This window comes from Heteronotia binoei, chromosome 13 (genome assembly GCF_032191835.1).
Source record: "Heteronotia binoei isolate CCM8104 ecotype False Entrance Well chromosome 13, APGP_CSIRO_Hbin_v1, whole genome shotgun sequence".
Classification (NCBI taxonomy): domain Eukaryota; kingdom Metazoa; phylum Chordata; class Lepidosauria; order Squamata; family Gekkonidae; genus Heteronotia; species Heteronotia binoei.
Window position 1 is genome coordinate 37,120,627 of NC_083235.1, and position 239,145 is coordinate 37,359,771.

At 44.5% G+C, this 239,145-nt stretch overlaps 4 protein-coding genes across 9 annotated transcripts; 3 read left to right on the forward strand and 1 right to left on the reverse strand.

Moving 5' to 3' along the window:
• The first annotated feature begins 26,871 nt into the window (after positions 1–26,871).
• Positions 26,872–171,510, forward strand: DNAJC22 (DnaJ heat shock protein family (Hsp40) member C22). Of its 2 annotated transcripts, XM_060252824.1 has the most exons (4): positions 26,872–26,886; positions 27,279–28,172; positions 32,146–32,333; positions 171,500–171,510. In XM_060252824.1, the coding sequence occupies exons 2-3, from the start codon at positions 27,351–27,353 to the stop codon at positions 32,323–32,325; spliced, it is 1,002 nt and encodes a 333-aa protein (XP_060108807.1). In that variant the 5' UTR covers positions 26,872–26,886; positions 27,279–27,350; the 3' UTR covers positions 32,326–32,333; positions 171,500–171,510. The 2 variants fall into 2 exon arrangements, with proteins under 2 accessions (XP_060108807.1, XP_060108806.1); XM_060252823.1 differs by lacking the exon at positions 171,500–171,510 and having other exon boundaries at positions 32,146–32,420.
• SPATS2 (spermatogenesis associated serine rich 2) lies at positions 36,521–94,069 on the forward strand. Of its 2 annotated transcripts, none has more exons than XM_060253458.1 (13): positions 36,521–36,804; positions 46,940–47,244; positions 73,406–73,485; positions 74,052–74,160; positions 75,724–75,773; positions 76,703–76,964; positions 77,469–77,666; positions 79,554–79,689; positions 83,271–83,329; positions 87,669–87,778; positions 89,585–89,687; positions 90,656–90,858; positions 92,865–94,069. In XM_060253458.1, the coding sequence occupies exons 2-13, from the start codon at positions 47,220–47,222 to the stop codon at positions 93,186–93,188; spliced, it is 1,659 nt and encodes a 552-aa protein (XP_060109441.1). In that variant the 5' UTR covers positions 36,521–36,804; positions 46,940–47,219; the 3' UTR covers positions 93,189–94,069. The 2 variants fall into 2 exon arrangements, with proteins under 2 accessions (XP_060109441.1, XP_060109443.1); XM_060253460.1 differs by having other exon boundaries at positions 36,790–36,862.
• Positions 127,605–216,240, forward strand: KCNH3 (potassium voltage-gated channel subfamily H member 3). Of its 3 annotated transcripts, none has more exons than XM_060252812.1 (15): positions 127,605–127,720; positions 182,590–182,823; positions 185,893–186,036; positions 193,907–194,037; positions 196,351–196,603; positions 197,894–198,051; positions 201,945–202,152; positions 204,281–204,547; positions 207,572–207,771; positions 208,840–209,089; positions 211,038–211,252; positions 212,937–213,223; positions 213,666–213,769; positions 213,881–213,948; positions 215,053–216,240. In XM_060252812.1, exons 1-15 carry the CDS (start codon positions 127,645–127,647, stop codon positions 215,659–215,661), a joined length of 3,204 nt encoding a protein of 1,067 aa, XP_060108795.1. In that variant the 5' UTR covers positions 127,605–127,644; the 3' UTR covers positions 215,662–216,240. The 3 variants fall into 3 exon arrangements, with proteins under 3 accessions (XP_060108795.1, XP_060108796.1, XP_060108797.1); XM_060252813.1 differs by having other exon boundaries at positions 185,893–186,027; XM_060252814.1 differs by lacking the exon at positions 127,605–127,720 and adding an exon at positions 180,023–180,051.
• A 1,049-nt stretch (positions 216,241–217,289) lies between these two features.
• MCRS1 (microspherule protein 1) lies at positions 217,290–230,860 on the reverse strand. Of its 2 annotated transcripts, none has more exons than XM_060253448.1 (14): positions 230,691–230,860; positions 228,807–228,936; positions 227,813–227,951; positions 224,867–225,025; positions 224,347–224,456; positions 223,337–223,445; positions 222,870–223,008; positions 222,702–222,777; positions 221,820–221,848; positions 220,591–220,683; positions 220,272–220,354; positions 219,254–219,341; positions 218,109–218,236; positions 217,290–217,724 (listed from the first exon to the last, which is right to left on the reverse strand). In XM_060253448.1, the coding sequence occupies exons 2-14, from the start codon at positions 228,914–228,916 to the stop codon at positions 217,638–217,640; spliced, it is 1,350 nt and encodes a 449-aa protein (XP_060109431.1). In that variant the 5' UTR covers positions 228,917–228,936; positions 230,691–230,860; the 3' UTR covers positions 217,290–217,637. The 2 variants fall into 2 exon arrangements, with proteins under 2 accessions (XP_060109431.1, XP_060109430.1); XM_060253447.1 differs by having other exon boundaries at positions 228,807–229,005; positions 230,691–230,791.
• Between the last annotated feature and the right edge of the window lie 8,285 nt (positions 230,861–239,145).

Below are 239,145 nucleotides of genomic sequence, written 5' to 3' on the forward strand. Positions count from 1 at the left end.
TTATCAGTGGGCCCTTTAAACTATACAGGAAGGGCAGTGGCTACTCCTAGGTGCCCCTCCCATGTGATTGAAATCATGCAGAAGGAGGGGGAGGGGCAGTCCTTGGATTGGGGGTGAGGTTTACCCCCCCCCCAAAAAAAAACAACAACAACCCTGCCATGAGCCAGGCCCGATCAGCCCCTTTTTAGCTATGGGCCTGACATGTGCACACCAGTTTGTAAGAAAGAACCAATATGCTTTCACTTTAGAAATGCAACTAGGGACCAGTACTTGAGAGCTAGTTTGGTGTAGTGGTTAAGTAGGTACATGGACTTTTATGTGGGAGAACCAAGTTTGATTCCCCACTCCTCCACAAGCAACTGCTGGAGTGACCTCTTGGGTCAGTCATAACTATGTCAGAAGCTGTTCTGGAAAGAGCAGTTTCTATCAGAACTCTCACCCTTACCTACCTCACAGGGTGTCTGTTGTGGGAAGGAGAAGGGAGAGGAGATTGTAAGCCACTTCTTTGGGGTATTGAAGGGCAGGTATAAATCCAATCTCTTTTTCTTCTAAATGTGAAGTTCCAGGTGTACATGCACTGAATGTATAGTGAGAGTCACACATTGGAGTTCTACTACCCACCCCCATCCTTGTTGTGTAACTGCTCTGCTCAGGAGGCAATTAACATTGTAAACAATTAGATCACTTATAAATCAGAAGAACATAAGAGAAGCCATGTTGGATCAGGCCAATGGCCCATCTAGTCCAAAACTCTGTGCCACACAGTGGCAAAAAAAAAAAAAAAAGTACCATCCGGAGGTCCATCAGTGGAGCCAGGACACTAGAAGCCCTCCCACTGTGCCTCCCCCAAGCACCAAGAATACAGAGCATCACTGCCCCAGAAAGAGAGTTCCAACAATACGCTGTGGCTAATAGCCACTGATGGACCTCTGCTCTATATGTTTATCTCATTCCCTCCTGAAGCTGTCTACACTTTCAGCAGCTGCCACCTCTTGTGACAGTTAATGTAAATTGGTGATAAATAAAGGCTGTGTCTCAATAAAATCCTACCTTTGGTACTGATACTGAAACCTTTCTTAGGCATTTGTTTATAAGAATGCAGATATTAGGAAGTAAGAAGCAATACAATTATATTATAAAAGAAAATGCCATTTAAAACACCTACCTTTTGGTATTCATTTAAGCAGTTTTTAATTCTGAGTACTCCTTAGCAATGCTCAATCAGTTTGAATAATCAGTGTCTTTGCGCATGCACAGTACTGCAAAAACCTAATGCAAACCCATTTGGCAGATGTTCACAGCGGTTCAGCAAGAACCAAACAGATCAAATGATTGACACTCATCTGATCAACACCTTTGAACACAGTAAGTTCAACTGCCAAACATCTCTATCTTTTGGAGCCTGAGGGTGCCACTGGAATACAAGGGAAACAAGTGGAGGGAGATGCCACAAGGAAGGCAAGATCCTAAAATGTCATCCTGAATCCCATATTTTTTTGTTAATTTTTTTTGTTAATTTCATAGCTGATTATCTTATTTTACAATGCCATTTTAACTTCTTTCTACCAGAAAGTACAAACTATAATTTTTTAAATCCCTAATACTTTACTCAAAGCTTTGTACTTTAACAATATGAATCATCTTTCTCTGGTTCCCTTGTTCAATACTCTCTCTAGTTTGAAATATAAGATTTGTGCCTCCCGTCTGTCTGCCTGCTAGTCTACCACATTTTTATCTCACCCTTTCTACAAAGAGATTAAGGCAGCCTACATATTTTTTTCATTTTAAAAAGTCAGCAGAGGAGGAGAGAATTTGGATCAGGGCCACAGTGTGTGTTTATGGGTGATAGTCATTTCTCACTGTGCTATTTCCTGATAGAAAACTTTAAAAACTACTATTTAGGGTTTAGTAAAAATAAAAAGGCAGAGGTAATGTACCTCTGTTTCCTCCTACCAAATAAGGTCCATCAGTTGTTGCTTTTAATGTTAAAAATAGTCAGGAAATCCAGTCCTAGATCTCTGACATAATATGTAGTTCAGTGACTCTTCTTGGTGAGAATGTTGTTATTCTACACATTTCCCTGTTGGGAGGTAGTGTGCAAGTAGGGCTGCCAAGTTCCCATGCCAGCTGGGGGTTCTCCTGCTTGGGAGGTCCCCAATCCACTGGCCCACAGTGGGTCGGCAAATCGCACGCCGGCTGCTCTAGGAGCTTCTGGGGAAACTCTATGGTTTTCCCAAACACTCTAGCAATGTGGGAGGGAAACTCGATGGTACCATAGAGCCGGCCGCTCTAGCAACCACAGAGTTTCTCTCCCAAATTGTGGGCTCGTGAGTTGGGGACCTCCAGGGTGGGAGAACCTCCAGGGCAGGAGAACCCCCGCCCCACCTGGGGGCTTGGTAGTCCTTGTGCCCATGGGCACCAACTTGGGAACTCTGCCTACGCAAATGCAGATACTGACACTAGACCACAGAAAGTGCAGTTGTAGGCATGCTGACTGGAAGTAACTCCTATTTTATTCAACTGCATTTAGTCCCATATAAAGAGTTCTTAGGATAACCTCCAAAGACTCCTCTCTTCCCCATCCTGTTCTGCAAGTGAATTCTTTTGCATTCTTCTGCTGTGCAGATATGTCTGCATGGGGTCCAGGTAATTTACTGCTTGTGCTAGGTTTTCAGTCTCTATTCTGAAGTATCCCACCCTTGGAGAACGTGGATGCTGTTCCCAAATACTGTAGCCATCCATCCCCTCCCCCATGGCCTGGAAGAAATAGGGTTGCCAACCTCCAGGTGAGACCTGAATATCTCCTGGTTTTACAACTGATCTCCAGCTGTCAGAGATAAGCTCCCCTGGAGAAAATGGCCGATTTGAAGGGTGGGTTCTATGACATTGCACCATGCTGAGGCCCTCCCCCTCCCCAAATCTTGCCCTCTCCCACATCTACCCCCAAAATCTCCAGGTATTTTCCACACAGACCTGGCAACCCTAGATAGCACTCACTCTACAGTGAGAAACACCCAGGTAATTATGTTGCTGCAGAGCAAAGTTCCATTTGGCTGGAAGCTCTGCTCTGTGGAGTAGTTAGCATAATGATTAACCCAGTCCAAGCTTCGTGGCTTAAGTACTCTTTTGCTATGCTGTGCCATTACTGGAGGGTTTAAGTCATATCTCTTTTTCTTTTCTTTAAAAAACAAGCCTTTAAAAATTCCAAACCCATCTGAGGCAGTGGCTACTGACCATTCACTGCTATGCTACTGGTGTAGAAACACATGAATGGCCACATTCAAAAAGACGTCTTCAGTGTAGTCTGGGGTATAAATCCAATCTCTTTCTTCTAAAATACTTGCAGCAAAAAAAAAAAAAAGTCTAGCCAGTCCCTTCACAAGCTCTGCTAGTTTTTCACTTGCAAAATTATTACTTTGCAAAATATAGTTCCCTCCCCTACAGCCTAGAGTGTGCCATCCACTCTACTGCCATGTGACTCTTCCTCATTTTTGATTTAATTTATTTTTTGTTATTTAAAGTCCACCTTTTTTACATGGACTCAAGGCGGATTATCCAAAGTGAGTCTGTACTAAATGCTATATTCAGTTACTAGGATATTAGAAAACTGGAAACCAACAGAAAGAACAGGAGTATAATGACATATTAAGCAGTTCAGCATATACATAATAGGATCCTGTTTACAGAATGCTATATACAGCAGAAGGAACTGTTAAATCCCAATCGTTTATCCAAGTAGGTTTGCAAAACCTCATTCTGCTGCATGTCTAGGCTGGGCCATGGCTAGTGCCATTTCTGGGCTTTAGTCTATGTGAAGGAGTAGCCATGCCCTCAGACTGCCCTTTTCCTAGGTTAAGTGAACCACTGCAGAAACTTTGGCCAAAGCAGTATCCAATCAGGTTGGTTGGCTCTCCCTTCTCTTTGAAGTTCTGATCAGACCTTGAGAGAAACCAGGGTAATGAATATTCCTGGGTTGATCAGGGCCAGACACGTGTCTTACAAGTGCACATTATATGCCTGTTATAATGCATAATTGGGGGCATTGATCAGACCCGGTTACCAGCGCTTAAGAAAATCGATCAGTAAAATCTGCCTACTAATTGAGGCATTTGTCATCTTGTCCAGTACAGGGGGAAGGGGATGTGCAGAGTATGGGATATAAAGGTGAGCATTATGAGCAAATCGCACAGTGCCAATCTTTGCCTTTGGGGGAGACTTTGGAGCAGAAAAGCGGCCCCGTGACGCAGAGTGGTAAAGCAGCAGTACTGCAGCACTGTGGTCTGAACTCTCTGCTCATGACCTGAGTTCGATTCTGGCGGAATCTGGATTCAGGTAGCCAGCCCAAGGTTGACTCAGCCTTCCATCCTTCCAAGGTCGGTAAAATGAGTACCCAGCTTGCTGGCGGGGAAGTGTAAAAGACTGGGGAACCTTCCTGTAAAAATTCTGCCGTGAAAACATTGTGAAAGCAATGTCACCCCAGAGTCGGAAACAACCGGTGCTTGCACAGGGGACCTTTCCTTTCCTTTCCTTGGAGCAGAAACCTGAGGCCTCAGCAGGGGGGAACCCAAATGCAGGCTGAAGCTTTGTATTTGATGTGTAAATTCCCATCAAAAGTGGGTGCCCTTAAGAAAATTAATCCCAAAACCTTTAAATTAGCTAACTGCATCCCACAACTGGACCATTATTTCCCTTTGCAGTGCTAGACAAGTCTCTACCATTCACCCTATTCTATAGTGAGCTCAGAGTCTCTTGTGGCTCAGCGAGAACGACTCCTTCCCACCATCTGTTTCTGAATTCAGCAACATTCTGCTTCGCGTGTGTGTGAGAGAGTGGGGGGCAGTCAGTAAGTAGTTGGTCTAGCTGCAGTTTTTAACTGAAGGGGTATGTATGTGTGTGTGTGAAGGGCTGGCATCAGGGGAATGCTGCGAGTTGTAGTGCTCTTCCCTCCCTGCCCTGTTAGCCTTTCTTTGATGAGAGTGTTGACAGGCCTCTGAAGATCGATACTGCTGACCTTTCATAAAGCCGAAGATCTGAGGCATGATGACAACTCAGGTGTGGCAGAATACTGGTGGGGCACAGTGGTCTGATCTGGGGAAGAGGGCGAGGGGAACTGGGGCTTACTGGCCTGGCTGAGGGTAGTGAGTGTGGCAGACCACAATGGCTGAGTCCATTGGTTTGTCTTGTGGAGTGTGTGGTGGAGGGGTGTGTGGAGAGCCTGTTAGACCGCACTCTGGGAAATTACAGGTCACAACTGAGGCCAGGCAGATGCAGAGTCAATAAGCCAGGTAGACAGAGGGTTTTGCTAATTTTTTGGGTATTTTTTTGGTATTTGTGTTGTGCAGCACCTGTAATCATATCGACCTCTGGTGACTAACCCCCACTAGGGGTCTCCTGGAGAATATTCAGTGAGGTGGCTGAATAGAACCTGCCCCTGTCCTCCTGACTGGATATTTCAAGGAGGTCTCCCATCCAAGTATGTGCCAGAGTCGACCCTGCTTAGCTTCTGAGATCTGACGAGATCAGGCCTGGTCTATCCAAGTTAGGGCAGGTTTTGCTAATTTTGATTTTGAACTGGCACCTCAAACCAGTATTAAGCTGCCCTGTACCCTCTTCCTGTAATCTCCTTTCCCCCAGCAGTGTACAGGATGGGGTACAGAGGAAATCCAAATTTGTAACATGGCGTGGGGTGTCTTTGGATTTAGGGTTGCTTCTGGATGTTCAGGCAGTGCTGTGGCAACTGTGGCCAAGCTCATCTTTTACTAATTAGAATTGGCTCACCTGCTGAGACCTGTTTAGAGGGAAAGGAGCTATCCACAGTAGCTTGTACATCAGAGACATCTAAATTAGATGCCTGTAGCATGCAGTTACATGGGCACATCAAAGCACAGTTCATAATGCAGTCATTAGATATTTGACTGGAATGGGCTGCACTATATATTGCCAGTGTTGCAAGAATGTCATTGGTTTTTATGTCCTTTCAAGTCCAGTTCATCCTTTAAAGCCATAAATGGTTTGGGTTCAGAATTCACCAATTGCCAGCTTCTCCTGCCCAAATTTAAGATCTTTCTTAGAGGCTCTGTTGCATGTATTCCTAGAGTATGAAGTTTCGTAGTGCAAATATAAGTAATGTGGACCCCCCCACACACACAAAGCGGTGGCACTAAAATTGTGCCTCTTTCCTCTCGCCCCTTCAGGTGACCTCTGGCCTTGAGGCAAAGAATTGTTCTAAAGAACATTTTCTCTATAATATCTGCCACTATTTGTTTCTGAGGGTTTTTTCCATGCCATTATTTCTGTCTGCTTTAAATTGCTTTTTGTCTTTTGATTGAAAGCTGCTTTGGGGTTTCAGCAAAAGTCAGGGTATAAATATTTTAATGAACAAATACATTGTTTACTTGGCTAACAGCTCTAAGATTAAAAAACAAAAGCTGTGTAATACTTTTTATTAACTCCAACCAAAATGACTCAAAACTATATGTAAGCTTTTGGGTTCTCAAGAACTCTTTGTGAATCTGCATATTAAAATACAAAACAAACAAAAAATAGAGATGCAGACAAGGGACCTTAAAGTCATTACCTGAAATATCTTTTTTTTTTTTTGCTCTTTCCCTTCTTGACATTGCTCTTTTTGTATTATTATTTTCTTACTGTCTACATAAAAATGTCTAGTGAGAAACTATTCATTCTGAAGAAATGGGATGTAGTTAATATAGGAATAAAATTTGATGCCGTAAAATGCCTGTTCATTTTTGCTGCAACATTATTTACATGGTTGAATCTTTGGAATTAGGTGACACACAGATTAGCTTGTACTAGGAAGAGGACTCTCTTGTGTTGTATTGGAAATCTCATTTTATGACACTTCATGCTTGTTGATTTAGTGCTGTCCCTGCTTGACTCCTTCAGATAGCTGTTGTGTGAACTTCAAAGGCCTTCCAAGGAAAGTTTTTCTTGCCTTACAGTTATTCTTCTTGACTTGAAAGACCCTGATTACTTAATGAATGGTTCCCCTCAGAGTTGCCAGGTCCCACTGGTGGGGGATGGAAAGGAAGGGTTGCCTGATCTGGGTTGGGAAACTCCCGGAGATTTGGGGCTGGAGTAGGGTTCCCAGGTCCTACTCTGGCTCCGGGCAGGAGACGATCCTCCATAGAGTTTTTACCAACAGGAACTCATTTGCACACCTCCTGATATCACTATTGTTTGGCACAGGGCTTTTTGTAGAAAAAGCCCAGCAGGGTCTCATTTGCATATTAGGCCACACCCCCTGTCATCAAGCCAGCTGGAACTGTGTTCCTGTGCATTCCTGCTGAAAAAAAAGAGCCCTGGTTTTTACCCAAATTGCTAGAGTGTCCCCGGCAGGACATGTCCAGCACATTGATGTCACTTTTGAGTTGAGGTCATGGAGCTCTTTGAAGGCCAGGATCCCCCCAGGGGCCAGTTACATGCTGGTGGGTTGGAGGGTCCCAAACTAGGGGAAACCCTGCTTCCGTGGGAGGTTAGAAACCATAGCTGTAGGTTTCTACAGTGTAGCTGTAGGACCGCCGTCTGAGTTTAATGTGTATGTATATAACAATTGTTTAGATTTTTAACTGTAAATTATGAAATGTTAATTTTAATGTTTAATTTTAGATTCCATGTTAGTTTTATATGTTGTAAGCCGCCCTGAGCCACCTAGTGGGAAGGGCGGGATATAAATCTTAGATAGATAGATAGATAGATAGATAGATAGATAGATAGATAGATAGATAGATAGATAGATAGATAGATAGGCTGGAGCCTGGAGAGCACTAGGACCTCAATGGGGTATAATGCCATAGAGTCCATCCTTCAGGCAATGTTCCCTCTAAGGTGTGGAGTCTTGTGAGCAAAAATTCTGCTTTGTGAGCTACTGACATTAAAGTTGTGAGCTACTGCATAAATTAGTTTGCTCTAGGGCCATTTTTTCTGAGCTGAACCAAAAATGTGTGAGCTGGAGGCTAAAAAATTGTGAGCTAGTTCACAATAACTCAGCTTAGAGGGAACACTGCCTCCAAGTATCCATTTTCTCCAGGGAAACTGATCTCTGTAGTCTGGAGATAAGCTGTAATTCCAGGGGATCCCCAGGTCCTACCTGGAGGCTGGCATCCCTACCTCCTCTCCATTTATAGCCACTCCTCTGATTTGTGGACTCCACCTACACCTTGCTGGAGAAAATGTTTGTATTCTGATCCTTATTGTTAAAACAGCCTATCTTTCCAGTTCAAGTTTTGCTTCCCTAGGAATTTCAGTCACATTACCTTGAAGTGGGGTAGCCATGTAGCAAAACAAAAGAGAAGTCTAGTGACACTTTAAAAATGAACAACGTTTATTCCAATATGAGCTTTCATTAATCAGAGCTCACTTCCCCAGATGTAGTAGAAAGAAAATCCTATTTCTTCCTGTTGCATCTGAAGAAGGTATGTTTTGGCATTATAAGAAATTATATTTTATCCAGTTTTATCCTTACAACAGCCCTGTGAAGTAGGTTAGTAGATCCAGAGTGAGGCCAAGTGGTGAAAAAGACCCTATGGGCTGGTCCAAGCCTCTGCTTAATGCAGGAAATTAAAAATCAGAACTTTCCTCACAGATAACTAACTGCCCAGTCTTTGCTTCAAAACCTCTAGAAAGCTCCACTAGTTAGCTTCATTATGGCTATGTGGAAATTTGACCAAAAATCTCTCTGTTCCAGGTCCAAACCCCTCTGGACTTCACCATCACTGGCTTTTGCTTTCTTAGCTGAATTGTTGGCATGTTGTTTTGCTTTCTTAATAAATATGATTGATGGTTTAAGAACTTACGATGTTTTGGCTCAGTCATCCCTTGTATCTTCTGAAACTGATATACTGCTGATCTTTATGCCACTAGTCAATGATGTTTCTGGGACAAGGTTGCCAGGTCTGTATTGGAAAACGGCTTGAGACTTTGGGGGTGGATCTGGGATCTGGATCTGAGGAGGGGAGGGACCTCAGCATGGTACAATGCCATAGAGTCCACCCTTCAAAGCAGCCATTTTCTCCAGGGGAGCGGATCTCTGCCAGCTGAAGATCAGTTGTAAAAACAGATCTCCAGGCCTCACCTGGAGGCTGGCAACCCTACTTACACAGCTTGGGGTGGGACTACTTAAAGGGTCACCTCTTCGTGTACTGTCCAGTCTACTTAAGAATCTCTTGCCAAGCCTGCAGAAGTAAGGCAGGTGGCTACCAGAAACATCTTTTCCAGTGATGGCCCCACATCTTGAGGCTCACCTCTGGCACCTTACTTTTGTTTTTGGCACCATGGCAAAACACTTCTCCCCCCCCCCCCCCCCCCCCACAATTTAAACAGAGGGGCTTCAGCTTTTAAAAAAAATGTTTTTATGATCCGCTTTTTACCTGAAGATTGTTTTATGAATATAATTTTTAGGTCTCTTTGATTATGCTACTTTTATGCCCTGGCTTGTTTTTAGTGATTTGTCTTTATGGCTTGTTACTGATCATGTTTATGCTGTTTTATGATTTCATTGTCTTGTTTTACTTTGTGAACTCCCTCAAGTGGGTCTCTGGAGAGGTTGCATATACATTTTCTAAATGAACTACTAACAAACGGTAGGCTGAGAGTACAGCGGCTGCCACCTCTGGGTACCACTCCTTCCTGTTGCTGTACCACATTGCCCAGGAGGTGGAGCATCTAATGCTCCTTCACTCTACATTCCCCCAGGTATCTTTAAACACAGTATGGGGAGGTGCACATGCCCCACCCACAGGGCTGGAGCTTCTCACGTCTCTCATAGCTTGCCATGCTATGTTTAAATAAGGGTTGCCAGGTTAGGCTAAGGAAATATCTGGGGACTTTGGGGGTGGAGCCAGGAGCAAGGTTGTAACAAGCATGACTGAACTCCAAAGGAAGTTCTGGCGATCACATTTAAAGGGACCATACTTCTTTTAAATGCCTTTCCTTCATTGGAAATAATGGACAATGGGGGCATCTTCTTTTGGGGCTCATAGAATTGGACCCTCTGGTCTGATCTTTTTGAAATTTGTGAGGGGGGGGGGGGTTGAGGAGAGGTTTCAGATGCTATGCTGAAAAATTGGTGCATCTAGCTCAAAAACAGGGGCCCCTGAGCCCCAGATAACCACAGATCAATTTTCCATTATATCCTATGTGGGAACTAGTCTCCATAGGGTATAATGGAGAGCTCAGCCGACATTCAAACCCCACCCACACTTTCTGATAACCCTGAAGCAGGGGGAAGACCTCCAAACCAGCAGATCCCCTGCCCCCAACTGGGGATTGGCATATTTAAACTTTAGATATCAGGGTTATCAGAGGGATTGGTTCTCTGGCTCCCTGAAAGGGATCAGAAAGTGGCAAGATGGTGACAGCAGCAGAAGTGGAAGGTGCCACCTTCTCCAAAATCAGCCACTGCCATCCTCACCAACATTGCCCACTATGCAAGAGGGTTTGGAAAGCCTTAAAGCCTAGGGAGGAAGGGAGGAACAGATTTCTCTAACTGGGTTGCTTACCCCATTGTAACCAGATTTTAGCTAATATCTCTGGATATTAACCCACGGGCAGTCTGGCATGCCACAAAATATCCTAGGACTAAACAACAGAAATTTGGTTTGTTTTATTCATACTCCTTGTCAGTAAATAGATGAACCCAGGACCTAAATCTGAGGGACACTGGGTAGGGGTGTTCTGCTATAGTTCCAGTCCAAAGCAGTGTGTTTGTGGGGGGGGGGGGTAGACTGACAGTTTCTTGCTTAATGCAAGTATTGAGGGAGGTGGAAATGAAGAAATACATACCCAGTGAAACAACAAAAACAAAAATCAGATCTGTGCTTTAGTGAATCAAACACAAGAACAGATAATCCTGCCTCAAATGATGGGGGAGTGTATAACATATTTTCAAATCAGAAAAAAACTCAGTTAAGAGGCTATCACACTATGGAACCACCTACTACTGGAACAGAAATGAGAGGCAAGTCTTGTCTGCCTTGGGCAGAGTTTGTTGTTGTGTATGTTCATGTTCTTCTTTTACTTTATTTTTTGCCCCACAATAGTCCAGATCTGTCAACAGCATCATTTTGAGTTGGGTTTCTATATGTACTGGGCTGGATGGGCCCACTTTGACCTCACCGCCATCCCTATATCTGCCTGTCAGACAGCCCCCATCACTGGCCCAATTGCCTGTCAGATACCTGTCTCCTGGCAGCACATAAATGCCAGTGTCTCTGTTTCCGTGACAACTTGCATACAGGGGAAGAGGATGAAGGGTTCAGTCTATCCTACCAAGAGGGGAGGAGGAATTGGGAGGGGTAGTTAACCCCACCTGTGCTGGGCCCCAGAAGACTTTGAGCAGTGCAATATTAATTCAGAACTGAAACTCATAACCTCAAATGGTGAATGTTCATGGTGTGTGTGCGAAGCCAGATCCAGTGACTGTAGGAAGTGTGGAAGTGTTCTGAGTAATTCATTGTGCACCCCTTTCTTATAATATGGTGACATATGTATGTTAGTGCAGGAGCAGAACAATGTATTCTTATGAAAATACAGTTCTGTGCATGCATGTTGCGTTTTTATGAGCAGGTTTGGATGTGAATGCTTCTCTGTTTGCATCCATTCAAGTTTGCTTACTCAGCAAAGCACTGTTCATACATGGACATATGTTTGAAGTATGCATGTTTGCATATGTCTTTGTTAGGGTTGCCAGCTTTGGGTTGGAAATTCCTAGAGATTTTGGGGGCAGAGCCTGAGAAGGGCAGGGTTTGAGGAGGGAAGGGCGTTCAGCAAGGTATAATGCCATAAAGCCTACCTTCCAAAGCAGTCATTTCCTCCAGGGGAACTGATTTCTATAATTCTGGGAGATTTTCCAGGTCTGGAGGTTGGCCACTCAGGTCTTTGGACATGCATGAATTTGGAGGGGCCACATCCATACACAAGTGTTTGTACACATAAATTTGTGGGTATGTTGCATTTGCATTTATATGTAATATTTTTGTATGTATGTTTGTATATATGCATGCATTTTGTGTAGGTATGTTTCTATATATGCATGCATGTTTAAATGGACACATTTTTGAGCTTGAACCATCATATACATGTGTGTGTTGATACTATGCTATGGTTGCTCAGTTATTTGTGCATCTTAATATGTACACGTTTGTGCATACATACCTATGTGTATTGATAGTGCTTTTTAATATGTATGTTTATTTATATTCATAGCCACAGGTAAGTGTATTTGTGTGGTATCCTTTTGCTATGTGCTTCATTAGGGTTGTGTAAACAACCTTTTTAAAAAGCCTAGGGGATACTGAAGTGCTTTGTTCTGTAATGTACTGGAATTAGATGAAAACTTTTAATATTAAAGCCTGTCTCTTTAAATAAAAGGCAGATCAGGGACCCCAAAGCCCGTCAACCCTTCATTCAAACAGTTTCCATCTCCCAAATCCCCAACTTACAGCATTCCTTCTTCCCACCCCAAAGCCCATCTGACAGCCCTCATCACCTTCCTGGTTACCTGTCAGGTATTTATCTCCTGGCAGTGGGGAAATGCCAGCACCGTGTTTGTGTGACAACTCACAAACAGGGAGCTGGAATGAAAGGCTCAGTCTGTTCCAACGTAGTGCATGCATTGAAATGAGGGGTGGAAAGCGGGAGGAGGGCTAAGTCACGCATCCCTAGCTAATTGCTTTCCAAGGGAATGGGCTACATTTGCTATCTGTGGCTTAGAAGACAGGTAGAAGAAGGACATGATGCAGAGGGGGGTGAGGGTGGACTTTGTACCAGGATGCCACAGGGGCTTCAAAGTGTGGGGCTTGTTTTGGGCAAGACATGAAATGACCCCTATGATCCAGCCCAGTGCTTCATGCCCTTCTTGAATGTTGGTACCTCCACCCCTCCCCTCTTCCTGGCCCCTAGTGGATAAAGGCAAATTTGACAGTTTAAAGCCAGATCTTTTTCTGAATCGATCAGAGTTGGGAGACAAATCCCCCTTCACCCCCCCAACAATCGATCTTCTCAAAGGAGTTGAGCAGGAAATCTTTAATGGATGTAACAAACATCGTCTGTGGCATGTGCGTGTGTGTGTGTGAGAGAGAGATCAGCCTGGAGTGCTGAGACGGGACGAAAGTAGGCCCAGAACTGCCCTGTGACCTGGTGTGGCTAATGGGGGGTGGGGGGAGAGGAAGGAAGGTAGAAAATAGCATAACTTGAGGTTTAGCATTATGACACTTCAAGGAAGGTTTATGTGCTGAATTGCAGCTTAGAAGCCATCTCCTGTTTGCAGCCTCCACGCACAGCCTTGCTCCCTCTTCCCTGCCTGGACCCCTCCTCCCTGTTAGCCCAATTCTGGTCGGTGGAGGCTCTCCTGGACTCTCTGCGCTTGGCTGGGCTCCATCCTTGGCTGCATCCTCAGGATTCCCTCTGGGACGGCTCAGCTTGGAGCCAACCAAGCATTTGCGCTTGGCGCTGGAAGATTCTTGCTAGCGTTCCCAGTGGGATCAACTGTCATGGAACAGACAGGCTAGGTTTGGAGTGGGGAGGGCAGAGCCTCTGTCCAGTGTACTAGGTAATATCTGGAAAGATGGGAGAACAAAGTCAGAGGAAATTTCCTCAGGAAAAAAACATGCATTGGCATGAGTGACCAATATGTTGCTATTACTATGGATTACATTGTTGCTTGATTGTGCTCCATGGCTCTTGGTGCCCATATAGAAGACATTTCCAATACTTTCATAAATGTAATTGCAACGGGGGGTGGGGGGAAGAGATGTTCTTGTGCTTTTGCTGAAATGATTCTGTTGTGTATGTGGACTAATGTTAATATTACCCATGTTCCTGCCTGGCTCATTAGAGCCTTTAGCCTGAGCTTGGGATATAGGGAACAGTGGGTCATAGGATCCAAATCCCTACCGCCCTGCTCCAATCACAGGCCCCCCTGCTGCTTTGAATGATCCAATGGTGTTCTAACGCGGGAACCTTGATCTGTATCTAGTTGGCCCCATTGGCCCAGTAAAGCATTACCATTACCATGCTGTAACCAATAAAGAGAGCTATGATCATTGCAACCATGTCTCCTCCTTGCATTGAACTCACTATATTATAAATTCCCTAGGAGGTAATTACATCAGAATTTTCTGGAACTTAAGTAGGGGCAGGCTGCAAGGGTGATGGGGATGGGAGACAGAAGGAGAGAAGTGATTTCCTTAAATGGTGGTGGAAATGGTGGTGGGGAGGCAGTGGCAAAGGATGGGCTAGGATTGCCAGCTGCTCCTTCAATGTTCAAATCCTGTGCTGGGTTGACCACTCCTGACCAGTCCTTGGATTTGAAGGTGGACAAACCATTTGATTGTCTTTCTGGTTTATCGGTAGAAAAGAGTAAGAATCAGCCCTGGTCTGGATAGCCCAGCAAACCAGATCTTGCCAGATCATAGAAGCTAACCCTGGCAAGTACTTGGTGGGAGACCTCCAAGGAATACCAGAGCTGGGATGCAAGGGCAGGCAATAGCAAGCCACCTTTCTGAACATCCCAGTCCCAGCAGGGTCACCAGAAGATAACCATGACTTCCAGGCAGATGTGCATGCACAAAAATACTCACCAAGAAGAGAGAAAAGAGTAAGAATTCAGTTGCACCTTAAAGACTAACAAACTTTAGTCTTAAAGACTAACAAGTCTTAAAGACTAACAAATGTATGAGCTTTCAGGAATCCGTGCTCATATCTGAACAGTGACTCAGGAAAGCTGATATCCTACTACAAATTTTGTTAGTCTTTAAGGAGCTTTTCCATGGGTGGAAGGATGTGCACCTGCTGAGTAAGCTTTCTCACCTCCAGTCCCAAATGCCTGTTTCCAGCTGAGCCAAGCCTTTTACCCACCCTTACCTACTCCTACCATGTCACATATTTATGTATGTATTCAGTAGATTTTTATCCCACCCTTCCTCTAAGCAGGGCCGTAGCCAAGATTTCAAGTTTGGTGGGGCACACTGCAGGATTTTTTTTGGGGGGGGGAGGGCAGAAGATCACCCAGTTTGGTGGCCCTGGCTGGGCTCTCAGCACTATAAGCTGCCTTGAGTTCTGCAAGCTAACCCCCCTTCACCTGGGCAGTCACGGCATCTCCGCACCTGGGAATAGAGGAGGTACCCCCGCTTTCTTCTCTGCCCCTCTCCCACACAAAAGGCGCTGCAGTGTGGTATTTCCTGCTGGCCTGCCAGTGGTCCTGAGCTCTGACTCGCCACCTATGCCCCTGGTCTGATGCCTGCTAGGCCAGGTGAGGTGCCACCTGGCCAGCGTAGTGCTGAGCACTCAGAGAGTGGAGAGTCTCTGGCTGTGGGTCCACCCTCGCCCTTCCCCAGAGTTCCCTCCGGCTCCTCACTAGGTGCTGCGGCCAAGGCTCGAGGAGGGCTTTTGCCAAGCCAGGGGGCAGCTCTGCACTGGTGCACCCTGGTAGCATGCAAAGAAGTGACATCCAGGTTGTTTCTTGTGGATGCACAAGGCCAGAAACCTTCCCAGCAAGGTCAGCCTGGCACCCCTTTGCTGCCCACCCACAGACCTGGCTCCGGTGCCTCGGATCACCCGGGCTGGTTGCCCATCCTCACGGACAGCTGAACTGCAATGGGTGGGCGACCACTTCCCATCCAAGCTCCATGGAGGCCACCTTCTCTCTCTCGCCCCCTCACCCCGCCTTCTCTCCTTCAAGTCCTCTCTCTCAGGCAACCCAAAGGCAGGAGAGGCCTCTCAGCTGCAGCACATTGTGGGTCCCACCATAGTAACAAATTCACAGATGACGTGTCTACCATAGCTTGTTGAGCCATAATATCTGCATTGTGTGGAGTCAGTGTCCTCTGAATACCACATGCAGGGATTGGCTGTTTTCTTCATGCTCTGTGAGTACCCTGGAAACAACTGGCTGACTAGCACTGGATGCTAGATTAGACTGGCAGTCTGATCCAACAGGGCTTCTTTGAATGGAAATTCAGTGACAGATTCTGATCTGGCCCACTGATATATGTCAAAACAATTTTCATATGTACAGTGAAATTTCAGAATCTATTCAACATGAGACTTTGTCTCGTTACTGAAACCTGCAAAGGATTCCTGGTGTTCCTAATTTATATATAGCAGGGATTTTTTTGTAGAAAAAGCTCGGCAGAAACTCATTTGCATATTAGGCCACAACCCCTGACATCATTATTGTTTCACACAGGGCCTTTTTGCAGAAAAAACCCAGCAGGAACTCATTTGCATATTTGGCCACACCCCTTGATGCCAAGCCAGCTGGAACTGCATTCCTGCTATAAAGAAAGGAAGCCTGGTGTAGAGAGTGAAGTGCATTGTACTCCTATGAGTGGAAATTTTCTCTGTGAGAAGATTACCCACTGGGCCAAAGTCAGGCATGGTGCTGATGACTGTGGTGCCCTGGGTCATTTTGACTGCCCTGTTCTTGCCCATTTTCTATTTTGATGCTCACTGTTCATTGCCAGAACCAAGAACAGATTGCCAAACTAGGTATGCCAGCCTCCAGATGGGACCTGGTGATCCTCTTGAATTACAGCTCCTCTCCAGACTACAAATATCAGTTCCCTTGGATAAAATGGATGCTTTGGAGGGTACACTCTATGGTATTGTACCCCACTGAGCTCCCTTTCCTCCCTGGTTACCACCCCGAAATCAACCCTACCCCACAACCCCCACCAGTGGCCCCGGGAACCTGGCAACCCTAGTCCTGACTCATTGCCTGTGCATCAAGAAGACCATATATTTATACCCCACCTTTCTCTCTGAATCAGAGTCTGAGAGTGGCTCACAATCTCCTTTATCTTTTTTCCCCACAACAGACACCCTGTGAGGTGAGTGGAGCTGAGAGAACTCTCACAGCAGCTGCCCTTTCAAGGACAACTCTGTGAGAGCTATGGCTGACCCAAGGCAATTCTAGCAGCTGCAAGTGGAGCAGTGGGGAATCAAACCTGGTTCTCTCAGACAAGAGTCCGCACACTTAACCACTACAACGAACAGGCAGCCTTTTATTTGCATGGAGGCCAGGCCTGCCTTAAATCCAGGTATGCAGTGAATGGTGGCAACAGCTAGCATCTGTGTCAATCACAGAGGAAAGCACCTGCTAATCAGTGTTGGAGATTCAGGGCCATGCTGGACCACTAGTTCCTGAGGGAATTGATAGGCAGCAGGAGGCAACCCTTACTATTAATATTCATTAACTTGTTAAATATTTAACACTCTTCCTCAAGCCAGCCTAGCTCCACCCCTATGAAAGAGGCTTGCCTTCCCTCTTTCTCTACCCTGCCATAACCTGCGGGCCTCTCCTTAGCTTTCATACTTGGAAAAAGGAAGTCTGTAATCCTGTTTCCAAGTCCAGTCGCCTTTGTCCCACTCTCAAGAGAAAGCCCAGAAGTTCTGGCTCCCAGCTGGCTTGTTTTAACAACTTCTCTTTTTCTCTGTGACCTCACTGTCTCTCTGCATTCCCATCACTTCCTTACTGGAGCTGTGATACTGATGATTCCTGCCAGCTAAGCAAGATCAGGACTTCAGACCTAAGCCTACGAGGAGACCTTCTTTGCTTCTTGGGTCTGTAGCTCAAGGCAGAATGTGTGGAGAGGGAAGCTTCCCAGAACAGGGAAGGCAATATTCTCTGACGAATGCCATCTCAGAACACTGAGTGATAAGGTGTGATCAGATGAATGCAAAAGCTGCAGCACTTCCAGTCCTACCCTAACAGGTGCTTTTAGCCTTTTCATTGTCGTTGTCTAGACTGGAGGCAATGGTGAATGGCCCAGTGATGTGAGGATCCCAAGTTAAGATCAGGTTTGTGCACATTCTATACAATAAGTAAGATTCACATGGGAAGCTGTATTGGTCTGAAGCAAGAAGAAGATATTAGATTTATATCCCGCCCTCCACTCTGAATCTCAGAGTCTCAGAGCAGCTCACAGTCTCCTTTATCTTCCTCCCCCACAACAGGCACCCTGTGAGGTGGGTGGGGCTGAGAGGACTCTCACAGCAGCTGCCCTTTCAAGGACAACCTCTACCAGAGCTATGGCTGACCCAAGGCCATTCCAGCAAGTGCAAGTGGAGGAGTGGGGAATCAAACCTGGTTCTCCCAGATAGGAGTCCACGCACTTAACCACAGAACAAAGTTTGAGTGGCACCTTTAAGACCAATTAAATTTAATTATGGCTATAAGCTTTTGTGTGCCTGCACCACAAGACTTTTTTTGTAGAAAAAACCAGCAGGAACTCATTTGCGTATTAGGTCACACCTGACACCAAGCCAGAACTGTGTTCCTATGCGTTCCTGCTTTTAAAAAAAGCCCTGCCTGCATGAAATATATGTATCTGAAGAAGTGTGCACACACACGAAAACTTATACTCTGAATTAAACTTTATTGATCTTAAAGGTGCCACTGGACTCAATCTTTGCTCAGTAAGTAAGCAAATCCATGCAACGGTCACCTCGAGGTTGGACTACTGTAATGCCCTCTACATGGGGCTGCCCCTGTGCTGAACCCGGAAGTTGCAGCTAGTGCAGAATGCCGCCGCTCGGCTGTTAATAGGGCTCCCCATGTGGGAGCACATTCAGCCGGGGCTCCGGGGACTGCACTGGCTGCCAATAACATACGGGGTTCGGTACAAGGTGGTGGTTATCACCTTTAAAGCCCTATATGGCCTAGGACCTGCCTACCTTAGGGACCATCTCTCCCCACATGTTCCCCAGAGAGTGCTTAGATCTGGTTCGCAAAATCTGCTAGTAATCCCCGGGCCAAAGGAGGCCCGTCTGAAGTCAACCAGGGATAGGGCCTTTTCGATTACAGCCCCCTGCTGGTGGAACCAGCTACTGGAAGAGGTGAGGGCCTTGCGGAACCTTGGGCAGTTCCACAAGGCCTGTAAGACAGTCCTCTTCCGGTTGGCACATAACCGACTGGTGTCTAAAAACTACAAAGGAAGGTTGTAGAATAGCACCACATTGTTAGATCATTTTGTTTTATTGTTTTAGCTTTTGTAAATTATTTAATGTATTTTAATATTTATTAATCTTATTGTTAGAATTTCATGTTGTGAGCCGCCCTGAGCCCGCCTCGGTGGGGAGGGCGGGATATAAATTGAATAAATAAAATTAATAAATCCAGTTTCTCCATCGTGGCACTGTGCCATTTGCTCCATTCCCATTTGTAAAGGAAAAAAACCTGGAGGTTCAGCCCATCCAACAATAAGCTCAAAATCATCTGTAGACTGGCCCACCTACTCCCAGTACTGTGTGGAACACAGCCAAAGAAACCCAGCTGATGCCGTGTGAAACCATACCAGTGACAACCTCTATTGTCAAATCAGAGCCTGCCCCTTTGAGATGGAAAAAGGCCAATCCCTGTTCCTAACATCCATTCTCCTTTGACAAACTAAAACACAAGTTAAGCTCTGATGCTTCAAAACACACCACTAATTCCCTTCCAGGGATTGGGAGTAGGGTGGGGACAGCCTTGGGGATCAGTGTGGACTGGGTTTCTTCTGGTGTGTGTGTTTTAAAAATAAAATATTAAAGTCTCCCAATCCACCTTCAGGTTGCTGCAAAATTATCCCAATTTGCATGGGGCTAGGAGGCAGGCAGCTGAGTCAACAGCACCCAAGGAGATTGGGCTGATTAATTATGAATTAGGACAAATTGGTGGCCTGCTACTCACTAATCTATGTAAATAAGGACGATAATACCATGAATGGCTGTGCAAACAAGCACTTGCCAAGGAGAGGCAAAGCAGGCCAGTTCCCTGCAGAAGGGGGGTCAGGGGAGACTGCACGGTGCATGAAATTTACATGGGCAATGAGATACCTGTCAGGTGAGCTGCCCTGACACAACCAATGCTAGATGCATCCATTGGTTAAGTAACAAGATGGGGAAATGAACTGTAGAAAGCAGAGTTTGGGAAACTGAATTTCAGGAAAGATATCCTTAGTATTGGTCAGGGCTTTTTTTGTAGAAAAAGCCCAGCAGGAACTCATTTGCATATTAGGCCACACCCCCTGACACCAAGTCAGCTGAAACAGCATTCCTGTGCATTCCTGCTTAAAAACTCCTGGTATTTGGGCTGGAGACCACCAAGGGGTCGTGACGCTGAGGCAGGAAATGGCAAATCACCTCTGAACATCTCTTCCCTTGAAAAACTTTATGGGGCTGTCATAAGTTGGCTGGGACTTGATGGCACTTTCCATCCCCATCTAACCTGCATTTCTATCTCTTTCAGTATTTGAAGGGCTATCACTTAGGGAGCTGTTCCTGTTGACAGCAGAGGAGAGGGCTCGTAATGATGGGTCTAAATGAAGGGCAGGAAAATACTAGCTGAATATTAAGAAAAACTTTTTTGCAGTAAGAGTTGTTGAACAGTGGAATTAGCTACCAAGGAAGGTTGTGAGCTCCCCCTCACTGACAGTCTTTAAGCAGTAGCTGGACAAGTACTTGTCAGGGATGCTCTAGGCCAGGGGTGGCCAAATGTGCTTAATATAAGAGCCACATAGACTAAATGTCAGATTTTGAGAGCCACAAGACATGAACGTCAGATGTTTGAAAACCGGGAGGGAGGGAGAGGTGGAAAGAAAGCAACTTTAACTCTAAATGCATTCTCCAAGCTGCTGGCTGTCTTGGCTTGGAAAAGTGATTTAAAGAGAGAAATGCCTTCTTCAACCAGCCAATGGGGCAGTGGGGGCTTTGAGAGCCACACAATATGTGTGAAAGAGCCACATGTGGCTCCTGAACCACAGTTTAGCCACCCCTGCTTTAGGCTGATCCTGCACTGAGCAGCACATTGGACTAGATGGCCTGTATGGCCCCTTCCAGCTCTGTGATTCTATGATCTTAAACTAGAAATCAGTGAAGATTAACACAAGATTATTGTGTATGCCAGTGAATTATATACACCCAGTGTTGGTCTAGTAGTTGGAGTGTCAGATTAACATCTGGGAGATCCCGATCTGAATTCCAACTCTGACATGGCAATTTCTTAGGTGACCTCGGACCAGTCACATATTCTCAGCCTAACCTACCTCGCAGGGTTTCTGTCAGGATAAGATGGAGGAGAGGAAAATAATGCAAGCTGCTTTGGGAGCCCACTAAGGAGAAATGGCAGTAAACAAATGAAAATAGGTGTCTCATTCCACTACAGAAGTTCTGTAATTCTCCAGCAAGCACTTCTGAGTGGGACCTGTATCATTACAGCATTTTACTGTATTATTATTGTACCCCACATGCAAAGGGTACTAAAGAAGAAAAGAGGAATAACCAAGTTGCAGGCAATCAAATAATTGTCAGATGTACTGTGTATGTTAAATGTGGTGAAGTGTGCAGGAATATAAGAGAACACCCAGAATTCTGCTGCAAATACTCTACTGCCTTGAATGCTCTATGCTGGGCTAGTTCGTCAATCTACTTCAAAAAGTCCTAATTATGAATAGCCAAAGCAAACTTCAGTACAGAATAGGTTTCTTAAATGCAAAAGTAGCAAGGAGCTGCTGAAGCTTGTTGTACGTGTTGCACTATTAAGCACAGTGAGTTGGGTCCAACTAGCTTTTCTGCTGGGGAAAAAGGGAGAAAGGGGACCCCACTGAGCACCAAAAAGGCAATGCTGGCAACCATGCATGATACCTGGGGATGGATGGGGGATGAAGAGGGGATTTAAGTGAGATTGAAATTGCTAACTGGATAGAACCATTTGTGTTTTGAAGTCTGAAACAGTTGACTGGATAGACCGGACCTGGGTTTCTCAGAATCACTTTAAATGCAACAAAGTTATGCAATGGAAGATATTTCTGTGCAGGACTTGACATGAAATCCATGTGTAGATTATTGCAGTGACACACCAGCACAAACTTTCTTCCCGTTAGCCTGTACTAAAAGGTAGTCCCCTGTGCAAGCACCAGTCGTTTCTAACTCTGGGTTGACATCGCATCACGATGTTTTCACGGCAGACTTTTTACAGGGTGGTTTGCCATTGCCTTCCCCAGTCATCTACAGTTTCCCCCCAGCAAGCTGGGTACTCCTTTTACCAACCTCGGAAGGATGGAAGGCTGAGTCAACCTTGAGCTGGATACCTGAACCCAGCTTCCACTGGGATCAAACTCAGGTTGTGAGCAGAGTTTAGGATTGAGTCACGGGGCCACATTAGCCTGTAGTAATAGAACAGAATTCAAGTTCAGTAGCATCTGAAAGACCAACAAAATTTTCCAGGGCATAAAGCTTTTGTGAATCAAAGCTCACTTCACTGGGTGTTCCATCTGACAAAGAGAGCTTATGACTCAGGAAAGCTTGTACCTTGGAAAACTTTGTTCGTTTTTAAGGTGCTACTGGAATCTGTATTCTGTTCTGCATTTTCCCATGTCTGCGTGCACTGTGAAACTCAAATGGGCTGCAGTTTTCTAGAGCATGTGCACACAATGAAAAACCTGCACATGAGGATCTATGCCAATGCTGCAGGGTGGCCTACATATAAGTGTGACATAGAAGTGCTTTTTTGATAGCAGCTTTATAGTATGTTAAAGAACTTCAATTGTGTCTGACTCCCAGGACGTGCTTCCTTTGTGTGCTGCTTGATGGACAGAAGGATCTTACACAAGGAGTTCAGAAACCTCAGGGAGGTTTTTGTGTTTTGTTCTTTCATTATGATGTCAATACTGCCATCTGGTGTTTTCAAGCTATCTTGAAGGTCAATAATCAGCTCAAGTTTCATTAAAGACATATTCCAGCTTGAGCATTCATGGACTTCACTGCATGCATGGAGTGGGGTATCACTTGGACCAGCATTTATATACAAACTGCTGTTCATGACAATGGTTGAAAGAACAGTAACTGGATTGGATGTGCATTTATATATGATATGAAAAAAGCAAACGATAGACGGTAGGGTCAAGCAACCATGAAATGCCAGAAGTGCTGTTTGGTATGTTACGTTCAGGTATGGTCCCAAGAATAGTGAAGACCATTCACAACTGTAGTGACTGGCAAGTTCCCTAGCAAAGTTCCCTAGCTTTGTTAAGGTTCTAAACGTTTCTAGTAGCTTAGGACTCCCAGGTTTTCTAAGATACTTATAGCTGGGTTCAGGTAGCCGGCTCCAGGTTGACTCAGCCTTCCATCCTTCCGAGGTCAATAAAATGAGTACTCAGCTTGCTGGGGGGAAAGTGTAGATGACTGGGGAAGGCAATGGCAAGCCACCCCGTAAAAAGTCTGTCATGAAAACGTTGTGAAAGCAACGTCACCCCAGAGTTGGAAATGACTGGTGCTTGCACAGGGGACTACCTTTACCTTTTTAAAAAAATGTCACAATGTAGAAATCACATTTTTGAGCACCCCTGAACTCTTCATTGGGCTGGAAAGGCTGGGGTACGGAAAAAGATATTTCAAGACATGATGGGAAAGTAAAAAGAGAAAAGGGGGGGGGGACGATATAAATACCCATGTCAGTCAGGAAAAAAACTACAACTAATGTGCAAACCATGTGCAAATTAATAAATTGTAATCATAATTCATAATACAATACATAGTCTATAAAGTGCAAAATCATATAGTGCTGACTCTTCTTTTCAAAAAGAAGAATCAACACAATGATTTTATTTATTTATTTATTTATTTATTTTATTCCGGGATTTATATCCCGCCCTTCCCACGGGTGGCTCAGGGCGGCTTACAACAAACAATAAAACAGTAAAATCGGAATAAATTAGTTACATTTAAAATCGACATTTAAAAACCTAAAAACCTAAAATTAATATTAACTATACAGTATCACAGATATCTAGAGAGCTACATTTGTCCAGTCAGGCGTAGGCTAACCGGAAGAGGGTCGTCTTACAGGCCCTGCGGAACTGAGTAAGATCCCGCAGGGCCCTCACCTCCTCCGGTAGCTGGTTCCACCACATAGGGGCCATTGTAGAAAAGGCCCTGTCTCGAGTTGTCTTGAGATGCACTTCCTTGGGCCCGGGGATGTTAAGGAGATTTTGGGTCCCAGACCTCAGTACTCTCTGGGGGACATGTGGGGAGAGACGGTCCCTCAGGTAGGCAGGTCCCAGGCCATATAGGGCTTTAAAGGTAATGACCAGCACCTTGTACCGGACCCGGTATGTTATTGGAAGCCAGTGCAGAGCCCGAAGACCCGGCCGAATGTGCCCCCATCTTGGGAGGCCCAATAACAGCCGGGCCGCGGCATTCTGCACCAGCTGCAATTTCCGGGTCCGGCACAGGGGCAGCCCCATGTAGAGGGCATTGCAGTAATCCAACCTCGAGGTGACCGTAGCATGGATCACTGTTGCTAGGTCGTCGGGGTCCAGGAAGGGGGCCAACTGCCTTGCCCGCCTAAGGTGAAAAAACGCGGACTTGGCAGTGGCCGCTATCTGAGCCTCCATCTTTAAGGACGGCTCCAATAGCACCCCCAGACTTTTGACCCTGTCCGCCGGCCTCAGCGGTACACCGCCAAAAGTTGGCAGGGGGATTTCCCCCTCCGGGCCCCGACGGCCCAAACAAAGGACCTCAGTCTTCGCCGGATTCAGTGTCAGTCCACTGCCCTTTATGGACTATGTATTGTATTATGAATTATGGTTACAGTTTATTAATTTGTACATGTTTTGCATGATGGGAAATCTTGGAGAAATCTTAAAATGGAGCTGAGGGGGTGCTGCATATTTAGGATTGGATAAGATTTGCACTTGTGCTGGAACTCTTGCACAAGCAGAAATGCAAGTAAAAGACTGCATTAACTGCTTGCACTAAGTCAGACTCAGTATCTTCAGTTGCATTTCAGGGAGGGAAGACAGCATGGTACAGCTGATCTCATCATATCTTGGAAGCAAAGCAGGGCTGATGTTGGGAAAGGAGTCCACCAAAGAAGACTCTGAGAGGAGGGCAACGGCAAGCCACCTCTGCTTCACACTTGCCTTGAAAGCCACTTGCAGAGGTCAGTTGCAACTTTACAGCACTTTACACACACACACACACACAATTGCTGGGCACTGTAACAAATAGAGAGGGAAGTCCTGGGTACTGGGTACATCTTGCACAAGCAGAACTGTGCTATGTCCATTTATGTTTCTGCTTGTGCATTGCTGGGTTCAGTGCAGTCCTAAGAACTTTCTTGAGAGTAACACCCACTGAATAGAAATGAGTAGAATTCTGAGTAGACCTGCCTAGAATTTCTCTCTAAGAGACAATTCAAAGCACATCTACTCAGAAGTAAGTCCCATTTTATTCAATGGGACTTACTCCTGGGAAAGTATGCTTACATACCCAGGAGGAGTAACTCCCACTGAATACAGTGGGATTTACTTCTGAGTAAACACACATGGGCTCCTGCTGTTAATTAGGTGACTGTGGTGGTGAGCAACTCATGTGTCAGGATCTTCAGGGGCCCCACCAGTCGGATGCAAGCTACTTTACAGCCGCTCACCATTGTTTTGGAAGGACCTGAAGCTTGAGATGATTCCTTCTGTTTTCCGACTAGGGCTGCCAGCTCTGAGTGGGAAAATACTGGGAGATTGTGGGGGTGGAGCCTGGGGAGGATGGATTTTTGCTAGGTCTTCATGAGGTATAGCACCACAGAGTTCGCCTTCCAAAGCAGCCATTTTCTTCAGGGGAAGAACTGATTTCTGTTCTCTAGATATCAGCTGTAATCCTGGGAGATCTCCAATCACCCCCTGGAGGCTGGTACCGTAATTTTGACCCTTAGCTGGTTATAACTTCTGGTGTTTGTTTTGGGTTTCCTGGCCTGTTCTGCTGCCCAGGGTATAGGTGGATTAAAGAACATTGTCTTCAAGCAGGGCTTTTATTGTAGAAAAAGCCCAGCAGGAACTCATTTGCATATTAGGCTACACCCCTGACATCACCAAAGATCCCCGTGGTGCAGAGTGGTAAGGCTGCAGTACTGCAGTCGGAGCCCTCTGCTCACGACCTGAGTTTGATTCCAGCGGAAGCTGGTTCAGGTAGCCAGCTTGAGGTTGACTCAGCCTTCCATCCTTCCGAGGTCAGTAAAATGAGTACCCAGCTTGCTGGGGGGAAAGTGTAACGACCGGGGAAGGCAATGGCAAACCACACCGTAAAAAGGTCTGCCGTGAAAACCTTGTGAAAGCAGCATCATCCCAGAGTTAGAAACGACTGGTGCTTGCACAGGGGACCTTTCCTTTCTTTCCTGACATCACCATTGTTTCACACAGGACTTTTTTGTAGAGAAGCCCAGCAGGAACTCATTTGCATATTAGGCCACACCCTCTGACACCAAGCCAGCTGGAACTGCATTCCTGTGTGTTCCTGCAACCCCCCCCTGTCTTCGAGAGTATTGGGGTGCAAGACAAATGCTGAAGTGCAGTAGAGGCATACATAAGACTTCGGAAACAAAAAATGCCCCCCTTTTTTGAGAAAAAAAAAGAATGTCATTTATTATTCAAGTTCCAGTGCTAATTGGAACAATTCTTGATTCTTTTCCAGGGGAAACAGCTGGAACTTAAAATTTAGTTATCACCAGATGGGTATCAACTATATGCAAGAATACATCTATCACATCAGTTTACAAATCTACTCTGAAACATGTAGATGGATTGGGAGAAGTCTAGATCTGGCATTTGATCCCTCCCTCCCTCTCCAGATCCTGCTTCTGAAGCTTCTGTACAGGCCTGGTAGACCCACAGCTGTCAGTAAGGCAGGGAGTGCCACAGTGCCCTTTGTCCACTCCTCTTCCCTTCCCTTCCCGCCAGACAGCCTGTGCCCAATCCCATCGTTCTCCCCCAGGAGAAAGGCAAAGTCCAACCCAGCCCCGTGAGATCAAAGGTTTTCTGAGTTCACATTGTAGCCCTGAGGAAAGTGGAGAATGAGCTGGAAAATATGAGACCTCAGTTTGGAAAGACTATTCAGGTGACGGTTGGGCTTGCACAAATGGGATATCTGCTGTTGGTCTGTTACAGAAGTGGTGATCTTAGCCTGGCTAGACTCAGCCTATGGGGGTTGTGGGAGGCTCTGAGGATAGAAAGTCTTGCCCCAAGAGATTCCTTCTTCCAGGAGGAATGGGATCAGAGGAGACACAGAAACATCCTCAAGAGACAACTGACACCAGGCTAATCATACAGGCATTTGGGAGCTCCTGCTAGTTATTGTAATACAGATGTCCCAATATTAGAAAATGAAGTAATGACTAGCTGCATAGGTAGATGTGGGCAGGTGGTATGCTGACAGCAAGTATTCTGCATGGATTGGGTGCATGTTGTCTGGGTGGCTGGGACTTACCATTTTCTCTCTCCTTCTTTCAGGACTATTGGCAGCCCACTGAAAAGCACTACAGCAGGATATCCTGTGTACGGTGAAGGAATTTCTGCCCCATTATGGCCAAGCGCCTTTTGGTCACTGTAGTTCTCTGGGCTCTGGGGGGTCCAGTGGGGCTCCACCATCTCTACCTGGGCCGGGATAACCATGCCCTCTTGTGGATGTTGACTTTGGGGGGCTTTGGAGTAGGGTGGCTGTGGGAGCTGTGGCAGCTTCCTGGCTGGGTGGTGCAGGCCAACAGTACCTCAGAAGTGCACAAAGATGGACACCCACCTTTCAGCCCTGTGCGCTTCTTTGGTCAGGCCTTAGTGGGCATCTACTTTGGATTGGTGGCCCTCATTGGTCTCTCAACCCTGCCTGGTTTCTACTTTGTGGCTCTGCCCCTGGCTGTGGGCCTCGGTGTTCATTTGGTGTCTGAAGTGGGTGACCAGTCCTCAGACTTGCAGGGCACTTTGACTGCTGCCTTCATAACTGCACCTATCTTCTATGGTCGTTCTGTGGCCATCTTGCCCATCAGTCTTACAACTAGTGTGGTGGCCCAGCGGCATCGGCATTACAAAGCCAGAAGGAGAACCAGCGAGAAGCTTAGTGCCCGGGTGTATCGGTTAGGTTTGGCCTACTTAGCCTTCTCAGCACCATTGGCCCACTGTGCCTTCTATAACACAGCGGCCACTGCCAACTATGTGGCCGGCACAATTGGAGCTGCTCTGGATTGGGTCAGTGTGTTTCCATCACTGAGTGGCATATTGGAATCAATGCTCCTCCTGCCCTACCATGCCTGGAAGACTCTGGGCTTTGGTGGTAGCTACTTCCAGGAGTGGGAGAAAGTGTTTGAATTTGTACAGTCCTTCCAGAGTGAGAGGCAGCAGATGGCATACAAGGTACATCTTTTACTGATCAGCTCGCTATTCTTTGGGTGAACTGGGCAACAGTGGGTAGAAACCTGTAAAGTTTGGAGTGGGGGAGTGTTAGGAGGTAAAGAGGTTTCCAGAATCATGGGGACTACATTTAACTAACTCAGGGATGGAGATGAAGTTAAGGAGAATTTGGGGAATCTCTACCCTGCGTTTTTTTTTTCCTATGGCAAATTCTGGGGCAGATGGCACATTTGGAAGGAACAAACCTCCCCTGGTCTAGACCTCACAATTTCCCCTGCCATTTTTAGTTTCATTTTTTCCCTAGCCAGCTGTGAAATCAACAGCTCATTTGAGGTAAATTGTAAAGGAGAATTGTTAGGCATAGAATAGACTGGAAATTCTTTTGGCTAATTCTACCTTAGAAATGTCCCTTCCACCTTGTGCTGAGGTACCACACCATTGTGTGCTTTAATTGATTGTATTCCAACTTAACTCTTAGGGCTTTCCTTAAAGAATGCTGAGAATTCTCATTTGAGAAAGATATTGTGAATTCTGATTGGGAACCCTAGCTCTCCCCCTCACATGACTACAGTTCCCAGCATTCACTTTGGAAATGATAGTTTAACCAGTTTGAGGACTTGTGGGCACACACATCCCTTTCCCTGGTATCTCTCTCCCATACTATTTCCTTTTCCCGTCTTCCTGGCAACTCCCATATCCTGCCCCCTATCTTTGTCACATTATCTCCTTCTCAGCCATTCACCAACCTACCTTTTATCTACCTCCCATCTTCAGCTATATTTACTCTTTATTTACTTCAATTATACCCGGCCTTTCTCCACATTGGGGCCAAAGCAGCTTACATTTTTCTCCTATCCTCTTTTTTATCCTCACACCACCCCTGTGAGGTAAGTTAGGCTGAAAGTATTTCTTTTTAAAAAGTAAGTCTCTATCCTCTTTCATAGCAGGGATATAATGGGTGAAGCACATCTCAGCAACAGAAAAAGCTAGAGACTTTTTTTAAAAATCCAAGTTTGGAATTCACAAGCCTGCTACACAGATTGTTATATAGGTATAACAATATAACATTCAATTGCTGTAACACTTTATATCCTTAAGAAGTGGGCTGTAGCTCCCAAAAACATTGTGTTACAATACATTTGTTATTTTTTAAGGTCTGAGATACTTTGTTCATTTGTAGCTCAAACAAAATCATCTTGGAGAATCCAAAATGAAACAAGAAGCACTGGTAATCTTAACACATAAAATCCAATTGCAAAAGAGAGAGAGAGAAAACCAAATATCTTTTAAAATATGGTCTTCAATCTGATTTTAAAAAAAATATTCTTCATGTAGCATTTAAAGCATAGTAGCACTGCGTGAATTGTCATTGTCTGTCATCAAATTAGTCATTTTAAATTTAACAGAGGTAAAAATTATAGAACTCAATAACTGAGCAAACAGTTAAAGGTCCATAGGGCAGAAAAAAGCAAACTATCTGGTAAACTAACGATCATGTGTAACCAAACACAGTTGCCCAAAGTTTTAGGTTTATTTTCTTATGTGTTCCCACTACATTGTCTGAAATTTTAGAAGGGAGAATGCTTGTTAAAGTCTAGTAAGTTAAAGCAGATAAAGCTAAAAATGCTGGGGGAGGAGACGATAGATTAAAAGAATAGAGAGTATTCATGACCAGAAACAACTGATAAGAGAAGAAGCTTCTTCAGTTTTGATAGCTTTGAAGCCAGGAAAAGGAAATGAACTCTTGGGGAATGCTGAACTGCAAGGGAAGGGAATAGAGAAATGGCTGCTTCTCAGAACTCCAGTGAAGCTATTGGTGTTCATTGTGTGCTATATTAGGGTTTCCCAAACTTTTGTTTCCTGTGGCCTGATTATTTTTACACTTCTCCTTTGTGGCCCACTAAAATTTGGGGGTGGAGCCAGACAACTTTGGGGGTGGAGCCGAGAGACAGAAATTATGTCATTTCATGTAGTGTCAAGTACCAAGTGATGTCACTTCCGGGGCACACTGAACCAAAGCTCCACCTTTTCCTGTGATGTCACTTCCAGGGCACTCCCCCAAACTTGTCTCTTCATTGGAAGTAAATTCATTTTCAGAAAAATCTCTCTGAAACTCATGCTGAGCCAAAATGGGGGTGGAAAGTGGGCGGTCCTTTCTTTTCACCCCCACACCTGCATGCACCTATCTGTTTGTGTATTCTTCTCCAGCTTGCAAGCACTCCTAATGTCCATGTTGAATTGCCTGCACCACCTACACATCCCTTCCTCAACAGAACTGGCCAGTGCATGCAGTTGGGAGTGCTGTTGCCATTGCCATCAGGAATGCCAGCACTGTGTACCACCCACACTGGGCCATGGCAGCTGCTCTACCTCAAAATATGCTGACACATTTAGCAGGCCCTTCCTTCAGCTGCTACTGCTGGAACCCTGCCTCAAGCTACAACCAAGCTTGCTGGGTTTCAAGAAAAGCTTTCGACAGCTGTTTTTCATACTTTTGTTTGGTTGAAACACAGGGAAATTGCTGTGAAAGGTAGCAGAGAATTGTATTGCAGTTAATGAATTAATGTCAAGTTATATGAAGTTCATACAAGCTTTTCTGCAGTTATCCCAAAAAGGATATTTATGAGGGACTTGCAGCTTTTTACTGGCTGTGTTTCCCATGCCTTTAAAAGCAACCTGCTGTGCAGATACTTAGCCAGTGAACTACTTTCATCCTTTTTAATATCTACAGGAGGAGTTTAATTTTAGTGTCAGACAGCTGTTAAAACAGGGCCAGTAAAATGGTGCCAAGTTCATAGTACCATCTCTTCCAGTGCTGAGATATACCGCAGTAATCTCCAATAATCTTTCTGCCCCACACCTCTTACTCTCACTCACTCACACAGAAATCTCACAGAAGGCCACCTGGGGGTGCCAAATTTTCATTGGCAGAGCTCCTATGTCTGCAACAACAGTATGATGAACAGAAAAATTTCATCCAGTAAAAATGGAAGGAAAGAAAGAGAAAGGGAAAGAATGAAATGGAAAGAAAGGAAAGGAAAAGAAAGACATGGAAAGAAAGAACATAAACATAAGAGGAGCCATGTTGGATCAGGTCAGTGGTCTATCCAGTCCAAAATTCCCTCATACAATGCCCAAAAAGCACCAGAATGTCCACCAGTGGGGCCAGGGCACTAGAAGCCCTCCCACAGTTGTTTCCCCCCTCCCAGCACCAAGAATACAGACAGAGCATCACTTGCAGGGAAAGAAAGAAAGAAAGAAAGAAAGAAAGAAAGAAAGAAAGAAAGAAAGAAAGAAAGAAAGAAAGAAAGAAAGAAAGAAAGAAAGAAAGAAAGAAAGAAAGAAAGAAAGAAAGAAAGAAAGAAAGAAAGAAAGAAAGAAAGAAGTTTCCTCACCATCAGATTACCCCAGCCAGCAAAAATTCTGCCCAGGAGTCGTTTGGTAAAAAAATTAGCTACTGAAATGCCCACTCCCCGCCCCTCCCAGCAGAAAAAAAACACACACACCTTCCTTGCCACCTAGGCCTCCCAGGGAAATCTCCCCAAAAGTATGTACTGCAAGGCACATGAAAGCTCATACCTTGAAGAACTCTTCATGCTAGCTTTTCTCTCAAACACTGGGAGTGGGGGAGAAGGAAGGAAAGGCAGCGCAGCTCCTCTCTGCACAACACAGAGATGAGGCGAGGCTAGCTTTGCTGGGGCGGGGCTAGCTTTCTCGTGACCCAATAGTGAGGCTTCTGTGGCCCGGTACCGGGTCACGACCCTGCAAATGGGAAACACTGTGCTATATCATTACATAGTTCTGTGCAAGGTTTGTGGCTAACAGGTTTGGCAGCAAATCATCGCAGCAGGTAAATCAGACAGTTGTCCCCAGGGTTTTCTGTTCTCCCTGATAAACCAGCTACAGTTAGGTAAAGGCCTTCCAATTTTTTCACAACATCCTCACTGCCTGTTTTCTTCCCTCTCCCCCTTTAAAGATCTTAGGACTCCACAGTGATGCCACACTTGATGAAATCAATAAAAGCTACCGGGAGCTGGTAAAGCACTGGCATCCAGATCATAATCGGCACCGGGCAGCTGAGGCTGAGAGTCGTTTTATTGAGGTGCAGGCTGCCTATGAACTTCTCACACAGATGAAGAAATCAAAACCTGTATGATGGGATATCTTGACTCACGGACAAACAAAAGACTTATGTGCACCCATGCTGCTTAGCATATAGCTCTTACTATAAGGTGGGCCTCCCTAGGAAGCTGAGGGACTTCCTGAAAAAGTAGTTTTTGTTTGTGTCAAAGTTGTCCAGAAGGTGGTCAAGATAAATAGTCTTCTCCTACACCAGGGGTGGCCAAACTGTGGCTCGGGAGCCGTAGCTCTTTCACACATATTGTGTAGCTCTTGAAGCCCCCACCAGCCAGTTTGGAGAAGGCATTTCTCTGTTTAAATCACTTCTCCAAACCAAGCCAGCTGGTGGCTTGGAGAATGGATTTAAAGTTAAAGTTGTTTTCTTTCCACCTCCTCCCCCATCTTCCTTCCTTCCTTCCTTCCTTCCTTCCTTCCTTCCTTCCTTCCTTCCTTCCTTCCTTCCTTCCTTCCTTCCTTCCTTCCTTCCTTCATTCCTTCCTTCCTTCCTTCCTTCCTTCCTTCCTGCTCTCAAACATCTGACATTCATGTCTTGTGGCTCTCAAACATCTTTTATTCTATATGGCTCTTACGTTAAGGAAGTTTGACCACTCCTGTCCTACACTGATATTGACTGATGATACTGGGACTCATAAGACCTCACCTTGGTTTTTTGGGCCTTCTAATTTTGGGGGGATGTTTCCGCAGATGGACAGACCTTATTCTTGGCTAGGAGAAGTTTATGAAGACAGAACTGGACCTGTCTGAACGATGCCTGAGAAACATGAACTGAATTTGGTTGGATATATTAAATTATCCAAAAATCACAAAAGCTTCCCTATGAATAGATTCAACAAAATGTTATTCCATGTAAACAGGATGGATGATGCATACGATATTTGCATGTTTAGCATGAGATGTCCCTTGATATTTTTCATACCCTAAAAGCCATTAAACAAAATTAATGAATACTTCGTTGCTATTTTGCTCCTTTTTTGCAAGAAGCACTAGTTTAGTTTCCTTGACATATAATAACCACCATCTCCTCTGTCATCATGTCCAGAATTTTGGCACAAGAGAAAATTCTGCTATACTTGAGCTGGCAATGCCTCTCTCTTTACAAATTAAGCACCAACATTTTATTTCTCTGTACTGCTGCCTGTCTTACTAGCCTTTGTTTGGACCTTCCAAATTAATGTCTGTTTCAGATTTTGAACTTTAACCTTCCAAAGCATTCAATGGGTGACCTCAAGGTAGCTGTTTTACTGCAAAGGAACTTCAAGAACAGAATGGAGAGAGAAATTGCTGAATTACAAACTATTATGAAACCTGGTACAAACACCTCCCAGGACTGAACAGAGATATTGGTTTTTTATCTCATTACATATGCTAAACCCACTCTCAGTGAGTATAGCTATACATCCACAGTATTCCAATGTATTTCTCTTTTATAATAGTGTATCAGAATAATGTTTTATATTGACATACTCAAATAAGGGATATTGGCTATTCATCTCATTACATATACCTAACCCATTTTCATTTTATGCATTCTTGTTTTCTGATGGCAGACTAGAATGATGTTTATAATGTACAGCTTGATGCTGATAAGTAAATTAGGTAGCCTACAACTAGGAAATACATGTCCTTCTGTGATTTGCAAAAACCCCAATTGGCAGGGAACTTTATTACCTTTTATGGCTATCCAGACCAAATGGCCAAGCCACACTGTTTTATCATGTGACCACAGCCAGTTTGCACTCTTAAACAACAAACTGCATGTATTTCAGCTCACAATAACTGATCCCCTCATGTGATGAAGTGTGCTTAGAGAGCACATGAAAGCTTACGTTCTCAATAAAACTTGGTTGGTCTTAAAGGTGCAACTCGACTCCTGCTTTGTTCAACTGCTTCGGACCAACACGGCTGCCCTCTTGCATCTGTCTTCATCAGAAAGGGCATTTGATAGTTTGAAATGTCTGCAATCCCACTTAAACCCAGCAGGTGTTGCTGTTGGACTGTGATTGTAAAACAGAGGGAAGCATATGAATGAATGGAAAGTCTGTTTTAATACATATTTTAAAAATGCCCTGGGGATGGCTTTGGATACAGGAAATGGGGGAGGGGGGTAAGAAAAGCAACAGCATATGCTGTGATCACAAATCACAATAGGCCTTGAGCAATGGGATTACAGTCCCACAACAGGTCAGACAGGTTCCTGGAAATTTAGAGGAAGAGATTAGATTGCCTTTAGGGTAAAGATTTAATGGGGATTCAAATCAACTTTGTCCATTTAGATTCTTGATATGAACTGAGATTCACAATGGTTCATACCTAGAACTTCTTTTCAGTATTATGGTTCGGACTTCAAAATATGAAAGAACACAAACTTCCAAATATGTGCAGAATGTCTTTACCAGGATTTTATGGAGCAATTTTTCTGTGCTTGGAACAACCCTAACCCTCGGACTGAGCATGGATACCAGAACGGTATACTTGTCCTCACACTTTGTATGTACTGCTGAAGGCTATTAACTCTCCATGATGTTAATTTGTCCTGCAACAGACTGTCATGAAAAGAAAGGAATTTTTTTGCTTGATAATATGCCACCCCCAAAAGACTTATGACAAAGTAAGAAAGAAAAAAACTGCCTTATGTTGCCAACTATTTATCTGGACCAGCTAAATGGCCCGATTGTGCACTCATATTAATGAGTCTGCAGATACATCTCACTGAGAGATTTAACACCCACAGACAGGGCTGTCAGTGGGAGAGGAAAAATGACCCAAGGCTCAACTCCCCTAGAGCAGGTTGGAGTTAATTAGGTGGCATCATCATCATCATCATCTAGCAGTGTGTAAAGCTTGCTGGGGGGAAAGTGTAGATGACTGGGGAAGGCAATGGCAAACAACCCCATAAAAAGTCTGCCGTGAAAATGTTGTGAAAGCAACGTCACTGGAGTCGAAAATGACTGGTGCTTGCACAGGGGACTACCTTTACCTTTTTAAAGCATAGCCAGGAGATTCTAAGTGTCTGGCAACTTTAAGTTCTAGCTCATTTGCATCACGCACCACTGGGTGGTGAGCAAGATTTATTTGGGGAGGCTGAGAGAGCTCTGAAAGAGCTGTGACTGACGCAAGGTGCAGAATCAAACCCAGTTCTCCAGATTAGATTCTGTCACTTTTAATCACTACACCACACTGGCTCCCAGTTAATTATGTAATTTGGAATGTGGTGTTCTGTATATGGAGGCAGGCTGGGCAATGTCAGGGGGTGGCTCAAAGGCAATCCTTGGCTGCACTTTTGCAGTGGCTCACAACAGCTGAGAGTTTAAACACAAAAAGTGCATATGTTGCAACTCTCACTAAACCATTTCAAAAATACTTCTGTGTAGGCAAAACCAGGAAGAAAATAGTGACAGTGATTTACAGTCCCTGGTAAATAGGGACTTCAGAAGCATATACCTGTACCTCACCAATGAATAAATAGTATACTGAATAGGATTTTTAAATTGTTTGTTGTTTTCTGGCAGGACCCTTGAGCCTCGAACTACAGGACGGGCAATAGAAAAGAGAGTCCAGTAGCACCTTAAAGACGAACACATTTTGCGGTAGGAGGCATTCCTATTTCCCAGATGGAGAACTGAATCCGAGAGCCAAGGACTTCCTGGGAAGGGAGGACCACATAAAGTTTTGTAAAATTTTGCCTCTGTGCTTGTGCCTTTAGTAGCTTTCATGAGTTACTGTTCACTTCTTCAAATATTTGGTATGAGAATATAAGGTACTACTGGACTTTTACTCTTTTGTACTACTACCGACAAAAAGACTACCCATCTTGATCTATCCACAGAACGGGTAGAAATTTAAACTTTTCCCGCCATAGACATGCAATAGCTGGGAAAGTTTCTCCTATCGACTTTCTGCCTATTACAAGAACAGGCACCCCGACAGAAAGATGAGAACCCTAAAGCAATGAAGTACTAACACCTATCCCTACTCTACCCGTACAAACTGAATTATCACCCCCCCCCCCCGGCTTCTTTCGGAAAGAATTCGGCTATTTTCGCTCAGCTTGTTCCTAGGCTCTATTTTATTGGCCGGCCGTAGGCCTTTGCCACGCCCTCCGTGCCCGGATTGGCTCTGGGTCGGAGGTTTTGCCAATGGAGTGTCTACACAGAGCAGACCGAAAGCATTCACTTTCGTTTTATCCTATTGGCCCTTCCTAACGCCGAGACCGATTGGGTAATGGGCGAAGGGGTTTTTTTCAGTGGCTAGAGCGACTCCGTTGTTCTCGAGCCGAACTCGGGCCATCATCACTGGGTGAAAACGGGGTGGTGGGGGGGTTAAAGCTCAGCTTTCCGTTCCTCCTATTGGCTGAAGTGGCTACCCAGCCAGAGGCCTTTCTCATTGGCTGAAGAGCAACAGCTCCCCTTGCCCCATTGGTTCACTCGCTCTTAGTTCTTCGCTCTGGTGGGCGGGGCTTACGTCCTCGGTGCTTTGCGGCGGCTGAGGGCCTGAGGTAAAGGGGGCGGGGGTCGGTTGTGTTGGCAGTGGCGGCTGGGAATCTCCGTCGAGGGGTAGGCAGGAGAGTTGCTTGTGGACGGGGCGGTGGGGAGGGAATATTTGCGGGGAGCCGGGCCCTGTCGGGGAGGGATCGAAGCGATATCCAGGCAAGCGGAGGAAACTGCTTCGGGGGCAGAAGGGGGGAGGGGAGCCGGAGCTGAGGCGAGCGAATGGCCGGTGGGAGACAAGTAGGGGGCGGGGTTAGAGTCGCGCCAAGAGGCGAGGGGGGCCAAGGAGGAGGGTTTGGGGTGAAGGGCTGGGTGGGAATGGGAAGAAAAGGAAGGGAAGGAACGGCAGCGACCCTCGGGGAGGGGGGCTCAGCCCTGACATCTCTTCTCATAGCAGCGCTTAACTCTCTAACTCAGCAGAGTGCATCACCAGAGTCGCCGCGTTACCAGGGGCAAGGCTTCCACAGAACAAACACACGAAACAAAAAAGGAGGGAGTTGGCTATTTCCAGGCGGTCTTGGGCGCCAGCATCCCTTTTCTTAGAACTGCCTCCCAAAGAAAAGTCTGACTGTCCAAGAGGACGGCGGGGTGTAGGTAGTTCGGGAAGGATGCGGCTTGTTTTGCAGCAGTTTTCCTGCTAGAGTTTGCTTCGAGTGTTACTGGTTTTGCAGCTGATTCGGTGTTAAAAACGTTCTCCTGAGATGAACAGTGCCTGAAGTCCTGGAGTGGCCAGGAGAGGGGTTTAAGAAGTGAGAGTTCTCGGTTTTGGAGTTTTGTTTCCTCCCCAAAAAGTAGGAATGTCTCCGTGGAATGAAGTGCTTGAAAGGGGAATGGGAGGAGAGGGAACAAGGAAGGGGGAAAAGTTGAGTGGGGGAATAAGGGCAGTGAAGGCAGAACACAGACCTGTTGTTTGAATAGCCAATTACTGGCTCTCAGCTGCCTTTTCTGTCTGCTATGTACATAACTTGCAGTTATGGTATGATGCATGTGAGTGGCTTGTGTGACACACAAGTTGTGTCAAGACTTCAAATTCAGTTGTCTGTATGGTTGGAAAATGATCTGAAGTTTGAGCATGTGAGCATAATTGATGATCTAAGAGACTTTGTCCATTAATGTAATGTGTTCTATGCTGAACAGCCTGCTGGGAAGCAAGTTCCATAGATTTTAGTGAAGTAAGAGAGTTCAGGATTGAATGATGTAACTACTCTGTAGAGTTAAAGTGCTGCATAAAGGATTATATAGATTTCCAATTGTAGCTTTTAAGTATAGTTGATCAGCTCAGAGTACTACAGGCACTGGAACTTTTAGGCTAATTTGATGAAGTTTTAGTACAAAACCTTGCAGTCTTGTGCTTTGGTTACAAAGGCATAGTTGTATAAGCTGGGGTAGACATTTGCTCTCTGGGATGTTTACAACTTGTAAGGTAAACCTGGTATCTTGCGTGTTTATGAGAATAATTGTAAGTTACAAATTGTGCCCTTTGCAGAGGCTCCCTTGTACTTGATCAACAAGTTTAAAATAGCTTGGTAAGGGACTGTAGTACTCAAAAGCCTATTAGCCAGATGCTGCTGCATAACGTAGATGATGTTGTTATAGTTTGGAGGAGACAAAGTGAGAAAGTAAGTTATCCTTTTAGATAGTACATGGTTACTAAACCGGATTGTGTGTGATGGTAGTCAGAATACACTTCAGCGGAGAATATAGGTGATACTTGTGTGTATTTTAGTAATCAGTGGAAGCACACATTCAGATGTCACTTTCTGACAGGATTCTTTGGAATGATCCTAGACCTACTAGCAAAATTACTATTACTTATAGGCATTTGAATGTATTTTCCTATAAATCTCATTCTGCATCATATTTCTTGCCTTGCTCTCGGTAGAAATGTTTGCAGCTTTCTTTCTAGAAAGATAAGTCTGCAGATGGTTCAAGTAATACTTTCTGTTGAATGGGTATTGTTGGTGAAGTATTGTATAGTCCACCTGTTTTACTTAGAATTGAGAGAGATTATATGCTGTAGAACAATGCAGTCAGGTAGCATGAAACATCCAATAAACAGTGCAATAGAACTAAGATTACAAAAATGACAGTAGCAAACTTTTTAAAGAGAGCAGGATATGTTAAATGTCCCCACAGTTAATTACTGCTTCTTCTTTTTTTTGGTATTTTGTATATTTGTGCGTGCATGTGTGTGTTTGCACTTGGAAATCATATTGACCGCTGGTGACTAACCCTTACTGGGGGCCTGGAGGATATTCAGAGAGGTGGCTGAATAGAGTCTGCCCCCTACCTTCTTGACTGGGTATTATTTTAAGGAAGTCTCCCATCCAAGTACTAACCACAGTTGAACAGGCTTAGCTTCCGAGATTGGACTTGCCTGGGCTATCCAGGTTAGGGCTTAATTGCTGCTGCTTGAAGGTCTTTTGAGGCTGGGAAGAAAAGAAATCTCAGGGCTACCAATAACAGTAACTTATAACAATTGTTTTACTTCTAACTCTGTATTAAATGGGTGGGGGACTTTGCCTTTTAGGGGTATGGGATTCACTTCCCCATGATGTTGCATAGTTTGTCACACTTGTACCCTGTTTTTGTTCCAAAATTTCTCAGGGGCTGCTTGCAGTGTAAGGTAGACATGCATGGTACAAGCTCTTCTTAAAGCAGGATCTCTTTATTTTTGGATTCTAGTTCTTGATACCATATTTTCATTGAACTATTTCATTTGATGAGAAGAAGTTGTTGCTTATGGTTCACTAACTGTGAAAATAATTATTTACCTATGTTGAGAGACTTACTTCTAGGAAACCGGTTTTTGGTTCTTCATCTTTTTTTTTGTATGTCTGTATTTTGTGTATGTGTGTCTGCACCTGGAAGTCATGAAGACTTTTGGTGACTGACCATCCCCCCCCCCCCCCCCCACTGGGGGTCTGGTGGATATTCAAAGAGGTGGCTGAGTAAAACTTGCTCCTGTCCGCTCAGCTCCTTGTACTTCAAGGAGGTCTCCCATCTGAGTACTTGCCAGTTGACCCTGCTTGGTTTCTGAGATCTAATGATATCAGGCTTGCCTGGGCTATCGAGTTCAGGGCAATTGTTGGTTCTTCTTTTAGGCTATATATATTTCAAATACCTGCATACACACAGTAAACATGTTTATGGGCTGCAACTTATGTGGAATCATTGGCAAGAATGTGTGACGCCATAATAAACAGATGTTGATGAAGTTTTTGTTTTTTTCCACAAAAGTACATATCTGTACCAAGTATGCTGAAGGTAGTCTGTCAGTTTGCAGCTCAGAACATGGTACTGTCAATCTTTGGTATCTGACCATGTTCAGAAGTTTAAATATTTTCTCATATGTATTAGTTCTTTATTTGTCATTTCGTGTCCAAGTAAAGGTTATTCCAGTGCAAGTGTGGAATTGCTCAACCCCACACATTTTTTCAGAGTCTATTTTGCTACTCCTGGGTTTCTAGTGCAGAATGTTCTTGAACTGTTGTTTGTTCCGCCATCATCTCGTGCGTTGTGCTTTTAATTGCTTGATCATTTTTCATGTCTTCAGGTTTAGACTAGATGGGGCATCTTATATTCTGTTTGCTTTGATATTAAATGAAGGAGAATGCATAGGGATCATCATATGCTCTCATCAGGATCAATAATAAATTGTCATCAAGTGAGTTAACAATGGGAGAAGAGCTGTGGGCCTCGTGCTCCCGGTTGTAATGACTTGGGATGTTCTTGGAAAGCTGCAAGTGTTTTCTGAGATGATCTAAGCCAGTTAGGGGAGTACAGGATATAAATTTGATAAAATGATAAATAAAATAAAGCTCAACGCAATATCAGAGTCAAGACTTCCTGTCCTGACTTGCAGCGGGTAGCCAAGATATTCTCAGTCATGATATAGTGACAGCAAATTTTGACTGACTACCATGGCCAGTCATTAATATGAGAATCTGTAAAGATAGATAAAGTTGTTCCCTTCAGAAAAACAGATAGTACTAACATTAGTTTCTTCTTCAGTGGAAGAAGTCATCTGAACTGGTTGAGTCATGCCTTCTTTTTCTCCAGGTGGGGCTATTTTTTGTGTGCCTTTCCTGCGGCAGAGCAAAGGTACCCTTCCAGTTTGAATAGCCCTGCCACTCCAGCAGGACATCAGAGCCTTAGCCCCATTTATCTGTGGGAGAAATTTGTTACCTCAGATCAGGGTTAGAATAAAATAATCACCTTGAAGTAGATCTAAGAAGGACATCCCAAAAAAATCTCAGGGAGCCACACTTGCCAAGAAAAAAGAGCACAGTAAGGAGAAGTCTTCCCTGTTTAAGGCTTCATATGCAGGGGAAGGGTGCTCACAGGTGACAGATTGCCATTACAGCTGCTGGGAAGGCAGGATGATCTGAGGCTTCAGGCTCCTCCCTAGACCCACAAAGAAAGCAGCCTCCCCAACAGCCCTGTCAGAAAGCATTGAGGTGGGCTGAGAGTGCCAAGGCAAAGACATGCCATGCAGAAATGGAGACTGCTGGGTCCACCAGGAGATCCTCTGAAGTCAGAGGCACAATTTATGGTAGTGGTGAGGCTACTGTGTTTCTGGAATCCCAGGGAGTCTTTGGTGGCCAATTTCCAGGGCAAGACATGAAATTGGGCAGTTTTCAGGTGGGGGGTTTCCCCCTAACTCAGGTCTCATTGACCTTTTCTGGTTATGTATGGGCATGCAGGCTTCATATGTCCTGTGGGCATGCAGGTTTCACATCTCAGTGGGGCCAGTCAGAAGAAGCAAGGGAAGACAGATACCTCAGCATAGATGGAGCTCCTCCCCTTCTCTGGGATCCTCTTCTTCAGAAAAAGACTTACCATCAAGGCAAAAATGTTTTAAAAAGTCACTGCACCCAAAGCAATCTAAGTGAGGGGCAGAAGGAAGCAAGAAATTGTCATTATTGGCAGCCCCCACCCCAGGGACCTAGGGTAGCTGATAAACAATGCTCAGATCCTGACTGTGACATGGGAGGCATTCATTCTGTCAATACACCTATTGTGGCTGTATCAGACAAAGAAGAAAGGGAATGGTTATGGGAAGAATCTAATACTAAGGATAGCTCTTCTAGACTCCTCAAGAAAGTTATCATTAGCCTACATTACTCAACTGGAATGGCTATAAAACCTGCTTCAGCATCATCCAATGTAAATGTTGGAGGAATAAAACAAAGCATAAAAAAGCCAGACTCCTTTCCTGAGTTTTTGGATGATATGTGGACTAAATGGTCAAACCCTGGCAACGGAACTTCTCTGAATACAATTTCCAAAAAATTCTGTGGTTTGCCAGAGGGAAAAATGGAGGACTTGAAATTGCCTTTAATCAATGCTCCAGTGGCCACCTTATATTCTGGTGCTTGGAATTTCTCTGAAAACGATGACCAAAAATTTCTGTGCCTTGCCAGAGGGAACAATGGAGGATCTGAAATTGCCTTTAGTCAGAACTCCAGTACTCACCTTACATTCTGGTACTGTGTTCTGCAAAGATGGAGACAATGTTTTTAAAGAGCCAGTCGTCAGAAAAAATGAAATAGCATGAAGCTTCTTCGCTAGCAATTAGGGCATCTACAGTTCTTTCGAACTTCACACGTATGTTTGTTGTTTGAGCAGACAATCTTGCAAGATTCGGAATCATTTGGAATATTGGCACCCAAGAGGTCTCTACTGAAGATAAAACAGGTGGCCGAGTTCATGTCTGATGCCTCTCAAGATGCTATGCAATTCTGCACCAGGGCATAGGCAGCTAATGTGGTTGTAAGGAGGAACTTACGGCTAAAGCATTGGAAAGTGAATTCTTTATCCAAGTTGAGCTTATTGGTGGAAAAATTCTTTGGACGATTACTCTTTGGTGATGGATCCTTGGAAAAAATACTAGTGGAAACTGAGGAAAAGAAAAAAAGAACAATGTCTTCCACGACCACAAATAGAGAAAAGGAATACAAATTTTCATTCCTTTAGCTCCTACAGATCATCCATTAGAGGCGGACACACCAGAGAGTTCAGAAGTTGCTTCACCTTCAGTTACCAATTTAGATTTCAACGTACCTTCTGAATCACTGCCTACCAGATAATTTTACTTCACTGTCATTGGTTTTTAAATCTGTACCATTTTGCATTCTGGACCACTGCCTACCAGCTATGTATGGCTCTCCTCACTGTGCCTGATTCCTCGTCTGATGAAGTGTGCTTAGAGAGCACGCGAAAGTTTATGTTCTGAATAAAACTAAGTTGATCTTAAAGGTGCAATCAACTCCTATTTTGTTCTACTTCAGACTAACACAGCTGCCTACTTGGATCTATAAACAGGGGCAAAGTCACCCCAGGAAGGAAACCCTCTACCAGACTGGGGGTGTATGGGAGGAGGCATTTGTGAGTTTCCTGTATTGTGCAGGGTTGGAGTAGATGACCATAGAGGTTTCTTTCAACTGTATGATTCTATGGCTCCAGGATTGGGGGCTGCTGTACAGGAGTTTGCACACATTTGGAAGGAATACGGACTGCTGGGCTATTTTGACTGTGCAATTTGGCTACAAAATAGAATTATCTCCACATTGTTTTATCCCATCTCCTGGGCCAAACTCTACTCAAAAGGAAATTTTACTGCAGAAATGAGTTCATCACGTACATACCATTGGACAATAGAACAAATGCCCCCTCACCAGTGCTTCCAGGGAGTATTTTCTATATTTCCCCCAAGAAATCAGGTAACTGGAGGGCTATTCTAAACCTCCGGGAACTCAGCCTGTGAGTTCTGAAAATGAATTTGCATGGAATTCATCTGAACCAATACTCCAAATTATTCAGCAGGATAACAACCTGATTTCCTTGGACCTCAAGGAGGCCTACCTTCATGTACCTATACATCTTACTTCTAGGCAGTACCTATTTTTCATTCTAAGACAGCCATTACCAGTACAAGGCACTTCCATTCAGCCTGTCTTCATCTCCACTGGTCTTCACAATGATTATAGTGACCTTAATAGCTGCTCTGAGACAAAAAGGGATTAATACATGCCCTTATTTAGATGACAACTTGATTAGGGCATATGTCCAAATATAATACCAGAGCAACCGTACCGTTATTACAGGAATATGGATTCCTGATAAACTGTCAGAAAAGTCATTAATTCCTTCCAAGAACCTCATTCATTTGGGAGCAAGGATAGACACTTGCCAGTCAAAAGTTTTTTCTCCCAACTGAGAAACAATTGAAGATCACAAGGACAATAAACAGTATTTGCAAACAGAAATTTGCAGGCCTCATGATCCCGCCACAGCTTCTGGGACTCCTAATAGAGACCACAGACCTGGTTCCAAGGAGGTCTCCCATCCAAGTACTTGCTGGAGTTGTCCCTGCTTAGCTTCCATGATCTGACAAGATTGGACTTGCTTGATCAATCCAAGTTAGGGCTTCTTTCATTCATACTTGGCCACTTCCTGCTTCTTTCTTGCCTCCCTTTGTATTCTCTGCTGCCAGTGGATTGTAAGCTAGAGGAAGGGACAGGCAGGTAGTTCTTGTTTATGAAACTTGGTAGTGCTATGTACATAGTGTTGTTTAAAAATGCTTTACATGAAGTAAATCAACATGGAGTTGAAGGTTAATTTCATATGACCACTTGTCCCATGGCTGATTAGTTCTTGATCTTTTCAGAATCAATTGTGCATGTAAAAATAGGTAACTGGAATCATTTTCTTTGAGCAGAAACTGCAGTTTCGTACAGTAGTAGCAACACTTGGATAAGTTCATAGTGGTTTATAAAATGGGAGGTGTGATCATAGAAAGTAATTTTTTCAGAATTTCCTGCAAGCATGGCAAGATACAGTTCATGACTCTGAGCATAGTGGTGTTTAAAGCAGCTCTTCCTTCCCCTTAGGGCTTTTCTTCTGGAGAAGGTACCAGTGAACGTATATTGTCACAACAGTTACTTTCCCTAAATGTGCTTTTATGTAAGACAACAGTCCTGCTAGTGGCTGGAATAATTGATCATGGGCAGTTTTCTTTGGAAGCATAGTGTGTTCTGTGCTAAAATTCAGAAAGAATTTTTTGCCTCCTTAGAAGTAAATTAGACAAGGGTTTATTTCCATGTACATGTTGCTCCTGAAGCAGGGCAATTAATATAAAGGCAACACTGAATACTCATATAAGTCTTACTTTTAACTAACTTGCTTGGAGGTGGTCAGTTATGGCAGTTCTTTTTTTTTTTTAGTAGATCTTGTTCTCCTGAAAGCTTCAAAATAATCTGTACATCCTGTACTTGAGCATTTCTGCCCACTAAGTACCTCTTCTGTAGAAGTGTTCTTGCATGCATGAAAGAAAGGTGTAGAAATGAAACTTGTGTTATTACATCATATAGCTGTTAAGTGAAGCACCTGTTCTACTGGCAATGAAAGTATATCCCTGAGGGGTTTTTAAATGTAGTTTTAAGGCTTGTTGCAGACTTTGCGTTTCTCTAAAAGCAACAAAGTAGGAGGATATCTTAAGTCTGGAAACTTAGCTACTAGGCAAAAAGCTGTGGCACTTGTTAGCACTAACTGTGAATGCAATGATGCTGAAATAGAGTAGCCTCCAACTTTGTGAATTGGGTTTAATATCTAGTAGAATAAAACTAAAGAGCTTGTTAGTACTGTCAACATAAATCAGAGAGCGCTTGGATAATACATAATGTGTGCAACTATTAATTTTGTCTTTTATTAGCTTCTATTGCCATTATTATGCAACCCCTGCTGGCTCCCCTAGACTCTGTAAACTATATGGGGATGTCTTTAGAACACTTTGCTGGTATATGCGTATCCTTTAATTATTCCCATGTAAATTGTGTATAGACTTTGTTGAAAGATGGAATTAGAAATGCAAAGACTGTTTAGATAAAAGTTATGTTTAATTGGATGTAAACATTTACTTCTATGTTGCACTGTGGTGTTCTGTTTTAGGACCTCATAAATGCTTCTGTTCCAGAAGAGTATACTTTTCTAATTTTTATTAAAAGGCAAATACATTCTAAATTCACCATGGAAACTCAAATCTATTTTCCTTGGAGTCTTTGAAAATAGGAAGCAAATGTGAATAGTCTTGAATTAAGGGCCCCCCTTAATCAGAAGAGCAGTATATGGCTAGAGAGACCCCTTTGTCTTTGCTCTTCCGGCTTTCTCTTTCAAAGGAATATGATTTGTAACACTTGAGTAGAAATAATTAACAAATTGATGGGAGAGGGAGATCCAGGGTTAATTCTGCTGTACCTGAAGCACTTCAGAAATATAAAAGTGATCTAGTTGATGTGGTAATTTTGCAATTTCTTTACAGAAACATGAAGGTATTTTTTGACCTCTTGTGTGCTTTTGTTTTGATCAAACATGGTTTCATTTGGAAAGGCAGTGGTTCTTCTAGTAGAATTGTGCCAGTTTGCACTCCCAGAGCGAATTCTTTTTTTTTTCTTCTGTTAATATTGCTCCCTTTTGTTTGCCTTTTTACCTGTTGTCTTGCCTGATAGTATTAATTACTGGTTAAAGGAAGCAAAAATAAAAAGTTATTCTAGCAGAACTGCTCAAGGCAACAGAGGAACCATTTTTCAGGATAGTCCCTTTTTATCGCAAGTTTGTTTTTAAACAGTAAAATGAAGAACTTATAACTGGACGGAAAATTCTTCTAAAAAGGAAGGCTTCTGTTATTTTAATACTGTTTATCTTCTTACTATGTATTACCGTGTATTACTGTGTATTCTATTCTATCTTGTGTTACATGCCTCGGGAAGGATGAAATTTCAAGAATGCTATGCCAACAGTTGTCCAATTTTTCATTGCTTTGGGAAACAGGGTTGTGCAACTGTAAACTTTTAGTGTGTCTAATCGTAATTTCTTATTTTTAGTGCCTTTGTGCTGTCAACGTCCTTTTTGTCTGAATGCACCAACTACAACTCTAGAACTATAAGCTGTTTAAAAAGGAAGGCAAAGTCTGCCGGAGTCTTTACTGAATTTCTAGATGACTTTTTGTTGACTTCTGCTTGTGCTGCTCTCTTCAAGCAACATGCATTGGGTTTAGATTTTTTTTAAAGCCCAGAATTTTAAGGGGTGTGGTACGGCAGGCATCTTATAGATTAAATTCTTTCTGTGTGTTTACTTTTCCAGGATCTGAAGGAAAAAAAAAACATGAATTGCTCTGTTTGTGCTTCCTGACAAGATAGGTGCTGAGAAAGAAGGATCTGCGGTGATCTGCGGTCATATTAGCAGGAATTTTAAGAACATCTGTTGCCTTTGGAACTGGAGGTTTGCAGTCTCCAACCAGATACTTTCCATTTCCTTCCTTGATGCAAAGCAGCACTTGAGTTGCTCCTTCCACCCTCACTTGTTTGTGCGACTGTAGTTTCTTTGCTGTGTAACTGCATACTAAGTAAAGGAAAAAACTATTATGTCTAAGAAGCAAAACCAAAAAGGTAAGACTTAACATACATTCCGAGCAAATAGTGTGCTGTGTACAGGTGAACATTAAGTTTGACATTTTGTTTGGTTTTCTTGAGGTTAAAGTAAGCTATTGAAGATAAGTTCTGTAGGCCAGGGATTTTTAAATCATAACATATTATCATCTTAAGAATATGCCCTTAATGGAAGAGGGGTCTAAGTGAACAAATATGCAAAAAGAGTGTTTCTTTTGACTAATAGTTAAGAAGTGATAGTGCCAATGGCCTGTCTTTTAGCTTTGAGTTGGCATTCTGCACATACCAGAGTAGACCGTTATATATAAAAATAACCCAGTGTCACCATTTAGCAGTCATTGCTTAGTAAAAATTGTGCCAGGTGTGTAAGTTTAACTCATGAGCATTTCTCTTGTTCCTTTCAAATAGCATAGCCAGTGCCCAGGTCTTTGAACCCCTACATAAAGTGAATTTGGACTTGCAAGGTTGTTCTTATTAAATGTGCCTTTTAGGGAAGAACTAAGGCATTACATTAGCATGTAATTACTTCTGGGAATGGCAGTTGCAAACTTAATTTCCTCCTTCTGCTCCACAACATCTAGCAAAATTTTCACTGTGGTGACACTGAGATATAGGCAGTTTTCTTACTGGACATTACAAATGAAGAGGTGGAAACTAGAATGTAACTGGTACTTTTATTTTTATAAGATTTATTATGCCACTATTCTGTTAAAGAAAAAAAACCTCAGTGACTTACAAAAAATAAAACACTGAATAAACAATAATTTAACTAAACCTTACAAAAAATGGTTAAACTGCAGCAGTTAAAAAGTCTCCCTTTGAACCATTAAAGTGGCCATAATAAATGATGAAATGGCATCAATTTTTAGTGGTGGTCACGCATTCAGTGTAATATTTATTCATTTCAGCCTTAGTATTTATGGCTGTCCAGTGTCCCTGGACAAATTGATTTCACTCAGTATAAACACAGTAGAAGCCAACTCCTGTTCTTATATCTGCCTCTCTGAGACTTGGAGAGATCCGTAGTGGTGGTTAATAGGATAAAAGAATAGTTGTGCATAAATCATATGCCAAACTGTGCTAGAACAGACTATAAAACTGATTAGATACTCCCTCCCACAGCAAAATTATTTCAATAAGTTCTGTTCATTCTGTGAAAGAAAGACTTATAGAACCACTCTGTCCTAGAGGAGTTATTGGGTTGCTGACTACACTTTTTCCCGTTGAATTTGAATACTTAATTATAGTTGTATTAGTGGGCTGTGCTGTAATGTCTGAAAACAGGAGGCAGATGAAGGCTTATGTTTCAGTATAACAAGTTTACTAGCTAACTGGTAATATTTTATATTCTACAAATTACATCTCTTTATATCTAACTAAAAAATTTGAGGGAGTCAGCCACAATTTGCCAAGCTGTTAAAATCAATCAGTAGTGTTGTATGTCATTAGAAGGGTGGGACAAAATAATGCAGTTAGAAATCCATATTCATGTGCTATATACAAAGGCTTGTGTGCAAAAGTGTGGGCAACCGGATATGTTGAACTTTTCCAGGCCTTTACAGTAGCACTATGAAGACCAGTCCTACCTCAGATCACTAAAGGAGCTGGATTCTTTGCATAGGCTGCCTCTCCCTTTTCTTCAAGCTTTATATGTTTTTGTCTTGCTACTACTTTAACTTCATCAAAATAAAGATAGATGCTCTTTGAAGTGACTATAGTGTTTGTATAGCAAATGAATGCGACACCCCTGTTCTCAAAAATTGGGCTGGATGCAACTTTGCAGACACAATGGTGGCTGTATAGAATTCCTTCTTAACAGACTTTGTTGCCATCTCATGTAGACCTTCATAAACATTCTGTAAGAAGCTCTTGCCTCTCCGTCATGGGTACACCACCACACTCACTCTAGTCATCTCAGTTGCCACTTCATTCTCTGCTGCTCCAAAGTATTCTACAGGGCTGCTTTGGTACAGTAGTGGAGAAGATGCTGGGGGGTGATGTCATTGATGACTACAGAGAGTCACGAATGCCATTCTTTCACCTATGCGTCTGACAACTCACCAGGAGGCATTGGATCCTGCAGTGCTTCCTGAAGCCGCTCAGGGTCCATTTGGCTCCATGGGTGAACTTAAATATGCTTGATGCCTAAACAAGGAGGGTGTTTCATACCCAGCTAGACCTTCAGGGCATGGGGACTGCATTTGCAGCCACCGGATCCACATGTATCACTACACCAAAATTAGATCCAGTGTATGGCTCACCTGATGCGTGGGGGCCGATACAAACTGGGAGAGTCCCAGTGCCTCCATTGACAACACTGGTTCCTGAGCCTGAGAAGACGCTGCATCATCAACTAATAGTCTGGGGTAGTTCAGTGCCTAGGCAGACACAGCATCTACCACAGCAGACAGGGTATCTGGTGGTGTGTTAGGTGGTTGGTACACCACCCAGATAGCCATACTCTCCTTGACCTCCCACATGAAGCCAACATATTCAGTGCCGGGGATCTCTGGGGCAGGGAGTATCGTAAAGGAAAAGGATTCTCAGATGAGCAGTGCAACATGCCCCCACCCCCAAGTTCTTTGAGACTGATGGATGACCAAGAAACCAGGTGGGGTAAGTTGGTTCAGGGTAACAGTTTTGTCCTCCTGCACCTAGATCTGAGTCACATGCCAGGTCTGTCTCCTGTTCCATGAGATATTCTCACAGAACAGAGGTCTTATTGTTGATATACCTGGCATTAAACAATTGCTAGAATGCTGCAAAAATTCCACAGAAATCATTTCTGTGTAAGAACTACTGTTCAGTCTGCATGTAGATGTTTTTGCTGTACATATCTGTGTTGAGAAGCTGTGAGGATTTACGGCTTGGTGAAATACAGGTGTGGGGAACAGTTGTTTATGGTGATCTGTAAAGAAGTTGGGCACTGTAGGCCTATAACAGCTGGGAATGGTGTCTCCTCTTGTATGTAGTTTAAAGAAGCTCAAACATCTGTTTTCATTTGGCTTTCTCACTGCAAAAGAACCATGCTTAAATACTTTTAAATGAAGTCATTTTATCTATGTAAGCACTTAAACCAAATGATTCAAACTCTGAGCCCAGTGGAAAAAGTGTCTTAACCTTGTTCAAAATAATATTTCTGTTTTGATCAGAGGCAAAGGAAATTAAATGGTGACCTTTCTGGATCAGATTTTGATAAACATCTGTCATCTTCAGAGACCCTGCCCTCCTCCAAGACTGGTGCTCAAACTTTAAACCTTTCACATATGTGAGCAGAATGTGATCTGATAGGTATCGCTTCCTCACCTTTGTCTTTTCTAACTTTGTCTTGGCAGACAAGCTTGAAACAGAATGAGTGAGCATGACATCTTTATCCAAATATATTTCTGTTGTGTTAGCATTGCTTTTATGCTCCTGATAATCACAGGTATTTTTCATCCATTCATTCAAGCCATTGTAATTTTGAGTGCAAAACATAAACTGGCTTTGTTTTGGGTGAACTGGGGCCAATTCAGCTATAATGTTATCTGGCAAAGTTTCCAAGCTGAAATAAGAGCTTCAAATGGTTGGATGTTCTACCCAAGAATTTACTAGGTGGATGCAAGTTTACCCCCTCGAAGGTTATTCAGTTTTAATGGGGTTAATCGATGTAATGCTCGTATCTTCACAAGCATCCATTTCTTCAAATGGCCTGTTCTGGTTTGGACTTGAGTCTTCTGTACGTCACAGAACAAAGAGTATCTTCCAGTTTTCATAGCTGAGTAAAACAATTGCAAAACAAGACTTTTCTGTTATATCGGTCAATATCTAACCTAAATTTTCATCTCCTACATGCTCCTCTTTTGTATGATAATCTTTAAGCAGCATACTTTCATTTGCTTTAGTGGGCTGCCCTAGATGTTTCTTTTCCCCTGTGTCTTGTTTTCATTCCATAAGGTGAGGGCCACAACTGAGAAAGTGTATGTATGGGCAGTTATTGATTTTGCCCATTTGTATGTTGGTGTCTGCAGAAGGCACAAACTGACCAATCAAGGTAAGGGACAGTGACCTTTCCTGACTCTGTTAAGTACCCTGGGATCATACCAGCACAACTGGAGAGGCAGTATGATACTGGAGAAACAAGTTTAATGCTGCTGCAAAAAATGCTTTCTTCCAATTCAGTTTAGTCTGGAAGATGACTTGGCTGATCTGGCTGGATCTGGATCGATGCTGTGGTAAAATTGAGCCTAGGCTACTGTAATGCACTTTATATAGGTCCCCCCTTGAAGTCAACTGCAGTTTGTGGAAAGTACTGCACTTTAGTTATTCTACGGACTCATTCTACAGTCACTCTATTGGCTGCCAATCAGTTACTGGCTTCAATTTAAGGTATTGACTGTCATGTACAAAGCCTTTCATAGCCTTGGGCCCTCTGCAGAACTGCCTTTCCCCCTGTGTTCTGCCATCACACCTTCACTCTGAGCATGGCCTTCTGAAAGTGCCATTCTGCAAACAGGCAAAATCCAAAAATGCCCATATGCATGCATTCTCTGTTGTGACCCTTGCCCTATGTAATGGCCTACCTGATAAGGTCAGGAAGGCTCCCACTTTCCTATCCTTCTATAAACTATGCTAAACTGAAATTTGACACCGAGCTTTTTTACAGAGGTGATAAGGTTGGACTTTAACAGAATGCCTGAGAAGAGGAAGGGACTATGTACTACTGTTCAGGCTGTTGCTGTATTTATTGTCTTACTATATAATTTAAGTTTATACTTTGTTTCTGGTTTCTGCAATCCTATTGCATTGCTTATTGAATATCCCTTTCAGTTGATTATATTGCCTTGAACTGTGTAATCTTGCCTTGAATCTCAATGAGAAAGGCAGAGTGTGAATAACAAATAAAACAGTACAGCATTTATTACCTTACAGTTGAGCTATACTAAGTAGAAATCTGTGCAATCCCTTTGGAGTTTTAAATGGTAAGATGTGTATTGGGGAAACATTGACTAACTGGAAGTACATCAGAATTTAATTGTAAACTGTGATTTATTTGAATTAGCCATTATCTAAATCGGGGGTGGGGAACCACTTGGTGTGGCTCTCAGGGATTGCTGAGCTGAACCGAGCCATGGGGCAGCCTCTCTGGGGCCTGGCTGGCCAGTGAGGATCATGGGGTCCAGCCGCACTGTGTGGCAGCCTCCCCAGGGCCAAGCAGGGATCACAGGGTCCAGATGTACTGTGTGGCAGCCTCCCTGGGGCCAGAATTGCTGCAGGGCCTGGAAAAGTTACTGTCAAAGTTCAGTTTGCACTTGATTATCCCAGATGGTGTAGCCTAATATGCTAATGTGTGACCTAATATGCTAATATTAGGGGATGTGGTCTAATATGGTACTGAATTCCTGCTGGGCTTTTTCTACAAAAAAACCCTGGACCTATGCATTTGCCTAGGGCAGTGGGCCGTGTGTGTGTGTGCCAGATTAGGCTCTCCCCACACGACTTCAAATAGAAAAACAATTATTTGCATAAATTTTGCTGGCCTGAATCATTCTCCCTTGGCAGAGCACTGTTTTTTAAGTTGATAATGTTTTATGGCCCAGGAATGATATTATAAAAATCCATATGGCCCTTGGCAGGAAAAAGGTTCCCCACCCCGATCTTAATAGAGGGTCAAAGATTATGGCAAAAGCAGTATCATTGCTCTACATTCAGTGTGGTACATTGCTAGACTTGGACTGAGGTGAGAGTTCATTATTATATGCTTTCCTATATAGCTTGCATCAAAACCATAAACAAATCTAGCCTTACTACCACCAGTGTTCCCTCTATTCCCCCCCCCCCGCCACTGAGTGGAGCAGGTGGTATCCTAGGCAGAATATAACTGCTGTAATCTTAAAATAGGCAGTAGGCAGTGCGAGACCCTGGCACAGCTCTGGATTCTGCTGAATGGGGCTTCCTGTGTTAATGATCGACCGCTCATTCTTACAGCTTAGAAGGAACAGTGACCACCCCCTGTGTAAGTTTTTATCTTTTCAAAATTCTGAGGTTCCTGGAATTCCTTAAAGAAATGCAGGACAGAACATATGAAGCTGCCTTATACTGAATCAGACCCTTGGTCCATCAAAGTCAGTATTGTCTACTCAGACTGGCAGTGGCTCTCCAGGGTCTCAAGTTGAGGTTTTTCACGCCTATTTGCCTGGACCCATTTTAGTTGATGCCATGGATTGAACCTGGGACCTTCTGCTTACCAAGCAGATGCTCTACCACTGAGCCTCCGTCCCTTCCCTAAATATGGTGATAATAAATAATAGAATATGGTGGTAATAAAATCCACAGGACTTTGTCACCAGTAGGGGTCCTTGCAGCTACAAAGTTATTCCACAATATTGTGTATTTGCATCTTGAACAACAGGCTTTCTTTGATAATTGAGATATCAAACAATATGAGCTAGTCTTTTCACCTTCATAGATAATGTTTGCAGTAATTGTAAGACATTCAGTTAAACTGAACAGTTGGGTATGGAAAAGCATCTAAAACTAGTTTGCTTTGTATGCCATCTATATGGATACTCTATAGGAGTGTACAGATAAGCAAGTTGGGTATTGAATGTGCAGATTTCTTTTTCATTTAGGAGCTTAATCTGGAAAATGGTTTGATCAGTTCTCCTATGGACAGTTATGATTACCTCTGTGTAGATTTAGCTAAATGGCCTAGATTTAGTTAGATTTAACTAAAATTGTAGTGATTAGTGAATACTTGAAGATTTAAGATACTGTAAGAGGTCGACAATAAACTGCAATATTGTATTCTGGAGAATGGCTGCTAATGTCTCCAATATATGCAACTCTCTTAAGTAATTATTCTGCTCCTCCACAATTACTAGCTCTTGCCCTAACAATAAGGCCCAACCCACATGTTACATTAGCCTTTTGTACATTACTGGTATAAGAGGGTGCAGATATAATCATGTTTACCTTGATTTCATTAGGATTTGCTTCCAAATATGTATGCTGACATATTCATCTTGGTCTTTATAAATAGACTATAGGATATATTCAAAACTGGTATTCATTTTTAGTTGTCTGCAGTTTATGTCTTGAGACATAGATGTAAACGTGAAAATTTTGAAGTCATGGTTGAAAAACGTTTTCATTTAAAAATTGGTGGGGGGATTGAAATACTTAATTTCTTATTAAACCTCAACATATTTGGCTGCTTTAACAGCATAAAATACGTCATATAACTTAGCATATACAATTATACAAATGGGACATACTTAGATAGGCAGATGACACCACATTGCTGGTAGGAAATAGTGAAGACTTGAAGTGACTACTGATGAAGGTTAACACAGAAAGTGTGTTACCCAGACTGGACCCAAAGAAATAGAAATTAGCTTTAAAAGGGGTTCCAGAAAGGAGAGAGAGGAGCTGGCTAAGCGAGAAGAAAAAGCCCACAAAGTGCCCTAGTGGTTCTCAGTAGAAAAGCAGAGTTCTGATCAGCAGAGATCTGGACCAGGGATTTGAGAAACCATTTGCTATGGCATGAATCCCTCCTTTTATGGACCTGAGATCCCCAGGGTAGGTGGGATTTGGGGCATCCTGATTTTGGATTGGATCAAGATAAAAAGTGTGAATCTTACTGGCTGTTGTAAAGCTAACTGCTGTCAAACTTTGGTGGTGGAAAGTGGGGAAAGCACCTTGATTAGGCTATTGTGAGCCAAATCTACATGGGCACAGAGAACCTGGGTGAGGCAGCATGATTGACATGGTTTAATTAGGTTGAAGTGAGCCAGATCTGCATTGACAGAAAAGTTTGGATAAGTCAAGATAGCTGCTGAAACAGGATGGAGCGTCCAATAATGACAGAGTGATTATAATGTGGAATTTGCTGCCTAAGGATGTAGTGATAGCCAAAAGTATAAACCACGTTAATTTAGATTTATGTAGGAGTGGTCTATCAGTGGCTACTAGCCATGGTGACTGAGGGAAACCTCCAAATTCAGAGGCAGTAATCTTCTTTATGCCAGAGGTAGGAAACAACATCAGGGGAAGGCTTTGGCCTCTACGTCCTGTTGTTGGCCATCCAAAGGAACTGGTTGGCCACTGAGTGAAACAGGATGCTGGACTAGATGGACCATTGCCCTAATCCAGCAGGGCTCTTTTGTTCTTATAACTTTAGTGCCATTCTTGGTTGAATAAAAAAGAAAGAAAAAGAGTAACTGGGCTTTGGTTAATGAAAACGCAACTTCCTTGGGCTGGGCAGACTCATCTGGGATATTGGGTGATGTCTCTAATATTGAAATGGTTTTTGTTATTGAGAACAATATGCTATTGAGCTGGGGGGGGGGGGTTTGCACTTAATCAGTTGCTAATTCAGCACACCCTTCCTCTTCTACCCTGGGATTTTCCAATGCCATGGCTGTACTCAGGTGCCTTTATGAGATTCCCCAAATTTCAGATTCCCTTGGCACTTAGGTTGTAAAAGGGGAAGCCCATTAAAACAGCTAAGTCCAAAATAAGAGGGGGGACCTTGCTAACCAAGAGAGTCTCAGCTGGAGGAGAGGGGCAGAGTCTTCACAAGTGCCAATGCAGGATAGCCTCTGTACATCAAGAAGGCAGATATATTAACTACTGAGGAACTGAGGTTGATAAAGTGTTAATTGTTACAGATTTCCTGATCCTTGTCTTGATTATCAACCAAAAGGGAGGCGGCAACCAAGGAATCAAAAGGAGACTGAGACAGGGAAGGGACTGCCATGAAGAAACTAGAAAAGTGCCTTAATTGTACAGGTGTATCATTGGTGACCATCTGATCAAGATAATTCATGCTATAGTGTTTCCCATTACTATATGTAAGTGTGAAAGTTGGACGACAAAGATAGCTGACAGGAAGAACACTGGTTTATTTGAAACATGGTTTTGGAGGAGAATTTTATGGATACCATGGGCCCACCAAAAGGCAAATAAGTGGGTTCTAGATCAAATTGAGCCTGAACTCTTCCTAGAAGCTCAAATGACTAAATGATAATATCATGCATTGGTCACATTATGAAAAGGGAAGACTCACTGGAAGACAATAAGGCTAGGAAAAGTAGAAGGCATCAAGAAATTAGGAAGACCCAACATGATTTGGATTGTCTCGGTTAAAGAAGCTATGACCAGTTTGCAAGAGCAAAGCCATTAATGACAGGATGTTTTTAATTAATTCATAAGGATACCATAAGTAGGAAGTAATTTGACAGCAAATACACAGTGGGAATGGTTATAGACGTATTAATGCCTTCTTTTGCTCTTAAGAAAAAGATGCAAATACACCTAATACTTGAGAGACAGCTGAGACATCCACAACCATCTGCACTCTGTGCTACCTTAGCACACGTACCTTAATCTTTTCCATCCGAGAAGTAGAGAAGAATAAAAGCTGAAATTAGAAAACAGATGTTGTAGTGAGAAGAGTTTTTACTCAGTGCTCATCAAAACTTTTAGTTTTTTTAACCGGAAAAACCTGTAAAAAGACTTTCAGCTTTTTCATGCTATACCTTTGAAGTGAGTGGAACCTTGTCTTAAAAAAAAACTTAACTGATTCCAGACGACAGACATCAGCAGGAAATCTTTTCATTGCTTCTCCATCCCCCCCCCCCCCCATTTTTGTCAGAATTGTTTTTAAAGTCTGGAAGAATTGGGACAAATTTTTTTTTCAACTTTTTTTTCCTGGACGTTCACATCTCTGTTTAGTCTGGAAACCAGTTTACTTAGAAGATGCCTCCCTGCACGTTCCTCAGTGTGCCCACTGCTGGTGTGGAGGACATTCTGGTGGGACTGCAGAAGGGGCAAGGTTAGAGGCGCATAGAGGACCTGGCCCACAAATGCAAATCCAGTTCTTAGGGTGGGTGGGTCTTATAAGAGGTGGAAAGAAGGAGCATGGGTTTGTACTAGGGAAGAGCTGGAGTCAGGGCCAGCCCTGCTAATAGGCAAACTAGGACGCCGGCCTTCTGGGGGTGCCAAATTGGGTACTCCCCATGTGACTTGGTAATGTTATCAGTGCGAGGAGGGAGCGCCAGAAATTAGACCCTGGCTAGAGTATGAGGAGAGAACTAGTAATGGAGCAACTTCCTAGTTCTCTGGTGGGGATGAAGTAAGTCCCTGGCCTCAAGGGAGGGAGAGAGGCAGTTCTAACTTGTTGCCAGGCCTTGAATTCAGCAGGAGCTCACAGGAGCACAGCTCTTGAACCTTTCTGAGGGTTCCCCATCTTCCTCCCCACCTACCTACCTTGTCCATTGAATAGTAGGTGCAGCTGTATAACAATCCCTGGATTAGTTCCACCATCTATTTTTCTACAAAATGACCCCTGCTTGTTGGAAGCAATAAAGGGTTTTGTGGAGACTTACTAACCTGTTGAATGGTTCCATAATACAATAACCCATAGCTGCAAGAGTGTTGGGATGGACAAATGCCCTACCTCCAGCCTGCTTGTACCTGTTGCCGCTCAGTTTTTTTCTTAGTTCAGTTATGGAATTCTCTTTCTCTAAGAGAAACAGATTAGGCCAGGGGTCCCCAGTGCAGAGTCTGTGGATGCCATGGCACCCACCAGCACCTTCCAGGTGTCTGCCGAGCATCTTTAGAAAACGTGTGGGAGTAGGTGGTGCTTTTGCCTAGCAAGGCTTCTGCCACTAAAAATTCAGTTAGCGATGCAGATCTTCAAATACACTGTTTTGGCAGCAGTTGCCACTACAGCAGAAAGGTGTTCATTGTATGACTGAGGGTAAGCTGCAGAAAGCATTTTGTGGTTGGCTCTGCCTCTTATGGCAGCCATTTTGTTTCTGCACCCACCACATGATGTCAAAATTCCAAAGGTGCCTGCCCGCAGGCTCAAAAAGTTTGGGGACTCCAGGGTTAGACTACGAGAATAGTGAGTAACCCAAGGTCACATAATAAGGTTTGTGGAGATTGGGTCTTTCTGGTTTAAGTCCAGTGCTTTTAACCATTATGCAATCTTGGTTGATACTAAAACATGTCCATCAACTTGAATTTTTTAACATCTTCTGAAGAAGCATTTAAGGCTCCCTTTACTGGTTCTCCATTCCTTTTCCTGTTGTGCCTCTGTTTTGATTAGGAGGACATTTAGTTTATACATTTCCTGGGCTTTGTCCTTAATTTTATGTGTCGCATAGCATTCTGATTTGAAAATGCTTCAGACATAATTATTTAAGAACATGACTTGTCAAAACTGAAAGCTGATACTTCCCTCACAGATCTTTAGAACAGTTAGCATCTTAGAGACTAACAAGAGTTTCAGGGTATAATCTTTCGAGAATTGAAGCTCCCTTTGGAAACACTCATGTTTGTTTTTTTTACATATATTTGCTTTGTTTATACTCCACCATTCTCCGTAATAGAGACCCAAATTAGCCTACATTGTTCTTCTCTCATCCATTTTTTTGTTTGTTTTTTAAATGGTTTGGTAGTTCTGGAGCTACTACAATTCATCATCACCGTTCTGGAGCTACAATTCATCATCACAGCTGAATTTTTCTGAGAATAATTGTGAAAATATCTGAAATGTAGCAGCAGAGTCTTGCCTCAGTTGTTGAATCTCACATGATATATGCTGGCTGTTAAACATTCTGCTAGCAGATATGTTTTTGAGTTGTGATTCCTTTCATCTAAAGCTTCCTGTGCCTTATTACAGAATTATTCCTCTTATTATGACTAACATCTTCCCTTTGGCAATATTTAGAAGTTCAGTGGAAAAGCACTGGTAATAGTAAGCAAAGCAAAGCAAAGCAAAGCAAATTTTATTTTTATATCCCGCCCTCCCCCACCAGAAGGCGGGCTCAGGGCGGCTCACAGACATGACAAGCATGATTCGGTTAAAATAGACAGCAATGGTTTAAATAATACAATTACATGAATTAATAAAGTTTAAAAATATAAAAATAAGAGAATAGGAGATTAAAAGATATAAAAATATAAAGTAGGTAGAAATAGGTGCTATATTTCTGTCGGTCATAGTTTACATATTGTCATACATCAGTTCCAATTTCAACATAAAGTGGCTAAAATTACGATAGTTAGTCAGTTTGGTCAGGTCCTGTTCCAAATGAGAGCTGAAAAAGATGGGTTTTGCAAGCCCTGCGGAACTGATTCAGATCCCGCAGGGCTCGCACCATCTCTGGGAGTTGGTTCCACCAACGAGGGGCCATTAGTGAAAAGGCTTGCTCCCGGGTTATCTTAAGTCTGGCCTCTTTTGGCCCAGGGATTTGTAGAAGGTTTTGGGAGCTGGATCTTAGTGCTCTCTGGGGAATATATGGGGAGAGGCGGTCCCGTAGGTAGGCAGGTCCTCGGCCATATAGGGCTTTAAAGGTGATAACCAGCACCTTATAGCGAACACGGTAGACAACCGGCAGCCAATGCAGATCCCGCAGCACAGGCTGCACGTGTTCCCATCTAGGTAGTCCCGCTAGCAGCCTGGCCGCCGCATTCTGCACTACCTGGAGTCTCCGCGTTCGACACAAGGGCAGCCCCATGTAGAGGGCATTGCAGTAGTCTAATCTTGAGGTGACCGTTGCGTGGATCACAGTTGCTAGGTCGTCGCGTTCCAAGAAGGGAGCCAACTGCCTCGCCCTTTTAAGATGAAAGAAGGCGGATCTTGCGGTGGCGGCTATCTGGGCCTCCATTGATAGCGAGGATTCCAGTAGCACCCCCAAGCTCTTGACCCTGCGCACTGGTATCAGTGGCGCACCGTCAAAAGCCGGCAGAATGATCTCCCCTTCCGGTCCGTCCCGGCCCACGCAAAGGACCTCAGTCTTCGTTGGATTCAGCTTCAGCCCACTCAGCCTGAGCCAGTCAGCCACGGCCTGTAACGCCCGGTCCAAATTTATAGGGACATCGCCAGTCCGGCCTTCCATCAATAGATAGAGCTGGGTGTCATCAGCGTACTGATGACAACCGAGCCCATACCTCCGCGCAATCTGGGCAAGGGGGCGCATAAAGATGTTAAACAATATCGGGGAGAGAACTGCTCCCTGAGGCACCCCACAGTGCAGAGGGTGTCTCTGAGACAGCTTCCCTCCAACTGCCACCCTTTGTCCCCGATTTTCGAGGAAGGAGGAGAGCCACTGTAAGGCTAGCCCCCGAATTCCTGCGTCGGCGAGGCGGCAGGCCAGCAGCCGGTGGTCGACGATGTCGAACGCCGCCGACAGGTCGAGCAGCAGCAATACTGCCGAGCCACCCCGATCCAGTTGCCGCCGGAGGTCATCTATGAGGGCGACCAAGACTGTTTCCGTCCCATGGCCCGGGCGAAAGCCGGACTGGCATGGGTCCAAGGTGGAAGCGTCCTCCAGAAAGCTCTGCAGCTGCAACGCCACAGCCCTCTCAATAATTTTGCCCAGAAAGGGCAAATTTGAGACCGGCCGATAATGTGCCAATACGGACGGGTCTGATGTAACTTTTTTCAAAAGAGGGCGGACCACTGCCTCTTTCAGGGATGTTGGGAAAACACCCTCCGAAAGGGATCGATTTATGATGTCCCGTATAGGACATTTCAATTCCTCCTGGCAGGCCTTAATTAACCAGGAGGGGCAAGGGTCCAGGTCACAAGTTGTGGGTCGTGCAGTGCCAAGAATTCTGTCGACTTCCTCCAAGCTGAGTGGGTCGAAGCAGTCCAAGGTTAAATCTGAAGACACGCATTGGGCCTCAAGTTCACTTACTGCATCTAAGTTGGCGGGGCAGTCGTGGCGGAGCGATTGGACCTTCTCTGCAAAAAATTTCGCAAAAGCCTCACAGCCTATCTCCAATTCCTTAGCTTTTGGATTGCCCTGTGGCAATGAAGTAAGATTCCGAATTATTCTAAATAATTGGGCTGGGCGCGAATTTGCAGATGCAATCTTGGTCGCGAAGTATGTTTTCTTTGCGGCCTTGATTGCCATCTCATAGGATTTCATAAACTTCCTATAAGATGTTCTAGTCGCTTCGTCGCGAGTACGTCGCCATTGCCTCTCTAGCCGTCTAAGGCCTTGTTTCAGCCGGCGCAATTCCGGGGTATACCACGGAGCCGGCCTAATCCGAGGTCGCAGAGGGCGTCGAGGTGCAATCCCCTCGATGGCCCTAGCGAGCCGGTTATTCCAGGACTCAACCAGGTCATCGAGAGGAATGCCAGAGGGCCAGGGATCCCGCAGAGCCATTTGGAACCGTTCCGGGTCCATCTGGCTCCGCGGGCGAGCCATAATAGGCTCCTCGCCTAAACAGGTTTGGGGAGGCATATCTACATGGGCCTTGAGGGCAAAGTGATCCGACCATGGCACCGCCGTGGCGGTTATATCGCTCACTACAACCCCGGCCGCAAAGACCAAGTCCAACATGTGACCAGCCTGGTGAGTGGGGGTCATAACAAGTTGAGAGAGTCCCAGTGTCGCCATGGAGGACACTAGGTCCGTCGCCTGACTGGAGGACGGGTCATCAGCATGGACGTTGAAGTCACCCAGGATTATCAACCTTGGGTGCTCCAGCGCCCAGCCCGTCGCCGCCTCCAGTAGGGACGGTAAGGCGCTGGCCGGTGCGTTAGGCGTACGGTACACCAGCCAGACCGCCAACCCCTCTCCAGCCTCCCACGCCAGGCCGGCACATTCGACCATAGTCTGACCAATGTTCCTTGGTGATAACTATGCAAGTAAATATTTTAGTTTGTTTGGTTCTGCTAATTCACTAATGTCAGAAGTAACAGCAAGACAGATTGTAAATCTTACAAAATGAAATGTTAACGTGTATAATCCAACTGTTCATTTCTATCTGGCAGCAGAAAAGTGGGTGGGAGTATCAACGTTATGATGTCTCAAAGTGAACTTGTCAATGGAAGAGTGCTGCCCACTTTATGAAGTTAACAAATACACCCTGGGTACACAGTGCGGGGGGAAGGATGTCCTCTTAAAACTATATGCAGGGTGCAGTGACTTGATCCCACTCCCCATGGCATCTGTACATAGCAAAAGTGTGTGTTTCCCTGTTCGCACAATAGGAGCATCCTGGTTTCTTAGCTTTTGAAGTGTTCTGAACTGCTGTGCTTGTGACCAAGAGTTGGTTCAGAGATATACCTGTGCTTATATGGACTGTATTGCTGAGGCAGGTTATAGCCAGAGAGATTAGGCTTTGGCAACACTCAGAAGCACTCTTGATTAGGGATGGGCATGAACCAGGAAAATTGAGGTTTGTAGGGGTGTGTGGATCATGACAAACCACAGACCCCCACAAACTGAACTGGTTCATGGTTTGTAAGTTGGGGGGAGCTTCTGGAAGGGGGCAACATTTTTAAATGTCTTTCTTTTACTCACTGAAGTAAGCTGCCATAGTGGCACACCTTAGCGAGTAAACAGAAGGCATGTAGGTCTCTTTAAATGTCTTCCCTTTACTTGCTGAGACAAGGTGAATAAAGGAAAGGCATTTAAAGAGACCTATGAACTGCCATGAAAAACATGGCAGTTAATGGACATTTTGTGAATAGCATGAGTGCCTGAATTCTGGCTCACAAACCTACAAACTTACCCAGTTCACATGAGCTTTGGTTCATGACTTGGTTTGTGCCCATCTCTACTCTTGATACCTCAAGAGTGCTCTCAAAGCCCAGGATGGTATGTGAGATAAGACTCCACTGCAGATACAAGCCAAAAAATGAATTTGTGGACACAGACAATTTATGGAACACTGCTGCAGCAAAATGTTAGCTTTCTGCTTAGATTTTTGACACAGGGCTGCCTGCAAACAATTATTTCTCTCCCCTTTCATGCTGTGCAATCTAAGATTAAATGTATGCATTAGGGAAGACAAGGAATGTGCAGTTTGCCAAGAAAGTGTTTTCAAGAAACTGCTGGACCACTTAGCAAGTACTCATCTTCTAAGCAGATCTGTTCATATTCAGAAGCAACCCTAATTTTAGTGGCAAGGAGACTCCAATCCTGAACACCTCATAATACAATTCAGCACAAAGTATTCTGGCTTGCTACATTTTGTACAGATCTGTTCTGCTTTAATTTTGGCACCTGTCAGCTAGAGGCTTTATAAAGGTTGAGACATGTCTAGCGGGTGGCAGCAGCAAAATGAGCAGGATGAGAAGTACAAGAAAGCGAGAGCCAATGAGGAAGAATAGTGAGGGGAGTGACTGGAAGCAAGGAGGGAATGACATGCAGCCGTACAAAATTGTGCTGGAGGATATTGTCTGCTGGAGGATATTGACACATGTTTGAAGGTTTAGAGAACTTTTAAAAAACAAGGTTCTAGACATGTGCATCCTAATTTGCAAGAAGTCTGTTTGAAATCCTGGAGACTTCCTTGATGAGCAAAGAAGTCTAGGATTAGGATGTGAAACCATACATTCTTCTACATTCTGTGTTCTCTGTCATACCAGAACTTGGATAACACTGAGCATGGGAACTTTTAAGACAACTGGCAACCTGCTTTGGGACTTGCTGTCTGGGCCTGAAACTTCATGCCTGACTTGTATGTAGACAAAAGTATTTTTTTTAACCTTTTGCCAAGGCTCAAAGACTTTCATGAAACACCAAGTAATAAAAGATGGCAGACCTTCTGCAAACTCTTTCACAACTTCTTTGGTACATTGAAGTATATTGTGCCTCCCAAATTAAGTGGTCTATTTTATTGCACTGTAATGTAATAATGAATTCCAATTGTGAGCCCTAGCTGGCTAGCTGTAATTTTACAGGCGCTTGTACTATCCTGTGCAGATTTGTCTATTGTGTCTGTATTTGGTGCTAAGAACTACAAACCTGGAATCTGAGTGTCAGCAGGCAGTTCTGTAAAACTGAATGTTGCTTGTTAAAGATTACTTGCAAATTTGTGGTGGTGGAGGTATTTCCTGAAACAGCCTTTTTTGATAAGCCATGAAGAGTTGCAAGATGCCAGAGGCTGTAGTTAAGATGATGACTAAGAACCACTTGAGAGTTCAGTTTTCTGCTGTGCATTTTCATTAAAAGTATATGTCACAATAGAGTCCTTAGTCTGCACCCAAAAGTCTTTTTGCGTCTTTAAAAAAAAACATCTTATCCTTGGGAATCTTATAATTTAAAATTACCCTGATGGTTTATTTCATAAGTTTTTGCTGCAGCAGAAGCTACAGGGTCTCATCACACTTGAATTAAAATTGCTGGCTGCGACTTGATGTTACCTGTAAATTGTGAGTGAGTGCTAAAGGGAATCAGTAGCCTGCATAATTAGAGCTGCCTTGAAAGTGTTTCTTAAATCTGAAAATACGAAGGGTATTTTCTGTACCTAGTTGGTGTGCTGTGTCTCTTGTTGAAGTATTGCTTTGTAGGCTACTGGTATCTTCATGGTTGACCTGATAGATGGGTTGCTAGCGGTAGAGATGGATACCCTAATGTTAGTAGGTGAAAAAAACATCTGCAGATGTGAAAGTTAGAGCTCTTTCTGTGGCATGCATGCAGATGCAAGGGGCTTCCTCAGATGTTACATTCCCGCAGACCCACAGCACTCATTGTATCTGCCATGCAAATTGTGAAACCCTTCTTGTCAGGTTTGAAGAAGACTCCAACATTGGATTTATATCCCACCCTCCACTCCGAAGAGTCTCAGAGCGGCTCACAATCTCCTTTATCTTCCTCCCCCACAACAGACACCCTGTGAGGTGGATGGGGGCTGAGAGAGCTCTCACAGCAGCTGCCCTTTCAAGGACAACCTCTGCCAGATTTATGGCTGACCCAAGGCCATTCCAGCAGGTGCAAGTGGAGGAGTGGGGAATCAAACCCGGTTCTCCCAGATAAGAGTCCACACACTGAACCACTACACCAAACTGGCTCTCTGAAATGACTAGATGTTTAGAAACACCTCCAGTGTTTGAGCTCTGCTTACAGTATTTGACTACAGAGTGTAAGATTTCTTAGAGTTTCTTATTAGTGGCCTCTCCCATTAAGGAGATCCATGGTGCAGTCCCTAAGCAGAGTTGCCTGCATCTAAGCAGATACAGAATGGTGTAATTCTGTTTAGGACTACACTGTATCTCCAAACTTGGCTTTCCTCCTTACCCACCATAAACTCCCCTGTTCTGTCTTGTTTGGTCAGGACAACACAAATTGTGTTAAAACTTAAACAGATACAGAAGATGGTGGACTCAGTTATGATACTGAGAGAATAAATGGGCAGATGCCCCAATCAGCTGTGCCATTTAAGGCAGCAAGTGGGAGTTTGAATGCTCTTCCACAAAAAACTGAAAACATCCTTGCTTGCAAGTAGAAATCAGCATGCTGGAGGAAGGAAGCGTCCTGACATACTGATCTATGCGCAGTGGATTGTTTTTACCTTCTCTTCTCTGCCCCCACCCCCACTCAAATTGTTCAAGTACAGGAGACCTTCAGCCTGAAATACTACAGTAGGTTTGTTTCTGATTATATAAACTGCCTCTAAACTTTAATAAACAAGAATTCACTTTGAGAACTACTGCAGTGCGGAGTGGATCCAACTATTCTCCAAATAGCCTTCCTCTGACTTAAGGAGCTTTCCTGCAATCGAAGAGCCACAAGTTGGAGGGAAGCTGTTTAGGCTGGAGGAAGCCCTCAAATTCAGTAGAGGGAGTTAGTGGGATGGAATCCACCCAACTGTGAAGAAATTTGGTGCTTTTAAATAGTAAAGCTTCCAGTAGCATCCTTAAGACTAACCAATTTTATTGTAGCATAAGCTTTTGAGAAAAATAGCTCTCTTTGTCACATGCACAAAGGGTATGTAGAAACTGGGTAGAGATATATAGGTGGTAAGGGGAAGGGGAGTGGATGCAGGACTTGAGTGCCGTGTAAATGCAAAGCAGTTGTAAAAGTCGTGGAAAAGGTTGAATGCGGAATCCAGGCTGAGTGTGACCACTCCCTTCTATTGATGAATCAGAATGGAATACCTGAAAGGGAAAGGCAGTTATTTCTGGTAATGAGACAATCATCCAAAATCCCTATTCAATCCAAGTCTGATTGAGTCAAATATACATATAAATTCTAATTTAGCAGCTTCCTGTTGGATTTGTTTTTGAAATGTTTTGTGTGAACTATGGTGACCTTAAAGTCCTTGATTGAATGTCCTGGTGAATTGAAGTGTTATACTGGTTTCTGGATATTGCCATTTGTGATATCAGATTTGTATCCATTTATTCTTTTGTAAAGAGGTTGGCTGGTTTCTCCTATATACAGAGCAGAGGGGCATCCCCTCTGCTCTGGCCACTTTCTACATACCCTCCATGCATCTGATGAAGAGACCTGTGTTTCTCAAAAGCTTATGCTACATAAAATTTGTTGGTCTTAAAGGTGTTGCTGGACACTGTTTTGCAGCAACAGACTAACATGGCTAACTCCTCTGGATCTTTGGTGATTTTGCTACCTACCTGGAGAAATTTGTTGTACACATAACTTCCTACATTACCTGGTTTTTTTCTTAAGAAACTGTAAAGCTTCAGGGATGCTTGACAGTACTATATAATAGTTTTGATTCGTTTGATTAACCTCCTAATAGATACCCATTTATGTTGAAAGTGCAATTCCATTGACAGTTCCAAAACCCAGTGATTTAGTAAAGGGCTCTAGTTTTGTGATTCTGCTAAATGAATATGATTTATGTTGACGCTTTCGGCATCTGTTAAGTTTTATCTCTTTCCAAAAGGGGTAGTATTTTTTATAATGTAGGTAATTTTATTGCACTGTCATATTTGTATTTTCAGTAACAGTGATGGTGTTCAACTGGAGAGCCAGTTTGGTGTAGTGGTTAAGTGTGCGGACTCTTATCTGGGAGAACCGGGTTTGATTCCCCACTCCTCTACTTGCACCTGCTAGCATGACCTTGGGTCAGCCATAGCTCTGGCAGAGGTTGTCCTTGAAAGGGCAGCTGCTGTGAGAGCCCTTTCCAGCCCCACCCACCTCACAGGGTGTCTGTTGTGGGGGAGGAAGGTAAAGGAGATGGTGAGCCGCTCTGAGACTCTTCGGCGTGGAGGGCGGGATATAAATCCAATATTTTCTTCTTCAGTATTGAGGAGAGAATAAGCTAAGATGCAGGTTTCAGAAACATTAAAGAAAACTCTTGGTTAGTACAATGTTACATTCCTCTGCAACTGTGTTTTGAGTTAGTCCTTAGTCTCTTTTCATTACTTTCCATAGTGATGCTGAGAGCTTTGTGTTGCAGTGCTGTAGAGCCTCAGAGCAGAGAAATTAGCAAGTAAGCAATAATCTCATCGCTTCCTCCCTTCACAGTTTCTCATTTGGGTACCAAGAGGCTGAGAGTATTCATCCCTGGTTCAGCAGTTATCTGCCTCTGTCTGTAATGCCTAGTCCTGTGTAATTTGTCTGTATTCTGGGAGACTTCCAGTATGATATCTCACTTGAAGCTCCTGTGAGATCTTCCCAGAATCATGACCTGTTAATAGTAGCAGCCCATCTATGAGGCCCATGGCCTATTGCCACACCAGGTGTATATAGATTGTGCAGATGAAAGTTGGGGAAAATTTGTTTCATAGTAAGTTAGACTACTACTCTTATCAACAGATATTTTTAATGACCAGCGCATTGAGGTATTAGCTGGATGTGCTTGTAATTGGAGCAGGTTTGTGCTTCTTTTTGCCTGTCATAAGTTTCCATTTCTTAAATATATTTTTCCTTATTAACTTAAACCTCCACTCACTGTCCCTGGAAAATCATGAGGAGGTCTTTGATGACCTGGAAAACCAGTGAGCACATGATTGTTTCATATGTAACAGCAACTTCATTGGGTGGAATTTTAAGTAATATTGCTGGAATTGTCTGTAAACTATTTCCATCACTAGTGGTTTGGGGGAAGAATCGGCCATTATTTTAGTCTGTTTCTTTAGCCCAGTTCTGTGAGATGTGTGAATGTATGGCCACATACCCAGTGATTCTATTTGGCTGTGAGAGGCAACTTTTCAGCACAGGTGAATTGGGAACACTTTGTGCCATAACTGCAGCTACTTTGTATCAAGTGAAATAGCATCCATGTCTCCCACACATTTTGTATACTGTTTAAATTTACATCCTGGTTTTGTCCCTGATAGGGGACCCAGAGCAGCTTTTCACATTGTTCCCCCTTCCTCCACTTATTCTTCACAACAGTCTTGTGAGGGTAGGTTAGGCTGAGAGATAGCAGCAGGTCCAGGGTCACCTGGTGGGGTTCCATGGCTGAGTTTGGTATTTGGACCCAGTCATCCAGGTTCTGCTTTTCTCAACACTGCTGTCACCTTTTGATTCACCTTTCCATTCACAGCTGAGCTGGGAGAGGGTCCAACAAGATTCTTGTCACATCAGCACTTTGCATCAATGTGACAAGGGCGAGGGGCAGCAAGTGGCACAGAGACAGGATGTATGTGTGCCATCCCCACATGTGCCCTGATGGCCAGCATCCTCCCATTTCTAGGCATCAGAGTTGGTAAAGCAATTCTAGGGCCAGCTGTCAAAATACAATCCCAAGGTTCAGACACAAGATAGACAACACTCACAGCTACAAATCTGAAGGGCAATCTGAGAACAAGAATATGAAGGTCAGAGGCCAGGGTCAGAGATAAAGAGGGCAATCCAGAGCAGAGGCAGCAAGGTCAGTATCTATCCGAGGAGTTGCTTCCACACAGCCACTCCCTTCTCTATTGCTTTTTAGCACCATGCTGCTCAGCAGCCTATATTGCACCATGCACAAGCTGGCTGCCAGTCCTGCTCCAGCAAGCACTCATTGTCACTTGGTGCTGTGCTTCTAAGCGAGCACTACACCTCCTGTCTTGCAGGTCTCTCCTCACCTTCCTCCCACAATGATCCCAAGGCTCTGGTGATTGGGGGGGGGGGGGGTAGAACTGACTGGTAACTGGCTCTCTGTTTCCAGCCCAGGTTGGGGGGCGGAGTCTGAGGATCTTTGTCTGGCCCCTCAGAAACTGCCTCCTCCTGCAGCACATCTGCTGGCTGTGGGTTGGGGTCAGGTCTGCTGGCTGACTCTTCCTCAGAGGAGTCTTCAGTGTCCCTTTGCTTTGCTGGGCTTGACTGGCTAAGGATAACATGCTTTGATCTTACTTGCTGCTACAGCTTCTGCAGAGAGGAGGTTGTTGCACAGCCCATTGAGAAACAATAATTGAAATAGCTGAGTCAAAAGCTCAAAGGTTATAGGGAGCACTGTAAGTGCTGAGAGCGCATTGGTGAAGGCTGTGGAGAGCTTTAAAAGCATGAAATAAAGAATTTGTTCTGGCTGTGGGTAGAGAAGAGCCATCAGTGTAGCTTTTTTTTGGCATTTGTGTGTGTGTGCCCCCATGCCTGGAAGTCATGGCGACCTCTGGCAACTCCTGCTGGGGCATGGAGAACATTCACAGAAGTGACTTGACAGACTGATTTGGGGAACTAAACTGTGGATAAAAATGAGACAACCAAGGTGGCTGAAGTATGCAAGAAACTGGGCTAGGTGAGCATAGTTATTGACAGTCAAAGAGTGTCCTGAAGAGCAAAGAGTGTCCTTTCTCCTGTGTTTGGTTGCTCAAGTGGTTTCCCCATTTTGTTCTCAAATTCTAGGAATGTGACAGAAATGGAGAACAATGGATGGGAACTAAGGTGTAACATGGGAGGGTGGGAGTTCATGGAACAGAGAAATGTATCTGCCACTTCAACTACATACGTGAACAAAATGCATGTGTCAAATGAAACACTTGCCTTTTACAATGAGGTCTTATTTCAGTCTTGAAATCTGTGCCAAAACATAGCATAGAAAGACAATACTAACTGATAAGGATTGGAGTTTGTTTTCTTATGAATGTTGTGGGATTTACATGAGGGTCAAGCAGGATAGGGATTTTAACCAGCCTCTGTGATGTGCATGATGGCCATGAATTAGAATACGTAGCCCTAAATGGTTTCCACTTTGACCCACTGGGTCTTGCTGACCTTGAAGCAGCCAGTTTGGTATAGTGGTTAAATATGTGGACTCTTATCTGGAAGAAACACGTTTGATTCCCCACTCCTCCACTTGCAGCTGCCTTGGGTCAGCCATAGCTATCACAGAACTGTCCTTGAAAGGGCAGCTTCTGGGTGAGCTCTCTCAGCCCCACCTACCTCACAGGGTGGGGAGGGGTGAAGGTAAAGGAGATTGTAAGCCACTCTGAGACTCTTGATATTCAGGGTGTAGGGTGGGGTATAAATCCAATATCATCATCATCATCATCATCATCTTTTCTCATACTAAACTGAGCTGAATTGCTATAGAACTGAACATCTAGTTTCTGACATTATTATTAAAAGAAAAAACGGGGGGTGGGCTTGAACCTTCACAGGGCACTTGGTAAATCAGATTTAGGAGCTCCTGCATTGTCTGGATTCAGTGGAAACATTTACAGAAGAAGCTGGTGGAGTGGATCTTTCCCCCATTTATTCTTCTCAAGCAGCCTGCTCTGAAACGCCGCTTGGAGTGTCAGCAGAGCCTCGCAGACAAAATGCACTGTAGTATGGAGTGCTACAGCAGTGAGGGGAAATAAGTTCAATTTGCCCCCTTCCGTTAGCAGCTTACATCAGTTTGAAAATAGCAACAGAAGAAAAGGTTAAGGGCTCTTCTCCTGTAGTTAGACTTCTTCCCTCTTTTTCAAAGATAATGTGATCACAGAACTATATGTGATATATAGTTCTGCTCTTTATTTATTTATTGAATTTTTGACAATCCTTCCTGATAGCTGGGCTCAGGGTGGCTCACAACAAGTTATATTTCAAAACAGATAAAATCAAATTAAATAAACAGTAAAAACATTGCAGTTCCCTAAAACAAGATGGCGTCAAGTCCTAATGGTGTTGCTGTCTTGCATGGGGAATGGAAGTGGGAGTGCCAGATGAAAACTGTAGCTATCCTCAGCCAAATACCTGGTGGAACATCTCTGTCTTACAGACCCTGAGGAACAATAGTAATTCCCACACGGTGGTAATACACATAGCGTGGACATGCTTAAGCTGAGAAGGAATGGTGGAGACATGACTAGATTTCTGGCTTTTGCTTACTAGGCCACTGTTCTGATTTTGTACCTCATGAAACTTTTCAGAACACCTTTTGTCAGGAGTGAAAAATACTTTCACAGCAGGAAGACAGGGCAACAAACTTGTATCCAAAAGATTAGAGGGCTTTTTGCATCCGTAATGGAAAATTCTGAGAGCTGTGATGACCAGCTTGTTTCTTCCCTGCCACTTTTGATTAGTGCTAGATAGAAGGGAGAAAACACCTCCAGAGGCTTCATCCTGATACTTTTGACCATGTAGGTCTAATGAATTTCTCAAAACAAGAACCCCAGACCCTTAGATATTCAAGCCACTTCTTTCTTGTTACTTCAGTCCTTTAGGTATAGGAAGAGTAATCACTCATTTGTGGCCACAAGTCCTAAATGTAAAACAAATAAAGGTTTTGTTGGAAGTTAGGCTGGCATTTATCAGAATTATCAGCTGACAGATCTTGATTAATGGGTTCCAGTGCAGTTTGCACATCCAGGAGGGTGAGATGACATTAAATATTGAGTAAAGGTTAGGTGCTGAGATGGATACATAGGTTTGATAACCACATGTTGTTCTTTGATTAGCACAGTAGTACAAAAGCATTAGGACCATTCTACTTAACTCAGTTGGTATTGCATTAGATTAACTTGTGGTTACATTTTCTTGGTATAATTTTTGTGTGTTCTGTTTCTCTCCTCACCACCCAAACTGGCTAATGTGGCAGAATTTTAGCAACTTGACAGCTTTATCAAACAGAGCTGGATCAAAATTTGAACAGGTCTAGGGTATCACTAATAAATGTTATGTTATTCACATGATAATCTCTGGAGCTGCTGTAGTTTTTATTCAGCTGCTTGAAGGGCACTTGGTGTAATTAGTCAACTGATCAAAGCCACCAAGTATTACACTGTCTTTCAGTTTGCAAAAATATATTATAAGCATTGTGTACAACACATAATAGACAATACAATAATGACAGAGGCCAGCGGTGCTAGGAAAGAGCCCGATGTTCACAATGAAATGAGAAGCTAATGCTGTGATTAGAGAATGTAGAACAGGGTTCCTAAATAATTAAGCTGTCAAACTGAAGAAAGAATTGAAACGTCATCGAAATCTAGAGAGACGTCTTTTTAAGAAAGCGGCTGTGTTGAAGCTACACTCCTCAGGAGCACCCACCTTGTGAATTTCAGTTGGACTGTTTCCAAGTTTGGACATATCTTTTCATTTGAAGATAGGGGGGGTTGCCCCTTGGGGTTTTCTGTTGCTTTAAAAGGCCCTAGCACCGCTGACCTCTATCATTATTGTATTGTCTATTATGTGTTGTACACACTCCTTATAATATATTTTTGCAAACTGAAAGACGGTGTAATACTTGGTAGTTTTTATTTAAGCTGGTTTGTATGTGTGCCAGTGCCATGCCTTGAGCTAATGCCCTGATGGATGGCATTATGCTGAAAGCTGACCTGTTTTTAGTACAGTATGTGTAACAGCCTTGCTGAGTGTTAATTCAACTGGAAATGGGCATGTGCTAAGTGAAAGACGCAGCTATCTCATTCCAAGAGAGTGGTTTGAAAAGATGCTGAGTCATTAATGTGATCCTACCCCCCCCCCCCTTTTCTTTTTTCACGGCATCATTCCAGCCTGTGATGTTTGCTCTAGAAATGTAGTTAAGGGTTTCACTTATAGAGTCATCCTAAGCATTGTTAAACTTTTGAAATGAATGGGTGCAGAAGTGTGTAGCTCTACTTATGATGGCCCATTGGGAACAGTGAAAGCACATAGGATCAGATGATGGACATAAGATGTTGAAAATATTTGATATGTCTAGAAATATACCAGGCTGAGCTTTTGACTATCAGAAGTGGTCAATTACAAGCACTCCTGTGGCAGACTTTGAAGACAAACAGCCTTGACAGAAAGGCCCAGATCAAAGTTCTCTATGAAGGCAATGTGTACAATTGCTGCCAGGTTCAATTTCATTGAACTAACGTTCCTTCCCTTCTGAGGCATATCTGCAAGGGTTGCTTTCAGGGATCAGAGAAGTTCTTTTAGCATGATCTTCTACCTTGTTTTTATGATCATTCAGTGCAGTGCAGTGGTTGCCTAGTGTGCCCGTAAACTTTATTTGCATCTTGTTAGTATCTTCCATTCTGAACATTAACTTCTGTTCGTTCCTTCAGATTCATCAGGGTTTATTTTTGATGTGCAGTCCAATACTGTGATGGCCCAAGGAGGTACCTTTGAAAACATGAAAGAAAAGGTGAGCCATTCCTGAGCGGTTCTTTAGCTAAAGTTTGAAACAGCATTTTGGTTTTCAGATGACAGAGAGCTAATGTGTCTGTGAATAGGAATTTAGATTTGTAGAGGCTCTTCTGTCAAGGTTTCTTAGCTGTTCTGCAGTTTCCTTTGATACCTTTGCCTCTGTTGTTGGTGAGTGGTATTCAGCAACATACCATGGCAAGTGGCTTGGATCACTATAGCAATGGGACAAACTTCTGTTTTATCTGTCCAGCTGTTTGAAATCCAGCCTTACTGATTTGTGATAGAATTTTAAAGAGATAACAAACTAATAACTCAGTTGTGACCATTCATATTGATTCCGGCTTCTAGCATCAGTTATAGACTTGTTGCCTGCTCTGGGATTGGCTTCAGAAAAATGTTGCCAAAGAAAACAGTATTAGTGGGCTGTTCCCAGAGCAGAAATGAAACTAACATTGCCTGAGAAAACAGAAACTTAATTATTTTCCTCTGTAAGAAGTGCGGGAGAATATTTGACAATTGGAAGCAACTGGTTAATGTGTGACTTGGGTATCTCGCTTCTTTTAGATCAGTGCCGTGCGAGCGATAGTCCCCAATCGCAGCAACAATGAAATTATCCTAGTGTTGCAGCACTTTGATAACTGTGTAGATCGAACAGTGCAGGCTTTCATGGAAGGTGAGTTTTTCAGTAACACAGTTCTGGTTGGGAGACTGCAAAACCCCAAGTCTGTGACGGGGATAAGTAGCGTGAAGTGGGCAAATTTGCTGGCATCTTACTTAACTTGCCCTCTCTAAATAGCTGTGAAGTTACACAGTGTTATGTTTGCATTTTGTTATGTGCTATGGTGCATATATTTTCTCACAAAAGCTGTACTATGTTTGGTCAAAGGAATAAGAAATAACATTTGAGATGAGAGGGCATGGGGTGATGAGTAGCTTGTGGGCTTCTCAGAAGCATCTGGCTGGCCGCTATGGTAAAAAGAATGTTCTGTCAGTGGACTCTGGGCATTGTCCAGCAGGGCTCTTCTTGCTCTCCAGTCCTTGTTTCTTTTTCTACCTTCAAGAATGTGGCTGCTGAGTATAGAAGTCCACCATGTGACCAGTTTATAACCTTCTCAGAGTTTCTTCACATGGTCATGTGATCAGATCAAGACATATGTTCTTTGGATATCCAAATATGCAGAATTGTAGGAAATAGACATTCCTGCAATTTTCATATGGGATGGTGAGTGTTTCGCACAAAATTTAGGTTTGTGTATGAAAAAACTATAGAGAGAGTGACCCTCAAATGGTCTGTCACTTCTAAATTGTGCATGTGGACTGCCAATACACCTCTGTGAAGGCTAGAAACACTTTTTGGAAGAGTGTGGACAAATTCTTGTTCTGTGATTGTGTTATGCAGCATGATAGGAACAATACAAATTCCGTTTTTCAACATGACTCATTTGTATAAGCTTATGTAGATTTACAAACACTGACATTTTCATTGCATAATGTGAAACTGGGTATGAAACCAGTTTCAGTGGCAACCCCAGGTGCATCTTTCATTGTATGGTATTGATTACATGGAGAGGCTTTTGTCGTAGTTTCCAGTAATAATAAGGCACATACGTTTCAGTCCTCTTTGTAAATATAATTTTCTTTAGCAGTCTCTATTTAGGATTTGTTTTGAAACGACAGTTGTACCCTATATGAGTGAGACTAGAACTGTTGAGCTTAAAAGGCCGCTGCAAAACCTTTAAGCAAAACCTATTACTTCTAAACCAACTGTGCTGTGTCTTATAAATATAGGTTTTAATTGCTCAAAATGTTGTCTCCCCGGTACTGTGAAACACCCTTTTAAAAACGTGTGTTCTTTCTTCTGCCCCAACTCTGAGCTGCAACGGTTTCTGCAAGCCCAGAAACTTCTTTCTTTGCTCTCTTTCAAAAATCCTTGATTTTCTTATCTAAGGTCCTTAAAAGTGCTGTCTGTACCTGAGCAGAGGCAAATTTATTTCTTCTCTTCCCACTCATATGCCATCCTCCCACAGCAGTGTAAAACATTGGTGAAATGCAGTCAATTCTATGCGTAGGATGTTGTCCCCAGAGTGGGAATTAGATGTTGCTGCAGCGAAAGCACTGAATGCAGATTATAGGAGACATTCCAGCTGTTTTATCTGTCAGGCTTCTTTCTCCATTGGGTGGATGAGGAGCACATGAACTATTACTGCTTATGATTTTTAATTATATTAATTTGCAGGCAGTGCCAGTGCAGTACTGAAAGAATGGACAGTTACAGGCAAGAAAAAGGTAAAGTTGGACTTGTACATGAAATCACCGTTTGTAAGATATATATTGTCTTGACTTGCTGTGGTAATTGAAAGATATCCATCCCTGCTAAGCTCATCTCCCTGTGCTGCTCCCACTTAATAGTAGAGATGCAATAAAAGAGCTTAAGAGAGAATGTGTCCGAATTATTACTTTTATATTACCTGTAAGTCATTGATCTGCTGATAGTGGTCTCCTGTGCAGTTTTTGAAATAAAGCTTAAAACCTGTAATTCACTTTACTGTCTTGACTATGCATGATTGTATAGTTAGGAAACGTCAACTGGAATCCATTTAGCACCCCTTTTTCTGCAATTCTTTCTAGTTAGTCCCAGAAACTCCCTCCAAATAGGATTTTAAATTGTTCCTTAACAGGGTTGGGGGAGTCTCCAGTTTCTAAAGCTTCTTTCCGCAGTGGGATGCCAAGCCTCTTAATCCAGCCACTTCTCTTGTACTTCCTGCAGACTTTCTTCATTTCCCCCTTGCCTGTGATGTCTCTTTTTTCTTGTCACTCATACCCTGCCTGGTCTTCAGTGGACTTGTCTAGTCTCTGGCCTTTTATCTCAACTGATCATCTTGGCCAGTTAAGGCATCTGTTTCTTTCCTCAGGTGCAAGATGACTTTTTCTCCAGTTGCCTGTACTCTCTTCTTTAATTGGAGCAGGGCCCTTGAGCCTGACTTTGCTTATCTTGGGACAGTTTGCCAGGCACCTGGTGATAAACAACCTTATTTTAAATTTGATTACCATATAGATAATCTGTCTCAGGCCATATTTCTGTACCATAGCCTCTACCTGTGCATGGTTACCATGTGTCTGATAGCTGAGTCTCATCCATCCTAAGAATGAACTTAGGTTTCACCTCAGGAATTAACTGTCTTTTTCTTTGGTGGGCTGGATCTATGGAATACTAGAACAAAAAGAAGAAAACCAAACCAAAGCCTCCTGCAGAATCAAGTGCCAGCCTTCTGGACCCCAGCAAGCCTGTGTCCACTGAAGAGGAGCAGTCTGCAGCATCATCAGAAAAGGGCGGGATCAATGGTTACCATGTCAATGGCACAACCAATGACACAGAATCCGTGGACTCGCTCAGTGAAGGTTTGGATACTCTTTCCATAGATGCCAGAGAGCTCGAGGAGAGTGAACCTGCCACTCCTGAGGTGCCCGACAGAGCAGGTTAGCTCTACTGCATGGGGAGAGGGCTTGCTTCCCTTTTCCACAATTGTCTTCTCAGCTGCTGTAGTTAAATATCTGTTAGTGAGAGTGTTCTAAATTGTGTTGCATATACCACCTTTCTGTCACTAGGCACAGAGAGAAGGTTAACTGGTCCTTTTGAAATACCTTTGAAACTCTTTTGGGGTTCCAGAGGGTCCTGGGGGATGGGAATGGGAGCAAGTTGAAAGCTGCTTATAAAAGTCTTGTATTGGTTTAGCCTTGTTAAGCCTTCCTTGAAAGGGCTAGGCTGCATGGAGAAGGAAACGTAGCTGGGGGGTGGGTGGGGGAACCAATATTCAGAGCCTCTTTGGAGCCATGCTGTAGATGAGCCAAGCCCCTCAGAATGTGCTTGGGGAAAAAAATTTGAGTAAGTGTGGCCAATGCAGTTTTTTTCATGTGATCTGGTGGGTTGACCCTATGTGTGTTTTGGATGTTTGAACTGGGCCTCTTTTTTTCCCTCCTCAGCAACACTTGAGTTAGAAAGCCGCCTGGCAGACTTCAGTCCAAAGTCTGCCCAGAATGCCCAGTCTTTCAGAGCACACCCTGAACTGAGGAGCCCCAGCAAGCCATTCGCCAGACCTGCACCGAGCACCCAGTCAGCTGTTCCTTCATCTCTAGCAATGCTAGATGAGGTCCCTGTGTCCTCTGGAAACAAAAAGCTAGGTAGGCCTGAGGGCATCTGCGGTTGCTGTGTGGCTCTTTTGCTCATCTGGCTTTGCTGACCAGCTTATGAATGGTGGCCCAAGCCAGAAGTGTCTGGGATTTAAGACTATGATATAAAGTATCTGATGCTTTGATCTGATCTGATCTTTTTAGTGTACTTTATTTCTTGAGCTTGTATTGTGGACAGGGTGTGGGACCAGGGTCACAGATCCCCACTTGCCATAAAGCTTGTAGCAGGTAGGTGAGGATTGGACCAGCTATTCTACAATGTCTTCGAGTTTACTTTAATAAAACGAGAACAGCTGCCTTGTACATTGTCCTGGGCTGCTTAGAATAATGACAAGATAGAAATGGAATAGATAACTGTGTCCATTTTTGTCTGCATTGGAGGAACTTTATCTGTTGATATTCTTACCTTCCTTCTTTGTGAACACTTCAGCCGCATTTCTTAACTCTGGAAAATGTATTCACAACATATTCTAAACAATAAATGATCTGTTATTGGCCTTTTCTGTTCTTCAACTTTGGTATAATGCCAGAAGAATGCTAACTACTACATTAAGTTCTGACATTCCTGGGGTAATGATCTGTTTAGGGAAGGTCACAGATGATTTCCCCCTTTCTGAAAACTCACATGCCTGCTCTGTCTGCTAGCTGCTGGAGCAAGGCAGCTAAAATCTGGAAACCAAGGAAGCAGACAAATAATGTGTTAAGTTGCTGAGCAAATACACACACACATACCCTCCTCAGGATGGGTGTCTTGTTATCTGACTGCTCTGAGAACAAACAAAAGTCACTGGACTGAATATCTCTTTCTAAATTCCATTTGTGTTCCAAGTCTGCTTTCATTTGGGCTGCGCCAAACTCTTGGAAATCACAGAATGCATTGCAGATGTGGGGAATTAATTTGCAGAGCACATTAAGTGAGCAAGAGTTAGTTGAAATTGAATTAGATTGCCTGGTAGTGGGTGGACTATGAACACTGTAATAGGAAATGCTGCAGGAATTGGCACACTGTCTTCTGTTTTTCTCTTCTTCCTATTAAACAAAAAACAGAGAGCTGGATGCCTAAAATCCTTTCATTGGTTGACATCCCAACTGGGTAGTCTTTTGCTCTATTTTATCTCTAACCTTTTACATGGATTTGGAATGCTCCACTTTATTCCCAATCATAAAGCAACAGTTTCTGTACTTTCCCCCCCTTTGATCAGAGTTTGTCCCTGAACCAGAATTTCAAAGAGACCTAGTAGTTAGTGAGAAACAACTGTCCTTTGTGGTTTCTCTTTTTGTGTCTGTTATTCCTTTCTCCACCTGTCAGTAAGAAGGACCTCTAAGACCTCAGTTTTAAGCATGGTCATTATCCTCAGCTTCAGGAAGATGTGAATATCCAGCTCCTGGCAGTGGTGGTTCACCTTCTTGCTATAACAAAGGCTGTAACAAGCAGCTGGTGGTTCAGCTTAGTAGGGGGTGAGTGCTCCAGCAAGCCTTGGTGACAGAAATAAGCATGGAGATGTTTGTGTCAGAGATCTGTGGCAAAGAGTCTAACCTTTGTTACTGGCATCTAAGCCTTCCATCTTCTCCTTTAGAGGAAACAATTCTCTCAAACAGGTTTTAGTTTATTGGAGCAAAACCTTCCCAAACTTAGTCTCATTCATATTTGGATAGTTTTGCTTGTTACTATTCAACATGGCTGTTTTATTTAATTCTGTTGAATATTGGAGCTTCAGGTTGAAATAAATGGCAGTGAAAGCTGCCAATACTTTCCTCAACCCATTGTTTTTGTAAGAATGCTTTGTGCCAAAGAGTGGTTTTCTTCTTAATTTACTGTGGTTTTGAAAACTTGTACAGTCTAATGTTCTTGGGTGTTTGCATGGGTGTTTTGGGCAGGTTCCAATATTGAAAAGTCCGTGAAAGACCTCCAACGATGCACTGTCTCGCTGGCTCGGTATCGAGTTGTAGTTAAAGAAGAAATGGATGCCTCCATCAAGAAGATGAAACAGGCCTTTGCTGAGCTGCAGAGCTGGTATGATAACACATGAAGAGATTGGAATGTTCAGAAAAGACTCAGATTATGGCAAAATTAGTGCATTCTATGGTAAAAGAGGCTTTTTTATTTTCCTGTCCTATTATCTCAGGCACCTGTCTACTATATGGTTGACACCATATGAGCAGTCAGAGGTACTATCTTAGATTAATGTCACCTGGAAATGACGGGAGTTTTAGATGACCATATTTTCACACAATAGCTTTAATAGACGTGTGAAAAACAGAATTTCAAATTCTAGCAGTTGGCATCTGCAGCATTCTTTCTTTCATGCATCCCCTAGAGCCACTAAGCTCTGCATGCTTCAGCTACCAGGGAAGTATTGTCCCTTCTTAATTTGTTGGCATTTGAACCTTGAAACATCATATGCCAGTGGAGCATATCTGGCCCTCTTGAGCAGCAGCCATAACAGGAGTGTGAAATAAAAAAAATCAGAACAAGAAATTCATAAGCAGTCCCAATACCAGATTTGTAATAAAAATAGCATTTTAAATGTGACAAGTATATAACATCGACAATATCTATCTATCTATTGTATATGCGCAAAAGGTTTTCAGGTAAAGACCAGTTTCAAACAATTTGTTCACTGGGTACTGTCAGCTATATAATTACGAAGTGTTCCTGTCTCAGGCTGCCTAAGCTAGAGTGGTGGTGGGGAATTTACTGGCCATCTGTGCTAAAAAGTACTTTTAGATGTTAATAGAACTTCAGTTGCTGATGTGTTTCTGCCAGCCCAATACTTGGCATTCCAAGTCATTGAGTATCAGCTTTTTCTTTCTGCAGAATAGTATGCCATCATCATCATTGCTGGTTGCTCTTTGATTTCTGTATATAATTTCTAAACTTAACATTGTGAGCCTTGGTGTGTGTGCAAAAGGTCTGTCTGATTTTTTCTAAAAGCAGATTGTTTAAAACCAGTGACTCCTCATTACAGTTGAATAACTTGGTGTGCATGTTTTAAATGTGCACATGGATAATGCTACCTAAATCCCTAACCTTCACACAAAAATTAATTGGATTGTGTTGACCTGGGCAGGGGGGATTGATTTTCACCAATTCTCTCCTCCTGCAGCAGACCTCAGGCTCTCTTCCCGTCAGTTCATGGGGGTCCCCTCTCCCCTAAGAGCAGCGTGGGCTGGGGTGTCTGACTCTGCTGGTGCAAATTCTTTTCATCAGCAAAGGTTTTTCACAGATCCAATCTAGTGCATGTTTTCAAAGCTCAACTCAAGCAAATAGGGCAGCTGTAAGCATGACTTTGATATGGCAGTGTAGTTAAAACTAGTGGAACTGGAGTTCTGATCCTGAATGTTGCCTTGAGCAATTTTGTAGCTAACAAAGCTAATGGAAGTATAGTTCTGGTTTAGGGCTACTTGTGAGCAGTTTTGTAGCTAACAAAGCTAATGGAAGTATAGTTCTGGTTTAGGGCTACTTGTGTGTCTGATGCACACACCCCCCCCCGGGCTCCTCAGCCATACATAAGAACAAATGTCTCAAATGTGCAATTATGTGAGAAGAACATAAACAGTTGGGTTTAGTTACTAGAATCTGCTCATAGTTCAGTATTTCATACAGCCACTCTGAGGTTTTAATCTCTGCAAGAAGCAGTGAAACTGCTAGTAGGCTACCTTTAAAATTCCGCCTCTTGTAACAATATAATTGCTTGCTCTTTTGCTCAGATTATTATCCACGACACACTTGCGTCACATTCAGAAAGGTTCAAGACCCACGTTTAGGTCAATAGCTTTGCTCAGGTAAATCTCCCAGTTGCTATGGGAAGGGCGAGAACCAAACCAGCAGAAACCAGGAAGTGCAGTTCCGTGATACAGGGATATGAAGTGCCTGTTTGGAGCAAAGCCAGTGGAACCTCCTTAAATAAATGCCAGGTGAAGAAGGTTCTTGCAGCAAGGCTTTGTACACAGGACTGATAAAGCAGTGAACCTTGTGGGTCAGGTCAGTTTAACTTTATAGCTGAGATGATCTGCCCTTTGCTGCAAGCAGTGCGGCTGCCACTCTGCTGGGAAAAAGTCTTGCACATTCCTGTTTCCAAGAACAGTTGTTGGGTGCTTTCAAGTTGTGTCAAATCCTTTTCTGTTTGCTTTTGGAAAACCAATTCATGGCACCTCTTTAGTGAAAAATCATTTTTTCTCCTAGGACAGATCAGAAGGGATCATGGCAGTATTGAGTTGCAGGCATTGTGGTCTGTAAAAGAGCAAGCTGGTCTTGGTCAGCTGTTTAAAAAGGCATTTGTCAAAAGCTGAATTTTATTACCAAAGAAGTTGGAATTACATTGTGTTTACAAATCAGAATTGGTGACACAAGGAAACTTTTAGAATTAAGAGAATAAACTTTCTAAAATCTTGCATATATGTATATACACTCATCCCCAAATCTGCAACTTCAAAACGTTGATTTTGTGTGGCTTTAAAAATGCTACACTGTATGGTAAATTGGGGAATCTGCCATTCTTCTAAAAAAGATCCTTCACAGTATTCATCACTCTCTGTTTAGCATCCTTAGCATGATGTTCTTCTATCTTTGAACAGTTCCATACAGCAGAAAGTCACAGTTTGAAGTGATGGGTCACTGGAAAAATCAGCCAGTGCTGGTGTGAAGTTTGTGAGTGTGAGAGATGGCAGAGTGGGTGGTCTGACCTCGAGAGGCAAAGCAAGTACTACGGCGAATGCCTATAAATAATAAAATGCTGAAGTACTTTAGTCAAGTCAGTTGGAAGGGACTTTGGAATGGCAGAGAACAGTGTTTTTCAAAGCATAATCTGTCTACCAGGCAGAATGGAGCTTTACAGGGCTGTAAAATATTCCGCAACCACTAAGAATTGCAAAAGCTCCATTTAAACTGCTGTAGTTTTTTGGGGAGTAGATGAAGGTTGCCAGGCTGTTCTACATAATTCCATAGTGCTATAGAAGTCATAACCAGCTCTGTTAAAGAAGATGGTTTATATTTTTGGCTCTGTAAGCAAAGCTGTACCAACCCTCTGAAGAAGTAGGTGAAAAACAGAATGTACCAATAAAAGCCTCCCCAGTGAAGTACCATCTACTAGATAGACATCATTGTCTTAAGCTATGGGAAACTGCTTAGGTATGTGTGACCTGCTGGGTGGAGGGGTTGCCATCTGAGATCTGTGTGAAGTGTTCATTTTCAGTGACTTGAAATAATTTTGAAGATTCGGAGCTTAAAAGACAAGCTTCCAAGGAAAAGAAAAGGCAACGACTGGAAAATGTGTGTTGGATTTGTGTTAGCTCATGACTTGTGGTTTGGGAGCTGATTGAAGAGAGGAGCTGCCCAGCAACTTTGGAAAGGTTTGCAGCTTTCTGCTGCCATCTGTAGGCTTTGCTTCTGCTGGACAGAGCCACTGAAATGTTTGAAAGATCTCTGAGCCAGCACGGAGCTATTCATGTCTGGAAGGCAGTGATTCTTGACTGTATGCCTTTCTCACCATCATGTTATTAGCCAACTTGTTTCCTGTCTCAACTGTGTAGAAGCTTTTTATGGGAAGGGTTTCCTTGTGCCTTATGCCTCTCATGTCTTACCCTTTTCCTTAGCCTCATGGATCGTGAAGTAGCCCTTTTAGGTGAAATGGACAAAGTGAAAGCAGAAGCAAGTAAGACTTTTACCTTATTTCTTGTTTTCAAAAAGGCTGCAATAGAATCTAATCAAGAAGTAGTAGCAGAAATCTAAGCCAAGCCTTCCATTCCTTAGTCTCTGATCCCTTCCAGTTATAAAACCCACACAAATGGATTTTTCCATTTTTGTTTTTTAAAAGTCATGCCCACTTCATAACCACAGAATAAATAGTGTTATTTATCAGTACATACTGCAGAAAGCTTTGCAGTTATAGTTAGATGATATTTTATGTTCTGCTACCCCTAGCTTGCTTATGCCCTGCTATAAGAATTCTGAGCCCCCGTTTCTAGAGCACAGGATGGGAAGGAATAAAAACAGATTTCTGGTATTTTAAAAAAATTATACTGTCTTTCTACAGACGTGCCCAGGGTGGCTAAAGAAGATTGTAAAAAAAAAAAAAATGAAAGCAAAGCATTAAAAGATATTAATTAAAATCCAGCATTAAAAAGCCAGCCCAGAGACCATGACAGCTGACTACTGACAGCTTAAAATAACAACATCCAAACTTAAATAGTGCTAAAAGATTAACCCCTTAAATAAGGCTGTGTGAATAGAATCTAAAAGAAAGCCAAAGCAAACTCGGATACCAGGGGAAAAGTTAAACACTATGGAATGCCTATCTGTTATCACCATGGAGAAATATCACATTACAAATTCATATAATAATTCACATTACATACAACATTTTAGAACACACTATCCTAATTCCAGATGGACATAAAAAGTGGTCTTTCACATTGAGTCCATGGGTGGGCAAAATCCATATCCAGTAGTAACAATATCCAAAAATACCAGACGCAAAAAGACCAGAAATGAATGCAGATAACATCAAAGGGAATGGCCTGTTTGTAGTTAGAATAGTGTGTTCTAAAACGTTGTATGTAATGTGAATTATGATATGAATTTGTAATGTAATATTTCTTCATGGTGATAAACACTATGGAACAAATATGTATTAACATCCCCCCCCCCCCCGATATCTGACTTCGTATTGGATTTTCCATAGATCATGGGAGCCTGTGTTTACTTTTTACCTAAAAGAAAGCAACATAGTTACCAGGTGAACCTCAGTGGGATGGGCATTCTATAAGTGGAGCCACTACTGAAAAAGCCATGTCACTGGTTGACACCCTCCTCACCTCTCAAGGCAAGGGAACTGAGAGCAGGGCTTGTGAGCCAGGTCTTAACTTGTGGCTTGGGCAATATGGGAGAAGGTGGTTCTTCAAATGCTCTGGGCCCAAGCAATTTAGGGCCTTAAAGGTAAGAACCTGCACTTTGAATTTTACACAGAAACCAATTGAAAGCCAGTTTAGCTCTTTCAGCTCTGGGGTAATACAGTCCCTGTATCCCTGGCAACAGTCTGGCTGCTGCATTTTTGGTTGAGCTGAAGTTTTCAGACTGTTTTTAAAGACACCCCATGTAAAGCATACAACAGTATTTTGAAATGCAATCCTCTGGTCTGGCAACAGAGGAGATGACACCAACAACACAGCTGAGAAAAAGATACTATCAGTTACCTCCACAATTGAGAGGAGACGTGACAACAGGGTCATATAATCGCTCTTAACATTTTTAACACTCTGAGACATTTGCCTGTTTTCTCCCATTTTTGAATCTAAACTATAACGACATTATGAACTTAGCTTGTTACTTCTGTTTGCATCTGTTAAAACATTTCATTATATTGTATGCTAATTTGCTGTTCAACCTCTAACATAAATATATAACATACATGCATACACATGGGCAAGCAAGTCTGATTCCATCCTGTTTGACAAAGTGTGCATGCACACAAAAACTCACTACCTGAATAAAACTTTGTTCGTCTTAAAGGTGTTATTGGACTCTAACTTTGTCATAAACTTGGATGTAATTGGAGCATGGATCCCTGCAGCCAGATTGCATCTTTTGAGGAATGACTGTTGCTGGCATATCAGCCAAAGCTGATATGTGAGAGTCCATAATGAAATGAACACGCTTTAAGGCTACCCTGTATGTACCGGGCAGTAGGATATTCTGGTCAGTCTTGCTCTCAGTGGGCCAGCTATGGCAGCAGCATTCCAACTAGCTGTGCAGAAGCAGGAATGAAACTACCTGCTTCGACACTAAAATCACCTAAAAAGACATTGTATGAAATGTTTCTTAAGGGCAAAGCAATCTCTTATCTGCCTGGTATAGTCATCTGACTCCAAGGGCTGTTGGATGCTTGTTTTATGCAATGTGCTAAAGAAAAAAATGTAGACAAATTTGCCACTTGAACAATAAAGTGAGCAGAACTGTGGTCAGGAATGACCAGAGAAGGAAAAGAATTTGCTGTCATTCTCTTTCCCCATTGCTCCACCATATTTTAATCTTCTCTGCTGACCGGGGAAGGGTCCAGCCTACTCTAGGGTGCCGGTGTTATGGAGACTCTTCCAAGCTGACAAAAGAGAAATGCAGCACTAGGAGACTGTGGGGGGAGCAGAACCCCCTTTGCAGTCTTTGGGTAGCTCTGTGGTGTAGCCACAGCTCTCTCAACTGTGGGAGCATATGGAGGGTAAGTTGGTAATGTGCAAGGGCCCATGCAGACTTTGCAAACTGAATTAATATTAACAGGGAAGTGAATACAGGAGGAAAATGACATAATTAATCTTATAACAGTGAAGCCAACAAGGAAGTGCCTTCAGTGCATCTTTAATCCCATTATTCAAGTAGCTCAAGGTGGCATACACAGTGCTTCTCTCCTTTGTTTTACCCTCACAACATCCCTTTTAGATAGGTTGGCATGAGAGGCATGATAGGCCCAGTAAGCTTCATGGCAAGCAGGGATTTGAACCTGAGTCTCCACCACACTTGATTAAAATTCGTCCTTAGAAAATGGAAAACATGAGTGGGAAAGGATTTAGCTCTTCTTACCTAGCCACTTTTCCGGACAATTAGGAGTTGTGGGGAATGACAACAAAACAACCTTAAATGACACCCCCCCCCAAAAAAAAAAAAATCCTGAAGTGATAATTAAATGAAAAATGTTCCCAAGTGCTAGGAAGAGGATAAAAACCAATTTTTACTTTGGCTGTTGTCAGAGTCAGAAATGTCCTAGCCTAAACATAGAGAAGGGAAATGGAAGAGAATAGGGAAAAGGTCACCCAAATGTTTTTTTAAATGTCACACCATATATTAGAATGGTACATTCTACCTGCATCAGCGTTTGTGGCTGCAGAAGCCTCTTCAAATATGAAGGATGGCCTCCACAGAAACAGCAAAGACCTAGAGCTAGAACACAGCATTGGAATTTCACTATTGGTGGAAAACTTGAAGGTAAAAAACACCAAATAAAATGGCGTAGTGAACTCTCCCAGAATACTTATCAGCAGACAAGGTTACAAGCCTTGTAACAGGAAGCATTGATGCCTTGAATATCAAGGAAAGACTGATAATATGCTTTGAGTGGAGCTGACTGTAATAATTGTCCAGAAACTTTATCTGGTGCAAAATGTGGCAAGTTTCCTGCTCTGGGACCCTTATGTCGCATTAGACCAGTCCTACAGTGACTCAGCCTTCTATCCTTCCGAGGTTGGTAAAATGAATACCCAGTTTGCTGGGGGGGGGGGGGGGAGTGTAGATGACTGGGGAAAGGCAATGGCAAACCACCCTTTTTAAAAAAGTCTGCCATGAAAAGGTTGTGAAAGCAACATCACCCCAGAGTCGGAAATGACTGGTGCTTGCACAGGGGACTACCTTTACCTTTTTACAGTACTACATTATACCAGTACTACACTGGCTGCTTATCTTCCAAACAGGTTACTGACTTGAACTGTAAAGGGCTAAATACCAAAGAGACTGTGTCTCCCATATGTGCCATTTTAGAGTCTTGATGTCAACTGAGACCTTAACAAATGCCACCATGCTTATCAAGGCAGAACAGTGAAGTCATGTTAAGAGGCAGCTCTCTCATAGAATCAGAGTTGGAAGGGACCTCCAGGGTCATCTAGTCCAACCCCCTGCGCAATGCAGGAAATTCACAAATACCTCCCCCTAAATTCACAGGATCTGCATTGATGTCAGATGGCCATTTAGCCTCTGTTTCAAAACCACCAAGGAAGGAGAGCCCACCACCTCCCAAGGAAGCCTATTCCACTGAGGAACCGCTCTAACTGTCAGGAGTTTCTTTGTGGATTTGGCAAGATTCAGAACTGCAAGATTTGGATTGGCCTTTAGAGGCTTGCGGTTTTAGCAGTTGCTTTAATGGGGGTTTTAGGTTTGTTTCTTACAGTGAGTTAGAAACACTGCTGTCTCAGGTGTAATAATGTTTTGCACTCCACTTCTTTATTTTTCAGTGGAGATCTTAAGCAGCCGACAAAAGAAGGCAGAGGCGCTGAAGAAGCTGACTGACGTGGCAGTCCGAATGTCAGAGGAGCAGTTGGTAGAGCTTAGAGCTGACATCAAGGTGGGTGGGCTGTGTGAACCTTTATTTGACTGTTAAGCTTATTGTGTAGACTGGACAGCTGAGGCAGCTGTGATGCCCGAAGTGGAAGCTGGGATCCTTAATTTGGAATAAAATCTCTTAGCCCCAAATAAACGTAGTTCAGCCCTTTTGTATTCCTCCCTTACCAAAAACATGTACTTGGTCTGCAGGAGTGTGTGCACTTTTTATTATATGTAGGCCTGAGCTCAGCTCTCTGCATCTTATGTAAAGATGAATTGCGGGCAGCAAAACTGGGAAGAACCTCTGTGCTGGTTTGACACTCCCATCTGGATTGGATGCTAATGGGATTGATGAATCCATCTGTAAAACAGTGTCCTCAGGAATGGCATATATACTGTTTAAGAAACTGGCTACTGCTCTGTTGTGAAAATACTTAACAAGAAAGGGGCAGTTCTGACAAAGGGTTGGATCCAGATTAAATTTTTGCACTGACAGAAGGATAAGGGGCAGTTTCTGCCAGTTTCCCTCTTCTTGCTGCCAACCCCCCCCCCCCCCCCACTTCCCTCCCCATTTTCTTCTTCAGAGTCACCTAATTGCCCAGGAATAGCATTTTGTGGAAATCAGTGGGGGTCACTGAGGTGCAGTTTGGTGGAGGGGGAGTGGCTCAGTGGTAGATCATGTCTTACATACAGAAGGTCCCAGCTTCAGTCCCTGGCATTTCCAGTCAAAAGTTTCAGGTAGTAGATGATGTGAAAGACCTCTGCCTCAGACCCTGGAGAGCCACTGCAGGATGAAGTAAACAAATCTGACATTGATGTACCAAGAGTCTGATTCAGTATAATATTGATTAAAAAAACATTAGTATAGGATCCAGCCCAGAATCTTAAAATTGAAGCTGCCAAAACTTTTGGTTTGACTTTTAAAAGAGGGGAGATTCCTGATGATTTTGGTTACAAAAATAAAGTTGGAAAAATTTGTTTGGTGCTGTTCTGATAGAGCTTTAGAAATCAGGCAGTGTTGTTATCACTGAGCAGACATATTTTTAACTTTATGCCTTTCCTGCATAATTATAACACAAATTCAAAATTTTGAAAAATTGTGCAGCTAAGAATAAAATAGCTTGTTCCATAATGGACATTTTTTTCAAACAAGTTATTTCGGAATTTTGCTTTTTTTTTTTTTTGGTTTAAATATATATGTACCTGCCTTTTCTCTTGCCTCAAGACTGTTGCACTCTGATTCAGAGAGAAATGCCCATAAGAATGTTTTTGGAGGTTCCTTCCTAATCAAGTGACAGTGTGTCTCAGATTCATTTCTTTTATCCTTCTTCCTTCGACCTGTACTCATAGGGAATTATTGACTTTATAGGGTGGTTGTAAGGATTACAAGGTAATATGTGAAACACTAAAATACTTCTAAGGTGCTATATAAATGTTTAATTTTCTAGACACCAGTATGCTTCCTTATTTTGGCCAGCTGTGCAGCTCTTATGCATGCTACCTCTTTCCACCACCAGAGCGCAGAATGAACTTATCTAAGAGTTCTGACAAAATCCCACTGTATTTAGAAATGTAGCCTACTGTAACAGCTATTCCATCATGAATTCTTCGTATAGACTTTGTAATGTTTTTCATACCTTGTGACTTACTGCAGATAGCACTACTGCCCTGATTGGCCTTTTCAGATTTTCCTTGCCCTGCAACTGTATAGGTGGGACAGATAAAGGAGTAGATAGCTGTGTTGCCCTCTGAGCTGTGCTTCTCTTGAAACCATGATTTTGCCTTGCAAGAAACCATGTTAATGTGCCAGCATTTGTCTCCCATTCAGCACTTTGTCAGTGAGCGCAAGTATGATGAAGATCTTGGGAGAGTTGCTCGCTTCACTTGTGACCTAGATGGGCTAAAAAAGACTATTGACACCTTTGGACACGGTGAGTCAACCTATATAATGGACTGAGCATGAAATATACAGAAAAAGTACTGTCTTCTGTCTAACTCACTATCAGAATGCCTTGGGACCAGCTTATGCAGCTCGCTACAGTTGTGAGCCTCTGACAGGTATCACATTCATATGATGATAAGGCTAGGGTAAGTGAAAAAGCTGTTATTGGTAGAGCAGCCATCGCAAGAAATTTTTAGGGGAAAATGTGTTGGATTTTTTTCTGTAAGCCTCAGCTGAAGAGGTCCTGTTGACCATGCTACCTGCCTATGAACTGGAGTTGATGTAGATGTTAAATAAGGGTTTTTGTGTGGTGGCCCCACTGCTTTAGAATACATTTCCCAGTGAAATTGGTGCTGCGAGATTTAACATATGCCATTTGTTTCATGGGCGGTTTTCAAAGTAAGGAATTGTCTGTTCTACCCCTCAGTTTCCGTTATAAAGGGATGCACTGAAGTGAAACAGTTGTCTGTGAAACAATATTTTGCATTGTTTATGTAAAGCCAAAAATTACTAAAGGCAATAACAGATAATTTGAAAGTTGTTCTGCCTTAGGCTTGGCTTTTGACCATGCCCCAGGGCCTCCTGTTACATAACTAATAGTTGGAACTGTAGTAGTACCTCCAAAAGGGCATCAGTTTCAAAAGAGAAATATTCCTTGAGTAACTGCTTTATATAAGAGGTATTGGGTTGTGGAAATGCAAGAAAAAGACTGTGGTGGCCACTTGTGCTGTCAATCTTTTTTGTATATTCACTTGTGTTTCCAATTGTGCAAGATCTTCAGAACTAATTTTTGGGCATATAGGGAGGAAAGCGCTAAGTGTTGCACAAGATCTTGCACAGTCAGAATTGTGCTAAGTCACTCATATTTCTGCTTGCACATCACTGGATTCAAGCCATCAGGTGGCCGTGAGTTACTATAAGCCATTTGAAAAAGCTTACTTTGTGTTCCCATTTCAGTTTCCCATCCAAAAAACAGTTACTCAACCAGGTCGCGGTGCAGCTCTGTCACGTCCGTATCTGTGAGCAGCCCAAATGAATCCACCACCACAGAGAGTGCCTCTGCTTCTGCTTCAAGCCTTACAACAGCCAATAAGAAACAGTCAGCCCCGACAGAAACGCCTGGCAATGTGGCAAACCGCCCATACCAGCCCTACCGTGAGGTAATAATGGCCTTGTTCTGCCTGCTGCTGTTGATGGTGTTGTGGCAATTAGCCTTTGAATTAGCCGCACGTGTGTGCCTCTTCTGCTGCATTTGTGCTACGGATGTATTTATGCTTGCAGATGTAATTTCTGAGGCTATTATTTTTGAGAATTCTTGGAGAACAGGTGAGGTGCTGGAAGATTGGAGGCAGGCAAATGTTGTCCCCATCTTCAAGATCTGGATGACTACTGACCTGTCAGCTTGACATCAATACCTGGAAAAGTTTTATAACAAATCATCAAACAGTCAGTCCTAGAACATTTAGAAAGGATGGCTGTGATTACTAAGAGCCAGCATGGGTTTCTCAAGAACAAGCCATGTCAGACTAACTTGATCTCTTTTTTTGAGAAAATGACTACCTTGCTGGATCAGGGGAATGCTGAAGACATCGTTTATCTTGATTTCAGCAAGGCTTTTGATAAGGTTCTACACACTATCCTTATTGACAAGTTGGTAAAATGTGGTTTGGCTCCTGTTACCATTAGGTGGATCTGTAATTAGTTGACAGATCGCATCCAAAGAGTGCTTGTGAATGGTTCCTCATCCTCTTGGAGAGGAGTGACAAGTGGAATGCCTCAAGGATCTGTCCTGGGACCTGTTTTGTTCAACATCTTTATATATGATTTGGATGAAGAAAACAAGGGAATGCTTATTAAATTTGGAGATGATACTAAATTGGGGTTGTAAATACAGTAGAAGACAGAACCAGGATATAGGATGATCTTGACAGGCTGGAAAACTGGGCTGAAACCAATAAAATTAATTTTAACAGGGATATATGTAAAGTTCTACATTCAGGTAGAAAAAATCCCATGCATGGTTATAGGATAGATTTGTCTGGGCAGTAGTATGTGTGAAAAGGATCTAGGGGTCTTAGTGGACCATATGCTGAACATGAGTAAACAGTGTGATCCGGTGACTAAAAAGGCAAATGCAATATTGGGCCATATTAACAGAAGTATAATGTCCAGGTTATTTGAAGTGATGGGATCGCTTTACTCTGCTCTGGTAAGACCTCACCTGGAGTATTGTGTTCAGTTTGGGGCACCACATTTTAAGAAGGATATAGACAAGCTGGAACGGGTCCAGAGGAGGGCAATGAAGATGGTGAGGGGTCTGGAGACCAAGTCCTATGAAGAAAGATTGAAGGAGCTGGGCATGTTTAGCCTGGAGAGGAGATGGCTGAGAGGTGATACCATCACCATCTTCAAGTACTTGAAGGGCTGTCATATAGAGGATAGTGTGGAATTGTTTTCTGCCACCCCAGAACGTAGGACCAGAACCAGTGGGTTGAAATTAAATCAAAAGAGTTTCCAGCTCAACATTAGGAAGAACTTCCTGACGGTGAGAGTGGTTCCTCAGTGGAACAGGCTTCCTCGGGAGGTGGTGGGCTCTCCTTCTTTGGAGGTTTTTCAACAGAGGCTGAATGGTCATCTGACAGCAATGTGGATTTGTGGGGGGGGGGGGGCAGTATTTGTGAATTTCTTGCATTGTGGAGGAGGTTGGACTAGATGACCTTGGAAGTACCTTCTAACTCTATGATTCTGTGTCCAGCTTATAATAGGAGCACCACAGCAACCGAGAGGCTACCACAAAAACTGAGGCCAACTCATTCTGGGCTCATCCTGGCCAGAGCTATGGCTCTGCATTCCAACCTCCTGCTGTGCTTTCTCCTACATCTGTGCAACTCCAAGAGGCATTTTGCCAGGAGTAGGGAGCGCCATGTTTGTTCATTTTGGAGTGGCAAAACAATTGGGCCAGGGAAACAAGGCATTGTGCGATAGGAATGCCAGGGTGTGCATGACTGCCAAGTTCCTTTTATAGTAAGATCAATTCACGGGTCAAATATCTGTCCATTATTTGGTCAGTATTTAGCTGGTCAGTTGACAAATCTCTCTTACTTGCCAAATGCCATTCCTCTTTCTAAGCTAGCATTCCTCATGTTGATCAATCTTTCCATTTCAGGGGTTCCAGGGTAACAGGAGACCTGGACAAGGCTACAGGCCCCAAGGACAACGGCAAAATGGGGCCCTGCACCCCAATTCAAATCGGTACAGAAATGGGCCTTGGTACCAGTCAGGTTCCAGGTCCAGGCCTCCTCCTGGGAACACGAACAACCTCAGCCAGACTTACCCCATGGGAACCAATGGAACTGGTACTGGTCCTGGCCCTGAGGCAGGTCCGCCAGCCCCAACTGCACAAGCGCATTTGGGCACACTCAACAAAGAAGCCAAGGCTCTCCCACAGCGGAAACCTCGGTCAAGCCAATATGAGGTTCCCAGTTCTTGAGGACCATGAACTCTCTTTTCACCTTCCGAAACTGGATGACAGGATTGTAGGACACCTAGCTAGAGTTATTAACAAAGGAAAGTTTACACTTGCTGTCCCTGTGCCACTTCTTTCCCCTGATCATTCCTTTTTCTGGAGAAAGCAGTTTCCTTTTGCTTCTCCTGTTCCTGCTTCCTGCCATGTGACCTGGGTCAGGCTGTAGTGGAAAAGTGCACACTCATGCTGTCAGGCCTGGCCTGGGCGAACCTCACTGCTGCCACCTCCTCCTTTACGCTCTGTGGCTCCTCTTTATTCTGATGCCGTCCTTAAACATCGGCAGAGTCCCAGCCTAATAGCAAAAGAATGAGAGAGGGATGTCTTCCAAGAGCCCTAGTCTTAAAGCCTCTGGAACATCCCCCCTACACATACACCTCAGTGCTGCTAGCCAGGCCTTACTCCTAACAGCAAAGTTATTCATGCTGGCAATGAAACAAATTGCTGTGAATTGTGAGCCCAGAGTGAGGAATCTAAATGGGAGGAACCATAAGAGAGACTGCTGGGATGGTTTTTCTATCTACATATTACCTAAATACTGCGCTTGGGGAATCTGGGCTTTGTATGCTTCTTCCACAAGAAAACAGGAGAGACTCAATCCTCCAGAGAGAAGCAGCATTCTGTCTGTACGTCATGTATAAATTTAGATGTTCCCTACTTTCAATGTTTGGCGACAGATGGGAAGTTTCGTTCGTTCACCTCCTAGCCACGATCCCAACATCTGATCCTAAACTAAATTTCTAGCGGTTTAATTAGCAGTGCTAATCCTAGGTGATCTCAAGCAAAAACAAATACTGCTGCAGTCTTTCTCTATCCTTGTATAAATAAAAATGACGTACATGTTAAAAGACGGTGACCTCCACCCTACCGTTATTTCTTATTTTAGAGGGCTTGGGGGAAATGGAATCGTGGAGCTGCTGACAGATTGGGTGACTGTTTATGCAAAATTAACCGGACTGACCCGCAATTATACTGCTTCATCCAAATCAAATATCTGGAATGTTTAACTGGTAGGATTGATATAATTCGGTAACCTCAGTTGACTAGGCTTTCAGGCTTGGTGCAATGCAGGTCATGTCAAGAGGGGAAATTTGAGATTCCCCAGTTCAAACAAAGGACTCATGGGGTTGCAGACCAGAGGGGAAAGGATGAAAACGGGGGAAATATTTATAAGAGGTGGCAGACCAAATGATACTTAATGCTGAAAAAGCAAATTACCATTTTGAAAAACCTTCACATAATTAAGTACTACTTATAGCAGATATCTTTAGCCTTGCATTAAAGATAAGTGGTTGAGGCCCATGGCTTGTATTGGGTGGGGAAGGGTTAAACTGAGAGTTCCCTAGTTTCCAGATCTTAGCCATTGCACTACAGTAGTACTCATTGTACAAGTATTTGTAAACTCTGCTGTGTCTCATAGTACCACAGTGTTGTCAGTCATAATATAAGGCAGGATTGGAAACTCTTGGGAGCGCAATGGACAAAGGCTGACACAAGCCTCTCTGTGAACCCTGAAAAGGCAATTCTGGAATGGTATTTTGTCACTGGCTTGCATCCAAGGGAGCACTACTGTAGGTAGAACAGTTTTCTATTTGTAGGGAATGACTTTGGGGAGCAGCATTAAAGTGCATTTGGGGCCGCAGCCGGAAGTAAGAAGATAATACTCCATGGGTTGAAATCATTCAGTCCGCAGAAATGTTCTTTTGGATCTAAGCCAGTGTATACTTATCAACCTTGTGAAGGGTTGGATCCTGTGCAGTAGCAGTGCAAGGTGCTTGTTGAAGTACTTGCCTCCCCTCACCAGTACCCATGAGCATCACAATGATGATATATTAGAGTTTGGGGGATATGCATGGACAAAGCTGCACAATAAAGGCAAAGGAAGGAAACAGGTGAAACTGTCCCTCCTACTACTTGAGCAAGTGTCTGAAAGATGCTTCAGAATGATTTCCCAAGCCTGTCGGTGGACTCTTGGGTGAGGGAAAGCAAGGATGCCATTACCCAGAGTAGTGGTCAGAATTAAGGGTGTTCAACACAACAGAGAAAGCCAATATACACTGCAAACACATAGAAAATAAAGAGGATATTATCTCTCCCATGTTGAATTGATTGGATAGCTATCTGTTTTCAGGCTTATTGTTATTTTTTTGCCTTCAAGTCACATCCAGCCATAGGACTTCCAGGGCAAGAGACATTCAGAGGTGGTTTGCCATTGCCTGCCTCCACATCACAACCCTGGTATTCCTTGGTGGTCTCCCATTCAAATACTTGCCAGAGCTGATCTTGCTTAGCTTCTGAGATTTGATAAGATCAGGCTGGCTTCTGAGATTTGATAAGATCCAAGTTTTAGGCTTAAAAACTCAAAATACTGTGTTAGGTTTCATATGTGGAATGGCATGTGCTCAGGGTCATTCCCCTACAGACTTTTAGAGATCATCAGAAGTTATTTTGTTGGTCCAAGTGCTTTCATGTGCAACATTCTCCTCAGGTTCCATGTTAATGGCATCTGAGTGCATTCTTGTTGGCTTTCACATCAGCAAACTGCAAGGAGTGCTGTCTTGAAACCAAATCCTTCCTGCAATTTCAGCCCATCTCAAAAGTAGGGTTGCCAGTTTTGCAGCTCTCTGGACCCCTTCCTGTTGTTGGGGACAGATCTGACTTTTTAGAAAAAGAACTGAGAGCAGATGATAGTAACATTAAACTGTGAGGAGTTCCTGATAGTGGAGCTATGATAAATCAAGAGAGCTCATACTAGTCTTAACAAAGGTTGTTAGTAACTGTGGGACTTGAGCCACTGCACTGGAAGCAAAAAAACAACCCACAAACCTTTTACTAGGAGGGTGTTGAGGGAGAAGATGAAGTATTTTCCTTAGTGAATATAATCCCCTGAAGTGGCTTGTTTTGGTTTAACTTTGTGTAATTAGGGATATACTTAAGCTGAAATGAAAATGAGGTACTTGGGGAAAGTGTAGCAATAAACAAAGCCAGTAGATTTGTGAAACAAGTTTGGGTACTCCAAAATGCAAAGAGTAATCTGGTTAGAATATGGCAACTATGTATGTCCATCTCAGTGCAGGAGGTATTTCAAAGATGTCCTGCAATATGCATTACGTGTGCACATAGTTTTGATGCATTGTAGCCACAAAGGTCAAGTGGCTACAGTTGGAGGGCAAGGTGATGAGCACCTGCTTCATATGCAGGAGATCCCAGGTTTTGTCCCCAATATCTCCAGATAATGTGATGTGGAAAAGGTCTACCTGAGACCCTGGAGAGCAGCTGCCAGTCAGAGCAGAGTAATCTTTAGAGCATATGAACATATGAAGCTGCCTTATACTGAATCAGACCCTTGGTCCATCAAAGGCAGTATTGTCTTCTCAGCGGCTCTCCAGGGTCTCAAGCTGAGGATTTTCACGCCTACTTGCCTGGACCCTTTTTGGAGATGCCAGGGATTGAACCTGGGACCTTCTGCTTCCCAAGCAGATGCTCTACCACTGAGCCACAGTCCCTCCCAAAATAAAAAGACATGGACAGATAGGCCAATTCTTTTATTACTATAGATCCATATGAACATATGAAGCTGCCTTATACTGAAGCAGACCCTTGGTCCATCAAAGTCAGTATTGTCTGCTCAGACTGGTAGCGGCTCTCCAGGGTCTCAAGCTGAGGTTTTTCACACCTACTTTCCTGGACCCTTTTTAGTTGGAAATGCTAGGGATTGAACCTGGGACCTCCTGCTTACCAAGCAGATGTTCTACCACTGAGCCACCATCCCTCCCCTAATTAGACATAGACCAATTCAGACTCTTTCAAGCTAGCCCTGACTTGTATAGCCAGGTCTGATCAGATCTTGGAAGCTAAGTAGGGGCATCCCTGAATATTTTGATGGGAGACCACTAAGGAATACCAGGATTGCTATGTGGAGGCAGGCAATGACAAACCGCCTCTGCAAATCTCTTGCTTTGACAACTCTATATGAGATCACCATGAGTTCAGTTGTGACTTGACAGCAACAACAATAAAAGCAGCTTTGTGAGTTCAAGTACAATAATAAATGAGGACTTTCAGTCATTCCCTCATGTACTGGCTTATGTCAATGTGATGGTTTGCAAAGGATTGATCCACACAGTGTCAGTGGAAACTTTAAGAACTGCTGCACTCCAGGTATGTGCAATCCTAGCAATACTTTTTACTTTCAAAGGATCACACATGCCAGATGATAAAACTCAACCCCACTCCCAAGCATAATCCAAGGTGCACACACCCACAAATAGAAAATATTTTAAATTGCAGTGTTTGTGCCAGCTCCTATATTAACACATCATGTATTAAGGTCAGATGAGAAAAACTAGGATGTGGCCATTTGGAAAAAGGGAAATGGATATTAACAAGCAGGAGGTATGCAAAGTTTTGGAGGGGATCATTTTCATCTCCCTCCACTATTACTTTTTTCCCTTAAAGTATCCATAGCCTCTCCCCTTTTTTCACTTCCTCCCCACTCTCCAGCCAACCTACCTTTATCTGCCTCTTTGTCTTCAGCTTTTCCTCCTTCCCTGCTCCTGGTGTGTGTCTGCCTGGGAAAACAATGTACTGTCACTCACTGGGGTGGGCTCAGTTGTACAGTTCTGCCTACTGTAGTCAGTTGTATGGTGGGGTACATGGAAATGTAGTCGTGGCCTTGGAGGAAGAAATTAGGTTACTAGGCAGAATGTAAAAGGCCAGGACCTCAAAATAACAGAAGTGCTGCTGATCCCATGTGCAAGGCCAGCTAGACAGGCACAGATCAGGGATCTCAATGTGTGAATGAGAAAGTGGTGCAGGGAAGAAAGGTTTAGATTTTTAGGCACTGGGGAACTTTCTGGGACAAGCTGAACCTGTGCAAAAGAGACAGGCTTCACTTCAGCCAAAAGGGAACCAAGCTGCTGCTGATTGATATACAAAAGGTGGTAGAACAGCTTTTCATCTAATCGGGGGGAAAGGAGCTGGGGACATGCTAGTCCTAAGGGATGTTTGCATAAACACTCAAGGTAATATTGATAGGAGCATAATAGGACTTGGGAGTGATGGTAGAATGGTGAATGAGGGCCAAGTGAGCCAACTAGGGCTGAGGGAGATGGAAACACATTATATAGATGGAAACTCATTATGACAATGGTAGGAGTCTCCAACCCAAGATGGGAGAGTTGAGTGCTTGGTGCTCAATACAAATTTAGATATAGTAGGTATCTTAGAAACATGGTGAAATGGGGAAAATCCATGGGATGCAGTCATTCATGGCTATAAGCTCTATAGGCAGGACAGGTAGGTGGTGTTGCATTGTACATCAAAGAGGGCATAGAATCCAATACATTAGAAAACATCAAGGGAATTAACTCCTCAACAGATGGGTGGAAATACTGGGCCCTAAAGGTTACTTAAAAGTGGGAATGTACTATCACCCATCTGATCAAACCTTTGAGGATGATCTTGAAATGAAGAATTAAATAAGGGAGGTGACTAAAGCAGATGATGTTATACTGGGAGACTTCAACTACGTTCACACTGATTGGGTAAATATGTGCTTGACTCATGCTGTAAAAATGGGATTCCTAGACATCATAAATGACTGTGCACTAGAACAATTGGTCACAGAGGCAACCAGAGGGGTAATGATCTTTGAATTGGTTCTGAATAGGTTTCAAGATCTGGTGAGGCATGCAGAGCTTGTTACACCAATTGGGAACAGCAACCACAATCCTAGTTCAGTATTCAGGTCAATGGAAAGTTACCCCTAAATCTTGTAACAATTTATTTCAGATGAGGCAACTTTACAAAAATGAGCAGAATAGTTAAAAGGAAGCTGAAAAGGAAACAGAGTCAAATCCCTAGACAATGCTTGGAAGATATTTAAAATAACTAGCTGAAGCCCAGATAGAATGCATTCCACAGTTAGGAAAGGAACTGTCAAATCTAAAAATAGACCTGTGTGGTTAACAGTGCAAGTCAAGGAAGCTAGAAAAAACAAAGAGGCTTTTTTAAAAAAGTGGAAAGCCTGCCCCAATGAAGGACAACAGGCTCTGGCAAAAGAAATATAAGTCAATAATTAGGCATGCAAAAAGATTTTCAGGAGCTGGTTGCTAAAAGCTTCAAGACAAAAATACACATTTTAAAAAACTATCCAGAACAGGAATCCAGCCAGAAAAACAGCTGGGCCTTTGGATGAAAAAAAGAATAAAGGGGTTGCTAAAGGAAGATGGGGAGATGGCAATGACTTTTTTGCTTTTTTTTTGTTTTCACTGTGGAAAGTGTGGAGCAAGTACCCATGTCACATCTATTTTAAGGAAGGGAGTCTGAAGAACTCAGCTAAATTTAGGTGACCAGAGGTGAAGTTCTAGAGTGGAGAAATGAAAAACTAATAAGTCTCCAGGTCCTGAAGACATATCCCCAAGAGTTCCTAAGGAACTCAAATGTGAGATAGTTGGATCTATGAACCCATATAGAGTTGAGAAATAAATTTTTCTCCCAAAATACTAGAACTAGGGAGCATCCAATGAAATTGATGGGCAGTAGATTCAGGATGGACTAAAGAAAATACTTCTTTGCACAGGGAGTGATTAAAATGTGGAATTCACTGCCAGAGAAATAAACAGCTTGAAACGGGGATTTGAGGGAGGTACCTTGCAAGGCAAAGTTTGGGGTGGGAAACAGTGGGGTAGAATTCCATAGAGTCCACTTTCTAAAGCAGCCATTTTCATCAGGTGATCTCCAGCCCCCATGATCCGCCCTGAGCTCACTTGTGGGAAGGGTGGAATATAGATTGAAATAAATAAATTGTGAGGTTTAGCCACTCCTCTGAGATAGTGGTGGTTGGCAACCCTAGAAAATGGCTGTTTGGGAGTTTAGGACATGTTTGGGAGTTTGACTTTCAGAAAGGTTATGATCCTTCTGCTGAATTTTGCACCAGCTGCAGTTTCCAGGTCAGGTTCAAGGGCAGACTCATGTAGCGCAAAAATCGCTGCCATTTGTCTAGAATCACATTTAGATTTCTGCTGCAAAACTGTGAGATACCAACTAGTTAGTACGCTGTAAGTTCCAGCTTAGTGGGTTCCTTCTGTAGGTTTGCCATGCTCACCTCCTCTCTTAAGACTTATTTCTCTTACATTCATCATCGTTATACTTTTCCTTCTTGCTACAGGTAAGATATTTTCAGTCCAGAAGGTATATTTAAATAAAATCAAGTCAGACAATTTTTCTTTCCCAAAAGTCTGTTGAGCTTTAAAAGTTCTGACATTTTAATGCTTAAATAACTCTGGGTTTCTAAAACTTCCAACTTACCTCCAGGCTATTCAAGAAACCTTTGCATGGTTTTTAAAATATGTTAGTAAGTAACCTAGTTTGTGTGTGAGTAACCAATCCAATGTAGGTCCCTGCAGTGTTCTACAGCAGTCTTGCCCAAAAGTTCTGCTTCTTTCTCCATAAGCAACGCAAGCCCCTTCTCCCAACTGCAAGATCCTATGAAGGCTTTTTCTGGAATCTTTACAGATCTCACCTCCAAATTGTACTTCTCTGGTGATAATTTGATCATCTGGCAGTAATAAGACACCTGGAAACACAAAGCAAGTTTGTTTAACTGCTCATTGCATTTATTCAAATAGCAGGAGGAGTGGCTTTTCTTTTGTTGGTCACCCAAAACTGGCTGCTTGGATGCTCCATTTGCTTCCACTCTGAATTGAAAGGATTCCCACCTCTTGATCATGTACTCATGCTGTAGAAGTGTGACATCCCTGGGATTCTTTGGAGAGTCCTTATTTTTCTCCTTACTCTGACAATCCAAAGATCACTTGAGGAAAATGATTAGAAACAGTTTTACCACTGAGACTAACACTCGGAAACCCATCTGTAACAAATAGTTGTCATCGCCTAGTGAATTAAAGATCAGCAGAACTTCCCATGAAGACAGAGAGATCTGATTGAAGTCTTGAGTTAAATTCCACATGCTTCTAATATCTAAAATTTCCTGCTTCCCTAAATAGTTAACATATATTTTCTCAGTAACTTGAATGTTACTGGCATTGACTTGACCTGAGGTAAGATTAGGCAGAATTTCCCCAGGTCAGTACATTAAGGTCTACTGTAACAAACAATTTAGGTTTATTAACAAAAACACAAATAGTGGGTTGCAGCCAAGTAAATAAACGAGAACAAAATGTTGATTCTAACCTTGTATACTGGTCTTAATATAGGCAAGTTCCTACAGAAGATCCATGACATGGTCATTGCTTGCCTTCCTGATGGAAGAAGGAGTGCAAAGTCCAGGGAGCACAAGACTCTGGACAGAAGATCCTTAACAGAGGTGTGAGGATGTACATACAAGAAATTGGTTTGTGATGCAGGTGCAAGGATACAGCCTGTGTGGAAAGGTTCCTTCGCTTAGGATAAAGATTAGAGCAAGATGATCCTACTGACTCAGTGTATTTTAACTTTACTCTTCCTCTAAAGAGTTCAGGGCAGCATACAACTATAATGCGAATAAAACATAGACAGTATAAAAAATAATTTCCTCCCCAAAAACACTGATTAAATTCCAGAACCAAGGCGTTCAGTTGGGTATTTCCCTTAGGAATTGCTTCCGGAGATCTATAGCTCGCGAAGCTATAAGATACAGTCAGGCAATACTATAAGGGGAATAAAACATACACAGTATAAAATATAATTAGGCAATACTATAATGAGAATAAAACATAGACAGTATAAAATATAATTTCCTCCCCAAAACACTGACTAAATTCCAGAACCAAGGCATTCAGTTGGGTATTCCCCTTAAGAATTGCTTCCGGAGACTTATAGCTCGCGAAGCAAATTTTGCCACACATAAAGTGGTTCCTTTGTTCCTATCAGCCAATAATTTGTCTAGCTGAAATCTAATATTTCTTCCAGGGACACTGGCACAGATCGGGAGTATAACTATAGACCTATTAGTCTTTTAAGTATCCTAAGCAAATTATATGCCAGCCATCTTAAAGAGAAACTGTGGGAGTGGATCGAGCATAATAACATCTTGAGAGAAGAACAGGCTGGGTTTAGACCGGGATGTTCCACTTTGGACCATTGTGTAGTATTGGACCATCTTATTACCAAATATTCCTCTAACAGCACCGCTGCCCTATACGCTGCCTTTATAGATTTCAAATCTGCCTTTGACATGGTACAGAGGGACATACTGTGGGAAAAATTGAGAGGGATGGGAATCGATCAGAGGCTACTGGCATTGATAAAGGCATTATATAGGGACACCAAGATCAGGATAAGGATAAACCCAAAGGGACATCTCACGAAAGCTATCAAAGTAGGGAAGGGAGTTAAGCAAGGCTGCATCTTGGCCCCACTCTTGTTCAACCTCTTTATAAATGATCTGGGAGAACATCTAAGTGGTCCAGAAGTGCATGCTCCAAAGATTGCAGATAGGCATATCCCGCTTCTGCTATATGCGGATGATGCAGTGCTGATCTCTAGGACCCCAATTGGGCTAAAGAGAGCAATGAAAATTCTAGCGCATTACTGTGGATGCATCCTTTTTGGTGATACCACCCCAGTAGACAAACTCTCTGGTGCATATGCTTGGCCAACACTGAAGTCCTCAAGAGGGCAGAGGTTACAAGCATCGAGGCACTGCTGTTGAAGACGCAGCTTCGCTGGGCAGGGCATATTTCTAGGATGGAAAACCACCGCCTTCCCAAGATTGCTCTGTATGGCGAACTTTCCACCGGCCATCGAAATAGAAATAACTAGGTCCACACCCTAGTTAGGGCAAATGCCTGCAGCAGAACCATGCACCTGGATATGTAAGCCAAAGTCCTACTTTTCTTGAATATATTTACTCAGTTGTTAATATGTTCACTGCCTTCACTTTCTCCTCACTGACATCTTCTATGTGTTGTTGGAGCAAAAAAAAAAAATGTTTAAAAGCAGCCATTGCTGTACATTATTAGAGACTGCTCAAGTCACCGTCTCCTAAATCAAGAAAATGAAGAAAGCCAGTTGCCACTGAGACCAAAGAAAGAAATATTATTGGTAGGGTTGCCACGGGGATGACAGCAGGAAGCTGGAGAGGCCAGGGCCCACCCCTCTTCCTACTGCACATGGGAGGGACTTGCAGGAGCAGCTGTTATGCCTCCTATGTGAGTTAAAGGGTCCACCAATCAGAGGATCAGTGGGCCCTTTAAATCACACAGGAGGCCAGTAGCTGCTCCTGCCACCCCCCCCCCACAGGATTTAAAGAGCCCACTGATCAGCTGATTGGTGGGGCCTTAAAATGGCATGGGAGGGGCAACAGCTGCTCCTAGGTACCCCTCCTGTGTGGTTCAAATCAAATAGGAGGAGGAGTGAGAGGGATGGCCCTGGGATGGGGGTGATGTGATGGGGATGAGGAGCCGCCAAATTATCAGGAGTCTGAGCCCCATGGGCCTCTTCTTAGCTATGGGCCTGAGTTACAACTTACCGGTTAATTGGTGTTCTGTGTAGCAGAACTTCAACCAGTGAAAACAGAGTTGGATGAGATCCCCACCCTAGAAGAGACTGTTAAAGCCATCAAGCAACTGAAAAGTGGCAAGGCAGCGGGAGTTGATGGAATCCCACCAGAGATCTGGAAGCATGGGGGCACAGTACTACATAGCACACTTCACAAAGTACTTGTCACCTGCTGGGAACAAGGCAAACTACCACAGGACTTTCACGATGCAATCATCATCACTCTACACAAGAACAAAGGGGAAAAGTCAGACTGCTCCAACTACCGGGGATAACTCTGCTCTCCATCGCAGGCAAAATCCTTGCCAGAATACTCCTGAACAGACTGGTGTCCACCATTGCAGAAGAACTCCTCCCAGAGAGCCAGTGCGGCTTCAGAGCTAACAGGAGCACCACCGACATGGTATTTGTTCTCAGGCAGCTCCAAGAGAAATGCAGGGAACAGAACAAGGGTCTATATGTGACTTTTGTCGACCTTACCAAAGCTTTCGATACCGTTAGCAGGAAAGGCCTGTGGCAAATCTTGGAACGTTTAGGATGTCCCCCAAGGTTCCTCAGCATGATCATCCAGCTACATGAAGACCAGCGAGGCCAAGTCAGACACTGCAACGACCTCTCGGAGCCCTTCCCAATAGGCACAGGTGTAAAGCAAGGCTGCGTTCTCGCGCCAACTCTCTTTACGATCTTCTTTAGCATGATGCTTCAAAGAGCCGCAGTAGATTTAGATGATGACGATGGTGTCTACATCCGCTATCGCACTGATGGCAGCCTGTTCAACCTGAGGTGACTAAAGGCTCACTCCAAGACAATGGAAAAATTTATCCGAGAGCTACTGTTTGCTGATGATGCTGCACTCGTCTCCCACTCGGTATCAGCTCTGCAGCATATGACGTCCTGCTTTGCAGAGGCTGCCAAGCTATTCGGCCTAGAAGTTAGTCTGAAGAAGACAGAAGTTCTCCACCAGCCTGCACCCCAGGAAGATTATCACCCTCCCTGCATCACTGTGGGTGAATCAGTTCTGAAGACAGTCCAGCAGTTCAGCTACCTGGGGTGCATCATCTCCTCAGATGCCAAGATCGACAAGGAGATCGACAACAGGCTGGCAAAGGCAAACTGTGCATTTGGCCGACTGCACAAAAGAGTGTGGAGCAACAAGCATCTGAAAAAAGGCACAAAGATCAATGTTTACAAAGCGGTTGTGATGACAACCCTCATCTATGGCTCCGAATCGTGGGTTTTATACCGTCATCACCTGCGACTCCTTGAGCGCTTTCATCAGCGTTGCCTTCGCACCATCCTCAACATCCACTGGAGTGACTTTGTGACCAACACTGAAGTCCTCAAGAGGGCGGAGGTTACAAGCATCGAGGCACTGCTGTTGAAGACGCAGCTGCGCTGGGCAGGGCATATTTCTAGGATGGAAAACCACCGCCTTCCCAAGATTGCTCTGTATGGCGTACTTTCCACCGGCCATCGAAATAGAGGGGCACCAAAGAAGAGGTACAAGGACTCCTTGAAGAAATCCTTTGGCACCTGTCGCATCAACCATCACCAGTGGTCTGACCTAGCCTCAGATCGCAAAGCATGGAGGCACACCATCCACCAGGCTGTCTTTTCCTTTGAGAACGCACGCATAGCTGGTCTTGAGGACAAAAGGAGATTGAGGAAGAATCGCACTGCTACAGCACCAACCCTAAATCAGACTTTTCCCTGCAGCCACTGTGGCTGGATCTGCCTGTCCCGCATTGGTCTTGTCAGCCACCAGCGAGCCTGCAGCAGACGTGGACTACTGCACCCTTCTTAAATCTTCGTTCGCGAAGTCAAGCCGAGAGAGAGAGTAGCAGCTGGAAGCTGGCAGAACTAGTTGCCCCTGAGCAAATTCTAGGTAGCAAATTGCCTATTTTCACCCTTAGCTGATCAAATAACCAGTGTCTGCACACATTCTTGTTGGATGGCCTTGAGAATGTCAGTCTTGCTCTTTGCCTCATGTGCTTCAGAGAGCTCTGGTGAGAATAAAACAACACACCTCCAGTATGTTATCCTTAACTTACCCCTAGGGGGACCAGAAGCAAAACACCATGTACTTTGCTCTCACAGTGAGCATGTGGTAGTCCTTTTGGTTTTCATCAACGGGTTTCCCCTGTTACCAGCAGGAAACAGGCTATGCAAAGTGCTGACTGGCAGGCTATTGCGACCATCCTGAAGCCATTTCCCTCCTCCCTGCCCAGAGCAGTGTTTTAAAAAATTTAAAAAACCCTGAGATTGGCTTTTTCTCCTTTTCTTTCTTTTCCTCCTCTTTCCTTCTTTTCTTTTCTCTATCCTCCTTTCGTTTTTTTTAAATCACAATAAATATGTAATGCCCAGGATTGTTTGTTTTGAATGGAAAACCTTCCTGTATCATTGTTGAGTTTGGAAACAGGTACATTTGTCTTATTGGAAGAAAACGCTCATGCCAGCCAGCTTCTGTAAAGGGAACGTCTATAAGCATCTTTTGATTCCTGAACCTTTTAACGATGCCTAGAATCAATGAATGAACAAACATGAAATTAAAATGCTAGTTTTTAAATCATTATCTATGATAACCACAGAATCAAAGTATTGTCATTATCTGGAGAGCATCTAGTTCACTGGTGCACTTAACTAATATTAGAGGTGGGAGGGCAGGCTCCAGAGATCATAATTTGCTTTTTAACAATCCTGCAGCTGCAGCATCTCTTTCCACTTTCCTTGTCAGGTTTTGGTGTTTTTTTGCCCACCTTCTCCTCCCACCAACTGCAACAAACTGTACTTTCTCATTTTACCCCCACAGTGGGTGGGGGGAAGGGTGGGAGAAGGGAGGCCAGTATATTATTACACCTTTTGAATGAGAAACTCTTAGCTTGAATAGGTGTTTTATTTCACCCACAATAATGTCTTCAATAGGTGAAAAGAACACAATCATTCATATGAAAATTAGCCTAAATCCAAATATCTAATCTAATTGAATCACAGAAGCCTGTTGAAAAGATCAAAGTAAAAGAAAACCCACTAAGAACTCATTAATTTGATGCGGATCGAAACTGCTGGAACAGGAAGGAAAGGTGTACTTGGTGGGTTTTTTCCCCTCAGATGATCATACTTAAGTCTACTCTACACTTGGTTTTAAAACGGCAATTGGTAATGGCCCTTTCAATTAATATTTGTTTGGCAATTCTGAAAGCCAGCAGCTTTGCTTACACAGGGAGCTTTGTGTATACTTTCTAAATAAATTTATTTCTACTTGAATCCCTCCCTCACCTGTCTTTCCCACTATCTCAGAGGAGTGGCTAAACCTCACAATTTATTTATTTCAATCTATATTCCACCCTTCCCACAAGTGAGCTCAGGGCGGATCATGGAATAGATTCTTAAAACACATTGGATAAATACATTAATAAAATAAGTGAGTGTAGTTTAAAACACCATGATTTAAAGCAGGATGCACTGATTGTTTATGTGCATGGTTTCCAAAGCTGGTGCCACAGAGTCTTTTAGGTCTTCTTGATCTGGACCACATGGAGGTGGAGAGCTTCAGCAGAGGAGGTCAAGTTTTTTTTATTAGATGTCTGCTGCCCACCACCTCCCAAGAAAGCCTGTTCCACTGAGGAATCGCTCTAACGGTCAGGAAGTTCTTCCTAATGTTGAGCCGGAAAATCTTTTGATTTAATTTCAACACATTGGTTCTGGTCCTACCTTCCAGGGCCACAGAAAACAATTCCACACCATCCTATATATGACAGCCTGGATGGCCATCTGACAGCAATGAAGATCCTGTTAATTTAGGGGGAGGTGTTTGTGAGTTTCCTGCATTGTGCAGGGGGTTGGACTAGATGACCCTAGAGGACCCTTCCAACTCTATGATTCTATGATGTGACCTGCCAAGCCAAATGCAGCCTGCATGGAGATTAAGGGTCCAGGAAGGCATGGGAGTAGAGCCACTTTTAAAACATGACAACATTAAGCCACTCTGAGAAGGAAGGATCGGATTGATCTTTGACAGCAACAGCTGTGGGTGGGTCCAGGAGGTACAACATCATCTTGTTCTGCAGGGTAGGAGGAATACACATAGAAAGCTCCTTGGCTTGTTCCGAAGATCTTTCTTCCAACCTACCTGGTTTGTCTCTTCCCTTTTTGCCTAAACCCCCAAGCCTCAAACTGACCAGTGGCCAGTAGAGTTGGCAGTTATTTGAGCTGCTCACAGTTGCTATGCCTTTAACAGGCAGCTTCCCATACAGAAGTGGTGATGTTCATCATGCTTCAAAAACTTTCACTAGCTGATTGGAGTGAGCACATCAAACTGCTGGCTGGCCTTTTTTCTGGTGAGCCTGCAACTCCTTGCTGCCTTGGTATTGCTGTCCTCCTTGCATCTCTGCGTGACATGAAAGGCCTTCTGGCAAAGCCCCCTCCAGTGCAAATGGCTGGAATAGAAGTTCCTTTTTAAAAAGTTCTCCATAGCACATATTTGGGGACAACATTGAGAGGGCTGGGCATCATTAGAGAAAGGTGAGCATTTGCATCGTATGCATTATTTAATTTAATTTTTAGATTTATATCCTGCCCTTTCCGGCATGTGGGCTCAGGGTGGCTTACAACAGAAGTTTAACATATACAAATTAAAATATAAAACATCATAAAAACATACAGTGTACAGCATAAAATCTGAGGACAGTACAACATCAGCAAAGAGGCCAATGTCTGGCAACATAGCACAGTCACATATAATGGTAAAAAATACTGGGGAGGCCAGGTGGTAACAAGAGGATGCCCACTGGATCAGTTAAAAGCCTGGCAGAAGAGCTCCATCTTACAGACCTTGCAAAACTTTGATAAGTCCTGCAGGGCCCAGATCTCTAGCGGGAGCTTGTTCCTGCAGGTAGGGGCCCAGACTGAGAAGACTCTCTCGAGCCCTTGTTGAAGCCAGCTGGAAGACCTTAGGAACAGAGACCACAAGCAGATGTTGCGTAGCTGATCTCAGAACCTGGGGAGGGGCTCATATGGGGAGAGGTGGTCCCAAAGATATGCTGGCCCCTGGCCATATAGAGCCTTAAAGGTGAGAACCAGCACCTTGAAATGGATCTGGTACTCAAGGGGTAGCCAATGCAGCTCATGCAGCACTGGGTGGATCTGCGCCCATACAGGCGTTAAAGTCAACAGCTGTGCTGCTGCGTTCTGCACTTACTGAAGTTTCTGGAGCAGGATCGACGCACATAGAAAGAGTTACAATAGTCTAATCTGGAAGTGACCGTTGCATTAATCACTGTGGCCAGACCATGGGAGGCAAGATAAGGGACCAGCTTTCGAGCCCTGGGCCTCTGTAGATAGAGAGACAGCCAGGAGTACCCCCAAACTCTTCACCTCTGTCGACGGCACCAGTTGGGTACCATCAAAGGATGGGAGCCTGATCTTGACTTCTGCTTCAAAGCCTAGGATTTCTGTCTTTGGTGGATACAATTTATGTATTATCCTGCTCTGTGTCTTTTCCTTGTGTAATACCATTTTCTGCACTGTTTTACATACCATGTCTAAGACTTTTGGCATTTAAAAAAACCCTTGTCCAATTGCATTGCTTCATAAATTTCACATCCCATTGATTGAGTACTGTGACCTGGCTAGCCTGATCTCATCAGGTCTTGGAAGCTAAAGAGGGCCGACCCTGGCTAGTATTTGGATAGGAGACCACCAGGGAATACCGGGGTTGCAAGGCAGGCAATGGGAAACCACCTCTGAATGTCTCTTGCCTTGAAAACCCTATGGGGTTGCCTTAAGTTGGCTGCAAATCCACCTTGAGTCTCAGTGAGAAGGATGGACTATAATAAATAAATAAAGAGTGAACAAACATGCCCATTTCTCTCTCCCCACCTTAACAGCAAGGCCAGGTGCCTTTGGTCAGCACTGAGTCTGCCTGGTGAGTGGCTGTTCAAGGAGTCTTTGATATCTTTAGGTGTTCCACTGATCAGAATCTTAAAAGGAGAACAGAAGAGGGAATTTCTGCAGCTGCACCTATTCTTTGCCCTGGCTGCCAGAATCTTTCAGCGCAATCTTATTAAGAACTAGTCAGTCAGACAGTGTGCTTTGATTCCTACTATCAAAGGTCACAGTAAAAGAAATTTGAACAGAGAAAAATAAAAGCAGAGAAACCCTCTCCTCTTCTCCATCCACACTGTTTTGTGTCATTGGGTTGGCCCAAATGAAAGGTAGGGCCTGTGTGGTTAAGTGGTTAGAATGCTGGACTGGGATCTGGGGGAGACCCAGGTTCAAATCTTGACTCTGCCATAGAAGCTGGCTAGGTGACCATGGTCCAATCACAGACTCGCTACCTAACCTACAGGGTTGTTGTGAGAATGAACTGGAAGCAAGAATGATAACGCAAAGCTGCTTTAGGTATCCACTGGGGTGGAAGAGGGGGTATATAATACATTAAGTAAATAGAAATATTACGTAGACTGTGTTCTTGGCTTTTTGGACTATATTTTTGGACCAACATAGCTGGAAACTGCTGGTCTCCTTCACATCCTCTCACCGTTCTCAGCAGGATATTTGTGCTGCTTTTATGCTTTTGGGTTTCTAATGCTTGTGAATGTTAATGATATTGTGTTTTGATTATTCGATTTTGTGAGTCACTTTGAGAGGAGCTCTCTATAGAGGCAGGGTATCCGTGTTTTAAATAGGTGGCTGGCAAATCAAAACTGTGCAGGGTTGGAGAGGATCTCTATACACCTCCCTTTCCTCCTTTACCTTTTGAGGCAGAACAAAAATGAAATAAAGAGGGATGGGTGTGAATAAAACATGCTGAGAAAAATTTAAAATGTGGCTACTTCAGCACACAAAGGTTTTGCTGCAGTTTGGGATCTAAACTGGAGCCAGGTAACTGAACTATTCACATGTTCTCCTCTTTATGTCCTGCTTGCCTATCCCAGCTTCTTTATAGTCTTTCCCAAATCTGGTTTGATACAAGGTATTTATTTTTATTCAGGACTTTTTATATAGGAAAAAAAACCAGCAGGAACTTATTTTGCATTTTAGGCCACATCCCCCTGACATCACTATTGTTTCACACAAGACTTTTTTATAGAAAAAGTCCACCAGGAACTCATTTGCATATTAGGCCGCACCCCAACAAAAAGCCAGCTGGAACTGCGTTCTTGTGCGTTCCTGCAAAAGCCATGTTTTTATTTGTTTGTTTATATCAATTTATATTCTGCCATCCAGGCAAGTGGGCTCAGGGCAGATTACGTAAGATAAAATACACAATGAATTTTAAAAACAGTTAAAATAATTAAAACAAACAGTCGTTGGCTAGGAATACATACATGGCTTTTTTTTTTAAAGCAGGAATGCAGTTCCAGCTGACTTGGCATCAGGGGGTGTGGCCTGATATGCAAATGAACTTCTGCTGGACTTTTTCTTCAAAAATGCCCTGTGCTAAGCAATGGTGATGTCAGGGGTTGTGGCCTAATATGAAAATGAGTTCCTGTTGGGCTTTTTCTACAAAAAAGACCCCGAATGCATATATGGAAATATCACAGCCAATATGTATTTGCACACCACATATATACAAAGGACATTTTTGAAGGTCTCACATTAACATCTGTGGCCCCCACTAAACAGCTTTTTCAAGCTCTTAGGGGTGTGAGACAGCCATTATTTTATCACTATAGAGTTATAATGTTCAACTAGTTCCTCTAAATTGCCAGCTTTCTTTTAAAAATCAAAAATGACTCTGACTCTCTAGCCCTTTTTTGTTGCAGATCTATTAGGGGTCAGGTGCTATCTCTGTAATGAAAGGCCTAGAGACTTAAACTAATAGATCATGGCAACAGATAGTTATAATGTTGCAGTGATATGTTAATTACTGATTTTTTTGAAATAAAAGCCCTCCAGTGACAAGGGGCATGATGACAGCCATGGGGAGCTGATGCTAGGAAAGTGTAGAAAAAACCACTGTGTAGATGTCTTGTTGCTCCTGCTGCAATGAAAGTCACACAGACAATTGTCCACCAGATGAAAATGGTCACCTAAATTACAATACAATATAATCTGAATTCTACATACAATCCTGATACAACATATAAAATCTTGATAGAACCCACAGTCTAAACCTCATGTTAAGTTCCCCTTAAGAGGTGCTATGACTTGGGTGAATCACCAACTGATTTAATAGCTGCTCAAGTAATGTTGGCATTACTGGCACAAGAAGATAAGGGGGTGGGGTGAGGATCATTTGAGTTCACTGTGTTTCCATAACGATAAATCTGTTGCACATTGAAAGAAGGACAGGATGCTTCCATTTAAAAAAAAAATCTGCATTAGTAAATCAGTGAAGATTGAGTAGTAGCAAACAAATAATTAATAGGAAATGTTGCACTTCACTTGTTCCTTTTAAACCCTTCCTCAAAACCCATTTTTCCCATAGAACACAGAACAAAGTAGGAGTCAAGTTTCACCTTTAAGACCAACAAAGTTTATTCAGAATGTAAGCTTTCGTGTGCTAAGCTTTTGTGTGCTTAAAGGTGCAACTTGACTCCTACTTTGTTCTACTGCTTCAAACCAATACGGCTGCCCACTTGGAACCATCTTTCCCATGAAATTGTTGCCTCATTCTCAAATTAAGCCATAAGCACTTGTAAACCACGTTCCCTCTGCCTACCTTAGGGACCGTCTCTCCCCACATGTTCCCCAGAGAGTGCTGAGATCGGGCTCTCAAAATCTGCTTGATATCCCCGGGCCAAAAGAGGCCCGTCTGAAATCCACCAGGGACAGGGCCTTCTCGGTAACGGCCCCTTGCTGGTGGAACCAGCTGCCGGAGGAGGTGAGGGCCCTGCGGGACCTTGGCCAGTTCCGCAGGGCCTGTAAGACAGCCCTTTTCCAGCTGGCCTATAACTAACTGGCATTGGAAACTCTATAGAAGATTGCAGTGTAGTATTCTGATAGATCGCTTGTTTTTATGTTTTACCATTTTACTGTTTTAACAGTGTAATTTGTTGTATTTTAATCCAAAACCTATGTTAGTTCTTATGTGTTGTAAGCCGCCCTGAGCCACTTTGGTGGGAAGGGCAGGATATAAATTGAAATAAACTGAAACTGTGGAGTCTAGTGAGCCAAAATTCTACTTCGTGAGAAGCTGGCATTCAAGTTGTGAGCTGCTGCATAAATTAGTTTGCTCTGGGGCCATTTTTCCCGAGCTAAGACAAAAATGTGTGAGCCAAGGCTAAAAAAACTGTGAACTAGCCCATAATAACACAGCTTAGAGGGAATGCCGCTTGCAAGTACATTCATACATATCCTTCCTATGCTACGTTGTTCCTTCTCTTCTTGATTATTGCCCTTGTTGCCAAAACTGCAGACTGTAAACTCCTTGGGGCAGGGGACTGTTCCTCTGTCTTTTGGCTTATGAACATTTCTGTGTTTATTCATAGCACTTCTAGCAATGAACAGGCCTTTTTTTTCTAGAACAAGAGGTGCCAGAACTCTCAAGAGGGAAATGAAGGAGAAACACGTAGATGTTCCTCATGGACTTTTAATCATTTAAAAAAGAATTTTGTTTCCACAAAGAGGTTCTGGAAGTCCATTCCACCACGTTCCCCCCAGGGGAAAAAAGCTCTGGCCATGAGAATAGTAGACACACTTCGGGCTGTGAGTGCCATTTTGTACTCAATGTACTCAATTATGTTTTGCTGCTAGGAGAATATTGACACACACACACCAAACTGTCATGCAGAAATTCCCAGAGGAATTTGAGGTAAAGAATCCTTTATGAAACCTGCAAGCATGAAAGTTCATAGAAGTACCTCTATTTTGTTTTGTTTTTTTAATATTCTTGACTATAGATAGATCTTTTCTTCTGCTGCCTTCAATTGTTAACAACATTGAAAGTGCAGGTGCTGCTCCCCTTTGCTGTTAGTTCTTCTATAACCTTCTGTAAGCACAATAATAATAGTCATGGCATCAGACTTTCAAGCCATGTTTTGCTTATATGGCAATGAAAAACTCCTCAGAGATTGAAAAGTGTTCCCAAATATTCCTGGGGGATGGAAGAGGCGGATTATTGAAAGCAATCCCTCTCGGCTTGGCTTCGCGAACGAAGATTTAAGAAGGGTGCAATAGTCCACGTCTGCTGCAGGCTCGCTGGCGGCTGACAAGACCAATGCGGGACAGGCAGGTCCGGCCACAGTGGCTGCAGGGAAAAGTCTGATTTAGGGTTGGTGCTGTAGCAGTGCGATTCTTCCTCAATCTCCTTTTGTCCTCAAGACCTGCTATGCTTGCGTTCTCAAAAGAAGAGACAGCCTGGTGGATGGTGTGCCTCCATGCTTTGCGATCTGAGGCTAGGTCAGACCACTGGTGATGGTTGATGCGACAGGTGCCAAGGGATTTCTTCAAGGAGTCCTTGTACCTCTTCTTTGGTGCCCCTCTATTTCGATGGCCGGTGGAGAGTTCGCCGTACAGGGCAATCTTGGGAAGGCGGTGGTTTTCCATCCTAGAAATATGCCCTGCCCAGCGCAGCTGCGTCTTCAACAGCAGTGCCTCGATGCTGGTAACCTCCGCCCGCTTGAGAACTTCAGTGTTGGTCACAAAGTCACTCCAGTGGATGTTGAGGATGGTGCAAAGGCAGCGCTGATGAAAGCGCTCAAGGAGTCGCAGGTGATGACGGTATAAAACCCACGATTTGGAGCCGTAGATGAGGGTTGTCATCACAACCACTTTGTAAACATTGATCTTTGTGCCTTTTTTCAGATGCTTGTTGCTCCACACTCTTTTGTGCAGTCGGCCAAATGCACGATATGCCTTTGCCAGCCTGTTGTCGATCTCCTTGTTGATCTTAGCATCTGAGGAGATGATACACCCCAGGTAGCTGAACTGCTGGACTGTCTTCAGAACTGATTCACCCACAGTGATGCAGGGAGGGTGATAATCTTCCTGGGGTGCAGGCTGGTGGAGAACTTCTGTCTTCTTCAGACTAACTTCTAGGCCGAATCCCTATTAACAAGAGAATGCAACCAAGCCTTATACTAAATTATGCCTGAGTATTTACAAGTTGGAATATTTACAAACTTCAGGTTCCTTTATCTATTCTACATAAATAAGGTCACATTGCCCCATTAGTCAAAGGAATAGTTAGCAGAGAATGCTGTATCCTACTAGATTTGGATTTTTAGAAAATATTATACTGAGGGAAAAGAATTAAAAAATATCAGACACAATAAACCCGCCCCTGAAATTTTTCTGCTACAGCCAACAAACAGAAAATAATCTCTTATCCATCTTGTACAGTTTTAATGAATGGTGTTCATATGATTTGATAAGATTTTTAAAATCAAATGGTCCTAACCTGGATAGTTCAGGCAAGCCTGAACTCGTCAGATCTTGGAAGCCAAGAAGGGGCAACTGTGGTTAGTACTTGGATGGGAGACTGTCCTTGAAATACCCAGTTGAGAGGCAGAAGCAGGCTTCTTCAGCCATCTCTCTGAATATCCCCCAGGCTTCCATAGGGGTCAATCACCAGAGGTTACATGACTTCCAGGTGCAGACACGCCACACATGTAAAATACAAAAAAGTTTTTTAAAAATCAAATGTATCCTCTTTCTGATGAACAAAATCTGCTATTGTAGTAATCTCTGGTCTGCTAAGACATAGAAGCTTGAATGAATGAATGAACTTTTTATTACCTGTCATAGACCAATATAAAAATTATAACATATCATGTAAAACCCCTCCTAAAATACATAAAATACAGTAAAATACTTAAAACTTTTCCGCACCTATACAGGTCGGGGAAAACTAAAATATAATTTAACCAATTTTAAAATCCAGAATCAGTTCAAATTAATATAAAATCCTTTAAATCCGAATATATAAAATCGTTTATAACCTAAAATTCAAACAGATCATACAGAACCTACCATTTCTTGTTTCTTAGTATGGAACTTCACCAGGTAATGGCAGAATTTAGCTATCTGTCTAGAGATAGATGGACTTGCATCCACCAAAAGTTTCTCCAAACACGCCCCGTCGGCATCTGCTATTGGTTTGACTACAAACGGGGAAACAAACCTGTCCCTATATGCTTGGTGGAATGGGCATCGAAAAAACATATGAATCATCGACTCCACCTCTCCCATAGCACAAGAACAGCGTCGATCTTCATACGGAACTTTTCTATATTTCCCTTCTAACACTTTTGAGGGCATGGCTGCGCATCGAGCCAATGTAAAGGCTCTTCTGTGAGCTGGTACCTCCAAATAAGAAAAGTACTTGGCCATCTATAATATTACCATGGAACTATCTAAACTGGCAGAACCAGCGCCAGAACAGTTTTATTGCTGCCAGACACATTTAATATAACTTAAATTATGTATTTTAACTCAATCAACTGGTTTTTATATGTTTAAATTTTTAATTGTTAAATTTAAAGTTTTACCTATTTATGTTAATGTATGGAATGTTGTTAGCCGCTCTGAGCCGCCTAGGCGGGGAGGGCGGGATATAAATAAAATCTATTATTATTATTATTATCCTCATAACATATTTGGTCTCGGTAGACACCAAGAAAGAAGGGGCCTGTTCTAGATCCCTTTGTCTCTCTATATCACAGATTCTTTGTTTGATAATACTTTTTGCTTTGGCATTACTCTGCGTCAAGAGGTTTTCAAGTGAGAATCCTATACTTTCCATAGAAGCTTGCAGTCTTAAAACAGGGGGTTTTAGGGTTGCCAACAGCCAGGTTGTAGTTGGAAAATTCCTGGGTTTACAACTGATCTCCAGATAACAGAGGTCAGTTCACCTGGATAACATAGCCACTTTGGAAGGTGGATTCTATGACCTTATACCCAACTGAAATCTCACCCCTCCCTGAACCCCACACTCATCAGGCTTCACCCCCAAATCCCCAGGTACTTCCCAACCCAGAGCTGGCAACCCTAGCCTGGAGTTCTGACCAGTGCCAGTGAAAATCTGGCTTTTTAGAACCTGTGAGCACAGGGTCTTTGTCAATCTTCCTTGTTAAGTGGGGTTGCCATATTTCTGACTGCAAAGGAATGGATGGGAAAATAGGTGATTCTTCCTTATGGTGCCGTCCCAAGTGTAGGTTTCTGCACCTGTGCAGAAGCAGCTTCAGAACAAAGCCAAAGAATCGGCTACAAAATCCCTTCTCCAAAGGGAAGAGTTTTTACTCCAGAGGGGAGGAGAGGGGAAGGGGGTGAATGCCTTCCAGCTGTGCTCACAGCAGCAGTGCTGAGAATGTTCGCTGTGGCCCTATTCTGTGAACTGTAGCTTTTTTAGAAACTTTTATAAGCTTGTAATGCCTGCCTCCCTGAAATAAACAATAACTTATTTAAGTTACCCTTTTCCCTTCATCTTACCATGTTCACAGTTATAATAGCTAAATAGAGATCCCCCCAGCTCATGTAAGTGTGGAGGTGATAATTATCTTGAAAAATCCACCTTGCGCAAGAGAAAATCTTGTGTGGGCGGAAGGGTAGGTCAGGTGGGTGGAGTTTAAAACATTGCCATTTAAAAAAAACAAAAACCAAACAGTTGCGTTCCCGTACTTAAAACAAGCTCCTTTTGTTTAAATAGAAGATTTCAAGTTGCAACCATGACTCTGGTTGAAAGAAATGGAAGCCTAGCCTGGAGCCTGGTGTGCTCCTGGAATTAAAGCTAATCACCAGACTACAGAGACCAGTTCTCATGAGGAAAATGGCAGAACTGGAGGACAGATTCCATGGTATCACATCCCCACTGACCTTCCTCCACCCCCACCCTCCCAAGCTCTGCTTTTCCCAGACACCACCACCACCAGGAATTTTCCAAGTCAAAGTTGGCAACCCTTCCAGAGTTGATTTGGGGCTGCCCAATGGGGTAGGCACTGATCCCTTGAAGGGCTTGCTCCTAGCCATCATCTGCAGCATAGGAGGTGACTAGCAGCACCATTTCAACCTTAACTGATTAACAAATAGTTACATCCATCTAGTACAATAATGTACTAGTCCCAGCTTTCTTTGTAAAGTCGCCAGCGCTTTTCCTTGTAGAGTCTCAAAGGGAAAGGGACAAGGTGCATATTCCTTCCTCTGGCTCTATAATGAAACAGGATAGAGACTTAACTGTTTTGTAAATGAAAGCTGGGAACTAACAAAAGGCTTATAATGTTATAGCAATCTAGCAATTTCATTTTTAAAAGCCCTCTGGTGGAGAGGAGATATACTGGCCATGAAGGAAGGAGGCAAGGAAAATGTATTCACAACAAGAGCTGCTATGATAACTCTGTTCACTTGCCTCCCTCAGAGCCAAGATTTCCCCTCCACTTTTCTTTCCCTTTACTGACTGAGCTGCCATAGTAATGTGACTATCCCACCCGATCGCAGTATGATATTTTGGCTGCTGGCTCAACCTGGGAACCTGAGAGAAGGATCTGGAGCTCACTTTACTGTAAACAACTTAAATGGCGCTTAAGGCATTGTCCAATTCAAAAATAACAGAATATTTTATTTAACACAAAAGGGAAAGGTCAGGTGAAATCAGGGGCTGAATTTCTGAATTAACTCAATATAAATAATTCTGAGGTAAAACCAGTACATACACAGACTTTAGTTCTTATGTTACAGGCTAATAATGATAGTTTATTAAGCTATTCGGAGTTACTTAAAATCTTTATGTTGAGAGGCTTTTGTTCTAGTGTTTTTCCAAGCATTCCAGGACACTTTCTTTGAGTTTTCTCTCTTTTGGTTTCCAGAAGGCTGGTACACTCTTTCCAGTACCCAGACCCCTTCTCTTGAAACACCAGTACTACTCATTTTGAGTTTTTAACTGACTCTTTAATGTCCCTAAAGGCAGTTCTAACCACACCAAACCAGAGATCTCTGCACTCTTCAGAACTAACTTTCTGCTTGACTTGGTAGGGGATTTTCTCTCTCCACATGATCTATCCCCTTTCCTTGGCCTGAATGGGAGTTTTTGCCTACTTCCCAAACTTCCTTGCCAGTTTTCCCCAGTTCTCCTGTCTGTGTTAAGCTGCTCTCGGTCAGAGCTGAATTCCTAAACTGTTAACTCTTGTCAGCTAGGGCTGAAATCAGACTGTATCTCCTCAGCAACCAGTTCAGAAGTCTCTCTCTGTTCAGCTGATGTTAGCCAATCAGATTTCTTGGAACAGCCTGTCACTCAAGGCTTTCTGGCTCTGTGAAGAATTAACCCTTCATAGTCCTTTAACTATTTACACAGCACTTCTAAGCTTTTAAAAGTGCAGTCTGTCACAGCTGCACAGAGACTCGTAAATATGTGGAAGCAGCCCAACCCTTACTCTGATGTCACTCTCCTGGGTCAGTGTCTGGCAGTTGTGCTCAAGAGTGAACAAGAAGTGATGCTGAGATTTTTGAAAGGTGTTGTTTTGCTCACTTTTGATGACATTTAACTGGGCCTAGGGGTTATATTGGGCCCACCTCTGTTATCAGAAAAGCAGGTAAATTCAGATGTGCAACATGTTGTCTTCTGTTTTCATCTGGCAGGATGCTGTTTAAAGCAGAGTTATTTAGGTGGACCTTCTTATGAACACTGTTCTTGCAGACAGATTTAGTTGTACTGGAGATGTGTTTTAGTGTTGTTTTGATAAGAACATAAGAGATGCCATGTTGGATCAGGCCAATGGCCCATCCAGTCCAACACTCGGTGTCACACAGCGGCCAAAAAAACCAGGCACCATCAGGAGGTCCATCAGTTGGGCCAGGTCTCTAGAAGCCCTCCCACTGTGCCCCCCAAGCACCAAGAATACAGACCATCACTGCCCCAGACAGAGAGTTCCAACCAGGGGTGGAATTCTAGCAGGAGCTCCTTTGCATATTAGGCCAGACCCTCCTAATGTAGCCAGTCCTCCAAAAGCTTACAAAAAAGAGCCTTGTCAGCTCTTGGAGGATTGGCTACATCAGAGGGGTGTGGCCTAACATGCAAAGGAGCTCCTGCTAGAATTCCACCCCTGGTTCCAACAATACACTGTGGCCACTGATGGACCTCTGCTCCATATGTTTATGCAATCCCCTCTTGAAGCTGTCTATGCTTGCAGCTGCCACAACCTCCTGTGGCAGTGAATTTCATGTGTTAACCACCCTTTGGGTGAAGAAATACTTCCTTTTATCAGTTATGGTTTTATTGGGTTTCCAAGTTAATATTGTAACCCACTTTGATTCCTGTTGGGAGAAAGGTGGGTTAGGAATGCCATAAATAAATATTATGAAACAGTCACCCTCAAATGAAAAAGCAATCCAGCCGTTTGAAAAGTTTCAGTGAAAGAACTTGTATTGTCTTCCAGCTCCCATGATTTCAGATCTGTTTTTAGCGTGCCTCCTGATCCCTCAAGATCTCACAGAATCTGAATCCAGTAGCACCTTAAAAGACCAACAATTTTTTCCAGGGTATGAGCTTTCATGAGTCAAAGCTCTCACAAAAGCTTATATCCTGGAAAATTTGGTTGGTCTCTAAGGTGCAATTGGATTCAAAATTTGTTCTGCTGCTACAGGCTAACACGGTTACCTACCTGAAACTTTGCCAGAAGTGTGTCAGATATCCTGAGAGCTAGAAAAATAAGTATTTTAAAACATGAAAATCAAGGTTCTCTGGCTTCTGTACAGAACCTGCTGGATACACAAATATTTTAGGGACACATCACGTTACTCACTTCTGTCCTAGATTCTTACAAACATATTCCAGCTCCTTTCTTTGGTGCCATTTCTACCTTCCTGGAGGATATGTTCACAGCCCATCCTACACATGCTGTGTTCAAGACAAAGGCTTCGCTTAATAGGTCGGGTGCTCACCCACACAGGAATGGGAGATGGTACTAGAAAAGAAGGTACATAGTGAGATAACACCCCCGACCCTGTCACTCTGTCATCTTTTGCTGAAGGGTAGACACCAACTTACCTTTAAGTTTATCACTGCATAAGATTCCTTAGATTATTTTAATGCTGAGTGTGGGGCCATTCAGATCAGCTAAAATCTCATAATTTGAAGCATATTCCTGGGGACAACAGATTTAGATCTTTTTCTGAAGGAACTTTAGTTATTGGCCAGGCTGAACTGTTGATGATCACCAAAGATGTATTATTTCTCATTTCTGTATGCGACTGAATTTGGTATCAGTTGGAGAATTCATTATCCAAACAATGTTGACTTTCAGTTATTTTGAAATGGCAAAATTTCTAGTCCTTATGGCTGGGAAAAAATGCTGTGCATCAGCAATGCCTAATGAAATCTCAGAAGCAAGGAGGAAGGCTCAGTGTTATTTCCAGTGGCTGAAAGGGGTGAAGATGAGCTTCACTGCCTTGGTTTTCTTCCTTGCCCTTCTCCGTTGGACAGCAGAGTAACTAATGCAAATGAGATAGCCATATCCCATTCTGTTTAATTTGCATATTTTTCACTTGTCACAGAACCTAGCTTTTCTTAGTGCAAAATTTTGGCCACTTAAGCAAAGACTTTTGATTCCCCTCTTCAAGAATAAAAAGGTAAAGGTAGTCCCCTGTGCAAGCACCAGTCATTTTCGACTCTGGGGTGATGTTGCTTCACAACGTTTTCACAGCAGACTTTTTACGGGGCGGTTTGCCATTGCCTTCCCCAGTCATCTCCACTTTCCTCCCAGCAAACTGGGTACTCATTTTACCGACCTTGGAAGGATGGAAGGCTGAGTCAACCTTGAGCTGGCTACCTGAACCAGCTTTTGCTGAGATCAAACTCAGGTCGTGAGCAGAGGGCTCCGACTGCAGTACTGCAGCTTTACCACTCTGCACCACGGGGCTCTTCTATTCTTCAAGAATAAATAGTCCCAATTAATATGGCACTCTCTGAGTCTGAGACAGACCACTCCTTTACAAACACAGACCCTATGAATCTCCAGCCACAGATCTGAAGCTGCCTAGTCCTAACTTGCCCCACAATCCATGTTTGCATATGTGTTTGTGTGGTGGGGCAGTTGTCCCTTTGATCTTTCAGACTTTGATCTGTCAACCCCAAAGGAAAATACACATGTAAATCTTTTGCACTAGTACACTGTGGGTTGCATGGACTTCACATTGGGACTCCACATTGGGTGGAGAAGTGACCCTTTGAAGGAGTAAGTCTTTGACCTGAGTGTGGCCATAGCTTTGGCTATGGTGGATGCTCAAGTTGCAGATGTTGCTCAGGTGCCTTTAGACAACTTTGGACAGGTTTGCTCACTGTGTCCTTTCATGGAAAACAATGATATGGCCCATGGTGATCCATGCCCTGGGCTCTGCACACAATTCCACTGGTGTATGTATAATAAAGCTTCAGATTAAGAAGAACAGGGCAATCAGGGCTTTTTTTGTAGAAGAGGCCCAGCAGGAACTCGTTTGCATATTAGGCCACACACCCTGATGTTTCCATTGTTTTGCACAGGGCTTTTGTGTAGAAAAAGCCCAACAGTAACTCATTTGCATATTAGGCCACATCCCCTGACACTAAGTCAGCCAGAACTGAGTTCTTGCCCAGAAAAAGCCTTGAGGGCAATGCTATGCCAATTTTAGTGGCTTCCATGTGAGTGTGTTCAAATGTGAGGTGTCTCTGGGAAGGTGGGGGGCAAAATAAGGCCCCCTATTTCACTTCTGTAGTCAAAGTACAGGATGGTCTTTAAGTTTATCCCTCAACCTTTTAAGTTCTGTTTTACTGGACTCTCAGTGGGGAAACAACCCTAACAGTACAGTTCCAAAATTTTAATCCAGCAATTTTCACCACTCTAAAAATTGTGCAAGAAGAAACAATGTTTCCAGACCGTGCAACAAAATGTGGGCTTTTTTGAAAGAGCAGAAATGCTGTGCACTGTTGCTTCTTGGGAAGCTTCCCTTGTAAATCCAAAATGCGATTTCACACACCTCTCAAATAATAAACCTTTGCACACTTCTTTGAAGAATACTTTTTTTAAAAGGCCGTCCTAAATCCTAACCTTTGGGGGTGAATTTTAAGATACAAGCAGCAAGTATGAGCGTCAATGCTTTTTTTAAAAAAACCCAATATCTAGCAGTACGGAAAACAAATTACAAATTCAAAATTGTCATAAGTAAACTGAGCTGGGACAGTTTGCTTCTCCTCCACTCAGATCATTCATTTCTAATCCCTCACCAGGTTCGAGAGCTGCTAAGTAGCTTTTCTGAGAAAGAACTCTTGGCTTCAGTCCTGAACCATTCTGGAGGGAGCAGGTTGTGCTCCTCTTGTGGGACCTGTTGCTCAGATACCACCATGAAGGCCGGGTCCCTGTCTTTGTCATGCAGGAACAGAAGCAGGTGAGGCAGTGGAGTGACACAGCTGTAGCCAGCAACGGAGAGAATATCTATGCTGCTGATGTTTTGACAACGAGGTTGTTTGTATCATTAGAGCTAGTTCATGTTTTGTGATTTTGTCTGTATTTCATGCAGAATCTGACAATGGCAACAAAATATGAATATTTGAGCAGTTCATTTTTCACTTTTAAACCCCTTCCCAAGTTTCTACCCCTCATTGTTGTTGAAAATCTTTTAACATGAGCCGAACTATAGCATGCAAACCTGCAAGGCAGATTGGTTGTAAGTGAGAAAGATGGTTTAGTTATCACAATAAATGGATAAGCTTAACATGGCTACAGAGAAAGCATAGTGAGAAACTAAGAGGTTTCATAAGTACCAGCCCTAAGTCAGTGACCAGAACTTTTATAGTCCTGGAGTCTGCATTTTTTGTGTATTTCCCATCTTGTTCAGTGAATCTGAATGTTCTGGCTAGCCACTAACTTAAACCTTGTTTGGATTCTGTTTGGTGTAGTGGTTAAGAGCAGTAGATTCTACCAATCTGGAGAACTGGGTTTGAATCCCCATTCCTCCACATACAGCCAGCTGGGTGATCTTGGGTCAATCACTGTTCTCTCAGAGCTGCTCTTTCAAGAGCAGTTGTCTCAGAGCTCTCTCAGCCCCACCTACCTCACAGAATGTCTGTTGTGGGGAGAGGAAGGAAAGGAGATTGTAAGCTGTTCTGAGATTCCAAGTGAAGAGCAGGGTATAAATCCAATTTCTCTTCCTCCTCCTCTCAAAAATTCTAATCCTGCATTTGGGGAGATAACACATTATGGCTTTCCCTCTTGCAAAATTCACAATCTTTTGGTAAAGAAACAGGATGTTTTCTCACCAGCAGGCTCTGAAATAAAACCTTGTTAGTCCTTTAAAGCAGGGGTGGCCAACAGTAGCTCTCCAGATGTTTTTTGCCTACAACTCCCATCAGCCCCAGCCATTGGCCATGCTGGCAGGGGCTGATGGGAGTTTTGGCAAAAACATCTGGAGAGCTACCGCTGGCCACCCCTGCTTTAAAGTGTCTCAAGATTCCTGTCTGTATCTGCAATATGTGAAAACAATATTGATCTGACCTATACAGGGCTTTTTTTGAGCAGGAACACACAGGAATGCAGTTCCAGCTGGCTTAGTGTCAGGGGTATGTGGCCTAATATGCAAATTAGTTCCTGCTGGGCTTTTTCTACAACCCCCCCAGTGTGAAACAAGGGTGATGTCAGGGGTGTGTGGCCTAATATGCAAATTAGCTCGTGCTGGGCTTTAAAAAAAAAAGCCCTGGACCTATACAAACTGGCAAGAATGGCTGTTCATGTACACAAAGTGCTTTAAGTACTTAGGAGAATAGGTATGTAAATAAATATCTCTATATGCATTTATTAAGAGCACCAAGCCCCAATCTTTAAAAAATAAATAAAACTGGCAATTATACTCCTTAGGAAATACCTACTGTGCAAGTCCCCATGTCAACAGAAGGTATATAAAAGCACACCTGCTCAGCACAGGCTGTTGCTTGTTTGAAGCAGAGGGTGGCAAGCACGCATCGGGATCAAGGGCCTTCTTGTATGCGCTGTATCAACAGGAGCACAATGAGACAAAGATCTTTGCTGGCATGTCTATCTTGGCCTTGGTTGGCACTGCAGCTCCAAATGCCACTGCCGAGGTGCTTTATTCTGGCTTATTTAAATACAGGTGTTGCCATCTGGGAAAAAAAAAATCTTCCCCTTACCAAATGGAGGAGGTGTGGTGCAACGGGTGCCTCCACTAAGAAAAAGGGTTTTCATGCAGAGCGAAATCAACCTCTCTAACAGTGCAAAATCACAGCTAATTGTACTATTGCAAGTTTCCCCTTCCTCAGGCAGTGGAGAACTGTGGAGCAGCCTTTGCAGGGCGGAGGAGGACGTTACACCCTGCTGAAGTTCCTCTTCTTTCCAAACCTCACCAATCACTACCCACTATCTCCAGATCTTCTCAGCCCAGGGCTGGCAGCTCAAGTTCCACACTCTGGCTGGGCAAAACAATTTCAGCATTCTCCCCCAGTGCAGACACCTGTAGCTCAAGTCATCTGGGAAGAGAAGAGCCATTTCTTCATGACCTGTACAACAGCACACAGCTTACAACACAGACCAATTTTACCATGTTCAGTCTGGGCAGTGGGGCAGAGCCTCATATGCATTTGTAATTTGGGCTATCCATGAATTTGACCATATTCACTAATAGTTGATACAGGACCAGGGTAGCAGGACATTTTTAGTATGCCGTCTTAGCTGTTTTGTGGTTTAAATCAATATTTTTTGGAATTTTAATGCAGTTATTGTTATTAATTCTTATGTTGCAACCTGTCCTGATCCTGCTTGTGGGGAGCGTGGGATAGAAATTATTGTTATTGTTGCTGTTTGTTGTCATTTTGTTGTTGTTATTATTATTGAGGAGGAGGAGGATGCAAGCTTAAACAGCAAATAACGCTTCTCTTCATGTACTGTCATGACTAATTGAATAGACTGGAAGAAAATCCTACAAAATTAGAAGTGTGGCGAAGCTGTGCCCCAAAATAAAAACTTGCCTTTCACAAGCAGCCTGAGATGGAGAAACTTACATAGAAGAAGCATTTCCTGGCACAAAGGCAGACACACACACATACTCACACCCCACTTTCATTTTTGAGACTTCCAGTATATTCAAGAAGAAGAAGGAGAAATGTCAATCATGGTTTCAAAAACTGTGCTATATTTTAAGTGTTTAAATTCAATAAATCAACAAGATACAATGCAATACTTTGTAATAAATGTTCCTTTTTATTGAACAAGGGCTTTGCTAGCTTCTTGTTCTGTGCAAAATCACCAATCATTCTGGGGAAAATTAGTCCAAAGTAGAAATCTGAGGCCTTTGAATGTGAGCCCAGGGCCAAATGGTCCTCCTGCCCCCACCTCGTATAAGCCCTGGACTCAGGCTACTGCAAAAGGGCCAGGGCAAGCATATATGGTGGCCTTATAGTTTCACATAATTAGGTCATCCGAAGGGATTTGCATGGGCTCTTAGAACTTATGGCGAGTCCCCCTCGGTGGGCTTCATGCAAGCTGTACCCCTAGGTCTGTCTCAGCTGTTGCGCTATTGCAGTCCTTCCTCCAGATAGGACAACCCAGAAAGGGCACCACTGTTGCAGCAGGGCAGTATGCAGTGGGGTGGCTCCTACCACAGCCAGCTCTTTGCAACCGGGATGACTGTGTGAGCTGACCAGCAGCTTCCCTAGGAAGCCAAAGTTGTCCAAAGATTACTTTTCACTTGTGGGTGCTGTGAGGTGCCACCCAGTCGCTTCTGGCAACCCTAGGGATTAATGTCCTCCCAAAGGTCCCGTCGCTAACAGCCTTGGCTCACTGACAAACGGAGGGCCCTCGTGGCTTCCTTGATCCAGCCAATCCATCTCGTGCCGGGTCTTCTTCTTTTCCTGCTGCCTGCAACTTTTCCTAGCATGACTGTCTTTTCCCAAGGACTTTTGTCTTCTCCATTAGTTGCCCCAAGTACAGAGCCTCAGATGAGTCATTGCAGCTTCTAGGGAGGATTCAGGCTTGATTTGGCCGAGGACCCATCTGTCCCTCTTTTTGGCCACCCGGGGTCTCCCTCAAACTCTCCTCCACCACCACCACATTTCAAGGAAACCCACTTTCTGCCTATCAGCTTTCTTCACCGTCCAGCTTTCACCGTGGTGCACACAGTAGCAACAGCGGCTCGACGGCACTTGCTCTGGGCGCCCTGCTGCCCGCCGCCGCCGCCGCTCCGGACACTTGAGGTTCTGGTCTGGCTCCGTCCCAGCGGCGCCTTCTGGGCTCCCTCGAGGGGGGGGGGCGCCTGCCTTCTGGGGCCTGGGGAGGGAGCCGGCGGTGCCTTTAAGGGAGTGCGAGGAGCCCCCCGGGTGTGTCTTGAGTCACTATGGCAACTTCCAAGTTGGAGAGCTGCTGCTGCTGCTGCTGAGCCGCCTTCGTCGGGGGGGCTGAAAGGAGGCGAAGGCGGCCGCCGCCGATGCCCGAGCGCAGCGCCTGCTTGGGGCTGGACGTGGCAGGAGGGCGGGCGGGCGGCTGGGCGCGGAGCCAGGCAGTCTAGCCGCCCGGGCGGGAAGGCAGGCAGGATGCCCCGCGCCTCCTCCCCGCCTGGCTGCTGCTACCGTTGGCTGCGGAGGGAACTGGCCGTCGGGGCCGCCGAGAGGCCAGCCGGGCGGGGCGGCGGGCGGCGGCGAGGAGGGGACGCCTTGCCTTGAGCCCCTCATGGAGGAGCCCGCCCCCCAACGGCGGCGGCAGGGGGCTTCTTCCACGCCGGGATCTGCCAGCGGCGCCCCGGGCTCGCTTCACACCGCTCCTGTCCCGTCGCTTCGCGGGCTCAGCCCTTCACGTCGGACGGCGCCCGCCCGCCAGCCTGCCCAGCCGAGCCTCTTGACTGCAGCTGGCCCTGCCGCCGTCGCCCTCCCCACCCCAGCGGGACTCCAGCCCAGATCCCCCCTTCTCTGACTTGGGGGGCCTGAGGGCATCTCCCCCCCTCCCCTTCAAGACTTTTGGGACTCGGTTTCCCCCCTGCCGGGCGATGGAGACGTCCTGGAGCAAGTCCTAAGATGCCGGTGATGAGGGGCCTCCTGGCTCCCCAAAACACCTTCCTGGATACCATCGCCACTCGCTTCGATGGCACGCGTGAGTCGCTCCCTCCCTTCCCCCTAGTCCTCCCCGCGGGCAGTCCTCGGCACAGCCCCCTCCCCGCCGCCTGCTGCTGCTGAGAGCCACCTCCAACAAGCCTCCCCCCCCCCGCCCCCGCTGCCCAACCCAACCTCTTCCCTGGCCCTTGGGGCCATCTCCTCCCGGCAGCCTTCAGCCTGAGAGGACCTCCTTCTCCAGGAAAGGGTGCTTCCTGCCCACCATCGCTGCTTGGAGCGGGAGGGGGTCCCTGCAGGGAGCGGGAGCCTGGAGAGCCCACAGGTAGAGGTCAGGAGGGCACCAGAGCATGCAGTGGAGGGATTTGGGGGCTCTCCCCACGCCTCCCAAACGCTATGACCTGGGAGGCACTGTAGCTAGGGCTTGGCCAGGTGCAGACCCTGTTAGAGCGCTTGTGTTGGAGTTGGTCTGAAGGGGAATGTTCCCAGGATGTAGCTTTTCCCCTCGCTGGAGCCCTGTGAGGGAGGAAAGTGGCACCTGCTGCAACTCTGGCTTCTCTGGAACTCCAAAAGCTACACCAGAGTGTGTCTTCATCTGAAGGTGGTGGTGGGGGGGGGGGAGGTATCAGGGAAGAATCTTTTCTAGGGCATAAGTGAAGCAGCCCAGAATGTCCACCCATCAGAGTGACTTCTGGCTCCTTGTCAAGTGTGTACAGCCTGGGTTGTGTATAATAGACCTGAAATGTTTCTGTGTGGCAATGAAAGGCTGGTGAACACAGGAACCACAAAAGCTCCGGTCCCCTTTTGAGCTGTGACACAGCTGGCAAAGCGGGGTGTGAAACCAGTCTAAACAGTGGCATTGCATGCAATCCCATACCCACACTTGCCTGGGAGTAAGGCTTGCTGGTTACCTCTGGACTTTCTCCTGAGTAAATATGCATGGACCAGACAGCACTTGACTCAAAGATCCTAAAATGAGGGTTAGAGCTTTTTCTTGAAGTAGTGAACTGAAGCTATGCTTTATGGAGCTCAGGCTGAAATGGAGGAGGGTTGTCTGTGACTGGGTTTTGGAAGGAACAGAGGCTGAAACTGTGTACCTTCCACTGTTTACGGGGACAGACAAGGCTACCCTGGAGGGCAGGGATGTCCCAAAAGAGGCTACAGTTAGTTTATATATATATATATATATATACACACACACACACACACAAAGTGTGTAGAGTACACTATATAACAGGTGTCCTGAATTATCCGTAGGCGGCTTGAGATCTTTTAGAAAGCAAGGAGGAGATGTCTGGATGTGCTATGAGGAAGCAAACAAGGACCTAGGGTGAAAGGCTGATTCATGAAAACTTGGGAGGGAGGAAGAGACATTCCCTGCCACAAAAGCTGGATTGGTTTAGTTTTATTTCTGCCACCCAAGTTTGCATCAGCCGGTGGTGACAAGTCATCTGAATCTATTTCACCAGCTTATCCAGGGGCCACAATGCTTGTCGGTGGGGCTGTGCATAAACGCCATGCTTCCCATTACAACATTTGTTCACAGAGTAGCATGCAACTTGTATGTGCATAGCAGCTACAGGTCGCTTTTGCGCAGAGGTGTTGTGCTAGGAAGTTGTGCTTAGCGATGGTCTCTTGACGCAAGCGACTATCCAGGATGTCTCTGTTGCAGTCAAATATATATGTGAGCGGCGCTATACGTGGCCATCTGTACTCAGGTTACATATTGTTTCCCACATGGAAGTGCCTTCTGTTGCTGCATAGGAATTTTGGAAGGTGTGAAGTGCACCCCACCTCTTCCAAAAGGGACCCAGCTGTCTCAGTAGGCAGCAAACACATTATTGATTTGTTTGGGATTTGTCAAGACATTACTTGCCAGACTCTGGTCTCATTTGGGTTGGTAGAAGAAAGATGGAGGGGTGGGCCATGGATTAGTGAAAAAGTTTTTTTTATTCCTCCCTGCCAAAACCACAGGTCATCTTATCCTGCCTTGTTGTGTCTAAATTTGACTGGGTTTTTTTCACTGGAATCAGCTATGCAGCTTGTTGGGTGACCTGGGGCTAGTCTCTCTGTGTCTCTCAGCCTCACCTACCTTACAGGGTTGTTGTAGGGTTACAGTGGGGAAAGGAGAGCCATGGACATCAGGTTGCCAGCTGGTCAGGGAACAAAGGTCCTGGTCCTTGACCACAGGTCTAATGTGTGGGGATGAGCAGTTAAAACTTTTCCACAGCATGGAGGTAAATCATACCCTCTGCTTGGTGCTTGCTGCAGACATTAAAAGGCTCAGCTACAGAGACTGGTTTGAACATTGGCAACCCTGCAGGTAATCTCTGAGCTCTTTGGAAGAAAAAACGGGATCAAATGTGATGCACAGATCAGTAGTTTCACTTTCCTGCCCTAACTGAAGCTTTTCTTGGTGTTTTTTTAAAAATGAATATTTGCATGTGCATGTCTGGAAGTCATGGTTGACTTCTGGACATTTCAGAGAGGTGGCTTGCTATTGCCAGCCTCTGTGTCCCAGCCCTGGTATTCCTTTGGAGGTCTCCCATCCAAGTACTTGCTAGGGTTGATCCCGCTTAGCTTCCATGATCTGATGGGATCGGGCTTGCCTGGACTATTCAGGACAGGGCTGCAACTGAAACTTTTCATGGCATGGAGGTAAATAACATTACCTGGCAAATAATAGCCCCTATTAAGCCTCTATTCAAGAAACAGGAGACTTCTGTCCAGGTCTGTTGGCAAGCCTATACATAACGGAAGGACTGGTAATGTTTTTTGTAAGTTATCATATAATTATTCAGAATTAGCAACCAGCATAGAAGGCAATGAGGGGTGTTCCCAGAGTGCTTTGCACTCAAGAGAAAAACCCTCAAAGCCTAGATATAGGATTCATCCAGGTAGTCAGCTGGTGAGACCTGACATAAAAGGATGGCAGCTCCCTAAATTTCCTTGCATGGCCCTTGAGAGAAGACCCTGATGTGGCAGTTGCAGATTTGTCTTGTTGTGTCTTGCTGTGCAGAGTTTTGCTGAAATAAGATGGGTCAACTGGGTTAAATTTTGATGGATAACATATAGGCTCCAGTGCCTCTCATCTCCTAGAATGGCAGTTCTCAACCTTTTCAGTATGGTGACCCACAAGTCCAAATTTAATGGATATGGTGACCCATCCAGGGCAGGGCCAAGGTTTTTTTGTGCCCTAGACCAACAGTCCCCAACCTTTTTGGCACCAGGGACCGGTTTTGTGGAAGACAATTTTTCCATGGACCCGGGGGGGGGGGGGGGTGGCGGTGATGGTTTCGGGATGATACAATTGTGCACTTTATTTCTATTAGTTTGGTGTGGTGGTTCAGTGTGTGGACTCTTATCTGGGAGAACTGAGTTTGATTCCCCACTCCTCCACTTGCAGCTGATGGAATGGCCTTGGGTTTGCCATAGCTATTGCAGAGTTGTCCTTGAAAAGGTAGCTTCTGGGGAGAGCTCTTTCAGCCCCACTCACTTGACAGGGTGTCTGTTGTGGGAGAGGAAGGTAAAGGAGATTGTGAGCCACTCAGACTCTGAAATTTGGAATGGAGGGCAGAATATAAATCCAATGTCGTCTTCTTCTTATTATTATTATTATTACTACTGCATTGTAATATATAATGAAATAATTTTACAACTCACGGCTAACAGGCCGCAGGCTGGTACCAGTCCACGGCCCGGGGGTTGGGGACCCCTGCCCTAGGTGACCTATGACCTTGGCAACCATCTCGTTCAGAATTCCACTTTTTATGGGGGCTAACCAGATGCTTTGGGGAAACCAGCAAACATTGCACAAAGGGTGCAGCTGTCCGCACTATGAACCCCAACCAAGTGGCATCCCAACGTATGGTTTTCATATGGAAGTTACATTCCAGTTTTTGACCACCCTCTTCTTGTCTGTTAGTCCCACTAGTCCCCTCTAAGGTTTTCACTCACTCCAGCGACCATTGGGATCAACATGGATATGCAGTAAAACAAGAAACGTATGACATGGAAGAGACTGTTTCCAGGGTCAGATACAAAAGAAAGCCATGGAAAGGGCAGGGACAGTAGGGCCATTGCCAGCAGGGGCACTGGGGCTAATGCTCCCTATATAATCTGCAACAACCCCTTTCAGTAAGAGGGAAGACTGGGTAGAGATGCTGCAGATTCTATAGGGGGCACTAGCCCCAATGCCCCCCTGCTGGCTATGCTCTGAACTGCCATTAGGGAGGGCTGGCCCACAACCCAAGATTCCTTCAAGTTTAGGACAGGGGTGGCCAAACTTGCTTAATGTAAGAGCCACATAGAATAAAATTCAGATGTTTGAGAGCTGCAAGACATGTACGTCAGATGTTTAAGAGCCGCAAGACAGGGAGGGAGGGAGGAAGGAAGGATGGAAAATAGATGGGGGAGGGAGAGGTAGAAGAAAAGCAACTTTAACTTCAAATGCATTCTCCGAGCCACCAGCTGATTCGGAGAAGTGATTTAAAGAGACAAATGCCTTCTCCAAGCTGGCCTATGGGGCAGTGGGGGCTTTGAAAGCCACACAATATTTGTGAACGAGCCACTTTAGGAAATAACCAGACAAAGCCATCAAGTCTTCTGTGTTGTTGGCAGAACAGGAGTGTGGTTGGCACAGAGTTCAGTATTTTGAGACAAAATGGAGACAGGCCCACAAGGTTGCCAGCCTCCAGGTGGTAGATCAAGATCTTCTGGGACTGCAACTGATCTCCAGGCAGCAGAGTTCAGTTCACCTGGAGAAAATGGTGGCTTTGGAAGGTAAACTCTATAGCATTATGCCCCACTGAAGCCCCTCTCTTCCCCAAATCCTGCCTTCCTCAGGCTCCACCCCCAAAATATCCATGTATGTCCCAAACCAGAGCTGGCAATCCTACCTGTCTACCTCACAGTGATTCTGAGGATGAGAAAAGGTTGCATGGTAGGGACTGGACTGAATGAAAGGATTCTAGAATGATCCAAAAGCCCCCTTAGTCTGTTAGAACAACATTCACAGTGGCAGTAAAATAATCCCTCTGTTGGGTCTAAGCAGACTCCACAATGTGGTATGTCATTTTTAAAGGTTGCATCGAATTCATCTTGAAAATACTGCGTTTGCGGAAACTGTTCTGTGTAACTCGAAGGCTGTCATGCCTGTTGTGACTTTGTGTTGCTTCCAGGGAAGGCATTATTTTTACTGTCCTGAAAGAATCACAACACACCTCCAGAAGGCTTCTGTGTTTTTTCCTTTCCTCCCACTTTTCAACCACCCACACCTTATTGTGCTCCCAGTCCCAGAGAGAGCCTCTCTCTTTCTCTTGAGGGAGCTGCCACAAGCTATAGAAGCCCCTTGGGTGGTTCCTGACACACAGCCTGTTCTCTAGGGGATCCATTGTCTTACCTGCCTCCCACACCACATCCAAACAAAACAGACAGGATAATTAGCACGTTGGTTAATCAAGAGTCAGGGCCAGCCTTGCCAGGATGCTTGGTAAAGCTCTACCTTCAGGAGCCAGTTGGGACGTCATCAAGGGCAGAAGAGGAAGGCTGTCTGACCTGCAGAACAGAATCCACTGGGAAGTTCTTCTTCTCAGACCCCACTGAAATGAAGAGGAATGTTAGGAGAGCTTCCAGTGGGGATTGGGCTGCATTTTAATAATATTCTTTATCAGGGCATTTTTCAAAAGAAAAGGCCAAGCAGGAACTCATTTGCATATTAGGCCACACACCCGTGACGTCACCATTGTTTCGCACAGGGCTTTTTTGTAGAAAAAGCCCAGCAGGAGTTCATTTGCAGATTAGGCCACACACATCCTGACACCAAGGCAGCCAGAACTGCATTCCTTTGCGTTCCTGCTCAAAAAAAGCCCTGCTCTTTATTAAGAAATGTTCTACAATACAGTGAATGCCCCCTTGCCCAGATTTATGACATATGTGTGTATATAAGTGCTGTCAAGTCACAATAAGAAGAAGAAAAAGAAGAGACTGGATTTATACCTTCACTCAGAGTCTCAAAGTGGTTTACAATCTCATTCCCTTCCTTTCCCCACAACAGACACCCCGTGAGGTAGGTGAGAGAGCTCTGAGAGAACTGTGGGTGACCCAAGGTCATCCAGCAGCTGCAGGTGGAGGAGTGGGGAATCAAACCCAGTTCTCCCACATTAGAATCTGCACACTTAACCACTACACCAAATTTACAGTGACTCTAGCAAGGGATTTCAAAGCAAGTGAGAAGCAGAGGGGGTCTGCCATTGCCTTCCTCTGCAGGGCCTTCCTTGGTTAATTTCCCATCCAGGTACCAACCCTGCTCAACTTCCCAGATCTGACGAGATTGAGCTATACCATGCTACTTCCCCTCCCTTATGCATGAGTTTATAAAACTGCATGCAGCCCATCACTCAGAATAAAAATCTACAGACATTAATAATCCTTTCTATAATAAAAGCCCTGTGGTAGTGGCTCTCCCATTGGCTATAGGTTGCATTCCATAAACCATTGGCTCGTCAACCACCACTCAAGGTCTGTTGTGTTCCATTGGCAGAGGATTGAGGCACTGCTTCACAGAGGAGATAAAGCCTTCCCTCAATTGCCTGAGGGCTCCTCAACCTCCTTCTCTGAGGAACCAAACAGCCAGAGAGACATAGACAAAAAATATGGTATCCCTTGGCAGCAGAACAATGTTTTACTCTAAGTACGGGGGGAGGGGGGAGAGACAGAAAGAGAGATAATATAAAGTCCTGTGTTTAAGACTGGGCCATGGGGAAAGCTGCTTTGCTTTCCCCTCATTGCTTGCTGCTAGCCAAGCACGCTGGGTTTTGTCAGTAAAGCGGCGGGGTGGGGGTGGGGGTGGAGGAAGCCCTTTCCAAGGCCTATTTTGGCCTTTGAGGGAGAACTTCTTGGGATTGATCCTGACTAGGGTTGCCAGCTCTAGGTTGGGGAATTCCTGAATATTTTGTAGTGGAGTCTATAGAAGCCAGACTTTGGGGAGGTGAGAGGCCTCAGTTGAATATTATACTATAGAGTCCACCCTCCAAAGTTCTACAGGGGGAGAGAGATCTGTTATCTGGAGTTCAATTGTGATTCCAGGAGATCTTCAGACTCCACCTGGAGGTTTCCTACCCTAGGTCTGGCAGCACCCTCTGGGTGACTTGATGCCACCTGACTGACATGACTTAACTAGGCCTGGCCTGCCTAGGCTTGACTGGCATGACTTAACAACTCCTGTTCAGCAACAGTCCTCCTATGATAGACAGAGTGATGTAGCAGTCAGTACTTCAGAACAGGGTCTTCCAGACCCAGGTTCCTACTGTGGAAACTGACTGGGTGATTTCGGACTACTCACATACTTTCAGCCTAACCTATCTGATAGGGTTGTTGTGCAGATCAAAAGGGGAAAAGGGGAATGATGCAAGTTGCTTTGGTCCCCACTGCAGATAAAGACTGTCCATTTCCTAGATAGAGGCTGCAGGGAGGGTGGAGGAGATGGAAAGCTAAAGTCAGAGGGGCAGCTAAAGGTAGGTTGATGGTTGACTGGGAAGGAGAGAGGGTTGCCAACTCCAGGTTGGAAGATTCCTGGAGATTTGAGGGGTGGAGGGTGGGGTTTGAGGAGAAGTGGGAACTCAGACTCCACCCTCCAAACCAGTCATTTTCTCATGGGAAGCCATTGTTACCAATCTCCAGGTGAGGGCTGGAGATCACTCAGAATTACAACTGGTCTCCAGATGGGCAGATATCAGATCCCCTGAAGAAAATAGTAGATTTTGAGTCATTATATCCTGCTGAGGCCACCCCCCTATGACAGTCAGTGTGATGTGGCAATCAGCGCTTCAAAGCAGAGTCTGCCAGACCCAGTTTCTTGCTGTGGAAGCTGACTGGGTGATTATGGACTAGTCACAGACTTTCAGCCTAACCTGCCTCCAAGGATTGTTGTGCAGATCAAAAGGGGGAATGATGTAAGCTGCTTTGGTCCCTGCTGTGGAGAAAGACTGTACTTTTCCTAGGTATAGGCTGCAGAGAGGGGGAAGGAGATGGAAAGCAATCTACCCCAATCTCTTTTGCCACCCATCCCTTCTTTCTCAATCTACCTCCCTTCTCTGATAATCTACTCCACATTTCCCCACTTTCTTCATTTCCTTTCCCAACAGCTGCCTTCTCGAAATATCTTGCCTCCTTCTATCTTTCCCTTCCCTCACCACCCCCCTGCCAAGACATGGTCTTTGTGCAGGCTTATGCTGATGTCGAATAAAAGTCTTGGCTAACTAGAAGTTCCTGATAAAGTATTTGGGAAAGCTAAAGAAAAGGAAAATCTGTTTTGCATTAAACTGTCTAAAATCCACATCCCCAGGAAGCTTCTTTCCCCTTCTGTTAACTTTGGTCTTCTAGCTCTGTAGAAGTTTGTATGTATTATTCCCTCAGAGGAGTTTCCATGGCACAGTGGCAGTCTTGGCGGACTTCTTTCCCCTGGGATGCTCTTTGCTCTCCTTCAGACTCAGGCATTTATCTCTGATGTCTCTATGGATGTTGTGTAGCAATGGCCCTTACTGCCCAGTAGCTGCTTTCTGGCACACGCATACATACATCACACTAAGCAGGGAGGTATACAGAAGACTGCAGAAAGAGGGAACAAACAGTGGGAGAATTGGGGGAAGGAGGTAGAAATCAGGAGAGAGAATGTTTTGCATACAGAATACCCTAGGTTCAACTAGAGACATTGATGCATTTATACCCCAAAGTAACTAACACATTAATATTATATATTATATACAGTTTATTTATTTATGGCCCTCTTTTTTGTCCAGGAGGGACTCAAAGTGACTTACCGCCTCCATTTTATCCTCAGAACAACAATCTGGACAGGTAGGTTAGGCTTAAGAGAGTGTGACTTCCCAAGGTCACCCAACAGGCTTCCAGGGCAGAGTGGGGATTCAAAGCTGTGTCTCTCAGATCCTAATCTGACACCCTAACCACCTTACTCACAGAATTAGGCAGTGTCCCAGTACTGAAAGCCAGATAGTTGCCTGTGGCTTGTTTGTTATTGTCCTGAATGCTGCCATTATTCAACAAATGCAGGATTTTTTTTGAGCAGGAACACAAAGGAGCGCAGTTCCAGCAGGCTTGGTGTCAGAGGGTGTGGCCTAATATGTAAATAAATTCCTGCTGGGCTTTTCCTGCAAAAAAGCCCTATGTGAAACAATGGTGATATTAGGGGGTGTGGCATAATATGCAAATTAGTTCCTTCTGGGCTGAACAAATGAATATAAGAGAGATAAAAGTGTGGTGTGACAATCAGTGTTCCCTCTAAGCTGCAGTTTTGTGAGCAAAAATTCTACTTTGTGAGCTACTGGTGTCAAAGTTGTGAGTTACTGGCAATAAAGTTGTGAGCTACTGCATAAATTAGTGTGCTTTGGGGTCATCCTTCCTGAGCTGACAAAAATGTGTGAGCTAGAGGCTTAAAAACTGTGAGCTAGCTCACGCTAACTCAGCTTAGAGGGAACACTGGTGACAATTCACATGAACCAATAAAAGCAAAAGCAGAGTGAGTGTAGGAGAGATGGTGCCTCTGAGCACACGGTCTTCAGCACCCTGCCTGTGTACACAGAGAGGAAGGAAGGAGAACAAGGTTACAGGCTTTGACACCAGATTGCTGAGCAGGTTTGCCTGTGGGCTGCAGCATGCCATTTGGTTCCTTCAACACCCCTCTCTCTTTGCTTGCAAAAGCAACCAATCACAAATCTCTCCAGAGGATGTATTCAAAACTCCTCTTCCCTGCCATGAATAACACCCTCCACTTCATCCCAGTTCTTCCAAGGCCTTCTGGGATAGGCAAGTTTCATTCACACTCCCAAACACTTCAGAAGGCCTGAGGGGCATCACTACAAAGGGCACCATTGGAAAGAAAACCCTGCTTCACCTCTTATTCTCATAGCCTGCAATGCCCATTTAGACAGCCTAACTAATAGGGAGTTTGCCAACACACTTGGCAGAAGATGTCCTGTCTCTTTAACAGAGGGTTAATCTTAGTGTGTGTAAATGGATGGCTGAAGCTTTCCATGTCATGGAGGTGAATCACATCTCCTGGTAGATAAGTTCAGCTTAGAAGGCTCCAACAGGAACTGGTGATCATGCAAATATTAAGGCCGTCAGCAATGAACATAACTACAAATTATTGGGAATAGAGTATATTTTTCTTAGAAGGTCATGAAGCAGAATAGGGTTTGGCCTCCTGTCTCTTGGTCAAATAATGCTAAAACTGGTGTGTGGGGGGAGTGTAAATCTTGTGTGTGACAACTGTCCGTGTATCCCTTAGGAAGCTTGCCTCTGACTTGGAAATGGTTGGGTGAACTTTTATAGCAGACGCAGAATAAATTAGGAAACAGGGTGAACAATACAGGCTAGGAAATGCCCCCAGGACCCACTGGGAATGGGATTCTTCTGGATCCAGTTCCTTGTTCAAATTGAGCCATGTAGATATGCCCATTTAGCCATGTCTATTATTTTGTAAGTTTGACTTCACATGCTACCATGGAAGCTTACTTGGGTGTCCGTGGGGACCAACCATAAGCTCTCAACCTCTACCTCACAGGGTTGTTGTGCAGACAAAGTGAAGAGAACATGGGTCTTCATGAGAAAGAAAGGCAGGGTATATATGAAGAATACATATCAATAAATTAAAATAGTCTAGAATTACAGGTAAACTGCTGGTAAGTAACAGTCACCTGTTTGGTCACCTGTGACAAGTGAAAATAACCTCCAGGCCACTAAGCAGAAAAGTAAAGCTTTTAACCTAGGAAGTCCAGGACTTAAATCCATTGAATGTTGGATTGGAACAGACTCTTGGTCTGATCCAGCAGGGCTTTTCTTATGGATTTACAATGAAGTCAAATTAGCCAATGGCATAGATGACTTTAGACCAATGGGTTTATCAGCAATGATTAACTCTGAGACTAAATTGAACTTTCATGTTCAGTGGCAGTGTACCTGTAAGGACCAGTTGCTGGGAGACAAAAAAATTGGGAGTTGTCTTCTTTTGGTATTTATATATGTATGTGTGTACATGTGTGAGTGTGTGCATCTGGAAGTTTTGGCAGCCTCTGGTGACTGACCCCTACTGGGGGCCTGGAGAATATTCAGGGAGGTGGCTGAATAAAGTCTGCCCCCCCAACTCCTGGTATTCCTTGGAAGTCTCCCATCCAAGTACTTGCCAGAGTTGACGCTGCTTAGCTTTTCAGATCTGATGAGATTGGGCTTGCCTGGGCTATGCAGGCCAGAGTAAAAACTGAGAGTCTTCTTGCCTTCATGTCCAGCTTATAACCTTTTGGAGGTATATTTTGGGCAGCTGCTGGAACAGGATGCTGAATGAGATGACCCCCCCCCCCTCTGGGTCTGAGTTTGTAAAATGTAATTTGTACAGCTCTCCTCAATGGGGACCCAAAGCAGCTGTATAACATTACTCTCTCCTTCTGCATCCTCCCAACAATGATGCTGTGAGTTAGTTTAGGCTGAGAGAGTGTGACTGGCCCAAGGTCACCCCGCATGTTTCCGTGAAAGGATGAAAGTTCAAGCCTGGGTCTCCCAGATCCTAACAGGAAACTCTAACCACCAAACTACACTGGCTATCTGATCCAACAGGCATTTTCTGTTCTTCCAACTTTGTTACACTGTGTTTGTGTCTCTCTTTCCTCCAAGCTTCTGTTTCCCTGATTGTTTCTGAAGAGCAGATGCAGAACCATGTAAGGATTATGTGAGTCCACAGGCGTGACATTCCCCCAAAAATGAAGATAGAGAGCAGAAGAAAATTAAGTTGCACCTGTTGAATATCTGCCCTGCAGGATTGCTGATAAAGACACCAAACCCTTTTCAGGGAAAAAGAAGGAGGCGGCAACAGAACTTGCATCCTTCTGCTGAGTTAAACATCCAAGCACTAAAAATAGTCCACTCTTTCTATCTCTCTCCTCCAAATAATTTTAAGCAGAAGCAGTTCCTAAAATAATAAAAATAACGTCCTGACTCTTGTTGCGTCAAAGTATCAGAACACACCTCTGTAACATGTACAGTGTTTAAATCACTTTGGGCATTTTAGCAGACAGGCCTTGAGGGGAATACATTTGCAAAAATGTCTCTAGGCTTGGGAGGGGGCGGTGGGGGAACAACGCCTGCATCAATCTAAAAATAAATGATCCCTCGTTGTAGTACTTAGTAATATCACTGCCGTTGGGCTGCTGTGTAATTTGATCATTAACGGAGCCAATCCGGGCCCATCTCACTCCTGCACCCCTTCCTGTTATTTTGGGTGCAATTAGAACTGCAGCACAGTGACGTGCACACCCTGATCTGAACTCTGGCATTCTCTGCCCACTTTGAGCAGGATGGTTTGCCTTTAGTGGTCTTTCTTTCTTTCTTTCTTTCTTTCTTTCTTTCTTTCTTTCTTTCTTTCTTTCTTTCTTTCTTTCTTTCTTTCTTTCTTTCTTTCTTTCTCCCTTTCTTTCTCCCTTTCTTTCTCCCTTTCTTTCTCCCTTTCTTTCTCCCTTTCTTTCTTCCTTCCTCCCTTTCTTTCTCCCTTTCTTCCTTCCTTCCTTCCTTCCTTTCTCCCTTCCTTCCTTCCTTCCTTCCTTCCTTCCTTCCTTTCTTCCTTCCTTTCTCCCTTTCTTTCTCCCTTTCTTTCTCCCTCTCTTCCTTTCTCCCTCTCTTTCTCCCTCTCTTTCTCCCTCTCTTTCTCCCTCTCTTTCTCCCTTCCTTCCTTTCTTTCTTTCTTTCTTTCTTTCTTTCTTTCTTTCTTTCTTTCTTTCTTTCTTTCTTTCTTTCTTTCTTTCTTTCTTTCTTTCTTTCTTTCTTTCTTTCTTTCTTTCTTCCTTCCTTCCTTCCTTCCTTCCTTCCTTCCTTCCTTCCTTCCTTCCTTCCTTCCTTTCTTTCTTTCTTTCTTTCTTCCTTCCTTTCTTTCTTTCTTTCTTTCTTCCTTTCTTTCTTCCTTTCTTTCTTCCTTTCTCCCTTTCTTTCTCCCTTTCTTTCTTTCTCCCTTTCTTTCTTTCTCCCTTTCTCCCTTTCTCCCTTCCCTTCCCTTTCCTTTCCTTTCCTTTCCTTTCCTTTCCTTTCCTTTCCTTTCCTTTCTTTTCCTTTCTTTTCCTTTCTTAAAAGAAAATCAACTTGAAGGAGAAGGGCTCTAGCCAATCCCACACCTGTTGATATATTTTTAAACTCTAGGAAGATCAGAGGTGAGAAAGGAACAAGAACCTAGGACAGGCTTTGGTGTGCCCCCCCCCCCCAAATAATTATTGGAAAGGTTAAATTGTCTGCAAGATGCTGAGGGATGACTCCTTGTTAGCTGGTGTTGCAAACCTGTTTCAATTTCCAGAGGAGCTGAAGTATTTATACTGGTGCTGCAGTATAAATAGGGACTGGCTGTGCTTTCATGTGTGAACATGTTGAAACTGCTTTATATCAAGTTAGAGTCTAGACCCTTGGTCTCCCAAGGTCAGGCTGTCTACTCTGCCTGGCAGTGGCTCTCCAGGGCTTCAGGCTGAGGTCTTTCACACCACATACTACCTGATCCAATGCCTGGGATAGAACCTGTGACTTTCTGCCCATAAAACAGACTCTCTGCCATTGTTCTATAGGCCCTCCCTGACAGCCACATATTCAACTGTTGCATGCCACTGACTATAAACCAGTAGCAGCCACCAGGGGACAGTCATAGTTGCCACATCTTTCTGCTATGATATTCTAGAATAGGGTTGCAAATCCCCAGCTGGGAATAGGGGATCCCCTGGTTTGGAGATCCTCCACCGCTTCAGGGTTTTCAGAAAGAGCGGGAGATTGAATGTCTGCTGAGCACTCCACTATACCCTATGGAGACTGGTCTCCATAAGGTATAATGGAGAATAAATTTGTGGGTATCTGGGACTCGGGGGGGGGTTGTTTTTGAGATAGAGGCACCAGAGTTTCAGCATGGCATCTCTCCTCAACCCCCCCTCCCCAAGTTTCAAAAAGTTTGGACCAGGGGTCCAATTCTATGAGCCAGGAAAGAAAGTGCTCATATCATCCATTATTTCCAATGGAGGGAAGGCATTTAAATGTCGCATGGTCTCTTTAAATGTCCTTTGGAGTTCAATCATACTTGTCACAACCTTGCTCCTGACTCCACCCCCAAAGTCTCCTGGCTCCACCACCACAGTCCCTAGATGTTTCCAGAGTTGGACCTGGCAACCCTTATTAGGTGCAGTTCACCACTCAAGAGGCAGGGAAGGCGACAGGGTATAGCCCGATCTTATCAGATTTTGGAAGCTAATCAGGGTTTGTAGTTGGGAGGGAGACCTCCAAGGGAGAATCTGCAGAGGGAGGTAATGGCAAACCACCTCTGCTTTAATTCCTTGCCTTGAAAACACACTTTGAATTTGGATGGTGTACCAAGAATTTAACTAATCTCTAGAGGATTCCCTCTGAGCATTGGCAGGAGGGAATTCCCTGTGAATAATCCACAGTGCACCAGAGGACATTTGCACACAACATCTAATGTTAATGAAGGAAATGACCACCACCCTGTTATAAAAACCATCTACTGAGGTGCTAAATGCTGCAAAAAGAAATATTCCCTGAGAGCTCATACGCATTTTTGTGTCTGTGGCAGCTTTTAAGGATCCTTGGCTGCCAATGTGGTTTGGAGTCTGTCAACATCTGAGAGTCCCTCCCTACTCTCTCTGATCTGTGAGAAAGGTAATGCACCCTGTCCTGCCTCTCACAGAAGTAACAGCTATGAGGGCACCATGCCACAGCTTCTAGTGACTCCCACATTCTGGAATGTATTGCCAACAGTGGCATCTTTGGCCAGTTCTCTGCTGGAGTTCTGGCAACTGTGTGGACAAGGATGCTAGGGTAGAACGACCATCACTGTGATCTAGTGGGGCTTTTCCTGTAGAGTCCCATGTTGCAGCTGTTATGACAACCCTCTAAAGGAGGTCAGCATCCCTACTTGGCAAGAGTGACTGGCTTGCCCAAGGACATCTAGTGAGTTTTGGACAGATTCAGACTAATTGCTTTCTGATCAGTCTGTTAGCTACTATGGTGAATCAGCACAGCTTACAGAAGCAGACAAATCTGAATGCCATTTAGGTTTCTCATCTGTACTCAGCTGATGAAATGAGAGTCAATGGGTTCACAGAGGATTCTGGCTGGGGCTTCACCTGGAACATACCTGAATCCTGGATTCACTGTTAATTCCAAGGAAATCTGGGTAAGACGTTTAAAGTTATGAACATAAGAAGAGCTCTGCTGGATCAAATCAATGATCCATCTGGTCCAGTATGCTGTCTGTCACAGTGGTTAGCCAGTTGCTCTGGAGGGCCAACAAACCAAGACCTTCCTCTGATACTGCTTCCCAGTATCCCAGAGATTTGCTGCCTCTGTATTTATCTATTATTTATTATTATTTATTTCCTTGAATTTTTATCCCGCCCTCTCTGCAAGCGGACTCAAGGTGGCTAACAGTTAGTTCAAATAACTTCAAATACAATTAAAACATTTTATGGTGCTGTTCAGCAACAACCTAGGCGGGATCATCCTTTACTAACAGTGATCCCGTAGTGATCACAGTTTCTCAGTAGTGTAGGGTGGCAGTCCTCTCCCAGTTTAGGTACCAAAGGCCTGTGGAAATAACTCAGTTTTGCAGGCCCTGCAGAATTGAGAGAGATCCCGCAGTGTCATTATGGCCTCTGGGAGGGTATTCTACATTTCAGGTGCTGCCACTGAGATGTTGTGTCCTTGAACGCAGTGCTCTCTGGGGAACATGCAGAGAAAGGCAGTCCCGTAGATAGGCAGGTCCCGTGTATATAGAGGTTCCATTTGCTCAACATGGCTAGTAGCCATTGATGAACCTCCTCTCTGTGAATATAACTCATTTTTAAAGCTACTTCATTTTTGTATGTAGCTCTGGGGTGTCACGAGGACCTCCTGTGTTTCCAAGTGTAGCACTTGTACCAGTGCCACTGATGGCACCAGTCCACCCATGACAAATGACTGTTGATGAGCACAGAATGACACCACAAGACTGACAGGTCCAGCAAGTTCAATGGATCCTCAAGAAACGTTGCAATATGGACGCAAAAGGCATTCTTTTAGAAATGCATCTGCACCTCTGCACAGAGAACTTGCCTCCATAAATGTGTCTGTCTTTCTGGATGGGGATTGAATGTTTGTGTTCATTCATAAGGGCCAAAGTAGATTTAATGCTGGGAGATTACTTTACAGAAGAGGGCAATCAAGATGATAAAGGGGTTGGAGCACCATTCCAATGGGGAAAGGCTAAAGAATCTGGGACTTTTCAGTTTAGAAAAGAGACAACTTGGAGGGGGTGGACACTAGTGTACCCTTTAAGCTGTGTTAGTGTGAGCTAGCTCACAGTATTTTACCCCCCAGCTCACACATTTTTATCTTAGCTCGGGAAAAATGACCCCAGAGCAAACAAATTTACAACTTTAATGCCAGTAGCTCACAAAACAGAAGTTTTGCTCACAAGACTCTATAGCTTAGTGGGAGTTTTGGTGGGGACATGATAAGATTTATAAAATGATGCAAGGGGTAGAGAGAATGAACAGAGAATTTTTTGCTATCACCCAAAATACTAGACCTCAAGGGCATTCAGTGAAGTTGATGGGCAGTGGATTCATGATGGACAGATAAAAAGAAGTCTTCACTCAAAGGGTAATTAACATGTGGAACTCACTGCCACAGGAAGTGGTGGCAGCTACAAGCATAGAGGGGCTTGGATAAACATATGGAGTAGAGATCCATCAGTGGCTATTAGCCTCAAAGTATACACTGTGTATGGGGCAGTGATGCTCTGAATTCTTGGTGCTTGGGGGGCAATAGTGGGAGGGCTTCTGGAGTTCTGGCCCCACTGGTGGACCTCCTGATGGCACCTGGGTTTTGGCCACTGTGTGACACAGAATATTGGACTGGATAGGCCGTTGGCCTAATCCAGCATGGCTTTTCTTATGTTCCTGCCCATATTGGTGCCATTTTTCTTACTTCAGTCCCCCCTCCCCCCCACAGCCACTATTCCCCACACCAGTACTGAAAGACTTTCTCCCCTAGGCTTTAAAATAAAACACCAGTAAAAACCCCATAAAAACTGTATCAGTATATTGTCATAGCAATATAGCAATTGCTGAATTTTTTTTTAAAGCCTTGAAAACCCCTCTCATGATGCTGGGGTGGGGTGGAGGAAGAAGCCACAGGACACTGAGTCAAGCAAAGTGTGCAAAAAAAATCATGTAGTCTTCCTTTGGTATGGCAAATGCCTCTGCATTTACTGTCGCAATGAGAGCTCCACAGAGAATTGTTGCCATGTGGATGCGACCAACGTGTTCACCTCTCCAGAGACCTTTCAAGCAATTATTGTTCTACTGATTGCATGTGAACAAGTTCATAGGTCCATCATAAGTCTGAAACAGAGGTGTTAACAAAAATTGCTCATTCTCATTCAAGGTTGCCCTCTGTAGCTGCCTGGTCTTTGGACATTGCACCTTTCTGTGACATCACAGCAACTAGGCCAAAGGCAACCAGGGAGGTTCATTCAAGACCCACTGACATCAGGGTAGTTCAGCTACTTGCTGGCTGATAACAGCCCAGTGGATACACTTATAATGGTTGATTTATATATTTTTACAGCAGCAGTTAGATAAACATGTACATCTGTGATCATTATAGCTATCCCTCACAAAGTCATAGTGTAGCTGACATGTACCTTGTATCATTTAGATACAGAACTTAGGTTCCAAATGTATGTTTGACTTATGTTTGCAACAGGGTTAGATAGTTCTGTTCTGCTTCTTTGTTATCTCTACTGACATGGTTGTTTCTAAGTGATATTGATATTTTTATTTCAGCAACCATTAGCCATTTTGAAGACCACAGAGTCAGAAGGCAGCCTATATGTAGAAAATATTACTATACTACAGGCCTAATACTAAACCTTTACTCTTAGGAAAGCCTTATTAAAATTAATGAGACTGCTAAGAGGGTGTGTTTGGTATTATGCTGAATATACATAAAACATTTTGTATTTTTCATTTTTACTTGCATAATAATTATATGGATTACATTTATTTATTTATTCATTTATTTATTTACTATCTTCCCAATGGGCTGCTGTCATTCACCCTCCTTCATTTTAGCCTCACAACAGCCCTTGAGGTAGATTAGGTTGTGGGTGTGTGACCACCATAAGGCCACCCAGTGACCTTAGAGCAGGGTGTTGCAGATCCTAGCCCTAACACTCTAACCGCTACACCAGGGTGGTATTGTTAAATACATAGAGTATTGGACTGGATGGGTCGTTGGCCTAATCCAGCATGGCTTCTCTTATGTCCCTTCCCACATTGGTGTCGGGTTTTTTTTTTAGCAGGAATGCAATTCCAGCTGGCTTAGCATCACGGGGTGTGTCCTAATATGCAAATGAGATCCTTTTTCTACGAAAAAGCCTATGAGGGTGTGGGGTGTGGCCTAATATGCAAATGAGTACCTGCTGGGCTTTTCCTACCAAAAATCCCTGGCTATATAACATTAGGCGACATCCCAATCTTGGAATCCACATAGTCCTTTTTATCTGTGTTTTGTTGGCTGCTGACCAGAAAATTGCCATCCTTCAACAATTGAGCATAGAAGGGAGACTCCAGCATGAAATTTCTGAATTAGAATGTATCAGGAAAATTGTTTCTTAGTCTGGGTCTGAATCAAGACTAAATTTTTCTCACTCGCTACAGGTATTGCAAAAACACTGCTATCAGGAAATTATCAGTGTGCCTATCCTGTGTCATGTGAGTTTTGTAAAGGATTGTCCCAGATGGTACTTTTTGCAAATCCTTCAGTTTTGTGAGCCCACTGTTGACATTTTTATCCTCTATGGGCAAGTGTATATCTGCCATCTAAGGACACAGTTTATATAGTCATTGAAGTGGGCTCTAGTTTAACATATTTCTTGCCACAATAAAACTCTTTACCCTTTAGTTTTTGCTGTAAACAACTAATGCAGGTATCCCTCTGAAATGAGTCTGTTCACATTATCTACTTTTACATGTTTTGTATCATCCTTCACTTGCCTGCAGTACTGAATTTGTGAGGATGACTATACAGATGGATTAGCAACAGTTTTAGGCAGGGCACTGCTGAGAATATTAGAAACGGAAAGAACACTCCGTTAATGCAAGCTAGGTCACCTTCACCGCTGCTAACAGTGCACTGAAATTTTCTTTTAAATGTTGTTTTAAAGAAATATACTTTCTATAAGAACTAATGACTGACACAGTGCAGCGAGAGGCCTTGGCAAAGACCGCTTTATCTGCATCAGCCCTCAGCTTCCAGAAAGATAACAGCTTTGCTCAGCAGAACAAATGCAATCAGCACATTGGACAGCTCAATTCCAGCTCTGCTGCGCACCAGAACTGGCACAAAACAGGTGTCCTTGGAGTTCGAGTTTATCAATAGCAGTATAAGAATTCTTCTGCAAAGAGCAGCATAAAGGGTTTCCCCTGCCAATCTTTTCCACATTTAAAGCAAGAATTACACCACATTTCCAATGACTTTCATAATTTCAGAGCGCTGCTTAAGACGGTGTGTTTCATACAATAAACCTTTGAGGAGTTCAAGGTACCGTTATTTGGAGTCTGTTAATGGGTAGATGAATCAAGTTTTAGTTGATCAACTGGTGATACCAGTTTTAATCAATATTAAATTTTAATTGTCATAGCTAAGCATCAAGGGTACTGGTTTTTTAAGACTATTTTGGTGTGTGTAAGTGTTCTGTTGCATTTTATTGTAAGCTTTTCTTCTAATGATGAGCTCTCATTTATGAAATGCAGGTTCTTTCGCTAATATGTTTTTATCCCCCGCCCTTCCTCCCAGGAGTTTAGGGTAGCTTACATAGTTATCCCTTCCTTTTAATCCTTATCACACCCCTGTGAGGTAGGCTAGGCTGGCAAAGAGTCACTGGCCCAAGTTCATCCAGTGAGCTTCATGGCAGGGTGAGGATCTGAATCCAGATTTCCTGGTGCCTAGTACAATGACCCTTATTCATACTGATTTAGCATTATCATACACTTTCTTTTAAATATAAAAAATAGCACTGGTGATCAGGGCTTTTTTTTTGTAGCGGGAGCTCCTTTGCATATTAGGCCACAAAGCCCTAATGTAGCCAATCCTCCAAGAGCTTACAGTAGGCCCTGTAATAAGAGCCCTGTAAGCTCTTGGAGGAGTGGCTAGATCAGGAATGTGTGGCCTAATATGCAAATGAGCTTCTGTCACAAAAAAAAAGCCCTGCGGTTGATGGGGGCTCACTATCACAGAAATATTTACATAGTAAAATTCTAATTGGTTGATACCTTCAAGATAATTCAGATGGCACTTACTATGGGGGCTAAAGGCATTATCATTGTCAGTCTGCACTGTCCAGATGTGATACCACATGTTTGTTTCCCATAATTCCTTCTGGGTTACTTTTTTCACTGGGCTGGGTGTTCCAGGAGAGAAGACTCCTGCCTTCTCTCAGAACACTTCCCACTCTCTTTACTTGTGCTATACAGGATTGAGCCAAGAGTGACAGTGGGAAGTCATTGTGCAAATCACCTCTTTAGAGATCACCTGTCTTCCTCCTATGGCCTATGCACTTTTATGACAATCAAAATTTTAGGCTGTAATAACTAGGACTGATGTCCATGGAAAGAGTTAAAATCTCAGTATGATTTCAAATATGCAGTTTGCACATGGATATCATTTAGTCAAAATATGTCAGTCTCAACGACAAATTTCTAAAGATGCCAGATAATTAACGGTCTTCAAAAAATGATTTCTCCTCCAGCTTTAAACGCATAGTCAAGTTAAACACATATACTACTAATAAAAAACCTCAGTATCTCAGCGCTGCATTGGATTGTTGTCTGTGGAAAAAAATAGGGACAAAAAAGAGGGTTTCTTTCATTAGCTGTTTTGCTGCCTGTTTGTAGCTATTTCTTCACTCAGTGGTTTTATATCTTTCTGAGGTGATCCCAACATATCAGGCATCATGTAGGCAATATAATGATGTCACGACACACCACACAGCCAATTGTATTTGATTTTTTATGACATCGCAGTGCTAAAGGACAATGTTCCCAGCCTCATTTGGAATGGACCAACATTTTCATTTTCTTTCATAGCTGCCTCCCAATATCGACCAAGATGTGTGGGTGTATTCTTCAAAGATGAACTTTTGCACAAAATATACTTCTAAGTCAGCCCTAAAATGTATTTTTATATAAATATTTATATCCAGCTTTTCTTGCCAAAGGGACTTAAGGCAGCACAGAATATATAAAAAAATAAATACAATATAAAATCAACCAACCAACAACAACAGCAAACTGTCTTGGGCTGGCCCTGGATTTGGGAGCTGGCTCAGTGGTAGAGCATCTGCTTAGCATGCAAAAGATCCTGCTTGCAAGGAGGGCAGAATATAAACTTTAGAAATAAATAAAATAAATAAATAAATCTCAGGTTCAATTTCTGGCATCTCCACTTAAAAGGATCAGGTGCAGGGCTTTTTTTGTAGCAGGAACTCCTTTGCATATTAGGCCACAGACCCCTGATGTAGCCAATCCTCCTGGAGCTTAATGGGCTCTTAGTACAGGGCCTATTGTAAGCTCCAGGAGGATTGGCTACATCAGGGGTGTGTGGCCTAATATCCAAAGGAGTTATACAGCTAGTAGGTGATGCAAACAGGCCTCAGATTCAGTGGGAGCTCACAGGAGCACAGCTCCTGAACCTTTCTGAGAGTTCCCCCTCCTCCTGAGAGTTTCACCTCCTTGTCCATTGAATAGTATGAGCAGCTGCATAACAATCCCTGGATGAGCTCCACCACCTATTTTTCTACAAATTGACCCCTGGATGTAAAGAACTGTCCCTGAGACTCTGGAGAGCAGCTGCCACTCTGAGTAGATAACACTGGCTTTGATGGACCAAAGTCTGGATCAATCTTGATCAGCTTAAAGTTTCCATGTATGTGTGTGAGTCACAGGATAAGAGCCAAAGGACCAAGACTCAGGCTTTCCTGAAACAGGAAAGGAAAAGCCAGTGCTCAGGAAAATGCTACAACTGGCCAAAATTTTCTTCTCTGTCTTTCCCTACTTATATTTGATGGTCTTTTTTATCCTCCCCTTCCATGGCTTAAATGGTTTTCCCTTTTTACCCTGTGAGGTAGGTTGAAACAGCTGAGGGCAAACATTTTCCATTGGATCAGAGGACCATGGCATGAGGGGAGAAGGGGCTTCAGTCTTCCCTGCCCTGCAGCATTTCCCCATCATGCAGTGCCCTTCTGGGGAGTCAACTACTTGCCCTGCTGAAAAAACGCAGAAAGTACTGATGACTGCATGTAGGTTCCTATTATTATTTATTGAATTTATAAATCGCCCCTGCTGGTGCAGCGCTCTGGGCAACGTATAACACATCTAAGACCACAACAGCATAAAAACCAATTAAAATCAGTTAACAAAGCAATGGCGAATAAAATAGTCCCAGCTCCAACTACTGAACCATTGGGGCAAATGGCAACTCCCTGGAGATGTTCCAGGTTTAGGGAAATGATGTAGGGAAGGTGAGGAAGGCTGAAGACCCTGCTCCCTGCACACTGTTGTCCTGATCCAGGTTGAGTCCTGCTGTCCCTGGGAACTGAGTTCTGAACATGAAACCTCCAAGGCATATCTGATCAGAAGTCCTCATGGTAGACCCAGGGAGGATGCAAAGGTATAGTAGAGTTGTTATTTACTTCATATGTACCCCATCTTTCTCCCCAATGGGGACTCAAAGAGCCTTAGATCATTCTCCTCTCCTCAATTGTATCCTGAAAACATACAGTTTGGTGTAGTGGTTAAGTGTATGGACTCTTATCTGGGAGAACTGGGTTTGATTCCCCACTCCTCCACTTGCAGCTGCTGGAATGACCTTGGGTCAGCCATAGTTCTCCCAGAGCTGTCCTTGAAAGGGCAGCTTCTGTGAGAACTTTCTCAGCCCCACCTACCTCACAGGGTGTCTGTTGTGGGGGAGAACAGTAAAGGAGACTGTAAGCCACTCTGAGATTCAGAGTGAAGGGCGAGGTGTAAATCCAGCTTCTTCCTCTTCCTCCTCCTCCTTGTGAAGTGTAGGTGGTCCAAGAATGTGTGGGTGGTCCAAGGCTTAGATAGGCTCTGTCTCCACCTGCTCTCGGTGGCTTTCAACATTGGAAAAACTGAGACCATGCTCACAACAACATGCACTGGCTTTTGAAAATAGGGTTCCCTATGAAACAATTACAGTTGTACTGATAAGTCTCAGTCAATATCTGCCTTAAGAAATTATTTCCCAAGCACTGCATTGTTTGCTTGTGTTGCAGGGCAGCATGGCTTCAGTATCCTCTAAGGATCACCTGTTCTTCTGTGATATTTAGTCTGACTGGTTTATGGATGTATCACTTTTCTGCAGAGCACCTATAATACCTTTGATGTTAATGAACGAGTAATAGATTTAACCTGTAAAAACAGGCACTTGTGTATGGGAAGGGAGGCTAATTCAAACAATGCTGCAGGCACCTGAGACAGTCCTGCATCTGCATACAGAGGCACATGGGCTTGATGAATTAATAACACACCGGTGCAACTTGTCCATATTTTCATTTTTATATAATTTTAAACTCATAATGCAAATAATCATCAACAAAGCTATCAGGTCTGTTCTGAACTTCCTAATTAACTAAGCAGTCTATGCAATACTCAGATATGAGGAGCAGTGCTACTTTGGTAAACAAAACAAGATCTGTATTGCATCTTAATAGCCAGTCTCCAGAATTAACCAACATCGTGGGCAGAGGTAAGGATCTTAGAGTAACAGCAGTAATGCATTTGCACCGGCATCTTCCAGAACCATTTCCTAAGCCCTGGCACTAAACAGGAGTTCCAAGGTTGCTCAAATAAAACTCTTGCCTGCACAGCTCCTGACATACATGAGCATATGCGGATGTACAAGCATGTTCTTACTCATCCACACAGAAGAGATGCACAACCTCAGCCTCAATACTCTTAAGTCCCTCCCCTTGCTGACAGCAAAGGCTGTTTCTCTTTCCCTCTCTCCCTGCTGAACTCTGTGCTCCGGCTGGTGAATTTACCTCTTGCACACCCACGCCCCAATCCACCAAGAGCAACTGTTCGCCTGAGCTGCACTTTCAGACAGACTACTTTTCCCTGAGTAGGCGAAGGGACACGGCAATAGGCAGGAGCACACAACGTCCTGTGGTATAAATAGCTCCAGCCGAGTGTTTGTAACAATAGCAGTGCCACCTGGGCTGGAAATAAGTTGCCTGTGTTAGTGAGGGGAATCAGAGTCAGTTCATCCCTGCCTCTTTGATACATGAACCCCTCTGGCAATATATGTGTGATATATATTGTGTATTTGTGTTTAGCTCCTCCACAGAAGGAAAACTCTGTCCTTGTTTTTTTTTAAAAAAACCCTCAGTATTGCTCTGCAACCTGTCTGTAAAATAAAAGCAAAGGTTGGATTAATCATTATGTTAAATATGATAGATGAGCATATGTGGATGTGCCCCGTGGCACAGAGTGTTAAAGCTGCAGTACTGCAGTCCTAAGTTCGATCCCCGGTGGAAGCTGGTTTTCAGGTAGCCGGCTCCAGGTTGACTCAGCCTTCCATCCTTCTGAGGTCATTAAAATGAGTACTCAGCTTGCTGGGGGAGGAAAGTGTAGATGACTGGGGAAGGCAATGGCAAACCATCCCTTTAAAAAAAGTCTGCCGTGAAAACGTAGTGAAAGCAACATCACCCCAGAGTCGAAAACGACTGGTACTTGCACAGGGGACCTTTACTTTCCTAAATATGATAGAGGGTCTCATCTGCACTAGAACTATTGATATATAACACAGAGTGTGCACCAATGTGGACAGTGGGCTTACCCTCCTCCCTGCAGAGTATTGCGATTGTTCTGTGCATGTAGCCTCTGATAGATTAAATGCCTTATTTGTTTATAAGGATCCAGCCTTTGACTCATTGACAAGGGTGTAGCCAGGGATGGACTGGGATGACAGCAAGCAGAGACAAGTGGTCCTGTGGTGCCTGTTTGGCTTCTGGGGCTACTGAGCTCAGCTTGTTCCTGGCCACTAAAGGCTCTCCAAGGCAGTGGCCCACCAGGGATGTTAAGGCCAGTTTGCCATCAGGTATAGTCAGCCATTGGGGAAGGCCAGGGGTGGAATTCTAGCAGGAGCTCCTTTGCATATTAGGTTACACACCCTTGATGTAGCCAATCCTCCAAGAGCTTACAAGGCTCTTTTTTGTATGCTCTTGGAGGATTGTCTACATCAGGGGTGTGTGGCCTATTAGGCAAAGGAGCTCCTGCTAGAATTGCACCCCTGGAGAAGGCAGTGGCAAACCACCCCGCAAAAAGTCTGCCAAGAAAATGTTGCGATGTGACATCACCCCATGGTTCGGTAACGACTCAGTACTTGCACAGGGGACTAACTTTACCTTTTACTTGTAGTAAGTCACGGGCAGAAGTTTTGTGAAGAAAGATGCTATAAAGACATTAAAAAAAATAAATACATTTCTGTAAAAGGTACAACTGCACGCTCACTGTATAGATTTCGGCTGATTCCGCATTAGCCTTTGCGCCGGCCTCAGTGCTTTGTTTCCCCCGGGGCAGATGTTGGTTTCCGCATCTCTTGACCTGGAGCGGCAGTTTGACCCGCCTCTAAAGCGGTGTCACCCCACGTCTAGGAAATAGTCATTTTGCAAGAAGTTTATTTTTGATGTGGTTTCGGGACTCGAAATTTGTGTGCAGAACTCACGCCAATGCACTGTCAAACTTCTCACATCAGTAGAACACACCCACATAACTCTATGCCCATGATTCCACCCAGTTATTTCATCATACTTCCTTAATTTTATTCCCTTTGAAAATTATCCAATATTTTCCTGAAATAAAGTAATTTTTTTAAACAAGTCACGTTTTGCGTTACAACACAAAAAATATATAACGATGTAACGCAATTTTCTTTTACTGAATACATCCCTTGCTTCCAACCACCCCCACTCTTTATGGTATTCCACGTGATTTTGATAATATGTCATTGCATTGTGATTACTTTCTTCCCCCCTCCGATTAAAATCACTCCTGACTATTATAATTTTTTTAATAAGATCGTTATAACGCAACGAAATAAATAGTGATGTTATGCAAACTACTTTAAAGATGCGCGATTGCTCCCCCCTTTATCGATCCCCCTCCCCGGCATGGCCTCAAACGGGAACAGTAATTTGATTATGTTTATAGGTTGGGTAAATTATCTCTTTCCAATGCTCTGTTGATGGGATGCGGAAATTATTTTTGATAGGTTGGGGAAACTTTCTCCCTTAACCCCTCGGCATAAATCTTCTGCCCCCCCAGCACCTTCATGCATCTGTTTGTGATTTGTTATAGCTTTTAATGGAAAACTGTGTGCTTAACATTCAGCGTGTGTGGATAAAAATGGTGGATCGCCAACTCAGATTTCCCGGGGCTTAGATAACCTGCCAATGGCAGGGCGAAAGGAAAACATGTGACTTTGCCAGTATTATGTCTCTGGCATTACGTTGTAATGCAAACAAAGACAATCGCGTTGTAACGTGAACAGGCATGCGTGTTAAAAAAAAGGGGGAAACGTATGCTTGAGTGAGGAGGGAGGGGAAAATTGCTCCGATTGTGGGGGGAACTCCGGGAGCAGCAGTAATGCGGAATCAGAACACACGGAACAGATTGGGAATTGAATCCGGGAGAAATCCTCTAGTGCAGAATCGGGAAATCACACTCGCATGGAACAACCTCAGAGCAAAAGGGAGGCAAACGGCAACTGCAGAATCAGCCTTCTTTTCACAAGGACTTAGAATTTTCCCTTTTCCAGAAAACAAACCTGCCAATCCCTCAATCTGTCTCAGGGCCAAACCACACATTCATGTGGTCCATGAGTGGCTATTAGCCACAGTGTGTGTGTGTGTGTGTGTGTATATGTATATATATATATATATATATATATATATATATATATATATATATATATATATATATATATATATATATATATATATATATATATATATATATATATATATATATATATATATATATATATATATATATATATATATATTTGGCCGCTGTGTGACACAGAATGTTGGACTGGATGGGCCAGTGGCCTGATCTAACATGGCTTCTCTTATGTTCTTATGTAATGGATTTTTAGCAAATTGGGGTCAGGAAGCAATTGTCTCCAGGCTAGTTTGGCCAGGAATCCTGTAGGGTTTTGGGGGGGGGGGGTTGCCACATTCCGGCCATGGAACAGGGGTCATTGGGGATTTGTGTGGGGGTATTTGTGAATCTCCTGCATTGTGCAGGGAGTTGGACTAAGATGACCCAGGAGGTCCCTTCCAAATCCATGATTCTGTGTTTTTAGAGTCGGGTCTTCCCACCCCCAGACAACTCCCTCTTTAGTTAGGGCATGCTCTGATGTAGGGCTACATATGAGGCATGAAGAACCCACACAGAGTAAACAATAATAATTTATTAACAGTAGAGCAAGTACATAAAAAGGAGAAGTTATAAAAATGAGGCAAAATTGATAAAGGGCAAAAGTCACAATTGAAGAAGTCAGCCAGAAATCAACGAAGCTCCCTGGCATGACTACTTTGCTTACAGTGCAATCCTAAGAGTACTTTCCTGGGAGTAAGCCCCATTGAACAGACCTTAGTAGAATTCAGAGTAAACCTGCTTAGGATTGCTCTCTTAGTCTTTGTTTAAAATATTTAATAGTTACCTTTCTCTTTTGCAAAACTCAAGGCAGCTTACAATATAAATAAAAACATGATAAAAACAACAATTATAAATCCCATAAAAGTCACAGTTTCCTCTATTTCAATACCTGATCCAAGTAGGCCAGACTCACTGCCCATGCACAATGAGGTGAGAAATCATCTCCCTCCCAGAGCAACCGCATTGCTACTTAGCTTTTGGGAGGGAACACCCACCCTCTTTCTCTGTGTTGGGCCTTATGTGGTCTCTGGTAGAGTTCTGCCTGTTTCACAGGGATTGATTTCTGGTTTCCCTCCATTTTCCCCTTTCTAGTCCTCAGGGTGGCCAACCTCCAGATGGAGCCTGGAGATCTCCAAGAGTGACAGTTGATTTTCAGACTACAGGGATCAGTTACCCTGGACAAAATGGTTGTTTGGAGGGTGGACAGGACATTATGAAATTATATCCCACTGACTTTATGAAAGTATATCCTTTCTGCAACTCCACCCACCCTAGGCTCCACCCCCCAAATCTCTAGGTATTTCCCAATCCTGAGTTGGCAGTCTCTTTCAGTCCCACAGATTAGAATGTGCCTGAGAAGCATTGGTGTGGAAAAGGAAAAGGACTGCAGGCAAGGGGCTGGTTGCAGATCCCTGCTCACAATCTAATGCACATCCATTTTCTGATCTGCAACAAGAAAGCTTGACATGCGATTCCTTGAGCTGAATGCAGCCATGTAAGCAGCCTGTTGCTGTCCGCCTGAGGCCCAGGCAGCAGGCAAGAAGACTGGGGAGCACCTGGTGAGGCCACAATAGGTGGCATTCAGCCGGGTGAATCACAGAGTTGTGCAGGCCTATTGCAGACTCACTCAACCTTTTGCTTCCCCTCTCTGAACGGAGCCAAATGACTCCATGAGGATCACAGAGAATCGGCTGCTCTATAAATACCTAGCTCTCCCCACATTACTAATAGTGAGTAACAACAGCAGGCAAATTACAGAGCAGGTCTCAGCGTTTTCGGCACCAGCTCAAGCAGATCTAACGGATGCACGCAGCGCCTGAAAGCTGCTGTCACCCCGGGTGTAATTAGAGGGTAGTGAGGAGCTGGGGAGTGGAATTAAAACAGCCAGGAGAATGCGGGGGCTTCTGCCTGCCACCCCCCAGCATCTTAATTGCCTTATAATTTCCAAGAGCTTGCTCCTTGCTTCCAATGATGTACAACAGAGCAGTGGGGAGAAGGGCACTCAGGTTGTGGGATGCTCACATCCAGCAAAGCCATAGGCCTCTGGGGTGGCGGCTTCTCGGAGAGGGGCCGGCCTTGCAATCAGCAGGCATGTCTGCCTGGAGAAAAGGAGGGGGGAAAGGGCTTGAAAAGAATAGCTATGGGATTTGCAGTCTGCTTCTACAAGTTAGTTAGAACAGCAGGACTGGACCTGCTAGCCCAATCTTGCTGAAAGCTTGGTGACAAAGAGACTTTTCCCTTAATGAGAGAATTGTTCTACAGGGTGTTCCTTTTTCATTTTTTTTTAAATGCAAAGTTAATTGTTGTTTTTAAATATATAACATGCAACATTTAGGGCACTTTCATACATGTGAAATAATGCAGTTTCAATCCACCTCGGCAACTGTTTGCAAGTGGATTTTGCCATTTCACACAGTAAAATCCAGTTGCAAAGTGCACTGAAAGTGGTTTGAAAGTGCATTATTTAGTGTGTGTGAAAGAGCCCTTATGCTGCTTTTACACACAGGTTGGATAATGCACTTTCAAAGCACTTTAGTTTGCAAGTGAGTTTTTGGTTGCAAAAGATCTCTGAAGGGCACTGAAAGTGCATTATCCAACCTGTGTGAAAGCAGCCTCACTATCAAACAATGCTTTCCCTAGTACCCACCCTCCTCCCAAGCCCTAAACTGATTTGGAGACAGGGGAAGGGGGGGAGGGGAGGGGAGAGGTGAACCTTATCCAAGCAGATAAAATAAGTTGTCACTTTTCATGAAGTTCTAGAAATTCAGCCCAAATACAGTTATATCTAATGCCTGCATCCTATCTACTAAAAGCTATCTTTTCCTTCACTGCCACATCCAATAGTTCTTATGTCCAGGTTTCAATATGCAGTGGATTTATAGTTTTTCAGTTAGGCAAGGTGAGATTTCCTTTTCATTTAAGGATAGCACATGCTGTGCAATCCTACACAAACCAGACAATGTGCCACACCATGGAATCTCTTGTGCTGTGAATACAGCACAACAGATACTTATGTGTTTAACTACAAACTTTTTTTAAAAAGCTACTCTGGAAGATCCATTAAAAATGTCCATGTGTAAAGAGATAAACACTTATTTAGTGTGTGTGTGGGGGGATGTTATATTCCTGAGTCCTTCTACTAATTGTAGCAAATTGGCTGAAATGGAAAGCAGTCTGTCTGATGATTCACAGTGCTATACATTGTTGCAAAACAGCAATTGTTGAAAGTTTAGGGGGGAAAGAACAGTAGTAGATACAGAACTATTCATTCTGTGAGTCTTCCTTTTTTTGCTTTCTGGTAACTTGATAACTAAAAAAACAAGGTTTGAAATCGCAGAACAGCCTAGTGAAATCTCAGAACAGAAGCCAACTGGCTTTCCATTAGGTGAGGCTTCATTTATTTATTTAGATATTTGTACCTCATTCCGTGGTACCCCCAGTGCAACTTCATTCCTCCCCCCCCCCTCCCGCAGTGCAGCTTATATTGTTCTCCTCTCCTCCATTTTATCCTCGCAAAAACAACCTTCCGTGATAGGCTGGACTGTGAAAGAGTGAGTGGGCCAAAGTGAGTTTACATAGCAGAGTGGAGCTTTGCTCTCTTACTTTTCTCCTAACCAGAAGAAACGCTATAAGTAAACTGTCAAATATGTGCAGTTTTGTTAAATGAGAGTTTTTGATAGAGGTTACCCAAATTCCTCTTTTCTTAGCATAGGATTTTGGTCATTTTTGAGAGGGTTGCCATAAGGAAGGAAGAAGGAAGGCCTAGGAGAAAAGAACATCCCAGGAGAATTATGCCCGTGAGTTGGGGACAAGAGAATTTAGTGGATTCCCCCCTCCTTTTCTCCAGGCAGACATGCCTGCTGATTGCAAGGCCGGCCCCTCTCCGAGAAGCCGCCACCCCAGAGGAGTTGATTGTAATAGACATGTCTCCTACACTTTCAATAGGCCTGGGAGGGGGGGGGGGGCGAGAGGCCAAAGCATATGTAGCTCAATGAGACTGGAATGACATGGGAGACTCCTGAGGAGACAGAATGGATTGTACAGTTTAGTTTACAGGTGGAGGATTCTGTATTTGCACACTCATCCCTACGAGTGGAAAATTAACTGCAAAGAATAATGTGAATTAGATCCCAATGTGCTATATTTTTGCATGCAGAGAAGAAACTGAGACAGTCTAGTTTCTCACATCATGGTTATTTTATTTATTTACTTAGTAATTAATTTATACCAATTGTTGCAGACCTTCAGGTGGGACCTGGAAATCTCCTGGAATTACAACTGATTTCCAGACTTCAGAGATCAGTTCCCTTGGAGAAAACAAGTGCTTTGAAGGGTGGACTCTATAGCCTTATACCCTGCTTAGCTTAGGGTTGTGAGGTCCAACTCAAGAAATAACTGGGGACTTTGGGGGTGGAGCCAGGAGACCTTGGGGATGGAGCTGGGAGCAAGGGTGTGACAAGCACAACTGAACTCCAAAGGGAGTTCTGGCCATCACATTTAAAGAGACTGCATGCCTTTAAGCCTTCCCTCCATTTGGAAATAATGAACGATAGGGGCACCTTCTTTTGGGGTTCATAGAACTGGAACGGTCCAATCTCTTTGAAACCTGGAGGGTATTTTGAGGAGAGGCATCAGATGCTATGCTGAAAATTTGGTGCCTCTATCTCAAAAAACAGCCCCCCAGAGACCCATATATTCACAGATGAATTCTCTATTATACCCTATGGAATTGGTCTCCATAGGGAATAATGGAGTGCCCAGCAGACATTCCCCCCCCCCACCCTGCCGCTTTCTGATAATCCTGAAGCAGGGGGAAGGCCTCCAAACCAGGGGATCCCCTGCTCCCATCTGGGGATTTCAAATAGAAAAGAGCATGTAGCAAAAAAACATTAACAGAAGACAGTTCAAAAGCAGTCTTTTCAATCCTAAAGGAGTGACAATATTCCAGTATTTAGTTCATGGAACTAAAAGAAGCCCTTCCAAAGATGTCTGTTCTAGATATCAAGACGTTGCATCCATCTTTCTTCAGTTTGGAGGCTTATTTATCACTGGAACCCAATCTTTACAATACATTCACAGGAGACCAACAAGGTTCAGAACATATTTGTAAGATTTCCAGGTTCCCTTACAGAAATGTTCTGAACCTTGTTGGTCTCCTGTGAATGTATTATAAAGATTGGGTTCCAGTGATAAATAAGCCTCCAAACTGAAGAAAGACGGATGAAACGTCTTGATATCTAGAACAGACATCTTTGGAAGGGCTTCTTTTAGTTCCATGAACTAAATACTGGAATATTGTCACTCCTTTATGATTGGAAAGACTGCTTTTAAACTGTCTTGTGTTAATGTTTTTTTGCTACATGCTCTTTTCTATTTGAAGTTCTATGTGCAAGTTTTGTCAGAACACCACTGACCTTTACATTACACTGTCTTGTTGTTTAAAATTTATGTGTCTCTTAGCAGTTTTTTTATTTACAAAGCTGTACACTAAGATCCTATAGTTTTGCCCACCTGGGGATTGGCAAGTTTAGCTGTGGCCCCTCCCTTCCCTAATCTCCCCAAGCTCTACCTCCAAATCTCCAGGAATTCCCCAACCCAGACTTGCCAACCCTATTGATACCTCACCTTTTTTTTCCAGTGAGGACCCAAAGTGGCTTACATTATTGTTCTCTCCTGCATTTTATCATCAGAACAGCTCTATAAAGTGGGTTAGGCTGAAAGTTACCCAGCAAGTTTCCATGGAAGAATGGGGACTTGAACCTAGATCCTAGATCCTAGCCTAATATTCTAACCACTGCACCTCACTGACTCTTGTGTAGCTCACACAGAGTCACCCCTACATCAAGACCCTTGAGAGCTCATGAAAAGAATAATACGTAGAACAGATTTTGAATTGGCTCATCTGATTTAAAAATTCCTTTTGACATCACTGTGATGTTATAAATACCAAAGTATATAGTGGGGGGGGGGGGGGGAGAAGACAGAAGCTGCATACTGAATGGCTGAAATGTATTACTCAGTGTAAAATACTAATTTTCATAACTCTGGTTGCAAATTCTGCCTTAGTGTAGTGTAGATTTGTTTTTCAAGATGGAAATCAGGTGTGCCAAGTTCGTTGGGCATGAAAGAACTAGGTTGCCATTCCAGAGAGTACTTGAAATCTGTGCAAGAGATCCACTCTTCTTGCCACTGAACAATTTCTGGGACAGCCTGCAAATGCCTAGAACACTTCTGTGATTTGTAAAATTGTAGAACTTGCAAGGCCTAGCCTGAAATGAATGGCTGAAAGGGCTATATTTGGTCTCCTGTGCTCTTTTGCTCTCTCCATTCTTGAAAAAGCGTGAAATATGTACCCGATCAACTAATAGGCAATCTCCTCTTCAAATTACCCCCTGGTGTAGCTGCCATTCAATACCACCAAAAACTGTTGAAATAATCAAGTCTTCAGAGCATCCTTATAGCTCAAGTGCGGCGACGAATCTCTTTAGCAGCAGCAGGAACACAGTGCAGGTGAGGAGATGGCATTGTGTTGAATTGGCTTGCCTGTGGAATGCTCAATGCAGGCTTCTGAGTTATTCCAAATGCCTGCCACAAGATCATGTGTCAAAACTGAAGGAAAGAATGGGTCCCTTGGGATATTTATTTAGAGTAGGTGCAACTGGCCCTGGAGGCTAGCAGACCCTTATGAATTTATCTACAAAGACAAATGCCTAGAAACCAGGGGCCCTGACCTGGAACCTCTGATTTCTCTTCCAGTCAGTGATTGGTGCTTTTAGGTAATGCACACACAGAATTGTTATTTTTTGTGTGTGTGTGTGTGTGTGTGTGCCTGTGCCTGGAAGTCAAGGCAACCTCTGGCGACTCCTACCGGGGCATGGAGGATGTTCAGAGAAGTGGCTTGATAGCCTGCCTCTGCCTCCCATCTTTGGTATTCTTTGGAGGTTCCCCATCCAAGTACTTGCCGGGGTCAGCCCTGCTTAGCTTTTGACATCTGACCAGATTGGGCTTGCTTGGTAGTGTTATTATATTTTTGGTCTTGCCCCCTTCTCCAATTAACTCAGGGCAGCACATACCTAACTGTCCCCCTTTACCCTCATAACAATCCTGTGAGGTAGGTTAGGCTGAAAAAAATAGCTGAAAGTGAACCGAGGGGAACCAGTCCTAGTCCAACAGTGTTGATCTAGCATTTTTCACACTTGGGCTGGTGAGCCTGGGAATCCTTAGGGATACTTGAGGGGATCCATGAGTCATTTGCAAGAGCAGAAGGTTCAGCTCTCATCCATCTGGCTAACACACAAATGTTACCTCCTTAGTGTTCTAGAAAAGGAATTAAGTTCCCCATCATTCAAAAGGCAGGGGTTTGTAGAGCTTCTACCCCTGACAGTCACTTGGCTTCACAGCACTAGTCTCAAAACATGCTAATTGGCTGTCAGGATCCAGTCACTATGAGCTAGCAGATGAGGGGCATGAAGGAGATACAGTGCTATTATCTTTGGCATAGTTACTTCAGGTATAACATTGAGCTAGTGTTCTCTAATATTCCAGTGCAAAGGACAGCTCCATACTGACAGAGAACTGCCATTTTGTGTCCATAATAAACAGTGGAGGTTTTCAATTGAATGGATCTCTGTGTGTATGACACTGGCATTTTTCTATTTCTGTGAGCAGCTTTGGCAAGTTTTTCCAAGACCCTTCCTACCAGGCAGCCTCTGCTAGAAGTTCTTAATCATCAAAGAATTCATTTCTGGGAGATGAATTCCAGAGGCCAGCATTCTCTAGAAGTTATTTAACATCTACATGATGCGCCCCCTTGCCCAGATTGCCCGGAGATATGGGCTGGGTTGTCACCAGTATGCTGATGACACCCAGCTCTATCTATTGATGGACGGCCGGACTGACGATGTCCCTGCAAATCTGGACCTGGCGTTGCAAGCTGTGGCAGGTTGGCTTAGGCTGAGTAGGCTGAAGTTAAATCCAGTGGTCCTTTGCCTGGGTCGCGGCTGTCTGGGAAGGGAAATCCCCCTACTGGCCTTTGATGGTGCGTCACTGGAAGCAGTGCGCAGGGTCAAGAGCTTGGGGGTGCTACTGGAGTCTTCCCTGACAATAGAAGCCCAGATAGCAGCCACTGCTAAATCCGCCTTTTTTCATCTTAGGCAGGCAAGGCAGTTGGCTCCCTTCCTGGAGCGTGGCAACCTGGCAACAGTGATCCATGCAACGGTCACCTTGAGGTTAGACTACCGTAATGCCCTCTACATGGGGCTGCCCCTGTGCCGAACTCGGAAACTGCAGCTAGTGCAGAACGCAGCAGCCAGGCTGTTAATGGGACTTCCTAGGTGGGAACAGCCTAGGCTGCGGGAACTGCATTGGATGCCAATTGTGTACCGAGTTCGTTACAAGGTGCTGGTTATTACCTTTAAAGCCCTATATGGCCAAGGACCTGCCTACCTTAGGGACCATCTCTCCCCATATGTTCCCCAGAGAGTACTGGAATCTAGTTCACAACATCTGCTGAAAATCCCTGGGCCAAAGGAGGCCAAATTAAAAGCGACAAGGGAGCGGGCCTTCTCGATAATAGCACCCCAATGGTGGAACCAGCTGCCAGAGGAGGTGCGGGCCCTGTGGAACCTTAATCAGTTCCGTAGGGCTTGCAAAACCATCCTCTTCCAGCTGGCTTTTTAAGGTGGAACCATTACATCAATATAAAAACTATGTTTATACGCACATCAAGACTGAAGCACCATATTATGTTATATTGTGGTTTTAAAATTATTAATTTAAATGCTGTTTTATATGTAATTGTATTTTAACTGTTACCGCTTTGAATTTTATTGTTGTATCATAGTATGAAGTACTATGTCTTGTAAGCCGCCCTCAGCCTGCTTCGGCGGGGAGGGTGGGGTATAAATTAAAAATGTATTTATTTATTTATTAACCATCAAAGAATTCTCTTCTCATCAAGTAGTGAGATTAGAGCTTGGGCTAGATACTTTTGAGTATCCCAAAGAACTCAGACTAAGATCTCAGAAGCTAAACTGGGTTGGCCATGGTTAGTGTTTGGATGGGAAACCACTACGGAAGACCCGGATTGCTATACAGAGGAAGGCAGTGGCAAACCAGTTAGCCATTAGGGGTTGCCATAAATTGGTTATAACGACAGCACTTAATTGTATTATTTGTAGGACCTTACAGCGTTGTGGCCTTACAGATTTAGGTACTCTTTGAGACTTGACCTTGCAGGTAATGCAACATGTTTCATTTAAACTTGCCTTTAAAGGGTAGCTAAACTGGTTCTTATTGTATAATTCTGAGGATGTGAGAAGTGTCCATGGTGCATGTGTGGCTTGCTGGGAAGCTGCCCAGAGCATGATGGGCATTAATGAGAGAGAACAGGAGGGGTTTGAAGGCCCACAAAAATGTTTAGATCATAGCAGAAAGCCATGTATAGCTATAGTTTAAAGATCACTGCTTGAATCCTTACACCACACTTGCCTTCCAGGGATCTTTGGGAGACGAATTCCAGAGGCCAGCATCAATACAGCAGACTGTAGTTAGTAGCAGAGTGGTGCCATGTGTAGGGTTCCCAGTCTGGCAAAGAAGCCTGCCATGTAGCCTTGGGCAAGTCTCTTGCCCTCTTGTAGGGCTGTTGTCAGGATAAAACTGGATTAGTTCAATACAGGCTACCCTGAGATTTGTGGAGAAAGGGGAAGATACATGTGAAATAGACAGTCGTCTGTTTTGCTAGTTTTGGGACACAGTTTGGCTAGTCCCTTTTCAGATTGCCTGGACTAAGTCCTGTGTTGCAGTTTGGTTACCGAGCTTTATTTGTGTATTGTTTTGGCCTGTATTTTTAGGGGTTCTCTGGATCTCGTGTTCTCCTTGTTTGATCTAGAAAGCACAGAATGTGATAACATTGCATCACTGACTTGTGGAATTCACTGCCAGTGGGCCTTGGGATGGCCATTGCTGAGAAGGGACTTCTTCAAAAATAAAACTATAGAGAAAGGACTTCTAATATGAATAGATATTAACAAAGATTGCCTGGGAAGAATATTCTTGCATCCCAGAGAGGATGTAGAAGACAGGAAATAGGAGCTTGACAAGAAAAAAACACAGGGCTAGACCAAAAGGACCAAGTGCCAATCCATAATGATGCTTTCTTAGGTAGGTTCCCTACTGTGCAGATATTGAGGTTGCCAGAACCACTCAGGAGTAATGCAAATTTGCTGCAAATGCAGGAAGTATCAGATAGTGTTACATACCTTTAAACACTTGGGGGCATGCAGTGAATATGAGCTGGAGAACCAAATTTAGTTGTAACTCCATAGCACGGGGCTGCTGCATTTATCTTCTTTTCCCAATTTACATGTTCACCTACATAGTTTCAGCAAACATGATGACTGTGTCAAGTTGGACTGATGTGACCACAAAAATCCCTGCAATCCTGCATGAATCTTAGCCTCCCTTGCCTCCATCCACACTTTCTCCTGCCCTGCTTAAAGAGATCTTTGGTATTAAGGATCACATTTCCTGCCTGGCAGCCAGGGTAATAATAGTTCCTTCCAAGCTGGAAGCATGCCTTCTGCTTCCCTACTTTGTGATAACTGAGCAGGTGCTATGTTATATATGATGGCAACAGTGGCAAGTTTCAGAAGCCAAATGCACATACCAGAGCACTTCATCATTCATTCTCCTCCTCCCATCAGGAGATGTGTAGGAGAAGAGACAGAAAACAATGGAAAATGTCTGGGAAGATGGAATGATGTGTATTAATGTGAGTTTCTTGGTGTATGGACTATAAACAACAAGCATGGCAGGATTCTAGAATGATTGAGCAAGGTCCACAAGTGGTTATGCGGGCAAGCACTGTGTTGCTAGAATTTTTTAATCAGATTGGTTCAAAGACTATAGATGTGTCCCTAACCAAATCAAAACATGGACTCCATTCTGAAAAGGCCCCCTTTCTGTCAATGAATTTATGTCGTGCTAATCCTGAATTCTGTGAATAGTTTTGTGGCTTTTGATGTGTTGTCCATTGGTACTGACAGGATGTTGGATAAGCCCATTCAGCAGTGCTGCCTCTGAAGTCACATGTGGTTTTATGTTTCATTCACAACCTTATTATGTAAACCCAGAGCTTCTGCCATTGACAGGCATGTGCCTCAAATTGTACTACAGAGAATTATTTGCTGCCATGATGAATTTGGGAAAGGGATGTGATTTCCTGCTGGTCTGTGTTTTGTGCTTCTCAGTTGGAGAATATCAAGATTCTAAGACCAGTTTTGTGTATTGGATACCTATGGCAGTGTCTGCTCTACTGGGAAAGAGGAGTTTAATAAGAACATAAGAGAAACCACACTGGATCAGTCCAGTGGTCCATCCAATCCAACATACTGTGACCAAACCCCGGGTGCTATTAGGTGGTATACCAGTGGTGCCAGAAGTCCTCCCACTAGGGTTGCCAATCCCCAGGTGGGGATAGGGGATCCCCCGGTTTGGAGGCCCTCTCCCCCACTTCAGGATCATCAGAAAGTGGGGGGCGGGGAGGGAAATATCTGCTGGGCATTCAATTATTCCCTATGGAGACTGGTTCCCACATAGGGCATAATGGAGAATTTATCTGTGGGTATCTGGGGCTCGGGGGGCTGTTTTTTGAGGTAGAGGCACCAACTTTTCAGCATAGCATCCAGTGCCTCTCCTCAAAACACCCTCCAAGTTTCAAGAGGATTGGACTGGGGGGTGCCCCATCCTTCATTATTTCTAATGGAGGGAAGGCATTTAAAAGGGGTGTGTCCCCTTTAAATATGATGGCCAGAACTCCCTTTGGAATTCAATTATGCTTGTCACAACCTTGCTTCTGGCTCCACCCCCAAAGTCCCCAGGTATTTCTTGAACTGGACCTGGCAACCCTACCTCCCACTGTGGCTCCACAAGCACCAAGAATACAGAGCATAATTGTTCAGACATAATGTTCCATCTATACATTGGAGCTAATAGCCACTGATGGACTTCTGCTTCATATGTTTATCCAATCACCTCTTGACACTGTCTATGTTTGTAACTGCCACCACTTCCTGTGGCAGTGAGTTCCACCGGTTAATTACTCTTTGAGTGAAGTACTAATTTTTATCTGTTCTAAATCTACTGCTCATTAATTTAATTGAGCGCCCACCAGTTCTTGTATTGTGAGAAAGAGAGAAAAGTATTTCTTTCTCTAAATTCTCAATCCTATGCATAATGTTGTAAACCTCTGTCATATCACCCTCAGTTGTTGTTTGCCCACCAAGGTCGGAATAACGAGTCGGACACAATGCATTGGATTGAAATTGGGCCACTTTATTAACTTACAACATGAGCAGCAAGGGAACCCCCACCAGCGGCCTGGCCAGGGCTAGGGGTCACCGCGACCGCTCCCCTGCCATTAACGGGCGAGGACCCAGCCCCCCTTCCGGAGCTGAGCTACTCAGCTCCCTCCAGGCAGGCCCAGCAGGGAGGCCCGCACCAGAGGGCCCAAACCCAGACGCACGTCTCGGCGGAAAGGCACCCTCTAGCCGAGCCTCCTGGACAGTCTGCATTCTCCAACCCGGGTCTCCAAACCCCAAGGCCGATCATGCCAGACCCCAAAATTTCCCCCAAAGTGGGGGATGCTTCACAGTCCTCCCCTAGCCGCATAGTGTCCTAAACCCCTAAAACCTGCCAACTAAAGTGACCGCCTATTTAAAGGCACCTTCCCAGAGCCAATTCCACAATCCACTGCACTGCTATGCAGGGTAGGCGAAAAACACACCCCAGCACCAGCCAATCAGCTGGGGCGTAAAAAATTCCTACCCGGCTCCCCGAATGAGGCAACCAGCAATGCCCACATAGCAGACAGGGCGGGTGGGAGGGCCGATCGTCGAGGGACTGAGAGAGGGACGGGGAGCTAGCCGTTGAGACGGCTAAACCCCGCCCCCAGCAAAGCGCGCCCAAACAGCGCGCGGACCAACTCTCCCGCCCTGGAGGGCAAACAGCTCTAAGCAGCCTAGCAGCTACGCTGCAGGCTGCAAGATTACTATTGCCCACCAAGGTCGGAATAACGAGTCGGACACAATGCATTGGATTGAAATTGGGCCACTTTATTAACTTACAACATGAGCAGCAAGGGAACCCCCACCAGCGGCCTGGCCAGGGCTAGGGGTCACCGCGACCGCTCCCCTGCCATTAACGGGCGAGGACCCAGCCCCCCTTCCGGAGCTGAGCTACTCAGCTCCCTCCAGGCAGGCCCAGCAGGGAGGCCCGCACCAGAGGGCCCAAACCCAGACGCACGTCTCGGCGGAAAGGCACCCTCTAGCCGAGCCTCCTGGACAGTCTGCATTCTCCAACCCGGGTCTCCAAACCCCAAGGCCGATCATGCCAGACCCCAAAATTTCCCCCAAAGTGGGGGATGCTTCACAGTCCTCCCCTAGCCGCATAGTGTCCTAAACCCCTAAAACCTGCCACTAATAAGGCCAAGTCTCTACTTAGGGCTTAGTACCCACCGGGAGGCCCAAAGCCACCCGCAACCCTTGCTGCAAATCTCTCAGAAAAAGTACGTTACCCTTTTCAGAGAGATGCACCCCATCCCCTCTGTAGAGGTCAGGACATCTCGCTGAAATATCCGGATGGGGTAAATAGTGGCCCAAACCCTTTTCAAGTAACTTTTTAATTTCTTTATTGGCTTTGTACCTAGCTCTTTCTAAGGCTGCAGGGTCCACAGCATGACGCCACACCTGGCGGGGCAGCATGGCTGACCAAACTATCGTGGTCTCCGGCCATCGCTCCCTGATGCGCTGGAAGTCATCCCGGGCTTGCCACACCAAGGCCTTACCCTTCAATAACCCCAGATCATTACCTCCCAGGTGAACCATTAAGACCTGTGGAGGAGGACCCGCTCTGCCTTTAAATAACAACGGCAGCAAGCCTGGCCACTGGAGGCCCCGGCGCCCCAGCCACTCGATAACCGCATGCTGGCTGAGTCCCAGCTGAGAGCCGACCGCAGTTCTCCGTGCTTGAAGACCAGCCCAAAACACGTAGCTATGGCCGCAGATGAGAACTCGGCACCGGCTCTTCTGGCCAGGAACAGCAGCATCTAAAAAGAGAAAAAACCGTTAACACAAACGGAACCAACTCATGCACACCATCCAATGCAATGCACTCATTGCCCGTAAAAGGGGCGGAGGTAAGCCTTATAGGCTGAAGAACGCCAACGCCCCAGCCTCTGAATAGAGGTGGAAGGCAACCCCATAGCAGCCGCTGTTGAGGCCGCCCCAATTCTAAAGGAGTGTGTACCAAAACGCACCCCCGATAGCCCTAATTCACCCAGCGCCCTAGACGTAACCGCCCAGAACTGGTGCTTCGTTAATGGCTTACCATCCTTGTGTATAAACAAAAATCCGTCCTTGGGCCCGCGCGCTGCCAGATAAGCAGCCAACGCATTAACTGGACACAACTCGAGCTCCGAACAACTACCCAGCTCGAGCACAGTACCCCGCTGCAACTGATCCGTCTTCGAGCGACGGACAGTAACAACCACTTTAGGCCCCAACAACCTCAGGTCCCTCAGCTGCAAGGCCCTACCAGAAACATCGTTTCTAGACTGAGCAACCAGCTCACTCACTCTAAGCGCCCCAAAAAAGGCCAACAAGGACGCGGCATGAAATAAACATGCCTCAAAAGGCGAGGCACACACCAAGCCCCATACCCTCTTCAACCCCTGCAGAATCGATGGAGACACCGGATTCCGCGTATCAGCCCTGGGTCCGGCTTCTCTAGCCCACCCCTCCAGCATCTTTCGAATACGAAAATCTGCTGTATCTTCCTTATAACCGAGTGCCTTACTTGCAAAAGCCAATGCAGACAGGCACCCCCTAATAGATCGCACGGCCAACCCCTTACCTCGCAGAGACACACAGTAGTGGAGCAATTCCTCCACCGGGAGGGGCCAAACCCTGCGATACCCTACCTCAGCCCGAAAGTCTTCAAACTGCCGCACGGCCCGCTCGTAAGACTTCCGAGTACTGGGCGCAATGGCTAGGCCTATCGCTCTGCAGGCTTCGGCTCTCCAATCTGCCATAGCTCCTGGGGCATTGGCATCGGCTCTCCGTCTGCCTCCGGGGCCAGCTGACGAAACCTCTCCATCTGTTTACGAGATAGAGCATCAGCCACCCCGTTGCTCACCCCCGGAACATGCCTGGCTAAAAACAGTATGTTAAGCCGCAAGCAGCGCAGAGTGAAGGCCCTCACCAACCTCATTACCCTCTGCGATTTGGATGAAAGGGAATTAATGACGTGGACAACTGCCATGTTATCACACCAAAAATGGACAGTGTGATTGGCCATATCCTTCCCCCACAGCCAAACCGCAACTAAAATAGGAAAAAACTCGAGAAACGTAAGATCTCGGTTAACCCCTACCTGCGTCCAGGAATCAGGCCAAACATCCGCGCACCAATGTCCGCGAAAGTAAACACCAAAGCCTAAAGATCCTGCAGCATCAGACATGACCTGTAGTTCAGCCTCAAGCATCAAGTCGTTCCTCCAAAAGGAGACCCCGTTAAATGACTCCAAAAATTCCTGCCAAACCCTCAGATCATCCATCATGCTGCAGGTAACCCTAGTTCTATGCTGGGGCAAGCGTAACCCTGCCATAGCATCACACAGTCTCCTAAGAAAAGCCCTTCCAGGAGCAACCACTTTGCAAGCAAAGTTGAGGTGCCCCACCAACTGCTGCAATTCCAGCAGAGTGACCTTCCTTCTATGAAGAAATGCATTAATCCTGTCCCTCAACTCACTCAATTTCTGCAAAGGCACCCTAGACAACTGATCAATCGTGTCAATCTCGATCCCCAGGAAGGTCAACCTCTGGGTTGGGCCTTCCGTTTTTTCCGGTGCTAAGGGTACCCCAAGTTCAGTAGTGAGCTCGGCAAAACCGGCCAGCAGCTGGCCACACTGCCCTGTCCCTACGGGCCCCACAAACAGGTAGTCGTCCAAATAGTGAACAACATCCTGCAACCCCACTTTCACTCGCACAGCCCATTCTAAAAACGTGCTAAAACGCTCGAAAGCGGAACATGACACAGAGCAGCCCATCGGCAATGCTCTGTCCATGTAAAATTGGCCCTCAAAAGAAAATCCTAAGAGATCAAAGTCACCGGGGTGGACGGGCAAGAGGCGGAACGCAGACTTAATATCGCATTTCGCCAACTCAGCCCCCAACCCGCAATGCCTCACCACGGCGATAGCCTGGTCGAAGCTGGTATACCTGACAGAGCATAAATGCTCAGGGATCCCATCATTCACTGACTGCCCCCTAGGAAAAGACAAATGGTGAATCAAACGAAATTCACCAGGCGTCTTTTTGGGCACCACACCTAACGGCGAGACCCTCAGAGTAGGCACTGGAGGCTGTGAAAAAGGACCAAGGATCCTTCCCTCTGCCAACTCCTTAGCGATCTTGTCTCTAACAACCTGTTCCAAACCTTTAACAGACTTAAGATTTCTAGACATAAACGCAACTCGGGGCCCCTGAAAAGGGATCCTAAACCCAAACCTAAAACCCTCCAACAGGTACAAAGCGTCCGCCCTCCTAGGATACTTAGCTAGCCATCGCTCAAGCGGTCCCACCCTTATCGGGCTGGGGCCCTTTCTTAGCTGGAAAAGCTCCTCCGCCCGGCTTCTTTGGATTCCTGCGCCCCCGAGCTCTGGGGCAGCTGTCAAAGGCGTGGGGTCCACCACACAAGGGGCAGGCGTGCTTGAACTGGCACGCCTTTCTGTTACACACCCCCAGGGATCCAAAGTCCCAGCAGAGCAAGCGGGGTTGAACCGCCTGCCCCGCTGTACTGCGGGGAGAGCTAGACGAAGCGGATGAGGACGCCCTGCTCACCAAGTGACCACTATCCGATCGGTCACCCAGGTTGGGCCTAGCCGGAGACATAACCTGCAGCCAAAGCTGCTGGTGAATCCGATCCCACTGGATGGACGGATATAGGGCGGCCCTCATTCTAAATTCCTGGTCGTACTGTAACCAGGCTGATCCACTAAAGGCAGTATAGCCTTTATAAATAATGTCCAAATATTGGAACAATGATGCCGCCCGCCACGGCTGCGCCCTGGCAATTACCCCCGCATAAATGCAGAACCCAGGCAACCAATTAGCCCATGTTCTGTCAACCTTTCTCTTCCGCAGCTTCTCCTTTTCTTTTTCATCTAATTCCTCCTTGTCTTTCTTTTCCATTTCACGATAAAGAAGGGAAAATATGTCCACATACTCTCCCTTCAAAATCTTCTCCCTTGTAGCAGGAAGCAAATGGTCCCCAAGAGGCAAAGCAACTTCCCCAAAAGGCAAGTCTGTAAAAGGCACCATCCCATACTGCGATGGTGCGCCCAAAATGGGACCAGACCAGCTCAACTGCCCTGTACCCGGATGAACACAAGGTGTGCCCTGCCCCCCTGGCCAAGCCCAATTCTGCACCATCCCAGCCCCAGCAGGAGTAGGCACACCTGAGCCTATCCCTGATGTGCCAAGCCCGGCTACTGTAGCAGGTCCCCATGTTCCCCATGGCCACACCTGCCCAAACCCAACTTGCAAACCATCACTGGACCTACCTCCAAGTCCAGCCGGCACCGCAGGCAGACCGATGCCCGACGTCCGCGCCTCCTCCACCGCACCTGCATCAGGGCCACTGGAACCAGCATCCTTGCCAGGCACGACTCCCCCAGACCTGCCCTCAAGAATGGACAACCTGGTGAGAATGTTAGCCTGCCTTGCCTTTTTGGATTGCCTAACCTCGCCCCCTTTACTCAAAGAAGGAACACCCGCCGCCTGCTCTAAGGCCTGCAGCCTACTTAAAATACTATAATCCACCATCCCTTCACCCTCCTCGTCCGAAGAGGATGACGGAGGTGGTGGCCTCCTGACAGGAGCTTTAGATGGTCTGGGTGCAGGCTTCTTGCCCTTAGACTTGCCTGAGCCTTTACCCCCAGACATCTTGCCCACTTGCCGTATAAAAGGGGGAAACTCAAATAGCCGCCCGACTGTCTTTCCACCCCTTTCTCCAAGAACCTAAAATGGCCGCCCAAACTGCCTAGCAACAGTCACAGCTACCAACACCTCAAAATGGCTCCCAACTGTCCTTCAGCCCCACTACAGAGAAAACCACAAAATGGCCGCCCAAACTGCCCAGCAACAGCCCCTGCTACCACAGCCTACTGCTGCTCCACTATAACCAAAGGTTATGCGGGGCTTTCGACTAACTCCACCTCCCGTGAAGCCCTATGCCACCTAAAGTCCTCCGCCTGGCCCACACCTCCACCAGGATTCAATTCAGGATTTTGTGTAACCTATGCCACCTAAAGTCCTCCACCTGGCCCACACCTCCACCAGGATTCAATTCAGGATTTTTGTAACCCAAGCTGCAGTACTGCAGCTTTAACGCTCATATAATCACTGACACCCAATACAGGAAAAGGAACCCCGGCAAACACTCCACCAGGCTAAACTAAGCACCCAACACCACCAGGCTAGGCTAACCACCCCAACTCCACCAGGCTAGGCTACACTAACTACATGAACCACCCAGCCCCAAGAGCCACTCAGCCTGTCGCCGTCAGTCCGCTGCTCCGAGAAGCCGATCTGCCGCACACCGACGCCGCCGCTGCTCACGAGGAGCACTAATCAGCCGCACACCGAAGCCTCCGCCGCTCACAAGGCGCACGACTAAGAGCACCCCTCGCCCACTCCGACGCCTCAAAACCGCCGCTGACACCAGCCCCGGAAAAAGGCTCCCCAAGAGCCTCCCGAACGCTGCGCTCCCGATCCGATCGTCGAGGGACTGAGAGAGGGACGGGGAGCTAGCCGTTGAGACGGCTAAACCCCGCCCCCAGCAAAGCGCGCCCAAACAGCGCGCGGACCAACTCTCCCGCCCTGGAGGGCAAACAGCTCTAAGCAGCCTAGCAGCTACGCTGCAGGCTGCAAGATTACTATTCTTCAAGCTAGAGAGATCAAACCTCTTTAACCTTTCTTCATAGGAAAGGTGTTCCATCCCCTAAATCATTTTAGTTGCCCTTTTGTGCACCTTTTCCAATGCCCGTTTTGAGGTGCAGTGACTAGAACTGTACACAGTATTCCAAATGAGGCTGCTGCACCATAGATTTATACAGGGGCGTTATGAAACTGACTGGGAAAACAGTTTTCAGTCCCCAGCATAACACTTGCCTTTTTTCTTTGCAGTCACACACTTGGTTAATATCTTCAGTGAGTTATCTACTTTGTCTCTGAGATCTTTCTCCTTGTCAGTTACCACCAGTTTGGACCTCAGCAATGTATATTTATTGTTAGGATTTATTTATTTATTTTGCTCCAATGTGCATTACTTTGCACTTGACCACATTGAACCTCATTTGCCATGTTGATGTCCACTAGTCCAGCCTCAACAGATCCCTCTTCACAATCCTCCCTGATTAGTTTGTTTCAACTTTTATCCTGCCCTCCCTGCAAGCGGGCTCAGGGAGGATTACAACAGTAATATTCTAACAATAATTCTCCAATGGCTAATCTAGTTACTTTCCTTAATTTTCTGTTTTAAACTCATCTTCTAACCTTTTTTCTGGTAGGTGATAAACTCCAAGTTAAGCTTTCTTTTTGGGCCCACTATTTCCTCCCATAGCGTTTCTGTAAGTGAATCAATTTCTCTTAGATTCTCAGTTTTACTGGACTGTATCCCCTCTCTGACATCCAAGCCTTCCCTCCCTATCCTTCTGATATAATTTATATCCAGGAATCACTGTACCCACTGATTATTCCCATTCCATCAGGTTTCTGAAGTGCACACCATGTCTGTGTTCTCCTCTGCCACTAAGCTCCCCCCCTTTTTCCTTGAACACTTCTAGGTGGTGATATTTTGTAGGAATTGATTACACTTGAACTGCGATTCCTCAGCTAAAAGATTTGCCAAGGACAGAAACTCTACCTAAAACTCACCCAAATCCCCTTGAAATATATTCCTCTTTGGATTTATGCCGCTTTAACTGTCACGACTGTCACTTGCCCTGTTATAAAACAATTCTGGGAGAGAAATGTAAAGTATTCAGTTAAATCATAGCCAATAAAGTGGAATGCTTGTCTTTGTTAACCTTATTTGGCCATGCAGAGCACTCATTAGATAAGAAATACGGCCATGTCTTAAGAAATTTGGTGGTGTTGGCAAGGTTGTTAATTGCAGGCCATTGAAAACAGAAGACAACACCATCTATCACAGTCTGGCTGAGGAACTGCTGGTTAACCAAGGTGATGGAGAAAATTGCAGTATTTAAAGGGAAGGAAATATAAGATAACAGCCCTTATTTGTACAAAGATGGTCACTGTTCATAGAATACTGGGATAAAATTAAACCCAAAGAGCAGACCAAATTTATGATGGCTCGAAGTAAACAGTGGAAATATACCAAGAAGATTAGAAATAGACTCAAGTTTTGAATGAAGGTGGTAATATTGTATTATTTTTATAAACTGGTATTGTTTAATGTTGGCAGTTATATTTTGTGTGCAGAGAATCACTGTTTGAGGATAATTTGGTTGGTAGGTTTTGTTCTTGTCTTTTGTAAATGGATGTTATTCAATCAAATGTTTATTTTTTAAAAACACAGAGAGTTCTGGGGAATGTGCTGTCCCTTTAAATGTGATGGCCAGAACTCCCTTGGAGTTCAGTTATGCTTGTCACGCCCTTGTTCCTGGCTCCGCCTCCAATGTCTCCTGGCTCCACCCTCCAAAGTCTCCTGGCTTCAACCCCAAAGTCCCCAGATATTTCTTGAATTGGACTTGGCAACCCTACAGTGGTCTGATTCAGCAGGGTGCATTTTATGATCTTCTGTTCTTATTCCACAATTCCACTCCACAAGTGTATTCCTGGAAACTGTTTAGTTGCACTTTGTCACTTCTAGTTTTACAGCTTTATCTGTCCTCTCCCTTGTGGCTCATTGTCTTGGCATGCACATGCCATCTCTCAAGAGGTTTCAGGTCTTGCCTTCTCCACAAGCTCAGGAGGAACAAACCCTCCCTGCTCCTTTGTGACTTCACATCGCAGGAGGAGTCCCGACTTTTAAAATATTGTCCTTTTAAAAAAAAAATAAACAGTTCTCCTATAATAGCAGAAAGGAGAAAATGAAGGCAAGAGAAAGTAATCTGGGGCAAGCCACATGTTAGAGAAGGGCTGTTTTTGCAAAATGACACACCTTTGCTCAGGCGGGAGACCTCTGGGGAGGCATCATGACACATTAAACATCATTCTGGCTTGGCCTAATTCCACAGTGAGTTAAGCACAGCTGGGGAATCTGGTCTTCTCCTGTTGAGCCTGTACCCCTGAGAGCTGCATTTTCCTCTCCGGTGTGAAACCCAAATTGTCAGTCAATATCTGAAAGTTTGGCCTGAAATATGTCCTCAAGCTGTCCTAGTACACCTTTGGAAGAACAGACCTGTAACTGACCACTTACGTTGTAATACACTCTAACAAACTTTTGTGAGTCTTTAGGGTGCCACTGAACTTCTGTTTTGTGAAGCCTGTGTTTGGCTGCACATTCTGAAGATTTAAGGGTCCTTTAACTTCAGAAGAGGGAATACCAATTTCCTCCTCTTTTCTCCTCTCGCTGCAGACCCTATAATGGTTTGCTGACTCCCAGGCTCCACCCTCAAAATCTCTAGGTATTTCTTAACCCAGAGATGCCAACCAAGGTTTTTTGAAAAAGAAAAAGCACAGCAGGAACTTATTTGCTTATCAGGCCACACCCCCTGACATCAAGCTAGATGGAATTGTGTTCCTGTGCATTCCTGTTCAAAAAAAAGCCTTGGTGTCAACCTTATGAACAATCTATAAAGTAGAAATAGAGGAATTTTCTGCCAAGTGTGCATGTGTGCACATGTGCACGCATCGCTATCCCCATCATCATTCCATTTCTCCTCTTTCCTTAGAGGGAGAGACCAAAAGCAGGCAAAAAACAGCCCACAATTGAGCAACATAAGCTGCTGCAAGTAGAGAGGAGGAGCAGGTAAATGGAAGCAGTGTCTGTTCTGTACCTTGCTGCTCTCTGCATTCCTCCTCTGCATGGATTTGCATTGAGGTGTCCAGTTCTTCCTCTGCCATGTACTGCAAGAGGCCAGGTAGTGATGGTGACTCTGTGCAGGTCAGGGATTGGCAGTGGGCGTTTGCAAGACCTGGGAGACAGGAGTCATCCAACAATGGTGGCTCTTTTTTTCAAAATACTTTGCTGGTATATTTGATAGACAGGTCTTATCCATTTTTGTTGAAATCTGAAAGGGTGACAGCATCACAAGACCCAAGAAACAGACATACCTCTGAGATTATACAGGCTGTTTTTCAAAGATTGGGGCCTGGGCAAATGTGGAATCCCTGAACAATCAGGTTCTGGTAGATGGAGAGGATGTCCCTGGCTTGGACTTGTCCAGAGGGAGAAGATCAAGCAGGCAATTTTATTTATTACATTTTTGTCTTGCCCTTCTTCCTTCAGGTGTATCTGTGGTTCTCCTGCCATTTTATCCTCACAAACAAACTTGTGAGGTAGGTTAGGCAGAGAGGACGACTGGCCCACGGTCATCAGTGAGCTCCAGATTTGAATCCTTAAGCCTAGTCCAACATTCTGCCCACTATACCACACTGACACCATGTCTGAATGTATAGCTCTGACCCTACTATTAACTGGTGCTAAACTCTTGATAGATTAGTGGGAGTCTGGAGGAGTAGAAGTTCCTTTGTGGCAGGACGAAGTTTGCCTGTCATCCACATCAGACAAGAGTAATTAACAGACAAAAGAGAAAAAGTAGACTACAGGCTTTGTATAAGGAGGAAGCTTAAGTTAATTAAGGCATCTTCTGGATGGGAAGTCTTGGGGTTGAAGCAGATGAACATCAGCATGGGATGCAGTGTATGTGACAGGGATGTTGACCTTTGATGCAGTTAAAGCGACTGTTTAGATCCCTGACAGCAATGGCTGTGAGTCTGTTGGTGTGCCAGCAAACAAAGAAGCAAGCAAGATGGGATGGGGTGGGTGGGAGATAAGGACTGTGCTTGACCAGATCCACTGGGAGCATATTGAACTGTGATCCTTTGGGCAATAGGCCTTCTGTGGGAATAGGCCCTATGGGGAATAGGCCCTGTGTGCTGGACAAAATGTCCTGGCTTAATGCTGCTCTGTATGCATGCCATGGGTTGCCTTCATCCTCTGTCCTAGGGGGTTCTTGTTTTGATTTAAGCTGGCTTCGCTACTGTACCTTTAAGACCCTGACTAGGACCGGTGTCAGCATACCCTGAGGTGTGGCAGGTGTCAGGGCCCAAGGTTTCTGGCAGGGGCCCTCTGCCTTATGTTTCCTGCATTTTTGTGTGTGGTGAGCTTAGTGAGTAGGACAAAAGTGTAGAGCAGGGGTATCAAACTTATTTGTTATGAAGGCTGGGTGTGACATAAATGAGACCTTGTCAGGCTGGGCCATGTGTGTCATAAAATGTAATGCCATATAGCAGTGATATAAACTTTATAAAGGACACAGACTTAACACAATTGAAGATTTTTTATAACTTAAAACATGCTTAAAAGATTAGCACTCTTGCAATATTTTGTTTATTTAACAGTCTCTGATAACTGATACCTCTTGCTTTGAATTATTGCATCAAAATCTGGAGGCAATGTCTGTGCTGTAGCAAAATTGAATATGCTGTTCAGGTGTATACTTGTAAGTTGCAAACCTACTTTTGATTTATTGACATTCATTACAGAAATCTCATGGTCAGTGCTTTGAGCCTAAGACCCATAGGAAAACATGAAATGGCTGGGCATTGTGAGCTTTTGCACAAAAGTTGCTTCATGTGCTGGTCAGCCAATGGAAAAAATAGAGGCTTTCCTCTGTAGCTTGACTGGCTGTGATGCAGAAGCAAGCAAGAGAGGAAGAAAGAAGCAAGCTGTGATGCAGAAGGAAGCAAGAGAGGGAGAAAGAAGCAGACAACAGTGAGTTGCTCATGGGCCTGATAGAAGTCCTCTGGAGGCCTGATCCAGCCCACAGGTCGCATGTTTGACACCCCTGGTGTAGAGGATGCTGGAAAGAGAGTGACACACCCACACCCATAACTTCAGTCCAAACTGGGGATCCCTGGGTCTGTTATTTACTAAGAAAACAGTGCTGAATATCAGTTCATGGATTTTCTAGTGTCTTGTATGGTTAAGCCTGGAGTATACTACTCCTCTGAGCCTCTGTGAGATGAAGACTTTGCATGATCATAAAGATGCATGGTTCTAAATACAATGTGAGATTTAAATTTACCTTGCCATGTTTTTTGGTATTTGTAAACTGCATAACAACTAGCCTTTCTTTCAACTCCCCACCCCTGTGGAGCCATTCACATATTCTCTTTTCTGCCTCTAATCTTCGCAACACACTTTGTACTTCTTTGGAACTACTTTCAAGCATTATTTCCTCTGGAGCTGTTTCAAATTAGGAGGCTAAAATATGTTTCCCCACCCCAGCATCCAGTGCCCACCTCTTCATTTACTGCTGCTCCTATTCAAATCTATGCAAATAAATCAGGGCTGGGGGCGGGCTCTGGCTCTCTCCGCTGGTGAGAAGTTGGGGGTTTGAGTCCAGATGCCGCAGGCGATGACTAAACTCTGCACGGAACAAAACAGGGTAAAAATAGTCAGAAACTGGAGAAGTACCAGATGGTGCCAACTCCTGGGGAGACAGTGGGGAAGGGACTCAGAAGCTTGTCCCCTTGTTCTGCTGGGCATCTGGGGGATGGGATACAGTACAGCATCCTTTGCATTTCACCTCTGTTTTACAGCTGTGGTCACTTAACAGAGAATCTGCTCCACAGGGAACATTTCACCCCACCCATACTGCTCACCTTCCTGCCACACCCTGTCATTATGCCTGGCCTTTTTGTATCTTTGTGTTTCCAACCTTGCACCAATATCAGGGATCACTACCTCTATCCCATCCTTCCTGTAGTGGGTAGCTAGGCTTGCCAATCCCCAGGTCCCAGTGGGAGTTCTCCTGCTTTCCCAGGCTCCCAGTCAGCTGGCTGGCGGGGGGAAACCCCGCCCCTACAGCAAGCATGTGCCTTCCACCTCTGGAGGCTTCAGACTCTGCTTGGAAAGGCTTCCTCTTGGGATGGTTTGTCTGTGTCTTTAAGGCTGAATGGGGGCGGTGGGAGGAGGCAAAACAACATGGCTGCTCCAAGTGGCTATGAAAGCGGGCCAGACACTCTGTTGGTTGCACAATCTTTTCAGAGGTTATTTGCATAGGAAAGGTAAACTTGAACCTTTGGTTGCTCTGTGTTACTTTATAGAAGTTGGAAGTTCAGCAACTTGTGAGTAGAGATGCCAGTCCCCAGGTGGGAGCAGGCCCTTCTCCACTTCAGAGTCATCAGAAACAGGGTGCTTGTGGGGGGGGGGGTGTCTGCTGGGCACTTCATTATTCCCTATGGAATCAATTCCCATAGGGTATAATGGAGAATTGATCTGGGGGTATCTGGGGCTTTGGAGGAGCTGTTTTTTTGAGGTAGATGCATCAAATCCTCAGCATAGCATCTGGTAACTCTCCTCAAAATGCCCTCCAAGTTTCAGAAAGATTGGACCAAGGGGTCCAATTCTACGAGTTTCAAAAGAAGGTGCCTCTATCCTTCATTATTTTCAATGGAGGGAAGGCATTTAAAAGGTAAGCAGTTCCTTTAAATGTGATGGCCAGAACTCCCTTTAGAGTTCAATTATGCTTGTCACAACTTTGCTTATGACTCCATCCCCAGTGTCTTCTGGCTGCACCCCCAAAGTACCCAGATATTTCTTGAATTTGACTTGGCAACCCTCTGGGCTGCTGTTCCTTCAAAGTGCCAGCTTATTAGTCATAAAGTGTTTATTCATCAAGCATACTTCCTTTTCATGTTCCATGTTACTCTGGATCCTGCTGTTGTGGGTCCCTGAGGACAACAGAGCACCTCCCGTTGCAGCTCCTTAGAGAACGGGAATGGGGTAATAATTAATATCAGAGTAGAAATGGGAAAATCAAATCCCCAGTCAGGCATGAAGGGAGGAGGAGGGTGGAGCAGCCTCAGCCAATGAGTGAACGTGACTCTATAGCTCTGCTGTGTGATTAAGTTTGCCAGGCTCAATTAATCACTCTGCAGAGCTACTGGGACAAGCCTCTCTTCCTTCTGGCTGAGGCTCCTCCCCCTCCTCCTGCCCTGGGGAAGGAAAGAAAGAGCCAGAGCTTCCTTTTCCCAGTCCCTACCATCAGGAGAGCTACAAAGAATGTTTTTAAGACTATCAATGTTTTAGTGAAGGTATGATCTTTTTGCCTTGCTACAGAGAGAGAGAGTTTTGTTGGGCTTGTAACTGGGTTCCCCTCCAGTCTTTCTCAATAGGAAAGCATGTGAACTATTTAGAAGAGAAATATCAGCATTAGGCTGAGAGTGTTTTCCACCCCAGGTTTACCCAGCAAATTTTCCTTATTTTTTTCTTTCACATTTTTCTTTGATTGGGGGTCTTGAATTCAGACTTCCCAGATAGTAGGCTGACACTGACCACTGTACATGGCTGTCTCCCTGTTCTTGTAGTTGTTTTTTGGGGGGAAGTTGTATTTTTTTTAGTTGCAGTCATTTTTCTGGGGGAAAATTATAGTTTTGTAGACAAGCACATAGCCCTCAGTCTGTGCAATGGTGCCTTCACACGTTCTTGACTAGTACTTGAAGCAACTTCTGTACAAAAGCTCACAATGCCCAGCTGCTTCATGTAACTCTGGGTCTTAGGCTCAATGCATTGACCATGAGATGTCTGTAATGAATGTCAATGAATCAAAAGGAGGTTTGCAACTTACAGTTGTGCACACCTGAATAGCACATATTCAAGACTGGTACAGCACAGACATTGTCTGCAGTTTTTAATGCAATTCATAGCAAGAGGTGACATTTATCAGAGACTGTAAAACAAAATATTGCAAGCGGGCTAATATTTTATTTTTAAGCATGTTTTATTTTAAGCAAAAAAAAAAATTAATTGTGTATCTGTGCCCTTTATAAAGTTTATATGTCCGCTACCTGGCATTACACTTTATGATACACATGGCTCGGCCTAACAAGGTCTCATTTATGTCAATTCCGGCCCTTATAACAAATGAGTTCAACACCCCTGCTTTAGAGTCTCCTTGTTGCTGCTATAGCTGTAACTGCAGTGTACTGGCAGCAAGCCTTCCACATGGTAGGTTTCCCTGCCCTGGGCTCCTGGATAAGTCTTTCTCCCCCTTTGTCACTGATTTAAAGATAAACCTGAAAGATACCCTTGGTGCAGTTGGAATGGCCCTAATGTGAGTGGGAACAGGAAAGACAGTAGTTATGAAGGTTTGAGAAAGATCACAGAAATACTGGAAGATGCACAGAAGTACCGTAATGTTGTGTTAAGTGAGTTGGAATACTCATTTCTGATCAGAGGCAGACCAAAGACGGAACTGGCCTTAGACTCTAATGTTTACCCAGATGCAAGCCCAGCTGATGTTAACAAGACTTCCTTCCAGCCAAGTACCCTTAGGCTTCTCACGTTAATCATAATTAAGTCTCATGTGTTTCAACAGAACTTGGTAAATAGCTTCAGCCAATGCTTCAGATCAGGTACAGTTTGTTTCATACATCCCACAAAGTATTGTTAAGTGCATGATCCAGTTGTAGGCATTCAAATGGTATGAAAAGTGCCTTTTTGCAATTGGGAAGTGACCCACTGTCCCTTAGGTAAACCAAATCCAGGTGTTTCCAGATGCCCCTCTGCAAGCCACCCTTTTGGTGTCTCTTTCTCTCTTGCAGATAGCAACTTTGTACTTGGCAATGCCCAAGTGCGCGGCGCTTTCCCTGTGGTTTATTGCTCTGACGGCTTCTGTGAATTGACTGGTTTCTCCCGGGCTGAGGTCATGCAGCGTTGCTGTGCCTGCAGCTTCCTCTATGGGCCGGACACCAGCGAACTCGTCCGCACCCAGATCCGCAAGGCCCTTGATGAGCGCAAGGAATTTAAAGCCGAGCTCATTCTCTATAGGAAAAGTGGTGAGTTCCCCACCAAGGGGGTGGGGGGCATGCATTGGCAAGGGCTGCAGGGTTTGAGGGAGTCTTTCACATGACTGGGTTGGAAGACTGAAGTTGAGGCATGATTGCCAAAGGGCAAGGGGGAGAGTCTTGCTGGGCTGACGGTTGGCTGGGAGCTGTGGTGGGTGTAGCCCTTGGCCCTGTGAACACAGTAGAGGAGGGGCCCAGTTGGAATCGCATGGGTTGTTTTCCTGTCTCCCTGATACAACCTGGCATGTATCTCTCTGTGGTAAGGTGAGCATTGCTAAGGAAGAGGCAACTGGCCTCCCCCACCTTACAAACCCTGCATGGGAAGCATCCCTCATGTCTTGCATTACATTTTAAAGGGAAGGTTTGCTGAAGATACCTTTTCAGAGTATACAAGTGCAAATGTGGCACCTGTGCAAAAGGTTACAAATTTCTATTCTTCAGAAAACCTGATTGGCTGCAGCAGCTCTCTTCATAGGGGACACATGGTAGTGTGGAAGGGAGCAATTGGAAGAAGGCTTTTACCCTTCCCCCTCTCTTGCACTTACTATTTATTTTACATGCTCAGGAGCATTGCCAACTGCCTGGAAGGAAAGAATGTCTTGTTCCTTTAATAGAGACTTCATGGAGTTTTGTTTACTTCCATACCATGCAAAGCTTCATTTGCACACATTAAACATCCTTTAAAGGGACAGGACCTTTTTTTCTTCAGGCCTGTTGGCAACTCTTTTATACACACCAGTTGCCCAGCAGGTAAGGACTGTAAGGAGAGCCAGTTTGGTGTAGTGGTTAAGTGTGCGGACTCTTATCTGGGAGAACCAGGTTTGATTCCCCACTCCTCCACTTGCACCTGCTAGCATGGCCTTGGGTCAGCCATAGCCCTGGCAGAGGTTGTCCTTGAAAGGGCAGCTGCTGTGAGAGCCCTCTCCAGCCCCACCCACCTCACAGGGTGTTTGTTGTGGGGGAGGAAGGTAAAGGAGATTGTGAGCCGCTCTGAGACTCTTCGGAGTGGAGGACGGGATATAAATCCAATATCTTCTTCTTCTTCTCTGAGTTGTTAAGTGCCCATTGCCAGGTGTATAGAGGAGGCCCTGAGGAAAATAAAGGTGAGGATCCTCTGGTGGCTTTTTCTCCAAAGAGGGGCCAACAGAAACAGGAGGAAAGCTTTGTTAATCATCAAGTCACCCACAGACTTGGAAGGCCTGTTTCTAAAGACAAAACAAGTCTGGATAACCTGGAGGTATTTGGGAGGGAAGTAAAAACACTCCACATATGCTCAGGAACACACTTCCTTTTCTTTGTTCTTAGGTTCCACACTGAGATCTTTTTTTTTTAAATGATTGTTTTCTAGGACTGATTGACTCACAGGACATTCTGGGAGAACCGGGTTTGATTCCTCACTCCTCCACTTGCACCTGCTAGCATGGCCTTGGGTCAGCCATAGCTCTGGCAGAGGTTGTCCTTGAAAGGGCAGCTGCTGTGAGAGCCCTCTCCAGCCCCACCCACCTCACAGGGTGTTTGTTGTGGGGGAGGAAGATAAAGGAGATTGTGAGCCGCTCTGAGACTCTTCGAAGTGGAGGGCGGGATATAAATCCAATATCATCATCATCAAATATTTGAATGGGGTACAAAATCTGCAGAGGATGGAGGGGAGCTGGCTTTTCCTCTGAAAAGTACTGCACAGCATTGTGTGCTGCTTAGAAGCAGTAGGAACTGGAGAAATTATGACTCCATTTCCCAGAGATCCCAGTGGTAGCAGTTAGCAGAAAGTGGGGAATCCAGTGGATCCAGAGGGGACTCTGCAACTCAGATACAATGCCTAAAGAATTTAACGGGCACAGAGAGCCAAGAGAGGAAGAACTTCACAGCCTTGTTTTTTTCTGGAAACAAGCCAAAAGTGCCTGGGGGGATTGCCCTACTTTAATGAACTTGCCCAGTTTCCAAGACCATCCAGGATCTCTTGTTATGGAAGCCTGCACTATTGAGGGTTTGGTTGGTTAGGATCAGTAGAAGGGCCTTCTCATCTGCTTCTCCTAAACTTTGGAACCCCCTGCCTCAGGATGTGTGACTGGTGCTGGTATCATTAGCTGATGATAATTTTTCCCTTTCCAGATGAACTCTAAGGGGACTGGGTAATATATATCAGAGGTTTTTACTGATGTCCTGTTTTATTTTATCATTTTAATCCCTTATAAATCATCTTGGGTATTCTGCTGCTGAGGGAAAAGCTGTGTGTATATTGGTTAAGCCATGATCTGGATAGCCCAGGCTAGTCTGATCTCGTCAGATCTCAGAAGCTCAGCAGGGTTGATCCTGGTTTGTATTTGGATGGGAGACCACCAAGGAAGCCCAAGGGCAGAGGCAGGCAATAGAAAACCACCTCTGAATGTCTCTTGCCTTGAAAACCCTGCAGCGTCTCCATAGGTCAGTTGCAATGATGACACCAAATTGGTTAAATAAAATAAAAAGAGGCAAAGAGTTAAAGTGACAGTGATGGATCTGGTTGGGTTGACTGAGGAACCTCTTCCAAGCCCAGGAGGAACTCCAAGGTTACAATGGAAGACAGTGATTTTTATTTAGGGCTCTTATCTTTTCAACAAATCGCTTCAGCTGGACTTCTTCATTTCTCTCTGATCTCTGGTGTTCCCAAAGAATAATTGTATTTGGAGGAGGAGGAGGATCAGTCAAGGGTGTTTGTGTGTGTTATAATAATTCATAATTGTTGTATGGTATTGTGTTTAGAATAGCCAGGAGTTCCTAAGATTGTCTGGCAGCCAAAAGTTCTAGTGTTATGCACCACTAGGTGGCAAGCTAGGCTTGTTTTTAAGGAAAAAGACATTTCAGAGGTGGTTTTGCTGTTGCCTGTCTCTGCGGCATGACTTTCGTATTCCTTGGGATCACCCCTCCAAATACTAGCCAAGGCTGAGCCTGCTTTGCTTCTGAGATCTGATGAGACTGGGCTAGTCTGGGCTATCCACGTCAGGGCTGTGTGTATATATCTGCATGGGATGGAAGGATTGTCCCCCCTGAGACCATTGCTTCACATGCTTCATTCTCTTCCAGGTGTCCCATTCTGGTGTCTGCTGGACGTAGTGCCTATCAAGAATGAAAAGGGGGAGGTGGCTTTGTTCCTGGTCTCCCACAAAGACATCACAGAGACTAAGAGCAGAGCATCTGCAGAAAGCTGGAAGGAAGGAGGTGAGGGAGGTGAGAACAGATGGGGTGAAGGGAGAGAAGCAATTGCCCCAAAGGATGACTGAAACATATATGCATACCAGGACAAAAATATTATATGCTGCCTTCATCGATTTGAAGTTGTGCTTTTGATTCAATAGATAGAGCCCAACTATGGATTAAGCTAGGTTACCTGGGAATGGACCCTCGTTTGCTGTTTCTCTTGAGGAAACTTCATTCTAATACTTTTTCCCAAGTGAAATTTTCTTCTAGGGGTGACTTGACTAGCAAAATCCCAGTGTTAAAGGGGGTTAAGCAAGGTTGCGTGCTGGCCCCGCATCTTTTTAATTTATTTTTGAACACTATTAATGGTCATCCGCCTAAACTAGCAGGCCGAGCAGTCCCCCTTATTACTTTATGCCGATGATACTACCATTCTCTCTTGCACAAGTGTTTGCAAAAGTATTTGAATGTCTTCTATGACTACTGTAATTGTAATTCACTCTTTATCAATTATGCCAATTCTAAAATAGTTGTCTTTTCAAATTGCTGACGCCCACAGAGATGGTTTATTGGCAACTCAACAATTGAGCAAACGAATTTTTTTAAATACTTGGGGATCACTTCTAATCACAAATTAAGCTGGGTTTCACATCGTAACAACACCGTCAACTTGGCTAAATGTTTGGCTGCTCAAATTAAACAGTTTTTGTTCGCAGGGGGCAACCAATTAGTTCCAGCAGCAATTAAGGTGTTCAAAGCCAAAACGCTAGCCCAAATTCTCTATGGTATCCCTGTATGGATCTCAGCATTTACCAGGAAAGTGGAGGGCATTAAAGCTTCATTCTTTAGACAAATTCTTGGTATGCCAAAATGTGTGTCCTACTTTGCTCTCTGCTCTGAAGTGGGTCAGTCTTTGGTGGAGACAAAAGCCTGGATTGCAGTGTTTATATTCTGGCTCAAAATTCACTTTAGAACAGATCCTAACAGCCTTCTTGATTGTATGAAAAGAGATCCATATATTTCAACCTGGACAGCAGTGCTTACGTCCAAACTTAACCAGTTGGGGATAGAGGTTGATGATTTTTTTACTTCTGATAAGTCATATATCTTCAGATGTATTAAATAGAGACTGTGGGAGTTGGAGGAAACGAAACTATGGCCAACAGACCCTTATATTTGCTTCTCAGCTTCCTTAGGTCTTTATGCTTTCTGCAGCAAAATGCCCCATTATCTATCAGACTTAACCATTCCAAGTAATTGCAGGGCATTTATGTTGGCTAGACTAAATGCGTTTCCCTCCAAAGTTTTACAAGGGAGATATCATCGAGTCCCTTTAGGCGACAGACTCTGTTCCTGTGGAGCGAATATTCCCGACTCAATTCAGCATATATTGCTTGATTGTTCCTTTTATCATAATCTCCGTAAAGATTTATTTTGTAAGCTTTCTTTCTCCCCAGATTTGTCTATTCTGCCACCCTGTTATTATTTATTGAATGATACTGAGGGGGAGGTTAGCAAGGCTGTGGCAAAATTTTTGGCTGACATCCTTAAATTCAAGTCTGACCATGTATGAATGCATCTGTAAGCTCGGTTTCATTTTGATTTTATCGCCAATGTTTAAATTTTTATATTCTGTGTATTTTTATTTGTAACTGTTATGCCATTAAAAGTTTGGTATGGTATGGTATGGTATGGACTGGGTGAGAGGAACAGGCCTTTGATTTGGTAGGTAAGAGCCTTCCTTCAGTTGCTGACCCTCCCATGAGATAATTATAGTCTCGGTGTTTTTGTTTTCCACTGGCTACCAGATGTTTAGCCCACGCATCTCAAAATGACAGGCAGGCATTCCTTGAACAGATGCTAATGGAGGTGGTGAACAAGGACAGGTAAAACAGAATAAACTTGGTAACTTTCACAATAAGACCTCCTTGCAGTACCAGAGATCTGGTAATATATTCTCCCTCCTCTCCCAAGAAGGCTCATCTGCCTTTAATGGCTGCCTCAGAGGCAGAAATTCAGCAGGTAAAGTTCCTCACATCTCAGTTATTATCTCCATGTCTGGGAAGATTTGTTAAAGACTAGGGAGTTCTGTCAGAATTCAAAACGGCACTCCTTTTGTTTGGAGGATTGCTAAATGTGAGTTTGCATCCAGTTTTAACTTTTATTTTCAGACCAGGCTTTTCTGTGCTTCAAAAGCAAGTCCTCTGAAGACTGCAGTTGGTTTTCAATGCCTTTTCTCCTCCCTTTCCCTCCTGAACCTAGAAAGAGAGAAAGCTTAGCAGAATCAGTGTTTTCTGTCAGCTCTGCTCCTTGACCCCACAGGTTCACCTCTGAGGTCTCCTCTGGGCCCATGGGCCTGAATCTTTGAACTGACTATCCCTGCTACATATTGGGTGGGGCCTGGATCAAGCTCCACCCCTAGGAGGGGCCTTCCAATGTCTGGCTTCCAAGAGTTACAAAAAAACCAAACACTGTGATATACTGGCTACCAACATTTAGTAAAACTTTTAAAAGAGTCATATATTTTTGTACACATTATAAAGAAGTACAACCTTACAATATTACAAAGAAAAGTCCACCCTATGAGCATTTGAATACAGGCTCATTTAGTCAAAAGTCTTCCTCAGGAGTAGGCTTGCCAATCCCCAGGTCCCAGCAGGGATTCTTCTGTTTTCCCAGGCTCCTTCCTGCCCCCAGTCAGGTGGCCGGGGAGGGGGGAGCCCCGCCCCCACAGCCACAATGTGACTTTCCACCTCTGGAGGCTTCCTCTTGGGATGGTGTGTCTGTATTACTTTGAAGAAGTTGGCAGCAACTCATGAGTAGAGATGCCAATACCTCTCTTCAGAGTCACCAGAAACAGGGGTGGGTGGGGGAAAATGTCTGCTGGGCACTTCATTATTCCCTATGTGGAGATCAATTCTCGTAGCGTATAATGGGGAATTGATCTGGAGGTATAGGGGGCTCTGGGGGGGGGGCTGTTTTTTGAGGTACAGGCACCAAATTTTCAGTATAGAATCTTCTGCCTCTTCCCAAAATACTCCCAAGTTTCAAAACTATTGGACCAGGAGATCCAATTCTATGAGCCTCAAAAGAAGGTGCCCCTATCCTTCATGATTTCCTATGGAAGGAAGGCATTTAAAAAGGTGTGCTGTCCCTTTAAATGTGATGGCCAGAACTCCCTTGGAGTTCAATTATGCTTGTCACACCCTTGTTCCTTGCTCCGCCCCAATGTCTCCTAGCTTCACCCCCAAAGTCCCCAGATAGTTCTTCAATTGGACTTGGCAACCCTACTCAGGAGCAGGTATATTTCTGTAGAAAATGCCCAGCAGGAACTCATTTGCATATTAGGCCACACCCCCTGATATCACCATTGTTCCACACGGGGCTTTTTTGTAGAAGCCCAGCAAGAACTCATTTGCATATTAGGTCACATCCCCTGATACTAAGTCAGCCAGAACTGTGTTTCTGTGCGGTCCTGCTCAAAAAAAGCCTTGCTCAGGAATATTCCTATTTTTTTCAGTTATCAGCCTCTTGTTACAATTCAGTGTTAATATTGGGGCAAGCCAGGCCTTAACTTCTTCTCTAAACAAATGCAAAAGCCTTCTGAATTCGGTTGGCAAAATGTTCTCTGCAGCCTCTATATTTTCTTCAAAATTTCTTATCCTCTCAATACCACTTAAGGTTATGTTTATATTAGGAGCAAGCCATTCCTGAGCTTCTTCTCTAACCAGGAAAATTCAGAAAGATTTTGCATCTGGCTAGAGAAGAGGTTCAGAACTAGCTTGCTCTTAAATCAAACACATAAGTGGTATTGAGAGCATTTTGCCATCAAATTTTGCCCTTTAACTTTGGCTATTTAGCATTCCCAGATAATCCCAAAAATATTCAAGAACGGCTATATCAGATAGACGAAAATAGACTCTTATCTGTGTTCAGCTAAGAAAATACCCCTAAAATACCTTTAATGTATTTATAGGTATTCAGGTGTTTTTCCAGCATGGTTACAGCCAAATGCACATCCCTGTTATCAAGCTTAGTGAAAAATGACGTAGTTTTTTACCACACATTCTCTCTTTCTCTTTCTCTCAGAATGAAAATACAATTTGGAACTCTGTGGCTTACTCTTCTTTTAGCAGAGTTGGTTAAATGAAATGATAACACTCTGGCCTATGCATCAATGCAGATGTCATGTCATCCTTCACAATGTCACTCATATCCCCCACCTTGGCACTCACTGTGGTGCAGCAGCGCTGAGTGTTCTCTGCCACCTCCGAATCCAAGCCCTCTGCCAAGAGAAGCCAAGTTCTGCAGGACTTATGCAAGTCATACAGATCTGCATATCCTGCACAAGCGAGAGCCAGTGTGACCTAGTGGCTAGAGGCAGTGGGTGCTTTCACACGGTGACTCTTTGCAAGTGGATTTTGCTATACTTACACATTAAAAATCCAGCTGCAAAGCAACTGTTGCAAAAAGTTGCAAAAATCCAGTTATTTAGTATGTGTGAATGCACGCGGTGTAACATAGCAGCTAGAAGCCATAGTGGACAGAGATGGGGAGTAGAACAAAGTAGGAGTCAAGTGGCAACTTTAAGACTAACGAAGTTTCATTCAGAATGTAAGCTTTCGTATGCATGCATACTTCTTCATACCTGAAGAAGTATGCATGCATACGAAAGTTTGCATTCTGAACAAAACTTGGTTGGTCTTAAAGGTGCCACTTGACTCCCACTTTGTTCTACTGCTTCAGACCAATACAGCTGCCACTTGGATGTACAGAGATGGGGGAGATCTGAGTTCAGATGTTGTTCGCTTTGAAAACCCAGAAGTGCCGTCAGTGCATCAGATGATGCTCAGAGTATTGCCTGAAATGCTGGTCGCCTTGGTAGATGACCTCCAGCGGCATCTGGATCGGGGCGGTGCTGCGGTACTGATGTTATTAGACCTGTCGGCGGCATTTGATACAGTCGACCACCAGTTGCTAAAGCGCCGCCTCGCCGACATAGGGGTTGGGGGATTGGCCCTACAATGGCTTTCCTCCTTCCTCTCTGATCGGGGACAAAGGGTGGCCATTGGGGGTGAGTGATCCCAGAGGCGCACACTTGATTGTGGGGTGCCTCAGGGAGCAGTTCTCTCCCCAATGTTGTTCAACATCTACATGCGCCCCCTTGCCCAGATTGTCCGGAGGTTTGGGCTGGGTTGCCATCAATATGCGGATGACACCCAGCTCTATCTGCTAATGGATGGCCGGCCTGGCTCCGCCCCGGGGAACCTGGATCGGGCCTTACAGGCTGTGGCGACGTGGCTCAGATTGAGTGGGTTGAAGTTGAATCCAGCGAAGACAGAGGTCCTTTGTGTGGGTCGTGGCGCTCGGGGAGGGGAAATAGCTCTCCCAACTTTCGATGGCGCACCATTGGAACCAGCGCGCCAGGTAAAAAGTCTGGGTGTTTTACTGGAGCCTTCATTATCAATGGAGGCCCAGATAGCAGCCACTGCCAAGTCAGCATTCTTCCATCTGAAGCGGGCAAGACAGTTGGCCCCCTTCCTGGAGCGCCGGGACCTCGCAACAGTGATCCATGCAACGGTCACCTCAAGATTGGACTACTGTAATGCCCTCTACTTGGGGCTACCTCTGTGCCGGACTCGGAAGTTACAGCTGGTGCAGAACGCGTCGGCCAGGCTACTGTTAGGGCTCTCGAAATGGGAGCACATACAGCCGGGGCTGCGCGGACTGCACTGGCTACCAATTATCTACCGAGTCCAGTACAAAGTGTTGGTTATCACCTTTAAAGCCCTATATGGCCGAGGACCAGCCTACCTAAGGGACCGTCTCTCCCCATATGAACCCCAGAGGGCACTGAGGTCAGTGGGTAAAAACAAAATGACCATCCCTGGGCCGAGAGAGGTCAAACTCCAACATACTAGAGTACTTTTCAGCGGCTGCACCGGCATTGTGGAACCAGCTTCCGGAGGAGGTGCGGGACCTCGGCCAGTTCCGCAGGGCCTGCAAGACCGCCCTTTTTAGGCAAGCCTATAATGACACTGACTGCTGAGTTGCTTGGTGTAAGAACCGCCATCCATAAGACTACCTAAACTGGCAGAACCAGCGCCATAACAGCTCTATCGCTGCCAGATATACTCATATATATTTAGTCTAATGAAAATCATGTATTTTAATTTAACTGACTGGTTTTTATGTTTAATTTTAATTGTTAAATTTAAAGTTTTATTATTTATGTTAATGTGTAAGTTGTTGTTAGCCGCCCTGAGCCGCCTAGGCGGGGAGGGCGGGATAGAAATAAAAGTTATTATTATTATGTTATTATTATTATCATTTCCACCCTTTGCCATGCCTCCAGTGCTCCCAGGGGTGTGAGGTGACAGCCTGTCAACCTTACTGTAGATCAGTTGTAGTTCCAGGAGAATGTCAGGCTCCACCTTGAGGATGGTAACACTATTTGCACATCATTCTGATCCGTGACTTGGCCTCTTAGACATGTTCCGTCACAGCAAGAGTAACAGGTAGACAGCAGGAAAGTTCCCATTGGCTCTGCAGATGCTTCATCGACTAGGGTTAGATTAGATTAACACATTCTTTGTATTAGAGGGGGGACAGTGCATTTAGGGCCCAGGGGAAGGCACTACCTGTTGTGATGAGCATCCTCTACTGTTTTATATCTGAATACAGCCATGAACTTTAATAGTACCCAAGAGAGTTTTCTTCTCTGCATTATATCCTGGAGTCTTTTGGTGTGAAAGAAGGTGTGCTCTTTCCCACTCCCCACCATGTGGTGATGTATGTATAAAACACTGGCTTCACAGTCAGATTCCTCTGAGTGGTAATGCCGCATAGAAGGAAGTTCAGCCAATTAGTTCTGCTAGCTAGCAGGGCTGCTTGGGTAACTGAAATTGCTGACAACCCTGTGTGTGTGTGTGTAAGATTAATGTTGTTGCCTGTGGTCCTCATGGATGACAGGCAAAGAGAAGCATATGCACGCCAGCATGGGAGAAGGAAAACAAGAAACACGGGTGCACGGGTGTTGGTGCTGACACAAAAACTCACATGCACTCAAAATGTGGCAAATTAGTGTTTTCCTTCCAATTGTTGATCCAGTAATTGTAAGAAATATGCGCCCATGTTGGAAATTGAACACACGTGGAGTAATTTCTTATTGGGAACAAAGGCATAGCCAAGTAATATGTCTTCTGGGAATGTGACATTTAGAAGCAAAAAAATAGGGTAACCAGGTCTCAAGTGCTCCTTTTGGAGGGCCAAAACTCCCAGCCTTTCATCAGGATTTTAGCACTGGGTTGAATCCAGCCAGCATTTCCACTTTGAAAAAGGGCCACCAAAAAGACTATGCTAAGTATCATGGGACCTGCATGGACAGAAGCCATCTGAGTTGGGAGATGTAGTAAGGAGATGAATTGGGTGTTCTACTTTGATCTATTTACTTCATTGATGTTCTGCATTTTTACCCATTTGGGACTCAAAGTGGCATACATTGTTCTCCTCTCTTCCGTTTTATCCGTACAACAACCCTGTGAGGAAGATTAGGCTGAGAATGTGTGACTACCTCAAAGTCACCCAGCAGATTTCCTTGGTAGAAAGGAGGGATTTGGATGTGAGTCTCCCAGATCTAGTTTGACAGTCTGACCACTATATCACACCTAGCTGGATCTGGCCATCAGGTTACCAGAAGTAGAAATACACTCCAAAAATGCACTTTGCAAAAATGCAGATCATAATGCTGCTCTCAGCCCAGAGCATAAATGTTCTTTGAAAACGTAGATTGTGTGTGCTATCCTGATGCAAGTCTGGGAACTGAAGCTTCCATAAGACTACCAATTAATGCCTCCGACTTAGCTCACCTGATGCCACCAACCTCTTCTGTTCTTGTCAGGTGGACGCCGACGCTACAGCCGAGCTGGGGCAAAAGGGTTTAATGCCAACCGTCGACGGAGCCGGGCTGTGCTCTATCATCTGTCTGGGCATCTCCAGAAACAAGGCAAAGGGAAGCGCAAACTCCACAAGGTATATGGAGTTAGCCAGGTCCAGTGGTGCAAAAATGGGGGCAAAACTTCTCAAGAGTAAGTGGGCTGTCTGATTCTGGTGGGGGCCTCATTTCTGTAGCTGGTGATGAGAGACAAGATATGCCAGCTTTTATCTCTTTCCTGATTTTGATATTAAAGTTGAAACATTCTTATGTGTGCGTGGTCTGCAGACTGCAGACAGAAAGGATTTTCGCTCCCTTCCCCCAAATGCTGAAAAGCATACTTCAGATAATGTGCAGTAGAAAGTTTGTGGGAGGGAAGGTGGCATGATAGAACCCAATCTCATCAGATCTCAGAAGCTAAGCAAGGATAGTACTTGGATGGGAGACCACCAAGGAAGACTCTGCAGAGGAAGGCAATGGCAAACCACTTTGCTTCTTGCTTGCCTTTGAAGTCCCTTTCTGGGGTCAGCATAAGAAAACTTGACAGCACTTATGTACATGCATTGGAAACTAATCTGTAATAAATTCAGAACAGATAGAAGAAAATATTTCTGCTTTCAATGCACAATTAACTTGTGCCACTAGATGACTTTACTCATGACTGCTAGATTACTTTTAAAAAGGATTAGGTGAATTCATGAAGAATATACTCAATGAAACCTCCATGTTTACAGGCAGTATGCTTCTGAATGCCAGTTGCTGGAAGATTTCAGCCTTTGGGCCCTGATGGAGACCTCCCACTGGCTGGTTACTGAAAGCATCAGGCTGCTGAACTAGACGAACCCTTGGTGTGATCAGCAGGGGTTTTTTGCCATGCTGTGGTCCTCTCTGAAAAATTTTTCAAATCTTAAATACTTGGAAGGAGAACATTGCCCTTCATAGAGAGGCTTTTTTCTGAACTGGATGCCACAGCTCTAATTGGGACGTGCATTTGAATGTGAATGTTATCTACTTTTTTGCCATCTTCTGGATGTGGAGCAGTGTCACTGCGGTATGTGGGAGGAGGTATTTGTGAGTTTCCTGCATTGTGCAGGGGGTTGGACTAGATGAGCCTGGAGGTCCCTTCCAACCCTGTGATTCTACTTGTGTTGCTTTTAATGAGATGCACAAACCCAATTACATTTTGGCACCGCTAGGATTTTATTTTTAATTCATATTTTTTTCATTTTAGTCACATCTCTATTTAAGAAACCCTTAACTCTCCCTACAAATTAAGCAAACACAAAAAGTAAAAATATCCGTTCTTTTAAACAAACAACAAAACAAGAAAGCAGCAGCACTGTTAAAAAAAAACTCATTAAAACCCTTTAAAATGTCAAAACTCTGGCACTCAGATCCATCTCTAGTCACACATCATTAACCGTGACTCGCTGTGCCAGAACGGAGATGGGTTTGCGCATCCCATTAAAAGCAAGGCGAGGGAACTGCATGATGTTCCCATTCAAATGCTTGTCTGATTTTTGACCTGCAATTCTAAATCTTGGCACATGAAACCTGCATCTGCCAATAGGTGTCCTTCTCGGGGTTCAGGGCAATGTTCTCCATCCATGAATATCATATTTCAAAACATTAAAATATTTTCAGTTGTCCTTGAAAGTCATAGAGTGAGTTCCTGGAAAAGAAGGGATGTGTGCAGAGCTTTTTTAGTAGAAAAATCCCAGCAGGAACTTATTTGCATATTAGGCCACATCCCTAATGTCATTATTGTTTCACACAGAGTTTTTGTAGAAAAAGCCCAGCAAGAACTCATTTGCATATTAGGCCACACATCCCTGATGCCAAGCCAGCCAGAACTGCGTTCCTGTGCATTCCTGCTCAAAAAAAGCCCTGTGTGGGGGGAGAGTAGTTGGGCCTAGGCCTAGGGGAATGGGGAGTGTGAGAGAGATGGTTGCTAGGTAGAGGCTAACTGATGGAAAACCTCTCCTACAACCACTCCTTTCTTGTGTTAGGGACAAGCTAGAGAGCCAGCCTATAAGCTTCCAAGTATATTTGACTGGCTAGTATAAATTCACTAAACAAATAATCTGACAAAACACTGCTATTAAAACTACATCCCAGCGGCACTGTATGAATGATAAATAACAATGATATCAGACTGACTAGTGAGATATTTTAAAAAATATTTCATTATTTTTGACTTCTACTTTGAAATATGGCTTGGCTCATTAGCTTGAGCTGTCTGCACTCTGAAGGGTCTTAGTTGTGAAACACTTTCCTTGCCGGCCTGGGGCACTCCATATGCTGATCTATGGGCAATTGATAACTGTGCTGCTTTGCTTGGAGGCTTGGAGCTGTTGGGTTTCTAGCCCCTGTGAGTCTAAATGATTCCCTGCTCTCTTACATTCCCTTAGGGTGTCTTCGGGGAGAAGCCAGCCCTGCCTGAATACAAGGTTGCTGCAGCACGTAAATCCCCATTCATCCTGTTGCATTATGGAACTTTCAAGGCTGGTTGGGATGGTCTGATTCTTTTGGCTACACTATATGTGGCCGTGACGGTCCCCTACAGCGTCTGCTTTAGTGGCACCAAGGACGAAGGGCTTCCTGAAGCTGCTCGTGCACCCCCCAGTGTCTGTGATCTTTCTGTAGAGATCCTCTTCATCCTAGGTAAGGTGACAAAGGCAAGACACCAGTCTGCTTTGGAATGGTCTCTCATAGAGAAATGGTACCTAATTCTGTTTCATTTTTCTGTGAGGTTTGGAAGCTGGGACTTAATCCTGACTTCCTGCTCTTTCCCTGCCAGGTAAGAAGCCTAGTGTAGCCTTTTAAAAATTAGTTCTTTTTGGTCAAACAGTTGCAGGTTTGTAAAAATTTAGCTTGTGTATTCTTATGCCTGCTAGAGAGAATAGGGAAACTGTATTCCAGGAAGGCAGTGACGGTCCCAAAGGAAAATCAATACAGGCCCGTGGTTCTCTCCAACTGGCTTGGAGCATCTCACGCTTCTCCAGGCATGTCTGTGCCCCAACAGTTCAAAATTATTCCACTCCACTCCCCCTAAGGCTGCCAACTGCCTGGAAGGAAAAAAAATGGAATAATCACAATCAGGATAAAGCAACAAGAACAGTATCACCATGAAGCTTAAAGGCAATTCTATCACATGTTATGATTTTTCAAATCAACAAAAATGATATATTTAAATATCAATGCATGTAATAATTAAGCTGAAATCATTTCAAACCGACTTGCTATGAGTACAGAAGAAGACTCATTTTGCAATTGGAAGGACACCAGGCACCTGTTTTCAACTTATCAAGTCAATATTTTTGGACTGTATATATTTAAGTGACTTTTGGCTAATCACTTATTTCTGGAAATCCAATATATACCTTTGAAATATTGTAACTGGATAGAAAGTACATTGCATTTTTAGTATAGTGCTTAGAATAATTATCACATACATTGATGTTTAAGTACCGGTATATCATTTTTATTAATTTGAAAAATCATGACAGATTTGCCTTTAAGCTTCATGGTGCTGGTATTCTAGTTGGTGGAGAAAAAAGATGTCATATCCTTTGAAAAGAGGTTTGATAGGATGTTATGTACCAGGTGATGTTATTCACCTCCATGCCAAAAAAGTTTGAGTGCTCATTTTTACACATGAAGCCCCTATTAAAGGGACAGGCAGTTTATCTCCAGCCTGTCTGTTGGCAACTGTAGGCATTCAGCTGTGGGCCACCAAGTGATGAGGCTCTGAGGGGTGGCTGTGCACATGGGAGTCAACCTTTAATGTGCACAAATGCATGGAACAATGGGGGCTGAGTCCCCTTCCTTGCTATCTGTGGTGTCTCTCAACCTGCAGCTCTCTCTTCTCTCCCAGCATTTCGGCTTCAAGAATGCAGCTCGGTTCCTGCCTGTCCCTCCCTGCCCTTAAAACTTTATTCTTTCTCTTTTCAGACATTGTGCTGAATTTCCGCACCACCTTTGTCAGCAAGTCAGGGCAGGTGGTGTTTGATCCCCATGCCATTTTCTTGCACTACCTGACCCGCTGGTTTGTCCTGGACCTCTTGGCTGCCCTGCCCTTTGACCTCCTCTATGCCTTCAAGGTCAATGTGGTGAGTTGGGTACATATGATTTCTAAGCTACACTGGGGTCTGGAGGAAACTTTCAAGAGTGCCCAGGAATAATCTTAGTAGGAAACTGGAGGAAACTTGTCAAGAGTGTGGATAATCTTAGTGGGAAGGCTGACCTGAATCCTCATCAGGCCTGGTCTTTCTCCTGCTTCATGACCTGAATATCTCTATACCTGGACAGTGTATAAAAAGATGCTGGCTCACAGTTCTGCCTGGAAGACATGCGGGTCTTCTGATCTGGGATCTTTCCCCTTGAATCTTAGAGTTCTGGGTGTTGCCTGCATGATAGTTGTGGTGGAGTGGAGTCAATGTTGCCAACCTCCAGGTGGGACCTGAAGATCTTCCAGAATTACAATTGGTCTCCAGACTTACTTATTTATTTATTTTTAATTTAGATAATTTATATTCCGCTCTTTCCCAGATGGGCTCAGGGCAGTTAACAACATTTTAAAACTGTAAAACAACAGTTAAAACCAATAAAAGCAAACAATACAGCTCAGTTGGGCACATCATAATATACTGAACATCAGATATAAACTCAGCATTTCAGCAGAGGTGATATTGCAGCACAGGATCAGCCGATGGGATAGGACACCCACCACCTCAACCAAATGCCTGGTGGAATAGCTCCATCTTACAGGCCCTACGAAAAGGTAACAATTCAGTAAGGGCCCACATCTCTGAGGGGAGCTGATTTCACCAGGCTGGGGCCAAGACCAAAAAGGCCCTGGCCCTAGTCGAGGCTAGTTGGACATCCTTTGGCCCAGGGATGGTCAGCAGATGTTGAGTGCCAGATCATAGTATTCTCCGGGGCATACATGGGGAGATGCGGTCCTGTAGATATGTCGGTCTTAGGCCATGTAAGGCTTTGAAAGTTAAAACTAAAACCTTGAAATGGATCCAGTACTCAATTGGTAGCCAGTGCAGTTTGCGCAGCACTGGCTGGATGTGTGCCCAGCTAAGCACTGGTATCAACAGCCAAGCTGCTGCATTCTGCATTAGTTGGAGTTTCCGGATCTGTTGCAAAGGTAACCCTGCATAGAGCGAGTTACAGTAATCTAACCTGGAAGTGACCATTGCATGGATCACTGTAACAAGGTCCTGGGGGGATAGGTAGGGCACTAGCTGTCTGGCCTGCCAAAGATGGTAAAAGGCAGACTGAGCAACAGTTGTTACCTGTGCCTCCATTGAAGGTGAGGCATCCAAAGTCACTCCTAAGCTTTTCACTTTCTGAGCCAACACTAAAGATGCACCGTCCAGGGTTGGGAGCTGGATTCCTGATCCTAACCCTCCTCCGGGTATAGGACCTCCACCTTAGCTGGATTTAAGTTGCAATCGATTTTGCCTCAACCATCCTGCCACAGCCTCTTAAGCCAAGGTCAGATGGCCTGGGGCAAAGCCTGGATGGCCATCCATCAACAGATAGAGCTGGGTTTCATCTGCATATTGATGACAGCCCAGCCCAAAACCTCAGGCAATCTGGGCAAGGGGGCGCATGGCGAGAGAATAGCTCCCTGAGGTACACCGCATTCCAGCGGGCACCGCATGGAGATCTGCTTGCAAAGTGCCACCCTTTGTTCCCGACCACGGAGGAAGGAGGAGAACCACTTTAAGGCAATCCCCTGGACTGCAATGTTGGCAAGGAGGTGGGCCATTAGGTTGTAGTTGACCATGTCAAATGCTGCTGATAGATCTAAAAGTAACAGAAGCGCTGACCCACCTTGATCCAGATGCCTTCTGAGGTCATCTGTGAGGACGACCAAGGCTGTCTCTGTCCCGTGACCAGGCGGAAGCCAGACTGGAAGGGATCAAGGACTGATGTCCAGGAAAGCTTGGAACTGCTCCACCACCACTTTCTCAGTTACCTTGCCCAGAAATGGAAGGTTTGAAACTGGGCAGTAATTGGCTAGGATCAATGGACCCAAGGATGTTTTTTTTTTAAAGCGGATGTACCACTGCCTCTTTAAGCTTGGCTGGAAATACCCCAGAAGCTATAAATATCAGTTCTCCTGGAGAAAATGGCAGCTTTGGAGAGTGGGTTTTATGGCATTGTGCCATGCTGCGATCCTTACCCTTGCCACACTTGGTCATCTCCAGGCTTCACCTGCAAACATCCAGGGATTTCACAATCCATAGTGGGCAACCCTAGGTGAAGGAAATGAAGACTGCACTTACTCAGAGGCGCTGTCTCCTCACTCAATGACAAGTTGTCAACACTAATGCACGTTCAAGAGTTTTCAAGTCACAGGTTTGCTCTTCAGACTCCAAGGCCAGTGTGAGCTAATAAAGATCTCTGGTTTTGGTGACAGGAGAGTTGACCACCTAAATCTTGTCAGGGAATTTTCTATTTTCCCCTTCCCATCCTCCTTGAGAGGGCCCTTGCTACCAGTGAGAGATGGGGTGGTGGGAACTTAACTGAGATGGGAGGCATGATTGTCATCCCCAAGGAAGGACACAACTTACAGCACAACTCAGAAGTGACAGTGACACTTCAGCGCTCACCTCAAAACTCTGGTTTCCATAGACTTTTGAGCTGAATGCTAGAGTGTTTCCCCCAGGCAACACCATCACTTACGCTGTTACTTCCAGGTTGCACTGGCAGTTGTGTCATCATGCAGGCATGATTATTGCATCCCATCTATTTGGCTGACCTGTTTCCACTTGCTGACTAGCTGAGTATCAATGGGCAAAAGTGGCAACCCTGGGAGGTCTCCCACCATAAGCAGGCACATAGTTACCCCATGGGGTTGGTTGATTCCACTCTTTATCCCAGTTTCGTATTGCATGCTTTGCACAGAGAAGGTCCAAAGCTTCATTTCTGGCATCTTTAGCTATATGATTTCTTGCAGGAGGGCTGGAAGACTCCCCCTCTGCTTGTGCACTCTGAGAGTCATTGCCTGACTGAGTTGACAGTTCTGGATTAGACAGATTGTGAGGGGCTGACTCGTATGTGTCTTTTCCGTAGGAAACATTAGTGTTATGATTGTAAGCCATTGTGAGGGCCTCTCTGGGTCTCCTGTTAAAATAAAAATGGAAACAAATGAATAAGTGGCTCTGCAGTTTCTAGGCCTGACTCCTAGCATTACAGAAAGGTAATGCAATTAAAGGAGATGTGACCCAGGATAGGGGAAATCTTTCTGAATTTATCTGCATGTCTGCCCAGTGTTGCCAGGGCTCCAGCTTCAGTGGGAGATTTCCTGCGTTGCCCATTCCTACCAGTGCTCAACTGGGCAGAGGGAGAATTGGGGGAAGGTGCAACCAGTAGCATAGCTGGGGATGCTGTAGCATTAAGTCAAAACTCTGTGGTTAAACCATAGAGTTTTGGCTGAATGCTAGAGCATTCCCAGTGATGCAGTGACAGCGCAACCTGAAGCAAACATGGTTACAATCCATGCAGTGCACACAATATACATGTGTTAAGTAATCCTCATGTCACGTTCAATGCATGTACAGCTGGGACAGGGACATGAGACAGTGTGACGACTGCTACACCTCTCTGTCATTTCCATGAAAAACCCGAAAGTGACATAGGAATCACTGGAAACTCTATTGTAGAACCACAGAGTTTCTGGTGATTCCTAGAGTTACACTGTGTCATTTCTGGGTTTTCCCCGGAAGTGACTCAGCAGCATAGCTGATGTTGCCATTTACAACTGCCAGCAGAAGATGCCCCTCTGTGGGGTGGCCTGGCAGCCCTAGCTCAATGCCTTCGCATTTCCTCTCTTTAAGTGCAGCAACTTCCTGCTTTTGTCCGCACTGCCATTTTTCTTCCCTCACCCCACTCACATTCCTCCTTTCTTTTTGCAGTTTTCCTGTGTGCCACTGGGAGCAACGCAACCTGAATTAACCCATCTTTCTATCTCTCTCTCACCTAGTACTTTGGGGCACATCTCCTGAAGACTGTGAGGCTCTTGAGGCTCCTGCGACTGCTGCCTAACCTGGACCGGTACTCACAATACAGTGCAGTGGTGCTCACCCTGCTCATGACTGTCTTTGCGCTGCTGGCTCACTGGGTCGCCTGCATCTGGTACTTCATCGGACAGCGTGAGGTTGAGAGCAGCCCCTCGCAACTGCCGGGGATAGGTGCGTGCAGTGCAGAGTCCATCTCTGTGTGCAAGGATTGTATCTGTGCCACTCAGAGGGGCATAAACACAAAGATATGCTGTGGCGTGCTTGCAGACGGAAGCAGAGATGTCTACGCCACCACTGTTCAAATAGATAAATAATCTCCACCCACACACTTTTGCTTGGGGGCGATCAGTTTTTCTATAATTACTGTTGTCTAGCAGGCTCTGGGGACTGCAAGGAGACAAGTTAACAAGCAACTGTTGCATTTACCTCTCGGTTGGATTGCCAAGTCTTGGGAGGCTTTCAGACCTGTGACTTGAGAGGCAGAGTCTAGGGACTCAGGGGTGGTATCTGAGCATTTGAGTGTTTGGGGATAAAAGACCTGGTTGCCTTGGAGAATGTAGAATGGCCATGCTCCCTCCACTTCCTCCACAGCTGGGAGCTCAGTGGTCAAGACAGAGAAATATCAAGTCTCTCCTCACAGAAATCCAGTGCAAAAATATTGCCATCTTGCGTGTTTTTCAAAATATATTTTATCATCATTCCTTATTGGTGTCTGCTGTTTGATTACTCACTCTCAAAGAAGGAAAGAGACTGAAACCTGAAGAATGAAAACTAGAAGAAGGGAAGTCATAAACCAAAAGTCATGGAATAGGTTTTCTTGGGGTCAAACAATATATCACAAAACAGAGTGCAAGCCTTCAAGTTCTTTAGAATTCTTCAACAGGCTGGATTTAAAAAATAAAAATGGCAGAGGGGTGGGAACAGATTTTACAGGCCACAGTATTAAGGCTATGCTGCAGATCAGGTTAGCTGGCAATGGGTAAATCTGGCATCATGCTTCACCTTTAGCTTTCTGGGTTGAAGATTAGGGTTGCCAGCCTTCAGGTGGTGGGTGGAGATCTCCTGGGATTACAACTGATCTCCAGGGGACAAATCACTTTACCTGGAGAAAATGGCCACTTTGAAAGGTGGGCTCTGTGGCATTATCCTTCCCAAACCCCACTCTCCTCAGGCTCCACCCCCCAATTCTCCAGGTATTTCCTAACTCGGAGCTAGCAATCCTAGTTGAAGAAGGAAAAATGATAACTTCTAAATTAAAATAATACATAGAAACCAGTAGTTGATCAAGTGTTTCTCCTCCTTTTCCATGTTTTAATACCCAGCCTGATGAAGAGTTCTGGAGGCCTCGAGCTTGCATGTTATTTTGTGATATTTTATCAATAAAAGTTATTCCATAGCGTTTGGTATTCCATATTAATTTGGAATACCGCAGCTGCCCATGACCTTTGTCTAGAAAAAGGGAGTGGTTCAAGTTTCAGAATAGCAGAAGATGCTGGGGATAACATCTGGGCCTCTTGAGTTTCCTGAGCCATCAGGTGGCCAGAATTGGAAGAGAAGGAGATTGCAGTGTCTAACTGTGACTGGGGAGCCCCATGTTTAGATCACCACTCTACCAGTCACTCTCTAACCTACCTCAAAAGATTGTTGTGAAGAAAATCAGAGGAACAGATGAGCATATATGCCACGCTGAGTTCTTGGCAAGAAGCTGTGCTGGATTAAACCCTGTATAGGCCCCTAGGAAGTCAAGATCTTGGGGGCCCCTTGCAAATTATTCAGAGCACATGCCCCACTGCCCATGGCCCTCGCTGCAGGCACCTTCTCAAAAGCCCCTTTGGCAAAGCTGCAGCAGAGAGAGACAAACTTGGCAACAATGCTAGCAGCAGGGCAAATTGGGCAAAGAGTGGCTTAGTTGCTGGCTGTGTGTGCAGGCTCTGAGGGCTGCAAGCCTTGTGGGGGGAACCAAGAGGAAAAGCCAGCCTGGGACCCCTAAAGGCTTGTGGGCCAATAAGCTAGTGCCTATTTGGTTTAATTGTTAATCCAGCCCTGTCAAGAAAGAGAGAAAAAATGTTCTAGGCAGGTAGAATGCTGAACTTCCAAAGCCTCTGATCCTGCAATGCATGCCTTAAGTTCTTCCCTCCTTTCTTGTGGCAAAACCCAGGACCAGACAACTTTGAGTTCTCAGCACGCTGACTGAGAGTCCCTGGACATCTGTTCACAACGGGGTGAGGATGCTAGAACGAAGAGGGAGGCTGCTGGCACCGGAGGGTCTGACCTGCCCCTTCCTTTCCCTACCTCCCAGGTTGGCTGCAGGAGCTGGCTCGACGCTTGGAGACTCCTTACTATCTGGTGCAGAGAAACAGCAGCAGCGAAGAGGACTCTGCCAACAGGACAGGACCCCCCATGAATGGCAGTGCTTGGGAGCTGGTGGGGGGGCCCTCGTTGCGAAGCGCCTACATCACCTCGCTCTACTTTGCTCTCAGCAGCCTGACCAGCGTGGGCTTTGGCAATGTGTCGGCAAACACCGACTCCGAGAAGATCTTTTCCATCTGCACAATGCTGGTGGGGGGTGAGTGGGACCCTGAGCAAGGGGGGCAAGGAGTCTGTCAGCTGGGGAAGAAGAGCCTCCGCAGGAACTTTACTTCCCTCCTCCCTTTCCCCTTCCCTGTCTTAGCTTTTCATGGCATTCTTGGGCAATGTTGTTAGCATGACAACAGGGCAGAACACCTACTATTATTACAGTTTTTATTTTGCTGCAATGCTCAGCCTTTAAAAGGTGGTGTAAGATAGCTGGCAGAGAACAAAAGTTGCCCATTCAGTTGGATAAACCTAATCATTAGACAAGAGAAATAACAACACTTAGCATTTCTGCGGTACATTCTACAAAATGCTTTCCGTATCTGGATATAATCTTTACAACCAGCCCGTAAAGTAGGCCTCTCTCGCTGTCTGCGTATTGTTGATGGAGGGGCTGAACAAAGAATGGCTGGCCTTAAAGCCACCAGAAATTTTGTGGTTCATAGCTCAGTCTTTTAGCTCCTTGTGTTAAACATAGAGCTGCCATTTGCCCCCTCCTGGTAGCACTCCCCCATTCTCCACCATCACTCAGTGTAGTGGTGATGGGAAGAGGAGGGATGAAACAGCATACCACAACACCACGATGTCACTTCTGAGTGCAGGACCAGAATGACATCACCATGTCATGGGACACTCAGAGATTTACCTGAAACTATAATTTTTAACATAGAGCTTGGGGTGAACCTTAGAGTATCCCATAATGTGGTGACATCACTTCCAATTACGCAGCTGGAAATGATGTAATGATGTTATGGGATGACACTGGGGTATTTCCTGCTCATGCCAGTCTCCTACGAAGGGCTGCCAGTTCTCCCACTTTGGTGGGAGACCTTTCTTTTGGCAGCCTCAGTTGTTCACCAGTTTCTAAGAGAACAGCAGAGAGAAAATGGACATGAACTGGGAGTTGTGCCAATGCCATGCTGTCACCTCCATTGTGAACCTGAAAGTGAAATTGCTATAGGATACCCCTCTCCAACTCTGTAAAACCATACAATTTGGGGGGGGGGGAAGAATCCTAGAGTGTTACACCAACTCAGTGATGTCACTTCCAGGTACATATTGGAAGCCATGTCACAAAATCAGTGCAACGCATATTTGTCTGTCCCTGCCGCCTTAAGGCTCCTGTTGTGAGTTGCCAGTCAAAGGCTGAAACTTAGACCAGTTCTAAGAGAAAGACAAGAGGTTAAAGAAGGGGAGGCAGAAAGGTCTTATATGCCATTAGTATTCCTAACATTATGGGCTATTAACAGGCTGAAAGGATGCCAGGAGTGGTCCAAGCATAGGGATTTGTTTCTGACAAACAGATGCAGGAAGGCCCGGGAGCCCAATTAAGGCCTAAACTGAGGCCTATACTTTTGCTTATTTCTGTCTTACAAAACTTTAAAAAACCCAACAACAGGATGCTGAACTCTGTCCCCAAGGCCAATTTCTGTTCTTTGACGTGGTGATCATAATGTCATGGAAATATTTGCAGATATGGCTAGAGATCACTGAAGGGAAGTAAGTGGGAAGCCAGTGTTTCCAGAAGATCATGCTTTGAGATGAGAGGGTGGGGCAAGATTTGTTTACAGGGCCGAAGGCACCTTTGCTGTTCTTTCACAGGGTTGATTCTGAATGGAAAACGTTATTGGTTTGTGTTTGTGGGTGGGAATACCATAGGATTGCCAATCCCCAGGTGGGGGTAGGGGATCCCCCGGTTTGGAGGCCCTCCCCCCGCTTCAGGGTCATCAGAAAGCGGGGGGAGGGGAGGGAAATGTCTGCTGGGAACTCTATTATTCCCTATGGAGATTTATTCCCATAGAAAATAATGGAGAATTGATCCGCGGATATCTGGGGTTCTGGGGGGGCTGTTTTCTGAGGTAGAGGCACCAAATTTTCAGTACAGCACCAAATTTTCAGTACAGCATCTAGTGCCTCTCCCCAAAATATCCCCCAAGTTTCAAAATGATTGGACCAGGGGGTCCAATTCTATGAGTCCCAAAAGAAGGTGCCCCTACCCTTCATTATTTCCTATGAAAGGAAGGCATTGAAAAGGTGTGCCGTCCCTTTAAATGTGATGGCCAGAACTCCCTTTGGCATTCAATTATGCTTGTCACAGCCTTGATCTTGGTTCCACCCCTAGTGTCTCCTGGCTCCACCCCCAAAGTCCCCAGATATTTCTTAAATTGGACTTGGCAACCCTAGAATACCACGTGCTTTGTGCAAGCATGACTTGTGGAGGTTTGCCTTATTCTGCCTACAGGAGTGGTGAGGAAAGTGCCATTGAGTTGCAGTCAACTCATAATGGTGACCCAGCATTGGGGTGTTCAAGGAAAGAGAGAAGCAGAGGTGGTATCCACTTGCCTTCCTCAGCATAGCACCTCCCTCCCCCCTAGGGTTACCAAGCCCCCAGTCCGAGCGGGGATTCCCCCGCCCGGGAGGTTCCCAACCTGCTGGCCACATTGGGCTGGCGGGGGGAACCTCCCCTGACATCGCCGGCACGATGACAGCACCTGGAAGTGACATCATCGTGCTGGGGTGCAGCAGCCACTCTAGGCATTTCCGGAAAAACTCAATGGTTTTCCTGGACGCTCTAGCCATTTGGGAGGGAAAACTCTATGGTATAATAGATATCATAGTTTTTTTCCGTCCTGAATGGCTAGAGTGTCCGAAAAAACCATAGAGTCTCCCCGGAAATGCCTAAAGTGGCTGCGAGTGCTGGCACTGGTGCGATGACATCACTTCTGGGTCCCCCACCAGAGAGTGGAGGGGACTTGGCAACCCTACTCCCCCCACCCACATCTTTCCTTGGCAGTCTCCCATTCAGGTACTAACTAGGGCTGGCCCTGCTAGCTCCTAGGCCCTGACAAGCTTGGCTTAAGCTGGAGCATTCCAACTTAGAGTCATTTGCACAACATGGATATTGTGTTCAGCCTCCATAGATGTACAGACAAGAGAGTGGGCAGCATTCTTCTCTGCAGTGGCCTTGTTTTCACAACTAGCGTTGGTCCTATTTGTTTTCTTTCTCACCCCTCAGCCTTGATGCATGCAGTTGTCTTTGGCAATGTGACGGCCATCATCCAACGCATGTATGCCCGCCGCTTCCTCTACCATAGCCGCACACGTGACCTGCGTGACTACATTCGCATTCACCGCATCCCCCCACCGCTGAAGCAGCGCATGCTTGAGTACTTCCAAGCCACCTGGAGCGCCAGCAATGGCATTGATACCCATGAGGTGAGACTGAATCCCACAAAGGCATGTTGAGTAGATTTCCTTCCAGGCTCTTCACAATGGGGATTGGAAGAGAGTAGCTGGTGAGGAAGTTGAAGATGATCCCTAATCCCCAGCGCTGGTGAGGAAATTCCACAAAATGTTAATTTGTCATTTGTCTTTTTTGTAGTGGTATTGAATTTTTTGTAGCAGGAACTCCTTTGCATGTAGCCAATCCTCCAGGAGCTTACAGGGCTCTTCTTACAGGGCCTACTGTAAACTCTTGGAGGATTGGCTACATCAGGGAGGTGTAGCCTATTATGCAAAGGAATTCCTGCTACAAAAAACACTCTGGGTATTGTTCTATATGGGAGTGGTAAATTCCTTGTCTAGAGGGATAAATCCCCAACATTGAAGGGAAAGGTCATTGGCAGTGTGTAGACAGGTACATAGTAATGTTAACTGGCTGTGAAAGGATAAGGGGAAGCTACATAGTAAATACACAAAAAACTCTCAGTTGCTTTCTGCAACTTCTGCCACTGGCTCAGACATTTCTATCACTCAGGAGCACAGAGCTCCTGTTCCCACCAGTAAGGTCATACCGTTGGCTCCTTCCCTTCCTGGCATATGGCTCTGTCATTGCATGCTGTCTTACAATGTCCCCATGCTGCTGCCTGGTGTTAAAGATGGGTCTCAACTAAGGGAAAGACAACTGCTCTACTTTTTCTTGCTTCTTCCACATCTGCTGGTCCTTTTTGACCTGGAGCTGTGTGGCTCTATCTATCCCATTCCTGAACATGGAACCAGTTTCCAAAATGCTGGTTCATAGGAGTAAAAGAAGTTATCCAGGGATATGTAGTAATCTGAGTAGGAGCGAGAGACTCAGGACTGTAGAATCTATTCTAGATTTTAAAAAATCATTATCCATTCAGATGTAGCTTTGGGTTTGCTGTGACCATAAGCTGTGAAGGTGGGTTCATTTAGAATATGTTCTCTGAATTTAGCCACCCCTTTATTACTCTTTAGAGTCCCCAGAGAGTGGCAATTATGATGCTCCTACTTTAACCGCTAATTCTCTTCCCTGTTCTCTAGTTGCTGCAGAGCCTCCCTGATGAACTGCGAGCTGACATAGCGCTCCACCTGCACAAGGACCTATTACAGCTGCCACTCTTTGAGGGGGCGAGCCGGGGCTGCCGGCGCTCACTTTCACTCAGTGTCCGCACCTCCTTCTGCACACCTGGGGAATACCTGATCCGGCAGGGGGATGCGCTCCAGGCCCTCTACCTGGTCTGCTCAGGATCCATGGAGGTGCTGAAAGATGGCACGGTGCTCGCCATCCTAGGTACAGTGCCCCCCTTTGTGCCAGCCCTTGCAATGCCTCTCTTCCATCCCTCTACCAAAGTCCCAGAAGGATTGGAGAAATCAGAGAAGCACAGAAAATCCCCACTTCCCTTGATTTGAAACCATCAGTATCGGAATGTGTCCCTTTTAAAACCACTAACTTGAGACTTGTGAGAAAAAAGCACAGATTCTATCCGTGTTTGATGATTGATTGATTAAGGCTAAAGCATTTTATGCTACAAAGTGCTGCTGGTTGTTGAAGGCACCACTCTACTCCTGTTTATTTTTACTTCAACAAGCTAACGAAGGCTACCCCTCTGAAGTGGCACAGCTCCCTATCGTGTGTTGTTGCTGGCGTTTGTAATGTGGAGATTAATTTACACATTCTAGCCTAATCCATGTTTCAAAAATTTCCCAGTCCTAAAGTTAAGCCCTAGTGAGGCTGTTTTTAAGTCCCAAGTATCTTATGGCTTGTGATGTAGTGGTTAAGAATATCAAAATAAGATCTGGAAGGCCAAGGCCCGAATTCTCACTCTGCTATGGAATCTTGCTGGGCCACCTGATCACTGAATGGGCTGGATACTGAATGGGCTTTTGATAGTAAGGATGTTGCAGCCCTAGCTGGGGTCATGACTCATGACGCTTTTCTGTTTGATTCATTCATATCCCTCCTGTTTTGCATGATGGAACTCAATGCAATTCCCAGGCAGGGCCTGAGCAGCTTCAGACCTGCCTGCCTTCAGCAAAGATGATGCATCCTACACACTTCAATTGTACTCCAAGTGTCACCAGATCTGAGCTGAGGCTCAGCAAATCCTGAATTCTTGAAGTGTTCACTAATTCTTACTTTAAAAGCTTTGATCAGGCAGGGTGTTTTGTAAGCAGGAATGCACAGAACCGCCACCCCCTCTGGCTTGGTGTCAGGGGGTGTAGCCTAATGTGCAAATGAGTTCCTGCTGGGCTTTTTCTGCGCTCCCCTGTGATTGTGTTGTGTCCCCTGTGCAAGCACTAGTCATTTCCGACTCTGGGGTGACGTTGCTTTCACAACATTTTCACAGCAGACTTTTTACGGAGTGGTTAGATCCCAGTAGGCAGCCATGTTGGTCTGAAGCATAGAACAAAGCAGTAGACAAGTGCACCTTTAAGACCAACTAAGTTTTATTCAGAATAAACTTAGTTGGTCTTAAAGGTGCATTTGTCTACTGCTTTGTTTTTATGGGGTGGTTTACCATTGCCTTTCCCAGTCATCTACACTTTTCTCCCAGTAATCTGGGTACTCATTTTACCGACCTTGGAAGGATTGAAGACTGAAACCTTCTGAAAACCCAGCTTCTGCTGGGGATCGAATTCAGGTTGTGAGCAGAGCTTAGGACTGCAGTACTGCAGCTTTAACACTCTGCCACGGGGCTCTTCCCGCCGTGATTAGGCATATACAAAACAAAACAAAAACAAAATCCTAATGCTGTTACATAATTTTTTCATAATTTATCCTGACAACTGGAAATTTTATGTAGTCTACATCAATGTCTGTTGTGCCCTGGCTATTTCAGGGTCCTTTTCACAACTTAAATGGCCAAATTTAAATTAAGTTGCCACAGATTCCCTTGGGGAGAGAAGGCAACATGGTGTAGCCCGCCATAAGTTGGTTGTGACTTAACAGCACTTACTGTACTGATCTCGGCCCCGAGTCCCATGATAGAATTAAGCAGCTGCCTGAATCCCTCCTGATGAGAAATCAAAAGTGTTAACTTTTTCCTGGATCATGTTCTGGCTTTTGGTTTCCATCCGTAAGAAAGCTTAAGTTTGTCAGGCTGTTGCATTCGGCACCAAATAAATAATGTGTGCATGCAAATTGAGGTTGAGGAGTTAACAAAAAACACACAGCCCCCCCAAAAAGTAGGGGGACGAGGGTTCATATTGTCATATAACACTACTTCTGTTTCTTCTAGGTAAGGGGGATCTGATTGGTTGTCACATCACAACCAAGGAGCAGGTGGTTCAAGCCAATGCAGATGTGCGGGGCCTCACCTACTGTGACCTGCAGTGCCTGGGCCTAGCTGGCCTCCTTGCTAGCCTGGAGCTCTACCCAGAATTTGCCAGCAAATTCCGCCGTGAACTTCCCTGTGAGCTTAGCTACAATCTGGGTGGGGCCAGTGTCTTTCAAGTAAGTGGGCTGCTATATCATGGGGTTACATCCCAGAAGAGGTGAAGATTGTAGATGTCTTAACTCTTGGTTGCTATATCAGAAAGTAACTTCCCTGGTTAAACAGTGTATCTTGCTTTACTGGCCATTGTCCACCTGCTCTTCTGATCAAATATAGAAAGGGTCTGCTTGGATGTAGCCCAAAATAAGGATGAGCAAACTCTCCAGAATCCAGAAACGATACCGAAAAAACACATTCATTGAGAGGTCACTGGAAATCTAGAAAATTAATTTGGATTAGGCCTTTGTTCAATCCTGGAGCATCTAAAGAAGGTGGAAACTAAGAGTTCCTGAGGTTTGTTCTTGTGGCTGTGGCCATCAACCTAGACACCCGCTCTGCCTTTCATCCCCTGAATAGGAACAGATCTGTCACAGTGCCCCCCCAAGTAACCTGAAGCCATCAAGACCTGGTGTGTGGGGATTGTGGGGTGGGGGCTGGCACGGCAGTGATGGCATTTGTGCAGTACAAAGGCTTTTTAAGATCTGTTGCCTTGACTGAATTTTTCGCTGCTTGCTCTAGTTGACTTTAATGTTTTTCTTTTACGTTTTTACTCTTTTTGTGTTTTATAGTGTTTTATTCCAGTGCTTCTGTGACTTTATGTGGAAACCTCAAACATCTATGGAGAAAGCACAGTCTTCTAAAAAGATCCAGTAAATGGCATAATTGAATGCCAGGGCCTTCATGGCTCCAGGACAAGTTGGTATACATTGTGGGCCAGACTGAGACTCCCTTGTGTATTTATTTGTCTAGCTCAGCTTTCTTGCAGACACTCAAGGCAGATCACACAATATAAATAATGTAATAAGACAGCATACTACATCCAATAGATGATGCAGGATTATAAAGGTAGTGTAAAAAAAAGTACATCTGATATATCATAAACAATACAGAAAATGGAATTACAAAAGAAGATAATGCAGTAAGAAGAGTATAAAATAAACAGCAAACACTGGAGTATAGTACAGTCCTGCTCCTTTTATAAAGAAATCTTTTTTCTGAGCCATTCTGTTATACATCATGATCTGGAAAGAAATCTGTGGAGAGGAGTTCCACAGAATTGGCCAAGGAGATGTGGGGTTTTTAAAGGGGACAATTGTAGCATGACTTTGAGGATTACAGTTGTTGAAGGTCAGAGTTTATTAAACTGCTATACATTGTTAAACTTTTACTTTCTTCAGAGAATGAAACTGAAGATATTTTCAGTGCTTTTGGATACTAGAGGTCCTTCCACGTATTAACACAAAACAAAAACAACTTCAAACCTACATAACTGGTTATGATGAAATGTAATCCTACAGCAGAAATGGAGGTGGGATGGTGCACAGAACAATTTCAAACAGAAGTCCACCAAAATCTGGGCATTCCCCCTTTTTCCTGCTCCTGAGATGCAGGATGCAGGCTTCTGAAGAGGAGGGATGGACTTTGGCAATGGAAAGATGTCAGGTTTCCTCTGTGGTATGCCTGCATTTAGAGTCTATTAAACTGTTATACATTCTTTATGCTCTAACTAAAACAAATGCCCAAGATGGATATTACAACAAAGCACAAAGTCTTCAAGCCAGTCAAATACTATACAAATTATGTTAAAATACCATAGAGATCAGTTTCCTCCATCATGGAGTTTCTTGGTCTCTGTCCCTACAGGCTGAGTCATCCTCGCTAAGCAGTAGAGAACCCACCAGCTTGCTTTCCACAGTGGAAGAGAAAGATACAGAAGCTGCATTCCCTTCCCACCACAGGACTCCTTGCCTCCCAGCAGAGGCTGGGGACGAACCTTCCAGTCCTTTGCTCCCCTCTGCCTCGGCATGCCAAGGCCATCTCCCTCCACGCACAGGCTTCCTGCGTCACCCACAGTCTGAGACCTCCTCCCGTCCCACAGCATTGCGGCTTCACAGCGTCCCATGCAGTGGCCCCCCAGACCTTAGCCCCAGGTAAGCAGCCGTCATAGAGAAAAGTTGTGGCAGAAACGGGGGTGCTAACTGCAAGACAGCTTTTGTTCCTTCTTCCCTTCCCAGCTTAAGATTTCCGCTCACTCATGTTTTTTTTTCTATTTTTTGCTTGCTATAGGACTTTGATTAATATTTTTTAATGTTGCAGAACTCCTGGTTTGAGTTCTGGCCAGAAGGGGTGAGAGAGAAGAGGATCTTATCTGCTGGACTGCAGCCTCTTCCTAGTTGAAACAGGAAGGCTGAACTAGCTGGGCCATATCAGGTTGGCCCCAGGAAGCCACCCTAAACCTGTCCAAACTTCCTCTGCATTATTGCAAGGTCCATAGTTTTATGCAAGCAGCTTTGCCTGTTTTGCCATTGGCAGACTTTGGAGCTTAAGACTTTCAACCTTCCAGCTATTAGAACTTCTTTCTTCTGTCTAAAGGGTTGTAGACGGCATTGAAGATGGGTCTGGTTCTGACAAACCCATTTTTAGCTTCCGCATTGGCACCTCAGGCCCTGACTTCAGCAGCCCTTCACCTGGCACAGGTAAATATTTTGCACGGCATTTCTCGTGTCTGTGGGAGAAGGGAATACCATCCAAGAAGCAGCACTGCTTTCGTCTGCAAGCTGCAATACAACCTGTCTCTCTTCTTACAGACAGCGGCCTGCTCACCATCCCCACAGAGTTATCGGGGGCTGACACAATTGAGAAACTGCGCCAGGCGGTAAGATCTTTGGCCATGATTTGGTCTATATATGCTGCATCAAATGCCAATGCTTTCCCTAGACTCTAATAGATCAGATTGGAACTGAAGGATTGCATGTCTAGATGTCCTGCAGTGGGGTGGGAGAAGAAATCTAGCATGTAATAAACAAAACACCTGCAGGAAGGCTGGGGAGAGTACTTCTCAGCTTTCCTTCCATGTGGAAGAATTCAAATATACATAACCAATGTCCTGCCTACATCTAAAAGGGCAAGGGCTCAGGGAACACTTCAGCATTTCATTTGAGTGGATGTATAATCTAGTTCTGAGAGCATACTATCTTAATCACAGTTAACAGTTCTGTTCAGCGAAGCAAAAAGGGGGGTTAAAATGGGTAGGGAATCACACCTGTATTTATGGGGAAGGAAGATGGCGTGGTATAGCCTGCTCCCATCAGACCACAGAAGCTAAGCAGGGTTGGTGCTTGGATGGGAGACAAAAGCAATGGCAGGCTGCCTCTGCTTATTCACTTGCCTTAAAAGCTTTGGGTTGCTACATGTCAGTTGCTACCAATGTCCCCTCTAAGCTGAAGAATCTTGTGAGCAAAAATTCCACTTTGTGAGCAGCTGGTATTAAAGTTGTGAGCTACTGGCATTAAAGTTGTGAGCTACTACATAAATTATTGTGCTTCGGGGTCATCCTTCCTGAGCTAAGACAAAAATGTGAGCTGGAAGCTAAAAATCTGTGAGCTAGCTCACACTAACTCATCTTAGAGGGAGCACTGGTTGCAACTTGATGGCACCAGCATATGTGTGTTTATGAGTGAATGGAGGGCGGGGGGGGAGGAAGAGAGACCAAGTTCTAAAAGAGTAAGAGGCAGGTGGCTTTTGTTCCTGCTAGTTTACAGCAACAGCTGGCTTGTTCTCCCCCACTCCCTGTGCACTTTGTCCATTTGCACAGCTGCTGGCTGAGGGTCCCAGTGCCTAGCTGTCAGGAACAGGAGAGCATTAAGGGGCAGCAACACGGCAAAAGGAAAGCACTACTGAAAGCTGGGTTGGGAGAGCAGCCACAGGAAATATTGCTTACCCTGTTCTCTTTGTGTCCTTCCCCCAACCACTGTGGCAGGTGGCGGAGCTCTCTGGCCAAGTGCAGCAAATGCGTGAAGGCCTCCACTCTCTGCGCCAGGCTGTGCAGCTTTTCCTTCTCTCCCAGACGCCAACCCAACCACGCATTGACCCTTCAGCTTACGGCTCCTTTCCCCACACGGACACTCCTGCAGCTCCTCTACTGAGTCCACTCCGGGTAGATACAGGATTCTCGCCCACCTTTTGCCGTCATAGCGCACCATCAGCACCCTGCCCCAGTGGGGCCTGCAGCAGGGTCCCATGGGTGTGGGCCCAACCAGCCGGACAGAGCTCTCCCTGGCCTGGAACATTCTGGACACTGGGGCCAAGAAAGGACCCTGAGATTGCTGAAACCGCAACCACGGACCATCAGTCCAAGGACCAGGGGAACCACACACAGCTGCCAAGCCCGAGCCAAAGAGAAAGCTCCTTTCCCCAGACTTCCTCCCCAGTGGATACAGTATCCCAGACAGGCCTTGCAGATATCAAACCTTCCAGGACTCAAGCCTGTGATTCCTCAAGCCTTGAGATGGTGCTGATTGGTGCTGGGGAGGATAGGTCAGTGAACAGTACCCCCTGCTGGCCACAGGAGGAAGGGACAGGGGTATGAACCAGTACCGCTTGCTTAAGCACTGGGATTTTTCTGGTCTGGAACCATCAGGAAGAGTCCCTTGCCTTGCAGTTCAAGGCATAGCCTCCTTTGCAGAAGAGAAGGCCAACTAAGAGGAGCTAGAAGGCCCCAATGGAGCTGCAGTGGCCTTCACAGTCAGGAGAAAGGGAAAGGACAGGAAGTCGGGTTCAGAAGCCCGCTCCATAACCTTGCTCTCTGCACAGGAATGGAAGAAATATTTTCTCGGGACATAAACAGGCATATGGGAATCAATGCAGCAGTCCTTGCTGCCAAAAGCTAGACCCGTTCTGTGTGGATTACTGTATGGGTTGGGTTGTGAAACTGCAAACTCAGATGCTTGAAATATGCAAAAGGTATATATAGATATATATCTCCACACCAACTGTAAGTTTCTTGAGGCAGCTTGATTGTTAGGCATTGGCTTGGGAGTTGCATGATGCATGTAGTTCCTCTGCTGGGAGACAGCGTGGAAAGAGTTTTGCTAGTCCCCTCTGGCTATGGGGCTGGGCAAAGACGGGCACCCTTTTTACAAAATAAAAGGTACACGTTGGTCTCGGATCTCTTGGGTTACAAACTGATTACCGTTGTTGGAGGTTTATTATGCTTTGCCAGGAAGTAGGCAGGGGTCACAAAAGATGGGGCTCCAGCATGACAAGAGAAAGTGATTGGTGTACTAGTCCATCCTGAATGTATTCTCCGCTCATTTCTTATAAGAAACGGCACCAGCAGCTCCTCTTCAATTAGCATGGGCTGGACCCACGTTATATCCAGTTGCATGAAAAACATCCTAACTTAGTCTGCAGAATTTCTACAGATTTTCTTGACTAATTGATTACAATATGGAACAGGAGATATGGTGGTGAGAATCAGCTACACAGCTGAGTGGAAATGCCTACTCTGGTCACTGTATCACTGTGGCTGCCTTGAGGACTTGAGAAGATTAAAAATATTAAATGATTTCTTGATGTCCTGAGAAAGTTTAATGTTCCTTTAAGGGGTAAGCACCAGGAAAGTGTTGCAGTCCCATTCTTTTGGGATCATCTACACTTTGTTAAATTTTCAGGCTATAAATATGCTAACTCAAATGACTGAATGATAGAAATTGGTGTCCAGGAGGAGAAAACAGGTTGGATCCGGCTGGCCTTTTCACTCCATGTTGTCAGATTTTCCTCCTGATTACAGCCCACATCCCTCGCCGTTTCTGTCCATGCAGGTCCCACGATTAGTCAAAATTGACTCCCTTCCTCACCAGTGGAAAGGCTGACTGGGTCTAACTCAACAGGTATATACATACATCAATATATTACAGGTCTTGTTTTGAATTGTTTAGGTCTGGTCTAAATTGTGCCAAGTTTAAACTAGACAATCAAAACACTAAGATTTACCCTCTTGTTCTTTTGGTCAGACTCTTATAGGGCCAAAGTAAAATGTTAAACTGTAAAAGTGAGTGAAAGACGTCGGGCTCATCCTCATAAGACCCTCTGCTTCAAGTCAGAGCACAAGATTCCCACCTACCCAAGTTATTTTTGGCAAGAGCAGGAAAGTGGTAGAATACAGAAGCCAAGAGGCCACTAATGCATCGCAGAGCAGATGAGACTGACAACTACTTTATTAGATGATCGGACTTTATTATGCTCCCTCATTTTCTTTCCTTCCCGGAATTTCCCTTTGCCCTTATGGCCAAAGGCTTTCAAGCACAACAGCCTCACTTGCTGAACCAGCCAGAGCAAAGGGCCAGAACAAACCCTACACAGCCAACTGTCCTCAAGCAAGATGCTTTGGCTGACCAAAAGACTCTTCTCTACTCTCCTTTCCAAAAGAGAAAGGCCCCTGAGAGGTTTCAGTCCCAGTTTAGGGGTAGGACAGGCTGCGTGAAATTGCAATGGCAGCACAAGCAGTGGGGTCCAGGACCCACATACAGTTCCAGGTTGATGTCTTTGGTTCTGAGCCATGCCTCAGGGCTGGGCGATTTTGGCAGCCTCGGCCTTGATCAGCGCAATCAGATCCTGGTTGATGAGGAAGACAAAGCGCAGACTAGCAATCTAGGGAAGAAAGGACGAAGAATAGGTTGTCAGTTTGAGGGGAAAGGAAGGCAGCGTTTCAACTGTTGTCTTCCAAATATATCCTAGCCTAACCTGCCACTTTAAGACTATAACGGTGTCACTCCAAAAAGCACCAAACACAATCATACTGAAACAACCTGAAGCCTTATCTTATTTGTAGCACTTCATGCTTCCCAGTTAGCACTAGACTTAAGGTGAAATGAGTTGAGCAGCCCTTTTGGCCCACCTGCTCTTCTTTCAGGATCAGGAGTGTTGGTGCAACATTAAAAGCAGGGAATACTGGAACTGTAGGCATCTAGCATCAGACACTCCTGGTTCTGTGACATGGCTAAAGACAGTTTTCCTCCAAACTCCAGGGCTCACCTCCACCACTGAGTTGTTGTTCAACTTCCACTTGCTGCCACACAGCACAGGGCGTCCATCAACATAAATGGGCCGTCGGCCTTCATTGGCCAAGAAGAAGTCACCATTGTTCTTCAGCTTGATGACTCCTGAAAATGCCGAGAGGCAAGAAGAAACTGGACTTCAGGAGGAGGACCAAGGAGAAGCAGCCACAACTGCTTGGAGAAATACCTCCTATTTTATTTATTTCAACTTATATTCCACCCATTCCTGCAAAACAGGCTCAGGGAATCAGAGAATCAAACAATTAAAACAGTTAAAAACAAGGTAAAATTCCAATAATAAAACCACTAAAGTAAAATCTGAACTTAAAGACTCTGCCTCAACATTAGTGACCATCAGTTCAAAACGCCATCAGATCCTAAGTTGCTGGAACTGAAAGGGAGGAGGCCTAATAGCAGGTGATGTCCACTGCCTCAACTAAAGGCCTGGCCGGAAGAGCACTGTTTTGCAGGTCCTGTGGAACTGGAGCAGGTCCCACAGGGCCCGGATCTCTATGGGAAGCTCATTCCATCAGGTAGGGGCCAGGGCCAAAAAGGCCCTAGCCCTAGTTGAGGCAAGTTGGACGTCTCTGGGGCCAGGGACCACCGGAAGGTGTTGGGTTGCTGTTCTCAAAGACCTGTGGGGTTCATTTGAGGAGAGGAGAGGCTGTCCCAAAGCTATGCTGGTATTTTGACGCCAAAGCCAATTGGGTGGAGGGGGGAGAGAGAGACTGCAAAAGAGTTATATTCTAAAAGTTAAATGATTTCTTAAAGTCTATCTGGATTTTAAAATTGTGCAAACTAAGTATCAACTAATCTCAACTTTTTAGATTTTGTTTCTTAATGCTAAAAAGCTGACCAGTTCACATAACTGTAATGAGCAAACTGAAGACCTCACGGAGATAAAGGCAGTTTTAGGGCAAGGCCCTCAGATCCCACTGGGATCCCAGCAGCCACCCCCCCCCCCCCCAAGGTGTCTAGTTATCTCGAGGCACTTGGAATCAGGAACCCCAAGTGGCTTCATATCCCCACTCAGTCATTACAAGGCTTTCTTTTCCAGCCCCACAGTCTGTCCTGTGGTCCTCTTCTTACTGGCCACTTGGGCAGCAACTCAACTTCCAGTACCTTGCTTACGAGATATCTTCCAGGCTGGTCCCTCCAGCGCTAGATCCACATCGATCTGATTGTCTTTGGTGGCTCTACCAAGAGTGATCTGGAAGAAGGTTCACAGTGTTCATCAAGGGAACCAGAACTCTGCTCCAAGAAAACTGTTATTCAGTAATCAAAACTGATCAGGCAAATCTGTCCATTTTGCAAGTTTGGGATTATCTAGCAGTTTAATTTGTAAACTGAAGAGCATAATGAACTCGCTGTTACATGGGAAGAAGAAAGATGGTGGCAGGAGATGAAAGGGGAATGACTTAGAATAAAGGAAAAGGATATGGAGCTAGGCTGGAAAATCTGCTTTAGAAGTAATAAAAACCTGAGATTCTCAGGATGCTGAATTGTGTGCCATGTATCATATTACACATAGGTAACAGTGTCAGGAATATGCACACAATGTTATCTAACATCAACCATTGCTAGCAGGGTTTTGACCGATGCAGAGATAGTCTGTAAAGTTACTGTCATAGCATGAATCAAAACCTGTTTCTTTAAGGCAGAGATATGCACTGGATTCCTAAGGTATACACAAGAAGTACATGGGCATGGTTCAGGGATTGCTGGGGATGTATGGGGAGGGAGGGATTTGTGAAGTTCCTGCATTGTGTATGGGGTTGGACTAGGTGACTCTGGTGGCCTCCTCCATGATTTTAAGTATTTATTAAAAGAGATTCTTCTCAAAAGCTGTAGAATTCTTACACCCTTGATAACACATATATGCACTCTGGGCTTCCACTCTTATTCTTAGAATTAGCAGGGGGCTTTGAGGAAAATGGCAGACATCTTTGGCTACTGGCTTGCAGAAATGAGCTTTGACTCTACGTAAATGCTAGAAGTTTTTGTCCACTGCTGAACACTGAGAAATGAGTCACTGTTGTTCAAAAGAAAACCATTCAGCATTTTGTCTCTGATCCAAAGGCACAATGGAAAATTTTGCAAGGCCTGACAATGAAGGAGCCGGGCGAAGGGATGGACTTACCTCCCTGGAGCGCATGAGGTAACGCACCATCCTCCCACGCAGCACAGCCAATGTCTGGTTGTCAAAGTCAGGGGAACTCATTCCTGGCATAAAGTAAGGATGGATTAGACTAGACACAAGTGGCCTTTGGAAACGGGGGGTAGCCAAGAGCAGGCGTACCTATACAAAGCAAGCTGGGCTTTCTGATTTGAATCACTGGCTGCCTCCAGAGTTAGCCTTCATGCAGTACCTCAAGCCTCACAGCTAGTTAACCTGTTCCTGTTGCCCCATCTTACTTGGCTGCTTCCACCGAGAGGAGGCAGTGATGAAGCTCCCTTACCTGTTATGCTGTCCACCAGCACCTGCCACTTGTGCAACTCTTGCTCCAGCTGCCGGATTTCACGCTTCTGTCTCCGGTCAGCCACGGTCAGTTCTGCAGGAAGAAGGACTGTGTGTGTGATCAACAATGACAGAGAGGAGCCATCATGAAATAAAGATCTTGGGGGGAGGGGGTGTTCCACTGTAAGCCATGCTTGCTTTTGTTGAGGCCCAGCAAACCAACGTGGGGAACTGGAGAGGCACATATACATCTGCTTTTGAGACCTTGCTCCCCACTAAGAGTGATATTTCCCCAAAATTGAAGGGACAGTATAGGAGGGCCTTCCACCAGCTTGGCTGGTGAGCCTGCTGCAGCCTCACCTGAATTAAAAACCCAGTCTGGCTACTGTGGTGCATGCCTTGGTGATCTTTAAATAAGATTGCCGCAGTACAATTGGTGCTTCCCTTGAAGAGAGTCTGGAAACCAGAACTGGTACAAAATGCTCACTGGAATGGGTCATGGAGATCATATCATTCTAGTTCCATCTGCACTGGCTTTCAGTTTACTTCCAGGCCCAATTCAAGGTGCTGGGGTTGATCTTAAAAGCCCTATATAACTTGAGATTGGCATAATTTAAGGACTACCGACTCATGTAGAAACCAAGACAACCCATCACCATCATCTTCAGGGGCCTTGCTTCATGTGCTCCAAACCAATTGATGGTAGATGGTAACCCATAAAATGGCTTTCTCCATCAGAACTGTGGAATTCCCTCCCCAAGGAGGTCTGTCGGTCTCCCTCTATTGCTGTCTTCTGCCATCAGGCAAAGTCTTTGTTTCACCAGCTGTTCCCCTACTGACTCTCCTTCCTTCCCATTTGTTTTAACTGCTGTTTTAAATACGTACTGTTTTTAATGTTGATTTTTAATGCCTTTTTAAGCATTCACTGCATTAATAAGTGGGTAGAAATGCAGGATACCATTGTTTTAAATAAATAAATAAAATATCGGTAGTATGGAATTAGGAGCAGATGCAGAGCTCAGCCCTGTTTCTCTTCAACAGCCACCCAACAAGGATTCCAACTCCTATTTGTGACTCTGCTTGAGGTTCTCAGGTGGGAAAATGTGTTCTCTACAGCCCAAGACCTGGGCCCTATTGGACAGGCAGAATGCAGCCCAGATAACAGAAAGCCGGTCACACAGACCTGTGAAGCCATTTGCAAAGAGAGGCATTAAGTAGAATGCTACTCACCATGCTCCAACACTTCGTCTCGTACATCCCTACAGGAAAGTGGGGGAAGGGTGAGGGGGATACACAAGACATTAGATCTTGAATGGTTAATAGAACTTTTCCAGCATCAGTAATGATTCTACATTTACTTGCTTGCTCTGTTCTGAAAAGTTAAACTTATAGATCCATTATCAGCCTCACTAGCAAGGACTGGATGGATCAGGATAGCTACAGCAACATTCAGCAATGCAAAACATGGGACAATCAGTTCATTATAGTGAGCCAGTTCCAGTAACAGTCTCACAGCATCAGGGCTGCTGGGACACAAAACCAAAGAGAAAGAGCCGTGACCTGGATAGCCCAGGCAAGCCTGATCTCATCAAATCTTGGACACTAAGCAAGGCTGACTCTGGTTAGAACTTGGATGGGATATACCAAATCAGGAGAACAGGAGCAGTCTGTATTCAGCCACCTCTCTGAATATCCTCCAGGCCCCAAGTAGGGGTCAGTCATCAGAGATCGACATGACTTCCAGGTGCAGACACCCCTCCACCCCCCCAAAAAAAAAATCCAAGGAGAAGGACAACTCAACACAGAGGCCATTAGATAGCTACCACAGATCTTGGCCCAGGGAGCCCAAATTCAAATCTCTACTCTGCCATTGCCCCACCACGGAGTAATCTTGGGCAATAACTTACTCCTTGGCCCAGTTTCCTTATGTGAGAAATGGGAACAGTAGTGACCTCTCTCATACTACTGCTACAAGTCTTAAGGAACAAACCTGCTAGCCAGGTTCATCAGCCATCAAGGCTGAACAGTTTGAAAAGTAATCCATGCAAGTAGTCTGATGAAATTACAGTCTATGAGGAAGCAAGCATTCCTCCCCATATCCCTTTCACTTACTTCAGCTTGCTGTCATCTATCATGTCTTCAGCATCAGAAAAGTTCAGCACCTGGTCCCCTTTGGGTAGTGGCTGCACTGAATGGGGCAGAAAGAACAAAGGGCTGGTCAGAATTCTGGCCAGAGCCCCAGGCTCAGACGTTAATGGGGAGCAGAGAGAGGTTCCTTACCTGTCTGATCATCCAGGAGGTAGTACTGCTTCATGAGTTGCCAGTGTGTTTGTAGAGTTTTGGCAGTACGTGAAGGGTAGAAAACCTCTGGGTGTTTGTGCAGCAGGTCCTGGAAGGTATCCAAAGTGGGTTGGCTGGTCTGTAAAAGTGATTAAAGAGTAAAACAAAAAGGATGAACCATCCAGATTACTTTTCAAACTGTTCTTGTAACAGTTATTAAGCTGGGGTCAAAATAGTGCTGGAATGAAACATTCAGAATTTCCCGACAGTTTTGGGAGTGAAATTTCTATGCAATGAAATGGCAAAGAAATCAGTATTTAAATGAGCTAAGCCATGTACTACAGAAGAAAACAAAACTGCATCAGGGCCATCAGCCAATATGAACTGGAAGAAAGAAAAAACTGCAGTGTTGCTCAGTTCTAAGCTAACCAGAACTGGGGTTCAAGAACCTGGATGCTGAGCCTTACCGATCCCACTTTGCTTAGCAGCTGTTCCTCCGCTTTGCTGAACAGCACCTTGCTCTGTGTAGAAGCAATGGCTTCAGGATGCAGCTGCCGCATCGCCTGGCAGGATAGCCTGGTGAATCAGAGAAAGAAGAGGAATGGAGAACATGGATCAAGGAGGAGAGGCGGGGGCAAAGCTGAACAGCATTCATCCTGGAGCCAAACATAGTCCCTTGAGAAACAGAAAATGTGGTAGCCTTGCAGGGCTGCTTTCTCAGGTGGGGCCTGAGCATGTCAAGAAGGCCTTTCCCATCTGTACAGACACCAATAAAAAAGACAATAAGCATCATCCATTCAAGCTGGTTCTGCTTTAAAAAATCTGCTCCCATAAAAATACTAAAATTCCAATTTTCAGTGTAATCTTTATTGAGGAAGTCCTGATCTTCAAGAACAAAATGGACTCCAAAAGAACATTGTATTCTTGTACCGTCAAAATGGTCTGGGGGAGCAGCACAAGAAATAAGGTCTTGGAATGTCATATGAACCTGAATAGTACTGTGCATGGTCAAACACTTGTCTATGATCCCTGGAATTGTATCACTGCTTAAAACCAAACCCCTCAATTCTACACTTTCCCCTTGGCTAGCCTACTTTGGATTCAACCAGGGCAGAAGTGCTATCAAGAAACCTGATGCTACTACTCAAAACATGCTGTTCCTTGCTCTCAAGGAGCGCTCTGGGTGTGGAAGAGTCAGATGATCATAGGCTCCTGGTTGCTATGGGAAGGAGACTCTTTTTCACCCTCCAAGACCTCTCTGCACTGGGGGTAAAGAAACCCTGGGCAGCCAGTTGCCTTAGTTTCCTTGCCATGACTGGAGAAAAAATATGGGAGGAAGTGTAGGAAAGCCCACCGCCATTCTGGTCATGCACGCACCCTTCATTCTAACAATATACTTGACAGTAAATCCCACCCCAAGGCCAGCTCACACCTTTCTCCTTGAGACCCACAGCCATGTGCAGAAGCAGGGACTTACTTGGAGATTACCGGGTCGTAAAGCAGAGCGTACCATCTCTCCTGGATTTCCCGCAGATTAAAACGGCAGCTGAACTTCACTCCCAAGTGCACAGAGGTCAGGTCATTGGTCTGAAAAAAAGACAGAGAATGCATCAAAACTAGGGGCAGCATTCTGGGGAATATGTCCACTTCCACCCCATCCAAACACCACTTGGATTATCAATCCAGCACTGTCACCTCTGGGGTGTGGCAGCACTGAACCCAGACTCTGGAAGAATGCTGAGCCAGAGCTAAAAGTAATGTTTTGCAAGCTTCCACAGGAGGATAGGAAGCCATCCTAGGCTCACAATTTTTGTTGTAAAGATCTAAGAAAGAAAGGGGGGGATGAGAATGACACAAAATGCTGAAGTCCAGGAGAAGGCTGTCTGGGAATTTGTCAAAGTCAATCTCTTCTTGAAAGAAATACGGGATGCCATCAATCTATCTTCGGTCAGACACAGATTTCTTATGTACTCAGAAGCCTGTCCTTGTTCCGCTACCTGAAGCACTGCGTTGATCAACAGCAGGTCATCAGTGGCTTTCCATCGCCCCAAATCCTTGGTCACCTGCAAGGGCTGCTTGCTCTTCTTCATCCGCTTGGCAAGGCTGGGGTTTGGAGCTGGGCTTGGAGTGGCAGGTGCAGAGATGGATTTGGACACCTGTGATGGCACAAAGAGTGAAATGTAGAACCAAAATGCTACAATAGCTTCAACAGGAGACATAAGGTACTGTTGCTAAGTATCTGCTAACACGTTTTCTTGCATGGAAAGTAGGTGGGCACACCTACATCAGAAAAGGAAGGGAAACTGGCACAACTTAACTACTAGAGTACCTACATCTCTTTCAACCAATCACAAAAGCCAGTAAAGAACAGGGTTGCAAAACTGGGGGGTGAGAGACAGGATTCTCATTGCACTCAAACCAACAGCATAACAGGGACAGGGCAACTGCTTCAAGTGCCAAGTTCTTGGGGGTACCAAGCATGCTTATGTTTACTCCAAGCTCCACTGGCACTTCATGTTTTACATACATTTATATACATGAGAACCATGCCAAACAGTAAAAGGCGGGGGGGGGGAGGATAAGGAGAGCACAAACATGCAAGCAACTTCGCACTGATCCTGGGAGCTAATCATCCAAATGAGACTCTAAAGCAAACCTACCAATTATATATATGTTTAGTTGTGTCACTGCCAATAAAAAGAATTGTATTACAACGGGAGAATCACGGAAAGATTGAAACCAAAGCGAAAAACCGTGATGGAATTAACGAAAACAATATACAAATAAGTTCAGAAATACTCATTTAAATATAGGCTTTCAGATAGTGATAATTACAATGCAATTTAACAACTATTACACTCGAGTGAATACATTTAATCCTTTGCAGCAGCATGCATATAAGCACCTAAATTCTCAACTAAAGTGCTTAGTGCAACAAAGTGCTTGTAGAACAAAGTTCCTGGGCAATATCTTGCAATAAAGTTTCTTTTCTGAAGACTGTGTCTGCAGCGAGAAGAGATATTTTGGATTTTCCGTTTACAAACTCTGACCCCGAAAGGGTTAAATAACTGTATAGATTTTTCTTGTTACTTGTAAATTTATAAGCTGTTACATTTTGTAAGTGCCTGCAGTCGGTTTTCCAGTTCTTTAAAATTTTAAACAGGTGTATGTAATTTCTGGGTGTTGTACCTTTAAAAATTGCTTGTATGGTTGGTTACTACTGTTGCGGTAATACGCCATTGGAAAGATTTGTGCGCACTTGTATATACTCTATTTCTTGTCAAGAGTGGTAAGTTAATTAACCAATGTTAAATTAATTTTTATGTACTAATGATTAATGATTGACTTGTATGTTGTATCATTGATTTATTTTTGTATAACTGTCATGAGATAAAAAAACTTTGGATATCCTTCTTTGATAAAGAGATTGGAAACGGTGCGACAAGCATCCTGCCGGCTCCGGGCTCCGTCAGAGGGACATCGAGGAGAAAAGAAACTTTATTGCAAGATATTGCCCAGGAACTTTGTTCTACAAGCACTTTGTTGCACTAAGCACTTTAGTTGAGAATTTAGGTGCTTAGATGCATGCTGCTGCAAAGGATTAAATGTATTCATCCAAGTGTAATAGTTGTTAAATTGCATTGTGATGATCACTATCTGAAAGCTTATATTTAAATGAGTATTTCTGAACTTATTTGTATATTGTTTTCATTAATTCCATCACAGTTTTTCTCTTTGGTTTCAATAAAAAAAAATTGGGCAAGGAATATTACATCAGGATTCAAACCCAAGTATCAACACAAATTGAAATGAGTGATGGCTCAGAATTTTTTTCTTGTGTTATCACTTGGCATTTGGGTAAGAAAAGCCTGTGACCCCTCTTCTTAAGATCTATTTTCTTCAGAATGCTGGGGTCAGGCAGAATCACCAGCCACAGCAATATGGGTAAGAGAGTTTTTGTTCTGGAAGAATGTACTATTACATCCCACCACAGCCAAGGATTCCACTCTGGGTCACTCAATTGCAGCTCCTTACCTGCATCTGCAAAGTGCCATGATAACACATACAATACACATAGTCATAGTTTAACTTTACGCAATATTTTATTTTCTTCATTTACACCCCGCCTTTCTCCCCAATGGGGACCCAAAGCAGCTGACATCATTCTCCCCTCCTCCATTTAATCCTCATGACAAGCCTGGGAGGCAGGCTAGACTATGAGTTTGTGACGGGGCCAGCAGGCTTCCATGCCAGAGTGGGAATATGAACTTGGCTCTTTCCAGATCCGTTCAACACCCAAACCATTCTACATAGAATCATATAGAATCACAGAGCTGGAAGGGGCCATTGAGGCCACCTAGTCAAACCAGCCTAGAGCATCCCTGACAAGTGTTTGTCCAGCAGCTGCTTAAAGACTGCCAATGAGGGGGAGCTCACCACTTTCCTCGGTCGCTGATTCCACTGTTGAACAACTCTTACTGTAGAAAAGTTTTTCCTACTATCCAGCCAGTACCTTCCTGCCCTTAATTACTGCAAGTCCTCTCCTTTGCTGCCAACAAAAACTGCCCTCCTCTAAGCGAGAGTCCTCCCCTACAGTGGCTTTCTAAGATCCAGTTCAAAACTACAGAAAAAGCTGGAGCAAACATATGCAAGATATTTTGCTCAGACACAGAAGAGATGGATTTAATGCAATCTCTCTGCCAGTACCCCACCCGCTTTCTGGACCTTATCCATTGTTTCCAATGGCCATATACTTTTCCATCCCTCCTGCCCATTCTCGGAAAGAACATGGAAGAAAAGATTCTAAAGGTGTTAAAAATCAGAATTACAGAAATTAAATTAAATACATAACCATAAATGCATCTCATATTTGGCAATGGATCTGTCGTAGCAGCTCCTGACTAAACGGTACACCTCTCAGTCCTTCCTTGTATCCAGCTCACCTTCTTCTTCTCACTGGAAGAGGGCTCACTGCCAGAGCAACGCCCAGGTTCCACCCCACTAGGGCCCTTGGCCCGGCTGGATGATTTGGCAAGACTGCTCTCTACCAGTTCATCATCAAACTTCTTCCTTTTGATGAACCTAGAATGACAAACAAAATGAGATTAACAAATGCCCCATGCATCATACCCTATTATAAGTAGCTACCTTCTCCACTTCCCTTGTTGGCACTGCAATAACTATTGTTGTTGTAGTACCAACAAAATCCAGAAATTTCCAGAAGTCTAGGCCCACAAAGAGATTCAACATTAATATTGCTTTACCTAGAGGAGTTTGTCTCCAGCTCCAGTGAGAAAAGCAGGCATTGTCGTGAGAAAATTAATCAGGTCCCTGGTTACCTCTCTTAGTGGGGCACATTTGGTTTTTAAACCAGCCAACATCTCACAAACTTTTTTTGCTTATTAGGTAGTGGGTGGAGTTGCACAGAGTCCAGCTTTTTTTCCACAATAACAGCCAGTGCTAGATAGGGCATACCAGTGGCAAGTGTTTCTTTTAAACCTATGAGTGCCTTGGTGGTGAGCACAGAGAGGCAGGAGCTCATCTTCTCCCTCACACTGGGCTTTGGAGCTATTCAGAAAGAGCACCATTTCCTTGCTGCTTTTCCAAATCCCAGCACACAAGACTACTTCTGCCCTGAGGATCACCCCAGGTTGGACTGACCACAGGTTCTGGCAGGCTAGCTGAAAGTTCCAAGGCTAGCCAAAATTCCAAGACTACTTGTTCCTAGTGCCAAATGACTTCATGAAAGTAAACTGAGAGGAGGAAATCATTTTTATCATTTTTTTTAATCACTGCTTCTCAGGTCCAAAAGACCCCAAGTTTGGAAAGTCGGAAATGTCTTTAGAAAGGAAGAATAAAAACAGTCGAGATCTATTGATAAAAAGATAGCCTGCTTCTTCACAGACATCTCCCACCCCACCTCACCCAGCACAGTACCTGGATGAACTGCGCCGTTTGGGAATGGCCCCTGACACCTGTGATGAGCTCCTTTTCTGCCCTGCCAGAGACTCTTCGTCTTCAGAGCGGCTCGCCGTGCCCGACGCCATCAGTCTGGAATCCAGCACGTCTGCCATGGAAGGAGGATCAAAGAATCAGTGGCTTGTGCTGCACCTTCTGTACCATGGTGGGGCTGGCACTATGAACATCAGAGGAAAGTACAAGAAGCCAAAGAGTAACTATGGAACGTTCAGGTATCCTGGTGGATTCAGAGGTGCAGAGATAACCTAAGTTTGAGAATCCTTCAAGCCCTTTTTAAATCTTTAAACACACACTCTAGTGTTCAATGCCCTTTCCTGGAAATAAGCCTCCTTGATATCAGTAGAGCCTGCTTCTGCATCAAGGAGTTTACAACCGCAGCCACTGTTGTCATCTGATATATCACACCATCCATGGCAGTGACTTCCACAAGTCAGCCACAGGAAGCAACTGATCCATTTTGAAACAGTGGACAGAAAATGGAATTTGGAGGGAAAACTGAAATCTATTCAATACTTGTTAACAAACCTAATGTTATTATTTCAGTAAAATACTTCATTAAATGTACAACTTAGCATATAAAATGGCACTATTAGGTATATTTTGAAATCTGAAAGTAGAAATGCTCTAAACTGGGGTGCTGAGACCGATAAAATATTTCACAAGAAGCTTTTCACCTCAATTTAGAGCAAGGAAAACAGGCAGCAAAAATAACCTTTGATTTCAAAGGTCTTTTAAATCTCTGCTTATCATACTGTGGTGAATTTCATCACAATACTCTAAAGACAAGGTTTTACTCATTCAAAATGTATCATGTTCTGTGAAGTTTTATGAAAGACAACCTAGAGTGTTAGATAATTCCTACACAATCTGTACATGTACATTTTAAGGGTATTTTTATTTATATATAGCTCGTTTCATCCATAATTAGTAAGAAACATTATGCATATAACAATAACACTGTTGATCATTATAAAAGCTGATACTTCCAAATGCAGTGATTGTATGAAAGCTGGACATTCAAATAACAAAATATTTCCACCTTTTATTTCTTCCCACTTCCCTAATGGCAAAGAGTAAAATGTATGTACTTAGGGAGCATTGTGCACATTAATTTGCAACTCTTTCTCTCTATCTAGCAATGGGCATATTTGCAGTTTAGTTAAAGCTAAGGCTTTAATAATTTAAAAATGCCACATAAAACAACTTTATATGGTTAAAAAAGTCATGAATGCCTCATTTAATGTTAAAATAGTAAAATACATAGAGCCCCTATGTATTTCAAAAATTTCTGCACGATGTACATGTCTGAGGAGACGAGGGTTCAAACCCCTGTAGGTCAAACTGAAAGAGGCACTAGTCTATCTCACAGGATTGATGCGAGGCTAAATAAAACGGAGGAAATTGTGTTCCCTGTCCTTCTTGAGTGAAGCACAGGATAAAAATTAAATAAAACAACTGCAGCCTAGAAAGAATCCAAGACCAACGTCCCTCAGTCGTGCCTTCACATAGTGACCCAAAGCAAATCAACCTCGTCTCTTCGCTCTCCATAGCGGAAAAGGCTTGTTCTAACACTACACCAAGACTGCCCAACGCGCGCAAGCGCGACGGGATGGGGGGGGGGGGGAATAAAGCTAGTAAAAAACATTTGCCGGACGCATGCGAGTTTCTTCCCCATCTCTCGCTGGGCATGCGTATTTCTACCCCATAGCCCGTCCAGTGTCGCGCATGCGCCTAACACCTCGTCCGTCCAATTTGGCTTGCCAAGTCGAAATGTTCCCTCAGCCGCTTTAATTCTGACCCTTCTTTGAGGTCGCTAGAGAAGCTTCGGCGACAATAATTTACCATTCCCAAGCGCTACGGTGACTCCTGCGTCTCTTCTACGTCCACCACGGAGGCTCGAGAGAAAGCAGAATCATTTCCGGCGACAACGCTGGAAAATGTGAACTACTTCCGCTTGTGATTGCGACGCCAGGTATCCTGTGGGTGCTTGTGTTGGGTAACCATCTTTGTTTTGGGCAAAAACTTCTGGCCCTAATTTATAGCTGAATTGCTATGGCCGTTAGTGCTCCCACGGCATAATACATAATTTGTGTTTGTCTGTCTAGTATGTTGTTGAAGACTTTCACGACCGGAGTTTATTAGTTGTTGTTGTAGATTTGCGAGCTATATTGTCATAGTCTTTGTCAGGGCCTTTTTTGTAGAAAAAGCCCAGCAGGAACTCATTTTCATATTAGGCCACACCCCCTGACATTACCATTGTTTAGTATATAGGGCTTTTCTGTAGAAAAAGCCCAGCAGAAGCTCATTTGCATATTAGGCCATGCCCCCTGATGCCAAGCCAGCTGAAACTGCGTTCCTGTGCGTTCGTGCTCAAAAAAAGCCCTGGTCTTTGTACCTGAAGTTTCGCCAGCCAGTGACAGCTGCTGGTGAAACGTCCAGCATTATTATGCCAAGGCCACGGGCATACAGTCCGGAAAATCTACAACAACTTTGTCTAGCTTTGTTTTTAATGACTTTTTTGTCCTCATAAAAATTATTTTAGTGTTGTGATTTAAGGTTTTTAGCTTTTGTTTATTTTTTTTTAATCAACATTATTTATTGGGTCCTTACTCCAAAGAGCTTAGAACTGTGCACTAATTCTCCCCTCTTATCCCCCAACAACTCTGTGGTGATTGGCTAAGATCAGAGCAAAGTTTGAGTACAGTGACACCTTTAAGACCAACAAAGTTTAATTCCGGGTATAAATCAGGGCCTTTTTTGAGCAGAACGCATAGGAATGCAGTTCCAGCTGGTTTGGTATTAGGGTGTGGCCTAATATGCAAATGAGTCCCTGCTGTCCCATGTGAAACAATGGTGATGTCAGGGGTGAGGCCTAATATGCAAATAAGTTCCTGCTGGGCTTTTTCTATTAAAAAAAGAGTCTGGTATAAGCTTTCGTGTGCATGCATGCTTCAGATACATCAAAACAGAAATCATCAAGCATATATCGATAGAGAGCAGGGAGGGTGTTGCCAAGATGGGCTAATTAAAGATGCATAAGTGGCTGAACAATAAATATAGCTAAAATTGGATTTAGGCAACTGGTAAAACCTGGGAATAGCAGCAGAACAGCTTGCATAATAAAAGGGTTTACAAATATGCAAGAAGTAAATCACATTAGCATGTGTAGTGAGATAAATTATCCTAACTGTTGTAATAACTTGTAACTCAGTGATCTCCCGACCCCTTTCCAGTTTAAAAAGTAGCTATTTTATTCCAAAGGAATTTCAGAAACAGACTAGAATAGGAGATTGCTGAGCTACAAGTTAGTACAACACTCAGGATAATGGAACCCCCCTCCCATTCCTTATCTCATTACATGATAACATCATTCAGTTCCTGCATTTGTTCTGTTTGCAAACTCTTTTACAACTGCTTTTCACAGGACCAGTATTGGGAAGGCTGTCTTATTTCATACTATCAATCCAGCCAGCTGAGATTTGCCTCTTAAACTCTGCTCTCTATGTCCCTACCTTCAGAGGAGAGGTGGGTGGCAACTAGAGACTGGGCTTTTTCTGTGGTGGCACCTTGCCCTTGGAATGCCCTCTCCCTTGAGGCTCATCTGGTGCCTACTTTAATTTCTGTTAGGCTCCAGGTTAAACCACATCTTGTTACCCAAACTTTTAATTAGGGTTTTTGTCTACTAGCTTTTATTGGTTGGCTTTTGTTTTATGGATAATTTTTATACTGCTTATGTTTAATGGCTCATGATTTTAATATTGTGATTTTTAAGCAATCTCAAGCGTGACTCTGAAGAGATGGCATAAAAATATTCTAGATATATATGGGGGAGGAGTTGCATGGCTGCTTTGTGAAGAGATGATGTGGCACATCACTCTGACTCTTGACAACATTAGAGCAGCATGGCTTAACCAATGGGAGGTAGTAGCACACACCTTGGATGCTGTGGCCATAAGAATCAGCCCCTTGCATGTAGAATCAATCCACAATCACCAAGTAAAGGAGGCTGGGGTGGGCCATGACTCAGTGGTAGAGTCTTTGCTTTGTGTACACAAAGTACCAGGTTCAGTCCCAGGCATCTCCAGTTAGAAGGACCAGGTAGCAAGTGATGTGAAAGACCTCTGCCTGAGAACCTGGGGGGTTGTTGCCAGTCAGAGCAGACAAGACTGACCTTTATGGAATGATAGTCAGATTTAGTATAAGGTAGCTTCGAAAGTAACTTGCCATTAGGGTTGAAAGATAGAAACTGGGGTTGAAAGATTATAGAACATGTCTGAAAATCAGATAGGGGTGATGATCTGAAGGACCCATCTTGTCCCATATGAACCTGCCAGACTGCTGCAGTGTTCAACAATATGCTGACTAAAATGTCTGCTTTGTCATTACATGGGTCAAGTTGCTGTGCGCCCATTGTCACCAGCACCCAAAGTCGGCTAGGCGCTGTTAGCTATCTGTCTCACAGACACAATGTTATGATCAGGCTCCCTTTTCTTATGGATCTTAATGATATCACACCCAGCTTTCAATTTACTCTCAGCATCATCCAAAACCTATCATAGAGATGCTATATGCACTCAGGCTTTTTGCGTGTGTGTACAATTGAGATGTTTTAACGGTATGAAAGCAACGTCACTCCAGAGTCGGAAACAACTGGTGCTTGCACAGGGGACCTTTCCTTTCCTTCCTTTAAAAATTAACATCTGTAAACCGGGATATACATCTTTTAAAATGTTTTTCAAAAATGATCATAACTTGCCCTTTCTCTTCAGATCAGCATTAGATATAAGCTTTCTTCCAGGTCTTAATGTTGCTGTGAATTAACATGTACCATCCTTGCATCTTTGTAGCTTCCTCGAGGCTTGCTGCTATGAAGTCTCCCACTGCTTTCATTAAATCATTGTTACAGTCTCATTTTGTCAGGATAAAGTTTCCTCAGTGTTTTAGAAAGTGTATTCGTAAAAGCAGAGCCATGGAGTAAGCAAGTCATATTTCCTTGACTAAACAGGCTTTATTGCAGATCTGAAATATTTACGAGAGCAACTCCCAGTCTCCTAATATCTCCATAAAGGCCCTTGGGTCTCAGTGATGCAGGTTTCAAAATGTTGTTGGTCTTTAAGGTACCATTGGACTCAATTCTAGCTGTTTTACTGCAGACCAACACATCTGCTCTCTGAAGCTAGATTTTGGTGGGGGGGGGGGTCCCCCCAACAAAATTTTGGTGTTTGGTGAGATTTTGGTGTTAATAGAACATAGCACATTCATTACTGCAGCTGGAATTATTTTTTTTTAACCATTATGTCTTGAAATGAAGGTGGGTCTCATTATGACAGCCAACACTTCAGTTTAGAGTAAGTCAAGGGACAGATAGGCTAAGCAAAGACAAAGCCACAGCATGGAGGTATGGCAATGGCAGACAGGTTGCCAGCCCCCAGGTGGTGGTTGGAGATCTCCTGGGATTACTACTGATCTCCAGGTGACAGAGATCAGTTCAACTGGAGAAAGTGGCCTCTTGGGAAGGTGGACTCTTTGGCATTACATCTTATTGAAATTCCTCCCCTCCCCAAGCCTCACTCTACTCAGGCTTCACCCCCAAAATCTCCAGGTATTTCTCAACCCAGAGCTGGCAACCATAGGCAGGGCTTGGGGGAGGGACGGTGGCTCAGTGGTAGAGCATCTGCTTGGTAAGCAGAAAGTCCCAGGTTCAATCCCCGGCATCTCCAACTAAAAAGGGTCCAGGCAAGTAGGAGTGAAAAACCTCAGTTTGAGACCCTGGAGAACCACTGCCAGTCTGAGTAGACAATACTGACTTTGATGGACCAAGGGTCTGATTCAGTATAAGGCAGCTTCATATGTTCATATGTTTCCTACCCACACCCAGAAAAAGAGGTGCTGGAACTCTCAAGAGGGAAATGAAGGAGAACTGCATGGATGCCTCTCATGAACTTTTAAACATTTTTTTTTTTTAGAATGTTGTTTCCACAAAGAGATTCCGGAACTCCATCCTGCTGCATTCCCAGCCCTGACTGTTGGTATTGCAGATTACATAACATGAACAGTATTCACCAAATATAATACAAAAGATCGCATCATGTACTACACAAAGGAAGACCTTAGTTGGTTAGGCTGAGATGATACCTTCTTTGCTGCTGCTTGAGGAAGTATTGCTATCTTTGTAAGGATCAGAAGGACAGGATGATGCAGTCAGGTGGGCAAATAAACTGTGATCCCTCTATCCCAATTGTAAATATTTGTGGGATCTTTTCCGTCTGCAGTGGTGCCACTGGGTTTTTGACACCATGCTGTCCCTTTTGGTGCACCTCACTCTTAGCCTCTCATGTGCTGGCTCAGCACAAGCCTACAACTGTCTCTTCATTCTTGATCTGTGTATTCCATTATACTTTTTATGACAAATTTGTGCTATGGATCTTGAAAGATATTCTGCCTTGGCACCAAGATGGGCACACCACATTTTTTAAAAAATAATACCACACAGCATACAGTGTTCCTCATGGCAATAGAAATTGCTTGGTTCCCTGTGATAACTCTAGAGTGTGTTCACAGAGACTTCTAACATATCATCGCTGTAGTAGCAGGAGGCAGTGAAGGTGAGGCATTTGACAGGACTCCAAGTCTGTATTTCCTTCACTACCATTAATGAAAGACAGTGTCTCCTATGTTCTCTTTTTCTCTACTTCAAATGATAATTGGAGACCAAACCCCTTGGAGTCTCTCCCACTGCTTCCTTTTTTCCATTGGAGGAGACATTACTGACCACTGCAGAACCAGAGATATGAGCAGCTCCACCATCACAGAGATTCTGCAGTTTTGCTTTCTGCACTTCATCATCCCCTTCTGCGCCAAACTACATAGTACATTTCTGATGAATTACGTCCCCAGGTTTTTCAACTTTACCTGCAGTCACACACCTGCTCTGGGAAGAGGCATCTCCAAGAGCCTGATTGGGCCTGGGACAACAACATTGGGAGCAGGGTGGTGTCGGAGTTCCTGAAACCCTAGGCCCTGCCCCGAGCAGACCTGGGAGGGCAAGAGCAGCGGGGGTGGTGCATGCCGTCCTCGGAGCCCATCTTCCCTTGTGGGCTTGGAGGAGAGCACACGCGGACACATCGTCCTGCTACTCTCACCTTCCTGTGTCTGCGCAGACTTAGGAAGGTGAGAATGGTGGGGTGGGGTGAAGGGATGCCCAGTGGTGCCCCTGTAGGCCAGGTGGCACCCTGGGCAGCCGCCTCCCAGGTCTACTGCTATGCACCAGCCCTGATGCGAGAGGAAGTGCTCATGCTTTCTCCCCCATGCCGTCATCCCAAGCCCAGTTGGGAAACCTGAACCCAACTGATCAAAACTGCAGAAGGCAGCAGTTGCTGCCTTGGAGCAAGGGTACAGAATTCCAGGGCAACTGAAAGAGCTGCTCTAAGCCCCTGTAAGGGAAGCCATCTCTTGCTGCCAGGCTTTATGCCTCTGTGCTGGAAATTATTTGCTGCAGTGCCAAGAGAATCCTATTTTATAAATATGGAAAGAGCACCATGGAAGAGAAGAGGATTTCACACATCTGTGCATGCACATTAGAATGGTTATTTATGCTGATATTCTGTGAAACTGCAAAAAGTACAGGTTGGAAATTAGCCATCAGGGGCCCATAAGAGAAAGTGGAAGTGTTGAAATAATAACTATCCCTTACAGATGAAACTCTAAGCTACCAAGGTAAATGAAGATTTTGAGTCTGTTCCTTTCGAGTCATAAACCCAATTTATGGATCTAGATATGTCTACCTGGAAATTTGTCCCGTGATGCACCCAAGTCTCCATGGGCAGAAACTTCTTCACAGCATCCTCCACTTTCTGCCATACACTGTGCTGTGTAATTGCGATGTTGCTATGGTGACTGATTTTATTTATGGCTGAAATACTAAGCACAGTTACTCAAGAGTATACACTGTTGACTTCAGTAGCATCTACTTTTTAAGTGGGTGCTGTATGTGGGAGGGGGAGTATCCATACACACTCCCATGTGCACTCTAAAGCAATGCTAAACTCTTACATAACAGCCTGGAATATCTGGAATAATTTACAAAGAGTGAAATATCTCCTGAGTCCACAGATCCTGCCTCCTTGTGGTAAGGCTGTCAGAAGTTTGGATGAGGAGACACTTCCAATCTGACCTCATAGAGATCCCATGGGTGTCTCCTCCTTTTCCCGGACCTGCTGTTTATTAGTATTGAAATGGCCATCATTATCATAGGACTGGAAGCCAGAAAGGATTCATGGAATTGCTTCCTCATTGAAGATTATCCCCACTAATGGGGCCATGTGTTTTTCCCCAGCCTTACAGTACTGGTTGGAGCATGTGATATTCTGCTATTTGTGCAAATGGCAGCCATTTAACTTCTAGGTAGGGTTGACAGGTTCTTCTTGGTCACCAGCAGAGAATTGGGGGTGTGGGGGGAATGAGGTTGTCAGATCCATGTTGGCAAACCCCTGTTGATTTGGAGATGGAGGCTGGGGAGGACAGGGGCATTACTAAGGTACAATGCCATGATGTCTACCCTCAAACATGCAGCCCAGGGGCTGAATCAGGCCCCTGGAGAGCTCCTATCAGGCCCGCAAGCACGTCTGCTTCCCTCTCCCTCTCTCTTGCTTCCTTCTGCATCACAGCTTTGCCAGGCTCTTTTAATCACACAACAGAGCTACTGAGCCACGCCTTTCTCCCTTCTATTGGCTGAGGCTCCTCCCCCTCCTCATCTCTTGGGGTGGGAGGGAAAGGGCCAGAGCTTCCTTTGCCCAGCTCCCTCAATCACACAGGAGAGATACAAAGCACCTTTAAGGCCAACAAAGTTTTATTCAAGGTATGAGCTTTTTGCCTTGCCATACACACACAGAGTATTTATCGTTGAATTGTTATGCCAGGGCTCTCCTGGATGCAACTGGGTTTGCCTCCCCCTTTTCATTATATTCATGCCTTAGTAATCCAGTCTTTTTCAGTAGGAAAACAATGTGAACTATTTAGGTAACAAGCCAGTGAGGTGGATTAGGCTGAGAATGTGTGTCCAGACCAAGTTCACCCAGTACTTTTCCTTTGTAGACTGGGAATTTTGAACCTAGGCATCCCATATAAGTAGGCTGATACTGACCATTATGCATTGCTGTCTCTCTATTTTTACACTGCCTCATAGGAGTTGTAGTTATTATTAATATAGGGAAGACTATAGTTTTGTAGACAAAAACATAGCCCTCAGTCTGTGTCATGGTGCCTTCACATATTCTTGATTAGCACATGAAGCAGTTTATGTACAAAAACAATGCTCAGCCATGTCTTCCTCTGGGTCTTAGGCTCAAAGCATTGACCATGAGATTTCTGTAATGAACGTTGATAAATCAAAAGTGGGCTTGTAACTTACAGATAAGCACCTGAACAGCATACTCAAGATTGCTACAGCAGACATTATCTACAGATTTTGATGAAATTATTCAAAGCAAGAGGTGTCCATTATCAAAGACTTAAACAAACATTGCAAGAGTGCTAACCTTTTAAGCATATTTTATTTAAAGTTTTTAAAAGAATCTTTAATTGTGTTTGTGTCCTTTATAAAGTTTATATCTCTGCCACCTGGCATTACATTTTATGACACACATGGCCTGGCCCCACATGGTCTCATTGATGCCAGATGCAGCCCTCAAAACAAATGAGTTTGACACCCCTGCTCTAAAGTATCCATTTTCTCCAGGGGTACTGATCTATGTAGACTGGAGATGGGCTGTAATTCTTGGGGATCCCCAGGTTGCACCTGGCATCCCTACTTTTGGGGCCAAATTAGATGTTTGGTGTTCAACACCATTGTTTTGGTTCTTAGAAATTGGCTTTAGCTCTGAAAAGGCAGTAAGGTAAATAATTTCTGCATTGTACAATAAACAATTCTGACCCCCTTAGTGAAACTGTATCTTTTATATGCCTTGATCCCTTTAGCAATGGATTGAGCTGGTTCACTGAGAGAAGTGATTCCTCTGGAATTCACTATGTTCTTTGTGAAATGTTCTTGGGGTTCTGGGTTGGCAAGCTCTCTTTCTCCACATTGCTTTTTCTGATTTGGCCTCAGCCCTTGCAGTACAAGGAAAACTGTGTGTGTACAAAAACATTTGCAGCCTCCATGCTTCCTTCCAGCCTGCTATTCCTTAAGCTGGAAAAAAAACTTTTAGTAAATGCAAAAGGTAGATTTGAAAGCAGTGATTATCTGCAAATGGTTACCCTACAGAGGTGCTGAAACATAAATGACACTTTGTCAGGCTGG

Bases quoted from the DNA above. Each gene is read 5' to 3' on its own strand.
- SPATS2 (XM_060253458.1), top strand. From the start codon at position 47,220: ATGTCTAAGAAGCAAAACCAAAAAG. The intron at 74,161-75,723 runs GTGAGTTTTTCA...ATTAATTTGCAG, and splicing joins AGTGCAGGCTTTCATGGAAG to GCAGTGCCAGTGCAGTACTG. The intron at 77,667-79,553 runs GTAGGCCTGAGG...TGTTTTGGGCAG, and splicing joins CTCTGGAAACAAAAAGCTAG to GTTCCAATATTGAAAAGTCC.
- DNAJC22 (XM_060252824.1), top strand. From the start codon at position 27,351: ATGGCCAAGCGCCTTTTGGTCACTGTAGTTCTCTGGGCTCTGGGGGGT. The intron at 28,173-32,145 runs GTACATCTTTTA...CCCCCTTTAAAG, and splicing joins GGCAGCAGATGGCATACAAG to ATCTTAGGACTCCACAGTGA.
- MCRS1 (XM_060253447.1), bottom strand. From the start codon at position 228,943: ATGGCAGACGTGCTGGATTCCAGACTGATGGCGTCGGGCACGGCGAGC. The intron at 223,446-224,346 runs GTAAGTCCCTGC...CTGATTCACCAG, and splicing joins TACGACCCGGTAATCTCCAA to GCTATCCTGCCAGGCGATGC. The intron at 219,342-220,271 runs GTAAGTCCATCC...ACCTTCTTCCAG, and splicing joins ACCTCATGCGCTCCAGGGAG to ATCACTCTTGGTAGAGCCAC.
- KCNH3 (XM_060252812.1), top strand. From the start codon at position 127,645: ATGCCGGTGATGAGGGGCCTCCTGGCTCCCCAAAACACCTTCCTGGAT. The intron at 202,153-204,280 runs GTGCGTGCAGTG...CCTACCTCCCAG, and splicing joins CTCGCAACTGCCGGGGATAG to GTTGGCTGCAGGAGCTGGCT. The intron at 213,949-215,052 runs GTAAGATCTTTG...CCACTGTGGCAG, and splicing joins TTGAGAAACTGCGCCAGGCG to GTGGCGGAGCTCTCTGGCCA.